Source organism: Somniosus microcephalus, chromosome 6, assembly GCF_052327205.1.
Source record: "Somniosus microcephalus isolate GS21.2 chromosome 6, FLI_Smic_1.0, whole genome shotgun sequence".
Lineage (NCBI taxonomy): Eukaryota > Metazoa > Chordata > Chondrichthyes > Squaliformes > Somniosidae > Somniosus > Somniosus microcephalus.
Window position 1 is genome coordinate 4,182,766 of NC_140992.1, and position 288,358 is coordinate 4,471,123.

At 49.3% G+C, this 288,358-nt stretch overlaps 2 protein-coding genes across 3 annotated transcripts; one reads left to right on the top strand and one right to left on the bottom strand.

Moving 5' to 3' along the window:
* Positions 1 to 18,999: 18,999 nt before the first annotated feature.
* On the bottom strand, positions 19,000 to 149,943 carry ccdc50a (coiled-coil domain containing 50a). 2 transcript variants are annotated; one of them, XM_085989641.1, is made up of 12 exons: positions 149,793 to 149,943; positions 95,806 to 95,868; positions 78,774 to 78,903; positions 76,366 to 76,456; positions 68,553 to 68,658; positions 64,329 to 64,928; positions 57,893 to 58,017; positions 53,573 to 53,617; positions 52,783 to 52,920; positions 42,823 to 42,902; positions 35,654 to 35,760; positions 19,000 to 20,243 (listed from the first exon to the last, which is right to left on the bottom strand). In XM_085989641.1, the coding sequence occupies exons 1-12, from the start codon at positions 149,839 to 149,841 to the stop codon at positions 20,224 to 20,226; spliced, it is 1,554 nt and encodes a 517-aa protein (XP_085845767.1). In that variant the 5' UTR covers positions 149,842 to 149,943; the 3' UTR covers positions 19,000 to 20,223. The 2 variants fall into 2 exon arrangements, with proteins under 2 accessions (XP_085845767.1, XP_085845766.1); XM_085989640.1 differs by lacking the exon at positions 64,329 to 64,928 and having other exon boundaries at positions 149,793 to 149,934.
* Positions 149,944 to 234,811: 84,868 nt separating this feature from the next.
* On the top strand, positions 234,812 to 268,759 carry LOC147115376 (uncharacterized). Its single transcript, XM_085989405.1, has 5 exons — positions 234,812 to 234,973; positions 253,022 to 253,177; positions 261,772 to 261,809; positions 263,277 to 263,361; positions 268,282 to 268,759. The coding sequence occupies exons 1-5, from the start codon at positions 234,880 to 234,882 to the stop codon at positions 268,305 to 268,307; spliced, it is 399 nt and encodes a 132-aa protein (XP_085845531.1). The 5' UTR covers positions 234,812 to 234,879; the 3' UTR covers positions 268,308 to 268,759.
* The last annotated feature ends 19,599 nt before the right edge of the window (positions 268,760 to 288,358 follow it).

Consider the following 288,358-nt stretch of genomic DNA (forward strand, 5'->3'; position numbering starts at 1 on the left):
CCCCCCGTCTCCCCCAACTCCTCCTCCCCCCCGTCTCCCCCAACTCCTCCTCACCCCCCCCGTCTCCCCCAACTCCTCACCCCCCCCGTCTCCCCCAACTCCTCCTCCCCCCCCATCTCCCAACTCCTCCTCACCCCCCCGTCTCCCCAACTCCTCCTCCCCCCCCCCGTCTCCCCAACTTCTCCTCCTCCCCCCCGTCTCCCCAACTTCTCCTCCTCCCCCATCTCCTCCTCTCCCCCTCACCCCCATCTCCCCCTCACCCCCCGTCTCCCCAACTCCTCCTCACCCCCCCATCTCCCCCTCACCCCCCCCGTCTCCCCAACTCCTCCTCCCCCCGTCTCCCCCAACTCCTCCTCCCCCCGTCTCCCCCAACTCCTCCTCCCCCCCCGTCTCCCCCAACTCCTCCTCACCCCCCCGTCTCCCCCAACTCCTCCTCACCCCCCCGTCTCCCCCAACTCCTCCTCCCCCCCCGTCTCCCCAACTTCTCCTCCTCCCCCCCATCTACCCCTCCCCCCCGTCTCCCCAACTTCTCCTCCTCCCCCCCATCTACCCCTCACCCCCCGTCTCCCCAACTCCTCCTACCCCCGTCTCCCCAACTCCTCCTCCCCCCCTACTCCCCAACTCCTCCTCCCCCCCGTCTCCCGAACTTCTCCTCCTCCACCCCCCCATCTCCCCAACTCCTCCTCCCCCCCCGTCTCCCCAACTCCTCCTCACCCCCCCGTCTCCCCCTCACCCCCCCGTCTCCCCAACTCCTCCTCACCCCCCCATCTCCCCCTCGTCTCCCCAACTCCTCCTCCCCCCGTCTCCCCAACTCCTCCTCCCCCCCGTCTCCCCCAACTCCTCCTCACCCCCCCCGTCTCCCCCAACTCCTCCTCACCCCCCCGTCTCCCCCAACTCCTCCTCCCCCCCATCTCCCCAACTCCTCCTCACCACCCCCATCTCCCCTCACCCCCCGTCTCCCCAACTCCTCCTCCCCCCCGTCTCCCCAACTTCTCCTCCTCCCCCCCCATCTCCCCCTCACCCCGTCTCCCCAACTCCTCCTCACCCCCCCATCTCCCCCTCACCCCCCCGTCTCCCCAACTCCTCCTCCCCCCCGTCTCCCCCTCACCCCCCCGTCTCCCCAACTCCTCCTCCCCCCCGTCTCCCCCAACTCCTCCTCACCCCCCCTCTCCCCCAACTCCTCCTCACCCCCCCTCTCCCCCAACTCCTCCTCACCCCCCTCTCCCCCAACTCCTCCTCACCCCCCCTCTCCCCCAACTCCTCCTCCTCCCCCCCGTCTCCCCAACTCCTCCTCACCCCGTCTCCCCAACTCCTCCTCACCCCATCTCCCCCTCACCCCCCCATCTCCCAACTCCTCCTCACCCCGTCTCCCCAACTTCTCCTCACCCCCCATCTCCCCAACTTCTCCTCACCACCCCCATCTCCCCAACTCCTCCTCACCCCCCCCCCATCTCCCCCTCACCCCCCGTCTCCCCAACTCCTCCTCACCCACCCGTCTCCCCAACTCCTCCTCACCCCCCCGTCTCCCAACTCCTCCTCACCCCCCCGTCTCCCCAACTCCTCCTCACCCCCCCGTCTCCCCAACTCCTCCTCACCCCCCCCGTCTCCCCAACTTCTCCTCACCCCCCCCCCCCGTCTCCCCAACTTCTCCTCACCCCCCCCCCCGTCTCCCCAACTTCTCCTCACCCCCCCCCCGTCTCCCCAACTTCTCCTCACCCCCCCCGTCTCCCCAACTTCTCCTCACCCCCCCGTCTCCCCAACTCCTCCTCACCCCCCCGTCTCCCCAACTCCTCCTCACCCACCCGTCTCCCCAACTCCTCCTCACCCCCCCGTCCCCCCAACTCCTCCTCACCCCCCCGTCTCCCCAACTCCTCCTCACCCCCCCGTCTCCCCAACTCCTCCTCACCCCCCCGTCTCCCCAACTCCTCCCACCCCCCCCGTCTCCCCAACTCCTCCTCACCCCCCCGTCTCCCCAACTCCTCCTCACCCCCCCGTCTCCACCAACTCCTCCTCCCCCCCCGTCTCACCAACTCCTCCTCCCCCCCGTCTCCCCAACTCCTCCTCACCCCCCCATCTCCCCCTCACCCCCCGTCTCCCCAACTCCTCCTCATCCCCCCATCTCCCCCTCACCCCCCGTCTCCCCAAACTCCTCACCCCCCCCGTCTCCCCAACTCCTCCTCCTCCTCCTCCTCACCCGCCCGTCTCCCCCAACTCCTCCTCCTCCTCCTCCTCACCCCCCCGTCTCCCCAACTTCTCCTCCTCCCCCCCCATCTCCCCCTCACCCCCCGTCTCCCCAACTCCTCCTCACCCCCCCATCTCCCCCTCGTCTCCCCAACTCCTCCTCCCCCCGTCTCCCCCAACTCCTCCTCCCCCCCGTCTCCCCCAACTCCTCCTCACCCCCCCCCCCGTCTCCCCCAACTCCTCCTCACCACCCCCATCTCCCCCTCACCCCCCGTCTCCCCAACTCCTCCTCACCCCCCCGTCTCCCAACTCCTCCTCCCCCCCGTCTCCCCAACTTCTCCTCCTCCCCGTCTCCCCAACTTCTCCCCCTCACCCCCCGTCTCCCCAACTCCTCCTCCCCCCCGTCTCCCCAACTTCTCCTCCCCCCCCGTCTCCCCAACTTCTCCTCCTCCCCGTCTCCCCAACTTCTCCTCCTCCCCCATCTCCCCCTCACCCCCCGTCTCCCCAACTCCTCCTCCCCCCCGTCTCCCCAACTTCTCCTCCTCCTCCCCCTCACCCCCCGTCTCCCCAACTCCTCCTCACCCCCCCATCTCCCCCTCACCCCCCCGTCTCCCCAACTCCTCCTCCCCCCGTCTCCCCCTCACCCCCCGTCTCCCCAACTCCTCCTCACCCCCCCATCTCCCCCTCGTCTCCCCAACTCCTCCTCCCCCCGTCTCCCCCAACTCCTCCTCCCCCCGTCTCCCCCAACTCCTCCTCCCCCCGTCTCCCCCAACTCCTCCTCCCCCCGTCTCCCCCAACTCCTCCTCCTCCCCCCCGTCTCCCCCAACTCCTCCTCCTCCCCCCCGTCTCCCCCAACTCCTCACCCCCCCGTCTCCCCAACTCCTCCTCCCCCCCGTCTCCCCCAACTCCTCCTCCTCCCCCCCGTCTCCCCCAACTCCTCCTCACCCCCCCGTCTCCCCCAACTCCTCACCCCCCCGTCTCCCCAACTCCTCCTCCCCCCCGTCTCCCCAACTTCTCCTCCTCCCCCATCTCCCCCTCACCCCCGTCTCCCCAACTCCTCCTCACCCCCCCCATCTCCCCCTCACCCCCCCCGTCTCCCCAACTCCTCCTCCCCCCCGTCTCCCCCAACTCCTCCTCACCCCCCCGTCTCCCCCAACTCCTCCTCACCCCCCCTCTCCCCCAACTCCTCCTCACCCCCCCCTCTCCCCCAACTCCTCCTCACCCCCTCTCCCCCAACTCCTCCTCACCCCCCCGTCTCCCCCAACTCCTCCTCACCCCCCCGTCTCCCCCAACTCCTCCTCACCCCCCCGTCTCCCCCAACTCCTCCTCACCCCCCCCGTCTCCCCCAACTCCTCCTCACCCCCCCCCGTCTCCCCCAACTCCTCCTCACCCCCCCCGTCTCCCCCAACTCCTCCTCACCCCCCCCGTCTCCCCCAACTCCTCCTCACCCCCCCCGTCTCCCCCAACTCCTCCTCACCCCCCCCGTCTCCCCCAACTCCTCACCCCCCCGTCTCCCCAACTCCTCCTCACCCCCCCCCGTCTCCCCCAACTCCTCACCCCCCCCCCGTCTCCCCAACTCCTCCTCACCCCCCCCGTCTCCCCGTCTCCTCCTCACCCCCCCCCGTCTCCCCGACTCCTCCTCACCCCCCGTCTCCCCGACTCCTCCTCACCCCCCCGTCTCCCCAACTCCTCCTCACCCCCCCCCCCCCCGTCTCCCCAACTCCTCTTCACCGCCCCCCCCACCCCCCGTCTCCTACTTATACTCACTCTTTCCCAGAACCTCAAACTGTGGCACTCCTCCCCCCTCCCTCAGTATCCCCCTGCACTCTGGGCTATGGCCCTTGGATTCTCAATTAAAAAAAAAAAGCCTACTGATGTTGAATGGTTGACCTTTTATAAATCAGCATTTTAGGGCATCCCACGGGCTAATTGGTAATGGCAGCATGCAGCTGTACTATACTGACCAGATGGTCTCAAGGTCGATTCCCATCAGATTCACCTTCCCATTACACATTCTGAAGGCACAGGTGCATATTCATCTCTACGTCTAGTGACTAGACACAGCTTCTATATACTTCCTAAATGGAGTTGGGGTGCAGATCAGCCATAATCTAACTGAATGGTGGAGCAGACTTGAGGGGCTGAATGGCCGCCTCCTGTTCCTAATGATCCTGGGAGCAGTACACAGGCAACATCCAATAGATTGATTAATTCATGAGCAGTGCCTCGTACTCCTGCACTAGATCACTCCATCCTCCTCCACCAGCTCTCCTCGGTGGCCATTATTAGTTGCTCTGCCTTAGCCTGGTCCCACTCCTGCGTGTCCCATTACACATCATGCAATGGCTTCTCCTCCTGTGGTCCTTCCCTCAAGGTTACTTGAGGTGGGCCTCAAGGCTCCATCTTTGGCCCCCTTCTTATCCTTGTCTAAGTGCTGCCCCTTGGCCGTCATAGGCTTGGGGCCATTTTCACATGTACCCTGAGACTCCCAGATCGAACTCTCTGCCATCACCCTGGACTCCTCGACCACATCCAACTGCTTAGCTGACATCAAGTCCTGAACGAGCACTTCCTTCAACTCAGTCAGCAAGACTAAAGTCATCCTGTTCAGGGTCCCACCAAAAGCTCTACACCTTCACCCGACTCCATCCCTCGCCCTGGCAACCTTGGGTGCCCTATCTGACCCTTCAAACCCCACAGCCCAGCCCCTTCCTCCACCCACCAACCAACACACCAAATCAATTATCAGCTTATCCTAGTGCCAACACTCACTTCCAGAGCCAGAAGGTCCTGAATTTATTTCACACTTCAGGGTCTGTGTACATAAACTAGGCTGACACTTCAGCACAGTATTGAGGGAGAGCTAAATTGTTGAGAGGTACTGTCTTTCAAATGAGACATTAAACAGTAATCTCTTAGGCAGTCCCTCGGAACCGAGGATGACTTGATTCCACATTAAAAATGAGTTCTCAGGTGACTGATGAGTCCAATGCGGGACCTACAGTCTCTGTCACAGGTGGGGCAGACGGTGGTTGAAGGGGCGGGTGGGTGGGGTGCTTGGGTTGACGTACGCCCTTTGCGCTGCCTGCGCTTGGCTTCCGCTTGCTCCTGGTGAAGAGACTCGAGGTGTTCGGCGCCTTCCCGAATGCTTCTCCTCCACTTTGTGCGGTCTTGGGCCAGGGATTCCCAGGTGTCGGTGGGGAGGCTTTGAGGGTGTCCTTGAAGCGTTTCCTCTGCTCACCTGGGGCTCTCTTGCCGCGTCGGAGCTCAGAGTAGGAAGTAAAGAGTTAACTTGTCCCTTTACCATCTCCTTTACCATCATCCCGTTTGTCATTTAATCTCTCCTGCCTTCAAGCCTATCACAGACCTTCCCTTTTGTTCTTTCCTCCCTCCTTTCCCTGCCCCTACACCTGCTTAAATATCTGTTACTTCTCCAACTTTTTCCAGTTCTGACGAAGGGTCATCGACCTGAAACGTTAACTTGGTTTCTCCCTCCACGGATGCTGCCTGACCTGCCGCGTGTTTCCAGCATTCTCCGTTGTTGTTTCCGATTTCCAGCAGCCACAGGATTTTTGCTATTGCATTAAACGGACATTAAAGATCCCACGGCACGATTCAAAGGTGCCTATGCCAACATTTATCCCCCAACTAACACACCCAACAATAGATCAACTGGTCGTCATCTCATTGCGGTTTGCGGGACCTTGCTGTGCACAAGATGGCTGCCGTGTTTGCCTGCAGAGCATCAATGACTGCGCTTCACAGTGTAATGAATTGGCTGGGAAGCGCTTCGAGACATCCTTCTGATGTTGCTCACTCACCCAATGCCATCAGTTGGTAAACACAGGGGAAAACCCATTTTGCAACACCTGATGGCTCATGTTTGACCTGCCATGTGATGGTGATCCTCCACATGTAGATGGCAGTGTGTCTGGAGGTTATCACCACCGGTCAAGCCTGGCCAAGCGGTAGATCAATTGGTTCCGCAGCAACAGAGTGCAGCTGCTCTGACCAGTTTGTGAAGGGACTGTCCATCCTTGTCCAAAATGCAAACCAGCTATCGAAAGTGTTTTTTGAGAGAAAATGAGTCAATTTTTCTACTTTGCTTGTTCTTAATGATGTGAAGATTTTCATTATTCAGGTTTTCAAGAAATCAGCAGCAGCGTCAGAACTTGAACCACAATGCAGTTCTACAATGTACAAACCTGCTGCATAAATGAACGGAGGTCGTCCCCACTGGAACCGTGTCCAGTGTAATTCTACAGGCTCATAATAACTAGTTACATCTCATTTCTCCCAGGGGCTAGTGACAGTGTCTAACTCATCCTCATCGGTTATCTCCACAGCACCTGTCATGCCAACCAATGTGTATTGATGATTCCGACGCTCTCCGGGCCAGCCTCACACCCTCCATAAACTTCAGCTCATCCAAAACGCTGCTGCCCGTGTCCTAACTCGCACCCAGTCCCGTTCACCCATCACCCCGTGTGCTCACTGCCCCGTGTCCTAACTCACACCCAGTCCCGTTCACCCATCACCCCCTGTGCTCACTGCCCCGTGTCCTAACTCGCACCCAGTCCCGTTCACCCATCACCCCGTGCTCACTGCCCCGTGTCCTAACTCACACCCAGTCCCGTTCATCCATCACCCCGTGCTCACTGCCCCGTGTCCTAACTCACACCCAGTCCCGTTCACCCATCACCCCCTGTGCTCACTGCCCCATGTCCTAACTCGCACCAAGTCCCGTTCACCCATCACCCCCTGTGCTCACTGCCCCGTGTCCTAACTCGCACCAAGTCCTGTTCACCCATCACCCCGTGCTCACTGCCCCGTGTCCTAACTCGCACCCAGTCCCCATCACCCCGTGCTCACTGCCCCGTGTCCTAACTCACACCCAGTCCCATTCACCCATCACCCCCCGTGCTCACTGCCCCGTGTCCAAACTCACACCAAGTCCCGTTCACCCATCACCCCGTGTCCTAACTCACACCAAGTCCCGTTCACCCATCACCCCGTGCTCACTGCCCCGTGTCCTAACTCGCACCAAGTCCTGTTCACCCATCACCCCGTGCTCACTGCCCCGTGTCCTAACTCACACCCAGTCCTGTTCACCCATCACCCCCTGTGCTCACTGCCCCGTGTCCTAACTCACACCCAGTCCCATTCACCCATCACCCCGTGCTCACTGCCCCGTGTCCTAACTCGCACCAAGTCCTGTTCACCCATCACCCCGTGCTCACTGCCCCGTGTCCTAACTCACACCCAGTCCCATTCACCCATCACCCCGTGCTCACTGCCCCGTGTCCTAACTCACACCCAGTCCCATTCACCCATCACCCCCCGTGCTCACTGCCCCGTGTCCAAACTCACACCAAGTCCCGTTCACCCATCACCCCGTGTCCTAACTCACACCCAGTCCCGTTCACCCATCACCCCCTGTGCTCACTGCCCCGTGTCCTAACTCACACCCAGTCCTGTTCACCCATCACCCCGTGCTCACTGCCCCGTGTCCTAACTCGCACCAAGTCCTGTTCACCCATCACCCCCTGTGCTCACTGCCCCGTGTCCTAACTCGCACCAAGTCCTGTTCACCCATCACCCCGTGCTCGCACCAAGTCCTGTTCACCCATCACCCCCTGTGCTCACTGCCCCGTGTCCTAACTCACACCAAGTCCCGTTCACCCATCACCCCCTGTGCTCACTGCCCCGTGTCCTAACTCACACCCAGTCCCGTTCACCCATCACCCCGTGCTCACTGCCCCGTGTCCTAACTCGCACCAAGTCCTGTTCACCCATCACCCCCTGTGCTCACTGCCCCGTGTCCTAACTCGCACCAAGTCCTGTTCACCCATCACCCCGTGCTCGCACCAAGTCCTGTTCACCCATCACCCCCTGTGCTCACTGCCCCGTGTCCTAACTCACACCAAGTCCCGTTCACCCATCACCCCCTGTGCTCACTGCCCCGTGTCCTAACTCACACCCAGTCCCGTTCACCCATCACCCCCTGTGCTCGCTGCCCCGTGTCCTAACTCACACCCAGTCCCGTTCACCCATCACCCCCTGTGCTCACTGCCCCGTGTCCTAACTCACACCTAGTCCTGTTCACCCATCACCCCGTGCTCACTGCCCCATGTCCTAACTCGCACCAAGTCCCGTTCATCCATCACCGCCTGTGCTCACTGCCCCGTGTCCTAACTCGCACCAAGTCCTGTTCACCCATCACCCCCTGTGCTCGCTGGCCTACATGGGCTCCCGGTCCGGCAACACCTCGATTTAAAAATTCTCATCGTTGTTTTTGAATCTCTCCATGGCCTCCTCGCCCCTCCCGATCACTGTAACCTCCTCCAGCCCCACAACCCTCCGAGATCTCTGCGCTCCTCTGATTCTGGCCTCTTATGCATCCCCGATTTTCATCACTCCACCATTGGCGGCCATGTCTTCAGCTGCCGAGGCCCTAAACTCTGGAATTCCCTCTCTACCTCTCTCCCCTCCTTTAAAACGCTCCTTAAAACCTACTCTTTGACCAAGCTTTTGGTCATCTGCCCTGAAATCTCATGTGGCTCAGTGTCCAACCTTTGATCATCGTTCCTGTGAAGTGCCTTGGAACATTTTACGTTAGACACTATTAGTTGTTGTACATTAAAAAAATGTACAAAGATAAACTGTACTTAAATCATAAGGGCATACAAACCACAAGAACCCAAAGGTCACTGGCATTTGGTGCTACTACACAGAGAAGCAAGGTGATGGTTCATGTCAGTGATTCCATGTCCCCTCCAGTTAAGATAGGTGATGATATCATAACATTGTAAAGCCATTATATCCCTCAATGGATTAACCATGCAATAGCAACTCGCTCTCTCACCACCATGGGAAACTCAACAATGTGCCCCTCTATAATTTTGCCCCTATCCCCATCAATTATCCCGCTGATCGTCTCCCCTAAAAGGGCGCAATGGACACTCAGCTCCCTCTCACGTAGCCATTCCTCAGTGTTTCTCCAAGAAAGGATACTGATCCCTTCCCATCTCCTCTCCTGAGGCGTCATGGTTACCAATTATCCTCCGATGCCTCACCCAATCATCAGTCTAGGACACGCGAGCTCGTGTGTCTACGGCGATATAGCCCAGCCTGGTCCTGTTGTCACCCCCACAGCGTCACTTTCCAGCCGAGAGAGATGAGACAGCAGGCGGGTGTGGGGCAGCGAGGTAAATCACACCCTTTACTGTTCCACCTGGCTGAATCCGCTAACTGAGCAGGAGATCAGGGGTCACACCTCGGGGACCTCTATTCAGTACCACACAAGACATTGTCCTCAGCGAACGCACCATGGCTGAGGGGGATGTGGCTATCCTCTAATTACACATGAATTATTTTATTTCTAACTGCACTAGCCCTGCATTTACTCATGCAATCTAACCAGTAAAGCTAGAAGCACATTTCTGTACACCACTGGGTTAACTGAACTGAACTGTACAGAGCATCAGACTTGAATTTGTCGTCACAGTTTTAACAGAAGAGAAACCGTTTGCATTTATTGAAGGGAAATTGGTCAGATAATTTTGCAGAAAGGCGGCCGTGGTTTCTGGAAGTTTCTGTGCAGATTGTCCACCTCGCCTGAACCAGTGCCTGAGGTGATGTTCTGGGATTTCAGTCATTGATTTGGGTGGAGTGTACAGATCGTTACTCTGCTGTGATCCGACCAATAGCGACACGACGCTCAGAAAACACTGCACCCTATTAAAGGCACAGTCCGCCCAAACCTTCCTCTTCAGCACTGACCGCCTTGGCAGAGGTATGGAGTCCAGCATCGATGGCGATACCAGGCATCAGGAGGCCGAGGTGGTTGAGCACGGGCGATTAGGAGAACAAGTAGTTAGCATGGATAGTGTGGAGGTAATGTATTTTGAGGGGGCAAACAAGCATTGGGACTGTACAGGTGGCAGAATGAGGCTGAAGTGTGAGGGTGACAATTCCAGGAAAGTGCAAGTGGAGAAAGACATAAAAAGGACAGATGGCATTTTGAGTTTTACAATTGGATACAGTGGTGTAGTGGTTATGTAATCTGGAGGCCTGGACTAATAATCAAAACCTCAAAAAAATCTGGAATAAAAATCTGGGATCGGTAAGTGACCATGAAGCTGTCAAATTGTCGTAAAAACCCAACTGGTTCACTAATGTCCTTAAGAAAGACTTGCATTTATATAGCGCCTTTCATGACCACTGGACGTCCCAAAGCTCTTCACAGCCAATGAAGTACTTTTGAAGTGGAGTCACTGTTGTAATGTAGGAAACGCGGCAGCCAATTTTTGCACAGCAAGTTCCCACAAACAGCAATGTGATAATGACCAGATTATCTGTTTTAGCGATGTTGGTTGAGGGATAAATACTGGCCCCAGGACACTGGGAAGAACTCCCCAGCTCTTCTTCAAAATAGTGCCGTGGGATCTTATAGGTCCACCTGAGAGAACAGACGGGGCCTCGGTTTAGCGCCTCATCCGCTGGGGAAGGAAACCTGCCGTCCTTACCCGGTCTGGCCTACATGTGACTCCAGTCCCACACCAACGTGGTTGGCTCCTAACTGACAACTGTGTGGCCACTTTAAAGAACCAACTGGTGGTTCGAGATCACCACCACCTGCTCAGTTCTTTTTCTATTTCTTTAGTAACTTTGATCAAAACAAAAGGGAAACTCCAAACTAAATTTTATTATTCCTGGTGTCCACAAAACACTCCATTTCAGAAGGCCCCAAGCATACCAGTGTGGCACCGCGTGTTCCCTCTCCAGGGCCAGCTGGGCGCGGACATAACCGCAGAAGAGAAGCAGGCAGCCAGAGCGACCGTCCCCCCACCCTGGACCTATGGATGGCCACTTTGGCCAGGCCCAGGAGCAGACCTGTGACTTGCCCGGCCGGCCCCCCGGGAAGCCAAAGATCAGGAGCGTGGGACTAACGTGGAGACAGAAGTTGAGGAGCACCACAACTAGGGATGGGTAATAAATGCCCGTCTGATCAGCAACACCCACATCCTCAAAAAATTAATTTGTAAAAATAGGGGCAGAGAGCAAGAGTTATGAAGCAATACCTTTGCACAAACACTGGTTAGGCCAGCGGGTGTACTGAGGCTCCGGTTATAGAAAGGACATTAAGGCCATCGAGAGCGGACAGTGCAGATTCACCAGAATACTACCAGGGGTGGGAAACTAGAGTTAAGGGGAAAGACTAGAGATACTGGGACTGTTTCCACTGGAGCAGAGAAGGATAAGAAGAGATTTTTAAAATCATGAAGGGTTTTGACAAAGTAGGGGAAATATTTTTTTCCTCTGGTTGGGAGTCAGTTTTGCAGATTTTTTTCCCCGACTGGACTCGAGTTTTTCATGTTTTTTTTTGCCTCTCCCAGGAGATTCCGGCGCTGCTGCTGGGGACCGGGCGGGCAGGCGGTGGGGTTTATTCACAATGTTTCAAGCATCACGACTGTGTGGGCAGGCTTGATGGACCACATGGTCTTCGAGTTCTCCCTGGTGTCCAGACCAATATTTATCCCTCAACCAACATGACTAATACAGATGATCTGGTCATCATCACATCGCTGTTTGTGGGAGCTTGCTGTGCGCAAACTGGCTGCCGCGTTTCCTACCTTACAACAGTGACGACACTTCAGAGATTGGCTGTAAAGCGCTTTGGGACGTTTGGACATTGTAAAAATGCTTTCTCTTTCTTTTCTGCTGTTCTATAATCAAGGTTGCCACCAGAGAGTGTCCTCAGCAGAGCGGGAGCTCACTGGGGATCACGGTCAGTGTAAGCGAGGTCAAGGTGGAGGTCACTTCTATAAAAACGCTGGAGAATAAAGAGCATCTGTCACAAGTTAATCTTCAAGCAGCAGTTCACTGGTTTATTGTCAGAAGCAAACCACACAATGTGCTGTCGGCGACAATCATTTTAAACAATCAATTAAAAAGAATGTACAAAAATAATCTGAATGACATTAACAAAAGCAGCTCCTTAAACAGTCGGTAACATATGGAAATACATCTGCAATACAGTGCACGGGTTCATAAACACGGCGTAATGTCAGACGTCATGCGTGTAGTGCACTCGGAACAATAGTACAAAGTAACAATTTGGCAAATAAATGTTGCTATCCACTGGTTAATATTTGGTCATATCTGGAATATATTTACCGAGCAGAGGTGAGCAGAGGAGAGACCAGTAACACTGTTTGACAGCGAGGAGGACTCCACTGTCTAAATACTGATCAGGAATTTCACACTGGATGAGAAAACCCCCCCACTAACCTTCAATAAGTAGTCAATCTTGCGCTGTACCCTGGGCATCGCCTCACCTCCCTCAGTCTTGCCTGCCTCCTTCAATCTACGCATCAACTGATCATTCTATTTCCAACCTTGATGGTTTCTCGATTTAGAAAAAAAAACACACTTCTCATTGTTACGCTACACATTGGCCCCATACTTAACCCTGGCAAAATGTAGTTTTCCTTTGTGATTCATGCATCAGAAAACCATTGGCTGGAGCCAGTGCTGAACCCTCTCACATTGGACAAGCTTCCAAAGGACAGTGGGCATTCCCAGGAGACATCATTGAGAGAGTCAAAGGTAGCCAATTGGACAGCTCGTCAGTATAATAAAGTTTGCCATAATGCTCGCGTCCTTTCACTAGCTCACTGTGAAACCCAATTCCATGCGTAACTACAATGCACGTTTATCTAGGGGTCCTGACGAAGGGTTTCGACCTGAAACGTGGACTCTCTCTCTCCACGGATGTTGCCTGGCCTGCTGAGTTTTTCCAGCGTTTTCTGTTATTGCACATTTATCTTCCCTGGAAGACTGGACTGAACTGTCTCTTCACTGAGGATTGATCCTTTGCAGAAGGATTGACACCCCATCACTTGGATAATACTGCTGTGGGAGCCAGGTGTGGCTCGTACTCTATTTGAAACGTATAAATTTGGAAACACTCGTCGCGAGGGGGCTGCAAATCCTTGCAAAGGTCAATTCCCGATCAGGGGAGCAGTTCAGCCTGAAATACCCGCGATTAGAATAGTTATACTACCTGGATTCCAATTCAGAGCACAGGTCAACAACTTGCGTTTCTATCGCACTCCTCGTTTACACAAAGATGTCTCGGAGCACTTTACGGGGCAGAGAATAAAATGAAACAGTGCAAGGGTGGGGGAAAAAGGGCGAACGGAAAGGGTGAAGGAAGGGACCAAAGGCCTGGTGGAAGAGAAAGCCTGGAGGGATTGTGAGAAGGAGGTCCAGGGGGTAAGATTAGAGTGGCTGAGAGAGTACCCACCGATGGTGATGTGGGGAGGACCACAAGGAGCAATCCATCACTGGGTACGGTAGTGTAGTGGTTAACGTACTGGACTAGTAATCTAGAGTCTGCACTAATAATCCAGAGAATGCGAGTCCAAATTCCATCTTGGCAGATTGAGAATTTGAAATCAGTTTGAAATAAAAATCTGGTGTCAGTAGGAGTGACCATGAAGCTGTCGGATTGTCGTAAAAACCCAACGCGTTCAGATGTCCTTTAGGGAAAGAAACCTGCTGTCCTCACCCGGTCTGGGCCTACATGTGACTCCAGTCCCCACACCAACGTGGCTGACTCGTAACTGCCCTCTGAAATGCCCTAGCAAGACGTGCAGTTGTATCACACGGACTGCAGTGGTTCAAGAAGGCCCACCAGCACCTTCTCAGGGCAACTGGGGCGAGGCAATAAATGCCGGCCTTGCCAGCGACACCCACATCCGCAGAATGAATTAAGAGCAAAGCACCGGAGAGGGACAGGGAGCAGCTGAGGAGGTGCAAGTGGGGGCATCACTGAGGTAGGATGGATCTTGAAGTCAATTAGATGGGGGTGGGGAACTTGGCAAAGAGAGTGATAGGAGATAATAGTGCAGGACTCTGAGGGACGAGGGCTGCGATACTGGAAAGAAAGACTTGCATTTCTGTAGCGCCTTTCACGACCACCGGACGTCCCAAAGCGCTTCACAGCCAATGAAGTACTTTTGAAGTGTAGTCACTGTTGTAATGTAGGAAACACAGCAACCAATTGGCGCACAGCAAGCTCCCACAAACAGCAATGTGATAATAATTGGATAATCTGTTTTTCTTATGTTAGTTGAGGGATAAATATTGGCTAGGACACCGGGGAGAAATCTCCTGCTCCTCTGCGAAATAGTGCCTCAGGGTCTTTTACGTCCACCTGAGAGAGCAGACGGGGCCTCGGTTTAACATCTCATCTGAAAGACGGCAACTCAGACAGTGCGGCGCTCCCTCAGTACTGCCCCTCCGACAGTGCGGCACTCCCTCAGTACTGCCCCTCCAACAGTGCGGCGCTCCCTCAGTACTGCCCCTCCGACAGTGCGGCACTCCCTCAGTACTGCCCCTCCAACAGTGCGGCACTCCCTCAGTACTGCCCCTCCGACAGTGCGGCGCTCCCTCAGTACTGCCCCTCCGACAGTGCAGCGCTCCCTCAGTACTGCCCCTCCGACAGTGCGGCGCTCCCTCAGTACTGCCCCTCCGACAGTGCAGTGCTCCCTCAGCACTGCAGTGGGAGTGTCAGCCTAGATTTGTGTGTTCAAGTCTCTGGAGTGGGACTCGAACCCACAACCTACTGGCTCAGAGGCGTGGGTGCTGCCCACTGGAGGGTGGAATTCCAAGGTGATAAAGTAGAGAGCAGGGTGCTGTCAGCAGAGGGGGAGCTGTAGTGGTGACAGCTGGTGAAGTTAAAGGTGATCTCCCCACGGATGTAGGGAGGAAGCTGAGCTCAGGGTTCGCGCAGTACACCAAGGTTCCACACCCGAGCTGGAGGTTTGATCGAAGCCCTAACCTAATGCCTAACAGGCATAGAGAAAGGAGAGGCAAGCTGTACTTTGTCGGACGAATCACTCGCTGAACTCATCAGTCAGGAAGTCACTGCCTTCGTGTGGGCAGTGAGCCGAGTTTTAAAACATGTCATTTCTAAGCCAGTTAAGGGGGTTTCTGACTTTTAAAATCACTGAATGCTTGGTGTACATTCAGCTCAACCACACTAAACATGAACTGGGGGTCCATGAGAAGGGGGCCCTGTGCCCGTACAGGGGAGGTAGGGGTCCATGAGAAGGGGGCCCTGTGCCCGTACAGGGGGGGTGGGGGTCCATGAGAAGGGGGCCCTGTGCCCGTACAGGGGGCTCTAAAACACGAGGTTTAGAAACGTCACTAAACGCAGAGGACGGCAAGAGCAAACGGCACTGTAAACTCCAGAATCGGTTTGTGCAAAAAGTTTACTTAAAGCTTCACTTCATTTAGTCGAGCATTTTAAGGCCCGCTAACCTGGCTATGGTGATGCTGCTGGGGGCGAGATACGGAGAATTGCACTGCTCTGCGAGTTACTGCGGACACCGCGCTCTGTTCACTTCGCTGAAAGAAGGTCCCCGCAGGACAGTGTTAGGGGGACAGAGGGACAGGTCCCTGCGGGACAGTGTTAGGGGGACGGAGGGACAGGTCCCCGCGGGACAGTGTTAGGGGGACAGAGGGACAGGTCCCCGCGGGACAGTGTTAGGGGGACAGAGGGACAGGTCCCCGCGGGACAGTGTTAGGGGGACAGAGGGACAGGTCCCCGCAGAACAGTGTTAGGGGGACAGAGGGACAGGTCCCCGCGGGACAGTGTTAGGGGGACAGAGGGACAGGTCCCCGCGGGACAGTGTTAGGGGGACAGAGGGACAGGTCCCCGCAGAACAGTGTTAGGGGGACAGAGGGACAGGTCCCCGCGGGACAGTGTTAGGGGGACAGAGGGACAGGTCCCCGCGGGACAGTGTTAGGGGGACAGAGGGACAGGTCCCCGCGGGACAGTGTTAGGGGGACAGAGGGACAGGTCCCCGCGGGACAGTGTTAGGGGGACAGAGGGACAGGTCCCCGCGGGACAGTATTAGGGGGACAGAGGGACAGGTCTCCGCGGGACAGTGGGACAGGTCCCCGCAGGACAGTGTTAGGGGGACAGAGGGACAGGTCCCCGCAGGACAGTGTTAGGGGGACAGAGGGACAGGTCCCCGCGGGACAGTGTTAGGGGGACAGAGGGACAGGTCTCCGCGGGACAGTGGGACAGGTCCCCGCAGGACAGTGTTAGGGGGACAGAGGGACAGGTCCCCGCGGGACAGTGTTAGGGGGACAGAGGGACAGGTCCCCGCAGGACAGTGTTAGGGGGACAGAGGGACAGGTCCCCGCGGGACAGTGTTAGGGGGACAGAGGGACAGGTCCCCGCAGGACAGTGTTAGGGGGACAGAGGGACAGGTCCCCGTGGGACAGTGTTAGGGGGACAGAGGGACAGGTCCCCGCGGGACAGTGTTAGGGGGACAGAGGGACAGGTCTCCGCGGGACAGATGGACAGGTCCCCGCAGAACAGTGTTAGGGGGACAGAGGGACAGGTCCCCGCGAGACAGTGTTAGGGGGACACAGAGACACAGATATAGATCCCAGAAAAGTGAGAGGGGGGACGCAGAGGTACAGATACAGATCCCAACAGGATAGCATGAGGACCAGTGGAGGACAAGGCCGTGTGACAGGAGGTCTCCTAAAAGTTTGGTTCAATTCTGCACTTGCAGATTTGGTCACCACAAACTGGACAGGCAGAGAAATAGCATCATTGTGAAAATTTCCCCATACCACCTCATTCTTACGTCAACTGGTATTTAATCTTTTAGTAGCAGACACAGACTGACCTGCCAAAGTTTGGTTTACAAAGTAAAGCACAGAAACCTTGGTACAATCCTCAAATGCCTGGTGTCAATACGGGAGAGAGACCAAGTGATAGGCACAACACTACCTCACTCACTGCTGCTGCTCGGGTATAAACCGCTTCTCCTTCTGGATCCTCCCCCCGCAGGGAGAACCGTGGGTCCTTGGCCTCAATGGGAGCTGTACTGAATATAAGATTAGAATTAGGAGCAGGAGTCGGCCATACGGCCCCTCGAGCCTGCTCCACCATTCAATAAGACCATGGCTGATCTTCCACCTCATCTCCACTTTCCTGCCCGATCTCCATATACCTTGATTCCCCTAGAGTCCAAAAATCTATCGATCTCAGCCTTGAATATACTCAACGACTCAACATCCACAGCCCTCTGGGGCAGAGAATTCCAAAGATTCACCGCCCTCAGTGAAGAAATTCCTCATCTCAGTCTTAAATGGCCGACCCCGTATCCCGAGACTGTGACCCCTGGTTCTAGACTCTCCAGCCACCAACTTGGGAAAGGGTGAGCAAAAGCGCACCATTAGTCTGGCAAGTACAATGCGTTTTAAAAAAGGGAACGTACCTGGAGTACTGTGCACAGTTTCGGTCTCCTTATCTAAGGAAGGATATACTTGCCTTGGAGGCGGTGCAACAAAGGTTCACTAGATTGATTCCTGGGGTGAGAGGGCTGTCCTATGAGGAGAGATTGTGTAGAATGGGCCGATACTCTCTGGAGTTTAGAAGAATGAGAGGTGATCTCATTGAAACATATAATATTCTGAAGGGGATTGACAGGGTAGATGCCGAGAGGCTGTTTCCCCCCTGGCTGGGGAGTCTAGAACCAGGGGTCACAGTCTCAGGATAAGGGGTCGGCCATTTAGGACTGAGATGAGGAGAAATTTCTTCACTCAGAGGGAGGTGAATCTTTGGAATTCTCTGCCCCAGAGGGCTGTGGATGCTCAGTCGTTGAGTATATTCAAGGCTGAGATCGGTAGATTTTTGGACTCTAGGGGAATCGAGGGATATGGAGATCGGGCGGGAAAGTGGAGTTGAGGTCGATGATCAGCCATGATCTTATTGAATGGTGGAGCAGGCTCGAGGGGCCGTGTGGCCGACTCCTGCTCTTCTTTCTTGTGTCCAAAGTGCTTGGTGTCCAAAGGAGAATGATAAGCTAACGATATAGGGTCCCACCTGAAACACAAGCCGATCCGTCTCTGCCAGACACGGACACACCTATTTATTTTCTTTGAAGATTTTCAGCATTCACTGATTTTCTTTTCATCACCTCTCGTCATTCTGCAGGCTATTAGATTAAAAGATTTGCAAACTACCTTGGGTTAAAATGGGGCATCTGCTTCAGTAGCTCATCAAACTTCTGGCCTCACATCTTGGCACAGTCTCAGCCCTCTGCTCACCCCGGTAGCTCAACATACATGAAGCACAAGCAGCTTAAACACAGAACATGCATCAGTGACTTACGTTAACTTGACACACACACACACACAGACAGCATGCAGCACTGGCTGGAGAGAGCAGCACCTTCAGAGAGACACAGCAGCGGTCCCTGCAGAATCCATTCAAATGACAAAACTGGCATATTTTGTCGCAAAGGAAAGCTGTTCGACTAGATCCTCACACCTAAGCAAAGAGCGTTTGATTCATAATAGATTGTGTGCCATTTAAAAAGGAGGGCAGTGTAGAGAGGGGCTTTGGGATTCTCGGGTGGGGGGGGCGGGGTAGGGTTAAGTGTGCTTTTCCTCAACACGTTACAGATTTGTGAACAACCTATGTTTGGAATTATGGTTACACCAGGCAACAGAAAAACAAAGCCAGTGGTTACATTACAGTCACTCACCGGTGTTTCACCGGATCTGTATGGAGTGTGCCAAGCTGATCCCATGTTCCTGCAGCAACCAGATCGGCTGGGAACGGGCACCTTCTAACAGTGCCTGAAGATCGCAGCTTCCAAAACACAGTCCTTCAGATACTAGCAAATTGAACTAAAAAGAGGATTCTTCCAAAGAGCCAAGCTGTCGCACATTGGAGAAACCAGTAGAATCTCAGTTATAGAAACATTTCCAAATCCACAATCAAAATATTAAAAATGTTTCTTTTAATTAAGTAGTCATTGCACACAGGGAGTCAAGCCCAAGCATAGTTTTCAGGTGAAGCAGGGCGATAACAGGACGCACCGACTGAATTCCGTCCCCCCATTTTAGTCATTATTCGGTCCTTATTTTTATATTGCCATTATAAATTCCTATGTCCACATTTAGAATAGAGCCTGACAATGCAAACTTGCCACGCTGTATTGATAGCCATCCCACCGTGGTGATACTGCAGTGCCTCCAATGGTGGGAGGGTGTAATTACAGCGTGACACGTTTACATGGGCACTTTTCATTTTAAATGTGGACATAGGAATTTATAATGGAAAAATGTTGATGGGAAGTGCACGCAGACACAGGATTTTAATATATTATAGATATGTGAAAGTGACAATGCAAAAGAGTTAACACTATGATAGGCATTTCTGGAGAGACGGTTCAGATATATGGTGATAAATTATTTAGACCATCAAAATGATCTACCAAAATGGAAAGGACATGTTGGATGCAATGGTCACCTGTGAATTGTGCTCGATAGAACCTGGTCCAGACCAGGATTAGCTTGCCCTCTCTAAAGGAAAAGTAGGTCTCACCAGCAACACCAGGTGCATCTGTGGGCCCCACCAATGGCAAGTTAGGAATTGTACTTCAACGTTCAGCCAAATTGAGTGCGTCCAAGAAATTTTGCAGCCATGGTAAAACGGACGGACTTGACTCAACCAGAGCCGGGAAAATGTCAGGGAGAGAGAGCGGAAACGCAGATTTCCATCATGCGATTAAAACTTCTGCTGCCACTACAAGCCATTCAAACTGCTGAGCACGGCTGTTGCGAAGACACGGTGAAAGCCTGAGTTAAACCGTTAAAAACAAAAAAATATATATAAAATAAAAGGTTAATACAACTTAACATTCTTGTAAATTTTTTTATAAACATTTAAAAAGTTCTGTTTCTTGGGTTATTTGTGCAAACGCGCTAAGAGTGAAGATTCTACACAGCAAAACAACAGGTCTGTACAGACAGGTGGCTCACTACAATCCGCTGGGTCAAATACCAAAACGTCCAGGAAGTTTTTTTCCCCCCCACACTTTGACGTGTCTGAGGGAAGCACTGGGTCGAACTCTTTCAGTAACTTTGGGCCCAATCCACACAGGCGAAACTCTGAAAACTTTAATCCTCTTCATTCATGGATCCGCTCGATTCTCTCAATCATTGCCTGGAATAGGAAGCTGAACACACAAACTCCAATTAATAAACGTTCAACACAGTGATCAGACTGCTATTGAACCTTGCTCAGACCCCCATCTGGAGTAACCGTGTTCAGTTGTGCGCTCCGCACCTCAGGGAGGATAGATTGGCCCTGGAGGGCAGGTTCACCAGAATGATACCGGGGCTAAATGGGTTAAATTGTGATGACAGGTTGCATAAACTTGGCTTGTATTCGCTTGAGTTTAGAAGGTTGAGAGGTGATCCAATCGAGGTGTTTAAAATGATTCGACAGGGTAAATACAGAGAAACTATTCCCTTTGGTGGGGGGAGTCCAGAACAAGGGGACGCAATGTTACAATTAGATCCAGGGCGTTCAGGAGTGAAATCAGTAAACACTTACACACAAAGGGTAATCTGGAACTCTTCCCCCCCCCCCCCCCAAAAGGCTTTGGATACTGGGGGACAATTGACATTTTTAAGACTGCGATCGATAGATTTTTGTTGGGTAAGGGTATCGAGGGATATGGAGCAAAGGCGGGTAGACGGAGTTGAGGTACAGATCAGCCATGATCCTCGACCTCTGAGTACAAGCTTGGTTAGTACGCTGGTCATACCACAGAGTCCGGAGTTAAATAGTCCTGAACCCAGCTTGGATCCAGTTCCTGAAGATACTATAATCTTCCTCCAAACCGGTAAGTATTTTGGTTCAGTGGGGCTCAAATTCTGGATCACACATCCCAAAATGCACGGCAAAGTGATGTGACCTCATCATTGAGCAACATATTTAGGGGTCACCTAAAATTTAGAAATATTGTTAAATTACAAAATCTGTTGCAACACAAATAGAACTTTGAACACTACAGATCCCATAAAGCTCGCTCAGGAATAATAGTTCCCCCAGTCACCATTTCCCCATCATCCATCGCTAACAGCAGAATTACGGATCACACATCTTATTGCTGCACGTGGGATCCTGCTGTGCGCAAAATGTCTGCCACGCTTGCCCTCAGAACAGTCACTGCACTTCGTTAATTCATCATACACTGTCTAGACCCAGTTGCCAGGGGACAAGCCCAATGCACAGTCGCTGGGTCAGAATCCTGGAACTCCCTCCCTAACAGCGCTGTGGGAGTACCGTCACCACACGGACTGCAGCGGTTCAAGAAGGCGGCTCACCACCACCTTCTCAAGGGCAATTAGGGATGAGCAATAAATGGTGGCCTTGCCAGCGACGCCCACATCCCGTGAACGAATTAAAAAAAATGGTGTTACATTCCTGTTCAGAGAAGCTACCAGGACAGAGAAGTAAAGGAAATTGCTCCCCTGAAGGAGAGGTACATTAGGATAATTCCTTCCTTATCCTTTTAACAGATTTGTAAAGCTGGAGACAGCAACGTATCTGACAATTAAGTTAATTTATTGTTTCAAAATATACATCTTAAAATTTCATATAGAATATTGAACCTTTAGCCTCAAGTCGAAAACCAAGACGTAGAGAATCGTGAAACGTGGCTTATCCACACTGCCTGGTCTGAAGGCAGTCAAAGTTCCTACTGAGTGAAACGTTGCATCTCTCTTCAGACCATTCCCTTCACTGCCTAGTTCCTGCTGGATTCAACTGTATTGGGCGTTTGCGGATTCAAGATGGCTCCTGGGTTGGCAGCCCCTTTCTGAGCTGCTCTTCTCTTTAACTGTATCCGTGGTCATCCACTGCCATCTTTTGCCCTTTCTTCCCCCAATCTCCTCTCTTCCATTGATTAAGATACCCTGCCTCTGATAGCGAAGGCATTTCAGCCCAAGTTACAAGTTTAAAGCTCCCCCTGCAGAGCCCACTGCCCATCCCCCGGCATCCTTTGTTCTCACTGAGCTCTTCCAGCTGCTGGAACTCTGCTGAAACTTGAGCGCTATCACTGGATTCCTCGCGGACAGGACCTCGCTGGCTACACGGTTTCACTCAGCGGCTGTGGCACTGCTCTGCTTTTCAGTCACTTCAAGTCTTAAGCTGCGGAATTCTTTTGTCAAATTGGTTTCCAATCTCCTGGACTTCTCTGGACATCTAGACTACGTTTCTACTTTGAACTACACTGGATTACACTACGTTTCTGCACCACTTCTTCTTATCGTGTCCACGGACAGTCTATACATAGCCCAGCCAGAACTGGACACATTTTTGCGCCTTGTTGTTGGATTCGGCAAGATCTGCAACAGTGCAGGGTTCCTCTAACGATGGGCATTGCAGGAGATGTTGTATAGTCATAGAGTCAGAGTTTTTCAGCACAGAAAGAGGCCCTTCGGCCCATCGTGTCCACGCCGCCCATCCATCCCTGTCCAGTCTAATCCCATTTTCCAGCATTTGGTCCATAGCCTTGTATGCAATGGCATTTCAAGTGCTCATCCAAATGCTTCTTGAATGTTGTGAGGGTTCCTGCCTCTACCACCCTTTCAGGCAGAGTTCCACATTCCAACCACCCTCTGGGTGAAAAAGTTCCTCCTCAAATCCCCTCTAAATCTCCTGCCCCTTACCCTGAATCTATGCCCCCTTGTTATTGACCCCCCTACTAAGGGGAAAAAGTTCCTCTTTATCTACCCTATCTATGCCCCTCATCATTTTGTACACCTCAATCAGGTCCCCCCTCAGCCTTCTTTGCTCCAAGGAAAACAACCCCAGCCTGTCCAGCCTCTCTTCATAGCTGAGGCGCTCCATCCCAGGTAACATCCTGGTGAATCTTCTCTGCACCCTCTCCAAAGCAATCACATCCTTCCTATAGTGAGGCGACCAGAACTGCACACAGTACTCCAGCTGTGGCCTCACCAGCGTTTTGTACAGCTCCATCATAACCTCCCTGCTCTTATATTCCATGCCTCGGCTAATGAAGGCAAGTATCCCATATGCCTTTTTAACCACCTTATCTACCTGTTCCGCTGCCTTCAGGGATCTATGTACATGTACACCAAGGTCCCTCTGACCCTCTGTACTTCCTAGGGTCCTACCACTCATTGTGTATTCCCTTACCTTATTTGTCCGTCCAAAATGCATCACCTCGCACTTTTCAGGGTTAAATTCCATTTGCCACTTTTCCGCCCATCTGACCAACCCGTTTATATCGTCCTGTAGCCTGAGGCTTTCCTCCTCGCAATTTACCACCCCACCAATTTTCGTGTCATCTGCGAACTTACTGATCATACCTTTTACATTCTCATCCAAATCATTTATGTAGATCACAAACAACAAGGGACCCAGCACCGATCCCTGAGGTACCCCACTGGACACAGGCTTCCAGTCACAAAAGCAACCTTCGACCATCACCCTCTGCCTCCTGCCACTCAGCCAGTTTAGGATCCAACGCGCCAAGGCACCCTGGATCCCATGGGCTCTTACCTTCTTGACCAGTCTCCTATGCGGGACTTTGTCAAAAGCTTTACTGAAGTCCATGTAAACCACATCCACAGCATTTCCCTCATCCACCCCCCTAGTCACCCCCTCGAAAAATTCAATCAGATTTGTCAGACATGATTTACCCTTGACAAAGCCATGCTGACTATCCCCGATTAATCCTTGCCTCTCCAAGTGGAGACTAATTTTGTCCCTCAGAATTTTTTCCAATAATTTCCCTACCACAGATGTTAGGCTCACTGGCCTGTAATTCCCTGGTTTATCCCTGCTACCCTTCTTGAATAATGGTACTACGTTAGCTGTTCTCCAGTCCTCTGGTACATCCCCTGTGGCCAGAGAGGTTCTGAAAATTTGTGTCAGAGCCCCTGCAATCTCCTCCTTTGCCTCCCACAGCAGCCTGGGATACATCTCGTCCGGGCCTGGGGATTTATCCACTTTTTGGCCTGCTAAAACCGCTAGCACCTCCTCCCTCTCGATGCTAATATGTTCAAGTATGTCACAGTCCCCTTGCCCGATTTCTATGTTTGCATCGTCTTTCTCCATAGTGAACACAGATGCAAAAAATTCATTTAAAACCCCGCCTACATCATCTGGCTCTACACACAGATTGCCACTTTGGTCCCTAATGGGCCCTACCCTTTCCCTGGTTATCCTCTTGCCCTTAATATACTTATAAAACATCTTAGGATTTTCCTTTATTTTGCTCGCCAGTGTTATTTCATGGCCCCGCCTCGCCCTCCTAATTTCTTTTTAAGTATGCCCCTGCACTTTTTATACTCCTCTAGGGCTTCTTCCGTCTTTAGTAACTGCCAAAAGCCCCCCTTTTATTTCTAATGCATTTTTGTATATCCCTCGTCATCCAAGGTTCCCTTTGCTTGTTGGTCCCACCCTTGACCTTTACAGGAACATGTTGGCGTTGTACTCTCTCTATTTCCCTTCTGAAAGTCTCCCACTGTTTTGATGTGGATTTTCCTATAAGTAGCTGCTCCCAGTCCACTTTGGCCAGATCCTGCCTTATCATATTAAAATCGGCCTTCCCCCAATTTAGAACCCTTATTTCCGGGCCGTCTTTGTCTTTTTCCATCACCACCTTAAATCTCACCGAATTATGGTCACTGTCGCCAAAATGCTCTCCTACTGACACTTCCACCACTTGCCCGGCTACATTCCCCAGAATTAGGTCCAGTACCGCCCCCTCTCTTGTAGGACTTTCTACATGTTGGCTCAAAAAGCTCTCCTGGATGCACTAAGAATTCTGCACCCTCTAAGCCTTTCACACTCTGACTATCCCAATTTATATTGGGGAAGTTGAAATCCCCCACTATTATTACCCTATTATTTTCGCACTTTTCTGAGATTTGCTTTCATATCTGTTCCTCTATCTCCCCCTGACTGTTTGGGGGCCTATAGTACACTCCCAGCAAAGTGCATGCCCCCTTTTTGTTTTTAAGTTCTACCCATATGGCCTCATTAGAGGAACCCGCTAATATATCATCCCTCCTTACAGCAGTAATTGACTCCTTAATTAATATTGCAACACCCCCTCCCCTTTTACACCCCCCTCTGTCTCGCCTGAAGATTCTATACCCCGGAATATTGAGCTGCCAGTCCTGACCCTCCCTCAACCATGTCTCCGTGATAGCAACAATATCCTACTCCCATGTGTTCAACAACAACTTCAGTTCATCCACCTTATTTGCAAGACTCCTTGCATTAAAATAAATGCCTTCCAGCCCTGCCATATTCTCTTTTGCCTTCACATATTTGCTCTGCCTTCCCAGCTGACTTGTTTTTCCCTCTGTATTTGGCTGTAAATCACCCCCTACTATAGCTCCACTCTGTACCGCATCCCCCTGCCAAGTTAGTTTAAACCCCCCCCAGCAGTGCTAGCAAACCTCCCCGCAAGGATATTGGTTCCCCTCTGGTTCAGGTGTAAACCGTCCGACTTGTACAAGTCCCACCTTTCCCAGAAGCAGACCCAGTGATCCAGGAAACTAAAGCCCTCCCCCCTGCACCATCCCTTTAGCCACGCATTCATCTGTTCTATCTTCCTATTCCTATACTCACTAGCATGTGGCACCGGGAGTAATCCAGAGATTACAACCCTTGAGGTCCTGCTCTTTAATCCTTCACCTAGCTCCCTAAATTCTTGCTGCAGGACCTCATCCCTCTTTTTACCTATGTCGTTGGTACCAATGTGGACCACGACCACTGGCTGTTCACCCTCCCCCTCCAGAATGCCCTGCAGCCGCTCAGTGACATCCTTGACCCTGGCACCAGGGAGGCAACAAACCATCCTGGATTCACGTCTACGGCCACAGAAACGCCTATCTGTTCCCCTTACTATAGAATCCCCTACCACTATTGCTCTCCCACTCTTTTTCCCCCCTTCCTGGGCAGCAGGAGCACCCCCAGTGCCAGGAAGTTGGCCGCTGCTGCCTTCCCCTGGTGAGTCATCCCCCTCAACAGTATCCAAAGCGGTATACTTGTTTGAAAGGGGGATGTCCGCAGGGGTTCCCTGCACTACCTGCCTGCCTTTGTTGCTCCGCTTGATGGTCACCCCCTGTGCTGCCCTACCCTGAGGCGTGAACAACTCGCTAAATGTGCTATCCACGAGCCTCTCAGCATCGCGCATGCTCCAAAATTCATCCACCCGCAGCTCGAGCGCCGCAATGCGGTCTACAAGTAGCTGCAGCTGGATGCATTTCCCGCACACATGGTCGTCAGGGACACTGGCAGCATCCCTGACTTCCCACATGGAGCAAGAGGAGCAGAACACGGGTCTGAACTCTCCTGCCATGACTTACTCCTTTAATTAATTAAAAAATTTATTCAATACCCCAGTTACAGGTATACTCTAGGGCGCTTTATTTACCAACTATCCCCACTACACCACAGAAATTTAACACCACAGAATTCAAGCTTGTATTGAAAAGAGAGAAATACTCACCAACCAATCACTTACTGCTCCCTGGTGACGTCACACTTGGATTACTTTTTACCTCTCTCCTGGAACCTGGATTGGTATGCCTCAGTGCCTCTGACTGCTCCCTTTTAAGCCTTCAAGCTCTCCCGCCTCGGGCTGCTCCCGCGCAGGTCTGCTGCTTCTCCGGTCTCGGGGCTGTGGGCCTCGGTGCCTCTGACTGCTCCCTTTTAAGCCTTCAAGCTCTCCCGCCTCGGGCTGCTCCCGCGCAGGTCCGCTGCTTCTCCGGTCTCGGGGCTGTGGGCCTCGGTGCCTCTGACTGCTCCCTTTTAAGCCTTCAAGCTCTCGGGCTGGGCCTCAGTTCCACATTCACAAGTTGTCGGGCTGGTTGAATATCCCCATTTGTTTAGTGACACCTTTGAGCAACCTACACCGGTCCTAAGTCTGTTAAGGCACTTCCAGGTTGCCCAGTTGCAATTAGCTCCTGGGGGAAGGCTTTCATCAGGTAAAATTTCCATCGCTGGGGGTTGTTCAAGACTGGCGAGCTGGTCTTTCCATAAGGCGATGCGGGCTTCAGATGAGGTTGATTGTAATGGAACAACACTGTTCATGAAGCTCTTTCTTGACTTTAGGCGGCTGGGTGTAGGTGTATGACAATGCAGAGGGTGCCTCTCATCTGATGTTTGACGGAGTCACTCTTTCTTGCTGGCTACCGTTCTTCTTATATCAGGGGGAGCGATACCCGCCAGGATATATAGGCTGTTGGTGTTTGTTGGTTTTAAGCAACCTGTGATAAATCGGCAGCTTGCATTCAGAACGGCATCCATCTTCTTGGCATGAGTAGACCTTTCCCATGCAGGGCAGGCGTATTCGGCAGTGGAATAGCAAAGAGCAAGTGCACTGGTTCGCAATGTTTTCAGGCTTGCTCCCCATCTTGTGTTAGTGAGCTTATTCAGGATGTTGTTTCATGCGCTCACTTTTGCCTTTGTCTTCTCTATGTGGCACTGGACTACACTAAGAATTACCTGCCATGTCTCTATCGCTGCTGCTAAAAGATTTTTACCTTTAAACTGCGGCTGTGCCTCTGCTGAACCGGCTCTCCTGGGTTTCAGCTCTGCTGGCTTCTCGGTAGCAGCTGCTACTCCACTTACTGTCCAGTGACTCGTTCTACCGCTTTTCAGCTTTGTTGGTCACTGGCTTGTGGTTTTATTTTTTCTCCGCCGCTTTGATCTATGGTGACCTCCAACTTGCGTCAATTTAGCCATAATCTTTCTGCACCGCTCCCGACTCTCATTCCTACAGCACCAGCCTCCATCCTCGAACTCGCTACCCTTCAAATAGCTTCTGGACTTCACTCGCCTGCTTTGGACAGCGGTCCATCGATGCTTCCTGCCGGCCCTATCCTGCTTATGTCTATTTGTCCTTCCACGGGACCTCTGACTTTGACTCTGGTCTCCCTACTATTGTCTCCAACCTATTCCCTGCTACCAGGAAGTATGTATTCCATTAATTATTACATTTTAAACAGACCTACGTAACCTGAGCTTTTCCCGTGTCCATTCTTACAACTGCACTTATGAAATCCGCACTGTCCAGTCTTTGGCCCTCCATTCACCACGACATTTCTGCAGCTACTGATCTGCTCAACCACACCCTCACCACCACCTTTTGATGCCCTAGTTCCTATTAAAACAATTACCCTCTCTCACCTTGGCCATTACCCCGGTACGGCTCTCAGCTTCGCTCCCTTAAGTCCAAGGGACACAGATTTGAACGGATATGGCGGACAACTGGTTTAGCCATTCACCGCCAGATCTGGCTGGACCACATCAAGCATTATCGGGCCCTGCTCTCGTCTGCCAAAACTGCTCACTATTCCAGAATCATTCTGCAATGCAAAGATAAACCCCGACTCCTATTCTCTACTGCTAACAGTCTTCTTAGACCCCTCTCTCGTCTCCTCCACCCTCACCTCCGACAAGCGTGAGGAGCTCATGGACTTTTGTCTCTAAGATTGCGACCATCCGTTCAGCTGCCTCTGCCACGTCCCTTCCTTCCCCTAGCCCACCGGCCCAAACTTCCTCTAAGGTTCCCCCCTGCCCCAGCCCTGAGCTCACATCTTTCTCCAGTTTCTCTCTGATCTCCCCTCATGACCTCTCCGCGCTCATCTTGTCCATGAGACCCACCTCCTGCTCCCTCGACCCTATTCCCACCAAACTGCTGACCACCCAACTTCCTTTTCTGGCTCCCATGTTAGCTGATATTGTTAACGGTTCTCTTTCCTCAGGTACTGACCCTCTCTCCCTCAACTCGGCTGTCATCACCCCTCTCCTCAAAAAAAACAAACCTTGATCCCTCCATCCTTGCAAACTACCGCCCCATCTCCAACCTCCCTTTTCTCTCCAAAGTCCTTGAACGTGTTGTCACCTCCCAAATCAGTGCCCATCTTCCCCGCAATTCCATGTTTGAATCCCTCCAATCAGGTTTCCACCCCTGCCACAGTACCGAAATGGCTCTCATCAAAGTCACAAATGACATTCCTTGGTGACTGTGACAAAGGTAAACTATCCCTCCTCGTCCTTCTCGACTTGTCTGCAGCCTTTTTGACATGGTTGACCACTTCATCCTTCTCCAATGCCTCTCCACCGTCGTCCAGCTGGGTGGGACTGCACTCGCCTGGTTCCATTCTTGTCGATCTAATCGTAGCCAGAGAATCACCTGCAACGGCTTCTCTTCCCGCTCCCGCATCGTTACCTCTGGTGTCCCCCAAGGATCTATCCTTGGCCCCCTCCTATTTCTCATCTACATGTTGCCCCTTGGCGACATCTGAAAACACAGCGTCAGTTTCCACGTGTACACTGACGACACCCAGCTCTACCTCACTACCACCTCTCTCGACCCCTCCATGGTCTCTAAATTGTCAGACTGCTTGTCCGACATCCAGTTCTGGCTGAGCAGAAATTTTCTCCAATTAAATATTGGGAAGACCGAAGCCATTGTTTTCAGTCCCCGCCACAAACTCCGTTCCCTCGCCACTGACTCCATCCCTCTCCCTAACATCTGTCTGAGGCTGAACCACACTGTTCGCAACCTTGGTGTCATATTTGATCCTGAAATGAGCTTCCGACCACAGCATAACTAAGACCGCCTATTTCCACCTCTAACATCGCCCGTCTCCGTCCCTGCCTCAGCTCAACTGCTGTTGAAACCCTCATTCTTGCCTTTGTTACCTCTAGACTTGACTATTCCAATGGACTCCTGGCTGGCCTCCCACATTCCACCCTACGTGAACTTGAAGTCATCCAAAACGTCCTAACTTGCACCAAGTCCCACTCACCCATCACCCCTGTGCTCGCTGACCTACATTCGCTCCCCATTAAGCAATGCCTCGATTTCAAAATTCTCATCCTGGTTTTCAAATCTCTCCATGGCTTCGCCCCTCCCCATCTCTAATCTCCTTCAGCCCCACAAACCCCACCACCGAGATATCTGCGCTCCTCTAATTCTGCCCCCTTGAGCATCCCTGATTTCAATCGCTCAACCATTGGTGGCTGTGGCTTCTGTTGCGTAGATCCCAAGCTCTGGAATTCCCTGCCTAAACCTCTCCGCCTCGCTACCTCTCTTTCCTCCTTTAAGATGCTCCTTAAAACCTACCTCTTTGACCAAGCTTTTGGTCACCGGGCCTAATTTCTCCTTATGTGGCTCGGTGTCAAATTTTTTGTCTTTTAATATACCTGTGAAGCACCTTGGGACGTTTTACTACGTTAAAGACGCTATATAAATACAAGTGGTTGTTGTTTTATGACCCGTCGATCATTGCTGGACAAGGTGAGGGGCTCTCTTCTGTCACACCATACCGTCACGTCCTATCTTTACTTTTCCCGAACCATAGCTTTAACATAGATTACACAGAATTGTACAGCACAGAAACAGGTCATTCAGTCCAACAGGTCTAAGCAGTGTTGATGCTCCACACAAGCCTCCTCCTACCTTACCCCATCAACATATCCTTTCTGTCTCATGTACTTAGCGAGCTTCCCCTTAAGTGCATCTATGCTGTTTGCCTCATTAATCACTATATTGCTCATTTTTTTTTTTTTTTTTTTTTTTTTTTTGAGAGACCAGTAACTTTTTTTTTTAAAAACAGACATGATTTGGAACAATTACATTATACATTCAGAAGAACAAAACGATTCCTTAAAAGGAAGAGTCCCGGAATTTGTGGTTCAGCGGCAATGCAAAGGCGTTTGCCGCTGGCCCCGAAGAAAGCTGCCCACAACGATCTCGCCATCTCTTGGCAAGAAGTTTGCCTTTGTCAACGCGCCAGTCAGATCAGTGTAGAATAGTGGGGAATCCCTAGTGCGATGCTGCTGTGACGTCAACAAGCTGTCTAAGCAGCCAATCACGTTGCAGAATTCTCAGACAGGGAACTAGGAAGTGAACAATTTGCTTTTATTCAGGCTTTAACAAAAATGTTAGAGAGAGAACAAAACCAAGATTGGGGCTCTCACTTGGGGAAAAGGTAAACCTGAAATAAATAGGAACAAAATTTTAAAAACTATAATTCTTTTTGAAAGTTTCTTAAAAATTGTAATTTTCATAAGGGAGAAATTTGACAAGTCACAAAATTAAAATGAGTTTTTCAGGGCCATAACGTTTATTTAGCAGTCAACACGCTGTTAAAACCCCAGTTACACCTCATCCAACAATCCCTAACTTTTAATAGGCGATATTAGAGTGGAAAAGCCCTTGTCTTGGTCCGTTTCACTGATTTGAGAGATTACACTGAGTGCCAGCTATGGGAGGGCGGGGGGTCGACAGCGCAGCCAGTGTCCGAGCAGTGAATGACTGACAGTAACTTCAGGATGGCCGCGTTAGGATCCACAGGTGCCACATTCTGAAGTTGCGGTCAGTGTCAAAGGCGGATTGATGGCGAATGATGTCCGTTCGCTGTTATTACCCAAAGCAAATTCCGGGCCATAGTCTCAGAAGTAGGAAGTGCATTAAAACCAGGATTGCTCATATCGGTTTTCCCACTGCAGCGAAATCCCCAGTGAATCGCTGCTGGATGTCCAAGCCTTTGATGTCTAATCCCTTGCAATCTCTGTCGTAAAAGGAACCTATTGCTTTATTTATACTCCAGTAATTTCCTTCTCTTACACACCGCCCCGCTGTGACCAAAAGCCTGTTTTTCAACCCAACAACCCTTTTAGCTCCATATTGTATTAAAGCCAACTAGCTTATTCATTCAGCGATCCATACCTGCCTATCCTTACAGTACAATATCCTCCTCCGATGTTATCAGTGTCATTGAAGGGGGAAGGTAGGATTTGCGAGCAGTTTAAAACAATTTTGAGAATAATGTAAAAACATCTATATTCTTACAGGGTAGATTGGTAAATTGGACGAGGAGTTAATTTCTCTGCTCCAAATTCCTTGCTGGGGGTCAGGAGAAAATAAAGGGGGGTAGGGAAAGGGGGAGACTCTCTGCTCCCCACATCATCTCCATTTTGGAAGAGTTTAATTTCTTTTTGTTCTTGGCTTCTCTAGTCGTCCTCTGCCAGAGTCCAGGTTTTAGGGGGGGGGGGGCACAAGGGGGGGGGGGGGAAGAGAGTGGGGCAGGCAGAGAGAGGGGGGGGAGAGTGGGGCAGGCAGAGAGAGAGGGAGAGAGCGGGGCAGGCAGAGAGGGGGGGGGGGGAGAGAGCGGGGCAGGCAGAGAGAGGGGGAGAGTGGGGCAGGCAGAGAGAGGGGAGTGGGGCAGGCAGAGAGAGGGGAGTGGGGCAGGCAGAGAGAGGGGAGTGGGGCAGGCAGAGAGAGGGGAGTGGGGCAGGCAGAGAGAGGGGAGTGGGGCAGGCAGAGAGAGGGGAGTGGGGCAGGCAGAGAGAGGGGAGTGGGGCAGGCAGAGAGAGGGGAGTGGGGCAGGCAGAGAGGGGGGGGGAGAGAGTGGGGCAGGCAGAGAGAGGGGGAGAGTGGGGCAAGCAGAGAGAGGGGAGTGGGGCAGGCAGAGAGAGGGGAGTGGGGCAGGCAGAGAGAGGGGAGTGGGGCAGGCAGAGAGAGGGAGAGAGTGGGGCAGGCAGAGGGGGGGGGAGGAGAGTGGGGCAGGCAGGGGGGGGGGGAGAGAGTGGGGCAGGCAGAGAGAGGGGGAGAGTGTGGCAGGCAGAGAGAGGGAGAGAGTGGGGCAGGCAGAGAGAGGGAGAGAGTGGGGCAGGCAGAGGGGGGGGGAGAGAATGGGGCAGGCAGAGGGGGGGGAAGAGTGGGGCAGGCAGAGAGAGGGAGAGAGTGTGGCAGGCAGAGAGAGGGAGAGAGTGGGGCAGGCAGAGAGAGGGAGAGAGTGGGGCAGGCAGGGGGGGGGGGGGGAGTGTGGCAGGCAGAGAGAGGGGGAGAGTGTGGCAGGCAGAGAGAGGGAGAGAGTGGGGCAGGCAGAGAGAGGGAGAGAGTGGGGCAGGCAGAGGGGGGGGGGGGGAAGAGTGGGGCAGGCAGAGAGAGGGGGGGAGAGTGGGGCAGGCAGAGAGAGGGGGGGGGAGAGTGGGGCAGGCAGAGAGAGGGAGAGAGTGGGGCAGGCGGGGGGGGGAGGAGAGTGGGGCAGGCAGAGAGAGGGGGAGAGTGGGGCAGGCAGAGAGAGGGGGAGAGTGGGGCAGGCAGAGAGAGGGAGAGAGTGGGGCAGGCGGGGGGGGGGGGAAGAGTGGGGCAGGCAGAGGGGGGGGGAGAGTGGGGCAGGCAGAGAGAGGGGGGGGGAGCGTGGGGCAGGCAGAGAGAGGGGGGAGTGGGGCAGGCAGAGAGAGGGGGAGAGTGGGGCAGGCAGAGAGAGGGGGAGAGTGGGGCAGGCAGAGAGCGGGGGAGAGTGGGGCAGGCAGAGAGGGGGAGAGTGGGGCAGGCAGAGAGGGGGGGAGAGTGGGGCAGGCAGAGGGGGGGGGGGAGAGTGGGGCAGGCAGAGAGAGGGGGGGAGAGTGGGGCAGGCAGGGAGAGGGGGGGGACAGTGGGGCAGGCAGAGAGGGGGGGGACAGTGAGGCAGGCAGAGAGAGGGGGGACAGTGGGGCAGGCAGAGAGGGGGGGACAGTGGGGCAGGCAGAGAGAGGGGGAGGGAGTGGGGCAGGCAGAGAGAGGGGGAGAGTGGGGCAGGCAGAGAGAGGGGGAGAGTGGGGCAGGCAGAGAGAGGGGGGAGTGGGGCAGGCAGAGAGAGGGGCAGGCAGAGAGAGGGGGAGAGTGGGGCAGGCAGAGAGAGGGGGAGAGTGGGGCAGGCAGAGAGAGGGGGGGGGAAGAGTGGGGCAGGCAGAGAGAGGGGGGGAGTGGGGCAGGCAGAGAGGGGGGGGAGAGTGGGGCAGGCAGAGAGAGGGGGGGGGAGAGTGGGGCAGGCAGAGAGGGGGGGGAGAGTGGGGCAGGCAGAGAGAGGGGGGGGAGAGTGGGGCAGGCAGAGAGAGGGGGGGACAGTGGGGCAGGCAGAGAGGGGGGGGGACAGTGGGGCAGGCAGAGAGAGGGGGGACAGTGGGGCAGGCAGAGAGAGGGGGGGACAGTGGGGCAGGCAGAGAGGGGGGGGGACAGTGGGGCAGGCAGAGAGAGGGGGGGGACAGTGGGGCAGGCAGAGAGAGGGGGAGGGAGTGGGGCAGGCAGAGAGAGGGGGAGAGTGGGGCAGGCAGAGAGAGGGGGAGAGTGGGGCAGGCAGAGAGAGGGGGAGGGAGTGGGGCAGGCAGAGAGAGAGGGGGAGAGTGGGGCAGGCAGAAAGAGAGGGAGAGTGGGGCAGGCAGAGAGAGGGGGGGAGAGTGGGGCAGGCAGAGAGAGGGGGGGGGGGAGAGTGGGGCAGGCAGAGAGGGGGGGGAGAGGGGGCAGGCAGAGAGAGAGGGGGGGAGAGTGGGGCAGGCAGAGAGAGAGGGGGGGGAATAAAGACTTGCCTTTCTACAGCGCATTTCATGACCTCAGGACTTCCCAAAGCACTTTACAGCCAATGAAGTATTTTTTTGACGTGTAGTCACTGTTGTAGTATAGAAAATGCGACAGCCAATTTTGCACACAGCAACCTCCCGCAAACAATGTGATAATGACCAGAGGTTGAGGGATAAATATTGGCCCCAGGATACTTGGGAGAACTCCCCTGCTCTTCCTTGAAATAGTGCCATGGGATCTTTTACATCCACACGAGGGGGCAGACAAGGCCCAGAGGGCTGTGGAGGCTCAGTCGTTGAGTATACAGTATTCAAGGCCGAGATCGATAGGTTTTTGGACTCTCGGGGAACCGAGGGATATGGAGATCAGGCGGGAAAGTGGACTTGAGGTTGAAGATCGGCCATGATCTTACTGAATGGCGGAGCAGGCGCGAGGGGCCGTATGGCCGACTCCTGCTCCTATTTCTTATGCTTTTATGTTCTTCAACTGTATTGGGCCCATGTAGCAGATTTAATGACATGAGCAAACTGCTGGAAACAGTGAACCCCACCATCAGGCCAACAGATCATTCCGAGTTCCCCAATGGCTCCGCCGGCAACTGCACTGCACAATGTGGGCCTGCGTCATTATCAGTCAGGTAGCGGAAATCATCCCTGGTCTAGCTCTGAGCTAGATCTGAGCTCTCTCAGCCCGCAGAGAGAAAACAAGGCAGTTTACGGGGCGATGTGATAGAACTGTTTAAAATGGTGATAGGTTGGGGACTAGTATAGAGAAGCCGACTGTTCCCTGTCATTGAGAGGTTGAAGGCGAGGGGCCAGAGATAGATTGAATGTAAGAGATTTAGAACAGAGGGCAGGAGAAACCTCTTCACAGGGAGTTGTGAGGCTGTGGGATTTACTCCCGGGATTAGTGGGTGGGGCAGAAACTGTGTCAACATTGAAGATTAGATTGGAGAGGGGGCTAAAGGAGAAGGGTTGAAGGGATTTGGGAACAGGGCAGCTGAATGTGATTAGAACTATTTATTGGTGTGGAGGGTAAACGCCGGCACAGACTGGTTGGCCCAAATGGCCTGTTTTTGTCTTATGTATACAGCACCTGTATTTAACTAAATCATGGATCATGCAGCTTTCATAAAACTGAATGTTCGCCATTGAAACTTCTCCCCCTCCAACCTCACCAAAAACCAGACACTTCCAGCCCACCAGCTTTGAGACTTCCAGTCCAGTGTACTGTACCTTTCTGTGACGATTCGGAAGACCTGAATTCAGGACGAGAAGGGCGCTGTGGGGTCGGCCTGTAGTTCGCGTCAAGGCCTTCAGAATCTGCTCGGTGTGCAGCAGGCCTGCAGGAATTAAAACTGTAACGTTAAGGATTATTGAATCATGGAGTGTGGAAATCTCCCTCCCACCTCGCCCAGCATCTCTCTCTTCAACACATCCTCCGCCAGCCGAGGTCGACCAGCACGATCACAGCCCAAGTCGGAAACAGAGGCATTGGGAGTCAGAGAGAAAAAGTCGGGCAAAACTATTTTGCTTAAAACAATAATTACCAGAGCTGTAGAATAAGTTACACCACTGAAGCAGACAGTATTATATTCCCCATCATTTGTAGTGGGTTTGTTCTGATTGGTCCACTATAACGGGCCAACGCTATTTCAGTAACCAATGGTCCTTCTGTGTCGCGGTATTTGAACTGCAGTCAAGCTCGCTCTCATCTGCGGCTTTAGTTTAACTACAATCAGTTTACAAACTGTAACTCCACACCATATAGAAGGGATTAAATACACAAAAGGTAATTGAGTATTAACGAGGTATTATTTACTTATATAAAAACAGAAAATGCTGGAAATACTCAGCCAGTCAGGCAGCATCTGTGGAGAGAGAAACAGCCAACGTTTCAGGTCGATGACCTTTCTGATCCACCCATGATCACAGGTCTCCGAGATATTGAGCGTTGCTCGAACCACTGCTCTCGCCGTATTCTGAGATCCACGCTAACATGCACCCTCTCGACCTCTCTTCAGCAACACCGACTCACTATCTCAAAACAGTCCTGGTCCGCAGCTCCATTTCATCCTTCGCCTGATCCGGGAAACGTTAACTCTGTTTCTCTCTCCACAGACGCTGCCTGACCTGCTGAGTGTTTCCAGCATTTTCTATTTTAATTTCAGATTTCCAGCATCCGCAGTGTTTTGCTTTAGTTATTTACTTTATGTTTGATCTTGCATTCCGTGCACCTTTACGAGGTGTGAACGAGTGAGTAAGCACAACTGTTCTTGCCTGAAATAAACGGAGTAATTAACATGCTGCAACTGGTAACTTTGAAATTGACGTTAGTACAAATGGTTATTGTTTTTTAGCCGATATAAGCGACTGCCCATTTTAAGCGTGGATTTTTTTAAATGGTGGGGACGGTATTGGGTATTAGATGTGTTCCCGGAGAGGGTGGAATAATCTCTGGAAAAGGGATGGGCTTTCTGTGCTTTTCCTCGTTACTAAAAGTTCTTGTGCTCTCATTCTCTGGCACTGGTCCCGCTGCTCAGAGGTGTGGCTGGCTGCCGAGAATGGCCGGTGGGCCGGGAGGGAAGAGACAGGGTGAGTCAGAGAAGAGGCTTTTGGCATCTTGGGCAATGGTTTGAATTCGACTCAACGACTGCGGCACAGGTTTGGCGTTGGAGGAGTATCACACGAGGAATTTAGTGATACAGAACCAGTTTATACCCGAGGGGCAAGAGGTCTACCTGCCCAAAAAAAAGTCATGGCCGACGAGAGAGAAAAGGGACAACATAAAACTAAAGGAAAAAGCGTACACAAATGCAAAAACTAGCACAGATCCTGGCAACTGGGAGATACAAAGAACAGAAGGTGACAAAACAGATAGGAAGAGCTACAAAAGGGGAGTATGAAAAGAAACTTGTCAGGGATATCAAAATCAACACAATTTTTTTACAATTATATTAGAAAAAAGGGTGGTCAGGACAATGTGGGCCCCTTGAAAACTGCTAACGGCGATAATGTAAATGAAAATAAGGAAATGGCGGACATGTTGAATAATTACTTTGCGTCTGTATTTATAGTAAAGGAAGTAATTACAGGATTTACATGCTGGAAACCAATACTAAATCCGGGACGGGGACTCACCAAAATTAACGTAAGCAAATTAACAGTAATAAAGAAAATAATGGCACTAAAGTGACAAATCCCCAGGGCCAGATGGTTTCCATCCCAGGGTTTTAAAGGAAGTCGGTGAGCACATTGTCGATGCCCGAACTATAATCTTCCAAAGTTCTCTCGATTCAGGAACCGTTCCTTTAGATTGGAAAATTGCGCATGTCACTTGGTTATTTAAGAATGGCGCGAGAGGGAAACCAGGGAATTATAGACCAGTTAGCCTAACATCGGTTGTCAGGAAATTGCTAGAGTCTATAATTAAAGGATAGGGTGACTGAACATCGTGAAAATTTTCAGCTGATCAGAGAGCCAGCTTGGATTTGTGAAAGGCAGGTCATGCCTGATGAACCTGATTGAATTTTTTTTTTGAAGAGGTGACTAAAGTAGTGGACCGGGGAATGTCTATGGATGCTACTTATATAGACTTCCAGAAGCCATTTGATAAAGTCCCTCATAAGAGACTGTTAGCTGAAGCTCATGGAATTGAGGGCAAATTACTGACCTGGTTAGGAAATTGGCTGAGCGGCGAGAGAGAGAGCAGGGATAATGGGTAGGTACGCTAGTTGGCAGATGACTAGTGGTGTCCCGCAGGGATCGGTGTTGGGGCTATTCACCGTATTTATTAACGACTTAGATGGTGGGATAGAAAGCCATATATCCAAGTTTGCCAATGACACAAAAGATAGGCGGCATTGTAAGCAGTGTAGATGGAAGTATAAAATTATAAGAGCTATTAATAGATTAAGTGAATGGGCAAATCTGTGGCAAATGGATTTCAATGTAGGCAAATGCGAGGTCATTCACTTTGGACCAAAAAAGGATAGAACAGAGTACTTTCTAAATGGTAAACCGTGGAGGTCCAGAGAGATTTGGGGGTCCATCAATGTCCCCGTTAAGCTGCGTGGCCATGCAGCGGTCTGGTGGTCCTGCGCAGCCAGCTCACCGGCTTTTAAATGGAAAAACCATGCATGCGCTGAAATTGAAGGGGCCGCGCACCCAAAAGAAAATTAGAGGGAACATTGGGGTCGAGGTAGGGAGAGAGAAGAGCAAATTTGTCGGCAAATTTCTGAGAAGTGCAAAAACAATAGGGCAGTAATAGTAGGGGGTTTCAACTCCCCTAACATTAACTGGGATAGAATCAGTGTAGAATCAGTTATAGAGGGCGCTGAATTCTTAAAATGCATTCAGGAGAACTTTTTTAGCCAGTACGTAACAAGCCCAACAAGAGAGGGGGAGGTTCTGGACTCAGTTTTCGGGAATGAAGCTGGGCAGGTGGAGGGGCATCAGTGGGACAGCATTTTGGTGGTAATGATCATAATTCAGTTAGATTTAGCATAGTTATGGAAAAGGACAAAGAATGACCAGGAATAAAAGTTCCCAACTGGAAAAAAAACAATTTTTCTAAGTGGAGATGTGATTTAGCAAAAATAGACTGAAAACGGCTACAAATCAGTGTCAGCAGTGGGAGGCAGTCAAGATGGAGATAGGGTGCAGAGCAAATATGTTCTGACAAAAAAGGGTGGGACTCCCAAATCTAGAGCCCCCTGGATGTCCAGGAGCATAGAGGGTAGGATAAGGCCAAAAAAGGAAGCTTTTGGCAGATACCGAGAGCTCAATACTACAGAAAGCCTAGAAGAGCATAGAAAGCGCAGGGGTGAAATTAAAAAGGAAATTAGATCAAAGAGAGGGCATGAAAAATATTGGCAAATAAAATCAAAGATAATTTATAAATACATGAAGAGCAAGAGAATAACTAAAGAAAGAGTAGGGCCAAAAAGTAACTTGTGTGGAGGCAGAAGACATGGGTATGGTTCTTCATGAATACTTTGCATCTGTCTTCACAGAAGAGAGGGATGATGTAGACATTGTAGTTAAGGAGGAGTGCGAAATATTAGATGGGATAAACGTAGAGAGAGGAAATATTAAGAGGTTTAGCATCCTTGAAAGCAGATAAATCGCCAGGCCCGGATGAAATGTATCCCAGGCTGTTGAGAAGCAAGGGAGGAAATAGCAGAGGCTCTGACCATCATTTTCCAATCCTCTCTGGCTATAGGCGTGGTGCCAGAGGACTGCTAATGTTGTGCCATTGTTTAAAAAAGGAGAAAAGGATAGACTGAGTAATTACAGGCCAGTCAGTCTAACCTCGGTGGTGGGAAAAATATTGGAAAAAATTCTGAGGGACTGTAGAAAGCATTAATCAAGGACAGTCAGCATGGATTTGTTAAAGGAAGGTCATGTCTGACTAACTCGATCGAATTTTTTGAGGTGGTAATGAGGAGGGTCGATGAGGGAAGTGCATTTGATGTAGTCTACATGGATTTTAGCAAGGCCTTTGACAAAGTCTCACATGGCAGGTTGGTCAAAAAAGTAAAAGCCCATGGGATCCAATGGGAAGTGGTATGTTGGATCCAAAATTGGCTCAGTGGCAGGAAGCAGAGGTGTTTTTTGTGACTGGAAGGCTGTTTTCAGTGGGATTCTACATGGCTCAGTACTAGGTCCCCTGCTTTTTGCAATATATATCTCAATGATTTAGACTTCAATGTAGGGGGCATGATTCGGAAGTTTGCAGATGATACAAAAAATTGCAGAGGTGAGGTTGATAGTGAGGAAGAAAGCTGTAGACTGTAAGAAGATATCAATGGACTGGTCAGGTGGGCAAAAAAGTGGCAAATGGAATTCAATCAGGAGAAGTGTGAGGTAATGCATTTGGGGAGAGCTAACAAGGCAAGGGAATGCACAATAAATGGTAGGATACCGAGGAACAGAGGGACCTTGGAGTGCAGGTCCACAGATCCCTGAAAGTAGGAGAGGTAGATAAGGTGGTTAAGAAGGCATATGGAATGCTTTCCTTTATTAGTCGAGGCATTGAATATAAGAGCAGGGAGGTTATGCTAGAACTGTATAAAACACTGGTTAGGCCACAGCTAGAATACTGCGTACAGTTCTGGTCACCACATTACAGGAAAGATGTGATTGCACTAGAGACGGTACAGAGGAGATTTACGAGGATGTTGCCAGGACTGGAGAATTTTAGCTATGAGGAAAGATTGGAGAGGCTGGGGTTGTTTACTTTGGAACAGAGGTGGTTGAGGGGAGACCTAATTGAGGTGTATAAAATTGAGGCCCAGATAGAGTGGATAGGAAGCACCTATTTCCCTTAGCAGAGAGGTCCATAACCAGGGGGCAGAGATTTAAACTTGAGGGGAGCTGAGAAGAACTTTTTTCACCCAGAGGGCAGAGAGAGTCTGGAACTCACTGCCTGAAAGGGTGGTAGAGGCAGAAACCCTCATCACATTTAAACAGTACTTGGATATGTACTTGAAGTGCCGTAACCTACAGGGCTACGGACCAAGAGCTGGACAGTGGGATTAGGCTGGAGAGCTCTTTTTTGACCAGCGCAAAAACGATGGGCCGAATGGCCTCCTTCTGTGCTGTAACTTTCTATGATTCTATAGATACACAGGTCATTAAAATGTCATGAACAGGTACAGAAAATAATCAAAAAGGCTAACGGGATGCTGACCTTTATATCTGGAGGACTAGAGTACACGGGGGTAGAAGTTATGCTGCAGCTGTACAAAACCCTGGTTAGACCACACCTGGAGCACTGGGAGCAGTTCTGGGCACCACACCTTATATTGGTCTTGGGGTTAAGTTACGAGGAGAGATTACACAAATTAGGGTTGTGATCCCTAGAATTTAGAAGGTTAAGGGGTGAGTTGATCGTAGTTTTCAAGATATTAAGGGGAACAGATAGGGTAGACAGAGAGAAACTAGTTCCACTGGTTGGGGATTCTAGGATTAGGGAACATAGTCTAAAAATTACAGCCAGGCCTTTCAGGAGTGAAGTTAGGAAACACTTCTACACACAAAGGGTGGTAGAAGCTTGGAACTCTGAGTCAGTCATCTTCCGCAAAAGGCAATTGATGCAAGATCAATTGTTAATTTTAAATCTGAGATTGATGGATTTCGGGATATGTGCCAAAGGCGGATATATGGAGATAGGTCACAGATCAGCCATAATCTCAGTGAATGGCGGAATAGGCTCGAGGGGCTGAATGGCCTCCTGTTCCTTTAACTCCCAGGCTGCTTTTAAACGGGCGTGTCTTTAATTGGATTCTGGGAGAAATGGCATCCATGGACCGGCTCGAAAGGTGTACGTTTCTACATCTGCTCCTTGAAGCTGGCAGCAGAATGGGACAAGGTAACTGGATTCAGTAGTGCAGATGCCAGGAGCCGGGTCAGGGAGATGGTTCACTCAGAATCCGAGCTGAGCATCAATGCAACAGCTGAGCACTATCTGGAGTTCAACACCAATTGACACTAAATCGAGGGACTCACGAGAGGCCGCACGGATGAAAAATTAAACGCGTCAGGTTAGTGTAGTGGGACGTTGGGGGGGTGGGGGGTCACCGCTGGCAGAGGCTTAACTCTGCATCATACCTGCATACAAAACTGACGGGCAGGAAAAGACCCGCTGGTCCATCAAGCCTGGTCCACACCACGATGGCTGGAGCATCTTCACCAGACCCCGTCCACAGCCGTGTCATCTCCTGGGAGAGGCAAAAAACCAGAGGGAAAAAACCCAGGGCCAATAAGGGAAAAACTACTCTGGGAAATTCCTCGCCAACTGCCTCAGGCGATGGACGCCCAGTCCAGGTCAGGCTCCTGCACCTGACCTGGGAGTGACATCGGGCGACGTCAGTCACCTGGATCAGCACCAGAAAGTGACCAAAAACACAGAGGAGAGAACGGTGTGACACTCGATGAGCGAGATTCAGCACAAGTAGCTGGTGGACTGGAGGCCGGGCTAATCCAGGGAACAAAAACCTGTGGCCGCAACACACGCATAGAATGAACCCCTGTACAAATTAAAATGCAATGCAAAGGCTTCCCTGATGGATCAGTGGGTACATGATTGGCCCAGTGTGATACTGAGCCATACTGGCAGGAAAGTGCCAGGTCCGATCCTGGCTCTGTGCCGAGTTAGTGATCCCAGTCCAGGAGGCAATGGAATACAACAAATCTGTGCCCCATGGCTAGGTTGTGATACTTTCCATGCTCGAATGGCCTGCTGATGCTCAGTACAGCCTTGCATGCTCAGAATAGCTAGGGTACCAGACAGCAGCTAGTGACCAGGGAAACACATCACAGGAGCAGCCGTCACATTCAGGAAAGGAGGTAAAGGGGAGAAGGCTACCAAAAAAAAAACCGGACAGGTTTCAAGTCTTTACCTTCTTGGTCGCTCAGGCTTCCCCGTCAGTGGTTCTGGCCCCTCCTGAGGCTTGGGCCTGACGTACTCACTGGTGTCGTGCTGCATGGGGAAGAGAGGAAGGAAGATCACAACAGCACTGCCAGACGGGGAACTGCAGCCTTTGCAACACAAGCAGCGAACAATTGCAGGTGAAATGGTCACTGGGTCATCGTGGGGTTTGAAGTTGGTCCTCAACGTTCAACATTCACCATCAAGCAGAGCGAAGATTCCTGAATGGTGATCAACGGATCCACCGTCGGGTCTGGTTGGACACATCATGGTAACACTGCACGTCTTCACCCGAGGATCAGTGTCCCTCCCTCCCTGAACTACAGCTGACAGATCCCCTCAGTGGCAGGTCCCCTTGACATGCCACAGGCACGACCCGTGCAATAACCATTAAAGCCTACACTCGAATTTCCACAGACCTGCACAATGCCTACTTGTTTTTCTAATGTCAGGGAGGGGGGAGGAGGGGAGAGAAGTAATTCATTGTACAAGAAATGTTTTCATGATTTCATCTTCATTTCCCCCTGTTCAGGCCCTCCCACGCCATTTCTTAGCCAAGCCCCAGTCTCAGAACAGCAAACACCCCTTCCCCATTCCCCTGCTCTGAGCATTTCGTAAAGCTGCTCTGTAAATGGTTCATGAAAACAGGATAGTTACAGCTTTCCCCCTCTTCGTGAGTTGGGACAGTCTCAATCATGCACCAACCAAAGATGTGAATTAGTTACAAGTGGCAGTCTTGCACGAAGGTGGCTGGTGTGCACAGCGGAAATGTCATTCCTTCAGTGAAAGGGGGTCTCATCTGGGGGTGGACCGGCTCAGGCACATTGTAGGGAAGACTAGAGGGAGCTTTACTCTGCTGTTCTCTACTTGGGAGTACTGTACCTAGAAACTTACAGCACAGGAGGAGGCCATTCATCCCATCGTGCTGTGCCGGCTCTTTGAAAGAGTGTCCAATTAGCCCCAACTTCCCCACTCTTTTCCCATAAGAACATAAGAAATAGGAGAAGTCAGCCATTCGGCCCCTCAATCCTGCTCCACCATTCAATAAGCTCATGGCTGATCTGATCCTGGCCTCGTTCTAGATTCCCCCACGAGGGGAAACATCCTCTCTGCATCCACCCTGTCAATCCCCCTCAGAATCTTATATGTTTCAATAAGATCCCCTCTCATTCTTCTAAACTCCAATGAGTATAGGCCCAACCTGCTCAACCTTTCTTCATAAGACAACCCCTTCATCTCTGGAATCAACCGAGTGAACCTTCTCTGAACTGCCTCCAATCCAAGTATATCCCTCCTTAAATAAGGAGACCAACACTGTACGCAGTACTCCAGGTGTGGTCTCACCAACGCCCTGTACAGTTGTAGCAAGACTTCCCTACTTTTATACTCCATCCCCCTTACAATAAGGGCCAACATTCCATTTGCCTTCCTAATTACTCGCTGTACCTGCATGCTAACTTTGTGTGTTTCATGTACAAGGACCCCAGATCCCTCTGTACTGCAGCATTCTGTAGTCTCTTCCATTTAAATAATAATTTGATTTTTTATTCTTCCTACCAAAGTGGATAACCTCACATTTTGCACATTATACTCCGTCTGCCAAATTTTTGCCCACTCATTTAACCTATCTATATCCCTTTGCAGACTCTGTCTTCCTCACAACTTGCTTTCCCACCTATCTTTGTATCGTCAGCAAATTAGGCTACATTACACTCGGTCCCTTCATCCAAGTCATTAATATAGATTGTAAATAGTTGAGGCCCCAGCACTGATCCTTGTGGCACCCCACTAGTTAGTTTGCCAACCTGAAAATGGCCCGTTTATCTAGACTCGCTGTTTTCTGTTAGTTAGCCAATCCTCTATCCAACAACAACAACTTGTATTTATATAGCACCTTTAACGTAGTAAAACATCCCAAGACGCTGCACAGGAGTATTATAAGACACAAAATCTGACACCGAGCCACAAAGATAAATGAGGGCAGGTGACCAAAAGCTTGGTCAAAGAGGGAGGTTTTAAGAAGCGTCTTAAAGGAGGAGAGAGAGGTAGCGAGGCGGAGAGGTTTAGGGAGGGAATTCCAGAGCTTTGGGCCCACGCAGCTGAAGGCACGGCCACCAAAGGTTGAGCAATTATAATCAGGGATCCTCAAGAGGGAAGAATTAGAGGAGCACCGATATCTCGGGGGTGTTGTGGGGCTGGAGGAGATTACAGAGATAGGGAGGGGCGAGGCCATGGAGGGATTTGAAAACAAGGATGAGAATTTTGAAATCGAGGCGTTGCTGAACCAGGAGCTAATGTAGATCAGTGAGCACAGGGGTGATGGGTGAACGGGACTTGGTGCGAGTTAGGACACGGGGCAGTGAGCACAGGGGGTGATGGGTGAACGGGACTTGGTGCGAGTTAGGACACGGGCAGCCGAATTTTGGATCACCTCAAGTTTACGTAGGGTGGAATGTGGGAGGCCGGCCAGGAGTGTGTTGGAATAGTCAAGTCTAGAGGTAACAAAGGCATGGATGAGGGTTTCAGCAGCAGATGAGCGGAGGAAGGACAGAGGCAGGCGATGTCATGAAGGTGGAAATAGGCAGTCTTTGTTATGCTGCGGATATGTGGTCAGAAGCTAATTTCAGGGTCAAATATGACACCAAGGTTGTGAACAGTGCGGTTCAGCCTCAGACAGATGTTAGGGAGAGGGATGGAGTCAGTGGCTCGGGAACGGAGTTTGTGGCGGGGACTGAAAACAATGGCTTCAGTCTTCCCAATATTTAATTGGAGAAAATTTCTGCTCACCCAGTACTGTATGTCGGACAAGCTGTCTGACAATTTAGAGACCGTGGAGGGGTCGAGAGAAGTGGTGATGAGGTAGAGCTGGGTGTCGTCAGCGTACATGTGGAAACTGACGCTGTGTTTTCGGATGATGTCGCCAAGGGGCAACATGTAGATGAGAAATAGGAGGGGCCAAGGATAGATCCTTGGGGGACACCAGAGGTAACGATGTGGGAAGAGAATCCGTTGCAGGTCATTCTCTGGCTATGATTAGTTGGATAAGAATGGAACCAGGCGAGTGCAGTCCCACCCAGCCGGACGACGGTGGAGAGGCGTTGGAGAAGGATGGAGTGGTCAACCGTGTCAAAGGCGGCAGACACATCAAGAAGGACGAGGAGGGATAGTTTACCTTTGTCACAGTCACAAAGGATGTCATTTGTGACTTTGATGAGAGCCGTTTCAGTGCTGTGGCAAGGGCGGAAACCTGATTGGAGGGATTCAAACATGGAATTGCGGGAAAGATGGGCACGGATTTGGGAGGCAACATCACATTCAAGAACTTGAGAGGAAAGGGAGGTTGGCGATGGGGCGGTAGTTTGCAAGGATGGAGGGATCAAGGTTTGGTTTTTTGAGGAGAGGGGTGACGACGGCTGATTTGAGGGAGAGGGGGACAGTACCTGAGGAGAGAGAATCATTAACAATGTCAGCTAACATGGGAGCCAGAAAAGCAAGTTGGGTGGTCAGCAGTTTGGTGGGAATAGGGTCAAGGGAGCAGGAGGTGGGTCTTTTTAAAAAATTCGTATTTAGGATGTGGGTGTCACTGGCAAGGCCAGCATTTATTGCCCATCCCTAGTTGCCCTTGAGAAGGTGGTGGTGAGCCGCCTTCTTGAACTGCTGCAGTCCGTGTGGTGAAGGTGCTCCCACAGTGCTGTTAGGGAGGGAGTTCCAGGATTTTGACCCAGCGACGATGAAGGATCGGCGATATACTTCTAAGTCAGGATGGTGTGTGACTTGGAGGTGGTGGTGTTCCCATGCACCTGCTGCCCTTGTCCTTCTAGGTGGAAGAGGTCGCGGGTTTGGGAGGTGCTGCCGAAGAAGCCTTGGTGAGCTGCTGCAGTGCATCTTGTAGATGGTCCACACTGCAGCCACAGTGCGCCAGTGGTGGAGGGAGTGAATGTTTAAGGTGGTGGGTGGGGTGCCAATCAAGTGGGCTGCTTTGTCTTGTCTCAGACAAGATGAGTGTGGAGTGGTCATGAGGGGAGATTGGAGAGAAACTGGAGAAAGATGGGTTCAGGGCTAGGGCAGGGGGGAACCTTAAGAGGAAGTTTGGCCTGGTGGGTTAGGGGAAGGAAGGGAAGTGGCAGAGGCAGCTGAACGGATGGTCTCAATCTTAGAGACAAAGTCGTCCATGAGCTCCTCACATTTGTTATCGGAGGCGAGGGTGGAGGAGACAGGGGAGAGGGATTTAAGAAGACGGTCAGCAGTAGAGAATAGGCGCCGGGGTTTATCTTTGCATTGCAGAATGATTCTGGAATAGTGAGCAGTATTGGCAGACGAGAGCAGGGCCCGATAATGCTTTGTGCGGTCCAGCCAGATCTGGCGGTGAATGGCTAAACCAGTTGTCCGCCATATCCGTTCGAGTCTGCGTCCCTTGGACTTAAGGGAGCGAAGATGAGAGCCGTACCGGGGGAACGGCCAGGGTGAGAGAGGGTAATTGTTTTAGTCGGGGCTAGGGCATCAATGATAGTGGTGATATATAGTGATGCCAATATATAGCCGTGTCTCTTGATAGGGCAGAGCAGATGGAATCTTCCTCTGTATCTAAGCTGAGCTATGAATTACCTGAGCGTGTAATAATGATAAATGGTGTCCAAAATTACCCAGCAGGGACATCCCTCACTTGGGCCAGCAAAAATGGGTTCTGATGGCAGGTCATCGACCTGAAACATTAACTTTGTTTCTCGCTCCACAGATGGTGCCTGACCTGCCGAGTGTTTGCTTTTGTTTTCCGATAAAGAGAGGGGGCAGGGGAACTGCATTCTCAGTGGATCACGTTACCATTGATGAGCATTGCACCGACAGACAGGTTCAATCAAATACCAGGAGAAGCAGAGTGCAAGTTTGGGTGAGTGACGTCAGAGGAACTCGCCTCTCTCGGGCCACAAGATTGAAGCTCAACCTGTTTACAGCAATCACCTGAAACCTCGCATGAAATTAAAGCCTCGAAATTACTGCCTGTCGTAGCTGTTGTTGAGAAGACAAGTTTGCACAGCACCTGTTGCCTGGTGACAAACCAGGACAAACCAGTTCGCACTGCAGTGCAAATGATAGAGTTGGCCTGTTAGACCCGACTGCCCGTGTCCAGCAGTACACCAGCTATGGATACAAAACAATGGGCGGGCAGGACAAAACCTCCCAAACTTCACCGTCTGCAGGTTAGGAAAAAGAAAAGACTAGCGCCTTTCACAACCTCAGGACGTCCCAAAGCGCTTTACAGCCAATGACATAATTTTGAAGTGCAGTCACTGTTGTAATGTAGGAAACGCGGCAGCCAATTTGCGCACAGCAAGCTCCCACAAACAGCAATGTGATAATGGCCAGATAATGTGTTTTAATGATGTTGGTTGAGGGATAAATATCGGTCAGGACACCGGGGAGCGTGCCGTGGGATCTTTTACGCCCACCTGTGAGGGCAGACGGGGCCTCGGTTTAACATCTAATCCGAAAGACAGCACCTCCCGACAGTGCAGCACTCCCTCAGTACTGCACTGGGAGTATCAACCTAGATTTTGTGCTCAAGTCTCTGGAGTAGGGCTTTCATAGCGAGAGGGTTTGAGTACAGGAGCAAGGATGTCTTGCTGCAGTTGTACAGGGCCTTTGTAGCGAGAGGGTTCGAGTACAGGAACAAGGATGTCTTGCTGCAGTTGTACAGGGCCTTTGTAGCGAGAGGGTTCGAGTACAGGAACAAGGATGTCTTGCTGTAGTTGGACAGGGCCTTGGTGAGACCACACCTTGAGTATTGTGTGCAGTTTTGGTCGCCTTATCTGAGGAAGGGTGTTCTTGCCATGGAAGGAGTGCAGCGAAGATTCACCAGACTGATACCTGGGATGGCAGGAATGACGTATGAGGAGAGATTGGGTCGATTGGGCTTGTACTCGCTGGAGTTTAGAAGAATGAGAGGGGATCTCATTGAAACTTATAAAATTCTAACAGGACTAGACAGACTAGATGCAGGAAGGATGTTCCCGATGGCGGGGGAGTCCAGAACCAGGGGTCACAGTCTAAGGATAAGGGGTAAGCCATTTAGGACGGCGATGAGGAGGAATTTCTTCACCCAGAGAGTGGTGAACCTGTGGAATTCTCTACCACAGAAGGCCATTGAGGCCAATTCATTAAATATATTCAAGAAGGAGTTAGATATATTTCTTAAGGCTAAAGGGATCAAGGGATATGGGGAGAAAGCAGGAACTGAATTTAGATGATCAGCCATGATCTCATTGAATGGCGGAACAGCTTCGAGGGGCCGAATGGCCTACTCCTGCTCCTATGTTTCTATGAACCCACAACCTTCTGTTTCAGAGGCGAGAGAGCTACCCACTGAGCACAGCTGACAGTGAGCTAGCAAGAGGAGCAGCATTGGAGATCAGAGGTGGAAGACTAGAGCGCACAGGCTGGGACACAAGATTGGAGGAGGTTCTGGAGTAGTGTGGGGCATGGCCATGGAGGGAGCTGTAAATGGGAATTGTGAACTTAATGCACTGGGGTTGGGGAGTCAGTGAAGGTCAGTGAGGAGAGGGGTGAACGGCAGAAGTGAACTTAGTGCACCATAGGATGCAGTCAGTGGAACGTGGGGTGAAGGTGAGGAGAGGGGTGAACGGCAGAAGTGAACTTAGTGCACCATAGGATGCAGTCAGTGGAACGTGGGGTGAAGGTGAGGAGAGGGGTGAACGGCAGAAGTGAACTTAGTGCACCATAGGATGCAGTCAGTGGAACGTGGGGTGAAGGTGAGGAGAGGGGTGAACGGCAGAAGTGAACTTAGTGCACCATAGGATGCAGTCAGTGGAACGTGGGGTGAAGGTGAGGAGAGGGGTGAATGGCAGAAGTGAACTTAGTGCACCATAGGATGCGGTCAGTAGAACGTGGGGTGAAGTAGAATTTATGTAGGATGGAGCTTGGAAGACAGTTAAGTTGAGCCTGGATGTCAAGAAGGCATGGAGAAGACATGCCTGGAAAATCAAGGAGTAGAATTACTTTGGGTAGAGCTAAAAAAACAGAAAACACTCGTGGGAGTAGTTTATAGACCCCTTAACAGTTGTAGTAGTGTTGGGCACAGTATAAATCAAGAAATTAGAGGTGCATGTAACAAAGATAATACAGTATCATGGGGGACTTTACTTTTCATATACTGCAGTAATAGTGCAGAGGACGAGTTCATGGAATGCATTCAAGATAGTTTTCTAGATCAGTATGTCGAGGAACCAACTAGGCTACAGGCTATTTTAGATCTAGTATTGTGCTGAGACAGAATTAATTAATAACCTTGTAGTAAAGGAGCCTCTGGGGAAAGAGTGATCATAATATGATGGAATTTTATATTAAGTTGGAAAGTGATTTAGTTAAGTCCGAAACTAGAGTCGTAAACCTGAACAAAGCAACTGTAGCTATGAGGGGCGATTTGGCTAAAGGTAGATTGAGAAACAAGATTAAAAGATATGATGGTAGATAAGCAATGGCAAACATTAAAAGAAATAATTCATAATTCACAACGAATATACATTCTCTTAGGAATAAAAACCACACGGGAAAAGTGGTCCAACTGTGGCTAACAAGAGAAGTTAAAGATTAACAAGAGAAGTATTAGGTTAAAGGAAGAGGCTTATACAGTTGCCAAAGAGTAGTAAGTCTGAGGATTGGGAGGATTTTAGAATTCAGTAAAAGGAGGACCAAGAAATTGATAGAGAGAGAAAATAGAATGAGAGTAAACTAGCGAGACACATAAAAACAGATTGTAAAAGCTTTTATAGGTATTGTAAAAAGAAAGAAATTAGCAAAAGTAAACGTGAGTCCCTTACAGGCAGAGACAGGAGAAATTATAATGGGAAATAAGAAAATGGCAGAGATACTAAACAAATGCTTTGTATCGATCTTCACGGAAGACGACCCAAAAAACATTACGGAAATAGTGGGGAACCAAGGGTCTAATGAGAATGTGGAAATTAAATAAATTAGTATTAGTAAAGAAATCGTACTGGAGAAATTAATGGGACTAAAAGTCGACAAATCCCCTGGACTTGAGGGCCTATATCCTAGGGTTTTAAAAGAGGTGGCTACAGAGATAGCGGATGTATTGGTTTTGATTTTCCAAAATTCCTTAAATTCTAGAACGGTCCCCGCGGATTGGAAGACAGCAAATGTAACCCCGCTTTTCAAGAAAAGAGGAAAGAGAGAAAACAGGAAACTATAGACCGGTTAGTCTGACATCAGTAGTAGTGAAAATTTTAGGATCTATTATTAGGGACTTGGTAACAGAGCACTTAGAAAATCACTATGATTGGGCAGAGTCAACACGGATTTATGAAAGGGAAATCGTGTTTGACAAATCTAAGAGTTTTTTGAGGTTGTAACTAGCAGAGTAGATAAGCATTCAATAAGATGTCACACAAGAGGTTATTACACAAAATTAGGACTCATGGGATTGGAGGTAATATTACTCTCATGGATTGAGGATTGGTCAACAGACCGAAAACAGAGAGTAGGAATAAACGGATCACTTTCAGGTTGGCAGGCTGTAACTAGCGGGGTACCGCAAGGATCAGTGCTTGGGCCTCAGCTATTTACAATCTAAATCGATGACTTAGATGAGGGGACTGAGTGTAATATACCCAAGTTTGCTGAGAATACAAGGCTAGGTGGGAAAGTAAGTTGTGAGGAGGACGAAAAGAGGCTGCAAAGGAATATAGTCAGGTTAAGTGAGTGGGCAAGAACATGGCAGATGGAGTACAATGTGGAGAAATGTAAAGTTAGCCACTTCGGTAGGAACAATAGAAAAGCAGAATATTTTTTAAACTGAGCGAGCTTTGGAAATGTTGGTGTTCAGAGGGACCTGGGTGTCCTTGTACATGAATCACAAATTTAACATGCAGCTACAGCAAGCAATTAGGAAAGCAAATTAAGGGGCTTGACAAGGTAGATGCTGGGAGGATGTTTCCCATGGCTGGGGAGTCTCGAGCTAGACTGGGGGTCACATTCTCAGAATAAGGGGTCGGCCAGTTAGGACTGAGGCGAGGAGAAATTTCTTCACTCAGAGGGCGGTGAATGTTTGGAATTCTCTGCCCCAGAGGGCTGTGGAGGCTCAGTCATTGAGTATATTAAAGGCTGAGATCGATAGATTTTTGGATACTAAGGGAATCAAGGGATAGGGCGATAGTGCGGGAAGGTGGCGTTGAGGTCGAAGATCAGCCATGATCTCACTGAATGGTGGAGCAGGGTCAAAGGGCCGAATGGCCGACTCCTGCTCCTATTTCTTATGTAGTACTCAACACATGATTGGGCCATTACCATGAGCTTACAAAAGTATCAATGACTGGGACAGCAAGTTACTTGTAGTTTAATCACAGCTGATTACTAATTAACAGCTTGGCTTGGCTCAGTGCTCCCATCGTTAGAGGAACCCTGCACTGTTGCAGATCTTGCCGAATCCAACAACAAGGCGCAAAAATGTGTCCAGTTCTGGCTGGGCTATGTATAGACTGTCCGTGGACACGATAAGAAGGCGGCGGCTCAGTGCTAGCACTCTCATCTTGGAGTCAGAGGTCGTGGATTCAAGCCCATCATCTAGGCTGATTCTCAATGCACTACTGCTTTGTTGGAAGTGCCATCATTCGAATGAGATGTTGAAGCCTGTCCACCAGTTTATGCTCTAAACCCACATCACCCTGTTAAGGAGGATCCCATGGCACTATTTAAAGACAAGGATGTTGTCCGGTAACAAGAAACCCACCGGTTGGGAGGTGCCGAGATGGGTTAAAGTGCTACGTATATGCATATTCTTTTGACACAGATTTTCCCCCAATTCTAATCATCTAAAAAAATCCAGAATCAAACTTCACCCGGGATCGGGATTCACATTTTAAAATTAGATTCCAATCAAACTGCGGTCCACCTCTACCTTCTTTTCCTGCTCATGCTTCTTCGGTTCTGATGATCCCTTCCTCCTGTCTTCCTCTGCCCTCCGCGCAGAATCTTTTTCCTTGGATTTCCTGTGGGCCTGCTTCTCCTCTTCCTCCATCAGTAAACGGGCGATCTCCTGCAATCGGCAGGAGGTAAAAGATTCAACCATCAATCCCAGCCCTTCAGTGCCACAGGACTCCATCAAGCCCGATACCAATAGCTCACAGAATGAAAGGCAGCATCCACTGCATTAAACATTATATAGAGACACGACACAAGGGGAACAATTTAGAAGAATGAGAGGGGATCTCATTGAAACTTATAAAATTCTAACAGGACTAGACAGACTTGATGCAGGAAGGATGTTCCCGATGGTCGGGGAGTCCAGAACCAGGGGTCACTGTCTAAGGATAAGGGGTAAGCCATTTAGGACAGAGATGAGGAGGAATTTCTTCACCCAGAGAGTGGTGAACCTGTGGAATTCTCTACCAAACAAGGCAGTTGAGGCCAATTCATTAAATATATTCAAGAAGGAGTTGGATATATTTCTTAAGGCTAAGGGGATCAAGGGGTATGGGGAGAAGGCAGGGACAGGGTACTGAATTTGGATGATCAGCCATGATCTCATTGAATGGCGGAGCAGGCTCGAGGGGCCGAATGGCCTACTCCTGCTCCTGTCTTCCAATTCTTCCCTGGAAAATTAATTAGGAACGATACTCTGAAGCCACATCACCCAACGGCTGTCTGACGAATGCCCGATTGACACGGCCGGTGGAGGATTGTCTTACCTCATCTTGTGCCATCTGAGCTGCTTTCGTGGAACTTTGGGTAGCCTGGATCAGGGACAAAGAAACCACAAACTGATCAGTTAGTTTCCTGCTTGGTGACGGTGCACAGGTGATGCACAACCTGCCGCCAACAGCTCCTGGAGGGGAAGCTCATTCACAGCCTCATTTTATACACGACTGGCACACCCAGCACAAACCTCACAATTTACCTGCTTTTCTCAGGATGAGTGTCACTGGCAAGGCCAGCATTTATTGTCCATCCCTAGTTGCTCTTGGGAAAGTGGTGATGGGCCTTCTTCTCAAACCGCTGCAGTCCTTGTGCTCTCACTATGCTGTTCGGTAGGGAATTTCCGGATACTCACCCAGTGACGATGAAGAAACAGCTTCTCATTGTTAGAGGCCGGAGCAGTCGGTGAGTTGCTGCAGTGTATCCTGTAGATGGTACACTGCAGCCATGGTGTGCCGGGGATGGATAGCGAGTCCAGTAGCAGGGACACCAATCAAGAAAACTGCGCTGTCCTGGATGGTGTCGAACTTGTTGAGTATTGTGGTTGCATCCATCCAGGAGTGGTGAGTTTTCCATCACACTCCTGATTTAAGAGCGAGAAGGTACCAGCTTCAGTCCCCAGTCTGTGCCGAGTTACAGACTCAGACAGGGCAGCAGGGCACTGAAACTGGCTTCACCACTTCTGGGAACGGACAGGGGCGGGGGGGGAGAAAAACAGTCAGGGTTTACATCTCCAGTGTTTATCCAATCACCCCTGGACGACAGTGGGTCCGTGCGGGGCCCCCAGGGTGGACGGCGGGCCCCCAGGGCGGACGGCGGGCCCAGAGGGTGGGGGCGAGTGGCCCACTGTCCCCGCACGGGTTCAGCTCCGATCCTCGTCCCCTCTCTCCCCCCATGGAGGAACAGCTTGCTGATACTGTTCAGGGTTCCATATGCATAGACAACTATTTGGCGGGATACTGGAGGCTGGCCCACACCCACTGAAACCCAAACCAGCAAGAGTTAGCACCGTCAGGGTGCAGGGGGCTGGGGGGGGGGGGGGGGGATGGAAAATGTGTTTTTAGTGTTGTTGGTTGAGGGATAAAGATCAGGATACTGGGGAGAATTCCCCTGTTCTCTTCAAAATAGTGCCATAGGATCTTTTGCATCCATCTAAATAAGTGGATCGGGTCTTCGTTTAACGTCTCATCCCAAAATGAGACAGCGCTACGCTCCCTCAGGATTGCACTAAGTGACTGCCAAGACCGAGTACAAGACCCACGACCTTCTGATTCAGAGGTGAAACCACTGAGCCAAACTGACACTTACGATTCAAATCAAAATCTTTTGAATTTGTTCCGCACAAGTCCATTTATTTCTTCCGGTTGAATATTTGTTAAAAGGATTTGATATGGTAGATAGAGAAAACCTATTTCCTCTGGTGGGGAAATCCTGAACATTCTTAAAATTAAGGCTAGCCCATTTAGGTGGGAAATCAGGAAGCACTTGTTCCACACACAGCGTAGTGGTAATCTGGAACTCTCTCCCCGAAAAGGCTGTGGATGCTGGGGACAATTGGATCTTTCAAGACCGAGTTCAATAGATTTTTGTTGGGATAGGGTATCGAGGGATATGGAGCAAAGGCGGGTCAATGGAGTTGAGGTACAGATCAGCCATGATCTGATTGAATGGCGGTACTTGCTCGAGGGGCTGAATGGCGGTACTTGCTCGAGGGGCTGAATGGCGGTACTTGCTCGAGGGGCTGAATGGCGGTACTTGCTCGAGGGGCTGAATGGCGGTACTTGCTCGAGGGGCTGAATGGCGGTACTTGCTCGAGGGGCTGAATGGCGGTACTTGCTCGAGGGGCTGAATGGCGGTACTTGCTCGAGGGGCTGAATGGCGGTACTTGCTCGAGGGGCTGAATGGCGGTACTTGCTCGAGGGGCTGAATGGCGGTACTTGCTCGAGGGGCTGAATGGCGGTACTTGCTCGAGGGGCTGAATGGCGGTACTTGCTCGAGGGGCTGAATGGCGGTACTTGCTCGAGGGGCTGAATGGCGGTACTTGCTCGAGGGGCTGAATGGCGGTACTTGCTCGAGGGGCTGAATGGCGGTACTTGCTCGAGGGGCTGAATGGCGGTACTTGCTCGAGGGGCTGAATGGCGGTACTTGCTCGAGGGGCTGAATGGCGGTACTTGCTCGAGGGGCTGAATGGCGGTACTTGCTCGAGGGGCTGAATGGCGGTACTTGCTCGAGGGGCTGAATGGCGGTACTTGCTCGAGGGGCTGAATGGCGGTACTTGCTCGAGGGGCTGAATGGCGGTACTTGCTCGAGGGGCTGAATGGCGGTACTTGCTCGAGGGGCTGAATGGCGGTACTTGCTCGAGGGGCTGAATGGCGGTACTTGCTCGAGGGGCTGAATGGCGGTACTTGCTCGAGGGGCTGAATGGCGGTACTTGCTCGAGGGGCTGAATGGCGGTACTTGCTCGAGGGGCTGAATGGCCTCCTCTTGTTCCGAAGTTTCTAAAATGCAACGTCTGATGACATCATAGGGGCACTGCTCCAGAATCCCTCCCGAGCTCAACGGGAGGGAGCTGAAGGAACTTTCGGTCAACGCGTCCTTAGACTAACCTGCACCGCTGCTGATCTTAATGCAGCGCACAGACACCAGTGGCCTGAGCAATCCTAGATGATGTTATCAACACCCGCTGTACAGGCAGAAGGAGAACACACAGAACAAAGGATGTTAATCAGAATGCTTTCTTTTCGATTTGTAGAAAGGAAGTCCTGATGATGAGACTCTCTTCAAATACATCTCCCCTGCTTGGGAGAGGGGTAGGGGGACAGGTACTGCAAGGTCACACCACCCAATGAGTTTCCAGCTGGTTGCTAGGAGCAGAATATGCAAAGCAGGAACTGAGAGCAGGAAGTGGAACTTGTTTTGTTTTGGCAAGCGTAAGATTTTGATAAAATGACAGGAGTACGTCAGGGGCCCGTGACATTACAAACACTAACACAAAGCCACAAGGAGCCTTCACTCCAGAACAATACAGCTGGCTGGCTCCCTCGTCACTCGGCCAGGGGAACAGTGCCCTGCTCGTGCCCCCAAAGAGTGCCCGCACCAAGCCCCACTAACCGGCTCCCGAATACCATTGCATTCAGCTCTCGTCTTGGGGCAGTGCTAAACTCTCACCTCCGAGTCAGCAAATACAGATTCAACGGCCACACCCGGTGCCCTGGCCAACACTTACCCGCCAATCAACAGCAAGAAAACAAATTAACTGATCATTGCTGTTTGTGGGATCTTGCTGTGCACCAATTGGCCGCCGTACTTTCCTACATTACAAGTGACTACACCTCAAAATTGCCTGCAAAGCGCTTTAGGATGTCGTGTGGTCGTGAAAGGCGTTACAGAAATGCCAATTCAATAAATCTGGTAATTTATGGGTTGGCACATTGAAAACTGCCAGATTGTCGTAAAAACCAAACTGATTCATGAACGTCCTTGAGGGAAGGGAACCTACCGTCCTTACCTGGTCCGGCCTACCTGCGACACCAGTCCCACATGATGCGGTTGACACTTAACGCTGTCAGGGCAATTAGGGATGGTCAATAAATGCTGAAGCTCGCAGAGAAGGAGAGACTTCAGTTGCCTCCATTTAACGGATCCATAAAGACGGCGCTGGGATGCCCCACTGTCGTCAACAGACAAACGTATTTGCACGTGGCCCCTTGTTTTAAGGAGGCACAACTAACGAAGTCCGATTTCAACAGAAGCAAAAGGAAACTCATGAAACTAAATCTTAATGATAGGTGCTGTAGAGATACAAGTCTAACAGATGCACTTTCACAACCACTGGACGTCCCAAAGTGCTTTACAGCCAATGAAGTACCTTGGCAGTGGTCACTGTTGTAATGGAGGAAACGCGGCAGCCAATTTGCACACAGCAAGCTCCCACAAACAGCAATACGATAATGACCAGATCACCTGTTTCTGATGATGATTGAGGGATAAATATTGCCCAGGAAAACTCCCCTGCTCTTCTTTGACGAGTGGAATGGGATATTTTACCACCACCCAAGAGGGCAGATGGTTAATATCTCATCCGAAAGGCGGCACCTCCGACAGTGCTGCACTTCCTCAGTACTGCACTGGAAGTGTCGGCCTGGATTTTACGCTCTAGTCCCTGGAGTGGGACTTGAGCCCACGACATCCCGACTGAGGCGAGAGGTTTACCCACTGAGCCATGACTGACACTGTTCTGCAAAGAGCTTTGAGACATTAACGCCAGCAGATATTATACAAACAGCAGCAAACAGGCAGGTTTCTCTGCTCACCATCATCTCTTCCTCTTGAAGTTTCCGTGCCAGTTCAGCATCTTTCCACTCCAGATCTTTGGCAGTCATCCTCGAGATCCCATGCATGGCTTCCTTCACTCCATACTCCAGTCTCGGTTTCAGCCCTGTTGGGGAGGGTTAAACTGGCCAGTGAGCAGATCATTAAAAAAAAAACACAGAACAGGCCCAGCTCCCCACCCCAAGCAACATTTTCAATGATTTGATCATCCACCCTGCAGGAGACGCTTCAGCCGAAAACACGAGCCACACCCGGTGGCCGCTGTGTGTGTCTGGACCTCCTCGGTGCTTTAGAACCCATCGTGAGACAGATTCCACTGCACCTGCGGCAACAAGCAAATGTGCCGGCTCGCGAACCAGAGACAATTTACAGCTCAGGGGGAGGCCACTCAGCCCATCGTGTCTGTGCCGGCTCTTGGCAAGACCAATCCAAAGATAACGTCACTGCTCGCTCTTTTCCCGTAGCCCTGCACGTGAAAACATTTCTCCTGAGCGGTCTCCTCACTCAGTAATCATTTTAAAATGACAACCCCTCATCACTGGATTCCCAGCCAGAGGAAATATCAAAACTGTTCACAATCAAGAACATCGATTAAATCTCCTCTCAGCCTTCTCTCGCCACTGGAAATAGACCCAGTATCTTTTGAGTTTCTTCGTAACTGCGTCATTGGCAAAGTGAGACTCGGACTTCCACTTGTGGCGATGGACATTCCCCCAGTGGCTGGGAAAGTGGGGTGGGGGGGGGTTGTCCTTTTCGGTGTTTAGCAGTCCCGCACCAAGAGACGGTGCCTGAAACCCAGGGTTTACGTTTACCCATGGTGGCACAGCCATCCACAATGGTGCACACAAAACCACGTCTCGAGATGGTGAATGGTGGGAGGTTTAATCCCGTCCTTGTGTAGGTAGTCTGATCAGGTTTGGTGTCCAAATGCTCTGCAATTTTGTTCAACAAAAAAATACTGCCTTCCAGCTCAGGAACCTGATGGGATGAAACTGTCCTTGTGTTGGCTGCAAGGGTCCTGTGTGAGAGGAGCTTGGGATAGATTAATCCAGCTTCCTGAGAATAGGGGCTTCCAGCACACAACTGAACCGAAGGTGTGGAAAAAGGAAAAATAATGTCCGACTGGTGCAAGTATGGGCACTCGTCGGAGGTCAAGATACTTTATTGGGACAGTGTAGAGGGAGCTTTACTCTGTATCTAACCCGTGCTGTACCTGCCCTGGGAGTGTTTGATGGGACAGTGTAGAGGGAGCTTTACTTTGTATCTAACCCGTGCTGTGCCTGCCCTGGGAGTGTTTGATGGGGACAGTGTAGAGGGAGCTTTACTCTGTATCTAACCCCATGCTGTACCTGTCCTGGGAGCGTTTGATGGGACAGTGTAGAGGGAGCTTTACTCTGTATCTAACCCGTGCTGTACCTGCCCTGGGAATATTTGATGGGACAGTGTAGAGGGAGCTTTACTCTGTATCTAACCCGTGCTGTACCTGCCCTGGGAGTGTTTGATGGGACAGTGTAGAGGAAGCTTTACTCTGTATCTAACCCCGTGCTGTACCTGCCCTGGGAGTGTTTGATGGGACAGTGTAGAGGGAGCTTTACTCTGTATCTAACCCGTGCTGCACCTGCCCTGGGAGTGTTTGATGGGACAGTGTAGAGGGAGCTTTACTCTGTATCTAACCCGCGCTGTACCTGCCCTGGGAGTGTTTGATGGGACAGTGTAGAGGGAGCTTTACTCTGTATCTAACCCCGTGCTGTACCTGCCCAGGGAGTGTTTGATGGGACAGTGTAGAAGGAGCTTTACTCTGTATCTAACCCCGTGCTGTACCTGCCCTGGGAGTGTTTGATGGGACAGTGTAGAGGGAGCTTTACTCTGTATCTAACTCGTGCTGTACCTGCCCTGGGAGTGTTTGATGGGACAGTGTAGAGGGAGCTTTACTCTCTATCTAACCCCATGCTGTACCTGCCCTGGGAGTGTTTGATGGGACAATGGTAACAGAATCTGTAAAATGTTCCGTTCCCAAGCACCAACATCCCCCATCTGAATAAACACAAAAAAACTTAGTTAAGATTCATTCTGCTTTTTAAAAACAATTAAGTGAACCTATTTTTCATCTAAGAGTTCGGTCCCACATCTTTACGTTGTGTTTCTATCATTGTCCAGCCAATGGGAGACAGGCATGGGAATAGAACGAAAGCAGCAACCAAGCCCCTGGAGGGATGGAGCTCGCTCAGACCAGGTGTGGTCCCAAGGAGCCTCCTGGGATACAGCACTGCGGCCGGCAAAGACCAATAGCTGCCTGCAGCTGTTTTCACATTGCTGACCTCAACGCACACTTTGCCACCCCTCCAGGGAAACACCGCGGTCCGAGAATGCAACGCCGGGGCGTTAGTTCACACGTGGATGGTCACTTTAAAAACACCAATGGTTGTGGCTTTTGAGTTGTGCAATCTTGCACAAGAGCAATTGTTCCGATGCGGTCACAGCATTAACAGGGCGACATCGAGTGGCAGCAGTCTGGACCACTTAGTGCTAGAAGCGGTTTCATAATTTAACTGCAAGGAAGACAGACTTGCATTTCTATAGCACCTTCCACAACCTCAGGACGTCCCAAAGCACTTTACAGCCAATGAAGTACTTTTAAAATGCAATCACTATTGCAATGTAGGAAACGTGGCAACCAATTTGCACACAGGAAGCTCCCACAAACAGCAATGAGATAAATGACCAGACAATCTGTGTGTTTTCTTTTATAAAGTGAGCTGATTGTGGGATATATATTGGCCAGGACACCGGGGAGAACTCCCCTGCACTACTCTCAATAATGCCGTGGGATCCTTTATGGCCAACTGAAAGGGCAGACGGGCCTCGATTTAACGTCTCATCCGAAAGACGGAACCTCCGACAGTGCAGCGCTCCCTCAGTACTGCCCCTCCGACAGTGCGGCGCTCCCTCAGTACTGCCCCTCCGACAGTGCAGCGCTCCCTCAGTACTGCCCCTCCGACAGTGCAGCGCTCCCTCAGTACTGCCCCTCCGACAGTGCAGCGCTCCCTCAGTACTGCCCCTCCGACAGTGCGGCGCTCCCTCAGTACTGCCCCTCCGACAGTGCGGCGCTCCCTCAGTACTGCCCCTCCGACAGTGCAGCGCTCCCTCAGTACTGCCCCTCCGACAGTGCAGCGCTCCCTCAGTACTGCCCCTCCGACAGTGCAGCGCTCCCTCAGTACTGCCCCTCCGACAGTGCAGCGCTCCCTCAGTACTGCCCCTCCGACAGTGCGGCGCTCCCTCAGTACTGCCCCTCCGACAGTGCGGCGCTCCCTCAGTACTGCCCCTCCGACAGTGCAGCGCTCCCTCAGTACTGCCCCTCCGACAGTGCGGCGCTCCCTCAGTACTGCCCCTCCGACAGTGCGGCACTCCCTCAGTACGCACTGAAGTGCCAATGAGATTTTATGGTCAAGTCTCTGGAGAGGGACTTGAACCCACGACCTTCTGACTCGGAGATGAGAGTGCTACGCACTGAACCACGGCTGACACTTCTACCATTGTCGACTGTTTGAATTATATCGCGGTAAAGGGGAGTGTTAAGGACGGTGCTCAGCCATTGAACTCTTCGCTCAGTATAAAATGAGCAGAAGGATCCATTTCCTGCCACTGGAGGTCTCCAGTGAGCTTCACAAAACTCAACAGCAGGGCGATGGCAGCAACTCGCACAATTAACCACTGAAGAGCTGGTCACAAAAGGTTCATCTTTGTGGCGTTTGTTTAAGTATTCATGCCTTATAGGATTGCTTGAAGGGGGCGCAAGATCACCAACAAATTACAATGGGCTTTCCCCCTCCCCAGTAAGGACACTGCAATGAACACTCGCATTTGCACCGAGCCCCTCAGAGGCAATGCATTCTAGTGTGGGGAATGACAAATCAGAAACCGATTGAGAAACGGGGAGATGGAATTGGGGCACGGGACCAAAAAAGAAAAAAGTTCAGAGAAGACATTTGAAAGCAGATGGGAGGAGGTGTGGCAGAGGGATTCAGGGTGGGAATTCGGAGAGGGGGACAGGGCAGCTGGTCACCGTCAGTGGAGAGGAGGACGGAGAATGAACAGTACACCACAACGGGTACGAGCAGGGGCACGGAGCGGAGGGAGGTCACTGAGGTCAGACGGAACAAGGTCGTGGAGGCATCTGAATGCAAGGACAAAGATTCTGAAATTGACATGGAGGAGCACAGGGAAATCAGCGAGAATTGGGGAGATGGAGTTAGACCTTTAAACAGGCAAGACCATGGGCAGCAGCATTCTGAACGAGTTGCAATTTACGCAGAGCAGAAGTCGAGGGGCTGGCTAGGAGAACACGGGGAAAGCTGAGCCTCAGAGTGATTAGGGTATAAATTAGACCCGGCAGGAGTGAGGGTAAGGGGTCGCAGTGGGCGATAAAGGCCGTCGCGATGACAGAATAGATGGAAGGGAAGAAAACGAAGTTCTAAATCAAGCAATAGTGTAGTCACTGTTGTAATGAGAGACACGCAGCAGCCAATTTGCGCACAGCAAGCTCCCACAAACAGCAATGCGTTAATGACCAGGTAATCTGTTTGTGATGTTGATTGAGGAATAAATATTGCTCAGAACTCCCCTGCTCTTCGAAATAGTGCCACAGAATCTTTTACATCCACCTGAGAGAGTGTTTAACGTCTCATCCAAAAGACGGCACCTCCGACAGTGCAGCACTCCCTCAGTCAGCCCTGGAGTGTCAGCCTAGAGTTTTGTGCTCAAGTCTCTGGAGTGGGACTTGAACCCACAACCTTCTGACTCCGAGGCGAGGGTGCTGCCCACTGAGCCACGCTGACATGCTGACGTACATAGGAGACAAAAAGGTAGCTTCAATTTGTTTAGATCGAGTTAAAGGAAACTTGAACTCATCCAAATCTTGATGTCAGGCAGACAGTCAGAGAGTCGAGTGATAGTCTTGGAATTAAAATGGACAAAGTAAGGTGAACCAGAGTGTAGCCAGCTTACATATGGAAGCTGGGGCGACAGTCAGGCGAAGAGGAAGGGACCGAGGATGGAGCCCTTGGTGCACTGGTGGTTACTGCAGAAAGGAGCAGAAAACACTGCGAGAGGGGCAAGGCAAGTCTAGGTGGAACCAGGAGAAAGCAGCGCCGCATCGACAAGACAGCAGAGCCGAGAGAGTGGAGAAAGGCAGAATGATCAACGGCATCAAAGCCGCAGAGAAGCAGTGGAAAGGACAGACATCCATGCTTCACATCATTGATGACTTTCATCAGAGTAGTCTCTGCTATAAGCAGGGCAGCAACCAGACTGCAGGGTCTCAAGGAGCGAGTGGTAGGAAAGATACAAGTGTAGCTTCAAGGCAACGTGTCCCAGCACTCTGAAAAAGGTTTAAAATAGGTTTTTCTGAGAGGGGCTGATGAGCTCTCTAATAGCATTAACAACATAAGAATTAGGAGCAGGAGTCGGCCATTCAGCCCCTCGAGCCTGCTCCGCCATTCAATAAGATCATGGCTGATCTTCTACCTCAACTTCACTTTCCTGCCCTATCCCGCTATCCCATTTGTTGTGCATTTCTTTCTCTGGCTAGTTGAGTGGACATCAAGCACCAAGGATGCCACAATATCAGCCCCCTAAACCTTGCTGGCATTAAACCAAGAATGAGCAGGTTAAAGACCATCACTCCAGTTGGATACACAGAGACTGCCTGGGATCTGCTGGTTCGAGCAAGTGAGATGGAATTCCCCAGATACGTTAAGAAACTCACAATTTCACCTCTGGGAGCTCTTGGCCTGCATTCTCCCTTGTGAGCTGACAGCCCAGATTACACCCTCCCATCCCCACCCCAAACCCCCGACCCTCACTCTCCCTATCCATTTTAACAGAGCAGGAAAATTGTAGGGTGGCAACTGCATGCAGGATTTGCCCTGGGGTCATGGGTCCTGCCAAATTGTTTACTGCTGGCCTGAGGAATGGACAAAGAGCTAGTTATTGCCCTTTTAGTTTCTTACATCACGACAGTGACTACACTTCCGAAATGCCAAGGGGGTGCTGAAAACACTCGTCGGGCTCGGCTACTTCAGGAGTTTGCACCACGCTGGCGACCAATTTCACTCTGCTACTCTGCCAACTGACCGGATTTTCAGCCAGAAGCGAGCCTTTCTCCCCACACCAATCTCTGCCCATCGGTCCCGGAGACCAACCCCAATACAGCGCTAGCCACAGTTTTACCAAAAGCAGTTTAACCTCACCACACGTGCCGTCAGACAGGGTGTCCAACCACTGGCTGCACTTATAGGAAGTCACCTTCCTTCATCAAAGTTGTCCTCGCCATTCATTCTAGAGCACAAGGGCTGGAGACAACGGAGGGGAATTTCGCAGATTCTGAACCGATATTTAAACAAAAATGAAAGTCGCTACCTTGTTCCTGGCAGTGGCTGCCCCCGCCCCGCGGGTCAGGTGACCGTGAACGTGCTGCGCGGTGCCGTTCCATCCTCGTCCTATCGTCTTCTCCGTGTTCGCGCTCTCTTTCCAGGAGCTCCTCGGGATCGAGGGCGCAAGCCCCAAGGGTTTCGGGGCTACGGTCACGTAGCTCTCCTGCCACGCGCTTCTGGCGATGAGCGTCACGCTCAGACGAGTCGCGACACTTATCCCTAACGTCAAAGACCTTGGGCCGAGCGCCCTTACTGTAGTAGCTGGAGGCGGCCTCGGAGGTGGAGTGCAGGACAGGCGGGGGAGGTCTCTGTGGCGCCTCCTTCTTGGGAGGGCGGCTCTCATGCTTCCTCCTGCCAGTGTCCAGATAATTGTCGTCCCACTCAGTTTCTAAATAACGGAACTTCTTGTTGGAACCGTGCGTTGCTGGCTCCGTGGCCCCGTCGTCGGCTCGAGATTTGGAGCTGGGTTCTGCTGCAGCACCTTTCAGCTGACTGTCCCTTTGGTACCTTAAATCTCTGTCACTATGGGAGCCACTTCCAAGCCTGTTGTTTCTATCGTGTTTGTGCACCCTGCTTTTCACATGGTCTGAGGTGCACGTGGACACAACAGGATACGAAAACCGGTTAGTAAATGTTAGACACAAAATAAAACAAGGGTGAAACATTAACGGAGCGACTGAATGTTAAAACAGAAACCTGCAGGACACACTCACAGAAAGCCATGCGGGTAAATGATCGGATCCCTTTAAAAGTGCCTACTTTTCATTTCCCCTCCAATCATCCAAATCTTGGCGCTAATTTTGGAAACGTATGGGTCATACACAGCACTGCACTGGCAGTTGGGTGGATTAAGCCCCACATTAGACATGGAACTGTACCGAACGTACAAAGCAGCACGTAGGCTTGGTCAGGAACAGCCTGGTACACAAAGCTGTGGTCACAGTTCGTAGACGGTTAAGTCAGAGGGAGCAAACTAACTGGGCTAGCCGATAGGTGGTCAAGGCCGACAGCTCTAGTTAAATATTTCAAGAGTGGATCCTTGAGAGGACTGCACCTGATGGCAATCCACTATACACTTGGATAAGGGGCACAGGAACAGGAGGAGGCCATTTAGCCCCTCAACCCTGTTTCACCATTCAATGGGATCATGACTGATCTGTATCCTAACTCCATCCACCTGCCTTGGCTCAATATCCTTTTATACCCTTGTCTAGCAAAAAAAAAATCAATCATTCTTAAATTTAAAATTAATTGAGCTAGCATCTACTGGTTTTAGTGGGACAGAGTTCCACACATCTACCACCCTGTGTGAAGAAGTGTTTCCTAACTTCTCTCCTGAATGGTCTGGCTCTGATTCTAAGGTTCTGTCCCCCTGCCCGAGACTCCCCCACCAGTGGAAGAAGTTTCTCTCCAGCCACCCGATCAATTCCTTTCAAAATTCTAATAACCCCAATCAAATCGCCCCTTAACCTTCTATATTCCAGGGAATACAAGCTTAGTTTCTGTAATCTCTCCTCATAATCTAACCCTTGGAGCCCTGGTGACATTCTGGTGAATCTGCGCTGCTCTCCTTCCAAGGATAGGGTGACTGAACAACTCGAAAATTTTCAGCTGATCAGAGAGAGCCTGCATGGTTTGTGAAAGGCAGGTCCTGCCTGACAAACCTGACTGAATTTTTTGAAGTGGTGACTAAAGTATTGGACAGGGGAATGTCTAGGAATGTTATTTATATGGACTTCCAGAAGGCATTTGATAAAGTCCCACATAAGAGACTGTTAACTAAGGTAGAAGCCCATGGAATTGAGGGCAAATTATTGACCTGGTTAGGAAATTGGCTGAGCGGCAGGAGACAGGCAGTAGGGATAATGGGCAGGTACTCGAATTGGCAGGTGGTGACTAGTGGTGTCCCTCAGGGATCTGTGTTGGGGCCTCAACTATTCACAGTATTTATCAACTTAGATGAGGGCATAGAAAGTGGACATCAAATTTGCCGATGACACAAAGATAGGCAGCATTGTAGGCAGTGTAGATGAAAGCATAAAATTACAAAGGGACATCGATTGATTAAGTGAATGGGCAAAACTGTGGCAAATGGATTTCAATGTAAGCAAATGTGAGGTCATCCACTTTGGACCTAAAAAGGATTGAACAGGGTACTTTATAAATGGTGAAAAGCTACAAACAGTGGAGGTCCAAAGAGACTTGGGGGTCCAGGTACCCCATAGATCATTAAAATGTCATGAACAGGTACAGAAAATAATCAAAAGGGCTAATGGAATGCTGGCCTTTATATCGAGAGGACTAGAATACAAGGGGGTAGAAGTTATGCTGCAGCTGTACAAAACCCTGGTTAGACCACACCTGGAGCACTGGGAGCAGTTCAGGGCACCACACCTTAGGAAGGATATATTGGCCTTGGAGGGAGTGCAGCGCAGGTTTACCAGAATGATACCCAGACTTCAAGGGTTAAGTTACGAGGAGAGATTAGACAAACTAGCGTTGTATTCCCTCAAATTTAGAAGGTTAAGGGGTGATTGGATCAAAGTTTTAAAGGTATTAAGGGGAACAGATAGGGTAGAGAGAGAGAGAGAGAGAAACTATTTCCGATGGTTGGGGATTCAAGGACTAGGGGGGCAGAGTCTAAAAATTAGAGCCAGACCTTTCAGGAGTGAAATTAGGAAACACTTCTACACACAAAGGGCGGTAGAAGTTTGGCACTCTCTTCCGCAAACAGCAATTGATGCTAGATCAGTTGTTAATTTTAAATCGGAGATTGATAGCTTTCTGTTAACCAAAGGTATTAAGGGATATGGGGCAAAGACTGGTATATGGAGATAGGTGGCAGATCAGCCATGATCTCATCGAATGGCGGAACAGGCTCGAGGGGCTGAATGGCCTCCTTCTGTTCCTACATTCAAGGCCAATATATCCTTTCTGCAGTGCGGTGCCCAGACTGTACACAGTGCTCCAGATGTGGTCTAACCAGGGCTTTGTCTCGCTGTAGCAAAACTTCCTTCCCTTTATACTCTATACCAACATTCCATTAGCCATTATTTTTTGTACCTGGCCACTACATTTTAGTGATCTGTGTACAGGAATCAGGAATAGTAAATTAAGTGGAAGGAGACTCTGCAGCTGTGTCACACGATAGAATCCAGGATCGGGAATCCAGGATCAATTTCCCACTCCTGAGCTCTGGGGTCAATTGCCCTGCCCCGGCTGTTATCAGCTAACTCAGCTCTGAGCAAGAATCAAACCGAGGAACTTTCCTTTCCTGCCCTGTCTGACCCTGGGCATTTACTATCTGGGGAGGGCTGGATGAACAATTGTGTAACTGTCTCAGGTTTACTCGCATGCGGATTCCTCGCTGAGAACGGCCAGCTTTGGGTGCGCTGCACAGACAGGGAACGGCCAACAGCGGGTGGTGGGGCTGCAGCAGCACAAGCCAGCAAACGACACGCCATTAACAGAAACAAGAGATGAAGTCAAATTCAACACTGCAGGAAAGGAAAGACACAAAGCAGGATAGAAACGACAAATCAGGAAGAGCGCAGGCTGGTCGGTGTAGCTGACAGGACAGAAGAATTGCGGTATCAAGCCTTTTCCGGAAGCTTCCAATCATCGTGATCTTCGGAAAACTCAACATGCAGTTTGTGTTGAACTGAGCAGCCGTGATTTTCTCAGAACGACAATCATTTGCTGATTTCCACCGTAGACCCATCACCAAGCACGCATCACCGCCACAAACCACCAACACCAGACCAGGAGTTCCACAGGCCCGCCATCCAACCAGCGCGCTCGGAGCCACGAGCCAGCCGCTCACCCACAGTGCGACCATCACATACCTCACTGAACAAGCCCAGCACCAGCTGCTGGTTTCCATGACGAGGCCGACCACCATGAATTCACCCTGAGACATTGCGCTGTTTGAACTAATCCAGCTTACACTTTTCTCCTCGTTCCCTTCTACAGCTACTTGTAAATGGGCCTTTCCATTTCCAATTCCGATCAATTCTCTCCGAAAACAAACCACAATCTTGGATTACCAGAGTGGATCCCATAGCTGGATCCGCAGGAAGCTCCAATTCAGCAAGTTGAAGATGTTCTAGTGGGTTGAATTAACCTTTCCCTTTAGCGTAGTGTTTCACCCACCATAGTAATGCCCACCACTCCTTTTTATATGAATCACCAGTGCGTTTTGCAGCATTACCTCCATTTTCTTCGAAGACAGCATCATACGGTTCACGACCTATCACCTCCTGATGATGTTTCCGTCTTAGCTTCTCTTCCTTCTCTTGGAGTTTACGAGCAATGGCCTACATGAAGATATTTAGAAAGAGACATAACAACATAAGAATTAGGAGCAGGAGTCGGCCATTCAGCCCCTCGAGCCTGCTCCGCCATTCAATAAGATCATGGCTGATCTTCTACCTCAACTCCACCTTCTCGCACTATCCCCATATCCCTTAATTCCCCAAAATTTATCGACCTGTCTTGAATATACTCAACGACTGAGCCTCCACAGCCCTCTGGAGTAGAGAATTCCAAAGATTCACCATCTTCTGAGTGAAGAAATTTCTCCTCATCTCAGTCTTAAATGGCCGACCCCTTATTCTGAGACTGTGACCCCGTGTTCTAGACACCCCAACCAGGGGAAACATTTTCTCAACATTAACCCGGTCGAGCCCCTTAAGAATTTTGTATGTTTCAATTAGATCGCCTCTCATTCTTCTAAACTCTAGAGAATATAGGCCTAGTCTACTCAATCTCTCCTCATAGGACAATCTCCCCATCCCAGGAACCAGTCTGGTGAACCTTCGTTGCACTCCCTCTATGGCAAGTATATCCTTCCTTAGGTAAGGAGACCAAAACTGTACACAATACTCCAGGTGTGGTCTCACCAGGGCCCTATATAATTGTAGTAAGACTTCTTTACTCTTATACTGTAATCCCTTTGTAATAAAGGCCAACACACCATTTGCTTTCCTAATTGCTTGCTGTACCTGCATGTTAACTTTCAGTGATTCGTGTACAAGGACACCCAGGTCCCTCTGAACACCAACATTTCCCAGTCTCTCACCATTTAAAAAATACTCTGCTTTTTTGTTTTTCCTACCAAAGTGGATAACTTCACACCTCCCCACATTGTATTCCATTTGCCATGTTCTTGCCCAGTCAACCTGTTTATATCTCTCTGCAGCCTCTCTGCGTCCTCCTCACAGATTACTTTCCCACCTAACTTTGTATCAGCAGCAAACTTGGATACATTACACTCAGTCCCTTCATCCAAGTCATTGATGTAGATTGTGAATAGCTGAGGCCCAAGCACAGGTCCTTGCGGCACCCCACTAGTTACAGCCTGCCAACCGAAAAAGTCCCGTTTATTCCTACTCTCTGTTTTCTGTCCGTTAACCAATCCTCAATCCATGCTAATATATTACCCCCAATCCCATGAGTCCTAGTGTAATAACCTCTTGTGTGGCACCTTAGCAAATGCTTTTTGAAAATCCAAATACACCACATCCACTGATTCCCCCTTATCCATCCTACTTGTTACATCGTCAAAAAACTCTAACAGATTTGTCAAACACGATTTCCTTTTCATAAAACCATGTTGACTCTGCCTAATCATCTCATGATTTTCTAAGTGCCCCGTTACCATGTCCCTAATACAGGAAACTTTCGTTTGAACAGAGGTTAAATCTCCAGAATGCTCTATCCACCGGCAAAATTCAGGAGTCGGTTCAGATAACTTTTTTTACTTTTCGTTGCTCAGAAGCTCCGTATACGCTGCTTACTCCGGCAGTGTTGATCGACCGGCACCAGCTCGGTCCCGTCAGTGCCGGATACCAGAAAGTTTCCTGTAATAGATTCTAGCATTTTGCCTGTTGCTGATGTCAGGCTAACTGGCCTATAGTTCCCCGTTTTTTCTCTTCCTCCTTTCGTTAATAGCGGGGTTATGTTTGCTACCTTCCAATCCTTGGGCACTGTTGTAGAATCTAGGGAATTCTGGGAGATTAATCCCAGTGCATCCACTATCTCTGCAGCTACCTCTTTTAAACCCTAGGATGCAGGTCGTCGGGTCCGGGGGATTTGTCGCCCCTTAGTCCCATTAATTTCTCCAGTACTATGTCTTTACTTATACTGATTTCTTGAAGTTACTCATTCTCTCTAGACCCTTGGTTCTGTTATTTCTGGAATGTTTTCTGTGTCTTCTACCGTGCAGACAGATAAAGTATTTGTTTAATGTATCTGCCATTTCCTAATTTCGCCTGTCTCTGCCTCTAATGGGTCCACATTTACTTTCACTAATCTCTTTCTATTTACATGCTTGTAGAAACGTTTACGATCTGTTTTTATGTCTCTTGCTAATTTACTCTCATTCTTTTTTCTCTTTCCTTATCTACTTTTTGGTCCTCCTTTGCTGAAATTCTAAAATGCTCCCAATCCTCAGGCTTACTACTCCTTTTGGCAACATTAAAAGCCTCTACCATTGATCTAATACTATCTTTAGCTTCTCGTTAGCCACGGTTGGACCACTTTTCCTGTGGAGTTTGTGCCTAAAAGGAATGTATATTTGTTGTAAATTACGTATTAATTCTTTAAAGGCTAGCCATTGCTTCTCTACCGTCATACCCTTTAATCTACCTTAGCCAACTCGCCCCTCATACCTACATAGTTTGCTTTGTTTAGATTTAAGACCCTAGTTTCAGACTTAATTAAATCACTTTCTAACTCAATGGCCTGTATTTTCCAACCCCCACGGGCGTGTACACTCCCGTAGGGGCCTCTCAAGTGCCGGGATGTGCTGAAAACCGGCACTTCCGTTCTGTCAAGAATCCTCGACAGATCATCCGCCTGCCCGGGAGAAGGACCTCTGTGGATGGAGAATTCCGCTTTCTGCACAACCTCTGCCCGCTGAAAACCTTTAAAAATCTTATGCCTGGTAAAAGCAGGTCTGTTTTTACCAGCAAGAGTTTAAAAATGTAAAACAATGTTTTTCCCCCAATTTATAATTAAAAAAAATACTTTAAAAAAAGGCAAGTTTATTTTTAGCCCTGTAAAAAAACTAATTAATTTTTTCAAAAAATAAATTTGTTTAAAATATTTAATTTAATGCAACTTTAATTATAAATACGTGATTTTTAAAAAATGTATTTAATGTTGGAGTGTGTTTTTTTGAGTGATCCCCATTCATACTTTGGACAGGTCTACGCAGAGAGACCGGTCAAAAGTGTGAAGGGGGATTCCCTTCTTTGATTGGTTCCCCATAGCCCACGTGATCCCAGGGGCGTTTGCGAACCGCCTGCGCCCCTGGGATACCTTGGCCTCTGCACGCACGGACCAGGAGAGGCCCAGGATTGGAAGTGTCGGGACCTACAGAGCCAGCAGGTAACTTCGTAGATTTTTCCCAATCGGAGGCATCAGCATGCAGGAAGCCTCCGATTGGAAAATCCGGCCCAATATAAAATTCCATCATATTATGGTCACTCTTCCCTAAAAGCCCCTTTACTACAAGGTTATTAATTAACCCTTTCTCATTGCACAATACGAGATCTAAAATAGCCTGTTCCCGAGTTGGTTCCTCACATACTGATCTAGAAAACTAACTTGTATACATTCTATGAATTCGTCCTCCACACTATTACTGCAAATTTGGTTTGCCCAGTCTATATGTAGATTAAAGCCCATGATTACTGTATTACCCTTGTTACATGTGCCTCTAATTTCCTGATTTATACTCTGACCTACATTACAACTACTGTTTGGGGGCCTATAAACAACTCCCACCAATGTTTTCTGCCCCTTGAAGTTTCTTGGTTCCACCCAAACTGATTCTACTTCTTGATTTTCCAAGACACTTGAAACCATACTGAATGAAGGAAACGTCCCATCGTACAAAACAAAAATGCTAGCTTGTGCCTTCGCCACTCACCCCACCACCGCCCCCCACACCCCTACCCCATGGAGATCAGGAAAGTCCAGATCCGGATAGCACAGAGTTGGTATCTCAGCTAACCTGGTAGTTGGACCATAACTGGCCTCAGTGCCTGGACTGGAGCAGCCCAGCGACCCATGCTAAACAGTGTGTATACATGGGCGAGGACAGGATCGTGTTCCCCTGATCTGGCCCTTACTCATGAGTAGCCTGCCTGTCGAGGATTAAACACCGGCACTGCCCACTTGGACAAGGAAGCTGAAGATGCCCAGCATAAAAGGAACTGAACCCCAGCAAAGAATCTCAGTGGGTCAATGCACTGTGTGGGATGGTGCTGAGCCACACACAGAAGGAATGCCACAGCTTCAATAATGAACGAAAGAATGAAGGGTATTAAGGGATAAGGGGCAAAGGCGGGTATATGGAGTTAGGTCACAGATCAGCCATGATCTGATTGAATGGCGGAACAGGCTCGAGGAGCTGAATGGTGTTCCTATGTTCCTAAAAATAAAAAAATAAAATAAAAGCAACACTCACATCCCGAGCAGGAAATAAGAGTATGTGTTTGGATGTTGGGCTTGGACAGGATTAGGCTTGACTGTGATATTTCCCAGGGTTGAACAATCGGACTGTCCAGACGCTGATGAAAATCGCCCCCTGGAGTGAGGTGCCGGAAGGCGAGTGATACCTGTGGACCCATACATTCAGCTCAAACCAGTGCCGCCAGGAGGGAGGGGAGAATATTGAAGCGGTAGAGGTCTACAAGGACATCAGTATAATCCACCTGCCTGCTGCAGCTGATAATAAAGCCTCAGTGAAGCCCAGAAGACGACTCCTGGTCAAACTATCCTCCAACATTTGCACCACCCGTAGACTTAATTAATACAGAAGCAGCAAAATCACTTCACAAAACCCCTTAAATAAATCACTTAAAACGTAATGTTAAATTGCAAAAAACTGTAATTATATCCCCGACGTTCTGCCAGGCATCTTTGCTTCCGACACTTGTAGTACCAGGGAAAAGAAACCCATCATTTCCAATGTTCTCCTAATGTGTTGCTAGGCAACTGAGCATTAAAGTAATAACGGGGTATTTACACAGCATGCTGAGAAGTAAATGTTTGGACCTTTTTTTTTAATTAAGGGGAAGGACTGCTCGCAGGGGTGTGAACAGATGGAGTACGGAGGAGGGTTTCTCCGGATATTTATAAATTACAGGCTGCGTACTGCACAGCGCTTCACTGAGCTTCCTCGAAGAAGCATTCGACGCTGCGAGACAAACGGAAAATGCCAGCAGCAGCCAGCAAGTGCTGCCTTCTTTCCGACCACTTCGAGCAGCTCTGGCAACCCCCCCCCCTCAAAGGGCTGACTGAGCAGCTGAGCCAAGCAGACCACAACCATCTCTGGTCAGGTTCCCCAGAGCGGGAGTGCTACTTTTTGGCCACAGCACTCTGGGTTATGGGTCATGCAAAAGGACCAAGGATAGAGCCATCACAGGTCAGACGAGTCCCAAGAGACGTGAAGACAGTCCGTCTGAAGAATGGGAGGAAACTAGATTTTCATTGCCCTACTGAATGACATGGAGAGGATCACCATGCAGTTACTGCACTGAGGCAGGACGAGAGGTTGTGAACAGTCTGAGCAGAACATAAGTAGGAGGAGCAGGAGTAGGCCATACGGCCCCTCGGGCCTGCTCCGTCATTCAATAGGATCATGGCTGATCCAAATCTAGACTCACGTCCATTTCCCTGCCCTCTCCCCGTAACCCTTAATTCCCTTGTCTGCTAGGAAACTGTCTATCTCCGTTTTAAATGTATTTAATGTTGCAGCTTCCACAGCTCTCTGGGGTAGCAAATTCCATAGATTTACTACCCTCTGAGTGAAGAAGTTTCTCCTCATCTCAGTTTTGAAAGGGCAGCCCCTTATTCTAAGATTATGCCCCCTAGTTCTAGTCTCACCCATCAGCGGAAACATCCTCACCGCATCCACCCGAACAAGCCCCCTCACAATCTTATATGTTTCGATAAGATCGCCTCTCATTCTTCTGAACTCCAATGAGTAGAGGCCCAACCTACTCAACCTTTCCTCATACGTCAACTCCCTCATCTCCGGAATCAACCGAGTGAACCTTCTCTGAACCGCCTCGAGAGCAAGTATATCTTTTCTTAAATATGGAAACCAAAACTGCATGCAGTATTCCAGGTGTGGCCTCACCAGAGTGCAGCCAGCAGCAAGAGCGGATACAATGGACAATAAATGGATGCGGTCATTGCTCCGAAGATGGGAGAGATCACAGAGCCATGGAGATCACAAGAATTAATTGAATGAGAGAGTAAGAGAGCTACAGCGAGAGCTACAGCAGATAGAGCAAGTTAGGAGGGACCAGCGGTCAGAATTTCTACCTATTGACTATGAATAGGTTGCCCTAGGCTTGAGGTACTGGAAGGCTAGAATAGTTTCCATTAAAGCTCTGCTACCTTGCTTTGGAAAATCCAGATGGGATAAAGACGGCTGCCATCCTCCCCAAGTTGATCAGCTATCATGGAGACAGGCTGGATTATCAACAGCTGACATCAATGCAGAATTCTCCTTTCTATTAAGTACCCTCGATAACAAATGGAAAGAACCTACAATCAGATGCCTTGATGCAAATGTGGAAGTGCACGCCTGAAGTGTGTAGGTTTGCACGCCAATGCCAGGAATAACCTGAGCACAGTAACTAGATAGACTGACTTCTACTTGTACCTTCAAAAACATTTGTTCAGCCTCCAAGTTGAAGGTGAGATGAAGTGATCACAGTACAAAACAAGGGAAATTCCATTCACTGGTTATATACTTGAAAAGGAACAATTGGCAGGGCACTGGGGAAAGAGCAGGGGGTGTGGGACTAATTGGAGAGCTCTTGCAAAGAGCCAGCACAGGCACGATGGGCCCAATGGCCTCCTTCTATGCTGTGTCATTCTATGATCAGAAAATGTGGAGCATTCTTCAGAGAGATGGCAAAATGATGACAATTATTTCCTGATGGCTTGGTTGTTAAATGCACTGCCTAATAACTAACTGAGCAATACAAGCCAGGATGGGCGCTGGTGTATCCAAGGTTGAGCATAGTGTGGCTGTAGGGGTAGCACTGGCCGCAGCTCCCTGGGCTAGCGGCAGGAAAACCAGAGAGTGGTTATCGGTTACTAACCAGTAATTCTCGCTAAAGGTTTAAGTGGATATTGGGTAAGAAACAAGACCAGGCTCAGGTGTGATGCCCACTGATGCTCACTGTCCAGGCTTTAAACATGAACAGCCACTTGGACAGGGTACTGGAAGGCTTAACATCTGGAAATAGATGGAAGTTACAACACGGAAACAGGCTGTCCGGCCCGAGCGGCTGGTGTTGGCGTTTACCCTCCATGGTCCAAATCATGTTTACCCGCCCTGTTCTGAGACTTGACCCACCAGCACATTCAGAAGAGGGATGGGGGAAGAGAGAGAAGCAAAGCCAGCCAATTAGTGAGTGAAGGAGTTAATCTGAAGGATAGTCTGACTGAGCGCAGTATTAATTGTGACTGTGCGTGTGTGTCAATTCCCGAAAGTGCAATCATTTATACCCAACACACTCGGAATGGCACACTGCAGCAGATTACAGCATGCAATATAAGAGAAGAGTATGCTCGGCTTATAAACAGCAATAGACCAAGTGGATTTGAACCATGAATCACCACTCCAAGTCATCCGTCATTTACAATCGCACGCAAAATCAATCACGGGTTTGCATTCCAATCTAGGGCTGAAAACTGGGAGAATATTTAGCTTTATGAAAAGCAAAAAACATACCAAGTTAAAGAGACTTTAGCAGGAAGACAGAGGCTAATTCAGTGTGAATTTTATACAGCTGGTTCAAAAATTCACCACCTCCCTCGTTCTATTTCATTTTATACATCTTCCCGTGCTCCACTGCATTTTACACAGCCTTCGAGAACATTGCTGGAGCAAAGCGGAACTAATCTCAGTGCCCTGCTCTCTCCCCGTCGCGCTGCTCGGGCCGCAGAATACTGGAGGATGGGAAAGTGACGGCCGCTCCACGGATTCCTACCTCGTCCTTCTCCTCCTGGCGTCGCCTTTTCTCGTTTTCCAGGGCCAGCTCATCCTGAATCACCTTTGCCATCTGGTTGTCGCGACGCTCCCTGCAACACAACAAGAATTGGAGGTGAAATAACAGAGAATGGTGGAGACACTCAGCAGGCCAGGCAGCATCCGTGGAGAGAGAAACAGAGTCAATGTTTCCGGTCTGGGACCCTTCTTCAGTCCCAGACCCGAAACGTTAACGCCGTTTCTCTCTCCACCGATGCTGCCTGGCCTGCTGGGTATTTCCAGCATTTTCTGTTGTTATTTCAGATTTCCAGCATCCGCAGCATTTTGCTAATGACATGAATCAGTCATTCATGAAAGAAAGACTTATGAAATAATACTGAGCGGCCGACGGGTGGCGCTGTCCAGGGCGAGTATAACTACTCGGGCACGGGCCCAGCTTGCGCAGGACATTCTTAACAGGAACTAGTGAAGGACATAACTAGACCTCCATGTTGTAAAACAGTTGATTAAAGCTTTGTTTAACGCTTAGACCAAGTGCCTAGTAGTTTTCTTACGTCAGCTATCGTATAAGCATTGGAGGTGGCTGGGCAAGAGAAAAATCGAGGCAAAACTCAGCGAACGACGGCACACAATCATACTCCAGGGCAAATCCCATCAGAACTGCTGCAGCTTCATAAAGCAGGACGCCAGAACAAATTGGGTCTTTTAGTGGAGAGCTGGTCTTTTAAAAGGTTCTCTGTCCCCACAGGGAGCCCAATGAAGCGCGGTTAAAAGGTTGTTTGATATGCAACGAGGTTGCTGAAACACTCTTCCACACACTCTCCCGAGCCCTCAATGCCCATCTGTAGGAATCCTGCACATCTCACCCCCAGCCTTTTGACTTCCTGATCACACTATTCCCCCTGCTGTCGTGTGCATCAGATGTGTATATAAAGTTTATTAAAATATTTTGTACATTTGTTAATTTTGTCCTGCGAAATAAAGATATCAGCACATTTAGGAATGGGAAAGGGTAATTAGACCCAACAACCCATAACCTTCCCGCAGCAGACTCACGTTTAATTGCTCGACCCCATTTATAACGTCTGCTTCTACGCCCTTGCCTGGTAATTTATTCTACAACTTCATTACCCTTTGATCGACTTCCCTTCCTATTAACTTCATTTACAACTCGTGTCCCATGGGGTTTGAATCTTTCGCCTTCCTTCTCAAGGGCAAGCAGGGATGGGCAATAAATGCTGGTCTTGCCAGCAACACCCACATGCCAAGAACAAATATTTTTTTAAATGCTTCCTGTGATTAGGTGGCCAAAACTGCACACAGTGCTCCCTTGCACAGCAACCTTTCATAAGAACGTAAGAATTAGGAGCAGGAGTCGGCCATACGGCCCCTTGAGCCTGCTCCACCATTCAATAAGATCCTGGCTGATCGCTGACCTCAGCTCCACTTTCCTGCACTATCCCCTAGAGTCCAAAACTCTATCGATCTCAGCCTTGAATATATTCAACGATTCATCGGCTGCAGCCCTCCGGGGTAGAGAATTCCAAAGATTCATGATCCCTCGGAGTGAAGAAATTCCTCCTCATCTCAGTCTTAAATGGCCGACTCCTTATTCTGAGACTATGACCCCTGGTTCTAGACTCTGCAGCCAGAGGAAACAACCTCTCCGCATCTAACTTGTCAATCCCCCTTCAGAATCTCCACTTTATGAACCCAATTGGGTTAAAGAAAGGTTAAAGATCCGCCCCGACACTGCCTCAACAAAATGCCTGAACCCCAACCTCAAAGATGTTCTCCTCCCTCGCCCCAAAATACATCAGTGTAACTTCGTCAATTTCCCACACCAGCCGGGATCCTGTGACTACGATGAATACAAATACAATTATCTCCTTGATTAGTCTCTGTTGCCCTGAATGCTTCTGTAAGTTCAGTAACTCAGAACAGGGAGCAGGGAATATTAACTGGGATAGTCAGAGTGTGAAAGGCTTAGAGGGTGCGGAATTCTTAGTGCATCCAGGAGAGCTTTCTGAGCCAGCATGTAGAAAGTCCTACAAGAGAGGGGGCGGTACTGGACTTAATTCTAGGGAATGTAGCCGGGCAAGTGGTAGATGAGTCAGTAGGAGAGCATTTTGGTAACAGTGACCATAATTTGGTGAGATTTAAGGTAGTCATGGAAAAGGACAAAGATGGACCGGAAATGAGAGCGGAGAAAGAGGGAGGTGGTTGCGAGGGTGGGGGAGATTCTACCTCCCTCAACATTCCCATTCTCCTACAATCTACAGGCTTTCAAAATCCAAACTCAGCATTACCTAAACATCTTCTGCTCGCTCTCAATCTTTCCAACCTTGGTGGTTCCTGCCTTAACCATTCAGCTAGATTTTACAACTTATAAAACATTCCAGTGCTTACATCTCTCGCTGGTGTTTCTGAAGGCGGACCTGGGCTTTCTTATTCTCCTCCTCTTGCAGCTTCTTGGCCACTTGCAGGTCATGCTGAACCAAACGGTTTCTTTGTACATTGGATGCCAAGTGATGCTCGACTAGGAGAGAGTGGCACAAAGTGCGTTAAACTTGCAGCGTGCTCCCATGCACCATTCTGCACGTGTACTTTTAAAAATAAATGATATTCAATTTCAGAACCTCACAAGCAAGTCTTAGCCGTGGCTCAGTGGGCAGCACTCTCGCCTTGGAGTCAGAAGGTCATGGGTTCAAGTCCCATCCAGTGGCTTGAGCCCATAATCCAGGCTGGCACTCCAGTGCAGTGCTGAGGGAGCGCCACACTGTCGGAGGGGCAGTACTGAGGGAGTGCTGCGCTGTCGGAGGGGCAGTGCTGAGGGAGCGCCACACTGTCGGAGGGGCAGTACTGAGGGAGTGCTGCGCTGTCGGAGGGGCAGTGCTGAGGGAGCGCCACACTGTCGGAGGGGCAGTACTGAGGGAGTGCTGCGCTGTCGGAGGGGCAGTGCTGAGGGAGCGCCGCGCTGTCGGAGGGGCAGTGCTGAGGGAACGCTGCGCTGTCAGAGGGGCAATACTGAGGGAACGCTGCGCTGTCAGAGGGGCAGTACTGAGGGAGTGCTGCACGGTCGGAGGGGCAGTACTGAGGGAGCGCTGCACTGTCAGAAGGGCAGTATTGAGGGAGTGCTGCGCTGTCGGAGGGGCAGTGCTGAGGGAGCGCTGCACGGTCGGAGGGGCAGTACTGAGGGAGCGCTGCACTGTCGGAGGGGCAGTACTGAGGGAGCGCTGCACTGTCGGAGGGGCAGTACTGAGGGAGCGCTGCACTGTCAGAGGTGTCGTCTTTTGCCCTCTCAGGTGGACATAAAAAAATCTCACGGTTGTCTCTTTTCTTTCATGGCATTGTTCGAAGAGCAGTTCTCCTGGTGCCCTGACTAACATTTATCCTTTAACCAACATGACAAAGGAAGATTATCTGATCCTTTATCGCACTGCTGTTTGTGAAATTGGCTACCACATTTCCCGACATTACAACAGTGATTACACTTCAGAAGTACTTCATTGATTGTGAAGCACTTAAGGACATTCCGAGGTCGTTAGAAAAAGGAAAGCAAGATCTTGAGCTTCCATAGCTGCTTTGCTATCTCAGGATGTCCCAAAGCACTTTGCACCCAATGAAATACTTCCTTAAATGGAGTCACCGTGGTTATGTCGGCAAATGCAGCAGGCAATCTGCACATAGCAAGACCCCACAAACAGCACAAGATAAAGATCCAGATCATCTCTTTTAGTGATGTTGGTCGAGAAATGAATATTGGACAGGACACCCGAAGAACTCCCTGCTCTTCTTCAGCTTAACATCTCATCCGAATGACGGCACCTCCGCCAGTGCAGCTTTCCTTCAGCACTGCATGGGAGTGGCAGCATAGACTACGTGTTTACGTATCTGGAGTGCAGCTTGAACCTTCTGACTCAGTGACGAGAGTGCCAGCGATAGCACAAAAGGTCATTCCAAGCATTCACATGAAAAACATCCTGACATTTTCCTTCGACAAGTTTTATAGCGGTGATCCTTGCCGTTTTTACAGAACATTCCTTGATGCCGTGCTCTGGATTTATCTTCACTCTATTATATACCTCGATACAAGTTTCCCTCCCACTCACTTCTGAAGAGCCCAGGTGTCGTGGTTATGTTATTGGATTTGTAATCCAGAGACCTGGGCCAATAATCCAGAGAACGGGAGTTCAAACCCCACCAGGGCAGGTTGAGGAGTTGAATTCCGTTTTTATAAAAATCTGGAAATAAAAAGCCCGAGTCAGTAAGAGTGGCCATGAAGCTGTTGGAGTGTCGAAAAAATCCAACGGGTTCACTAATGTCCATTAGGGAAGGAAACCTGCCGCCCTCACCCAGTCTGGGCCTGTATGTGACTCCAGTCCCACACCAGCGTGGCTGAACCTTAACTGCACCCTGAAGGGGGTTGGGCAATAAATGCCGGCCTTGCCAGTGAATAAAATAATTCTTTGCGCTGGCACTACGGCGCACGGCTTTCTCTGCACCACCGCCAGGATTTAAATGCAGGATACTTCGTTTTAATGAGGCTGCAAAGCAAGTTTAACCAACAATTAAGTCTGAAAGTTCCAGAAGGAATCAGGGCGTGAGATCACACAAATGAACCAAGAGATTGCTCGAGTGAGCACGGCCACAGGGAACAGGCCAGTGCGAGTGTAAGCAGCCCACTTTCAGTTGTCAGAAAGCAGCAAGTGAGGGAAAGGTTAAGGGAGATCATCAAAAGGTACAAAGAGATGGGTTTTAAGGAAGCGTTTGAAGGAGGAGGGACCAAAGCAAAGAGGTTGATAAATTGGAGGTTTGCGACTTGTACATGAAGCCGGGGCAGAGTCACAATGTCCGAAACTTCACAAAATAATTACTGCTGGCAAACAAAAATGTACAGGATCAGGAAAACCACAGAGTTCATGAGGGCAAGCTCAAGATTACATCATACACAACTCCAGTCTCTCCTCTCTCTCAATCACTGCTCCCATTAACGATCCATCCAACGGTGTGTGCAAGGTTTCTTTAAACTGTGGGCTGCCCAGTTGGGCTCATCGGTTTCCAGCTGTTTCGAGGGCCTTACTATTTGAAATAATTTCCAACACAAAATGTCACTATTTCCGCCAACAATTAAACCGTAGCCCCCATGGGTGTTTAACATTGATAAACCCCTTCCAATCTAGACTGCCCTGTGACCCCAATTTCCAATTCAAAAGTAATCCGTGAAATGTTTTGAAAAGTTTTCAGAGGGGTGAGAAAGCGCGATGTAAATGATTCTTTCTCCAGTCATTCCGAGGGGCTTCAGTTAAACACTGCACTACGTTCACGCTGCATCAGGGGTAAAGAAAATTAGGAGGGGCCAGAGAGAAACAGTAGTTCAGAGTTTGAGAGAAATGCAGACAAGGGATACACCGAGACAGACAGAGCAACACAATTACAGCTAATTCTCAGCACCATCAAAATGGGTTTAAACTCCATTTGTATTCTGTAATGTAAAAACAGTCCACAGAACACTGCAAAACAGGTGATAAAATATTACAACAATCCCAATTTGTTCAAAAAACATTGACGTGTTCTATTCTGTAACAAATTCTACATCTTCAGCTATTAACGCCGAGAGTGGAACTGAGCAATTTTCTTTCTCGAAAAGTCCCTCCAATTTTCTCCTCTCCCTTTAGGCTCGGGAACGGTTCACTCATAGCGGCAGCCCCTCCCCCATTACCTCATCCTTTCCTCAGGTTTGTGAAGATTGGACACCGCTTTCCCCTCAAGTTAGAGGATGTTAGTGAATGGAACACACTCCATTTCAGGCCCCGCTATCACCACCAAACACTCCCAGGGCAGGTACAGCACAGGTTAGATACAGAGTAAAGCTCCCTCTACACTGTCCCCATCAAACACTCCCAGGGCAGGTACAGCACGGGTTAGATACAGAGTAAAGCTCCCTCTACACTGTCCCATCAAACACTCCCAGGGCAGGTACAGCACAGCTTAGATACAGAGTAAAGCTCCCTCTACACTGTCCCATCAAACACTCCCGGGGCAGGTACAGCACAGGTTAGATACAGAGTAAAGCTCCCTCTACACTGTCCCATCAAACATTCCCAGGGCAGGTACAGCACGGGTTAGATACAGAGTAAAGCTCCCTCTACACTGTCCCATCAAACACTCCCAGGGCAGGTACAGCACGGGTTAGATACAGAGTAAAGCTCCCTCTACACTGTCCCATCAAACACTCCCAGGCAGGTACAGCACGGGTTAGATACAGAGTAAAGCTCCCTCTACACTGTCCCATCAAACACTCCCCGGGCAAGTACAGCACGGGGTTAGATACAGAGTAAAGCTCCTTCTACACTGTCCCACCAAACACTCCCAGGGCAGGTACAGCATGGGTTAGATACAGAGTAAAGCTCCCTCTACAATGTCCCATCAAACACTCCCCGGGCAAGTACAGCACGGGGTTAGATACAGAGTAAAGCTCCTTCTACACTGTCCCACCAAACACTCCCAGGGCAGGTACAGCATGGGTTAGATACAGAGTAAAGCTCCCTCTGCCCCTAAAATGTGTCTGAGCGTCAACTTCAAATGATTGCCTCTTGATTGGGGGTAAGGTACTGTCTTGGATAGAGAACTGGTTGTCAGACAGGAAGCAAAGAGTCCTTTTCCAAGTGGCAGGCGGTGACTAGTGGGTACCGCAGAGATCAGTGCTAGGACCCCAGCTATTCACAATATATATAAATGATCTAGACGAGGGAACTAGATGTAATGGCCCCGATTTTTGGCTTCTGTGGGGAATGGTCGGATTTCCCCGAATGTGGGGTTTCTGACACACATTAAAAAAGTGTCAGCCAGCTCCATGCAATTTTCCCTCAAGTGGCCAATTAATTCCCAGCATGTGGGAAGCCTTGCTAATTGTCCATTCGAGTCAGAAATCCCCACAGTATGATGTCATCATTCGTGGTGCTTTCAAGGTCCATAGCAAACACTGCATCCTCTGAAGGCTTCCAAATGAACCATGCAGGATGGCAGAGGAGCCTGCAGCAGCTGTGGCCAGTGCCAGACCCCGAGCTGCCTCCAAATTCGACGAGGCTTCACTGCACGCATTATTGGATGGGGTTAGGGCCCACAGGGAGGTCCTCTTCCCTAGGTCAGGCAGGAAGAGGCCTCCCACTGAGACCAATGCTGCATTGATGCAGGTGTCAGCAGATGCCAACTTGCTGAGAGTCACCAGAAGAACCTTGGCATTACATCTCTATCTCCTTCCTTTACTCCCCCACAGTACCATCCAGAGCCCCCGTCCTCACTGTGGAGGAGGAAGAGGCTGTGCAGCCAGACTCCTCAGAGGAAGCTCCAACCTCTGAGGGCGCAGCATCAGCAGAAGTAAGCGCACCCAGCACCAGCGCAGACACTCACACCTCGGGGGGACCTTCGGGACATAGAGTAGTGTTGTCACCTGGTGTTTCACAGCTCACAAGCGAGCCTCAGGAGATTGTGGAGACAGGGACAGCAGTGGAGTGTCCCCGTCGGAGGGCGCAGGACTCTGCCAGCTCAGCTCAGCTGCGCTGCTTGTCGACCCTCTGCCTCTGGGTCCATCCACAAGAGAAGAGGTGATGGATCTCCATGCACAGTTGCAGGAGTCTCTGGCAGGTTTTGTCTCCAGGGTCGCTGCGAGTGTGGAGCGAATGGAGGAGTCCATAGCGACCATCAGCAGAGCCTTTGTGGAGTCATTGGCGCATGAACGCATCACCATGGAAAGGTTGGCAACCTCCATGGAGGAGATAACTCGCCAGGGTACGGAAAACATGGTGAGTGCTCATAAGAGAATGACATCTCTTGAGGAGCGTTGGCCATCTGTTGAACAGAGAAACCAGATCTTCATGAAAGTCCTTCTGAGTAGGACTGCCAGTGCAGAAACGGGTCCCACTGGCCCCCTAAAGCGCAGCAAGGTGCTCTCAAGCCACTTCCAAGCGCTGGCCCCTTCTGGCCTGTGTAGCTTCAGGTGAGTGAGCAGCAGCCTGGTGCTCCTGGTGCTCATCCTGCTGTTCCTGGTTCTGCTGCTGCCGCCTCTGCTGTTGGAGATCCTCTAGTGCCAGGAAGGGAAGGTACCAAAGGCCTCCCATGCTTCTGGCAGATGCCTCCGTTGAGGGGGCGCTGAGTTAGGGTGGCGAGAGGGGCTTCCCAGGAGCTCACACTGGAGAAGTGTGTGAGGCTCCAACTTTCTACAGCTGCTCCTAAGGCTTCAAAAAGTTCCCCCAAGCCTTGATCAACAAGGTCCTGCAGCCTGCAAATGCTGCCTCTTTAAATCTCTTCAGCCCTCAGCGACCTGCTGCTGCAAGCAAGAAAGCCAGCCGTTTTCACGCCAGCTCTCATCGGCGGGGTTCATGTGGGGAAAGCCCCAAAGTCGCAACGGCCCCGGAAAATCTTCCTTAACAAGGTGATCATTGGTGATTAGTGCTCCGACGAGCAGTCCTGCCGGCGGCGGCCGGGACTGAAGCGGGTGACGGAGAAACGGCGGTCCGAAAGTCGGACGGGGTTGGGAATCAGGCCGGGGGGGGTCCCGACCCGCTTTTTCCGTGATTTTCGGACCCCGGCCGCATGAAAAGCTGCCCGACGGCTGCCAGAAAATCAGGGCCAATATCTCCAAGTTTGCAGACGACACAAAGCTGGGTGGGCTGTGAGGAGGATGCAGAGAAACCCCAGTATGATTTGGACAGTTTGGGTGATTATATTGCATCTGCCATGCATCTGCCCAATGTGGATAAATGCGAGTTTATCCACTTCGGTGGCAAAAACAGGAAGATAGATTATCTGAACGGCAATAGATTGGGAAAAGGGGAAGTGCAACGAGACCTGGGTGTCCTTGTGCACCAGTCGCTGAAGGTAAGCATGCAGGTGCAGCAGGCGCGGTTAAGGCGGAAAATGGTATGTTGGCCTTCGTAACGAGAGGGTTCGAGTACAGGAACAAGGATGTCTTGCTGCAGTTGTACAGGGCCTTGGTGAGGCCACACGTTGAGTATTGTGTGCAGTTTTGGTCGCCTTATCTGAGGAAGGATGTTCTTGCCATGGAGAGAGTGCAGCGAAGATTCACCAGGCTGATACCTGGGATGGCAGGAATGACGTATGACGAGAGATTGGGTCGATTGAGCTTATATTCGCTGGAGTTTAGAAGAATGAGAGGGGATCTCATTGAAACTTATAAAATTCTAACAGGACTAGACAGACTAGATGCAGGAAGGATGTTCCTGATGGCCGGGGAGTCCAGAACCAGGGGTCACAGTCTAAGGATAATCACAGAAACCTCACAGTACAGATAGAGGCCATTTCAGCCCATCGAGCCTGCACCGACACATCCCACCCGATCCCCGTAACCCCTACACCAACACACATCCCACCCTATCCCCGTAACCCCACGTATTTAATCCCCCTAACACTAAGGGTCAATTTTTATCATAGCCAATCAACCTAACCCCGCACATCTTTGGACTGTGGGAGGAAACCGGAGCACCCAGAGAAAACCCACGCAAACACGGGGAGAATGTGCAAACTCCACACAGACAGTCACCTGAGGCCGAAAGCCATTTAGGACTGAGATGAGGATGAATTTCTTCACCCAGAGAGTGGTGAACCTGTGGAATTCTCTACCGCAGAAGGCAGTTGAGGCCAATTCATTAAATATATCCAAGAAGGAATTAGATATATTTCTCAAGGCTAAAGGGATCAAGGAGTATGGGGAGAAGGCAGGGACAGGGTACTGAGTTTGGATGATCAGCCATGATCTCATTGAATGGCGGAGTAGGCTCGAGGGGCCGAATGGCCTACTCCTGCTCCTATCTTCTATGTTTCTATGTTTCTATGATGCATTTATCCATTTCCCACAGCAGCTGTGGCCTCAGATTGCCAGCTCGTGCTGAATGAGGGGAAATTTTGTTGCGTGCCCCCAGTGGAAACTGACTTTGAAATTGATAAGAACATTTCATGTAAGCCTTATCGGCTACAGATAGAAGATCTGAATCTGAGTGTTTTACTGACTGCACTCAGCAGGCCCCGAATATGCAACTGTAAACCAGCAGCCTCCGACAGTGACACAGACGAGGTTAAATGGCCGATCGCTCTTAAAGCGATGACATTATTTACAGTGCGCTGTTCAACACTCGGGGAAATGGGTGGCAGCTCTCCTGGTCACAGAACACAATCCCTCGCTTTTTCTATTTTGCTGGAATTGTAGTTGCAAGACCTGCAGATACAACTTGTATATTTTTCTTAAACAGACAGGATGCGGTTTCTATAGGGGTCAGGAACTTCCATTCTAGCAATGAGATTTCCATCAGATTGCACAGCTGAGCGAGCAGCAATCGGGCAGTGTAGGGGGTGGAGTTTTCGACATCAGAGAGAGAACAACCTGCCCAGTAATATCGTGCAACGTGTTCCGAATCATCCAGCTCTATTTTTAAAGCATTTTCTGAGTTAAGCGAGGAATTTAGACGTGTTATGTTTCAGGCAGTACCAAGGGCAGGCTGCTTCTGCTGTTTAATTGTTTACAAGGTGTGCGATACAAAGAGCAGCATCTCTCCAACCGCTGCCCAAAAGCTCAACATGAACTTGCAGCAATTTCCTTCGGAGACTCGCTGGGGCACCACCCCATCCAGCGAGGTACTGCGCTGATCAGAAGATGCTGGGCTCGATTTCCATCAGCGCGGAGTCACCAGAGCTCAGCCAGCCCGACGGTAGGGATATTACAACTGGTTCCGGCAGGCCTGGGCTCGGGAGAGGGAGGGGAGAAAATGGTTCCTGCGCCTGTCAGTGATCGAGATGGGAAACTGTACACATGCCGAGTGATGTGACTGCTTGTGATGCCACCCCATGATTAAATAGTCTTGATTGGCTCCCCATCCACCACCGGCGTACCGTGGCTGCAGTGTGTACCATCTACAAAATGCACTGCAGCGACTCACCAAGGCTTCTTCGACAGCACCTCCCAAACCCATGACCTCTTCCGCCTAGGACAAGGGCAGCAGGTGAATGGGAACACCGCCAACTCCAAGTTTCCCACCATTCTAACTTGGAAATATATCGCCGTTCGTTCATCGTCACTGGGTCAAAATCCTGGAACTCCTGACCAACATTCCCTCTCAGCCTGGGACTGGCTTTTCCAATGTTAAGTTTCACACATGCGCGGAACTGTGAATGGGCCGCACATTCATAAAAAAGTTTAGGGGGAACAATGCTCCCTACCCAACAGCACTGTGGGAGTATCTTCACCACACGGACTGCAGCGGTGGCTCACCACCACCTTCTCAAGGGCAATTAGGGATGAGCAATAAATGCCGGCTTTGCCAGCGACACCCACAGACCGTGAATGAATAAAAAAGTCTGTTGACACTGTATCTAGACGTGTGAATAACAAGTGGCTGCTGGGTGGGGTACCAGAGCGAGCCAGTGTCCAGAGACGTCACCAATGTGAGCCAGTGTCCAGAGAGACGTCGCCAATGTGAGCCAGTGTCCAGAGAGACGTCGCCAATGTGAGCCAGTGCCCAGAGAGACGTCGCCAATGTGAGCCAGTGTCCAGAGAGACGTCGCCAGTGTGAGCCAGTGTCCAGAGAGACGTCGCCAGTGTGAGCCAGTGTCCAGAGAGACGTCGCCAGTGTGAGCCAGTGTCCAGAGAGACGTCACCAGTGTGAGCCAGTGTCCAGAGAGACGTCGCCAGTGTGAGCCAGTGTCCAGAGAGACGTCGCCAATGTGAGCCAGTGTCCAGAGAGACGTCGCCAATGTGAGCCAGTGTCCAGAGAGACGTCGCCAGTGTGAGCCAGTGTCCAGAGAGACGTCGCCAGTGTGAGCCAGTGTCCAGAGAGACGTCACCAGTGTGAGCCAGTGTCCAGAGAGACGTCGCCAGTGTGAGCCAGTGTCCAGAGAGACGTCGCCAATGTGAGCCAGTGTCCAGAGAGACGTCACCAGTGTGAGCCAGTGTCCAGAGAGACGTCGCCAGTGTGAGCCAGTGTCCAGAGAGACGTCGCCAATGTGAGCCAGTGTCCAGAGAGACGTCACCAGTGTGAGCCAGTGTCCAGAGAGACGTCGCCAGTGTGAGCCAGTGTCCAGAGAGACGTCGCCAGTGTGAGCCAGTGTCTTCAGGAAAGGAGGGAAAGAGAAGGGGTACAGCTGTGGGAAAATGTATACAGTGGCTTCAAACTGCACTTGATCATGATTAGCACAAACCGCTGACATTAACAATCGCCACGATCTTAACTACTGCAGCAAAACCTCTTTTCTCTTGAAAACTGCTGAATGCCTCTAAAAGGGAATTCAAAAGTCTTCTATAGGCATATAAATAGTCAACGGGTAGTAAGAGGAGGGGTGGGGCTGATTAGGGACCAAAAAGTAAACCTACGCATGGAGGCAGAGGGCATGGCTGAGGTACTAATCGAGTACTTTGTATCTGTCTTCACCAAGGAAGAAGATGCTGCCAAAGTCAGCAAAAGAGGAGGTAGTTCAGATACTGGATGAGATAAAAATTGATAAAGAGGAGGTACTAGAAAGGCTGTTTGAACTTAAAATTAATAAGTCACCTGGACCGGATGGGATGCATCCTAGGATGCTGAGGGAGGTTAAGGAGGAAATCGCGGAGGTACTGGCCATAATCTTCCAATCCTCCTTAGGTACAGGAGTGGTGCCAGAGGACTGGAGAACTGCAAAGGTTACACCCTTCTTTAAGGGTGCAAGGATAAACCCAGCAACTACAGGCCAGTCAGTTTAAAAGAATTTTAAAAGTTTCAATGAGATCCCCTCTCATTCTTCTAAACTCTAACGAATATAAACCTAATCGACCCAATCTCTCTTCATACGTCATTCCTGCCATCCCAGGTATCAGTCTGGTGAATCTTCGCTGCACTCCCTCCATGGTAAGAACATCCTTCCTCAGATAAGGCGACCAAAACTGCACACAATACTCAAGGTGTGGTCTCACCAAGGCCCTGTACAACTGCAGCAAGACATCCTTGTTCCTGTACTTTGGAAACGATAATCAGAGACAAAGTTAAGTCACTTGGACAAGTATGGATTAATTAAGGAAAGCCAGCACGGATTTGTTAAAGATAAATTGTGTTTAACTAACTTGATCGGGTTTTTTGATGAGGGGGGTTGATGAGGCAATGCGGTTGATGTGGTGTACATGGACTTCCAAAAGGCATTTGATAAAGTGCCACATAATAGGCTTGCCAACAAAGTTGAAACCCATGGAATAAAAGGGACAGTGACAGCATGGATACGGAATTGGCAAAGTGACAGGAAACCGAGTAGTGGTGAACAGTTGTTTTTCGGACTGGAGGAAGGTATACAGTGGTGTTCCCCAGGGGTCGGTTCTAGGGCCACTGCTTTTCTTGATATATATTAATGACTTAGACTTGGGAGTACAAAATTTGCAGAGGACACTAAACTTGGAGGTACAGTGAACAGTGAGGAGGATAGTGATAGACTTCAAGACGACATACAGGCTGGTGAAATGGGCAAACGTGGCAGATGAAAATAAATGCAGAAAAGTGTGGAGTAATACATTTTGGTAGGAAGAACGAGGAGAGGCAATATAAACTAAAGGGCACACAGAAGATAGGAGCAGGAGTCGGCCATTCGGCCCCTCGAGCCTGTTCCGCCATTTAATGAGATCATGGCTGATCATCCAAATTCAGTACCCTGTCCCTGCTTTCTCCCCATATCCCTTTAGCCTCAAGAAATATATCTAACTCCTTGAATATATTTAATAAGTTGGCCTCAACTGCCTTCTGTGGTAGAGAATTCCACAGGTTCACTAGTCTCTGGGTGAAGAAATTCCTCCTCATCTCCGTCTTAAATGGCTTACCCCTTATCCTTAGACTGTGACCCCTGGTTCTGGACTCCCCCGCCATCAGGAACATCCTTCCTGCATCTAGTCTGTCTAGTCCTGTTAGAATTTTAAAAGTTTCAATGAGATCCCCTCTCATTCTTCTAAACTCTAACGAATATAAACCTAATCGACCCAATCTCTCTTCATACGTCATTCCTGCCATCCCAGGTATCAGTCTGGTGAATCTTCGCTGCACTCCCTCCATGGTAAGAACATCCTTCCTCAGATAAGGCGACCAAAACTGCACACAATACTCAAGCTGTGGTCTCACCAAGGCCCTGTACAACTGTAGCAAGACATCCTTGTTCCTGTACTCGAATCCTCTCGCTATGAAGGCCAACATACCATTTGCCTTCTTAACCGCCTGCTGAATCTGCATGCTTACCTTCAGCGACTGGTGCACAAGGACACCCAGGTCTCGTTGCACTTCCCCTTTTCCCAATCTATTGCCGTTCAGATAATAATCTGTCTTCCTGTTTTTGCCACCAAAGTGGATAACCTCGCATTTATCCACATTATACTGCATCTGCCATATCACCCAACCTGTCCAAATCATACTGGAGTTTCTCTGCATCCTCCTCACAGCACACATGCCCACCCAGCTTTGTGTCGTCTGCAAACTTGGAGATATTACATCTAGTTCCCTCGTCTAGATCATCATTAATATATATTGTGAATAGCTGGGGTCCTAGGACCGATCCCTGCGGTACCCCACTAGACACTGCCTGCCACTCGGAAAAAGACCCGTTTATTCCAACTCTTTGCTTCCTGTCTGCCAACCAATTCTCTATCCAGGTCAGTACCTTACCCCCAATCCCATGTGCTTCAACTTTACACGCTAATCTCTTATGCGGGACCTTATCGAAAGCCTTTTGAAAGTCCAAATACACCACATCCACTGGTTCTCCCTTATCTATTCTACCGGTTACATCTCAAAAAATTCCAGTGGATTAGTCAAGCATGATTTACCTTTTGTAAATCCATGTTGACTTTGTCCGATCCTGTCACTGTTTTCCAAGTGCTCTGCTATTACATCTTTTATAATGGACTCTAGCATTTTCCCCACTACCGATATCAGGCTTACTGGTCTATAATTCCCCATTTTCTCTCTACCACCTTTTAAATACATTAGCTACCCTCCAATCCATTATAACTATTCCAGAGTCTATAGAATTTTGGAAGATGACCAGCAATGTATCTACTATTTCTAGGGCCACTTCCTTAAGTACCCTAGGATGTAGATTATCAGGCCCTGGGGATTTATTGGCCTTCAATCCCGTCAATTTCCCTAACACCATTTCCCTACTGTGGTAAACCACTGTTTGTATTCCACTGTGTACATGCCTGTACATGTCTCGGCTGACTCCTCCCACGAGTCCAGGTATAAAGGTGACTGCTCCACAGTCCCTCTGTATTCTGGACCGGTCGACAACTCAAGGCACACCTTCATTCTCTTGTTAATAAAAGCCTGTTAGTTACTCGCTTAATCTCAGTCTTTTGAGTTATTGATAGCGCATCACCTACAAATACTGATTTCATTCAATTCCTCCCTCTCATTAGACCCTATGTTCCCCGACATCTCTGGGAGGTTATTTGTGTCCTCCTTTGTGAAGACAGAACCAAAGTATGTATTTAATTGGTCTGCCATTTCTTTGTTCCCCATTATAAATTCCCCTGATTCTGACTGCAAGGGACCTACGCTTGACTTCACCAATCTTTTTCTCTTCACATATCTATAGAAGCTTTTACAGTCAGTTTTTATGTTCCCTGAAAGCTTACTCTCATACTCTATTTTCCCCCTCTTCATTAATCCCTTTGTCCTCCTTTGCGGAATCCTAAACTGCTCCCAATCCTCAGGTTTGCTGCTTTTTCTACAATCCTAAAGTGGGTGCATGAACAGAGAGATCTGGGGTATATGTGCACAAATCATTGAAGGTGGCAGGGCAGGTTGAGAAACGGTTGGAAAAAGCATACGGGATCCTGGGCTTCATAAATAGAGGCATAGAGTACAAAAGCAAAGAAGTTATGATGAACCTTTATAAAACACTGGTTCGACCTCAACTGGAGTATTGTGTCCAATTCTGGGCACTGCACTTTAGGAAGGATGTGAAGGCCTTAGAGAGGGTGCAGAAAAGATTTACGAGAAAGATTCCAGGGATGAAGGACTTCAGTTACATGGATAGACTGGAGAAGCTGGGGTTGTTCCCCTTGGAGTGGAGAAGGTTGAGAGGAGATTTGATAGAGGTGTTTGAAATCATGAGAGGTCGGGACAGAGTAGATAGAGAGAAACTGTTCCCATTGGCAGAAGGGTCGAGAACCAGAGGACACAGATTCAAGGTGATTTGCAAAAGAACCAAGGCGACAGAAGGAAAAACTTTTTTACACAGCGGGTGGTTAGGATCTGGAATGCACTGCCCGAAAGGGTGCTGGAGGCAGACTCAATTGTGGCTTTCAAAAGGGAAAAAAAGTTGCAGAGGAGGTGGGAGTAGCTGAATTGCTCTTGCAGAGAGCCAGCACGGGCTCGATGGGCCGAATGGTCTCCTTCTGTGCTGTAACCTTTCTATGATTCATCTCGAGAAACCACAGAGCAGCTTTTTTGGCAAGCTATAAATTACCGTCTCGCCCATACACAGTCCTCGTCCTTCGGACGGTGCCACGTACAGCTCATGCCTGCAAGGACACAATCTGTACGCGTAACTCTGGCTGATTCACACGCCCACCGTGAGGCTCCTGGTGAAATCCCAGCAGCATTGCGGAGTCCACCTTGTGGCAGCTGCATTAGCGCTGCCCATCATACCTTCTGGAGGAAGGAAGCGGATCTGACAGATCAGACTACGGAGGTGCCCAAGTGACCATTTACACAGCACAACAATTAACTTACATCATCCGGGGTGATAACCCTGCTACCAGTCCCAGTCTGCCCAGCACACCCAATACAGGAAACTTTCGTGAGGTTAAATGTCCGGAAAGCTCTATCTACCGGCAAAATTCAGGAGCCGTTTCCTATAAGATTTTTTACTTCTCGTTGCTTTTTTTTTTCCAGTCAGGCTCTGCAAGGTCTAGCCGAAGCTGTTGCTTAGCTACAGAGACGCTTTTAAGCTGCGGCCGACTGTTTTGAAGCTGTTGGGTTTGTTGATTCACATGGAGCTCAAAAGCTCCGTATGTTTTAACATTCGCGCTGGTTTCTACGGCAGTTTTGATGGTACGGCACCAGCTCGGTCCCGTCAGTGCCGGATACCAGAAAGTTTCCTGTATTTAACATGCCAGATCTGGTATGGTGGTATTTGCCTAGGAACAGGAGGAGGCCGTTCAGCCTGTTAGATTACGGCTGATCTGTGTCTTAACTTCATCGACCTGCCTTGGTTCCGTAAGCCTCAATACCCTTGCCCAACAAAAATCTATCGAATTTTTAACTGACCCCAAACCTCAACAGTTCCGTGGCACTTCTAAAATTGGTAAACGGGTGGTGTCATTTATAATCTTCATCACCCGGCAACTGTTAAATGAAGCAACAGTGGTGCACCTGGGTACCTGCCTACAGCACATTACTGCTGTTGATTCAGTCCCCACTACCCCACACTGTTCACCGTGTCAATGGGGCAGACAGGGGGCTCCGGGGAGAGGCGGGGGGGGGGCTGGCTATGCATAGGCCACAAAGTAGCTTGTTTCAGCACTCAGCTATGGAACGGCATTGGGGGATAAAGCAGCTTTAAAAGAACCCTGTGGGTGAAGGGATGTGTTGGGCAAGTTTCTTTCTGTCCACGTGCTCCTTTTCCCAGATAAACACAAGTGTTTTACTGACAATAAGACAATGTCTTTTATTCCACCCCCCCCCCCCAGAGCCCCATCGCTGCTGGGTTCCTTCTCCCTCGGCTGCAGATATCAGATTCCAGCTCCTGAGCCAATCCTTTCCTGTGGAGTATCCCTTTATATGAAAGGCTTCTGAGAGATCCCGTCGATTTAAGGAGGTCCAATGGGCTCCCCCATGGCTCAGCGAGTTTCTCCAGTGAGCAGCTCAGCCATACGGATACAAGAGCACCGATCTTTACTAGTGTTAAATTACAAGGAAAGATTACACAAACTAGGGTTGTATTCCATGGAATTAAGAAGGTTAAGCTTTGATTTGATCCAAGTATTCAAGATATTATGGTGAACAGATGGAGTAGAGAGAAACTATTTCTCCTGGTTGGGGATTCTAGGACTAGGGGGCAGGGTCTAAAAATTAGAGCCAGACCTTTCAGGAGTGAAATTAGGAAACACTTCGACACACAAAGGGTGGTAGAAGTTTGGAACTCTCTTCCGCAATCGGCACTTGATGCGGAGTCGATTGTTAATTTTAAATCGGAGATTGACAGATTTCTGTTAACCAAAAGGTATTAAGAGATATGGGCCAGAGGCAGGTATATGGAGTTAGGTGGCAGATCAGCCATGATCTGATTGAATGGCGGAACAGGCTCGAGGGGCTGAATGGCTTCCTCCTGTTCCTATGTTGCGATCAGACCCAAGTTAGCTGTCAGGGTGCTACAACCAGTCTCAGCGCTGCAGGCCGAGGGAGCAGAAACTCCTGCTCCGACACCTGCTGCTGGAACAGGGCGTGCGTGGGCAGCAAGTGAGGACGGGATCAAGCTCAGCTGTGATGCTCCCAGTGGCCGAATAACCTGCTGACGCTTACCGTCTGGCCACTGAAGGAAGGCCCTGGAGGGCGGCCCACACCCATGGAACTGCGCCAAAGTCAGGACTGAGGAATTTCAGGAGACATGGGGAGAAAATTGGTGAGAAAGAAAGAGGGACAAGAGAGCACCACCAATCCAGCGCTGCCCCATGGCATTTGGTGATCAAGTCCCATTCCCCAATGGCTGGGCAACAGGAATAAATTCAAAGGTGTTTTATTCAAGAAGCTCAGTGAAGGGCCAAGGGCCATAGTACAGGACACTGTGAAGGTTGAAGAGAGGAAGCGAGAAGATGAGGTATTCGGTGAGTGGTGGCTAGGGGACATCAGCTTGGGCTTTATTGTAGGAGGGAAGGAAAACTGGGGGAGGTGAGGAATTCCACAAGTGCCGAGGTCCCGGGAATGAGTGAGTTGTGGAGTAGGAGATGGTGATTTCAACAGTGAGGATGCAGGGGTGAGAAAAAGTACGTAGGATCGGTTATTTGGAGCTTCGGGGGAACAAGAGAGGAAACCTCGGAAGCACTGACCACTGGAGTAGTCATCATTATTAAAAAATTCATTCTTGGGATGAGGGCGTCGCTGGCAAGGCCGGCATTTAATGCCCATCTCTAGTGGCCCAAGTTTGATACAGCAGTGTGTTGCTAGGGAATTTCAGGAGGGCAGTTAAGAGTCGAGCACGTTGGTGTGGGACTGGAGTCACGTATAGGCCCAGACCGGGTAAGGACGGCAGGTTTCCTTCCCTAAAAGGACATTCGTGAACCCATTGGGTTTTTACGATAATCCGACAGATTCATGGTCACTCTTACTGACACGGGCTTTTTAATTCCAGATTTATTTTTGATTGAAATGGTTCAGCTCTCGGAGCTCACCGCAGCGTGTGAAAGTGCCTTAAAAGTACTTACTTTCCTGCTCCTGGAGGTTGTGGGCCAGGCTGTGATCTTCCCGAACTGCAAACTCCCGACACACTGAAAGAGAAAACAACTGTTTAAAATCCAAGTCCGTTCTGAGAGGATCACACAAAAGTAACCATTTTGAAAGCGATACCGGACATTTTAAAACTACTTCTGACCGAGCAACAAAGGTTCAGTAGATTGATCCCTGGGATGGGGGGATTGTCCTCCGAGGAGAGATTGTGTAGATTGGGCCGATACTCTCTGGAGTTTAGAAGAATGAGAGGTGATCTCATTGAAACATAGAAGACTCTGAGGGGGATTGACAGGGTAGATGCGGAGAGGCCGTTTCCCCCTGGCTGGAGAGTCTAGAACCAGGGGGCAGAGTCTCAGGATAAGGGGTCGGCCATTTAAGACTCCAGGTGTGGTCTCACCAGGGCCCTACATAATTGCCGTAAGACATCTTTACTCTTATATTCAAATCCTCTTGTAATAAAGGCCAACATACCATTTGCTTTCCTAATTGCTTTTTGAAATGAAGCCATGCAGACAGACAAATTGCACACAGCACGGTCTCAAACAGCGATGAAATAAATAACTATGAATGTTTTCTTGGTTTTGATTGAGGGATGGATATTGGCCAGGACCCCAGAGAACCGCCTGCTCCTCTTCGAATAGTGGCATGGGGTCTTTTCCACCCATCTGGACAGACCTCGGTTTAAGGTCTAAAAGACGCTATTCCAGACGGTGCAGCGCTCCCTCCACAGTGCATCAACGTGCCAGCCTGGATTAGTTGATCACACTTCCAGCGTATTCTGCCTTGATTTCAGATTTTCAACAGTGTGATGTTTTTATCCTTTCAACCTGCATTGTGCTTCCGACATTGCGATCGTCAGCTGTAAGAGCAGCTCCTCGGACTGCTGAGCATGAGGTTGTCAGTTTGCAGCGCTGCTGCCTGGTGACCCTGAAGCCTTAAAAAAGGAAAATACAGGATGCACATTGTTCTTTCATAATGCTCCCTCACAGTACATTTGAAAAATATATACTGCTAAAAATGTGCCTAGCTTCTACCTAAATGGAGACTCGTCGCATTGGGTGCCCTTGTCTCTATAGGGTGACATCACGGACAGGATAAATACATACTTAAAACAAGCTGCTCAGAGTAAACAAACATGACCCCTAAACGGATTAACCAACACGAGCAAAAACAAGCTCAAATGCTGCGGGGAGTCAGAATGACAACAGTAAGAGGGCAGTTCAAAGGAGAAAACAATAAAGGACAAATAGGCACAAAACCAAGGGTTCGTACAAGATAGCGAATATTCGGAATTACTATGTCCTCCCATGACTCAAGGGAAGACAGGAGCATCAACTCTGCCACAGAGATAACCCATGACAAAAAGACAGACTTGTAATACGACAGCCCCTTTCACCACCTCAGGATATCCCAACGCGCTTTACAGCCAATGAAGTACTTTTGAAGTGTAGTCACTGTTGCAATGTCGGAAACGCAGCAGCCACAACCAGCAATGTGACAATGGCCAGATCATCTGTTCTTATGTTGATTGAGGGATAAATATTGGCCAGGACACCGGGGAGAACGCCCCTGCTCTTCTTTGAAATAGTGGCCGTCAATCCAAGGTTGAATCTTCAGTCCTTCCGACATTGGCTCACTAGGCAATCAGTTGTCAAGGCAACTAGGGATGGCCAATAACGTGGTCTTGCCAGTGCTGGCCACATCCCCAGAAATGCTGAAAACACTTGTTTACCCCAGGGTCAGGCAGCTCCCGGCCGATACCCAGGCTGGTCTCGAGCCACAGCTCTCAGGACGGTGAGCAGAGTCTTTCTAGGGCGTGCAGGACTTCTTGCCATCCCACGGTAGTTATGGATGTGTGTCAGCCGCGGTCAGTTATTAGCACCCTGAGCACTCCGAGTCAGAAGGTCGTGGGTTCAAGTCCCACTCCAGAGACTTGAGCACTAAATCTATGCTGACACTCCAGGGCAGTACTGAGGGAGTGCTGCACTGTCAGAGGGGCAGTACTGAGGGAGTGCTGCACTGTCAGAGGGGCAGTACTGAGGGAGCGCCGCACTGTCGGAGGGGCAGTGCCGAGGGAGCGCTGCACTGTCGGAGGGGCAGTACTGAGGGAGCGCTGCACTGTCAGAGGTGCTGTACTGAGGGAGCACTGCACTGTCAGAGGGGCGGTACTGAGGGAGTGCTACACTGTCGGAGAGGCAGTACTGAGGGAGCACTGCACTGTCAGAGGGTCAGTACTGAGGGAGTGCTGCACTGTCAGAGGTGCAGTACTGAGGGAGCGCTACACTGTCAGAGGGGCGGTACTGAGGGAGCGCTACACTGTCAGAGGGGCGGTACTGAGGGAGTGCCGCACTGTCAGAGGTGCTGTACTGAGGGAGCACTGCACAGTCGGAGGTGCTGTACTGAGGGAGCACTGCACAGTCGGAGGTGCTGTACTGAGGGAGCGCTACACTGTCAGAGGGGCGGTACTGAGGGAGTGCTACACTGTCGGAGAGGCAGTACTGAGGGAGCACTGCACTGTCAGAGGGTCAGTACTGAGGGAGTGCTGCACTGTCAGAGGTGCAGTACTGAGGGAGCGCTACACTGTCAGAGGGGCGGTACTGAGGGAGCGCTACACTGTCAGAGGGGCGGTACTGAGGGAGTGCCGCACTGTCAGAGGTGCTGTACTGAGGGAGCACTGCACAGTCGGAGGTGCTGTACTGAGGGAGCACTGCACAGTCGGAGGTGCTGTACTGAGGGAGCGCTACACTGTCAGAGGGGCGGTACTGAGGGAGCGCTACACTGTCAGAGGGGCGGTACTGAGGGAGTGCCGCACTGTCAGAGGTGCTGTACTGAGGGAGCACTGCACAGTCGGAGGTGCTGTACTGAGGGAGCACTGCACAGTCGGAGGTGCTGTACTGAGGGAGCACTGCACAGTCGGAGGTGCTGTACTGAGGGAGCGCTGCACTGTCGGAGGGGCAGTACTGAGGGAGTGCTACACTGTCAGAGGTGCAGTACTGAGGGAGTGCTGCACTGTCAGAGGGGCAGTACTGAGGGAGTGCTACACTGTCAGAGGGGCAGTACTGAGGGAGTGCTACACTGTCAGAGGTGCAGTACTGAGGGAGTGCTGCACTGTCAGAGGGGCAGTACTGAGGGAGTGCTACACTGTCAGGGGGGCTGTACTGAGGGAGTACTGCACTGTCAGAGGGGCGGTACTGAGGGAGCGCCGCACTGTCAGAGGTGCTGTACTGAGGGAGCACTGCACAGTCGGAGGTGCTGTACTGAGGGAGCACTGCACTGTCAGAGGTGCCATCTTTCAGGTGAGATATTAAAACGAGGCCGCGTCTGCTCTCTCAGGTGGATGTAAAAGATTCCATTTTGCAGAGCGGGGGAGTTCGCCCCGGTGTCTGGGCCAATATGAATCCCTCAATCAACATGATAAAAAAAGATTACCTGGTCATTACCACATCTCTGTCTGTGGGAGCTTGCTGTGCGCAAATTGGCTGCCGCAGTGATCATGAAAGGCGCTATAGAAATGCAAGTCTTTCTTCCTTACAACTGGACTGGGACTGGGCTTGCAGAGGTGACACAAAACGTCAAGCCCTATTTTTAATTGGTACCTTTTTTCAATCAATAACATGGACCCTGACGCCCCGCAGCCTTTCAATTCCTCTTTCGTTTCGAGTCATAAAGGGAGGCGGATTAAGTGTCGGTCTCCTAATCATGGACTATTTAAGGGCCTAGGCTGCGGATATGTGTCGAACAAGATAAATGGGCTTACTGTGCACCAGAGAACGCTGCTCATTCTGCACCAGCTACAGACAGTTCCCATTAACAGTATCACAAACCAGAGATCAGAATCATCATTACCTCACAGCATAGGCTGCAAGCCAAAGAATACCTGGCTGTACTACGCTTATTAAAAACAAAACATGGAAAAAGGTCCCTCTGACACAACATACAGCAACAGACCTGTACCCACCAGTACTGTACCCCAGTGTTATACAGTGACAGACCTGTACCCCCCAGTACTGTACCCGTGTTATACAGCGACAGACCTGTACCCACCAGTACTGTACCCCAGTGTTATACAGTGACAGACCTGTACCCACCAGTACTGTACCCCAGTGTTATACAGCGACAGACCTGTACCCACCAGTACTGTACCCCAGTGTTATACAATGACAGACCTGTACCCACCAGTACTATACCCGTGTTAAACAGTGACAGACCTGTACCTACCAGTACTGTACCGCAGTGTTATACAGCAACAGACCTGTACCCCCCAGTACTGTACCCGTGTTATACAGCAACAGACCTGTACCCCCCAGTACTGTACCCGTGTTATACAGCAACAGACCTGTACCCCCCAGTACTGTACCCGTGTTATACAGCAACAGACCTGTACCCACCAGTACTGTACCCCAGTGTTATACAGCAACAGACCTGTACCCCCCAGTACTGTACCCGTGTGTTATACAGCAACAGACCTGTACCCACCAGTACTGTACCCCAGTGTTATACAGTGACAGACCTGTACCCACCAGTACTGTACCCCAGTGTAATACAGTGACAGACCTGTACCCACCAGTACTGTACCCCAGTGTTATACAGAGACAGACCTGTACCCACCAGTACTGTACCCCAGTGTTATACAGCAACAGACCTGTACCCACCAGTGCTGTACCCCAGTGTTATACAGGGACAGACCTGTACCCACCAGTACTGTACCCCAGTGTTATACAGCAACAGACCTGTACCCCCCAGTACTGTACCCGTGTTATACAGCAACAGACCTGTACCCCCCAGTACTGTACCCCAGTGTTATACAGTGACAGACCTGTACCCACCAGTACTGTACCCTAGTGTTATACAGTGACAGACCTGTACCCACCAGTACTGTACCCCAGTGTTATACAGCAACAGACCTGTACCCACCAGTACTGTACCCTAGTGTTATACAGTGACAGACCTGTACCCACCAGTACTGTACCCCAGTGTTATACAGCGACAGACCTGTACCCACCAGTACTGTACCCGTGTTATACAGCAACAGGCCTGTACCCACCAGTACTGTACCCCAGTGTTATACAGTGACAGACCTGTACCCACCAGTACTGTACCCTAGTGTTATACAGTGACAGACCTGTACCCACCAGTACTGTACCCCAGTGTTATACAGCAACAGACCTGTACCCACCAGTACTGTACCCTAGTGTTATACAGTGACAGACCTGTACCCACCAGTACTGTACCCCAGTGTTATACAGCGACAGACCTGTACCCACCAGTACTGTACCCGTGTTATACAGCAACAGGCCTGTACCCACCAGTACTGTACCCCAGTGTTATACAGTGACAGACCTGTACCCACCACTACTGTACCCCAGTGTTATACAGTGACAGACCTGTACCCACCAGTACTGTACCCGTGTTAAACAGTGACAGACCTGTACCCACCAGTACTGTACCCCAGTGTTATACAGTGACAGACCTGTACCCACCAGTACTGTACCCTAGTGTTATACAGTGACAGACCTGTACCCACCAGTACTGTACCCCAGTGTTATACAGCAACAGACCTGTACCCACCAGTACTGTACCCTAGTGTTATACAGTGACAGACCTGTACCCACCAGTACTGTACCCCAGTGTTATACAGCGACAGACCTGTACCCACCAGTACTGTACCCGTGTTATACAGCAACAGGCCTGTACCCACCAGTACTGTACCCCAGTGTTATACAGTGACAGACCTGTACCCACCACTACTGTACCCCAGTGTTATACAGTGACAGACCTGTACCCACCAGTACTGTACCCGTGTTAAACAGTGACAGACCTGTACCCACCAGTACTGTACCCCAGTGTTATACAGTGACAGACCTGTACCCACCAGTACTGTACCCCAGTGTTATACAGCGACAGACCTGTACCCACCAGTACTGTACCCCAGTGTTATACAGTGACAGACCTGTACCCACCAGTACTGTACCCCAGTGTTATATAGCGACAGACCTGTACCCACCAGTACTGTACCCGTGTTATACAGCGACAGATCTGTACCCACCAGTACTGTACCCCAGTGTTATAGTGACAGACCTGTACCCACCAGTACTGTACCCGTTATACAGTAACAGACCTGTACCCACCAGTACTGTACCCCAGTGTTAAACAGTGACAGACCTGTACCCACCAGTACTGTAACCCAGTGTTATACAGTGACAGACCTGTACCCACCAGTACTGTACCCCAGTGTTATACAGTGACAGACCTGTACCCACCAGTACTGTACCCCAGTGTTATACAGTGACAGACCTGTACCCACCAGTACTGTACCCCAGTGTTATACAACGACAGACCTGTACCCACCAGTACTGTACCCATGTTATACAGTGACAGACCTGTACCCACCAGTACTGTACCCCAGTGTTATACAGCAACAGACCTGTACCCACCAGTACTGTACCCCAGTGTTAGTGACAGACCTGTACCCACCAGTACTGTACCCGTGTTATACAGCAACAGACCTGTACCCACCAGTACTGTACCCCAATGTTATAGTGACAGACCTGTACCCAACAGTACTGTACCCCAGTGTTATACAGTGACAGACCTGTACCCACCAGTACTGTACCCCAGTGTTATACAGTGACAGACTTGTACCCACCAGTACTGTACCCGTGTGTTATACAGTGACAGACCTGCACCCACCAGTACTGTACCCCAGTGTTAGTGACAGACCTGTACCCACCGGTACTGTACCCGTGTTAGTGACAGACCTGTACCCACCAGTACTGTACCCCAGTGTTAGTGACAGACCTGTCCCCACCAGTATTGTACCCCAGTGTTATACAGAGACAGACCTTTTTTTTTATTCATTGATGGGATGTGGGCGTCGCTGGCTAGGCCTGCATTTAGTGCCCATCCCTAATTGCCCTTGAGAAGATGGTGGTGAGCCGCCTTCTTGAACCGCTGCAGTCCATATGGTGTAGGTACACCCACAATGCTGTTAGGAAGGGAGTTCCAGGATTTTGGCCCAGCGACAGTGAAGGAACGGCGATACAGGTCCAAGTCAGGATGGTGTGTGGCTTGGAGGGGAACTTGTAGGTGGTGATGTTCCCATGCGTCTGCTGCCCTTGTCCTTCTAAGTGGTAGAGGTCACAGGTTTGGAAGGTGCTGTTGAAGAAGCCTTGGCGAGTTGCTGCTGTGCATCTTGTAGATGGTACACGCTGCAGCCACAGTGCGCCGGTGGTGGAGGGAGTGAATGTTGAAGGGTGTGGATGGGGTGCCAATCAAGCGGGCTGCTTTGTCCTGGATGGTGTCGAGCTTCTTGAGTGTTGTTGGAGCTGCACTCATCCAGGCAAGTGGAGAGTATTCCATCACACTCCTGACTTGTGCCTTGTAGATGGTGGAAAGGCTTTGGGGAGTCAAGAGGTGAGACACTCGCCGCAGAATTCCCAGCCTCTGGCCTGCTCTTGTAGCCACAGTATTTATATGGCTGGTCCAGTTCAGTTTCTGATCAATGGTAACCCCCAGGATGTTGATAGTGGGGGATTCAGCGATGGTAATACCATTGAATGTCAGTACACCAGTACTGTACCCCTAGAGTTACGCAGCTCAAAGCGTTCTCTGCAGGCAGAGTTTAGAAGGGCAGAATTTACAACTGTACTGCTGTCGTTTTTGAATAGGACAAGCAGACACTATGAAAATATCACGTGACCACCATTAAACTTCACTGAAATCCAGTGATAGCATTGATGCTGTTGTGAACTCTGCCATTGACTTTAATTTAACAAAGGCATCAGTCCAAAGTCAGGTTTCTCAGACTCCGAAAAGTGACCAAAAAGTGTCTTGAATCTTACAGCCGACATGTACAGTCCTGACCAGCTGTACTGCACAGGCGATTCCCCCTCGGATACCAGACAGACTTGAAGCACTGTGTCTAACCCAAAGGGTTTCTTAAATATGTATATAAAACTCCTTTGGAAATGAAAGCATCAACTGTTTTTGCTGCATTTATGTAGCACCTCAATCACATCTCTCAAAGCACTCAACAAGGAATTGCCTCTCTCTGCAGTGATTACAGAGGCAACGCAGCGCCATCCTGCGCACAGCAAGATCCCAACAATAGCACCCCACGTCGAGGCCAGTTAATCTCTGGTGGTATTGGTTCAGGGAAGAATGTGGCCGGGGCGCCAGGATAACCTCCGGTTCTCTGGATCTTTAACGCCACCTGAACTATTGGTTGGGAACGTTGCTTTAGTGTCTTTTTCGAAGGAGAGCAGGTCTGACAATGCAGCACACGCTCACTGCTGCGCAGAGTGTCAGCCTGGATTACGGGCCGAATTCGTGGAATGAGGAATAAGCCCATAGCATTCTGTCTCAGAAAGCGAACACCAACAGAACCAGGCAAATACAAGCACATTCTTCTGATCCTTGATCTCACGTGAGGGCAAAATCATGAGGGGTCTAGACAGAGTAGATAGAGAGAAACTGTTCCCATTGGATTGAGGATTGGTTAACAGACAGAAAACAGAGAGTAGGAAAAAACGGGTTATTTCCAGGTTGGCAGGCTGTGACTAGTAGGGTACCACAAGGATCAGTGCTTGGGCCTCAGCTATCCACAATCTACATCAATGATTTGGATGAAGGGACCAAATGTAATACAGGAAACTTTCTGGTATCCGGCACTGACGGGACCGAGTTGGTGCCGTACCATCAAAACTGCCGGAGAAACGAGCGCTATAGTTAAAAGATAGGGAGCTTCTGAGCTCCATCTGAAGCAACAAACCCTGTTGCTTGGCAACAGCTTCAAAACAGTCGGCGCAGCTTGCAAGCGTCACTGTAGCTAAGCAACAGCTTCAGCTACACACTTGCACTGCCGCAAATGGAGAAAAAAAAGCAACTAAAAGTAAAAAAAGTTACCTGAACCGACTCCTAAATTTTGCCGGTGGATAGAACGTTCTGGATATTTAACCTCCGTTTAAACAAAAGTTTCCTGTATATCCAAATTTTCTGATGATACAAAGCTGGGTGGGAATGTAAGTTGTGAGGAAGATGCAAGGGGGCTTTCAGGGGATACAGGCAGGCTAAGTGAGTGGGCAAGAACATGGCAAATGGAATATAATGTGGAGAAATGTGAAGTTATTCACTTCGGTAGGAAAATAGAAAAGCAGAGTATTTTTTAAAATGGTGAGAGATTGGGAAATGTTTTGTTCAGAGGGACCTGGGTGTCCTTGTACACGAATCACTGAAAGTTAACATGCAGGTACAGCAAGCAATTAGGAAAGCAAATGGTATGTTGGCCTTTATTACAAGAGGATTTGAGTATAAGAGTAAAGACGTCTTACTGCAATTATTTAGGGCCCTGGTGAGACCACACCTAGAGTATTGTGGAGTTTTGGTCTCCTTACCTAAGGCAGCATAGAAACATAGAAGATAGTAGTAGCAGTAGGCCATTCGGCCCCTTGAGCCTGTTCCGCCATTTAATGCGATCATGGCTGATCATCCAAACTCACTACCCTGTCCCTGCTTTCTCCCCATATCCCTTTAGCCTTAAATATATCTAACTCCTTCTTGAATATATTTAATGAATTGGCCTCAACTGCCTTGTGTGGCAGAGAATTCCACAGGTTCACCACTCCCTGGGTGAAGAAATTCCTCCTCATCGCTGTCCTAAATGGCTTACCCCTTATCTTTAGACCGTGACCCCCTGGTTCTGGACTCCCCCGCCATCGGGAACATCCTTCCTGCATCTAGTCTGTCTAGTCCTGTTAGAATTTTATAAGTTTTAATGAGATCCCCTCTCATTCTTCTAAACTCTAGCGAATATAAGCCTAATCGACCCAATCTCTCCTCATACGTCATTCCTGCCAACCCAGGTATCAGTCTGGTGAATCTTCGCTGCACTCTCTCCATGGCAAGAACATCCTTCCTCAGATAAGGCGACCAAAACTGCACACAATACTCAAGGTGTGGTCTCACCAAGGCCCTGTACAACTGCAGCAAGACATCCTTGTTCCTGTACTCGAATCCTCTCGCTACGAAGGCCAACATACCATTTGCCTTAACCGCCTGCTGCACCTGCATGCTTACCTTCAGCAGCTGGTGCACCAGGACACCCAGGTCTCGTTGCACTTCCCCTTCTCCCAATCTATTGCCATTCAGATAATAATCTGTCTTTCTGTTTTTGCCACCGAAGTGGATAACCTCGCATTTATACACATTATACTGCATCTGCCATGCATCTGCCCAATCGCCCAACCTGCCCAAATCATATTGGAGTTTCTCTGTATCCTCCTCACAGCACACACGCCCACCCAGCTTTGTGTCGTCTGCAAACTTGGAGATATTACATCTAGTTCCCTCGTCTAGATCATTAATATATATTGTGAATAGCTGGGGTCCAAGGACCGATCCCTGCGGTACCCCACTAGTCACTGCCTGCCACTTGGAATAAGGCCCGTTTATTCCAACTCTTTGCTTCCTGTCTGCCAACCAGTTCTCTATCCAAGTCAGTACCTTGCCCCCAATCCCATGTGCTTTAACTTTACACGCTAATCTCTTATGTGGGACCTTATCGAAAGCCTTCTGAAAGTCCAAATACACCACATCCACTGGTTCTCCCTTATCTATTCTACCAGTTACATCCTCAAAAAATTACAGATTAGTCAAGCACGATTTACCTTTTGTAAATCCATGTTGACTTTGTCCGATTCTTGTCACTGTCGGATATACTTGCCATCGAGGGAGTGCAACGAAGGTTCACCAGACTGGTTCCTGGGATGGGGGGATTGTCCTATGAGGAGAGATTGAGTAGACTAGGCCTATATTCTCTAGAGTTTAGAAGAATGAGAGGTGATCTCATTGAAACATACAAAATTCTTACAGGGCTTGACAGGGTAGATGCAGGGAGGATGTTTCCCCTGGCTGGGGAGTCTAGAACCAGGGGTCACAGTCTCAGAATAAGGGGTCGGCCATTTAGGACTGAGATGAGGAGAAATGTCTTCACTCAGAGGGCGGTGAATCTTTGGAATTCTCTACCCCAGAGGGCTGTGGAGGCTCAGTCGTTGAGTATATTCAAGACAGAGATCGATAGATTTTTGGATATTAAGGGAATCAAGGGATACGGGGATAGTGCAGATGAGGTAGAAGATCGGCCATGATCTTATTGAATGGCGGAGCAGGCTCGAATGACCAAATGCCCTACTCCTATTTCTTGTGTTCTCATGGGCAGAAGGGTCGAGAACCAGAGGACACAGATTTACGGTGATTGGCAGAAGAACCAAAGGTGACATGAGGGAAAAAAATGTTTTTAATGCAGCGAGTGGTTAGAATCTGGAATGCACTGCCTGAAAGGGTGATGGAGGCAGATTCAATCATGGCTTGCAAAACGGAATTGGATAAGCAGCTGAAGGAAAAAAACGTGCAAAAATGGGGAAAGGGCGGGGGAGTGCGACTAGCTGAAGTGCTCTCGCAGAGAGCTGGCACGGGTTTCGACGGGCCGAATGGCCTGCTACTGTGCTGTAACCATTCTATGATTCTATAAAAGCATGCACAGCTATTGCATGTGTTAATCCCAATAACATTCCTTGCTTGCTGATAAAAGCTTATGATGTTTGCGTGGGAGGCAGGGAAGAGAAGTGTGGAAAGAATTATTGTGCGCTTTACGGTGTCGAGGAAGCTCAGTTGGTGGCACTCTCAGCCACACCAGGACTTGAGCAGAGAATCTAGGCCGACACATCAGTGTATTACTGAGAGTACTGCATTGCTGCAGGTGCTGGCTTTCAGGTGATGCTCCATCTGCCTGCTCAGGCGGATGCAATGGCGTCTGTCATCTTCACCTTATAGCCTTGCTACATCATTGCCTGCAACCAAAACTAACTGCAGGGCATCAATTAACGGCAAGGTTAACACTGTAGACCCTTTGTTTTGATAAACAGTCTGCACCTTAAACAGACAGAAAGAAAAGACTTGTATTTCTCCAGCGTGTCCACCGGACTTCCCAAAGCGCTTTACAGCCAATGAAGTACGGTTGCAGTGTGGTCACTGTTGTAATGTAGGAAACGCAGCAGCCAATTTGCGCACAGCAAGCTCCCACAAACAGGAATGTGATAATGACCAGATAATTTGTTTTAGTGATATTGCTGGAAAGATAAATATAAGCCAGGACACCGGGGATAACCTCCCTGCTCTTCTTTGAAATAGTGCCATGGGATCTTTCACATCCACCTGAGCGCACAGACGGGTACCTCGGTTTAACGTCTCATCCAAAAGACTGCCCCTCCGAAAGTGCAACGCTCCCTCAGTACTGCCCCTCCGACAGTGCGGCGCTCCCTCAGTACTGCCCCTCCGACAGTGCGGCGCTCCCTCAGTACTGACCCTCCAACAGTGCGGCACTCCCTCAGTACTGACTCTCCGACAGTGCGGCGCTCCCTCAGTACTGCCCCTCCAACAGTGCGGCGCTCCCTCAGTACTGCCCCTCCAACAGTGCCGCACTCCCTCAGTACTGCCCCTCCGACAGTGCGGCGCTCCCTCAGTACTGCCCCTCCGACAGTGCCGCACTCCCTCAGTACTGTACTGGGAGTATCAGCCTAGATTTTTATGCTCAAGTCTCTGGAGTGGGACTTGAACCCACAACCTTCTAACTCAGGGGGGAGCATGCTACCTACCCACTGAGCCACAGCTGAGACATCCTGCCTTTTCTCTGTTCAGGTGCTGACCAACATCCCCTGTATTTGCAGCACTTTCCTGTTTCCACATTACAGCTGTGACTGAGGCAGCTACAAATCACAGCATAGGCCCCCCGCACACCCCCAGCCCCATCTCAATCCTTGGCTCACTGTGGACGTCTGCACTGGAAAGACAATTAAGTGGAGTCATTGACGGATGAGACTGTGAAATGGCCGTCAGCCAAGCACTAGGGCTGCAGATTAATCTGGGAGATGATGTTCTGAATCACAACAATGCGTGTCTTTATTACACTGAAGGACAGGGTTTACATTCTCCATTAATAAAAAGCACACACACTTATTCAGCCCACTCTAAGCAAACAGAGCAATGAAGAGATTTCACGCAGATGTTAGATTTACATCAGCAGACTTCATTTCTAACACTGCTGTGAATGCACACAGCAAGCCAATACTTGCAATGCGATGCTGGGAAAAGCTGTACAGGCTGGTAGGAGGAGGGAGATGGAAATAAACTAAGAGATAAGGACTGCACATCTGTATTAAAAACCTTACGTCTAGGTGCATTTCCTGTCTGCATCACTCGTCGTCCTGCTGTCACGTTGCTGAACGTGCAGTGATTATTCCCCCAATTAGAAATCCAACGGCCACATTTCGAATGGGATTTGCCTGTGTTAACTCATCATTCTTGTTGAACAGTCTGGCTGTCGGATTCCCACAATTCTCTCAAAATACTTTCTGAAAACCTGCCATTTCTTTCCTCAGTAAGAAATTTCCAATGTCCAACGCAAGGGTTTAAACATAATTCTTTTTTTAAATGACATTTTTCACAATGACGTGGTTAAATTTAACCGTGGAATTGCCCCTTGGGTCTATTAATGCCTTCATTAAAGCTTGGACTTGACCTGAAAAGTCTGGGCTCGGACTGGAGATTTTCACCGTGCAACAGTTGAGAGAGACTGCAATCGCATCTGTGCACTGTGAACACGTGCCGTTTGCGGAATTTCCAGGCATGGCATCTGTACATCAAGAGAAGCTGAAGGATCTGTCTTCTCACCCTGGCACCATTTGAGAGTTTCTTTGCTTTTCTCCAACGATTTTCCGTCCAATAATTTTAACGTGTAGAAAATTTATGCTTCAATGCAAGAACAGAAAGATAGGGACCAGCTGACAATGGCCAACATGCAGGAACACGTGTGGCGGGAGGTGGTGGGGTGGTTCAAAAAGGGGCCAACAGCACTTTGGGTCCCATTCTCCTGGGCACCCCCTGCCTCACAAGGATGTCTGACCCGGTTTCCCCCCAATAGTGCCAGATCCCAGCAATCTCCAGTGCTCCAAATTCTCCTCCCAAGTCCTGCTGGACCGTTGCATCCCCCCCCCCCGCCTGGACCGTCGCATCCCCCCCCCCCGCCTCGACCGTCGGATCCCCCCCCCAACTGTCGGATCCACCCCCCCCCCCCCCCCCGACCGTCGGATCCACCCCCCCTCGACCGTCGGATCCCCCTCCTCGGACTTCCTCGCCCACGGACACCTCCCTCCCAGTGCTCACAAATGCAGAGATCGCATTCCCCGTGCTCTCAAATCCTAGAACCACTCCAATAGCTCCTTCACCCCAGTGTCCCGAGGTCCTAAGCTCTGGAATTTCCTCCCTAAACCTCTCTCTCCTCCTTTAAGATGCTCCTTAAAAACTACCTCGTCACCCGTCCTAATACCTCATGTGGCTTGGTGTCAAATTTTGTTATAACACTGAAGCGCCTTGGGACGTTTTACTACATTAAGAAAGAAAGACTTGCATTTATATAGCGCTTTTCACGGCCTCAGGACCTCAAGTGTTTTTTGAAGTGTGGTCACTGTTGTAATGTAGGAAAGCAGCAGCCAATTTGCACACAGCAAGCTCCCACAAACAGCAATGTTAGATGTTGATTGTGGGATAAATATTGGCCAGGACTCCGGGGTTAACTCCCCTGCTCTTCTTCGAAATAGTGCCATGGGATCTTTCACTTCCACCTGACAGAGCAGAGGGGCCTCGGTTTAATGTCTCATCCAAAAGACGGCACCTCCGACAGTGCGGCGCTCCCTCAGTACGGCCCCTCCGACAGTGCGGCGCTCCCTCAGTACTGCCCCTCCAACAGTCAGCACTCCCTCAGTACTATCCCTGACAGTGCAGCTCTCCCTCAGTACTGCCCCTCCCACAGTGCAGCGCTCCCTCAGTACTGCCCCTCCCACAGTGCAGCGCTCCCTCAGTACTGCCCCTCCCACAGTGCAGCACTCCCTCAGTACTGCCCCTCCGACAGTGCAGTGCTCCCTCAGTACTGCCCCTGCGACAGTGCAGCACTCCCTCAGTACTGACCCTCCGACAGTGCAGCACTCCCTCAGTACTGCCCCTCCGACAGTGCGGCGCTCCCTCAGTACTGCCCCTCCCAGTGCGGCGCTCCCTCAGTACTGCCCCTCCGACAGTGCGGCGCTCCCTCAGTACTGCCCCTCCCACATTGCGGCGCTCCCTCAGCACTGCACGGGAGTGTCAGCCTGGATTTTTGTGCTCAAGTCTCTGGAGAGGGACTTGAACTCATGACCTCCTGACTCGGAGGCGAGAGTGCGACCCACTGAGCCCCGGCTGACACTATAAAGGCGCTATATAAATACAAGTTGTTGTTGTAGGTTGTAGGATTGTTCCATCAATCCCAGAGCTGAGAATCTGCCCCCCTTCCAGTGCACCCAGGAGCCCACCTCGGGTGCCCCAGGCCCCACACCAGTCCTGCCAAATCTTCGGGCCAGCCCCAGTGCGGAGGTCAGTGACCATGGTAATACTACTTTGCTTAACACTCATGCTCTTAAGAACTTCCAACTCACTTTGAGCAACAGCATTGGAGATCCACTAGTCAATATGATAATCCTTGCATGTATGCGGCATTTTATTGCATCAAAAAGTCCCAGCATGTTTTGAACACAATCACTGAACGCAGCATTTGTTTGTCGGCAGGTGCTGCGGATGTTCTGCCTGTAACACAACCTCGCAGTGCGGAGGTGAGTGATCAGTTCGTCTCTTTTTTTTTGGTTAAGGGAAGGCTAATGGCTGTTTGTGACAGTCATGGATTGTGTGACGCGCTTATTAAAATTAATGAAACGATTTCAAATTCTATTCCAATCAAAGGGGAATAACCCACTCCATTATCGAGTCTTCCATGTCTGTGAATACGTCACATGACACTTTCATTGATCCATAGAAACTTACAGCACAGACGGAGGCAATTCGGCCAGTCATGTCTGTGCTAGATCTTTGAAAGTGCTTAGTCCCACACCCTGCTTTTCGTCCGTAATCCTGTAAGTTACTCACGTACCCGCCCAACTCCACTTAAGTGGCTTCTGAAACGCTGTTATTTTATAAACCAATACCCTCAACTATAAACCACCCCTCGCCCAGTATCGTCCATGGTGAAACTCCCCGGAACAGTTTTCATTTCTATTTCTTTAGGCATTGCACTGAAAAGACCTTACACTTCCAGTGGCAGAAGGGACAATAACCAGACGACACAGATTTCAGGTGATTGGCAAAAGAACCAGAGGGGAGATGAGGAAACATTTTTTTACGCAGCGAGTTGTTGTGATCTGGAACGCGCTGCCTGAAAGGGCGGTGGAAGCAGATTCAATAGAAACTTTCAGAAGGGAATTGGATAAATACTGGAAGGGGAAAAATGTGCAGGGCAATGGGGAAGAGCAGGGGATTGGGACTAAATGGAGAGATCTTTCAAAGAGCTGGCACATGCACAATGGGCCAAATGGTCTCCTTCTGCGCTGTATCACTCTGATTCTATAATTTTTCCCTATTGAGAATAACAGGAACTCCACAGGCCAGTGATGCTGTGGACAGCTGGTTTAAACAGCCAGTATCCCGTTGTGTACTCTGGGACACTGTATCCAGAAACAAAGTGGGAACAGTCAAACAAGCCAGCACATGGATACAGGAAATACAGCACATCTGAGACACTTCCCTGGACTAGAACCACAGCTGCGTACGTCAGATCACAGAGGGGGAATAGTGAATGACTATTTTCACCGGTTGGTCAATCAGTGATTGGAAAACAGTGACAGGATCGGACAAAGTCAACATGGATTTACAAAATAACAACAGAAAATGCTGGAAAAACTCAGGTCAGGCAACATCCGTGGAGAGAAATTTGAGTTGACGTTTCGGGTCGAACCCTTCTTCAAAACTGGAAAGAAAAGAAAATAGATCGAAGGCAGGGCTGCGATCGGACAAAAGAAGTGAAAGAAACAAAAGAGCTAGATGAGATGGTAATAGGCTGAGATTAGGTGTAAAGTGTAGCCAAACGGAGATCCCGTCGAAGAGAAGAGCAGAACTTCTTCAAGGTAGGCATTCCTAGAAGAGGTGTGGCAGTGAACCAAACACTAGTACGATAGCAAAATACTGCAGATGTTGGAAATCCAAAATAAAATAAGGAGACCTTAAACCACCGGCCCCCCCCCCCCCCGGGCAGGGGAGTCCAGAACCAGGGGTCACAGTCTAAGGATAAGGGGTAAGCTATTTAGGACAGAGATGAGGAGGAATTTCTTCACCCAGAGAGTGGTGAACCTGTGGAATTCTCTACCACAGAAGGCAGTTGAGGTCAAATCATTAAATATATTCAAGAAGGAGTTGGATATATTTCTTAAGGCTAAAGGGATCAAGGGATATGGGGTGAAAGTAGGGACAGGGTACTGAATTTGGATGATCAGCCATGATCTCATTAAATGGCGGAGCAGGCTCGAGGGGCCGAATGGCCTACTCCTGCTCCTATCTTCTATGTTTCTATGTTTAACAAACAGTCTGTCGGTTAAGATGGATGTAAATCATTTCATGCCATTATTCAAAGAAATAAAGGGAAGTTCCCCCCAGTGCCCCGGCCACGATCTCATCCCTAAACCAACACCAACAAAAGAGATTAACTGCTTAATTATCTCATTGCTGCTTGCGAAACCTTGCTGTGCACAAATTGGTTGCTGCCTTTGCCTACACAACAGTGACTGCACTTCTGTGAAATGTTATCCCGACTCTCCAATCACTGGTTTGCATGAAGCCACTGGTATCAGCTTGGACTTTGCTAGCTCCACAATAGACAGACGGCAGAGGAAAGCAGGGCACCTTTAGAAAAAACCCAACTGCACACAGAGAAATTGAGAAACCTGGATGAGGGCTAAGGATCTGCGAAAAGCACTAAGGTTGAAAGATTGGGAAGCAAAATAATACAATTAGTGATTAGGCAATGCCAAGCTTGGCTTTTAAAAGTCTGTACAATCTTAAAATTAGAGCTAGGCCCTTCAGGAGTGAGATCAGGAAGCACTTCTTCACACAAAGGGTAGTGGAAATCTGGAACTCTCTCCCTCAAACAGGTCGTGGTTGTGGATGCCGGGGGCCCAATTAAACTTTCAGGACCAAGATTGATAGATTGTTGTTGGGTAAGAGTACCGAGGGATATGGAGCAAAGGCGGGTCAATGGAGTTGAGGTGTAGAGCAGCCACGATCTAATTAAATGGCAGATCAAGCTCGAGGGACTGAATGGCCTCCTCCTGTTCCTATGCAGCTTGTAGGAAGGGGGGGGGAAGACCGAGGGAGGCTGGGAGTTCCATTTTTAATATGTGGAGATGCCGGTGTTGGACTGGGGTGGACAAATGAGAAGTCACAACACCGGGTTATAGTCCAACAGCTTTATTTGAAATCACAAGCTTTCGGAGCGCTGCTCCTTCGTCAGGTGAAGTGAAGAGATGCATATAGGCACAGCATATATATAGTCAGAGAACACGGCCAGATGATTACAGGTAATCTTTCTAATTCCTTTATCACACCTTGGCAGAGAGATAATCACAGCAATCAAAGGTGTGAATTGTGTCCAAACAGGTCAGTCAGGAAAACATTACATCAAAGAACAATGAGGTGGGGTCAAATGTTGCAGATGCTGGGGTCTGTATGAAAAACAAAGCAGCAAAATACAATATATAAAAAAAAAAAAAATTTTTTTTTTTTGCTGGAAATCACAGCAGGTCCGGCCGCATCTATGCAGAGAGAACAAGCCAACGACGACTCGAGTCTGGACGACCCTACGTCAGGTGGGGTTACATGTAGCGTGACATGAATCCAAGATCCCGGTTGAGGCCATCCTCACAAGTGCGGAACTTGGCTATCAGTTTCTGCTCGACGATTTTGCGTTGTCGTGTGTCTCAAAGGCCACCTTGGAGAATGCTTACCCGAAGATCTGAGGCTGAATGTCCTTGACTGCTGAAGTGTTCCCCGACTGGGAGGGAACACTCCTGCCTGGCAATTGTTGTGCGGTGTCCATTTATCCGCTGTCGCAGTGTCTGCATGGTCTCGCCGATGTACCATGCTCCGGGGCATCCTTTCCTGCAACGTATGAGGTAGACAACGCTGGCCGAGTCACATGAGTATGTACCATGTACCTGGTGGGTGGTGTCCTCACGTGTGATGATGGTATCTGTGTTGATGATCTGGCATGTCTTGCAGAGGTTGCCGTGGCAGGGTTGTGTGGTGTCGTGGTCGCTATTCTCCTGAAAGCTGGGTAATTTGCTGCGAATGATGGTCATTTGAGGTTAGGCGGCTGTTTGAAGGCGAGTAGTGGAGGCGTGGGGATGGCCTTAGCGAGGTGTTCGTCATCATCGATGACATGTTGAAGGCTGCGAAGAACATGGCGTAGTTTCTCCGCTCCGGGGAAGTACTGGACGACGAAGGGTACTCTGTTGGTTGTGTCCCGTGTTTGTCTTCCGAGGAGGTCTATGCGACTTTTCGCTGTGGCCCGTCGGAACTGTCGATCGACGAGTCGAGCGTCATATCCTGTTCTTACGAGGGCGTCTTTCAGCGTCTGTAGGTGTCCATCGCGTTCCTCGTCGTCGGAGCAGATCCTGTGTATTCGCAGGGCTTTTCCATAGGGGATGGCTTCTTTAACGTGGTTAGGGTGGAAGCTGGAGAAGTGGAGCATCCTGAGGTTGTCCGTGGGCTTGCGGTAGAGTGAAGTGCTGAGGTGTCCGTCTTTGATGGAGATTCGTGTGTCCAAGAATGAAACCGATTCCGAGGAGTAGTCCATGGTGAGTTTGATGGTGGGATGGAACTTGTTGATGTTATCGTGTAGTCTTTTCAGTGATTCTTCGCCGTGGGTCCATAGGAAGAAAATGTCGTCGATGTATCTGGTGTATAGCGTTGGTTGGAGGTCCTGTGCAGCGAAGAAGTCTTGCTCGAACTTGTGCATGAAGATGTTGGCGTATTGGGGTGCGAATTTGGTCCCCATGGCTGTTCCGTGTGTTTGGGTAAAGAACTGATTGTCGAAGGTGAAGACATTGTGGTCAAGGATGAAGCGGATGAGTTGTAGGATGGCGTCTGGAGATTGGCTGTTGTTGGTGTCGAGTACTGAGGCTGTCGCAGCGATGCCGTCATCGTGGGGGATGCTGGTGTAGAGTGCCGAAACATCCATCGTGGCGAGGAGTGTTCCTGGTTCAACTGGTCCGTGGGTGCTGAGTTTCTGTAAGAAGCCTGTAGTGTCGCGACAGAAGCTGGGGGTTCCCTGTACGATGGGTTTCAGGATGCCCTCGACGTATCCAGAGAGGTTCTCACACAGGGTTCCGTTGCCTGATACGATAGGACGTCCGGGTGTGTTGGCCTTTGTGTATCTTTGGGAGGCAGTAGAAGTCTCCCACGTGTGGAGTACGTGGGATGAGAGCGCGTAGGATGCTTTGAAGGTCTGGATCGAAGGTCTTGATCAGTCTGTTGAGTTGGCAGGTGTGTTCTTTGGTCGGATCTGCGGGTAACTGTCTGTAGTGTTCCTGGTTGTCCAGTTGTTGGTATGCTTCTTTGCAATAGTCCATTCTGTTCTGTATGGCGATGGCTCCGCCTTTGTCTACTGGTTTGATGACGATGTTGCGGTTGGTCTTGAGAGCGTGGATGGCGTTGCGTTGTGCTCGGGTGACATTCTGGACTGTCTTGTGAGTGCGGCTGATGAATCTGGCGTTGATGCATCTCCTGACAGCTTGAGCATACATGTCAAGCTTAGGGCAGCGAACCTCTGGAGGGGTCCAATTTGACTCTTTCTTCTTCGGTTGCTGCACTGCGGATCCCTCTGTCTGCTGTTCCGGATCATTGATTGGCTCATTGGGTTCGCTGCTGACATCTTGGGATTTGTGGAAGAATTCCCGGAGCCTCATTCTCCTGATGAATTCCTCTGTGTCTGCCGCGAGACCGATGGGGTCCATTTTGGTGGTTTTCATACAGACCGCAGCATCTGCAACATTTGACCCCTTGTGACCCCACCTCATTGTTCTTTGATGTAATGTTTTCCTGACTGACCTGTTTGGACACCATTCACACCTTTGATTGCTGTGATTATCTCTCTGCAGAGGTGTGATAAAGGGCAGTTAGAAAGGTTACCTGTAATCATCTGGCAGTGTTCTGTGACTATATATGCTGTGTCTATATGCATCTCTTCACTTCACCCGACGAAGGAGCAGCACTCCGAAAGCTTGTGATTTCAAATAAAGCTGTTGGACTATAACCTGGTGTTGTGTGACTTCTTCCATTTTTAAGATACTGGGAAAAGAGCAAGTGAAGAGTGCGAGGCAATACGGCGAGTCTTGAGCAGCACAAGGTTTATGAAGTAAAAGAGGGGGCCCGACGGTGTATGTGGATCTTAGCAGGATTAAGAGCATAAGCTAGAGTGGTATCAATGACACACAAAAAATGGCAAGGGAAGGTTAATGGGAGAAAGATTGCCGCTGAACTGGTAGAAGCTGCTTCCTTCATTGTGAAATGTTAAATTCACCAAAAATCAAAACATGATTTTCGGTTTCTCAGTATCATTTCTGCGGCTGCTGTACGACTATAGCTCAGGCACGGCTGGACTGCTCAAAGAGCAAGGGGCAGAAAGCCAAGCCACCTCGCACACAAGTGAGCACTGTTAATCTTAGAGACCAACCGCATCCATTCAGTGGCTTTCAAAAACAGAAGCTATCACTGTTTACAAGTCTTGTCCAAAACAGCCCCAGCACATCCAAGCCACAATGTTTAAGGAAGTGATCCAGTCATCAGCTTTGAGCCACATGAACAGATGCTGGGCTGGGGCTCCTTTCAGTGAGACCCGAATCGTGGAGAAACACACAGCAGCACCAGGGTACATCGCTGCCTCGCTGAACTTGGGTTATGTGGAGAGTGGGGGTAAGAGTAAGTGGTGAGGAATTAAAGCCGCTTTTATATTGCATGCAATCGGCGCTAGTGCCGCCAACTCCTGGTGTGTAAGTCTTGCACACCCACCCACCCACAACCCCAGATTTGCTGATGACAGCTGCCAAAGGAATCTTTTCCATCTAAAAAGGGGAAAGGTTCCATTGGGGATTGTGGCAGGTGTATGAGCCCAGTACCTCAGGTGCCAGCAGCACTAGCATGGCACATTGCCCAATAAAAAAGCCGCGCAGTACAAAACAAACATTGGCTCATAGTGGTTCAAGTATGACCGTCCCTTAGCTGACCGGTTCAAATGCACCAATTAAACTTCAGCGGTAATTTTAATCAAGCCTAACAACTCATTGGCTACACTTATCAATTAATTGTTGAAAGACTTGCATTTATATAGCGCCTTGCACGTCCTCAGGATGTCCCAAAGCCAATAAAGTACTTTTGAAGTGGTCACTGTTGCAATGTAGGAAACACGGCAGCCAACATATGCACAGCAAGCTCCCACAAACAGCAACGTGATAATGACCAGATAATTTGTTTTAGTGATATTGATTGAGGGATAAATATTGACCCCAGGGCACGGGAGAGAACTCCCCAGCTCTTCTTCAAAATACTGCTGTGGGATCTTTTACGTCCACCTGAGAGGGGGCAGACGGGGCCTCGGTTTAACATCTCATCCAAAAGACAGCACCTCCGACAGTGCGGCACTCCCTCAATACTGCCCCTCCGACAGTGCGGAGTTCCCTGGAATGTCAGCACAGATTTTGTGCACAAGTCTCTGGAGTGGGGCTTGGACCCACGACCTTCTGTCTCAGAGGCGAGAGTGCTACTGTCGAGCAATGTCTGGCAACACCCAATCACATAACCTAGACTACAATCTAGGTCACTTGCGTGCAGTCCAGTACTGCACATGCTTTGATCTGCTGCATCTGGTCAGCTACCTGAGACAATGGCATCACCGTTAGAGAGGCATAAGAACATAAGAAATAGGAGCAGGAGTAGGCCAATTGGCCCCTCGAGCCTGCTCCGCCATTCAATAAGATCATGGCTGATCTGATCCTAACCGCCAATCCACTATGACAGGACTATCTCCTGAATCTAACAGAATTAGACACACGAAAACAGGAGCAGGATCAGGCTACACGGCCCCTGGGCCCGCTCCGCTACCCACAGGGCCATGACCTATCCGAACCTAGACTCATGTCCAAATTCCTGCCCGCTCCCCGTAACCCTTAATTCCCTTTTCTACTAGGAAACTGTCTATTTCTGTTTTAAATTTATGTAATGATGTAGCTTCAACAGCTTTTTGGGGCAGCATATTCCATGGACCTACCACCCTCTGAGTGAAGTAGTTCCTCCTCATCTCAGTTTTGAAAGAGCAGCCCCTTATTCTAAGACTATGCCCCCTAGTTCTAGTTTCACCCATCATCTGGAACATCCTCCCTGCATCCACCCGATCCAACCCCTTCATAATCTTATGTTTCAATAAGATCGCCTCTCATTCTTCTGAACTCCAATGAGTAGAGTCCCAATCTACTCAACCTCTCCTCATATGTCCATCCCCTCATCCCCGGGATTAATCGAGTGAACCTTCTTTGTACTGACTCGAGAGCAAGTATGTCCTTTCTTAAGTATGGACACCAAAACTGTATGCAGTATTCCAGGTGCGGCCTCATCAATACCTTGTACAACTGAAGCAATACCTCCCTATTTTTATATTCTATCCCCCTAGCAATGAAAGCCAACATTCCATTGGCCTTCTTAATCACTTGCTGCACCTGCATACTAACCTTTTGAGTTTCGTGCACCAGGACCCCCAGATCCCTTTGTACTTCAGTACTTTCAAGTTTCTTGCCATTAAGATAATAACTTGCTCTACGATTTTTCCTGCCAAAGTGCATAACCTCACACTTTCCAGTATTGTATTCCATCTGCCAAATCTCTGCCCACTTACTTAGCCTGTCTATGTCCCCTTGCAGGTTTTTTATGTCCTCCTCACTCACTACTTTCCCTCCCATCTTAGTATCATCTGCAAACTTTGATGTGTTACACTCGGTCCCCTCCTCCAAATCGTTAATATAGATTGTAAAGAGTTGGGGACCCAGCACTGACCCCTGCGGAACACCACTGGTTACTGATTGCCAGTCTGAATATGAACCATTTATCCCAACTCTCTGCCTTCTGTTAGATAGCCAATCCTCTATCCATGCCAGAATATTACCCCCAACCCCGTGATTTTTTATCTTAAGCAATATCTTTTGTGTGGCACCTTGTCAAATGCCTTTTGGAAGTCTAAATACACTACGTCCACTGGTTCACCTTTATCCACCCTATATGTTACTTCCTCAAAGAACTCCAGCAAATTTGTCAAACATGACTTCCCCTTCATAAAACCATGCTGACTTTGTCTTATTAAATTATGATTATCCAAATGTCCTGTTACTGTCTCCTTAATAATGGACTCCAAAATTTTACCTACCACAGATGTTAGGCTAACCGGTCTATAGTTTCCAGCCTTCTGTCTACTGCCCTTTTTAAATAAGGGTGTTACATGAGCAGTTTTCCAGTCTGCCGGGACCTTTGCTGAGTCCAGGGAGTTTTGGAAGATTATTACCAATGCAGCCACAATCCCTACCGCCACTTCCCTCAAAACCCTGGGATGTAAGCCATCAGGCCCAGGTGATTTATCCGCCTTGAGTCCCATTATTTTACCAAGTACTACTTCCTTAGTGATTTTGATCGTATTTAGCTCCTCCCCCCCTATAACCCCCTGCTTGTCAAGTGTTGGGATATTCTTGGTGTCCTCTACTGTAAAGACTGATACAAAATATTCATTCAGTGTTTTTGCCATCTCCATATTTCCCACCATTAATTTCCCGGTCTCATCCTCTAAGGGACCAACATTTACTTTAGCCACCCTTTTGCTTTTTATATAACTATAAAAACTCTTACTATCTGTCTTTATATTTTTTGCTAATTTACTTTCATAATCTATCTTCCCTTTCTTAATCAATCTTTTTGTTATTTTTTGCTGTCTTTTAAAGTTTTCCCAATCCTCTATCCTCCCACTAGATTTGGCTACCTTATATGCCCTTGTTTTTAGTCGAATACTATCCTTAATTTCTTTACTTAGCCACGGATGGCTGTCTTTTCTTTTACACCCTTTTTTTCCCTCAGTGGAATATACTTTTTTTGGAATTTGTAAAATAACTCCTTAAATGTACACCACTGATCATGTATCGTCTTATCCTTTAACCTATTTTCCCAATCCACTTTACTCAATTCCGCTCTCATACCTTCATAGTCTCCTTTATTCAAGCTTAGCACGCTTGTTTGAGATACAGCCTCCTCACCCTCTAATTGAATATGGAATTCAACCATGTTATGGTCACTCATTCCAAGGGGATCCTTTACTAGGACATTTTTAATTAATCCTGTCTCGTTACACAGGACCAGATCTAAGGTTGCTTGCCCCCTGGTTGGTTCAGTTACATACTGCTCAAGAAACCCATCCCTAATACACTCAATGAACTCATCCTCAAGGCAGCCCTGCCCAATTTGATTCGTCCAATTTATATGATAGTTAAAATCCCCCATAATTATAGATGTTCCCTTATTACAAGCCTCAACTATTTCCTGATTGATACTCCGTCCAACCGAGTTGCGACTGTTCGGAGGCCTATATACTACACCCACTAGTGTTTTTTTCGCCTTATTATTCCTAATCTCCACCCAAACTGTTTCATTATCCTGATCCTTTGACCCAATATCATTTCTCTGTATTACAGTGATTCCTTCCTTTATTAACATAGCCACCCCACCTCCCCTTCCTTCCTGCCTGTCCTTCCTGATTGTTAAATAACCTGGTATGTTTAATTCCCAGGCATTGTCACCCTGCAGCCATGTTTCTGTAATGGCCACAAGATCATACCCATATGTAGCTATTTGTGCCTTTAACTCGTCTATTTTGTTACGAATGCTACGTGCATTCAGATAGAGAACTTTCAAATATGTTTTGTGACACTTAGTTCCTGCTATTGCCCTTTTTATTACTTTACCTTTTACTCCACACCTTCTACCCCTTCCTGACACGCTCTGGTTTTTAATTTCCCCACTGCTACCTAAGTCTATGACCTTCTCTGTTGTCATTTGTATTATTTGCTCTCTAGGAACCTCCCCCCCACTAGTTAGTTTAAAGCCCTCTCGACAGCCCTAGTTATATGATCCGCCAGGACTCTAGTCCCAGCACTGGCCAAGTGAAGCCCGTCCCAACGGAACAGCTCCCTCCTGTCCCAGTACTGGTGCCAGTGTCCCAGGAAGCAAAACCCATTTCTCCCACACCAGTCTTTGAGCCACGCATTTAACTCTCTTATTTTATTTGTCCTAGCCAAATTCGCTCGTGGCTCAGGTAATAATCCAGAGATTATTACCCTTGTGGTTCTGCTTTTTAATTTGGCCCCTAGCTGCTCAAACTCCCTCAGCAGAACCTCCTTCCTTGTCCTATCTATGTCGTTGGTACCAACATGGACCACGACAACTGGATCCTCCCCCTCCCACTCCAAGTTTCTGTCCAGCCCAGAGGAGATGTCCTTAACCCTGGCACCGGGTAGGCAACACAGCCTACGGGACTCTCGCTCTTGGCTGCAGAGAACTCTCTCTATCCCCCTAATAATACTATCCCCTACCACTACAACATTTCTATTTACTCCCCCCTCTTGAATGGCCCCCCTCTCCACGGTGCTGTGGCCAGGTTGCTCATCCTCCCTGCAGCCCCTGCTTCCGTCTCCACAGGGAGTAAGAAGCTCGAACCTGTTGGACAAGAGCAAGGGCTGCGGCTCCTCCAACACTACCTTCTGGATCCCCGTACCTGCCTCACTCGTGGTCACACCGTCCTGTCCCTGACCATGGGCTACATCTGAATTAATTAACTTCATAGGTGTGACCACCTCCTGATACACAGAGTCCAGGTACTTCTCCCCCTCCCTGATGTGTCGCAGTATCTGAAGCTCAGACTCCAGCTCATCAACACGGAGCTGGAGATCCTGTAGCAGCAGACACTTGTCACAGATCTAATCACCGTTAGCCTCAATGGGGTCTACCGGCTCCCACATCTCGCAACAGTAACACATCATCTGCTCCATTCTATGTAATTAATTATAAAAAAAATTATTTAATTAATTGGATTTAAATTAAATCAATCCCTCTAAATTACACCAGTTTAATGGTTAACCAACTGTCTCCCTTACAGCACAGACCCTAGAAAAAAACCGCCGAATTTAAGCTATCAGTTAGTTACCCAGATGCCGGACTGAAGCTCTCGATCTTCTCAGTAATGCCAGTGGTGCACATATGCAGTGCTGTCACTAGGTTACTTCTTGTACTGGTACCAATGTGCTATAGAAAAACATCTCAAGACTCACTTAATTCACCGATTTAATGCTGTGCGAACACCATGCTTACGCAACACTCTTAATTCACCTGTAAATAGCTCCCACCGTTAACTTGTATGTGGACCACGCCTTTATCACAGTAAAAAAATCCCATGGCGCTTTAAAGGCAGAACAGCAACTTGTATTTATATAGCGCCTTTAACATAGTAAAACGTCCCAAGGCGTTTCACAGGAGTGTTATAAAACAACATGTGACACGGAGCCACACAAGGAGATAGTAGGGCAGGCGACCAAAAGCTTGGTCAAAGAGGTAGGTTTTAAGGAGCACCTTAAAAAGGAGAGAGAGGCGGAGAGGTTTAGGGAGGGAATTCCAGAGCTTAGGACCTCGGCAGCTGAAGGCACGGCCGCCAATGGTGGAGATTAAAATCAGGGATGTGCAAGAGACCAGAATTTGCGGAGTGCAGATACCTCGGAGGGTTGTAGGGCTGGCGGAGATTAGAGATAGGGAGGGGTGAGGCCATGGAGGGACATGAAAACAAGAATGAGAATTTTAAAATCGAGGCGTTGCTTAACTGGGAGCCAATGTAGGTCAGCGAGCACAGGTGGTGATGGGCGAACGGGACTTGGTGCGAGTTCGGACACGGGCAGCGAGTTTTGGATCATCTCAATTTTACGAAGAATGGAACGTGGGAGGCCAGCCAGGAGTGCGCTGGAAGTGTCAAGTCTAGAGGTGACCAGGGCAACGATGAGGCAATGGAAGCAGACAACAAGCAGAAGAATTAAGGAAGGTGACTAAATGCATGAACAAACATGAGATTGAGGAAGTTTTTGAAGGTGGATACTGCAGCAGCAAGGCAGAGGTGTTGAGTCGCCGAGTGTAGGGCCCCGCCAGCTAAAGGATCTACTACTGAGAAGGTGGAAAGGAAGCCGAGGGGATGCAAAGGAAGTCGGAACTGGATTGGTGGGGAGTGCGCATTGGCGGATGGGACTGAAGCGTTTAGATAGAGTAAATAAAGAAACTGTTCCCAGTGGCTGAAGGGTGGATAACCAGAGGGCACGGATTGAAGGTGATTGGCAAAAGAACCAGAGGCGACAGGAGGGAAAACTTTTTTACGCAGAGTGTGGTTAGGATTTGGAATGTGCTGCCTGATAGGGCGGTGGAAACAGATTCAATAGCAGCCTTCAAAAGGGAATTGGGTAAATACTTGAAGGAGAAAAAATTGCAGGGCTATGGGGAAATAACAGGGGAGTGAGACTAACTGGATTGCTCTTCGAAAGAGCCGGCGTGGACTTGATGGGCCGAATGGCCTCCTTCTGTACTGTATTATTCTATGATTCTATGAGGAGGTTGCCGGGGAGGGAAAGAGCGCAGGGAAAGAGGGAGACTTTTAGAGATTTGTCAACCAGGACGAAGGTCTTGAATTGAATGTTTTGTGGAACCAGTGGAGGATTGGGAGGACAGGAGTGAGTGGAGCGCGGGACGTGGGCCGGGACTGGTGCCAGTGGCAGGGTTTCGGACAAGTATGGTGGGCCGTGGGAGAGCGCAACAAGACAGTGGGAGAAGAGGAAGGATGTCTTCAGTTTCTTACCAATCCCTAAAGACCTTACACTTTGGAACGGGAGTCCAATACTTCAGCACTAGAGTTACAGGGTGGGTTTAGGATTACAAAACTTTAGAGCACACAGAGGCCATTCAACCCATCGTGCCTGTGCCAGCTCTCAAGCTGCTAGTCACTTGGCCCAGTTCCCCTTTCCCAAAACCCTTCTAAAATTTTCTTTTTTAAAAGGGAAGGGGATGAATATTTGAAAACTAATTTGGATTTTGTTTCCTCCATTGCGTCAGCCATGGCTCAGTGGGTAGCACACTTGCCTCTGAGTCAGAAGGTTGCGGGTTCAAGTCCCACTCCAGAGACTTGGGCACAAAAATCTAGGCCGACACTCCAGTACAGTACTGAGGGAGCACAGCACTGTCAGAGGGGCCATCTTTCGGATGAGACATTAAACCGAGGCCCCGTCTGCTCTCTCCAGTGGACGTACAAGATCCCACGGCACTATTTCGAAGAGCAGGGGAGTTCTCCCCGGTGTCCTGGCCAAAATTTAACCCCTCAATCAACATCACCAGAACAGGTTATCAGGTCATTATCACATTGCTGTTTGTGGGAGCTTGCTGTGCGCAAGCTGGCTGCCGTGTTTCCTACATTACAACAACGACTACACTGCAAAAGTACTTCATTGGCTGTAAAGCGCTGTGGGATGTCCGGTGGTCATGAAAGGCGCTATAGAAATGCAAGTCTTTCTTTTCACTGTCCCTGCTAAGGCAATCCATGTCCTAACAACACCCTGCATTTAAAAAAAACCTCTCCCTTTATTCTTCGCAGTATCTTAAATTTACACTCTAGCTAGACCAGCTCACTAACAAGTGGAAATAGTTTGACATCATTTGACTTAGTAAAATCCTTTATAATTCTAAATCACCACCATCAGATCTCTTAAGCTTTTGCAAAGGCAAGGCATCTAAAACTGGACACAATATCCCAGCTAGGCCAGGTTTTAATTTAAAACCTTTCCGCAATACTTCACTGATATACCTGATGGACAGTAACTGTAGCCATCTCCTGCATGCACTCACTCACTGGGGAGGGGTTGAAAGGCATGAAACAGCACAACAGACAAGGGCAGCAGGCACATGGGAACACCACCACCACCACCTCCAAGTTCCCCTCCAAGTCACACACCATCCTGACTTAGAAATATATCAGCCGATCCTTCATCGTCGCTGGGTCAAAATCCTGGAACTCCCTCCCTAACAGCACTGTGGGAGCACCTTCACCACACGGACTGCAGCGGTTCAAGGCGGCGGCTCACCACCACCTTCTCGAGGGCAACTAGGGATGGGCAATAAATGCCGGCCTTGCCAGCAACGCCCACATCCCATAAACAAATTTTAAAAACTGCAGGTTCCTTCCGTCAATTCAGTTACATGGAGAGACTGGAGAAGCTGTGATTGTTCTCCTCAGAGCAGAGAAGGTTAAGGGGAGATTTAATAGAGGTGTTCAAAATTATCAGGGGTTTTGATACGAGTAAATAAGGAGAAACCTTTTCCAGTGGCAGGAGGGTCGGTAACCAGAGGACACAGAGTGAAGGGAATTGGCAAAAGAACCAGAGGGGAGAGGAGGAAACGTTTGTGTACGGAGCGAGTTGTGATCTGGAATTCACTGCCTGAAAGGGCGGTGGAAGCAGATTCAATAATAACTTTCAAAACAGAATTGGAGAAATACTTGAAGGGGGAAAATTTGCAGGGCTAAGAACATAAGAAATAGGAGCAGGAGTCGGCCATTCGGCCCTTCGAGCCTGCTCCCCCATTCAATAAGATCATGGCTGATCTTCTGCCTCAACTCCATTCACCGGCCCTATTGCCATATCCCTTGATGCCCTTACTAGTCAGAAATCTAGCGACTTCGGTTTTGAATATACCCAATGACTGAGCCTCCACAGCCCTCTGGGGTAGAGAATTCCAACGATTCACCACCCTCTGTGAAGAAATTTCTTCTCATCTCAGTCCTGAATGGCCTACCCTTTATCCTGAGGCTGTGGCTCCTGGTTCTAGACTCCCCAGCCAAGGGAAACATTCTCCCAGCATCCACCCTATCAAGCCCTGCAATAATATTGTATGCTTCAATGAGATCCCCTCTCATTCTTCTGAATTCAAGAGAACACAGGCCTAGTTTACTCAATCTCTTCTCATACGACAGTCCCGCCATCCCAGGAATCAATCTTGTGAACCTTCATTGCACTCCCTCTATGGCAAGTATATCCTTCCTTAGGTAAGGAGACCAAAATTGTACACAGTACTCCAGGTGTGGTCTCACCAAGGCCCTATATAATTGGAGTAAGAATTCTTTACAAGAGGATTTGAGTACAGGAGTAATGGAGGCCAGCATACCATTTGCCTTCCTAATGGCTTGCTGCACCTGCACATTCACTTTCAGTGACTCATGTACAAGGACACCCAGGTCCCTTTGAGCATCTGCATTCCCCAATCTTTCACCATTTAGGAAATACTCTGCCTTTCTGTTTTTTTCTACCAAAGTGGATAACTTCACATTTATCCACATTATATTCCATCTGCCATGTTCTCGCCCACTCACTGAGCCTGTCGAGATCCCCTTGAAGCCTCTTCACATCTGACACTGCCACCTAACTTTGTATTATCAGCAAATTTGGAAATGTTACATTTAGTCCCCTCATCCAAATCATTGATATAGATTGTGAATAGCTGGGGCCCAAGCACTGATCCTTGCGGTACCCGACTAGTCACAGCCTGCCATCCTGAAAAAGACCCGTTTATCCCTACTCTTTGTTTTCTGTCTGTTAACCAATTCTCAATCCATGCTAGTATATTACCCCCAATTCCATGTGCCCTAATTTTGTTCACCAACCTCTTGTGTGGGACCTTATCGAAGGCCTTCTGAAAATCCAGATATACCACATCTACCGGTTCCCCTTTGTCTACTCCACTAGTTACATCCTCAAAGAACTCCAATAGGTTTGTCAACCAGGATTTCCCTCTCATAAATTCATGTTGACTCTGCCCAATCTTACTATTAGTTTCTAAGTGCCCAGTTATTGCATCCTTTATAATAGATTCCAGCATTTTCCCAACTACTGATGTGAGGCTAACAGGTCTGTAGTTCCCTGTTTTCTCTGTCCCTCCTTTCTTAAATAACGGGGTTACATTTGCTATCCTCCGATCTGCAGGAACCATTCCAGAATCTATAGAATTTTGGATGATGACAACCAATGCGTCCACTATTCCAATGGCCACCTCTTTCAAAACCCTTGGATGTAGGTCATCCGGTCCTTGGGATTTATCGACTCTTAGACCCATTGATTTTGCTAGTACTGTTTTTTTTTTACTAATAATTTCTTTAAGTCCCTCATTCTCACACACCCTTGGTTTTCTCGTATTTCTGGGAGGTTTTTTGTGTCTTCCTCCGTGAAGACAGAGCAAAGTATTTATTTAATTTCTCTGCCATTTCCTCATTCTGTGGGCTATGGGAAAGGGCAGGAGAGTGGGACTAATTGGAGAGCTCTTTCAAAGAGCCAGCACAGGCCCGATGGGCTGACAAGCCTCCTTCCATGTGATTCTATGAATTTTACTTCCATACATGTCAGTCGTGGCTCAGTGATGGCAATCTTGTCAGAAGGCCTCTTCAACTCAGGCACTCAACTATATTGGACCAAATCTCACCCAAACCGAGACCAAGTAACTCCGCACAGACCGGGAGTAAGAACATCGTCACGGTTAGAGTATACGGTGGAAATCCCCTCATATCTTTTCTAGGTTCAAGCAATGAAAGGGGATTTCTGCATCAGAACACTTCCTTGAGGAGATTCTCTCAGAGATATCCGTACCAGTCACTGGTACCCGACACACATTTGCTGTAACTGCTGGATCTAAAAGTAAAATGGGGTGTGGAAGAGGGCTCGCCAGGGAGAGAGATATCAGAGAACAAGGATAAAATAATGCAGCATCACAGACCAGACACAAACAAACAAAGCTACAGCAGTGTGGCCCACCACAGGAGACATCTGCCCAGGAAGAAACTGAGCCAAGCCACCACGAACTCGAACAGGGAGGACTCACTTCCTTTTTCCAAAGGTGCCTTCCACATTTAGTTTGCTGAAAATGGAAAGAGTGGCCCTGATGAATTGATCGATTATAACTGATCTTGTCCCTATTTTATTGACGGACTGTGGTCACTGCTCCTCTGAACTCTCTCATCGTTCTAAAGCCAGTTTAAGAATGGGAGCTGGGTTATTGTGGCTAAGTTAATCCTTCAGAAAGCATCATACCCCATTAATCCAACCTATTACTTGAAGGTTTCACCTCAGACTAGATTACCTCCCATTTTTAAGAATAAATCCTACTTCCTTCAACCTCTTAAAATTAAAATTAATCGATCAAACCCTTGTTCTCACACTACACTCTTTCCTAGGACCTCAACTGTGGAACTCTATTTCCTGCAGTCCCCGTCTCTCTCTCCCCTCTACAGCCCTGTAAAATCCAGGCTGAGCATCACCCAACCACCGCTTTAGCATCCATCGCATCTCCACCTCTGGTCTGGCATTGGCCCCTTACCTGGATTTCTCAAAAACTGGAGCCACCGCTTCCTACGCGACCTAGCACATAGAAATCAAAACATCATCTGCAAACAAGCACATGCTAAACTCGCTCCAAATGGAGAAGGAGCTTGGCGAGGTTGATCGGCCTCTGAGCTCGGACTGCGTCTATCTAGCCCACCTGACATTAAAGGTTCCGAATTGCATACTCGTAAAGTTACTCCACGAATGACTGGCCAGAGGAAATGGATGCATTCATTGCTGTTGGTGGTGTTAGAACTGCTAACTGACTTCCTGAAATAAAAAAAGTCTGCCGCGACATGCACACCAATGCAGGCAGGTTGACATAAGGGAGGCCGTTATCATCGCCCCCCACCCCCCTGCCAGGATGGCAGAGGCCAAGACAAGCTGTGTCAGTGCTCTTCATCAAGCTGTGAAAGACTAACGGACACTTTGATTACAAGAGTGAGGAGGTGATGCTTCAGTTGTACAGGGCCTTGGTCAGACCCGACCTGGAGTGCTCAGCTCTGGGCACCGACACACAGGGAGAAGATATTGGCCTGGAGCGGAAATTAACCAGGATTATACTAGGGCTTAAAGGGATAAATTAGGAGAAGTTGGTTTGTATTCTTGAGTTTAGAAGGTTGAGGAGTGATCTAATTGAGGTGTTTAAAATGATGAAGGAATTCGATCGGGTAGATAGAGAAACTACTTCCTCTGGTGGAGGAAGCCAGAACAAGGGGGAATCATTTTACAATTGGAGCTAGATTATTCAGCAGTGAAATCAGGAAGCACTTCTTCCACACAAAGGGTGGTGGAAATCCACAAATCTCCTCCCCCCCCCACCTCAGGAAGCTGTGGGTGCTGGAGGTCAATAGAAATTTTCATCCGAGATAGATTTTTGTTGGGCAAGAGCAGCAAGGGATATTGAGGAAAGGCGGCTAAACCGAGTTGAGGCACAGTTCAGCCATGACCTAACTGTATGGCGGAACAGACTCGAGGGGATGAATGGCCTCCGCCTGTTCCTGCGTTCTCCCCCACGATTGGTAAATGTACTGCCCACTGTGGGACAAAGCAGCAAGGGTCCAGGGTGCTCCCTGATCAACACCATTAGCTGAACCTAGCTGGGTTGGCAGTAGGGCTGCAACAACTGGTCACCGAGCTCCTTGGGTTAAGGAGGAGCACAAATTATTAGCAAGGGATTCACCCATCCTAGTGCTACCCGGTGACCCATGCTGGAAAGCACAAGTGTGCGGCGAGGGCAGAATCAGGCTCTGGTGCAATACCTCCCACAGTTGAATAGTGCATCAACCCTCACATACATCACGAGTGGCTACTTGGGTTATGTTCTGGAGGAGGGCTGGCACCTGTGGAACTGTACACACAACATAAGAACATAAGAAATAGGAGCAGGAGTAGGCCAATCGGCCCCTCGAGCCTGCTCCGCCATTCAATAAGATCATGGCTGATCTGATCCTAACCGCCAATCCACTATCACAGAACCATCTCCTGAATCTAACAGAATTAGACACACGAAATAGGAGCAGGATCAGGCTACACGGCCCCTGGGCCCGCTCCGCTACCCACAGGGCCATGACCGATCCGAACCTAGACTCATGTCCAAATTCCTGCCCGCTCCCCGTAACCCTTAATTCCCTTTACTTCTAGGAAACTGTCTATTTCTGTTTTAAATGAGCCAAGAGCTCCAGGAGAGGAGGAGATACACTCTGGAGGGATGAGAGTATGAAAGGGGAGAGGAGGAGATAGATAGAGATACACTCTGGAAGAATGAAAGGAGCACGGGCACGAGCGCGAGGGGGAGGGGGAGCGCGGGCGCGAGGGGGAGCGTGGGCACGAGGGGGAGAAGGAGAGAAGCGCCATATGATCTTTTACATCCACCCGAGAGAGCAGTACTACACTGGAGTGTTAGCCTAGATTTTTGCACTCGAGTCTCTGGAGAGGGACTTGAACCCACAACCTTCCGACTCCGAAGCAAGGGTGCTGCCCACTGAGCCACGGCTGACACTAAATGTAATCATTCTGCAGGGAGAGGAATCTCCACTGAAAAGGCCGAGTACCCAGGCACCGTCCGTCCTCGGCTGAGAGTGGAGCTGCTGTATCTGTCCCAATCGCTGTATCTGTCCCAATCGCCGAGATCATGTATTTGCAAATCCCTCGGCCTGTCTTGGAGCTGATGTCTGTCTCCTTATACTGCTAGCTGGCAGGGATGGTGTGGGCTGTTACTAAAAATACAAGCTGTACAATCTGAGTGACCAACACAGGAAACGTGACCCAAGAGTTGGCCGCTTGAAGCATTAAAAAAAGTTAAAATAACCTGAATCAGGCAAACAGCAGGAAGCAGTCGGAGTCGCCTCACACACATTTCAAAACTCAGATCACCAACGCTGGATTTTCCAAAGCCAGAAATGGACTCTGCATTCGCCTCCCTCCCCGCCTCCCTCCCGCCCCATTTCAACATGTTTTAATTCCTACAGAGTTAGCGGACGTTTGCATTCTCTCTCGCCCCACCAGATAATGGTGACTCATAATGCAGTATAGTTCCACACCACTCTTCTGTACTTTGCCCACATGACCATTACACGTGAGAGCTTAGAGTGCAGCAGGAGTTTAGACAAAGCACTCCTTGGCCATTTGTACACTCAGAAGGTTCACTAACATGCCCGACACACAGGCCAACCACTGCATCTCAGCTGGAGGCTCAACTCAGCAGAATAGGAACAAAGGAATTCCTCGACAAAAAACAGACCAGGGTCCACCTCGTCCACCTTCTCCCAGCCTGGGAGCCCCATGATCCAACATTAATGGGGTTGTTGACCAATCGCAGTGATCAATCTCTATCAGTGAATCTACAACAGACCCAGACACGGGGCGAGGAAAACCCCCAGTGGTGGAGAGCTCTGGGAACCAGAGGTCCAGAGTCACCTCTTCCTCCCGAGCTCGCTCCACTCCCCACACGGCATGTCTCAAATCACTCACATGTACCAGTCAATCACACCTGCTATACAATGCTGGGAATCAACAGCAAGTGGCTGAAAGTTGTGCTTTTTAAAAAAACTCTGCCAATTGGGCCCAAGCTGCGTTTGTTCAAAATTATGTCTCAAGTTTGTGGAAAAAACAGGGAGTTTTCGCTTTACCAGAAATCACAACTGGGATGAGATTATGCTCAGATTTAAACACCTTTTTAAAAAAAAAAAATCTTGAAATGAATGTGAAACGAAAATCTACACTTTGGGAATTTTGAAAATATTCATTCCTGGACTGCATGGCATGAGGTTGCAGTATGCAGTAATCTCCTCACAAACCAGCACTGTGGGCCATCCCCACCCACCCACACAAAGCTCATTTCAGTTTTCTTTTCACTCAGATTACATTTCTGGAAGTGCCCGCGTGTGCCCTAACCCTCCTTTCATCTAGTCTCTCGTGCCAGCATTCTACCTCCTCGCCCAAAGTCACTGACGCATGCTGGAGAATGGCTTTACGGCCAGCGATCGCTCTCCAGTACCTCAGGCAAGTGGCCACTTCACGCAAGACTATTCCAACAACTGACGGCATCACACTGGACCAAATCTGGCATCAAGGCACCCGCTTACTAGTAGGGGTTGCTGCATGGCAATCAGGGGAAGGAAGTCTAACTCAGTTACCCGCACCACTTGATCTCTCCCCCTAAAGCAACGCCGAGGCGCGCTGTTGCACCCCAACTGCCCCAACCTAGCTCAGCACAGGCCTGGAATCAGCCTGGAAACTGCCAGGCCCGTATGGCTTTTTCTACACTAGGTGCTGCTTCTATCCACGAGGAATTGGGAGAAAGCAGCTTCTCCTCCCAACCCTGGAAACTGCCCCAATCGACTGGAAGCAGCGAGTTTTCTTCTGGGTCAAGACCAGTCCAATCACAGGGGTTGTGGGGAACCTCCCCCACTGCGATACATCCTGAAATACAATCCCTTTCCACAGCCATCACAAATCTTCTGAAACGTTCGGATCAGCGACCTGCTGTGTAAAAGCCAGTGACATCGAGTCACCATGGTCAGTAAACACAGAAGATAGGAGCAAGAGTCGGCCATTCGGCCCCTCGAGCCTGCTCAGCCATTTAATGAGATCATGGCTGATCATCCAAACTCAGTACCCTGTCCCTGCCTTCTTCCCATATCCCTTTAGCCTTAAGAAATACATCTAACTCCTTCTTGAATATATTTAATGAATTGGCCTCCACTGCCTTCTGTGGTAGAGAATTCCACAGGTTCACCACTCTCTGGGTGAAGAAATTCCTCCTCATCTCTGTCGTAAATGGCTTACCCCTTATCCTTAGACTGTAACCCCTGGTTCTGGATTCACCCGCTATCGGGAACAGCCTTCCTGCATCTACTCTGTCCAGTCCTGTTAGACCAGGAGTGTGGTACGGTGGTGTCATGGTTCTGTTACTGGACTCATAATCCAGAACAGCATCGAAGCTTTGACCACGCTCGATCAGCTCCGATGGACGGGTCACATTGTCCGCATGCCTGACACGAGACTCCCAAAACAAGCGCTCTACTCGGAGCTCCGGCACGGCAAGAGAGCCCCAGGTGGGCAGAGGAAACGCTTCAAGGACACCCTCAAAGCCTCCTTGAAAAAGTGTAACATCCCCACCGACACCTGGGAATCCCTGGCCCAAGACCGCACAAACTGGAGGAGAAGCATCCGGGAAGGCGCCGAACACCTCGAGTCTCTTCGCCGGGAGCAAGTGGAAGCCAAGCAGCGCACGTCAACCCAAGCACCCCACTCACCCGCCCCTTCAACCACCGTCTGCCCCACCTGTGACAGAGTCTGTAGGTCCCACATTGGACTCATCAGTCACCTGAGAACTCATTTCTAGTGTGGAAGCAAGTCATCCTCGGTTCCGAGGGACTGCCTAAGAAGAAGAATTCAGAGAACGTGAGATCAAATCAACGTAAAATCAACATTTCATTGTGCAGTACACACGTTTGCTGCATATATGACAAATAAAATTGAATTGAATTGGATTGAATCGAATCACACCAGGGCAGTTTGAGAATTTAAATCCGGTTTAAAAATTCTGAAAAATAAAGCTGGTGTCGGTAAAAAGAGAGTGACCACGAAGCTAGCGGATTGCCGTAAAAATGCAACCGGTTCACGAATGTCCCTTTAGGGAAAGAAACCTGCCGTCCTTACCCGGTCTGGGCCTATGTGACTCCAGTCCCACACCAATGTGGTTAACTCTTAACTACCCTCGGACGTGGACCAGCGAGACACTGTTGTATCAAACCACTAGCGTTTCAAGAAAGCAGCCCACCACCACCCTTAGGGCAACTAGAAATTGTCAATAAATGCCAGTCTTGCCAGCAACACCCACATCTCCAGAATGAATATAAAAATAACAAAGTTTGAATCAACGTTCCCACTAATTCACTTCTATCTCAAGCTACAGATACTAGAAGATCTTGGTGTTTTCATTTAGGATTTATCTACCAGTAAGGCAACAACACTAAAAACTTCCGCAAATCTCTAGGCCCATGAAACTCAAGCAGCACAACCCAAAGACAAGACACGGAAGCAAAGTGAAACTGAACTGCCTGAAGGTCGCAGGCCAGATTGCCAGGGCTTGGTACTTGATCCACAGCCCGTAGTGTGGGCATCCCTGCAGTCTAGGTCCAGTACATTGTTCAAAACTAGCCAAACCCTCACAGGTAGCTTTTTGCGACATTTTTAGACATAAAAACACCCAATAAAACCCTTTTGTAACCAACACTATAACTTTGGCCCCAGTGAGCGTGACCAGGTAGGTGAGATGAGACTAGGTGGCTCATGGAGAAAAACCACATGCGCACACTTAAAGGGACAAATGGCCAGTGCAGGTAACATTTGATGATTCTTAGATAACACCCCAACAAAACACACAATGCCCAGCACAGAAACAGGCCATTCGGCCCAAGTGGTCTATGCCAGTGTTTATGCGCCACACAAGCCTCCTTCTAACCCCATCAACGTAACCTTCTATTCCTTTCTCCCACATGTGCTTGTCTAGCCTCCCCTTAAATGTATCGATACTATTCACTTCAACCACTCCCTGTGGTAGCGAGTTCCACATTCTCACCACTCTCTGGGGAAAGAGATTTCTTCTGAATTCCCTATTGGTTTTTTAGTGACTATCTTATATTTACAGCCCCTAGTTTCGTTCTTCCCCAAGTGAAAACATCGTCTCCACGTCTACCCTATCAAATCCTTTCATAATTTTACAGACCTCGATCAGGTCACCCCTCAGCCTTCCCTTTGCTGGTGGAAAGAGCACCAGCCTGTTCAGCCTTTCCGGATAGTGATAACCTCTCAGTTCGATCATACCGGTGAAGCTTTTTTGCACCTTCTCCAGTGGCTCTATACCATTTCTAGAATATGGAGACCAAAACAGAGCATAGTATTCCAAGTACAGGAAACTCGATTATCCGGCACCAACAGGACCGGCGTGGTGCTGGTTTATCAAAAAGTCCAGATTACAGAGAGGTATAGTTAAAAGGTACGAGAGCTCCGTACCCAGCAACAAATCCAGGCTTCCCTGTTGCTTAGCAACATGTGCAGGAACTCCGGCCACAGACCAAGCGTCCCTGTTGCTTAGCAACAAGTGCAGGAACCCCAGTTACACGGCCACAGATCCAGGAACTGCCACTAATATGAAGTAAAACTTACCGGAACCTACTCCTGAATTTTGCCGGTTAAGAGAGTTTCTAGTACTGCGGTCACTTGGAACAAGCAAAGACCACACCCGGTGTAAAAATGGCCATGTGAAGTCCACAGAAAATGTAACGAGCAGTGCCTGCTGTACCACTATTTGTACATTCATGATTTGAACTCAGCCTCACCAGTTCTTTCCCACTGTGAATGACCCCGACAGTCGGCTAGCTGCATCGAGTGCACAGGTTTGGTAAATGTGCGCAGGGCTCGGCTTTCTTTAACACCCCACAGCGAGGAGGCCAGGCAATGCCTGCACATTGTGAAAGTAGAGCCAACACCCGATCCCGTCGGTGCAGCTTAAAAGCAGCTCCAGTTTCTATAGCCAAAAATTAAATAAATAAATGCTGGAACCTCTCAGTTGTTCAGTCAGCATCTGAGGCGAGGACAGAGGAGTTAATATTTCAGCTGAGGACCCTTGGTCTTCCAGGAAGACCAGACATAGGAACAGGAGCAGGCCATTCAGCCCCTCGAGCCTGTACCACCATTCCTTTAGATCGTGGCTGATCTTTTTCTTAATTCCACGGACCCGTCTTTGCTCCGTATCCCTTGAAACCCTTACTCAACAAAAATCTAGCGATCTCAGTCGTGAACATTTCAATTGACCGCCAGCATCCACAGCCTTTTTTGGGGGGGGGGGGGGGGGGGAAAAAAGAGTTCCAGATTTTCACTGCCCTGTGTGAAGATCTCACCCCTGAACGGCCTGGCTTTAATTGTAAGATTCTGCCCTCTTGTCCTGGATTCCCCCACCAGAGGAAAGAGTTTCTCTCTATCTACCCTATTGAATCCCTTAATCATTAGAAGCACCTCGTTCAGATCACTCCTCAACCTTCTAAACTCAAAATACAGACAGTGCCAATGACTGCCTCCGGTTTGGTCTTCGACAGAAACTACTCGGCATCCCACAGATTAATGACCGTTGGTCTGCCTAGAGTCACAGCTCAGCGGGGCTGTCCTGAAAACCAACAACTTCAGCTGGTTTTTTGTTCAGAGCACATTTTATTATTGCTCATTTGCAAGTCTCCTCCGTTGGGGGGGGGGGGGGGGGGGGGGGTGGGAATAGCCAAAAAAATCCCACTGTTTTTAAAAAAAAAAAAAAAAATCACTCTCGGGATGTGGGCGTCGCTGGCTGCCCTCGAGGTGGTGGTGAGCCGTCTTCTTGAACCGCTGCAGTCCGTGTGGTGACGGTGTTCCCACAGTGCGGTTAGGGAGGGAGTTCCAGGATTCTGACCCAGAGACAATCAAATGTGAAAACCCCCTTTTAATAAAGTACCTGGATTTTGTGCTCAAGGATTTGGTATATTTTAGGCTGATCATACTCAACTCTTCAGAAAGACATGCCTATGTTGGGAGACTTGGTGGAGCGATGCACTGGACATTAAGCTTTCACTTCGGGGACCGGGCTGACAGATTCCTGGGATGGAAAGTCTGCTGGCTGCACAAATCCTGAGCAAAATCAGTTTGAGCAGCCACATCCCTTCCTGTGGGTGTGAGCCACCATATTGGTGAACTGGCTCAGGGAGGCCCCAGGATGTCTGGTGGGGAAATGGAAACGCATCACACATGGGCATGTAGAGGTGACTAGATTGAGACTGAGGCACGTGGTCAGGACAGGGAAAAGGGAGCCACACCCGGCACCCAACCACATTATACCTGACCGGGGAGTGCTTGGGCTGCATGGCTCTGCTGTCCATTCCATGAAGCATTGGAGAGTCCAAGCGTGCTGCTCCCTGGCTGCCAAGAAGTCCCACTCACACAGCAGCCCCAAGGGCTAAAACTTCATCAGCAAAACAGCGTCAAACAACTGCAGGGATCTGGTGAAAATTAGACATGCAAGGCCTTGCCCACTAACTTAGCATTGATCCACACGACACTACATCTAGCAGCTCCTTCCTTGATGCTAAATGTGGACAACCAGACACTGATCGAGTCATTCCCCCTCCAAAACAACACAAGTCGGGCCAAATGAAAAAACTGCCTCAAACTGCAACAGACTTTAGAAACCATATTCCATCAGAAGGGTGAGCACGTCGAGTCAGCATAATCCCAGCAACGCACTGCCTGAATGAGCATTCCGTGCAAATACTATACATCTGCCCATCTCTGAAAATGCAGGACAAACTTCAACAACCCTTCCAGCAACATCAGAAATAGATGTGAGTCATGGGCGATGTACATGGAGTACAGAACAAGACAAACAGCCCAACAACACCAACAGATTACGTACAATTACCCAACACACACACTACCTCATTGCTTAATATCTGAAGCGAAAGTTCTGTACATATACTCCTGATCCCAAATATACTCCAGAAAAACTTCAGAACATCCATCAACCCATCCCCAGAATTTCAATCGTGGCTCGTTGCCCTTGAGACAACATTCCCTCTACCAGAGTACCACAGCAAGCATTATTGAGCCATGCAGATTTAGAAGGAACATTAGAGGTTCAAATACCTTGGTTACCCACCAGTACTGTACCCCAGTGTTATACAGTGACAGACCTGTACCCGCCAGTACTGTACCCCAGTGTTCTACAGTGACAGACCTGTACCCACCAGTACTGTACCCCAGTGTTATACAGTGACAGACCTGTACCCACCAGTACTGTACCCCAGTGTTCTACAGTGACAGACCTGTACCCACCAGTACTGTACCCCAGTGTTATACAGTGACAGACCTGTACCCACCGGTACTGTACCCCAGTGTTATACAGAGACAGGCCTGTACCCGCCAGTACTGTACCCCAGTGTTAGTGACAGACCTGTACCCACCAGTACTGTACCCGTGTTATACAGTGACAGTCCTGTACCCACCAGCACTGTACCCCCATGTTATACAGTGACAGATCTGTACCCACCAGTACTGTACCCCAGTGTTATACAGAGACAGACCTGTACCCGCCAGTACTGTACCCCAGTGTTATACAGAGACAGACCTGTACCCACCAGTACTGTACCCCAGTGTTATACAATGACAGACCTGTACCCACCAGTACTGTACCCATGTTATACAGTGAAAGGCCTGTACCCACCAGTACTGTACCCCAGTGCTATACAGTGACAGACCTGTACCCCAGTGTTATACAGTGACAGACCTGTACCCACCAGTATTGTACCCCAGTGTTATACAGTGACAGACTTGTACCCGCCAGGGATCGGTGCTAGGACCCCAGCTATTCACAATATATATTAATGATCTAGACGAGGGAACTAGATGCAATACCTCCAAGTTTGCAGATGACACAAAGCTGGGTGGGCGTGTGTGCTGCGAGGAGGATGCCGAGAAACTCCTGTATGATTTGGACAGGTTGGGTGATTGGGCAGATGCATGATAATGTGGATAAATGAGAGGTTATCGACTTTGGTGGCAAAAACAGGAAGGCAGATTATCTGAACGGCAATAGATTGGGAGAAGGGGAAGTGCAACGAGACCTGGGTGTCCTTGTGCACCAGTCGCTGAAGGTAAGCATGCAGGTGCAGCAGGCGGTTAAGGCAAATGGTATGTTGGCCTTCATAGCGAGAGGATTCGAGTATAGGAGCAACAATGTCTTGCTGCAGTTGTACAGGGCCTTGGTGAGACCACACCTTGTTTTTGTCATCTTATCTGAGGAAGGACGTTCTTGCCATGGAGGGAGTGCAGCGAAGATTCACCAGACTGATACCGGAGGAGAGATTGTGTCGATTGGGCTTATATTCGCTGGAGTTCAGAAGAATGAGAGGGGATCTCATTGAAACTTATAAAATTCTAACAGGACGAGACAGACTAGATGCAGGATGGATGTTCCCAATGGCAGGGGAGTCCAGAACCAGGGGTCACAGTCTAAGGATAAGGGGTAAGCCATTGAGGACAGAGACGAGGAGGAATTTCTTCACCCAGAGAATGGTGAACCTGTGGAATTCTCTACCACAGAAGGCAGTTGAGGCCAATTCATTAAATATATTCAAGAAGGAGTTAGATATATTTCTTCAGGCTAAACGGATCAAGGGATATGGGGAGAAAGCAGGGACAGGGTACTGAACTTGGATGATCAGCCATGATCTCGTTGAATGGCAGAGCAGGCTCGAAGAGCCAAATGGCCTACTCCTGCTCCTATCTTCTATGTTTCTATGTTTACTGTACCCCAGTGTTATACAGAGACAGACCTGTACCCACCAGTACTGTACCCCAGTGTTATACAGTGACAGACCTGTACCCACCAGTACTGTACCCCAGTGTTATACAGTGACAGACCTGTACCCACCAGTACTGTACCCGTTAGTGACAGACCTGTACCCACCAGTACTGTACCCCAGTGTTATACAGTGACAGGACTGTGTGCTTTCTGCAGTTCAGCTGAACGTATTATGAAAATTTCACACGCCCACCATTACACTTCACTAAATCCCAGTGACAACACTAATGTATATTTTTACAAGACGATAATCGACATTCTCGTGCTGCAGGAGGAGGAGGAGGGAAAGGGGTGAGCATTGCAAGTGCTGAGTATCTTAACCCAAGAGTCTCTGACATGTTCAGACGAATTACAATGTACATTAAGTGCTTTTAGGTCCTGCTGTTGCAAGTGAACACAGGTTCCATGAGTTAAAGGTCAATGTACAATTTTATGCCGTTTGGTAAAAATATCTTGTTTTTAAAAAAAAGCCATCGTTACAATTCAGCCGAATCTCTTATGTTGGAGGTCACAGGAGTGAAGCAAGTCTCGGGGGGAGATGAGCCCAGCCCAGGCTGGACCCTTGGGCCTCAGTTGCCTAAATGTAACTGCTTGCATTATCAGAGGAGACTAAGTGGTCCTGGGTCACTCTGAAGGTGGGCTGAACTCAGAACAACACTGGGTTGCAATCGATGGCTGTGGAAATGTGGCTGACGTGAGCGTGCAGCTCAATTGCTTCAATGATTGTATTGCATACTTACAGGGCCCCAGGGAAGCACAATGGTGCAGAGTTTATTTTTAGATACTCATTCTGAGGAAACATCAGGGAGAAGTGTTCACTCTCAGCTGCCTAAACAAGTCTTGCCAAAACCGCAGAAAACTCACTGGCTCACTTCCACCATTAACTGACAACACTCTCGCCTTGAAGTCAGAAGGTTGTGGGTTCAAGTCCCACTCCAGAGACTTAACATAGAAGATAGGAGCAGGAGTTGGCCATTCGGCCCTTCGAGCCTGCTCCGCCATTCAACGAGATCATGGCTGATCATCCAAATCCTAGCACCCGGTCCCTACACCGACAGCCATCCCACCCAAGCCCTATCCCCGTAACCCCACGTATTTAATCCCCCCTAACACTAAGGGCCAATTTTTTTTATCATGGCCAATCAACCTAACCCGCACATCTTTGGACTGTGGGAGGAAACCGGAGCACCCGGAGGAAACCCACGCAAACACGGGGAGAATGTGCAAACTCCACACAGACAGTCACCTGAGGCCGGATTTGAACCCGGGTCCCTGGCGCTGTGAGGCAACAGTGCTAACCACTATGCCACCATGCTGCACATAATCTAGGCCGACACTCCCAGTACAGTACACTTCAAAAAGTACTTCATTGGCTGTGAAGCACACTGGGGCGTCCTGAAGTCATGAAAGGCGCTGGAGAAATGAAAGTCTTTTTTTTTTTTTTTAAATGGCCTGGGCAAATGTGCCAATTTGTGCTCAGAGTCAGAGCCGTACTGCAGGGTAGAATAATCCCGAATACACAACAGCCCCGGAGCCCCAGGTTAAGGCATCATCTTCAGGAGAGGAAGGCAGAAAATTGGAAAGGAAACACGATGTGCAAATACAAAATGTCTAATTTACTGACTGTGACATTATACAAGACTCACTTTTCAATAATAAGCCCCTTAGTATGATCACAAGGTAATCCGGGTATCATGTCACAATCAGGACAGCGCAGACATCACCAGTCCGTCCGTCACTGGCGTTTACAACAGCTGCTGCTCGGAGAATCCCAAGCAAATCAAAGCATCCGAAGGGATGTGGGTCTCAGTGGCAAGGCCGGCATTTATTACCCATCCCTAATTGCCCTGCGATACAACCGAGTATCTCGCTGGGCCACTTCAGAGGGCAGTTTAGAGTCGACCATGGTGTGGGGACTGGAGTCACCGATAGGCCCAGACCGGGTAAGGACGGCAGGTTCATTTCCCTAAAGGGCATCAGTGAACCCGTTGGTTTTTAAACGATAATCCCGACAGCTTCACGGTCACTTTTACTGACACGGGCTTTTTATTTCTGGGTTTTATTAAACTGAATTCAAATTCTCAAACTGCCCGGGTGGGATTTGAGCTCATGTTCTGGAGGAACCAACGCTTCAGGGGTGGGTTTCTGGTCAAAACACCCGAAACATTAACTCCTCCGTTCTCTCCCCAGGTGCTGCCTGACCTGCGGAGTGTTTCCAGCACGTTCTGTTTTTGTTTCTTATTATATTTTCCCAACTTCCCATCTCAATCCTAAACTTCTAGCTTTTAACCTCATGTCCACTGTTATTTGTGAATTTCCCAGATCGAATCTGTCAATCCCAGTCCTTAATGCTGAAAACTTTAACAGGGTCACCTCAAACACTCCTTTTACGACGAGAACTACTCCAATGCTGCTTAATATTGCCCCATAACCGGTATCCACACCGAGTCTCGCTCACTCATCACCCCCGTGCTCGCTGACCTACACTGGCTCCCGGTCCAGCACTATCCCAAATCTAAAACTTCAACATTCCCCCCCCCTCATTTTTTTTTGGGTGCGCAGTCCCATTAAGAGGCTGCTCGGTCCATTCACAGTTTCGCGCACATGCATGAAATTTAACATGGGAAAAGTCGGTTCGGTCCCGGGCTGGGCGGAACCGGCAGAGAGCAGCGTGGCCGCACAGCTTAGAGGGATCGCTGCCCTCCTCCAGCCTTACAACCCTCCGAGAACTCTGTGCTCCTCCAATTCCGGCCTCTCGCACATCCCCAATTTCCTTCACTCCACAATTAGCGGCCGTGCCTTCAGCCGCACGGACCCCACGTTTTGGAATTCCCTCCCGAAACCTCTCTGCCTCTCTCCCTCCTTTAAGGTCCTCCCTAAAACCCATCTCTTGGACCAAGCTTTTAGTCACCCCCCAGTGTTGATTTTGGTCTGATTACTCTCCTGTGAAGCACCTCGAGACGTTTTACTACTTTAAAAGGCACTATATAAATGCACATTTTGTTATCTTGATTTCTGCACCCTCTAAACTGCAGAAGCTGAAATTTCTCAATTATTCTGTATAGCGGATGCAGAATCTTCAGGTATCTGGAATCGCAATGACATCATCGCGTGCAATCGCCGAAGTGCACTGGTGCCACAAGCAGAGCGAGAATAACATTGTACATAAAACAGTTAATCGCTCCAAGACTGCACGTCCATCCCTGGCTTTAAATGATGATAAATGGCTGCGACAGGATCCACACCTCAATTAGATTACTGTCTTGGAATTACTTTTGTTTTTTTTTAAATTAATTTACATTGACAAGATCATGAATCGATTTTGTTTTCAATTTAAAAAAGGTTCGCAGGAAGCAATTCAAAACCTGATTTTCATTCTAACACATTGATTGTCAGATCCACGGAACAAAGCAGAGCTCGATCGCGGCTACACCCAGCTTTAGCAAAATGGAGAGAGAGAGAGAGAGAGAGAGAGAGAGAGAGAGAGACCGACCTTGAGAAGGAGGCTAAGAGGAGATTCAGGATCTGGGGCAGGGACGCCAGCCCTCATTCAGTGGATTAGAGATTAATAAATGAATGCCAACTACAACACTGTTAGGGGTTCTGCAATTAGCCACAACACTCTGGGTCCGGTCAGGGAACCAGGGAGGGAGGGGGAATTGACCCTCTCCTGATCCATAGCTGGTGACCCCTGCTAAGTGGTGTCTGGATGAAGACAGGATGGTCATGAATAAGTTGAACAGCCACCTGGGAGTACAGGAGAGTGTCTCCCAGCAAGAACATGCTGCACACACGCTGGTCCAATGCTTCTGTAGCGGGGCCATTTTAGCTTCGATTCCAGAAGGCGGACGAGAGCTGGAGGGGAGGGGGGGGGGGGGGGGACAAGCTGAAAGGGTTAAACTCCCAGGGCAGGTTGCATAAACTTCGCTTGGATTCCCTAGAATATAGTAGGTTTAAGGGGGTAATTAAATCAATTATGATTAAAAGGATTTGATAGGGTAGACACAGAAATTATTTCCTCTGGTTGGTGGTGGGGGGGGGGGGGTTGTCCAATCAGAGAATGGTTACAGCACAGAAGGCGGCCATTCGGCCCGTCGAGCCCGTGCCGGCTCTCTGCAAGAGCACTTCAGCCAGTCCCACTCCCCGCCCTTTCCCGTAGCCCTGCAATTTTTTTTTCCTTCAGGTATTTATCCAACTCCTTTTTCAAAGCAGTGATTGAGTCTGCCTCCATCACCCTTTCAGGCAGTGCATTCCAGATCCTCACCACTCGCTGAGTAAAAAAGTTTTTCCTCATGTTGTCTTTGGTTCTTCTGCCAATCACCTTAAATCTGTGTCCTCTGGTTCTCGACCCTTCTGCCAATGGGAACAGTTTCTCTCCAGCTACTCTGTCTAGACCCCTCAAGATTTTGAACACCTAAGGAGGTGAATGCTGACAAAATACCAGAAGAGGAAAAGGTAGAAGCAATGGAAGGGGTGCAAATTGATAAGACAGGATGTACTAGAAAGGCTGGGTATGCTTAGAGTGGATAAGTCTCCTAGTCCAGATGGCTTGCATCCCAGGTTGCTAAGGGAAGAGGGGGTGGAGATAGCAGAAGGGTTTGCCATAATTTTCTAATCTTCCCTAGATGCGGAGGAGGTGCCTGAGGATTGGAAAGTGGCAAATGTGACACCATTGTTCAAGAAAGGGTGCAAGGACAATCCTAGTAACTACAGGCCGCTCAGTTTAACATCAGTGGTGGGTAAAGTTTTAGAAACAATAATCAAGGAAAAAATTAACGGGCACTTGGAGAGGTTTAAGCTAATTAAGGAGAGCCAACACGGGTTTGTGAAAGGCAGATCATGTTTGACTAATCTAATTGAATTTTTTGATGAAGTAACAGAGGATTGATGATGGGACTGCAATGGATGTTGTCTACATGGATTTTAGGAAGGTGTTTGACAAAGTGCCACATAGAAGGCTGGTTAACAAAATTGAGGCTCATGGAATAGGTTGGTCAGCGGCAGCTTGGATAAGAAATTGGCTTAAGGACAGAAAACAGCGAGTTGTGGTAAATGGCTGTTTTTCAGACTGGAGGATGGTAGACAGTGGTGTTCCCCAAGGGTCAGTGCTGGGGCCACTGCTTTTTTGATATATATAAAATGACCTGGATATTGGAATAGAGAGCACAATTTCTAAATTTGCCGATGACACCAAACTTGGAGGTATGGCAAACAGTGAGGATGATACCAATCGACTGCAACAGGACATAGAAAGGCTAGCTTAACCGCATAAGAGATTAGCATGCAAAGTTAAAGCACATGGGATTGGGGGTAAGGTACTGACTTGGATAGAGAACTGGTTGGCAGACAGGAAGCAAAGAGTTGGAATAAACGGGTCTTTTTCCGAGTGGCAGGCAGTGACTAGTGGGGTACCGCAGGGATCAGTGCTAGGACCCCAGCTAGTCACAATATATAATGATCTAGGCGAGGCGACTTGATGTAATATCTCCAAGTTTGCAGACGACACAAAGCTGGGTGGGCGAGTGTGCTGTGAGGAGGATGCCGAGAAACTCCAGTATGATTTGGACAGGTTGGGTGATTATACTGCATCTGCCATGCATTTGCCCAATGTGGATAAATGCGAGGTTATCCACTTTGGTGGCAAAAACAGGAAGGCAGATTATTATCTGAACGGCAATAGATTGGGAGAAGGGGAGGTGCAATGAGACCTGGGTGTCCATGTGCACCAGTCACTGAAGGTAAGCATGCAGGTGCAGCAGGCGGTTAAGAAGGCAAATGGTATGTTGGCCTTCATAGCGAGAGGGTTTGAGTACAGGAGCAAGGATGTCTTGCTGCAGTTGTACAGGGCCTTGGTGAGACCACACCTTGAGTATTGTGTGCAGTTTTGGTCGCCTTATCTGAGGAGGGATGTTCTTGCCATGGAGGGAGTGCAGCGAAGGTTCACCAGGCTGATACCTGGGATGGCGTATGAAGGGAGATTGGGTCGATTAGGCTTATATTCGCTACAGTTTAGAAGAATGAGAGGGGATCTCATTGAAACTTATAAAATTCTAACAGGACTAGACAGACTAGATGCAGGAAGGATGTTCCCGATGGCGGGGTGTCCAGAACCAGGGGTCACAGTCTAAGGATAAGGGGTAAGTCATTTAGGACTGAGAGGAGGAGGAATATCTCCACCCAGAGAGTGATGAACCTGTGGAATTCTCTACCACAGAAGGCAGTCGAGGCCAAATCATTAAATATATTCAAGGAGTTAGATATATTTTTTTTTAAGGCTAAAGGGATCAAGGGATATGGGGAGAAAGCAGGGACAGGGTACTGAATTTGGATGATCAGCCATGATCTCATTAAACAGCGGAACAGGCTCGAGGGGCCGAATGGCCTACTCCTGCTCCTATCTTCTATGTTTCTAGCAGAATGGGCAGACGGAATTTAATACGGAGAAGTGTGAGGTGATGCATTTTGGCAGAAGGAACAGGGAGAGGCGATATACACTTAATGGCACAGTTTTAAACAGTGTGCAGGGACAGAGGGACCTGCCGACAGAAGTGGTGGAAGCGGAGACACTCGATGTTTTCAAGGGGAGACCGGATAGGCACTTGAGGGAAATAAACTTGCAGGGCTACGGGGATAGAGCGGGGGAATGGGACTGACTGGATTGCTCTACAGAGAGCCGGCACGGACTCAATGGGCCAAATGGCCTCCTTCTGTGCCATTATGATTCTGTGACCTCTATCAAACCTCCTCTCAACCTTCTCTGCTCCAAGGAGAACAACCCCAGCTTCTCCAGTCTATCCACGTGACTGAAGTCCCTCATCCCTGGAATCATTCTCGTAAATCTTTTCTGCACCCTCTCTAAGGCCTTCACATCCTTCCTAAAGTGCGGTGCCCAGAATTGGACACAAGACGCCAGTTGAGGCCGAACCAGGGTTCTATACAGGTTCATCATAATTTCCCCACTTCTGTACTCTATGCCTCTATTCATGAAGCCCAGGATCCTGTAAGCTTTTTTAACTGCATTCTCTCCACCTACAACGATTTGTGCACAGATGCCCCCAGGTCTCTCTGTTCATGCACCCCCATTAGGATTGTACCCTTTAGTTTATATTGTCTCACCTCGTTCGTTCTACCAAAATGTAGCAGATTGCACTTTTCTGCATTAAATTTCATCTGCCACGTGTCCGCCCATTCCACCAGCCTGTCTATGTCTTCCTGAAGTCTATCACTCTCCTCCTCACTGTTCACTATACTTCCATGTTTTCTGTCATCTGCAAATTTTGAAATTGTGCCCTGTACACCCACGTCCAAGTCATTAATATATATCAAGAAAAGCAGTGGTCCTAGAACCGACCCCTGGGGAACACCACTGTATACCTTCCTCCAGTCCGAAAAACAACCGTTCACCACTACTCTCTGTTTCCTGTCACTGAGCCAATTCCATATCCATGCTGCCACTGTCCCTTTTATTCCATGGGCTTCAACTTTGCTGGTTAACCTATTATGTGGCACTTTATCAAATGCCTTTTGGAAGTCCATGTACACGTCAACCACATTACCCTCATCAACCCTCTCTGATACCTCATCAAAAAACTCAATCAAGTTGGTTAAATATGATTTGCCTTTAACAAATCCGTGCTGGCTTTCCTTAATTAATCCACACTTGTCCAAGTGACTGTTAATTTTTTCCCCGATTGTTGTTTCTAAAAGTTTCCCCACTACTGAGGTCAAATTGACTGGCCTGTCGTTGCTGGGTTTATCCTTGCACCCTTTTTTGAACAATGGTGTAACATTTGCAATTCTCCAGCCCTCTGGCACCACTCCCGTATCTATGTAGAATTGGAATATTATGGACAGTACCTCCACGATTTCTGCCCCCAATTCCCTCGGCATCACAAGATAATTCCCATCCGTGCCTGGTGACTTATCTACTTTAAGTACAGCCAGCCTTATTAATAGCTCTCAATTTTTATCCCATCAAGTGTCTCCACTACCTCCTCCTTCACTATGTCTATGGCAGCATCCTCTTCCTTGGTGAAAACAGATGCAAAGTACTTGTTTAGTACCTCAGCCATACCCTCTGCCTCCATGCGTAGGTCTCCTTTTTGGTCCCTAATTGGTCAAACCCCTCCTCTTACTACCCATTTACTATGTATATGGCTATAGAAGACCTTTGGATTACCTTTTATGTCCAGAACAAGGGGGCATAACTGTAAAATTAGAGCTAGGATGTTCAGGGGTGATGTCAGAAAGCACTTCTTCATACAAAGGGGAGTGGAAATCTGGAACTGTGGAACCCTGAAAAGCTGCAGAGGCTGGGGGTCAACTGAAAATTTCAAAACTGAGATTGTTCAATTTTTAAAATAACAGAAAATGCTGGAAATACTCAGCAGGCCAGGCAGCATCCGTGGAGAGAGAAACAGAGTTAACGTTTCAGGTCTGGGACCCTTCATCAGAACTGAAAAAAGCTGGAGATGTAACAGATATGAAGCAGGTGCAGAGACAGGGGGGGCGGCGTTAGGAGGGGAGGAAGGAATTGAAAGAACATCCTGTACTTTTGTAAGAGGCAGGAAAGATAAAATGTTGCAAATAGGAGTGGCAAAAATCATACTGCATGAACAATGGGGGCAGGGATAATTATCTGAAATTGTTGAACTCAATGTTGAGTCCGGCAGGCTGTAAAGTGCCGAATCGAAAGATGAGGTGCTGTTCCTCGAGCTTACGTTGAGCTTCATTGGAACAATGTAATAGGCCGAGGACAGAGAGATCAGAGTGGGAGTGAAGCGGTGAATTAAAGTGACAGGCAACTGGAAGCTCGGGGTCACCCTTACGGACTGAACAGAGGTGTTCCGCAAAGCGGTTGCCCAATCTGCGTTTGGTCTCCCCAATGTAGAGGTGACCGCATCGTGAGCAGCGAATACAATATACTAGATTGCAAGAAGTACAAGTAAATCGCTGTTTCACCTCAAAGGGGTGTTTGGGGCCCTGGACAGTGGGAAGGGAGGAGGTAAAAGGGCAGGTGTTGCATCTCCTGCGCTTGCACGGGAAGGTGCCAGGCGAAGGAGAAGGGCTGTTAGGGGTGATTGAGGAGTGGAGCAGAGTGTCGCGGAGGGAGCGGTCCCTTCGGAATGCTGACAGCGGAGGTGAGGGGAAGATGTGTTTGGTGTGGGATCGCGTTGGAGGTGGCGGAAATGGCGGAGGATGATCCGTTGAATGTGGAGGCTGGTGGGGTGAAAGGTTGGGTATGGGTATGAAGGGCTATGGAACCAAGGCGGGTAGATGGAGTTAAGATACAGGATCAACCACGAATTAATTGAATGGAGGAACTGGTTTGAGAGGTAAATGGCCTCCCCCTGTTGCTATGCGGTGTGGGAGGAGGGGAAGATTGGCAAAGGGGGAGGGAGGGAAGAACTGGGACCATAAGGGGGGGGGCGGAGAGAGAGAGAGAGAGACAGGGCAGACGGATGACGAGAGAGGTGACAGTGTTTGGGGGGGGGGGGGGGGAGGGAGAGAGATGGAGAAGGGGGGGATGGGGGTGGGAAGAGACGGTCTGGGGGGGGTTTCAGTACAGCTGACCCGGCCTCCCCCCCGCGCTCCCCCCGGGCCCCCCCCCCCGCGCTCCCCCCGGGCCCCCCACTCCTACCTGTGTTGACGGCGGGGAGGTTGCTCTGGTCGATGCTGAACTCCGCCATGGCGCCGCTCCGGGACCCTCAGTAATGCCCCCGCCTCACTACCCCCGCTCTCCGCTGCCCCTCTCACACTCTCCCTCTCCCTCTCCTCTCACACTCTCCCTCTCACACTCTCCCTCTCCTCCGCTCCCCCACACTCTCCCTCTCCTCCGCTCACTCACACACACTCTCTCTCTCTCTCTCGGCACTTTGCTCCCCGCGCATGCGCCCCCGGGTGACGGCGGCCCGCTCGGCCTCGGCCCCGCCCCCCGCTGCAGCGTTTTGAAATCGCCCTCCTGCAGCCAGAAGCGCAGAGACAAGCCAACATCCAATTTAAATATACTTCTCAACTCTTTCAAGTTATAAGAAATATGAAAAGAGTTTTATTTGCAAACAAAGAATTTCATATAGGATTCTGATGCAATTTCACGTTAAAAATTCCCTCCCTTTAATGACCAGTTAACTTTCCCCCCACTTACTCCAAAGACTGCTCCAAATTACCACCCGCCCCACAAACAAAGACTTGCATTTCTATAGCGCCTTTCACAACCACCGGACGTCCCAACGCGCTTTACAGCCAATGAAGTACTTTTGAAGTGTGGTCACTGTTGTAATATAGGAAACTCACCAATTTGCGCACAGCAAGCTCCCACAAACAGCAATGTGATAGTGACCAGATAATCTGATTTATTGATGTTGGTTGAGGGATAAATATTGGCCCCAGGTCACTATGGAGAACTCCCCTGCTCTTCTGCAGAAATAGCACCGTGGGATCTTTTACGTCCACCTGACAGAGCAGACAGGGCTTCGGTTTAACGTCTCATCTGAAAGACGACACCTCAGACAGTGCAGCGCTCCCTCAGTACTGCCCCTCCGACAGTGCAGCGCTCCCTCAGTACTGCCCCTCCGACAGTGCGGCGCTCCCTCAGTACTGCCCCTCCGACAGTGCAGCGCTCCCTCAGTACTGCCCCTCCGACAGTGCAGCGCTCCCTCAGTACTGCCACTCCGACAGTGCGGCGCTCCCTCAGTACTGCCACTCCGACAGTGCGGCGCTCCCTCAGTACTGACCCTCCGACAATGCGGCGCTCCCTCAGTACTGACCCTCCGACAGTGCGGCGCTCCCTCAGTACTGCCCCTCCGACAGTGCAGAGCTCCCTCAGTACTGCCCCTCCGACAGTGCAGCACTCCCTCAGTACCGTCCCTCCGACAGTGCGTCGCTCCCTCAGTACTGCCCCTCCGACAGTGCAGCACTCCCTCAGTACCGTCCCTCCGACAGTGCGTCGCTCCCTCAGTACTGCCCCTCCGACAGTGCGGCGCTCCCTCAGTACCGTCCCTCCGACAGTGCGTCGCTCCCTCAGTACTGCCCCTCTGACAGTGCTGCACTCCCTCAGTACTGCCCCTCCAACAGTGCAGAGCTCCCTCAATACTGCCCCTCCGACAGTGCGGCGCTCCCTCAGTACCGTCCCTCCGACAGTGCGTCGCTCCCTCAGTACCGCCCCTCCGACAGTGTGTCGCTCCCTCAGTACTGCCCCTCTGACAGTGCTGCGCTCCCTCAGTACTGCCCCTCCAACAGTGCAGAGCTCCCTCAATACTGCCCCTCCGACAGTGCGGCGCTCCCTCAGTACCGTCCCTCCGACAGTGCGTCGCTCCCTCAGTACTGCCCCTCCGACAGTGCGGCACTCCCTCAGTACTGCCCCTCCGACAGTGCAGCGCTCCCTCAGTACCGCCCCTCCGACAGTGCAGACTTTTGGATTACCTTTTATGTTAGCTGCCATTCTATTCTCATACCCTCTCTTTGCCCCTCTTATTTTCTTTTTCACTTCTCCTCTGACCTTTCTATATTTAGCCTGATTCTCAGATGTATTCTCTCCCTGACATCTGTCATACGCACTCTTTTTCTGCTTCATCATATTCTCTCTCTCTTTCGTCATCCAGGGAGCCTTGACTTTCGTTGCCCTGCCTTTCCCCCTTGTGGGAATGCACGTCAACTGTACCTGAACTATTTCCTCTTTAAAGGCAGCCCATTGTTCCATTACAGTTTTGCCTGCCAATCTTTGATTCCAGTTTACCCGGGCCAGATCTATTCTCATCCCACTGAAATTGGCCTTCCCCCAATTAAGTATTTTTACTCTAGATTGCTCCCTGTCCTTTTCCATAGCTAATCTAAACCTTATGATACTGTGATCACTGTTCCCTAAATGTTCCCCTACTGACACTTGCTCCACTTGACCAACCACATTCCCCAGAACCAGATCCAGCAATGCCTCCTTCCTCGTCGGGCCGGAAATATACTGATCAAGAAAGTTCTCCTGAACACACTTCAGAAATTCTTCCCTTTATCTGCCCTTTACACTACAGGGTATTACTATCCCAGTCTATATTAGGATAGTTGAAGAAAATTTGACATCGGGCCACATAAGGAGAAATTAGGGCAGGTAGGTTTTAAGGAGCATCTTAAAGGAGGAAAGAGAGGTCGAGAGGCGGAGAGGGTTAGGGAGTGAATTCCAGAGCTTAGGGCCTCAGCAGCTGAAGGCACGGCTGCAAATTAAAATCGAGGATGCGTAAGAGGCCAAAATTGTAGGAACGCAGCAATCTCGGGGGTTTGTAGGGCTAGAGGAGGTTACAGAGAGAGGGAGGGGGCAAGGTCATGGAGGGATTTGAAAACAAAGATGAGAATTTTAAAATTGAGGCATTGCTTAACCGGGAGCCCATGTAGGTCAGTGAGCACAGGGGTGATGGGTGAACTGGACTTGGTGCGAGTTAGGACACGGGCAGCAGAGTTTTGGATGAGCTGAGGTTTGCGTAGGGTGGAATGTGGGAGGCCGGCCAGGAGTGTGTTGGAATAGTCAAGTCTAGAGGTAACAAAGGCATGGATGAGGGTTTCAGCAGCGGATGAGCTGAGGCAAGGGCGGAGACGGGTGATGTTACGGAGGTGGAAATAGGCGGTCTTAGTTATGCTGTGGTCGGAAGCTCATTTCAGGGTAAAATATGACACCAAGGTTGCGAACAGTGTGGTTCAGCCTCAGACAGATGTTAGGGAGAGGGATGGAGTCAGTGGCGAGGGAACGGAGTTTGTGGCGGGGACCGAAAACAATGGCTTCGGTCTTCCCAATATTTAATTGGAGGAAATTCCTGCTCATCCAGAACTGGGTGTCGGACAAGCAGTCTGACAATTTAGAGACCGTGGAGGGGTCGAGAGGAGTGGTGGTGAGGTAGAGCTGGGTGTCGTCAGTGTACATGTGGAAACTGACGCTGTGTTTTCGGATGATGTCGCCAAGGGGCAACATGTAGATGAGAATAGGAGGGGCCAAGGATAGATCCTTGGGGACACCAGAGGTAACGATGCGGGAGAGGGAAGAGAAGTCGTTGCAGGTGATTTTCTGGCTACGATTAGATCGATAAGAATGGAACCAGGTGAGTGCAGTCCCACCCAGCTGGACGACGGTGGAGAGGCGTTGGAGAAGGATGGAGCGGTCAACCGTGTCAACGGCTGCAGACAGGTCGAGAAGGGCGAGGAGGGATAGTTTACCTTTGTCACAGTCACAAAGGATGTTATTTCTGACTTTGATAACAGCCATTTCGGTACTGCGTCAGGGTGGATCCTGATTGGAGGGAATCAAACATGGTGTGCGCGATAGATGGTCACTGATTTGAGAGGCGACAACACGTTAAAGGACTTTGGAGAGGAAAGGGATGTAATGTAGACGCTGTAATGTAAACAATCTGGAAAATTTCTCTCCAACCACCTTCGGCAATTGAAAGCAGCCCAGCGATCACTGTGGCCCTGATTGAGGGCGTACAGTATCTACCTTCTGTACAAAGTGATCTCTGCCCCTGCCAGAATCAGGAACAGGAGGAGGCCATTCAGCCCCCGGACCTGTGCCCCGCCATTCAATTAGATGACGGTGGATCTGTACCTCAACCCCAGGGATGGGGAAGTGAGCCGGCACGCCTGCCAGCGAGCTCCCCTGGAACGTGGGTGCATATCGACGTGGAATGAGGGAGGATCGGGCTTGGCTGCAGTGTGTCCCCCTGTGCACCTGCACTCGCTGTCCGGGATCACACCACAAGACAAACCATGAGGGATCGCTGTGCCGGCTCATTGAAGATGCTCTCCAATTAGTCCCACTCCCCCCCTGCTCTTTCCCCAGAGCCCAGCAGATGATGGGAGCAGCATGGCAGGGAAACAGATCAAGAAATGCTGGCAGTCTAATGCAAACTTATCTTTCCTCTTTCTGCCGAATGAGCCACAGTTTATTACCAGGCTCTGCCACTCTGGAACCTCATTGCTAATAGTTTTCTTTGTATGTCTTTCTTTACCTTTCTCCCAGTCCCAAGCTTGCTGCTCGCCCCCACTGCCTGCCCGGGGCTGAATGGAATCGTTTTGCGTCTCGCTGTCACCCAGCATCATTCCACCAATATTGTGCCGCCCTGGAGGGCATCAGCTGTGGGCTTTGTGCCACCTGCTGGCCTATCGCAGAACTGACACAACTCACCCAGAGACCCGAACAAGTGTTTATCCTGATTGTGTTTATTTTACTGTGTTTATTCTGACTGTGTTTATTCTGACTGTGTTTATTTGACTGTGTTTATTCTGACTGTGTTTATTTGACTCTGTTTATTTGACTCTGTTTATTCTGACTGTTTATTCTGACTGTGTTTATTTGACTGTGTTTATTCTGACTGTGTTTATTTGTCTGTGTTTATTCTGACTGTGTTTATTTGACTGTGTTTATTCTGACTGTGTTTATTCTGACTGACTGTGCTTATTTGACTGTGTTTATTCTGACTGTGTTTATTCTGACTGACTGTGTTTATTTGACTGTGTTTATTCTGACTGTGTTTATTCTGACTGACTGTGTTTATTCTGACTGTGCTTGTTTGACTGTGTTTATTCTGACTGTGATTATTTGACTGTGTTTATTTGCCTGTGTTTATTTGACTGTGTTTATTTGACTGTGTTTATTTGTCTGTGTTTATTCTGACTGTGTTTATTCTGACTGTGCTTGTTTGACTGTGTTTATTCTGACTGTGATTATTTGCCTGTGTTTATTTGCCTGTGTTTATTTGACTGTGTTTATTTGACTGTGTTTATTTGTCTGTGTTTATTCTGACTGTGTTTATTCTGACTGTGCTTGTTTGACTGTGTTTATTCTGACTGTGATTATTTGACTGTGTTTATTTGACTGCTTATTCTGACTGTGTTTATTTGACTGTGTTTACTCTGACTGTGTTTGTAGAATCATAGAATGGTTACAGCACAGAAGGAGGCCATTCGGCCCGTCGAGCCCATGCCGGCTCTCTGCAAGACCACTTCAGCTAGTCCCACTCCCCTGCCCTTTCCCCATGGCCGTGCAATTTCTTTTCCTTCAGGTACTTATCCAACTCCCTCTTGGAAGCCGCGATTGAGTCTGCCTCCACCACCCTTTCAGGCAGCGCATTCCAGATCCTAACCACTCGCTGCATAAAAAAGTTTTTCCTCCTGTCGCCTTTGGTTCTTCTGCCAATCACCTTAAATCTGTGTCTTCTGGTTCTCGACCCTTCCGCCATTGGGAACAGTTTCTCTCTATCTACTCTGTCCAGACCCCTCATGATTTTGAACACCTCTATCAAATCTCCTCTCAACCTTCTCTGCTCCAAGGAGAACAACCCCAGTCCAAAGATGTGCGGGTTAGGATGATTGGCTATGATAAATTGACCCTTAGTGTTAGGGGGATTAAATACATGGGGTTACGGGATAGGGTGGGATATGTGTTGGTGTAGGGGTTACGGGGATCGGGTGGGATATGTGTCGGTGCAGGCTCGATGGGCCGAAATGGCCTCTATCTGCACTGTGGTGATTCTGTGATTCTGTGATTCTCCAGTCTATCCACGTAACTGAAGTCTCTCATCCCTGGAATCATTCTCGTAAATCTTTTCTGCACCCTCTCTAAGGCCTTCACATCCTTCCTAAAGTGCGGTGCCCAGAGTTGGACACAATACTCCAGTTGAGGCCGAACCAGTGTTTTATAAAGGTTCATCATAACTTCCTTGCTTTTGTACTCTATACCTCTATTTATGAAGCACAGGATCCTGTAAGCATTTTTAACCGCTTTCTGAACCTGCCCTGCCACCTTCAACGATTTGTGCACATACACCCCCAGGTCTCTCTGTTCATGCACCCTCTTTAGGATTGTACCCTTTAGTTTATATTGCCTCTCCTCATTCTTCCTACCAAAATGTATCAGTTTGCACTTTTCTGCGTTAAATTTCATCTACCACGTGTCCGCCCATTCCACCAGCCTGTATGTCCTCTTGAAGTCTATCACTATCCTCCTCACTGTTCACTATTTTCCAAGTTTTGTGTCACCTGCCAATTTTGAAATTGCGCCCTGTGCACCCAAGTCTAAGTTATTAATATATATCAAGAAAAGCAGTAGTCCTAGAACCCACCCCTGGGTGTAACATTTGCAATTCTCCAGTCCTCTGGCACCAGCTCGGTATCTAAGGAGGATTGGAAGATTATGGCCAGTACCTCTGCGATTTCCTCCTTAACCTCCCTCAGCATCCTTGGATACATCCCTGGTGATTTATCTAATTTAAGTACAGCCAGCCTTTCTAGTACCTCCTCTTTATCAATTTTTATCCCATCCAGTATCTCCACTACTTCCTCTTTCACTATGACTTTGGCAGCATCTTGTTCCTTGGTGAAGACAGATGCAAAGTACTCGTTTAGTACCTCAGCCATGCCGTCTGCCTCCATGCGTAGGTCTCTATTTTGATCCCTAATCGGCCCCACCCCTCCTCTTACTACCCGTTTACTATTTATATGCCTATAGAAGACTTCTGGATTCCTTTTATTTTAGCTGTCAATCTATTCTCATCCCACTGAAATTGGCCTTCCTCCAGTTAAGTATTTTTACTCTAGATTGCTCCCTGTCCTTTTCCATAGCTAATCTTAACCTTATGATACTGTGATCACTGTTCCCTAAATGATCCCCTGCTGACACTTGCTCCACTTGACCCACCTCATTCCCCAGAACCAGATCCAGCAATGCCTCCTTCCTCGTTGGGCCGGAAACGTACTGATCAAGAAAGTTCTCATGAACACACTTCATAAATTCTTCCCCCTCTCTGCCCTTTACACTGTTACTATCCCAGTCTATATTAGGATAGTTGAAGTCCCCCATTATCACTACTCTATAGTTCTTGCACCTCTCTGTAATTTCCCTGCAAATTTGCTCCTCTATATCTTTCCCACTAGTAGGTGGCCTATAGAATACACCTAGTAGTGTAATGTTTCTTAACTCTGACCAAATAGATTCTGTCCTTGACCCCTCCAGGACATCATCTCTCTCCAGCACTATAACATTCTCCTTAATAAATACTCCCACCCGACCTCCTTTCTTTCCTTCCCTATCTTTCCTGAACACCTTGGCCTAGAAATTCAGCGGGCTGCGCAACCCGTTAGCGCCTTAAGAGGGCGCTAAGTGGGTTGGAAGCCACTGGCCACGCCTCCCGCTAAATTTAGCGGGACACTAATGGCGGCGCTAGCTGTTAGCACTGCACCGCTACCGATGACGTGATCGGTGTGCACGGCGCCCCGCTACCGCCCTGATCACGATATTTAGTTGCACCCCCTGCTTTAACACCGGATGCTATTTGCGACCGGTTCAGGGGGCCTACCTGCGGCGGTAGAGGCGCTAATTAAAGGAGAGGTGCAGGGCGGCCATTTTTTTTGCTGGCCATCTGCCAGCACCTCTCCACGCTGCCGTCCCCGGCCTCCTGAGCCCCCACCCTGCGGCGTGCCGACTGCGTTCCAAGAGCCCGGCACTTCTCCTCGGTGCCGAGCTCTTTTGCCGGCACTCGCGATCCTCGATCGCGCTGCACAAGGCCCCTCCCCTTTAAGAAGGGGAGGAAGGCCTGCAGTACCGCAGCGCGCCATGCCGCAGCGTGTGGCGCTGCGGCACGTTGCACAGCGATCTTCAGCTGCAGCGCCCCAAGAGGGATGCGGGGCGCCTCCAGTAGCGCCGCGCTTCCCTCTGGGGAGCGCAAAGTGAATTTCTGGCGGGCGGCCGCGACTGCTTCCGGGACGCTACTTTTAGCGCCCTGGCAAGGCTGACGCCCCAAATGGGGCGCTACTGAATTTCTAGGCCCTTATATCCAGGAGTATTTAGTATCCAATCCTGCCCTTTTTTGAGCCAGGACTCTGTTATCGCCACAGCATTATATTCCCATGTGGCTATTTGCGCCTGCAGCTCACCAACCTTATTTACCACACTTCGTGTGGACATGGAGGGAAAAATTCGGTTGCTTTGCGCCTCCTGTTAGCGCCCTAAGAGGATGCTAATGGAATGCAAAGCAACAAGCGCCCGGGCGCAGCGATGTTTGTGCCGCTCGCGAAATTGACCAGAGTTTTAGCAGCGGCGCAAAAGTCTACCGCCCTGATCTCCTGCTCCCGCAGATCGTGACATCAGTCGAGCGTGCAACGCCCTGGTGGTGCCCCGGACCGGATATTGAATGGCGCCCCCCTCCTTTCCGCCCGGCGCAAGCAACGACAGGGAGACTGGAACGTTTCCCAGTTGGTGCCGGGCTGGGGGGGGCGCTATTTAAAGGCGGCCTCTTCCTGGCTTTTTCTGTGGTAGACATTTTTGCACCACTCGTTCTGACAGAGAGATTCTGAGAGAGAGAGAGCGAGAGACTTCTGCCGAGAGTCAACGCTGTGTGAAGTCGTTTTGGCGACTGAGCATCACTTTGCAGGTACTTTTGGATTTGACCTTCATTACTCGATCACCAAGAGACTGTGGGGGCTGCGCTGATTCGGGACGCAGAGAGAGTGTGGCAATCATGGCCAGAAGGAGGAGGGCCAACAGGCCTCTGCACAGGAGACCTTACCCTCCCAGGGTATTCCGGGAACAATTCTCCTACGTTCATTTGTCTGAGGAGCAGTGTTTGCGCAGGCTGCGCTTCAGCAAGGTGGTGGTCACTGAGCTCTGCCACCTGCTGCAGCCAGATCTGCAGCCTCTACTGAGGACCAGGACGTCTCTGTCAGTGGCAGTGAAGGTAACAGTGGCTCTCAACTTTTATGCCAGCGGCTCATTTCAAGCTTCTACTGGGGACATCGCCAATATCTCCCAGTTCGCGGTCCATTGTTGCATCCGGCAGGTCACAAATGCCCTGTATAAAAGGAGACACTAATACATCTCTTTCCCCATGACCCGGGCCAAACAGCATGAACGCGCATTGGGCTTTACGAGGATAGCGGGCTTCCCCATGGTGCAGGGCGCCATTGACTGCACGCATGTGGCATTGCGGGCACCGCATGAGAATGCAGAGGTTTTCCGAAACCGCAAGGGGTTCCACTCCTTAAACGTCCAGTTGGTCTGTGACCACAGACAGCTGATACTCGCTGTCAATGCCCGTTATCCTGGCAGCAGCCACGATGCTTCCATCCTGCGCCAGACCGCTGTGCCAGAACTTTTCCAGGCACCGCATCAGCCAAGTGGATGGCTCCTCGGGGATGCGGGTTATCCACTGTGCACCTGGCTGATGATACCGCTCCGTAACCCCAACACCCCTGCTGAGCTGCGGTACAATGCGAGCCATCTCACCACCAGGAACATCATTGAGCAGATGATCGGCGTGCTCAAGCAACGGTCCCACTGCCTGGACCACTCAGGAGGAGCCCTGCAGTACTCGCCTGAGCGAGTCTCCCTCTTTATAGTTGTGTGCTGCATTCTTCATAAGCTGGCAATCCTCAGGACCCAGCCAATGCCACCAGGCCTTGGAGCACCACCGGAGGAGGAGGAAGAGGAGGATGAAGAGGAGGAAGAGGAGGAGGATGATCAGCAGCAGCACCAAGGCGGGAGGGAGGCCCACAATGTTGAAACTGCAAGGGCCGTCCATCAATGACAGATAACAAGCCGCTTCTAGGCCCCGACTGAGGAAATGGCTTCTGGCATGGAGAACAACATGATGGAAAGCAACCCACAACCCCAAAGTCGGCCAAGGCAGCAATAATTCCAAAGGCCAAACATGTACATTTTGAATACAACAACTTTTTTATTTTACAAACTCTGTGGGTGTCATTTCTTCATGACAAACTAATAGAAACAAACACAAAACATCATTAATTAACATAACTGGTTCTCACAACCTGGAGATAATGTCCAAAACACTAAACAAAAGTTTTAACACGAACCTCGACCTTTGCTCCAAACATTCCCACCATTTATTTAGGCCTCCTATTGTTTGCTCTGTGAGGGTGATCTCCTTCCCCTGTGCACTTCCCCCCTTCCCACCCTACTGCTCCTCCGTAATGGGGCCCCAGTGGCTGGAGCAAGGCTGGTGGAAGGCTGCTGAATGTCAGATCCTGAGACTGCAGATGCCCTTGAAGGACGGCCTCGACCAGCTCTGGGCCTGGAGGGCCCGGCTGCAGACTGCACCAAATCTGCATGGGCGGCAGCAGTCTGTTCTACAGGCGGTGGCAAGTGCAATGGGGAAGTGACTGTGGTGGCAGCAGGAATGCTGTCATCCTGAGAGAGGACAGCAACTCCCTGCTTGACCGACACACTGGCACTCCCACGGGACAGCACTTCAGCATCCAGAACAATCTGCTGGAGCACAGATTGCTGGCCTGCTGCGGCACCGTGAGAGCCCCGGGGCAATGTGGCCGAACCAGCGATGATGGCAGCAGTCAGTGCTTGCGTGGCCTCAATCTGAGACTGCATGAGAACAATCTGAGATTGGATCACGGCAGCCAGTGACTGAATTGCAGCACTAAGATTTGCGTGGCGTCTGCCTGTGCTGCAGCGGAGTGCTCCACACTCCTTGCCAGTCCATCAGTGCTTTCGGGCACCCTTCCTGTAGTGTATGTACTTTGCAGAAGGAACTATATTCTGCAGCCCCTGTATACTGCAGTACCAGTAGTGACCACCCCTGTATATAAGCCTGTGTAGTAACTTTTGCATAGTAGTTCCAGGTTGTCTCTGTATTGATTTCTTTGTGGGTTCAAGGATGAGACATTTATGAAAGAGAATGGGCTAGATTTTCAGTATAGACAGTTTTGGGGCGCTAACCTTAGCGCCCGCCCCAAAGTAGCGCCCCGTTGCCGGAAATTCAGTGGCTTCGCCCTAAGAGGTTGGTGGAGCGCTAAAAGAGGCGTTCCACTACTATCTTTAGGCGCTAAGCCGGCGGTGCAGAGCGCAGCGCCCGACAGACACTCTGGTGCCAGTGAGCTCTTAAAGGGGAAGGGTGCATGTGTTTTTTTCAAAGGCAGAGTCTGGGGGGGAAAACAGCAGGAGGAGGAGGAGGAGGAGGAGGAGGAGGAGGAGGAGGACGACATAAATACACCGTTCACTGGAGCCTTCCACACAACACATGCAGACTGCCTTTTATAGTGCAGGAGGAGTGCCCTTTAATTTGCGCTCCCCAGGGTGTGTTGCGTTCCATTTTACAAACGCTCTGGGCGCCAGCCGCACAATGGGGCGGTCCGACTGAAGTTTGGATTCAGGGCGGCCAAAGGGCGTTGCACGAGGATGTGACGTCATTTTCTGCGCGCGCATCCAGGCGGCCGCTAAACTTTGCGCCGGCGCTAACGGGCAACTTAATTTGGGGCGGGGCGCAAACTGCGCTGCGCCCGGGCGCTACATGCATAGCGCCCGAAAATCACTTCTCTTAAGGCGCTAACTGCTGGCGCAAGCAACTGAAAATCTAGCCCAATGTCTTTTAATCTAAAGTTTGTTCAGTAAATTAACTGCATCACAGGAGACACCATGCTAGTGATCCATCTAAAGCGAAAGCGAAACCAAACAAACTGCTTGTCTCTGTCACATGCCCTCTGCTGGTCAGGCATAAGTAATCAATACATGCAAACATGCTGGTAAGGCATCATAATCAAACAGGCAAATACCATCACTATTTGCTGATATCATTGCAGTCTCCACTCAGTAAAGACCTGTTATAATCAACTCCTGCAGTCCGTGTCTCAATTACACACGGACATAATACTGGCGACGAGCAGATCCGAACTTACCTACAGTCTGCACCTCCTCATGGGGATCCATCCCTGAAGCGAAGTTATCAGAGGTCGAGGCCAGAAGAAAGAAAATAAATAAATAAATAAATAAATAAAACGAACAGAAGAAAGGGGGGTCAACCATGGGCATCCGCCTCTGATTCATCGGAGTTGAAGATTTGCAGGAGAGGCTGTCGAGAGCGGGGCTTGGTTATCCTGTCGATGGTGTTTCAGCTAATCGGGCTGGTGGCAGGTAGTACACTGATCCTTCCTGGGCTGCGGCGGTCTAGAGCTCGATCGGGTGGCTTTTCAACGGGGCCGAGCAGCGTTGTCGGGAAGAGGAGAGAGAGAGAGGGTGGAGCACACAGGGCGCGGCCGGTGCTACGAAGCCAGGCAGCGTACAGACCCGAGAAGAGGGAGATAAGTGTTCCACAGGGTAGCTCCAACGACGGGGAAATAATAAAAAAAAATTAGAAGCGCAGAAAGCCGCGAGGAGCTGCAGTTTGCTACGGGAACCGCGGAGAGCGGCGTTAGCAGCAGCGCGGGGAAGTGCGCGAAGACCATAGGGCGTCGCCATCAAGGCATAAAACGCCAGCAACAGCGCTGGCAGCAGCGGAGAAGGCAGAAAGCGCGGGAGGCGCCATCTTAATCCAGCGGGGAAGAAGGCAAAGCGCGGGAGGCGCCATTTTGTAAATCGGGGAAGAAGGCAAAGCGCGGGAGGTGCCATCTTAGATCTCCAAGATGCCGAAGACTGGCAATATCACTGCCTTCAATAATGAAATAGAAGACTGGACCACGTGTGTGGAAAGAGTTGAAGTATATTGCGAGGCAAACGAAGTAGCCGATGAGAAAAAGGCATCGGTACTACTAAACTTAATGGGCGCAAGAAGGTACGGCCTATTGCGGAACCTGATTACTCCAGCCAAACCGAAGGCGAAGAGTTTTAACGAAATTGTTGATATCCTACAGGAACACCTAAATCCTACACCGCTGCTGATAGCAGAAAGATTTAAATTCCACAGGAGAAATCAGCATAAAGATGAGAGCAATGCTGATTACCTTACGGAACTACGCAAGCTATCAAAGCATTGCCAGTTCGGAGCAGGACAGGCAGATACCCTACGGGACAAATTTGTCTGTGGACTTCTGAGTGAAGGAACCCAGAAGAGGTTACTCTCAGAGAAAGAGCTGATGCTAGACAAAGCTTTCAGCGTGGCAGTATCGTACGAAGCAGCAGCAAAGGGAGCTGCAGAAATACAGCAAAAGCTACAGGAATACGGCACCCACGAAATGACACGGGGATTTGAAAAATGTTATCGCTGTGGCAGAACAACCCATGACCAGAAGGACTGCTGGTCCAAGGACAAAATATGCAGGCAATGCGGAAAGATGGGACACATTGCACGAGTTTGCAGGTCTGGGAAGAAGACTAACGACAACAAAAAGGCTACTAAGGAACAGTACAGGAAAGTACAAAAGATGACGGACAGTAGTTCCGAAGACCAGATGAGCGATAGTGAATCCGGGAACAAGAGACTAAGCTGTCTCAAACTTCACAACGTAATCGCAAAAGAGGATCACCGAACCATTTGGGTCACCCTCATGATAGCAGGGTCCCAAGTCAAAATGGAATTGGATACAGGATCAGCTCATGAATCGACGAGACTACGAGCGGCTATTCTCACACATACCCTTGAAAGAGACATCCATTGTCTTGAAGACGTATACGAGGCAAAAAGTATACCCCAGAGGAAAAATAAGGGTGCCTGTCGAATACAACGGCAAGGAAACTCAGAAATTGTATCTGTACATACTGCAAGATGGTGGACCACCGTTATTGGGACGTGAATGGATCAGGAAGATAAGTTTAGACTGGCACTCCATTCAGGCACTGACGGTGGCTGGTAAAAAGGATGACGACGTCACTCCTGGATGATTGTCAACAATCTTAGATAACGCCAAAGAGGTATTTCAACAAGAACTGGGAACTCTTAAAGGCGTAACCGCCTCGATAAAAATGGAAGAGAATGCAATTCCCAAGTTTTTTAAAGCAAGACCGGTACCATATGCAATTCGCCCAGCCGTCGAGGCAGAGCTGGAGAATCTGGAGAATGCAGGCGTGTTATCTAAGGTAGACTGGAGCGAGTGGGCGACACCCATCGTTCCTGTCATGAAGAAAACGTTGAACAATAAGTCTGAGGAGCCAAGGAAGGTTCGCATCTGTGGGGACTTCAAGGTGACGGTGAACCCAGTCCTTCACACAGTACAATATCCTCTTCCGAGGATAGAAGATATTTTCGCCTCACTATCTGGAGGGAAGCGTTTTACAAAAATTGACCTTGCACAAGCATATTTGCAGATGGAGGTTGAAGAATCCTCTGGGAAGTATCTCACGATAAACACTCACAAAGGTCTTTACCAGTATAATCGACTGGTATTCGGAGTAGCATCAGCTCTGGTGATATGGCAAAGAGCGATGGAACAAGTCCTGCAAGGGATTCCGGGGACTCAGTGTTACTTGGACGACATCCTAGTGACAGGTGAAAATAACAGTGAACACCTTGCCAACCTAGAACAGGTGCTCACTAGACTAAGAGAACATGGGCTACGGGCCAATCGCCCCAAGTGCGAGTTTTTTAAGAAACAGATATCGTATTGTGGCCACGTGATTGATGAAGAGGGGTTACATAAGTCCACTGACAAAATTGAAGCGGTAGTTAAGGCTCCAGCGCCTGAAAATGTGTCGCAACTGAGGTTATTCCTCGGATTGGTGAATTGCTATCATAAGTTTTTGCCGAATTTGTCCACAATTCTGCACCCACTGAATGCCCTACTACAAACCGGAGTAGCATGGAAATGGAGCGATGAATGTAAGCGGGCCTTTCAGAAGAGTAAGGACCTCATCACTTCAAGGGAAGTATTGGCTCACTACAACCCATCACTACCGATAAGACTGCTGTGTGATGCGTCTCCCTACGGCATTGGGGCGGTACTGTCACATAAATTCCTTGATGGTTCAGAGAGGCCGATAGCTTTTGCGTCACGCTCGTTAACTTCAGCCGAGCGTAACTATGCCCAGATTGACAGAGAGGCCCTCAGCCTGGTGTGGGGGGTGAAGAAGTTCAATCACTACCTGCACGGACAGAAATTTACTCTACTAACTGATCATCAACCTCTTGTCTCCATTTTCAACCCTCAGAAGGGCGTACCGATAATGACACCACAACAGCTACAGAGGTGGTCCCTTTTCCTAGGGGCACACCAATATGACATCGAGTACAAAGGAACTAAACAGCATGGGAATGCTGATGGATTGTCGCGCCTACCGTTGCCGACGGTGGAAGAAGCACCTGCAGTGGATCCGGTGGAGATATTCCACTCGACCATAGTCGAATGTCTCCCTGTGACGAATGCAAACATAGAAAAGGAAACACGAAATGACCCGACACTCTCCTGGGTCTATGATTTAACGGTGAAGGGATGGCCAGCACATGGCGAACCACTGTTGCCAGCATTCTCGCCGAGAAGAGAACAGCTGTCAGTGTGCAGAGGAACCTTGATGTGTGGATCCAGAGTAGTAATTCCACCTAAGTTGACGGATAGAGTGCTCAATGAGCTTCATGAGGGTCATCTGGGAGAGGTAAAAATGAAGAACTTAGCCAGAGCGTTTGTGTGGTGGCCGGGAATTGATAGTGAAATCGAAGAGATGACCAAGAGCTGTACAGGATGCCAGAAGGTCCAAAACGCGCCACCACAAGCCCCTCTACATCCTTGGGAGTGGCCCTCATCTCCATGGCAAAGGGTGCACATTGATTTTGCTGGTCCATTTATGGACTCGATGTTTTTAATTGCGGTGGATGCACATTCAAAGTGGCCAGAGGTAATAAAAATGTCCTCAACCACCACAGAAAAAACTATCACAGTCTTACGAACCATATTCACCAGAAATGGGCTGCCTGAACAGATTTGCTCCGACAATGGACCACAGTTTGTGTCTGAAGAGTTCCGGAGGTTCTTAAAGAACAATGGTGTTAAGCATTACACATCCGCCCCATATCATCCAGCCACCAATGGATTGGCTGAGAGGTTCGTTCAAACATTCAAGAAGGCTATCAAGGCAATGTGTAATGAAGACATACCCCTACAACACAAGGTGGACAACTTCTTGTTTGCCTACCGGAATGCAACACATGCGGTTACCAACCAAACTCCAGCCATGATGTTCTTCAATCGAAGACTACGATGCCGCTTGGATTTGGTTAAGCCAAACATCAGAAGAGATGTGGAGAACAGGCAGTTTCAGAATATGAATGAAAGGCCGACCAGGAGTTTTAAGATAGGTCAACCAGTTTTGGCCCGGGACTACCGCACAGAGAAATGGCAGCCAGGAACGATCTGTACACGGCAAGGACCTCTAATGTATACCGTGGACGTTGGAGAGACATTGTAAGATGCCATGCTGACCAGATTCTAGAGTCACTGGAAAACGTCAATTCCACACCACGATCCGATACACCTGGTGATGAAACCGAAGTACCAATTGCATCTACCTCAGAATCGGTGACATTGGAAGCAGACGAACCAAACAACGACGTTGATTCCAAATCAACTTTGCCAGAAGAACCTGATACCCTAAAGAGGCGTTATCCAGACAGAATCAGGAAGCCTCCTCAAAGACTGAACTTATAATTGCTTAACTTCAACTAATGTATCTAGCAACTGTAATTGTAAATATGTTATTTAATTATTAATCGAATGTTATGTACTGTTTAGCTAAAAGGGGAGGAATTGTAGTGTATGTACTTTGAAGAAGGAACTATATTCTGCAGCCCCTGTATACTGCAGTACCAGTAGTGACCACCCCTGTATATAAGCCTGTGTAGTAACTTTTGCATAGTAGTTCCAGGTTGTCTCCACTCAGTAAAGACCTGTTATAATCAACTCCTGCAGTCCGTGTCTCAATTACACACGGACATAATACTTCCCACTGCACCCATGAGCTCCGTGTGCCTCTGCACCACCTGGGTGTTCATTTCAGCGATGAGCTGCTCCTCCTCTGCATCCAGTGCAGTAGGACTCACTGGCATACTCTCCCTCCGGGGAGAAGGCCCCCAAGCTTCCCTACCCCCATTGCGTTGCTGCAGCCCGCTGGGTCCTGGAGCTTCACCCTCATCAGACCCTTCCCCCCTGCTACCCTCCAGGGAAGGCGTGTCCCCAGTATGGGCATGGGCTTCCTCAGGAGAGAGTGGCGCTGAGGCTCCGGCTTCCTCTTCCTCCTCGCCTGCAGCTTCGCTCCCACTGGCAGCTTGAGGATCGTCTCCTCAGCTGGTGAATCACCATCTGAAAGCAGGGAGGTACAAGAGTGGCTTTAGCGTGAGGACAGGGGGGCAGCAAGGGAGGAATGAGTGCAGTGATTTAGTAAGTTGGATTGAAAGTGTCAAAGGCTGGTGTTGTGAGGGACAAGTGGAATGAGAGAGGACAAAAAGGTGATGGCCTTACCATTGCTGTCCCGAACGGGGTCGGCCTCTCCAGGGGCGACAGGACCGAGCACCTGGCTTGCCGCAATCCTGTGGACGCGCGCCTCAAGATTGCTGAGGGGTTGCAGATGAGGCCGCCCTCCACCCATCCGTTGCTGCTGTCTCCTATTATGAGATAGCTTGGCCTGCAAGAAAAAGGATGGCGTCTGAATGAATGTGCAGCCATGTGCTTGCCTGATGTGCCTCCCATAGTTGAATAGCCCTTACTGTATGCAGCCATGGTCTTGCCTGATGTGCCTCCCATAGTTGAATAGCCCTTACTGTATACAAAGTGTGGAATGTGCGTGTGTGTTTTATGAGAGGACAGTAGGTGTTGGATGAGTGTTGGGCATTGGGGTTTTAAGACCCTCTGGCCATAGAGTGAGGTTGAGATGGAGGGATGGAGAGGTATTGAAAAAAAGCCACTCACCCTGACGACCCGAGTGAGGTCGTTGAACTTTTTTCAACATTGAGTATGGGTCCTGGGCACCATGCTGCTTGAGGAGATGCTCTGAGCCACCTCCCTCCACACTCTTCTGTACTCGCCTGGCAAAGGCCTCCTGCCACTCTCTGGGTACAGTATTGATCTTCTGCGCTCCACCGCGCCAACCAGAGCCTCCAAGACCCGCTCGCTGAAGTGCTGAGCTCGTTCTCTCACCCTCTCCATAGTCCTTGCCTGCATGATTTAGGCACAGGTCTGTCCAGGCCGAGATTCAAGGCTGCAATGAGCAGGGTGTGGATGGAGAGCAAGATCGACCCTCCCCTTTAAGAACTGGCCGGCGCCAGTGTGTCTGTGTTCCATTGCTGACTGACAGCACCTGCGCTGCGCCCGCGCTCTGCGTTAGCGCCTCGCTCCTCGGCCTTTGCACCTTAAGACAGGTGTGAAGCGCCTGATTTAGCGCTCCAATCACCTCCAGGAGCAATAAAAGCCAAGTTTGCAGTCAGAAGCGATAATTAGCGCCAGGCGCTAAACTTTACGCCCGGCCGATAATCGCGCCCCAAACGGGACGATACCGAATTTCTCCCCCATGCACTGTAAACCTATTTTAGACCTTCTTGTATTCTCTCTTAGTCTGACCCCACCTAATACCGTACTATTTCTTATTCTAGTGCTTGCTGTCTCTCCGAATCCTTTGTGCACCTTGTTTCTCCTTTCTAATGTTACATCCTGGTGCCCATCACCCTGCCAAATTAGTTTAAACCCTCCCCAACAGCACTAGCAAACTCTCCATGAGAAACTGTGTTTATTTCACTGTGTTTATTTGACTATGTTTATTCTGACTCTGTTTAATTAACTGTGTTTATTTGACTGTGTTTATTCTGACTGTGTTTATTTGACTGTGTTTATTCTGACTGTGTTCATTTGACTATGTTTAGTTGACTGTGTTTATTTGACTGCGTTTATTTGATTGTGTTTATTTGACTGTGTTTATTCTGACTGTGTTTATTTGACTGTGTTTATTCTGACTGTGTTTATTTGACTGTGTTTATTCTGACTGTGCTTATTCTGACTGTTTTTATTTGACTGTGTTTATTTGACTGTGTTTATTCTGACCGTGTTTATTTGACTGTGTTTATTCTGACTGTTTATTTGACTTTGTTTATTCTGACTGTTTATTTGACTGTGTTTATTCTGACTATGTTTATTTGACTGCGTTTATTTGACTGTGTTTATTCTGACTGTGTTTATTTGACTATGTTTATTCTGACTGTGTTTATTCTATTGTGTTCATTCTGACTGTGCTTATTTGACTATGTTTAGTTGACTGTGTTTATTTGACTGCGTTTATTTGACAGTGTTTATTATGACTGTGTTTATTCTGACTGTGTTTATTTGACTGTGTTTATTTGACTGTGTTTATTTGACTGTGTTTATTCTGACTGTGTTTATTTGACTGTGTTTATTTGACTGTGTTTATTTGACTGTGTTTATTCTGACTATGTTTATTTGACTGCGTTTATTTGACTGTGTTTATTCTGACTGTGTTTATTTGACTATGTTTATTCTGACTGTGTTTATTCTGATTGTGTTTATTCTATTGTGTTTATTCTGACTGTGTTTATTTGACTATGTTTAGTTGACTGTGTTTATTTGACTGCATTTATTTGACAGTGTTTATTATGACAGTGTTTATTCTGACTGTGTTTATTTGACTGTGTTTATTTGACTATGTTTATTTGACTGTGTTTATTCTGACTGTGTTTATTTGACTGTGTTTATTTGACTGTGTTTATTCTGACTGTGTTTATTTGACTGTGTTTATTCTGACTGTGTTTATTTGACTGTGTTTACTTGACTGTGTTTATTTGACTGTTTATTTGACTGTGTTTATTCAGACTCTGTTTATTTGACTGTTTATTTGACTGTTTATTTGACTGTGTTTATTCAGACTCTGTTTATTTGACTGTGTTTATTTGACTGTGTTTATTTGACTGTTTATTTGACTGTGTTTATTTGACTGTGTTTATTCAGACTCTGTTTATTTGACTGTGTTTATTTGACTGTTTATTTGACTGTGTTTATTTGACTGTGTTTATTCAGACTCTGTTTAGTTGACTGTGTTTATTTGACTGTGTTTATTCAGACTCTGTTTATTTGACTGTGTTTATTCAGACTCTGTTTATTCAGACTCTGTTTAGTTAACTGTGTTTATTTGACTGTGTTTATTCAGACTCTGTTTATTTGACTGTGTTTATTCAGACTCTGTTTAGTTGACTGTGTTTATTTACAGTGTTTATTCAGACTCTGTTTAGTTGACTGTGTTTATTTGACTGTGTTTATTCAGACTCTGTTTAGTTGACTGTGTTTATTTGACTGTGTTTATTCGGACTCTGTTTAGTTGACTGTGTTTATTTGACTGTGTTTATTCAGACTCTGTTTAGTTGACTGTGTTTATTTACAGTGTTTATTCAGACTCTGTTTAGTTGACTGTGTTTATTTACAGTGTTTATTCAGACTCTGTTTAGTTGACTGTGTTTAGTTGACTGTGTTTATTCAGACTCTGTTTAGTTGACTGTGTTTATTCAGACTCTTTTTAGTTGACTGTGTTTATTCAGACTGTTTAGTTGACTGTGTTTATTCAGACTCTGTTTAGTTGACTGTGTTTATTCAGACTCTGTTTAGTTGACTGTGTTTATTCAGACTCTGTTTAGTTGACTGTGTTTATTCAGACTCTGTTTAGTCGACTGTGTTTATTCGGACTCTTTTTAGTTGACTGTGTTTATTCAGACTCTGTTTAGTTGACTGTGTTTATTCGGACTCTTTTTAGTTGACTGTGTTTATTCAGACTCTGTTTAGTTGACTGTGTTTATTCAGACTCTGTTTAGTTGACTGTGTTTATTCGGACTCTTTTTAGTTGACTGTGTTTATTCAGACTCTGTTTAGTTGACTGTGTTTATTCAGACTCTGTTTAGTTGACTGTGTTTATTCAGATTCTGTTTAGTTGACTGTGTTTATTCAGACTCTGTTTAGTTGACTGTGTTTATTTGACTGTGTTTATTCGGACTCTGTTTAGTTGACTGTGTTTATTTGACTGTGTTTATTCAGACTCTGTTTAGTTGACTGTGTTTATTTACAGTGTTTATTCAGACTCTGTTTAGTTGACTGTGTTTATTTACAGTGTTTATTCAGACTCTGTTTAGTTGACTGTGTTTAGTTGACTGTGTTTATTCAGACTCTGTTTAGTTGACTGTGTTTATTCAAACTCTTTTTAGTTGACTGTGTTTATTCAGACCCTGTTTAGTTGACTGTGTTTATTCAGACTCTGTTTAGTTGACTGTGTTTATTCGGACTCTTTTTAGTTGACTGTGTTTATTCAGACTCTGTTTAGTTGACTGTGTTTATTCGGACTCTTTTTAGTTGACTGTGTTTATTCAGACTCTGTTTAGTTGACTGTGTTTATTCAGACTCTGTTTAGTTGACTGTGTTTATTCAGACTCTGTTTAGTTGACTGTGTTTATTCAGACTCTGTTTAGTTGACTGTGTTTATTTGACTGTGTTTATTTGGACTCTGTTTAGTTGACTGTGTTTATTTGACTGTGTTTATTCAGACTCTGTTTAGTTGACTGTGTTTATTTACAGTGTTTATTCAGACTCTGTTTAGTTGACTGTGTTTATTTACAGTGTTTATTCAGACTCTGTTTAGTTGACTGTGTTTAGTTGACTGTGTTTATTCAGACTCTGTTTAGTTGACTGTGTTTATTCAGACTCTTTTTAGTTGACTGTTTATTCAGACTCTGTTTAGTTGACTGTGTTTATTCGGACTCTGTTTAGTTGACTGTGTTTATTCAGACTCTGTTTAGTTGACTGTGTTTATTCAGACTCTGTTTAGTTGACTGTGTTTATTCGAACTCTTTTTAGTTGACTGTGTTTATTCAGACTCTGTTTAGTTGACTGTGTTTATTCGGACTCTTTTTAGTTGACTGTGTTTATTCAGACTCTGTTTAGTTGACTGTGTTTATTCGGACTCTTTTTAGTTGACTGTGTTTATTCAGACTCTGTTTAGTTGACTGTGTTTATTCAGACTCTGTTTAGTTGACTGTGTTTATTCAGACTCTGTTTAGTTGACTGTGTTTATTCGGGCTCTTTTTAGTTGACTGTGTTTATTCAGAATCTGTTTAGTTGACTGTGTTTATTCAGACTCTGTTTAGTTGACTGTGTTTATTCAGACTCTGTTTAGTTGACTGTGTTTATTCGGACTCTTTTTAGTTGACTGTGTTTATTCAGACTCTGTTTAGTTGACTGTGTTTATTCAGACTCTGTTTAGTTGACTGTGTTTATTCAGACTCTGTTTAGTTGACTGTGTTTATTCAGACTCTGTTTATTTGACTGTGTTTATTCAGACTCTGTTTAGTTGACTGTGTTTATTCAGACTCTGTTTAGTTGACTGTGTTTATTCGGACTCTTTTTAGTTGACTGTGTTTATTCAGACTCTGTTTAGTTGACTGTGTTTATTCAGACTCTGTTTAGTTGACTGTGTTTATTCAGACTCTGTTTAGTTGACTGTGTTTATTCAGACTCTGTTTAGTTGACTGTGTTTATTTGACTGTGTTTATTTGGACTCTGTTTAGTTGACTGTGTTTATTTGACTGTGTTTATTCAGACTCTGTTTAGTTGACTGTGTTTATTTACAGTGTTTATTCAGACTCTGTTTAGTTGACTGTGTTTATTTACAGTGTTTATTCAGACTCTGTTTAGTTGACTGTGTTTAGTTGACTGTGTTTATTCAGACTCTGTTTAGTTGACTGTGTTTATTCAGACTCTTTTTAGTTGACTGTTTATTCAGACTCTGTTTAGTTGACTGTGTTTATTCAGACTCTGTTTAGTTGACTGTGTTTATTCAGACTCTGTTTAGTTGACTGTGTTTATTCAGACTCTGTTTAGTTGACTGTGTTTATTTGGACTCTTTTTAGTTGACTGTGTTTATTCAGACTCTGTTTAGTTGACTGTGTTTATTCGGACTCTTTTTAGTTGACTGTGTTTATTCAGACTCTGTTTAGTTGACTGTGTTTATTCGGACTCTGTTTAGTTGACTGTGTTTATTCAGACTCTGTTTAGTTGACTGTGTTTATTCGGACTCTTTTTAGTTGACTGTGTTTATTCAGACTCTGTTTAGTTGACTGTGTTTATTCAGACTCTGTTTAGTTGACTGTGTTTATTCGGACTCTTTTTAGTTGACTGTGTTTATTCAGACTCTGTTTAGTTGACTGTGTTTATTCAGAATCTGTTTAGTTGACTGTGTTTATTCAGACTCTGTTTAGTTGACTGTGTTTATTCAGACTCTGTTTAGTTGACTGTGTTTATTCGGACTCTTTTTAGTTGACTGTGTTTATTCAGACTCTGTTTAGTTGACTGTGTTTATTCAGACTCTGTTTAGTTGACTGTGTTTATTCAGACTCTGTTTAGTTGACTGTGTTTATTCAGACTCTGTTTATTTGACTGTGTTTATTCAGACTCTGTTTAGTTGACTGTGTTTATTCAGACTCTGTTTAGTTGACTGTGTTTATTCAGACTCTGTTTAGTTGACTGTGTTTATTCAGACTCTTTTTAGTTGACTGTTTATTCAGACTCTGTTTAGTTGACTGTGTTTATTCAGACTCTTTTTAGTTGACTGTGTTTATTCAGACTCTTTTTAGTTGACTGTTTATTCAGACTCTGTTTAGTTGACTGTGTTTATTCAGACTCTGTTTAGTTGACTGTGTTTATTCAGACTCTGTTTAGTTGACTGTGTTTATTCAGACTCTGTTTAGTTGACTGTGTTTATTCAGACTCTGTTTATTTGACTGTGTTTATTCAGACTCTGTTTAGTTGACTGTGTTTATTCGGACTCTTTTTAGTTGACTGTTTATTCAGACTCTGTTTAGTTGACTGTGTTTATTCAGACTCTGTTTATTTGACTGTGTTTATTCGGACTCTGTTTAGTTGACTGTGTTTATTCAGGCTCTTTTTAGTTGACTGTGTTTATTCGGACTCTGTTTAGTTGACTGTGTTTATTTACAGTGTTTATTAGATTAGAGTCAAAGGGGAAAAATTCAGTTGGTTTGCGCCTCCCGTTAGCGTCTTAAAAGGGCGCTAATGGGGCGCAAAGCAAATAGCGCCCGGGCGCGGCGATGTTTGCGCCACTCACGAAATTGACCAGACATTTTGTGGTGGCGTGAAACACTACCGCCACAACCTCCTGCGCCGGCAGATCGTGATGTCAGTCGAGTGCGCAACGCCCCGGTAGCGCCCCGGACCGGATATTGAGTGGCGCCCCCTGCCTTACCGCCTGCCGCTAGCAACGACAGGTTGAGGGGAGCGTTTTGCAGTCAGAAAGGGACTGGGGGAGCGCTATTTAAAGGCGGCCGCTTCCTGCCTTTTTTTGTCGGCAAAATGTTTTCACCACGCATTCTGAGTGAGAAAGAGAAACTTCTGGAGAGATTCAACGCTGTGTTGAGGAATTTTGGGTACTGAGCAGCACTTTGCAGGTTCATTTTGATTTGACCTTCCTTCCATCGATTTAGAAGAGACTATGGGGGCTGCACTCTGAGCTCTTTCCCTGGGCTTCTCCATTGTTCTTTCCAACAGATTTGATGTACAGGTCTCTCCAGACTGAATTTCTCCCCCATAGAGTCATAGAGGGAGAAATTCAGTATCGCCCCATTTGAGGCGCGATTATCGGCCGGGTGCAAAGATTAGCGCCTGGCGCTAATTATCACCTCCGACTGCAAACTTGGCTTCTATCGCTCCTGGAGGTGATTGGAGCGCTAAATCAGGCGCTACACACCTCTCTTAAGGCGCTAACGCCGAGGAGCGAGGCGCTACCTCAGAGCGCTGGCGAAGCTCATGTGATGTCAGTAAGCAATGGAACACAGACACAAGGAAGATGAAAAGAAAAAGAACCTGCAAAGTGCTGCTCAGTGTTGTGTATGTACCTTTAAGAGAAGAACTGATTCTATACTGCAGTACCGGCAGTGACCACCCCTGTATATAAAGCCATAGCAGGCTTCTGTACTTCAGTCTTAAGTTACCCTCCGTTCAGTAAATACCTGTTATTATTGTTCTCCTGCAGTCCGTGTATTATTTATACTCGGACACTACAGTGGCGACGAGCAGGTTTGAACTCACCTGCAGTACTGCATCACCTCACGGGGATCTTTCCCTGAGTAGAAGCTTTTGGAGGTCGAAGTCAGAACAACAGGCGTCGACCGCGGGCAACCGCCCAAAGATCCATCGGAGTTTGGAGAGTTGCAGGAGAGGTTGTGGAGAGCTGGGCTTGGCTCCCCAGTCAAGGTGTTCCAGCAAATCGTGCTGGTAGCAGGTAGTGCGCTGACCCTTCCGGACTGCGGCGGGCTTGAGCTCGATCGAGCGGCTCTGCAAAGGGGCCGTGCAGCGTCGTCGGGAGGAAAAGAGAGAGAGAGAGGGTGGAGCGCACAGGGCGCGGTCGGTGCTCAAGAACCGGGCAGCGTAGCGAAAATAAAACAAGGGGAAGGAAAAGTGAGACGCGCCGAAGCCGCGGGTCGCCGCCATTACCCTGCAGAACGCTAGGAGCAGCGTGGCAGCAAGGGGAAGAAGGAAAAGCGCGGGAGGCACCATTTTATTCCATTGGGGAAGAAGGAAAAGCGCGGGAGGCGCATTTTAATCCATTGGTGAAGAAGAAAAAGCGCGGGAGGCGCCATTTTAAATCACCCAAGATGCCGAAAAGTGGCAGTATCACTGCTTTCGACAACGAGGTAGAAGACTGGACCACGTATGTGGAAAGAATTACATAGAAACATAGAAGATAGGAGCAGGAGTAGGCCATTCGGCCCTTCGAGCCTGCCCCGCCATTCAATGAGATCATAGCTGATCATTCAAATTCAGTACCCTGTCCCTGCTTTCTCCCCATATCCCTTGATCCCTTTAGCCTTAAGAAATATATCCAACTCTTTTTTGAATATATTTAATGAACTGGCCTCCACCGCCCTCTGTGGCAGAGAATTCCACAGGTTCACCACTCTCTGGGTGAAGAAATTCCTCCTCATTTTAGTCCTAAATGGCTTACCCCTTTATCCTTAGACTATGACCCCTGGTTCTGGACTCCCCGGAAGTGTACTGCAAGGCAAATGAGGTGGCCGATGGAAAGAAGGCGTCGGTATTATTAAATTTGATGGGCGCGAGAACGTACGGCCTATTGCGGAATTTAATTACCCCAGCTAAACCAATGGAGAAAAGTTTTGAGGAGATTGTTAATATCTTACAGGAACACCTAAACCCTACACCGCTGCTGATAGCAGAAAGATTCAAGTTCCATAAAAGAAACCAGCACAAAGATGAGAGCAATGCTGACTATCTTACGGAACTACGCAAGTTATCGAAGCACTGCCAGTTCGGAGCAGGACTGGCAGACACCTTACGGGATAAGTTTGTCTGCGGGCTCCAGAGTGAAGGAACCCAGAAGCTACTACTTTCGGAAAAGGACCTGACGCTAGAACAGGCTTTCAGTGTGGCAGTATCCTACGAAGCAGCAGCACGGGGAGCTGCGGAAATACAACAGAAACCACAGGAATACAGCGCTAACGAAATGGCGTATGGAGCAGAAAAGTGCTATCGCTGCGGCAGAACAACCCATGATCAGAAGGACTGCTGGGTTAAGGACAAAGTATGCAGGCAATGTGGGGAAATGGGACACAAAGCAAGAGTCTGCAGGTCGGGAAAGAAAACCAACACACAAGAACTACTAAGGAAAAGTACAAGAAAGTAAAGAAATTGACAGACAGTAGTTCGGAAGATCAGGAGAGTGATAAGGACTCCGGGAGCAGGAGACTAAGTTGCCTAAAGTTACACAACGTGATCGCAAAGGAGGAGCGCCGAACCATTTGGATCACCCTCATGATAGCAGGGTCCCCAGTAAAGATGGAATTGGACACAGGATCAGCCCTAGCTGTCATGAATCGACGAGACTATGAGCGGCTATTCTCACACATACCCTTGAAGGACACGTCCATTGTATTGAAGACATACACGGGGCAAAAAGTCTACCCCAGAGGAAAAATAAGGGTGCCAGTTGAATACAACGGCAAGGAAACACAGAAACTGTATCTATATATACTACCAGATGGAGGACCACCATTATTGGGAAGTGAATGGATCCGAAAAATACAATTGGATTGGCATTCCATTCAGGCGCTAACTGTGACTGATAAAAAGGATGATGACGTCACACCTGGAACAACTGTCAAAGATTCTAACTGACGCAAAAGAGGTGCTCCAACAAGGACTTGGGACTCTAAAAGGAGTAACGGCAACGATAAAAATCGAAGATAACGCAAACCCAAAAATTTTTAAGGCCAGACCGGTACCTTACGCGATCTGCCCAGCCGTTGAAGCAGAGCTGGAGAGTCTGGAGCATTCGGGTGTGCTGTCCAAGGTGGACTGGAGCGAGTGGGCCACACCCATCGTTCCTGTAATGAAGAAATCATTGAGCAGCATGCCTGGGGAACCGAAGGATGTTCGCATCTGTGGGGACTTCAAGGTAACTGTGAACCCAGTCCTGCACACAGTACAATATCCACTTCCACAGATAGAAGATATTTTCGCCTCACTATCTGGAGGGAAACGCTTTACAAAGATTGATCTGGCCCAAGCGTATCGACAAATGGAGGTGGAAGAAGCATCTAGGAAATACCTCACGATAAACACTCACAAAGGCATTTACCAGTACAATCGACTGGTATTCGGGGTAGCATCAGCCCTGGCTATTTGGCAGAGGGCGATGGAACAAGTCCTGCAAGGGATCCCGGGGACCTAGTGTTATTTGGACGACATCCTGGTTACGGGCGAAAATGACAGTGAACACCTTGCCAACCTGGAGCAGGTGCTCACGAGATTACAGGAATATGGGCTACGAGCCAACCGCCCCAAATGCGAGTTCTTCAGGAGACAAACCTCGTATTGTGGCCACATGATTGATGAGGAAGGGTTGCATAAGTCGCCGGACAAGATTGAGGCTGTAGTCAAGGCTCCAGCACCGGAAAATGTGTCGCAACTGAGGTCATTCCTCGGGTTGGTGAACTACTACCATAAGTTCTTGCCGAATTTATCTACAATTCTGCACCCACTGAACGCCCTACTGCAAACTGGAGTAACATGGAAATGGAGTGATGAGTGTAAGCGTGCCTTTCAGAAATGTAAATGTCTAATCACTTCAAAAGAAGTATTGGCCCACTACAATCCAACACTACCAATTCAGTTAGCATGTGATGCGTCTCCCTATGGCATCAGAGCGGTGCTGTCACACAAATTTCTTGACGGTTCAGAGAGGCCAATAGCCTTTGCGTCGCGCTCGTTAACCTCAGCCGAGCGTAACTACGCTCAGATTGACAGGGAGGCCCTCAGCCTGGTGTGGGGGGTGAAGAAGTTCAATCACTATCTGCACGAGCAGAAATTCACCCTACTGACTGATCATCAGCCCCTGGTCTCCATTTTTAACCCAAAGAAGGGCGTTCCGGTGATGACGGCGCAACGGCTGCAAAGATGGTCACTTTTTCTAGGGGCACATCAGTACGACATAGAGTACAAGGGTACGAAACAGCATGGAAACGCTGATGGGCTGTCAGGCCTACCATTGCCTACGGTAGAGGAAGCACCTGCAGTGGACCCTGTTGAGATATTCCATGCGACCATAGTCGAATGTCTACCTGTTACAAACTCAAGTACAGAGAAGGAAACCCGAAATGACCCGACACTCTCTCGGGTCTATGATTTGACGGTGAAGGGATGGCCAGCACATGGCGACTCACTGTTGCCAGCATTCTTGCCAAGGAGAGAACAGCTGTCAGTGTGCCAGGGGACCTTGATGTGTGGATCCCGAGTGGTAATTCCACCCAAGTTGAGAGATAGAGTGCTCAATGAGCTTCATGAGGGTCATCTGGGAGGGGTAAAAATGAAGAGCCTAGCCAGGGCGTTTGTGTGGTGGGTGGGAATCGATCAAGAAATCGAGGATATGACCAAGAGATGCACAGGATGCCAGAAGGTCCAAAGCGCTCCATCACAGGCCCCGCTACATCCATGGTAGTGGCCCTCATCTCCATGGCAACGGGTACACATTGATTTTGCTGGTCCATTTATGGACTCAATGTTCCTAATCGCTGTGGACGCCCATTCGAAATGGCCAGAGGTCATCAAAATGTCCTCCACCACCATGGAGAAAACTATTGCAGTCCTACGGACCATCTTCGCCAGGAATGGCTTTCCAGAACAGATTTGCTCCGACAATGGGCCACAATTTGTGTCCGAGGATTTCCGGAGGTTTCTGAGGAATAATGGGGTGAAACATTACACATCTGCCCCATATCATCCAGCCACAAATGGATTGGCTGAGAGGTTCATCCCAGTTAGGCATAAAAATAAAACAAAAAAGGTGACTCAACCGTGGCTAACAAGGGAAATTAGGGATAGCATAAGATCCAAGGAGAGGACATATAAATTGGCTAGAAAAAGCAATAATCCTGAGGATTGGGAGCAGTTTAGGAGTCAACAAAGGAGGACAAAGGGATTAATTAAGAAAGGGAAAATAGAATATGAGAGTAAGCTAGTAGGGAACATAAAAACTGACTGTAAAAGCTTTTATAGGTATGTGAAGAGAAAAAGATTAGTGAAGTCAAGCGTAGGTCCTTTACAGTCAGAATCAGGGGAATTTATAATGGGAAACAAGGAAATGGCAGACCAACTAAATACATACTTTGGTTCTGTCTTCACAAAGGAGGACACAAATAACCTCCCAGAGATGCCGGTGAACATAGGGTCTGATGAAAGAGAGGAACTGAAAGAAATCAGTATTTGTAGGAAAATGGTGTTAGGAAAATTGATGGGACTGAAGGCCGATAAATCCCCAGGGCCTGATGGTCTACATCCCAGGGTACTTAAGGAAGTGGCCCTAGAGATAGTAGATGCATTACCGGTCATCTTCCAGAACTCGATAAACTCTGGAACGGTACCCATGGATTGGAGGGTAGCTAATGTTACCCCACTATTCAAAAAAGGTGGTAGAGAAAAAGCGGGGAATTATAGACCGGTAAGCCTGACATCGGTCGTGGGGAAAATGCTAGAGTCTATTATAAAAGATGTAATAGCAGAGCACTTGGAAAGCAGTGACAGGATCGGACAAAGTCAACATGGATTTACAAAAGGTAAATCATGCTTGACTAATCTACTGGAATTTTTTGAGGATGTAACTGGTAAAATAGATAAGGGAGAACCAGTGGATGTGGTATATTTGGACTTTCAGAAAGCTTTCGATAAGGTCCCACACAAGAAATTAGCGTGCAAAATTAAGGCACATGGGATTGGGGGCAAGGTATTGACTTGGATAGAGAACTGGTTGGCGGACAGAAAGCAAAGAGTTGGAATAAACGGGTCGTTTTCCGAGTGGCAGGCAGTGACTAGTGGGGTACCACAAGGATCGGTGCTAGGACCCCAGCTGTTCACAATATATATTAATGATCTGGACGAGGGAATTGGATGTAATATCTCCAAATTTGCAGACGACACAAAGCTGGGTGGGAGCGTAAGCTGTGAGGAGGATGTCGGGAAACTCCAGTACGATTTGGACAGGTTGGGTGATTGGGCAGAAACATGGCAAATGCACTATAATGTGGATAAATGTGAGGTTATCCACTTTGGTGGCAAAAACAGGAAGGCAGATTATTATTTGAATGGCAATAGATTGGGAGAAGGGGAAGTGCAAAGAGACCTGGGTGTCTTTGTGCACCAGTCGCTGAAGGTAAACATGCAGGTGCAGCAGGTGGTTGAGAAGGCAAATGGTATGTTGGCCTTCGTAGCAAGAGGGTTCGAGTACAGGAACAAGGATGTCTTGCTACAGTTGTACAGGGCCTTGGTGAGACCGCACCTTGGGTATTGTGTGCAGTTTTGGTCACCTTACCTGAGGAAGGACGTTCTTGCCATGGAGGGAGTGCAGCGAAGATTCACCAGGCTGATACCTGGGATGGCAGGAATGACGTATGAGGAGAGATTGTGTCGATTGGGCTTATACTCACTGGAGTTTAGAAGATTGAGAGGGGATCTCATCGAAACCTATAAAATTCTGTCAGGTCTGGACAGACTAGATGCAGGAAGGATGTTTCTGATGGCCAGGGAGTCCAGAACCAGGGGTCATAGTCTAAGGATAAGGGGTAAGCCATTTAGGACTGAAATGAGGAGGAATTTCTTCACCCAGAGAGTGGTGAACCTGTGGAATTCTCTGCCACAGAGGGCGGTGGAGGCTAGTTCATTAAATATATTCAAGAAAGAGTTGGATATATTTCTTGAGGCTAAAGGGATCAAGGGATATGGGGAAAAGGCAGGGACAGGGTACTGAATTTGAATGATCAGCCATGATCACTTTGAATGGCGGAGCAGGCTCGAAGGGCCGAATGGCCTACTCCTGCTCCTATCTTCTATGTTTCTATGTTTCTATGTTTGTTCTGACCTTTAAAAAGGCAATAAAGGCAATGCATAATGACGACATACCACTACAACACAAGGTGGATAATTTCTTGTTTGCTTACTGGAATGCGATACATGCAGTCACCAACCAAACTCCAGCCATAATGTTCTTCAACCGAAGGCTAAGATGTCGCCTGGATTTGCTCAAACCAAACATAAGACAAGATGTTGAGGATAAGCAATTCCAGCACATAAATGAGAAGCCAACCAAGAGCTTCAAGATAGGGCAACCAGTCTTGGCCCGTGACTACCGAACAGAAAAATGGCAGCCAGGAACGATATGCACACAGCAGGGACCACTAATGTACACAGTGGACGTTGGAGAGAGCATCGTGAGACGCCATGCTGACCAGATTCTAGAGTCACAGGAACAAGCCAAACCCATACCACGAGCAGGTGCACCTGGTAATCAACCCGAAGTACAGATTGCGTCTACCTCAGAAGCAGTGGTATTGGAAGCTGTCGAACCAACCAATGACAATGAGCCAGAATCAACTCCGCCGCAAGAACAGGATACTCGAGAAAGGCGTTATCCAGTCAGGATCAGGAAGCCTCCTCAAAGACTGAACTTATAAATAATTATTTCAGTTGATGTATATAGTACAGAGAAAATTGTAATTGTAATTAGTTATTATTTAGTTGTTAAATGAATGTTATGTACTGTTTATCTAAAAGGGGAGGAATTGTTGTGTATGTACCTTTAAGAGAAGAACTGATTCTATACTGCAGTACCGGCAGTGACCACCCCTGTATATAAAGCCATAGCAGGCTTCTGTACTTCAGTCTTAAGTTACCCTCCGTTCAGTAAATACCTATTTTATTGTTCTCCTCCAGTCCGTGTATTATTTATACTCGGACACTACACTCAGTACCCAAAACTCTTTCACACAGCGTTGACTCTCTCCAGAAGTTTCTCTCTCTCACTCAGAATGCGTGGTGAAAAAGTTTTGCCGACAAAAAAAGGCAGAAAGCAGTCGCCTTTTAATATTGCTCCCCCAGTCCCTTCCCGACTGCAATACGCTCCCCTCAACCTGTCGTTGCTAGCGGCAGGCGGTAAGGCAGGGGGCGCCACTCAATATCCGGTCCGGGGCGCTACCGGGGCGTTGCACGCTCGACTAACGTCATGATCTGCGGGCACAGGAGATCGTGGTGGGAGTGTTTAGCGCCACCGCAAAATGTCTGGTTAATTTCGTGAGCGGCGCAAACATCGCCGTGCCCGGGCGCTAGTTGCTTTGCACCCCATTAGCGCCCTCTTAAGGCGCTAACAGGAGGCGCAAACCAACTGAATTTTCCCCCCATAGAGTTATACAGCACAGAAAGAGGCCCTTCGGCCCATCGTGTCCGCGCCGGCCATCAAACCCTATCTATTCCAATCCCATTTTCCAGCACTTGGTCCGTAGCCTTGCATGCTATGGCGTTTCAAGTGCTCATCTAAATGCTGACTGTTCATTTGACTGTGTTTAATTGACTGTGTTTATTTGACTGTGTTTATTCTGACTGTGTTTATTCTGACTGTGTTTATCCTGACTGTGTTTATTTGACCGTGTTTGTTCTGACTGTGTTTATCCTGGCAGTGTTTATCCTGATTGTGTTTATCCTGACTGTGTAAATTTGACTGTGTTTATCCTGACTATGTTTGTTCTGACTGTGTTTATTTGACTGTGTTTATCCTGACTGTGTTTATCCTGACTGTGCTTATTTGACTGTGTTTATCCTGACTGTGTTTATTTGACTGTGTTTGTTCGGACTGTGTCTAGTATTTGCACAGACCGCAATTATCCTCATTGTTTTGAGGAACCGCTCGTAATCGTGTTCCTCTGTGTACCAAACTGCTGATTGTGGTAAAGTGAACCCAATCAGTAAGTAGGTTGATGTCCCTGTGCAGTCTGTATTAACCACTGATTGGTGTTGGACTGTTTCTGAAATGCTGCAGTTTTGACTCCAATTGATCCGATGTTGTGGGACCAGATGTCTGCGAGACCCTTACCCAGGTCTGCAATCTTTTTGTCTGAGCTGAGACAGGTTAGACACTCTGCTTAATGAGGTTACAATGATGCAGTGATGGAACAGCCAGAAATATTGCATTTGATTTGCACCGTGCATTATATATCTGTTTTAGGAGACTTGGGAGAGCAGTCTCTGTATCTCTGACGTCACCAGCGCTGTAAGTAATGAACGCAGAGTCAATCAATCAACCCAGCGACAGTACAATGCTGAGTAATGACAGCCCATCACATTTGTGTGTGGGGATTACATCAGCGATTGACGCTCGATGGTTCCAGCTCCGATGTGCTGCTTCTAGAACTTTCTTCGTGAGAAACCTGCACGTGGGGAGAAGGTCCACAGTGTAGGACCTCATGAAGGCTGATAAAGAAGAAGACAGACTTGCATTCATATAGAGCCTTTCACAATATCCAGACGTCCCAAAGCGCTTTACAGCCAATGAAGTACTTTTTTGAAGTGTAGTCACTGTTGTAATGTAGGAAATGCAGCAGTCAATTTGTGCACAGCAAGCTCCCACAAACAGCAATGTGATAATGACCAGATCATCTGTTTTAGTGATGTTGATTGAGGGATAAATATTGGCCCCAGGACACCAGGGAGAACTCCCCTGCTCTTCTTCAAAATAGTGCCATGGGATCTGTTACATCCACCTGAGGGGGCAGACGGGGGCATCGGTTTAACGTCTCATCTGAAAGACGGCCCCTCCGACAGTGCGGTGCTCCCTCAGTCCTGCCCCTCCGACGGTGCAGCGCTCCCTCAGTCCTGCCCCTCCGACAGTGCAGCGCACCCTCGGTACTGCCCCTCCGACAGTGCGGCACTCCCTCAGTACAGCTCCTCTGACAGTGCGGCACTCCCTCAGTACTGCCCCTCTGACAGTGCGGTGCTCCCTCAGTCCTGCCCCTCCGACAGTGCCGCACTCCCTCAGTACTGCCCCTCCGACAGTGCAGCGCTCCCTCAGTACTGCTCCTCTGACAGTGAGGCACTCCCTCAGTACTGCCCCTCCGACAGTGCAGGGCTCCATCAGTACTACCCCTCCAACAGTGCAGCACTCCCTTAGTACTGCCCCTCCGACAGTGCAGCGCTCCCTCAGTCCTGCCCCTCCGACAGTGCCGCGCTCCCTCAGTACTGCCCCTCCGACAGTGCGGTGCTCCCTCAGTACTGCCCCTCCGACAGTGCGGCGCTCCCTCAGTACTGACCCTCCGACAGTGCGGCGCTCCCTCAGTACTGCCCCTCCAACAGTGCAGTGCTCCATCAGTACTGCCCCTTCGACAGTGCAACACTCCCTCAGTACTACCCCTCTGACAGTGCAGCGCTCCCTCAGTACTGACCCTCCGACAGTGCGGTGCTCCCTCAGTACTGCCCCTCCGACAGTGCAGTGCTCCATCAGTACTGCTCCTCCGACAGTGCGGCGCTCCCTCAGTACTGCCCCTCTGACAGTGCAGCTCTCCCTCAGTACTGCCCCTCCGATATTGCAGCACACCCTCAATACTGCCCCTCCGACAGTGCGGCGCTCCCTCAGTACTACCCCTCCGACAGTGCAGCGCTCCCTCGGTACTGCCCCTCCAACAGTGCAACACTCCCTCAGTACTGCCCCTCCGACAATGCGGCACTCCCTCAGCACTGACCCTCCGACAGTGCAGCACTCCCTCAGTACCGCCCCTCGAACAGTGCGGCGCTCCCTCAGTACAGCCCCTCCGACAGTGCAGTGCTCCCTCAGTACTGCCCCTCCGACCGTGCTGCGCTCCCTCAGTACTGCCCATCCGACAGTGCGGCACTCCCTCAGTACTGCCCCTCTGACAGTGCTGCGCTCCCTCCGTACTGCCCCTCCGACAGTGCGGCGCTCCCTCAGTACTGCCCCTCCGACAGTGCTGTGCTCCCTCAGTACTGCCCCTCCGACAGTGCGGCGCTCCCTCAGTACTGCCCCTCCGTCAGTGCGGCACTCCCTCAGTACTGCCCCTCTGATAGTGCGGCACTCCCTCAGTACTGCCCTGGAGTGTCAGCCTAGATTTTGTGCTCACGTCCCAGGAGGGAAGATGAGACAATTCAGAAACTCGTGCTGTTGAAACGCTCATTCATGCACCTTCAGACTCGACTATTCCAACACACTCCTGGCCAGCCTCCCACCTTCCACCCTCCGTAAACCTCAGTTCATCCAAACCTCCACCGTCCCGTGTCCTAACTCACACCCAGTCCCGTTCACCCATCACCCCCTGTGCTCACTGCCCCATGTCCTAACTCGCACCGAGTCCCGTTCATCCATCACCCCCTGTGCTCACTGCCCCGTGTCCTAACTCACACCCAGTCCCATTCACCCATCACCCCCTGTGCTCACTGCCCCGTGTCCTAACTTGCACCCAGTCCCGTTCACCCATCACCCACTGTGCTCACTGCCCTGTGTCCTAACTCACACCCAGTCCCGTTCACCCATCACCCCCTGTGCTCACTGCCCCATGTCCTAACTCACACCTAGTCCTGTTCACCCATCACCCCCTGTGCTCGCTGATCTACATTGGCTCCCGGTCGAGCAACACCTCAAATTTTAAATTCTCATTCTTGTGTTTAAATCCCTCCATGGCCTCGCCCCTCCCGATCTCTGTATCCTCCTCCAGTCCCACAACCCCCCCGAGATCTCTGGGCTCCTCTGTCTCTGTTCCCTTGCACATCCCCTTCACTCCATCATTGGTGTCTGCCCCAGGCCCTGTTATGTTCATTAATAACTTATCGTTTTTATTAAGAACAGCTAGCTTTTGCTAGACACTTTATTGAGCACATGTGGACTAGGTACAGTATCTGTAGAGGCATCCATCTTGACTGCTGCCTTGTGGGTAGCCTGGTGCATCGTGGGTAGCCCACTCTTATATACATACAGCACCACCTAGTGTACCATTCCAGAATGACAGGTTACTGATCATTACATCCCCCTTTCTTTGAGGTTAAACAAAATCAGTATCAATCAATATCAATCAATAACAACATAAACATCTTCAACAGTCAATGCATTTTCAATGTAGTTTTCTTCGTACTCAAAGATTAAGTCTATCAGGCTTTTTTACTTCACATGTGGATCTTCTCAGCACAGGCAAGTCTGATGTGTTTTCATGAGAGCCTGTATGTGTATTTGTGTTAGATTGTTCTGGTGGTGAGTGACAAGATTCAGTTGCAGCATTGTCATCGATTTGCTCTTCGATAGTCTCTTGTGTTTTTAGGAGGGAACGGCGGTTCCTCCTGAGAATCTGCCCTTCCTCAGTTCTAACAGTGTATGACCTTGGTCCTACTTCCTCAAGAACTGTAGCTTTCCTGTTCCATGCATCTGGATCCTCAATCCTGACAACATCATCCCTTGTCAATGGTTTCAGAGTTTTGGATGACTTGTCATAGTATGATTTCCGTTTCAGCTTTAACAGTTGAAGTCTCTGTCTCAGTTCCTTACTCTGCTTTTCTTTTGCACAGCAGGGTAGCGTGGTACGCAACTTGCGACCCATTAGGAGTTCAGCAGGTGAAGAACCAGAGTCTAAAGGTGAGGCTCGGTAGCTCAGCAGGGCGAGATAAGGATCAGACTTGCTTTCTGTCGCTTTCTTCAGTAGCTGCTTGAGAACTTGAACACCTTTCTCTGCCTTACCATTCGACTGAGCATACAAAGGACTGGATGTGATGTGTTGAAAGTCATTCTGTGCTGCAAACTGTTGCCACTCCTTACAGTTGAAGCACGAACCATTGTCGCTAACGGCAATCCTGGGGATTCCATGTCTGGCGAAGATGGATTTCACATGCATTATGACACTGCTTGCTGTGGTGCTTGGGAGCAGCGCCATCTCAGGATAGTTAGAATAGTAGTCAATCACTATTAGATAGTCTTTACCATTTAAATGAAAAAGGTCCATACCAACCTTTTGCCATGGTGCTGTTGGTATGTCAGCTACTATCATTGGTTCCTTTGCTTGTTTGTTTCGGTGTATCTGACATGTCTCACATTTGCCTATCATGTTCTCAATGTCCTTATTTATGCCAGGCCAATAAACAGTGTCTCTTGCTCTCCTTTTGCATTTTTCAATTCCGAGGTGTCCCTCATGAATCCTTTTGAGCATGTCTTGACGTAGAGCCTGTGGAATGACTATTCTGTTCTGTTTTAGTAATAGTCCACTTGCGACACTCAATTCTGACCTTATGTGAAAATATTTTGGACAGGAACCTTTTGGCCAACCATGATGAATGTTCTCTATTACTGTTTGTAATACTGTATCTTTTACTGTTTCTTCTGCTATTTGCTTTGATTTTGTGTCTGACACGGGCAGCGCAGCAGTGACCATACTCACATGAACATCCACGTCTTCTTCAGTAGAGCTCACATGACTCATTGTGGGTGCTCGGGAGTGCATCTGCTAACACTATGTATTTGCCTGGTGTGTAGATCAGTTCAAAGTCATATCTTTGCAGCTTCATCATGAGTCGTTGAATCCTTGGAGACATCTCATTCAGGTTCTTTTTTATGATGGCAACCAGTGGGCTGTGGTCTGTCTCAACTGTGAAGGTGGGAAGTCCATATATGTAGCCATGAAACTTTTCTAGTCCAACTACCAAGCCTAGACATTCCTTTTCAATCTGGGCGTATCGACACTCAGTATCAGTCATAGACCTGGAGGCATAGGCAACAGGCTTCCAATCTTCACCCTCTGCTTGTAGCAAGACCGCACCTAGGCCATCTTTTGATGCATCCGTTGACACTTTGATTCTTTTTGTTGGGTCAAAGAAGGTGAGTACAGGTGTGGTTGTCAGCACTGTTTTGAGGTTTATCCACTCTTGTTCATGTCTTTCTGTCCATGCGAACTCATTTGTTTTACGTAGCAGGTCTCGCAGACAAGCTGTCTTGGCTGACAAGTTAGGAATGAACTTTCCAATGAAGTTTATCATCCCCATGATACGTAGCACTCCTTTTTTGTCAGTGGGTCGGGGCATTTTGAGTATGGCGTTTACTTTTTCCATATCTGGCTCTATTCCTTTACCAGATAGATTATCTCCTAGGAAAGTGACTTCCTGGACGCCAAACTGACACTTGGCTTTGTTGAGCTTCAGTCCATTCCGATGTATGCTCTGTAGCACTTTAGTCAGTCTCTCATTGTGTTCTTTCAGTGTGGAGCCCCAGATGATGATGTCATCAACATAGGCCCGAACTCCTTCCAGACCTTCAATTATGTGTTCCATCGCTCTATGAAAGATTTCAGATGCAGATATTATCCCGAAAGGCATTCTGAGGAAACAATACCTGCCAAATGGTGTGTTGAAGGTATAGTATTTGGTGCTCTCTTCATCCAGTTTTAGTTGCCAAAATCCTTGTGAGGCATCGAGCTTTGTAAAGTATCTGGCACCTGACATTTCACTGGTGATTTTTTCTCGCTTGGGAATCTGGTAGTGTTCACGTTTTATGTTTGCATTTAAGTCCTTTGGATCCATGCATATTCTTAGATCATTGTTCTTTTTCTTTACACATACCATGGCGTTAACCCAGTCTGTTGGCTCTTCGACTTTCCTGATGACTCCTAGTGTGGTCATTCTGTCCAGTTTTTTCTTGAGCCGGTCACGCAGTGGTGCTGGAATTCTTCGTGGAGCATGTACCACTGGCTGAGCATCCTGCTTTAGCTGGATCTTGTAAGTGAATGGTAGAACTCCAAATCCTTTGAACACATCCTGGAAATTATTTACTACAGAATCCATTGAGTCATCTGGTCTGTTTATGGCACAGTTTATACGGTATACTCTCTTGACCAGTTCTAAGTCCTCACAAGCTTTGTCACCCAGTAGTGAATCAAGTCCTTCAGCCACAACAGAAAACATGAGATGATGCACTTTGTCTTTGACTGTCACTTTAAGTCTGCATACACCTAAGCTATCTATTTTCTGTCCATTATAGTCCTTCAGTAGTACTGACTTTTTCTGTATTTTGGGCTTTTCTTTCATATTGTTAATGTCACTCATACTGATTAAGTTTGCTTTTGCCCCAGTGTCTAGTTTCAATGTAACTAATGCTCCATTTACCTGCAGTGGGATCATCCATTTGTCCTCTTTTACTGCATTAACTTTATGTTCAGCATTGTTAATTCCTGAGGACTGCACATTTTCTGTATCCTTTTTGATATTGTCACATGACACCATTCCTACAAAACATGTCTCACTTAAATCAGTGTCCTCAATCACATTAACTCGTTGCCCTTTCTTTGGTTTTACTTTTGAAAAGCACTGTTTGGCAAAGTGATTCTTTCCATTACACTTTGTGCACATTTTTCCAAATGCTGGGCATTGTCTTAACTGGTGTTTGTAACCACAGTGTTTACAATTAAAAATTTCATCCTCCGATTGCTTTTCATTCCTGTTCTGCCCACGCTTCTTCCCCTTGTAGGACACAACACCGACAGCAGCATTATCACTCATTACAATCGCATCATTATTGATTTCACTGAAAGTCTTCTCGTGTTTTCGAGCTAGCTCGCTGGCTTGGCATATTTTCACAGCAATTTCCAATGTTAGTTCGGTTTCTCTCAACAGACGTTCCCTGACCTTTTTATCCTGAATACCAAACACAATCTGGTCACGAATCATGGATGCTTTCAGCTCAGAGAAATTACATGTCTGTGCTTTCAGTTTCAGATCAGTCACAAAGCTATCAAAAGTCTCATTTTGCTGCTGTGTCCGAGAACAGAACACATACCTTTCATAGGTCTCATTCTTTTTGGGAGAACAATGTGTATCAAATTTCTTTAGCACATCTTCTAATTTTTCTCTGTTCTCCTCTGGATTAAATACAAATGTATTAAATACCTCTATTGCCTGTGGGCCTGCAACCGTAAGCAGCAACGCTATTTTCCTTGCGTCTGGCTTCGTACCAAATCCGATGGCAGCAATGTAGAGTTCGAATTGTTGTTTAACAGTCTGCCAATTGTAGTCGACATTTCCTGTGAGTTTCAAATGCTCTGGTGGCTTCAAATTCTCCATGTCATGTTGCACAATATTCAGCAGATCTTACCAATCCTGGTACCATGTTATGTTCATTAATAACTAGTCGTTTTTATTAAGAACAGCTAGCTTTTGCTAGGCACTTTATTGAGCACATGTGGACTAGGTACATATCTGTAGAGGCATCCATCTTGACTGCTGCCTTGTGGGTAGCCTGGTGCATCGTGGGTAGCCCACTCTTAGATACATACAGCACCACCTAGTGTACCATTCCAGAATGACAGGTTACTGATCATTACAGGCCCCACTCTCTAGAAATCCCTCCCTTAACATCTCCTCTTCCCTCTCCGACTTTAAGACCCCTCCTTAAAACCTACCCTTTTGACCAAACCAAATCTCTCCTTCTTTGGCTCGGTGTCTATTCTTACTCTTGGGGTATTTTTCTACATAAAAGGCGCAATATAAATGCTGGTTGTTGTTGTTGTTCTGGGAGGGGATGCGGGAGATGGAGCATCGCGCAAAATAAATTCCATCTCAACCTTGTGTGATGTTCAATCTTGGGCTGTGGGCTTTTACTCGGAGGGTTTAACTTACTCACAGAGCATTGTGTTATGTGCAAGTGTTCTCGGCTACTTGCATACAGAAAGTAGATGCCATTCAGAAAGAGTGGAGAGGGTCCATTGCCTCCGCTGCTCTCCTGACCGGTGCTGCCTCCTCGGAGGGGGTGAGGAGCTGTGGCTGCTGCCAGCCCTTCCACACTTCAAGCAGTGCTGATTGTTGTGTGTGAGCTTAGACAGTGACTGATGGCTGGCGGTTCAGTGACCTGGGGCGGGGTGGGGTGGTCACGGCCATATCTGACCCTGCCCTCGCCCGACTTTCCAGTGGGGCTTGCGGGATCAAGAGTGGGAACCCCAACCGATTTCTCCTCTTGCTAGCCCAGGAGCGCTGAGGCCAGTTTTCCCACCAACTCTCCTGAGTAAAATCAGTTAAATTATAGAATTGCATAGAACGTACGGCACAGAAACAGGCCAGATGGCCCAACAGGTCCATGCCGGTGTTTATGCTCCACAAGAACCTCCTCCCACCCCACTTCATCTCATCCTATAACCACAACCTTCTATTGCTTTCTCCCTCATGTATAAGAACATAAGAATCAGGAGCAGGAGTCGGCCATTCGGCCCCTCGAGCCTGCTCCGCCATTCAATAAGATCATGGCTGATCATCGACCTCAGCTCCACTTTCCCGCCCGATCTCCATATCCCTCGATTCCCCTAGAGTCCAAAAATCTATCGATCTCAGCCTTGAATATACTCAACGACTGAGCCTCCACAGCCCTCTGTGTTTATCCAGCTTCCCCTTAAATGTATCGACACTATTCACCTCAACCACTCCCTGTGGGAGCGAGTTCCACATTCTCACCACTCTCTGGGTAAAGAAGTTTCTCCTGAATTCCCGATTGGATTTATCAGTCACTATCTTAAATTGATGGCCCCTAGTTCTAGCCTCACCTGCAAGTGGAAACATCTTCTCTGCGTCGACCCTCTCGAACTCCATCATCATTTTAAAGACCTCGATCAGGTCACCCCCTCAGCCTTCTCTTTCCTAGAGAAAGGAGCCCCCGCCTGTTCGGTCTTTCCTGATAGTTATAGCCTCTCAGTTCTGGTACAATCCTTGTAAATCCTTTTTTGCTCCTTCTCCAGTGCCTCTATAATCCTCTTTGTAATATGGAGACCAGAACTGTGCACAGACGTGTGATTAAACCAGGAACCTTCCTCGTCTCTGTGCCTCAGTACCACGACAGGTATCAGAGAAGCTGAGCTTTGGATCATTCCCACCTTCCCAGCATCAGGACTGGGTCGATAATGCTGCAGTATGACACGGCTACCACCAGGAGGCAGCAGCCCCAATCTGTAACAGGGATTTAATTAATAATCTTAACAGATTCAAACAAGTTCAACGTAAGAAAAATCTTCAATCGTTTTTTTCACCAGTAAATTAAAGAGACAAAAATCAGGATCGCTGATTTGCCTGCATTGACATTTTGAACCTGAAAACGCTTTTGATAAGACAGACTTGCATTTCTGTAGCGCCGTTCACAACCACCGGACATCTCACAGCACTTTACAGCCAATGAAGTACTTTTGAAGTGTAGTCATTGTTGTAATGTAGGAAATGCGGCAGACAATTTGCGAAGAGCAAGCTCCCACAAACAGCAATGTGATAATAACCTGATAATCTGTTCTGGTGATGTTGATTGAGGGATAAATATTGGCCCCAGGACACCGGGGAGAACTCTCCTGCTCTTCTTCGAAATAGTGCCATGGGATCTTTTACATCCACCTGAGAGAGCAGACGGGGCCTCAGTTTAACATCTTATCCAAAAGACGGTACTTCCAACAATAAGGTCCCACATAAGGTTCCAATACGGTCCCACATTGCTGGTTAACAGCGTGGGTACGATTGTAGAAGGAAAGGTAAAACTGCATAAAAAATCACCTTAATGATAGGAATCCAAGATAACGTCAAGGGCAGACTTACGTTACAACAGTGACTACACTTCAAAAATATCTCATTGGCTGTAAAGTACTTTGGGACAGTCCCCTGACCATTTGACAAAAATGACACCAGGTTAATTAAAGATCACCTCCCTTCCTGAACCTGTGCTGACTCTCAGAGAGCCACAGGCCACGATTTTCCGCATGGAGGCTGGTTGGAGGCGGCTTCGATGTTCGGCGGGTTCCGGTCCTGCTGCCGGTTTAATCTGCCCTGAAATTACGATTTTTGCTTCGGGGGGCGATACCCGGCCCAATCAGTGGCTCCGGGGCTGCTGCTCGCCTCTGCTGTCGTCTTTCAACCAGCTGCATTTAAGGGGCCCAGGCAGCCTTGTTTTTGATCAATTCTATTCTGCTGCTTCTCGGTGTGGCACTTCTGAAAATGACTGCTTCAAGACCCAAGGCATCTCCCAGATTCGATGATGACTCTCTCCACGCTCTTGTTCTGTTCCCATCAAACAGACGGAGGAAGCCTCCTCAGCAAACCAAGGTAACCTGGCTGCAGATTGCTGAGGAGGTGAGCGCCAGGTCATTGTGTGGTCGCTCCTGGGTTCAGTGCAGGAAAAGGTTCAATGATCTGCTCCGCTCAGCAAAAGTGAGTATAACATCACACTTACCTTCAATCTGCTCCTCATCTCCTCTCTCATCACCAGCACTCTGCATTGTCAACCTACTCCTGCACATCCCAACTTACCCTTACATCCCTGGCACCCTTAACCATCTCTCTCTCTATGTACAGACTCACTCCACCATTCTACTATGCACCCCTCACACTCACTCTCACTGTTATGCAATGACAACAACTAACAACGCACAGGGAGGGCCCTTGGTATTGGCACCTCACTCCATCTTTGTCTCCCTCTAAGCATCTATGCTATAGATTCTCTACACTCACTCCAACATTCTCGCTCAAACTCCACTTGTGTTCCTCATTGCAGGAAAAGAGAGCCCACAATAAGAGTGAGAGGGGGGACAGGAGGAGGGCCACCTTCCATTGCCCACTTGACCATCGCTGAGGAGGCTGCTCACGACATTGTCGGAGGTGCTGAGGAACTGGAAGTGGGGGATGGTCAGACGGGCACAGTAGAGCAAGCTGGTGACAGAATAGATTTGCAGCCCTCTCATTTAGATTGCATCAGTGACTGATATGGCATCTGATGTTCATACAGATTGAGATCTGATCGTCTGCACAATTCGATGTATCTGCTATGTTAATATCACATGTCTAACTCATGCCTTTACTCCCCCACAGGACCTTCGAGAGCCCCCCTCCCCACTGTCCAGCAGGAAGAGCTGGAAGACTCCTCAGAGGAAGCTGCAACCTCTGAGGGCACAGTGTCAGCAGAATTCAGCGCACCCAGCACCAGCGCAGACACTCACACCTCGGTGGGTCATTCGCGAGATAGATTAGTGTTGTCACCTGGTGTATCACAGCTCACAAGTGAGCATCAGCAGATGGTGGAGACAGGGACAGCAGTGGAGAGTCCTCGTCGGAGGCTCAGGGCGCTCCCAGCTCTGCTCAGCTGCATGTAGACGCTGTGCCTCTGGGGCCATCCAGAAAGAGAGCGGTGCTGGAACTCCAGGATCAAGTGCAGGAGCCTCTGACAGGGTTTACGTCCACGGTAACTGCGAGTGTGCAGAGAATGGAGGAGTCCATCTCAAACATAAGCAATGCCATGGTGGAGGCAATGGTGCATGAACGTGCCACCGTGGAGAGGGTGGCAACCTCCTTGGAGGACATAAGTCGCCAGACTCAACAGAGCATGGTGACTCTTCTAAATAGATGGCCTGCTATGGAGGATAGATGGGCATCTATTGACGAGAGACACCAGAGGTACATGGACGTCCTCGTTATGAGGACTGTCAGTACAGAGACGGGTCCTCATGGCCCCACTAATGTGCAGCAAGGTGCTCTCCAGCTACTTGCTAGCAGTGAAGTGCGGGCGACCCATGAGAGGGATGTTGGTGGTCGACAACAAGAAAGTGTGGGCTCCTCTCCTAGCGCTCACACACCCATGCCACAGCAGAGATGGTCATCTCAGCCCCTGCACAGCCGCAGGAGGAGCAGATTGTTGCCGAGGCCTCCCAGGCTCCCAAACCCAGAGGACACCCGCCAAAGGTGTCATAAGAACATAAGAAATAGGAACAGGAGTCGGCCATTTGGCCCCTTGAGCCTGCTCTGCCATTTAATGAGATCCTGGCTGATCTGATCTTGGGCTCAGCTCCATTTCCCTGCCCGCTCCCCATAACTCTTCACTCCCTTATTGTTCAAAAATCTGTCTATCTCCACCTTAAATATATTCAATGACCCAGCCTCCACAGCTCTCTGGGGCAGAGAGTTCCACAGATTTACGACCCTCTGAGAGAAGAAATTCCTCCTCATCTCAGTTTCATCTCATCCTTATTCTGAAGCTATGCCCCCTAGTTCTAGATTTCCCCACGAGGGGAAACATCTTCTCTGCATCTGTAGTGTATGTACCTTTAAGAGGAACTATGTTTTTTTTTGAAGCCCCTGTGTACTGTAGTACCGGTAGTGACCACTCGGGTATATAAGCCTGTATAGCGTCTTGTATAGTTAGTTCACCTCCAGACTTTGTTCAGTAAACACTTGTTAAATCAACTCCTGCATTCCGTGTCTCCATTAACACACGGATTCAACAGTGGCGACGAGTTAGAAACGAACTTACCTGCAATTCGGCAGCACCTCAAGGAGGTCGATTCCTCAGACGAAGGTAGAAAAAAAAACAAAAAAAAACTGTGGTTTCACCAGCTAAACGGGCTGGTGGCAGGTAGTGCACTGATCCTTCCTGGGCGGTGGGCTGGGGCTCGATCGGGTGGCTCTGCAGCGGGGCCAGGCAGCAAGTCGGAAAGCAGAAGCAAACAGAGTCAGAGGGTGGAGCACTCAGGAGACGGCCGGCGCTGCAAAGCAGGTCGGCGTTCGGACCGAGCAGAGGGAGGGGAAAGTCCCAGAGGGTCCGATGGGAACGATTCTCCAAGTGACGGAGAAACTGTTTAAAATATATGTGCAAATAAAAAATAATTAAAAAATAGAAATACCGCGAAAAGCTGCAGGTCGCGACGGGAACCGCGGAGAACAGCGTTGGCAGCAGCGGCAGCGGCGGGAAAGCACGGGAGGTGCCATCTTGACTCGGCAGGGAAGAAGGAAAAGTGCGGGAGGCGCCATTTTTGATTTTCAGGATGCCTAAGACTGGCAATATTACTGCTTTTGATAGTGATATAGAGGATTGGACCACATATATGGAAAGAGTGGAGGTATATTGCAAGGCGAATGAAGTAGCGGATGATAAAAAGGCATCGGTACTTCTCAATCTGATGGGCGCAAGGACATATGGGCTGTTACGAAACTTGATCACTCCAGCCAAACCGATGGACAAGAATTTTAAGGAGATTGTTGATACCCTGCAGGAGCACTTAAACCCAACACCGCTGCTGATAGCGGAACGATTCAAATTCTTCAGGAGGAATCAGCACAAGAATGAAAGTGACGCTGATTACCTCACCGAATTATGAAAGCTGTCAAAGCACTGCCAATTTGGGGCAGGACTGGCAGATTCTCTACGAGACAAATTCGTCTGCGGTCTCCTAAGCGAAGGAACACAGAAAAGACTACTTTCTGAGAAAGATTTGACACTGGACAAGGCTTTCAGTGTGGCTGTATCATACGAAGCAGCAGCAAGAGGAGCTGCAGAGATACAGCAAAAGCCACAGGACTTCGGCACCCATGAAATGACACGGGGTTTCGAGAGATGTTATCGCTGCGGCAGATCCACCCATGACCAGAAGGACTGCTGGTTCAAGGACAAAGCATGCAGGCAATGTGGAAAGATGGGACACATTGCACGTGTATGCAGATCTGGAAAAAAATCCGCTGACAGTAAAAAGGTCAATAAGGAAAAGTACAGAAAGGTACAAATGATGACAGACAGTAGCTCCGAAGACCAGAAGAGCGATAGCGACTCCGGAAACAAGAGACTAAGCTGTCTCAAATTACATAATGTAATTGCCAAAGAAGATTACCAGACCATTTGGGTTACCCTCATGATAGCGGGGTCCCCAGTCAAAATGGAGCTAGATACAGGATCAGCTCTGACCGTCATAAGTCGACGGGATTACGAGCGGCTATTTCCGCATATACCTTTGAAAGACACATCCATTATCTTGAAAACATATACAGGGCAGAAAGTATACCCCAGAGGGAAAATAAGGGTGCCTGTTGTATACAACGGCAAGGAAATACAGTAGTTGTATTTATACGTTCTGCAAGATGGTGGTCCACCGTTGTTGGGACGTGAATGGATCAGAAAGATACGTTTAGACTGGCACTCCATTCAGGCACTGACGGTGACCAGTAAGAAAAAAAATGATAATGACGTCATACCTGGACGATTAAAAGAAATCTTGGCTAACGCCAAAGAAGTGTTTCAACAGGAACTAGGAACCCTGAAAGGCGCCACCGCCTCAATAAAAGTGGAAGATGCGGCAATTCCCAAGTTTTTTAAGGCAAGGCCGGTGCCATACGCAATTTGTCCAGCAGTCGAGGCAGAGCTGGAGAATTTGGAAAAAGCAGGCGTGTTATCCAAGGTAGATTGGAGCGAGTGGGCAACACCCATCGTCCCGGTCATGAAGAAAATGTTGAATAATGATAAATCTGAAGAACAGAGAAAAATTCGCATCTGTGGGGACTTCAAGGTGACTGTAAACCCGGTTCTTCACACGGTACAGTATCCTCTTCCGAGGATAGAAGATATTTTCGCCTCACTATCCGGAGGGAAACGTTTCACCAAAATTGACGTGGCACAGGCATATCTACAGATGGAGGTTGAGAAGGCCTCTAAAAAGTATCTCACGATAAACACACACAAAGGCCTGTACCAGTACAATCGACTGGTTTTCGGAGTAGCATCAGCTCCAGCTATCTGGCAAAGAGCTATGGAGCAAGTCCTGCAAGGGATTCCGGGGACTCAATGCTACCTAGACGACATCCTTGTAACAGGAGAAAACGACAACGAGCACCTTGCCAATTTCGAGCAGGTGCTCACGAGGCTGAGCGAACGGGGCCTACGAGCAAATCGCCCCAAGTGCGAATTTTTCCAGAAACAAATATCATATTGTGGCCATATCATTAACGAAGAAGGGTTGCATAAGTCACCTGAAAAAATTGAAGCGGTCGTAAAAGCCCCCGCGCCTGAAAATGTCTCACAATTAAGGTCGTTCCTGGGATTAATAAATTACTATCATAAATTTTTACCAAACTTGTCAACGGTTCTGCACCCTCTTAACGCACTGCTACAAACGGGAGTAATTTGGAAATGGAGCGAAGACTGTAAACGTGCCTTCCATAAATGCAAAGGCTTGATCACGTCCAAGGAAGTGTTGGCTCATTACAACCCATCACTGCCAATCAGACTGGCGTGCGATGCATCCCCTTACGGCGTGGGAGCGGTATTATCGCATAGATTCCCTGATGGCTCGGAGCGGCCGATAGCTTTTGCGTCACGCTCATTGAACTCAGCTGAACGTAACTATGCCCAGATTGACAGGGAGGCACTCAGCCTGGTGTGGGGGGTGAAGAAATTCAACCATTACCCACACGGACAAAAATTTACCTTGTTGACTGACCATCAACCCCTCGTCTCCATATTCAACCCTAAAAAGGGCGTTCCCATTATGACAGCACAAAGGCTACAGAGGTGGTCCCTTTTCCTAGGGGCACACCAATATGACATAGAATACAAAGGAACAAAACAGCATGGGAATGCTGACGGGTTATCGCGCCTACCGTTACCAACGGTAGAAGAGGCGCCTACAGTGGACCCAGTGGAGATGTTCCACTCGACCACAGTGGAGCAGCATCGGACCTGGGAGTGAGCAGTGAGGTGAGGCGAGGCGGAGCTTAAAACCGTGATGCACTATCAATTGCTACAAAAGACTGGAGATTGAGAAAGTAATAAACAGGCTTTTATTACCAAAGAACAGAGCATGCCTCTTGTGGTTGCCTGGTATCCAAAAGGGCCGGAGGCTTCTGAGCAGCGACCTTTATACCCAGCCATGAGGGTGGAGCCAGGGGCGGAGTCAGCTGAGGCATGCACAGACAAGTACAACAATATGCAAGAGTGAACAACAGTACTAACAGTGAACAACAATACTAACAACAGTGGTTTACCACATTCACCCCTTGTTTAGAATTGAGTCCGGCGGGGTGAAGTGCACTAAAAATTCGTGTACTGAAGTCTATCAGGAGGCCTTGTAAGCCGTCCTGAGCGTCGCAGCAGCGGCGGTGATGGTGCAGCATCCAACGGTGAACCCGGTGTCTCGTTCAGAGGAGGTGTAGCAGGTGGCGGACCCTGGGGCTGCTGCATGCCGTCTACAGGGGTCAGAGCATGGGTAATGGGAGGTAGCGATGGTGGTCTCTCAGAGGCACCAGAAGGTGCGAGGTCTCGTGCGGGGACTGTGTCCTGGGGGTAGGCAGGAGTAGCGGTGGGTGGCGAAGAGGGTGTTTCAGGAGCACCTGCAGGTGCGAGGTCTCGAATGGAGACTGTGTCCTCCCGCCCGTCCGGGTACACCACGTAAGCATACTGCGGGTTGGCGTGGAGGAGGCTCACCCTCTCGACCAGGGGGTCCGCCTTATGGGTCCTCACGTGCTTCCGCAGTAGGACGGGACCTGGAGAAGTCAGCCATGTTGGTAGCGAAATCCCCGACGTGGACTTCCTGGGGAAGGAGAACATTCTCTCGTGAGGAGTGGCATTGGTGGGTGTACAGAGCAGCGACCGAATGGAATGGAGCGCCGCAGGGAGGACCTCCTGCCAGCGGGAGGTCGGAAGGCCCTTAGATTTTAAGTTTAAAAGGACTGCCTTCCAGACTGTCGCATTCTCCCTTTCCACCTGGCCGTTACCCCGGGGGTTGTAGCTGGTGGTCCTGCTTGTAGCAATGCCTCTCGCGAGCAGGTACTGCCGAAGTTCGTCGCTCATAAAAGATGAGCCCCTGTCGCTATGGATATAGCTAGGGAAACCGAACAAGGCGAAGAGGTCATTCAGACATTTAATGACCGTGGTACTGGTCATGTCCGAGCAAGGGATGGCAAACGGGAAACGGGAGTACTCATCAATTATATTGAGGAAGTACACATTGCGGTCAGAGGAGGGGAGGGGCCCTTTAAAATCGATGCTCAGCCGCTCGAAGGGGCGCGTGGCTTTGATCAGGCTCGCTCTGTCTGGCCTATAAAAATGCGGCTTGCACTCGGCACAGATCTGGCAGTTCCTGGTCATGGTCCTGACCTCCTCGATGGAGTAGGGCAGGTTACGGGATTTGATAAAATGGAAGAACCTGGTGACCCCCGGGTGGCAGAGGTCATTGTGGAGGGTCTGTAGCCTATCAACCTGCGCGTTGGCGCACGTACCACGTGATAGGGCATCTGGGGGCTCATTGAGTTTCCCGGGCCGGTACAAGATATCGTAATTGTAGGTGGAGAGTTCGATTCTCCACCTTAAGATCTTGTCATTCTTGATTTTGCCCCGCTGCTTATTATGAAACATAAAAGCCACTGAACGCTGGTCAGTGAGCAGGGTAAATCGTTTTCCGGCCAGGTAATGCCGCCAATGTCGCACGGCTTCCACAATGGCCTGGGCCTCCTTTTCGACAGAGGAGTGTCGAATCTCGGGGCCCTGGAGGGTCCTTGAGAAAAAGGCCACGGGTCTCCCCGCCTGGTTAAGGGTTGCAGCTAGGGCAAAGTCGGATGCGTCGCTCTCCACTTGAAAAGGAAGGGACTCATCCACAGCGTGCATTGTGGCCTTCGCAATGTCTCCTTTTATGAGAGTGAAGGCTGCACAGGCCTCTGCTGTCAGGGGGAAGGAGGCGGACTTGATGAGGGGTCGGGCTTTATCCGCATAGTTGGGCACCCACTGAGCATAGTAAGAGAAAAACCCCAGGCATCTCTTCAGTGCTTTCTGGCAGTGGGGGAGGGGGAGCTCCATAAGGGGGCGCATTCTATCGGGGTCTGGGCCGATGACTCCGTTCTCCACTACGCAGCCAAGAATAGCAAGGCGCGTAGTACGAAACATACATTTGTCTTTGTTGTATGTGAGATTCAGCCGCTGGGCCGTCCGGAGGAATTTCTCTAGATTAACGTCGTGGTCCTGCTGGTCGTGGCCGCAGATGGTGACGTTGTCTAGATATGGGAAAGTGGCCTGGAGCGCGTTCTGGTCAACCATCCGGTCCATCTCCCGTTGGAAGACAGAAACTCCGTTGGTGACGCCGAAGGGAACTCTGAGAAAGTGATAGAGCCGACCGTCAGCTTCAAAAGCTGTGTACTGGCGGTCCTCAGCCCTGATGGGGAGCTGGTGGTATGCCGACTTCAGATCAATCGTCGAGAACACCCGGTATTGTGCTATCTGATTGACCATGTCAGATATGCGGGGGAGTGGGTATGCATCTAGTTGGGTGTAGCGATTGATCGTCTGGCTGTAGTCAATAACTAGGCGCTGTTTTTCGCCAGTCTTCACTACCACCACTTGTGCTCGCCATGGGCTGGTGCTACTTTCAATAATCCCTTCCTTCAGGAGTCTCGCTACCTCGGATTTAATGAAGCTCCTATCCCCAACACTGTAACGCCTGCTTTTGGTAGCGATGGGCTTACAGTCGCGGGTGAGGTTAGCGAACAAGGAGGGGGGGGGGACTTTAAGGGTGGAGAGGCTGCAAATGGTGCACGGCGGGCGATTTAAAAGCTGCTGGCTGCAGACTGTGAGTGGGGGGAGGGGTCCGTCATACGCTAATGTGACACTCTTAAGGTGGCACTGAAAATCCAACCCCAGTAGAACGGCAGCGCAGAGATGGGGCAGGACCAGAAGTTTAAAATTTTTGTATTCTGTGCCCCTTACTGAAAGGGTCACTACACAGTAGCCACCGACGTCCGCTGACTGGGCTTTGGAAGCCAAAGAGATCCGATGGCGCGTCGGCAGGACCGGGAGAGAGTAACTGCGCACCGTGTCGGGGTGGATAAAGCTCTCCGTGCTCCCGCTGTCAAAAAGGCAGGTAGTGGCGCGGCCGTTTACCGTAATATCCATCATGGACCTGGACAGTTGATGAGGGAGAGATTGGTCCAGCGTCACGGAGGCCAGCGTATGGTCGAGCGAGTCGATGTGGTCGTCAGATGAGGCGGTGGTTGAGTCCGGGTCCCCCGTGGTTGAAGTCGGAGGCGTCCAAGATGGCGGACAAAATGGCGGCGCCCACGGTCCCGATCCCCACGCGGCTGGGGGAGCCCAAGATGGCGGACAAGATGGCTGCGCCCACGGTTCGCACGCAGCGCTGCTGGCGTTAGCGGTCTTCCCTTTGCAGGCGCTAACGTAGTGACCTTTCTTCCCGCAGCCGGAGCAGGTAGCATTCTTCGCGGGGCAGCGTGCTCTAGGGTGTTTAGCTTGGCCACAAAAATAGCATTTTTGTGCCTTGGACATCGCTGCAGCAGTCGGAGGTGGCGGTCCCATGGCCCAAGATTGCGGCGTCCACGGCGCGGGGCGATGAGTGGAGAAAGCGTCCATATTTCTGTGGGCCGCGTCGAGCGAGAGCGCGAGGGACACTGCCTTTGTCAGGTCTATTTCACCCTTCTCCAGCAGCCTCTGCCGGGAGTAGTCGGACCTTAGACCCGCAACGAAAGCGTCTCGTATCAGTCCCTCCGCATGTGCCGCGGCCGATACTTCCTTGCAGTCGCAGCCGCGTCCGAGTACCCGCAGTGCCCGTAGGAAGGCTTCCACCGATTCCCCGGGCTGCTGTCTGCGAGATCTTAAAAGGTGCCTGGCATAGACCGTGTTAACCGGGCGTGCATACTGCCCTTTCAGTAGGTCGATAGCCGCCGCGTAGGTCGTCGCATCTTGGATTAAAGTATAGACTTGGTGGCTCACCTTCGAGGCCAGGATTTTCAGTTTATTTTCATCAAGAGTCACGGTCGAGGCTTCCAGATACGCCTCAAAGCAACGCAGCCATTGTGCGAATTTAGTCGACGAACCTGCTTCTTGGGGGTCTAAGTCCAGGCATGTTGGTCTGAGGGCTCGCAGCAGCGCCTGCTGCTCAGCGTTTTGCGCCATCGGTTGATCAGCATCCGCAGCCAACATTTAACTTTGGTAATAAAATTGATGCACTATCAATTGCTACAAAAGACTGGAGATTGAGAAAGTAATAAACAGGCTTTTATTACCAAAGAACAGAGCATGCCTCTTGTGGTTGCCTGGTATCCAAAAGGGCCGGAGGCTTCTGAGCAGCGACCTTTATACCCAGCCATGAGGGTGGAGCCAGGGGCGGAGTCAGCTGAGGCATGCACAGACAAGTACAACAATATGCAAGAGTGAACAACAGTACTAACAGTGAACAACAATACTAACAACAGTGGTTTACCACAAACCGGCAGCGACCCGAGGCCCGACTGCAGCATCGGACCTGGGAGTGCGCAGTGAGGTGAGGTGAGGCGGAGCTTAAAACCGGCAGCAACCCGAGGCATACCAACTCAACAGCAGAGGAGAGAGGTAAAAAATAATCCAAGAGTGACGTCACCAGGAAGCAGGTAAGTGATTGGTTGGATTGGTTGGTGAGTATTTCTTTCTTCTTTTCATTACAAGCTTAAATTCTGCGGTTTTTTTCTAGGGTCTCTGTGCTGTAGTGGAGACAGTTGGTAAACCATTTAACTGGTGTAATTAGAGGGATTGATTTAATTTAAATCCAATTAATTAAAGGGGATACTAGCATCTATAATCGGGCAGAGGGTGTCCATAACTAACAATAAAAAATTTAATTAATTACATAGAATGGAGCAGGTGATGTGTTACTGTTGCGAGATGTGGGAGCCGGTAGACCACATTGAGGCTAACGGTGGTCACATCTGTGACAAGTGTCTGCTGCTACAGGATCTCCAGCTCCGTGTTGATGAGCTGGAGTCTGAGCTTCAGATACTGCGACACATCAGGGAGGGGGAGAAGTACCTGGACTCTGTGTATCAGGAGGTGGTCACACCTATGAAGTTAATTAATTCAGATGTAGCCCATGGCCAGGGTCAGGACGGTGTGACTACGAGTGAGGCAGGTACGGGAATCCAGGAGGTAGTGTGGGAGGAGCCGCAGCCCTTGCTCTTGTCCAACAGGTTCGAGGTTCTTACTCCCTGTGTGGACGATGAGCAGGGACTGCAGGGAGGATGAGCAACCTGGCCACAGCACCGTGGAGCGGGGGGCCATTCAAGAGGGGGGAGTAAATAGAAATGTTGTAGTGGTAGGGGATAGTATTATTAGAGGGATAGATAGAGTTCTCTGCAGCCAAGAGCGAGAGTCCCGTAGGCTGTGTTGCCTACCCGGTGCCAGGGTTAAGGACATCTCCTCTGGGCTGGAAAGAAACTTGCAGTGGGAGGGGGTGGATCCAGTCGTCGTGGTCCATGTTGGTACAAACGACATAGATAGGACTAGGAAGCCGGTTCTGTTAAAGGAGTATGAGCAGCTAGGGGTCAAATTAAAAAACAGAACCTCAAGGGTAATGATTATTACCTGAGCCACGAGCGAATTTGGCTAGAACAAATAAAATAAGAGAGTTAAATGCGTGGCTCAAAGACTGGTGTGGGAGAAATGGGTTTTGCTTCCTGGGACACTGGCACCAGTACTGGGGCAGGAGGGAGCTGTTCCGTTGGGACGGGCTTCACTTGGCCAGTGCTGGGACTAGAGTCCTGGCGGATCATATAACTAGGGCTGTAGAGAGGGCTTTAAACTAACTAGTGGGGGGGAGGTTCCTAGAGAACAAATAATAAAAATGACAACAGAGAAGGTCATAGACTTAGGTAGCAGTGGGGAAATTAAAAAACAGAGCGTGTCAGGAAGGGGCAGAAGGTATGGAGTAAAAGGTAAAGTAATAAAAAGGGCAAAAGCAGGAATTAAGTGTCACAAAACACATTTGAAAGTTCTCTATCTGAATGCACGTAGCATTCGTAACAAAATAGCCGAGTTAATGGCACAAATAACTACATACGGGTACGATCTTGTGGCCATTACAGAAACATGGCTGCAGGGTGACAATGCCTGGGAATTAAACATACCAGGTTATTTAACAATCAGGAAGGACAGGCAGGAAGGAAGGGGAGGTGGTGTGGCTATGTTAATAAAGGAAGGAATCACTGTAATACAGAGAAATGATATTGGGTCAAAAGATCAGGATAATGAAACAGTTTGGGTGGAGATAAGGAATAATAAGGGGAAAAAAACACTAGTGGGCGTAGTCTATAGGCCTCCGAACAGTCGCAACTCGGTTGGACAGAGTATCAATCAGGAAATAGTTGAGGCTTGTAATAAGGGAACATCTATAATTATGGGGGATTTTAACTATCATATTAATTGGATAAATCAAATTGGGCAGGGCTGCCTTGAGGATGAGTTCATTGAGTGTATTAGGGATGGGTTTCTTGAGCAGTATGTAACTGAACCGACCAGAGGGCAAGCAACCTTAGATCTGGTCCTGTGTAACGAGACAGGATTAATTAAAAATGTCCTAGTAAAGGATCCCCTTGGAATGAGTGACCATAACATGGTTGAATTCCATATTCAATTAGAGGGTGAGGAGGTTGTATCTCAAACAAGCGTGTTAAGCTTGAATAAAGGAGACTATGAAGGTATGAGAGCGGAATTGAGTAAAGTGGATTGGGAAAATAGATTAAAGGGTAAGACGATACATGATCAGTGGTGTACATTTAAGGAGTTCTTTTACAACTTCCAAAAAAAGTATATTCCACTGAGAAAAAAAGGGTGTAAAAGAAAAGACAGCCATCCGTGGCTAAGTAAAGAAATTAAGGATAGTATTCGACTAAAAACAAGGGCATATAAGGTAGCCAAATCTAGTGGGAGGATAGAGGATTGGGAAAACTTTAAAAGACAGCAAAAAATAACAAAAAGATTGATTAAGAAAGGGAAGATAGATTATGAAAGTAAATTAGCAAAAAATATAAAAACAGATAGTAAGAGTTTTTATAGTTATATAAAAAGAAAAAGGGTGGCTAAAGTAAATGTTGGTCCCTTAGAGGATGAGACCGGGAAATTAATGGTGGGAAATATGGAGATGGCAAAAACACTGAATGAATATTTTGTATCAGTCTTTACAGTAGAGGACACCAAGAATATCCCAACACTGGACAAGCAGGGGGCTATAGGGGGGGAGGAGATAAACATGATCAAAATCACTAAGGAAGTGGTACTCGGTAAAATAATGGGACTCAAGGCGAATAAATCGCCTGGACCTGATGGCTTACATCCTAGGGTCTTGAGGGAAGTGGCGGTAGGGATTGTGGATGCATTGGTAATAATCTTCCAAAACTCCCTGGACTCAGCAAAGGTCCCGGCAGACTGGAAAACTGCTAATGTAACACCCTTATTTAAAAAGGGCAGTAGACAGAAGGCTGGAAACTATAGACCGGTTAGCCTAACATCTGTGGTAGGTAAAATTTTGGAGTCCATTATTAAGGAGACAGTAACAGGACATTTGGATAATCATAATTTAATAAGACAAAGTCAGCATGGTTTTATGAAGGGGAAGTCATGTTTGACAAATTTGCTGGAGTTCTTTGAGGAAGTAACATATAGCGTGGATAAAGGTGAACCAGTGGACGTAGTGTATTTAGACTTCCAAAAGGCATTTGACAAGGTGCCACACAAAAGATATTGCTTAAGATAAAAAATCACGGGATTGGGGGTAATATTCTGGCATGGATAGAGGATTGGCTATCTAACAGAAGGCAGAAAGTTGGGATAAACGGTTCATTCTCAGACTGGCAATCAGTAACCAGTGGTGTTCCGCAGGGGTCAGTGCTGGGTCCCCAACTCTTTACAATTTATATTAACGATTTGGAGGAGGGGACCGAGTGTAACATATCAAAGTTTGCAGATGATACTAAGATGGGAGGGAAAGTAGTGAGTGAGGAGGACATAAAAAACCTGCAAGGGGACATAGACAGGCTAAGTAAGTGGGCAGAGATTTGGCAGATGGAATACAATACTGGAAAGTGTGAGGTTATGCACTTTGGCAAGAAAAATCATAGAGCAAGTTATTATCTTAATAGCAAGAAACTGGAAAGTACTGAAGCACAAAGGGATCTGGGGGTCCGGTGCACGAAACTCAAAAGGTTAGTATGCAGGTGCAGCAAGTGATTAAGTAGGCCAATGGAATGTTGGCTTTCATTGCTAGGGGGATAGAATATAAAAATAGGGAGGTATTGCTTCAGTTGTACAAGGTATTGGTGAGACCGCACCTGGAATACTGCATACAGTTTTGGTGTCCATACTTAAGAAAAGACATACTTGCTCTCGAGTCAGTACAAAGAAGGATCACTCGGTTAAACCCGGGGATGAGGGGATGGACATATGAGGAGAGGTTGAGTAGATTGGGACTCTACTCATTGGAGTTCAGAAGAATGAGAGGCAATCTTATTGAAACATATAAGATTGTGAAGGGGTTGGATCGGGTGGATGCAGGGAGGATGTTCCAGATGATGGGTGAAACTAGAACTAGGGGGCATAGTCTTAGAATAAGGGGCTGCTCTTTCAAAACTGAGATGAGGAGGAACTACTTCACTCAGAGGGTGGTAGGTCCATGGAATATGCTGCCCCAAAAAGCTGTCGAAGCTACATCATTACATAAATTTAAAACAGAAATAGACAGTTTCCTAGAAGAAAAGGGAATTAAGGGTTACGGGGAGCAGGCAGGAATTGGACACGAGTCTAGGTTCGGATCGGTCATGGCCCTGTGGGTAGCGGAGCGGGCCCAGGGGCCGTGTAGCCTGATCCTGCTCCTGTTTCGTGTGTCTAATTCTGTTAGATTCAGGAGATAGTCCTGTCATAGTGGATTGGCGGTTAGGATCAGATCAACCATGATCTTATTGAATGGCGGAGCAGGCTCGAGGGGCCAATTGGCCTACTCCTGCTCCTATTTCTTATGTTCTTATGTTCTTAATGTCTACCAGTGACAAATTCTACCATTGAAAAGGAAATGAGAAATGACCCGACTCTCTCACGAGTCTACGATTTAACGGTGAAGGGATGGCCAGCACATGGCGAACCACTGTTGCCAGCATTCTCGCAAAGAAGAGAACAGCTGTCAGTGTGCCGAGGAACCTTGATGTGTGGATCCAGAGTGGTGATTCCACCCAAGCTCCAGGATAAAGTGCTAAAGGAGCTTCACGAGGGGCATCTGGGTGGAGTGAAAATGAAGAACTTAGCCAGAGCGTTTGTGTGGTGGCCAGGTATCGATGGAGACATCGAAGAAATGACCAAGAGCTGTCTAGGATGTCAGAAGGTCCAAAATGCCCCACCACAAGCCCCTCTACATCCATGGGAGTGGCCCTCATCTCCATGGCAAAAGGTACATATCGACTTTGCTGGTCCATTTATGGACTCAATGTTCTTAATCGCGGTGGATGCACGCTCCAAGTGGCCGGAGGTAATAAAGATGTCCTCCACCACCACGGAAAAAACCATCACAGTATTAAGGACCATATTTGCCAGGAATGGGCTGCCTGAACAGATCTGTTCTGATAATGGACCGCAATTTGTATCCGAAGAATTCAGGAAGTTCTTAAAAAACAATGGGGTTAAGCACTACACGTCCGCCCCATACCATCCCGCCACCAATGGATTGGCTGAAAGGTTTGTCCAGACCTTCAAGAAGGCCATAAAGGCCATGGGTAATGAAGACATAAAACTACAACATAAGGTAGATAACTTCTTGTTTGCGCACAGGAATGCAACACATTTGGTTACAAACCAAACCCCCGCCATGATGTTTTTCAATAGAAGACTAAGATGCCGGCTGGATTTGATCAAGCCAAACATCAGAAGGGACGTAGAGAACCGGCAATTTCAAAGCATGAATGAAAGGCCAACTAGAACCTTCCAGATAGGTGAACAAGTTTTGGCCCGGGACTACCGTACCGAGAAATGGCAGCCTGGAACTATTTGCACACGACTAGGACCGCTGATGTATACCGTGGACATTGGAGAAAGCATAATAAGGCGCCATGCTGACCAGATCATAGAGTCATCCGAAAAGGGACAACCTACACCACAACTCTATACGCCGAATGATGAAGCAGAGATACCCATAGTATCTACCTCCGATCTGGTGATACTAGAACCAGATGAACCCGACACTGGCATTCAAGCCAAATTGACCTTGCCAAAAGAACCTACTACACCACCGAAACCTACTACACCACCGAGGCGTTATCCGGACCGAGTCAGGAAGCCTCCAGAGAGACTGAATTTGTAATTGATTAACTTCAGCAAATGTGTAGATTATTGTTCTTGTAAAAATGTTATTTAATGATTACTTAAAATGATATACTATTTATCTAAAAGGGGAGGATTTGTAGTGTATGTACCTTTAAGAGGAACTATGTTTTTTTTTGAAGCCCCTGTATACTGTAGTACCGGTAGTGACCACTCGGGTATATAAGCCTGTATAGCGTCTTGTATAGTTAGTTCACCTCCAGACTTTGTTCAGTAAACACTTGTTAAATCAACTCCTGCATTCCGTGTCTCCATTAACACACGGATTCAACAGCATCTACCCTGTCGAGACCCCTCAGTATCTTATATGTTTCAATAAGATCACCTCTCATTCTTCTAAACTGCAATGAGTATAGGCCCAACCTGCTCAACCTTTCTTCATAACTCAACCCCTTCATCTCAGGAATCAACCTCGTGAACCTTCTGTGAACTGCCTCCAATGCAAGTATATCCCTCCTTAAATAAGGCGACCAAAACTGTACGCAGTACTCCTTGTGTGGTCTCACCAACGCCCTGTACAGTTGTAGCAAGACTTCCCTGCTTTTATACTCCATCCCCTTTGTAATAAAGGCCAACATTCCATTTGCCTTCCTGATTACTTGCTGTACCTGCATGCTAACTTTTTGTGTTTCATGCACAAGGACTCTGTACTGCAGCATTTTGTAATCTCTCTCCATTTAAATAATAATTTGCTTTTTTATTTTTCTTACCAAAGTGGATAACCTCACACTTTCCCACATTATACTCCATCTGCCAAATGTTTGCCCATTCACTTAACCTGTCTGTATCCTTTTGCAGGTTCTTTGTGTCCTCTTCACAATTTGCTTTCCCACCCATCTTTGTATCATCCGCAAACTTGGCTACATTACACTCGATCCCTTCATCCAAGTTATTAATATAGATTGTAAATAGTTGAGGCCCCAGCACTGATCCCTGTGGCACCCCACTAGTTACCGTTTGCCAACTGGAAAATGACCCATTTATATATCGACTCTCTGTTTCCTGTTAGTTAGCCAATCCTCGATCCATGCTAATATATTACCCCCAACCCCGTGAGCTCTTATCTTGTGCAGTAACCTTTTATGTGGCACCTTATCGAATGCCTTCTGGAAATCCAAATACAGTACATCTACTGGTTCCCCTTTATCCACCCTGCTCGTTACATCCTCAAAGAACTAGCAAATTTGTTAAACATGATTTTCCTTTCATAAAACCATGCTGACTCTGCTTGACTATATTATGATTTCACGGGAGGCATTGGCAGCACCTCGCCCAGGCACTAGTTGATTTGTGCCCCATTAGCACCCTCTTAGGGCGCTAACAGGAGGTGCAAATTCACCGAATTTATCCCCCTATGACACTATGGCCTCTCAGGGCATTTCCTGGGAAAATTGGCCACGGGGGCGCTAACTTTTTCGTGCCTGACGAAGGTAGCAACCCAAAGGGGCCCCTACCCAATTTTTACCCCATAGAGTACTTCAGCAAATTGTATTTTTTTCAAGCGATCACTCAAAATCTTTCAAAGAATGGTGCACAACTGAGATTACATTATCTGCTCCCTAGTTTCCAGGTGGGTCTCTGCACCCTTTTATTTTTAATTCATTCTCCAGATGTGGGCGTCGCTGGCAAGGCTAGCATTTATTGCCCATCCCTAGTTGCCCTTGAGAAGGTGGTGGTGAGCCGCCTTCTTGAACCGCTGCAGTCCCGTGTGGTGAAGGTGCTCCCACAGTGCTGTTAGGGAGGGAGTTCCAGGATTTTGACCCAGCGACGATGAAGGATTGGCCGATATATTTCCAAGTCAGGATGGTGTGTGACTTGGAGGGGAACTTGGAGGTGGTGGTGCTCCCGTGTGCCTGCTGCCCTTGTCCCTCTAGGCAGTAGAGGTCACGGGTTTGGGAGGTGCTGCCGAAGAAGGCTTGGTGAGTTGCTGCAGTGCATCTTGTAGATGGTACACACTGCAGCCACGGTGCGCCGGTGGTGGAGGGAGCAAATGTTTAAGGCGGTGGATGGGGTGCCAATCGAGCGGGCTGCTTTGTCCTGGATAGTGTCGAGCTTCTTGAGTGTTGTTGGAGCTGCACTCATCCAGGCAAGTAGAGAGTATTCCATCACACTCCTGACTTGTGCCTTGTAGATGGTGGAAAGGCTTTGGGGAGTCAGGAGGTGAGACACTCGCTGCAGAATACCCAGCCTCTGACCTGCTCTTGTTGCCACAGTATTTACGTGGCTGTTCCAGTTAAGTTTCTGGTCAATGGTGACCCCCCAGGATGTTGATGGTGGGGGATTCGGCGATGGTAATGCCATTGAATGTCAAGGGGCGGTGGTTAGACCCTCGCTTGTTGGAGATAGTCATTGCCTGGCACTTGTGTGGAGCGAATTGTCTCCGGAGATATGAGTTCAAATCCCACCACGGCAGCTGGGAAATTCAAATTCAGTTAATTAAATAAAAATCTGGGAAAAAAAGCTGGTATCAGTAATGGTAACCATGCAATTATCGGATTGTCGTAAAAACCCATCTGGGTCACTAATGTCCTTTAGAGAAGGAAATCTGCTGTCCTTACCCGGTCTGGCCGATATGTGACTCCAGACCCACAGCAATGTGGTTGACTCTTAACTGCCCTCTGAAATGGCCCAGCGAGACACTCAGTTGTAACAAACTGCTATGAACCAAAATAATAAGAATGAAACCAGACAGGCCACCCGGCATCGACCTCAGCACCGGCTACGGGCACGGCAACGGCACACCCAGCCCAGTCGACCCTGCAAAGTCCTCCTCAACAACATCTGGGGACTTGTGCCAAAATTGGGCGAGCTGTCCCACAGACTAGTCAAGCAACAGCCTAACATAGTCATACTCACAGAATCATACCTTTCAGCCGGTGTCCCAAACTCCTCCATGACCATCCCTGGGTGTGTCCTGTCTCACCAGCAGGACAGACCCACCAGGGGTGGCGGCACAGTGGTATACAGTCGGGAAGGAGTGGCCCTGGGAGTCCTCAACATTGACTCCGGACCCCATGAAGTCTCATGGCTTCAGGTCAAGCATGGGCAAGGAAACCTCCTGCTGATTACCACCTACCGCCCTCGCTCAGCTGATGAATCAGTACTCCTCCATGTTGAACACCACTTGGAAGAAGCACTGAGAGTAGCAAGGGCACAGAATGTACTCTGGGTGGAGGACTTCAATGTCCATCACCAAGAGTGGCTCGGTAGCACCACTACTGACCGAGCTGGCCGAGTCCTGAAGGACATAGCTGCAAGTCTGGGCCTGCTACAGGTGGTGAGAGAACCAACACGAGGGAAAAACCTACTTGACCTCATCCTCACCAATCTACCTGTCACAGATGCATCTGTCCATGACAGTATTGGCAGCAGCGACCACAGCACAGTCATTGTGGAGACGAAGTCCAGTCTTCACACTGAGAACACCCTCCATCGTGTTGTGTGGCACTACCACCGTGCTAAATGGGATAGATTCAGAACAGATCTAGCAGGTCAAAACTGGGCATCCATGACGCGCTGTGGGCCATCAGCAGCAGCAGAATTGTATTCCACCACAATCTATAACCTCATGATATCCCTCACTCTACCATTACCATCAAGTCAGGGGACCAACCCTGGTTCAATAAGGAGTGTAGAAGAGCATGTCAGGCGCAGCACCAGGCATACCTAAAAATGAGGTGCCAACCTGGGGAAGCTGCAACACAGGACTACATGCATGCTAAAAAGCGGAAGCAGCATGCTATAGACAGGGCTAAGCAATCCAACAATCAACGGATCAGATCAAAGCTCTGCAGTCCTGCTACATCCAGTCGTGAATGGTAGTGGACCATTAAACAACTAATGGGAGGAGGAGGCTCCATGAATATCCCCATCCTCAATGATGGTGGAGCCCAGCACGCGAGTGCAAAAGTCAAGGCTGAAGCGTTTGCAACTATCTTCAGCCAGAAGTGCTGAGTGGATGATCCATATCGGCCTACTCCTGAGGTCCCCACCATCACAGAAGCCAGTCTTCAGCCAATTCGATTCACTCCACGTGATATCAAGAAACAGCTGAGCGCACTGGATACAGCAAAGGCTGTGGGCCCCGACAACATCCCGGCTGACGTGCTGAAGACTTGTGCTCCAGAACTAGCCGCGCCTCTAGCCAAGCTGTTCCAGTACAGCTACAACACTGGCATCTATCCGACAATGTGGAAAACTGCCCAGGTATGTTCTGTCCACAAAAAGCACGACAAATCCAATCCGGCCAATTGCCGCCCCATCAGTCTACTCTCAATCATCAGCAAAGTGATGGAAGGTATCGTCGACAGTGCTATCAAGCTACACTTACTCACCAATAACCTGCTCACTGATGCCCAGTTTGGGTTCCACCAAGACCACTCGGCTCCCAACCTCATTACAGCCTTGGTCCAAACATGGACAAAGGAGCTGAATTCCAGAGGTGAGGTGAGCGTGACTGCCCTTGACATCAAGGCAGCATTTGACCGAGTGTGGCATCAAGGAGCCCTAGTAAAACTGAAGTCAATGGGAATCGGAGGGAAAACTCTCCACTGGCTGGAGTCATACCTAGCACAAAGGAAGATGGTTGGGGTGATTGAAGGTCAATCATCACAGCCCCAGGACATTGCTGCAGGACAGTGTCCTAGGCCCAACCATCTTCAGCTGCTTCATCAATGACCTTCCCTCGAACATAATGTCAGAAATGGGGATGTTCGCTGATGACTGCACAGTGTTCAGCGCCATTCACAACTCCTCAGATAATGAAGCAGTCCATGCCCGCATGCAACAATACCTGGACAATGTTCAGACTTAGAAACATAGAAGATAGGAGCAGGAGTAGGCCATTCGGCCCCTCGAGCCTGCTCCGCCATTCAATGAGATCATGGCTGATCATCCAAACTCAGTACCCTGGCCCTGCCTTCTCCCCATATCCCTTGATCCCTTTAGCCTTAAGAAATATACCCAACTCCTTCTTGAATATATTTAATGAATTGGCCTCAACTGCCTTCTGTGGTAGAGAATTCCACAGGTTCACCACTCTCTGGGTGAAGAAATTCCTCGTCATCTCTGTCCTAATTGGCTTACCCCTTATCCTTAGACTGTGACCCCTGGTTCTGGACTCCCCCGCCATCGGGAACATCCTTCCTGCATCCAGTCTGTCCAGTCCTGTTAGAATTTTGTAAGTTTCAATGAGATCCCCTCTCATTCTTCTAAACTCCAGCGAGTATAAGCCCAATCGACCCAATCTCTCCTCATACGTCATTCCTGCCATCCCAGGTATCAGTCTGGTGAATCTTCGCTGCACTCCCTACATGGCAAGAACATCCTTCCTCAGATAAGGCAACCAAAACTGCACACAATACTCAAGGTGTGGTCTCTCCAAGGCCCTGTCCAACTACAGCAAGACATCCTTGTTCTTGTACTCGAAGCCTCTCGCTATGAAGGCCAACATACCATTTGCCTTCTTAACCGCCTGCTGCACCTGCATGCTTACCTTCAGCGACTGGTGCACAGGACACCCAGGTCTCGTTGCAGTTCCCCTTCTCCCAATCTATTACCGTTCAGATAATAATCTGCCTTCCTGTTTTTGCCACCAAAGTGGATAACCTCACATTTATCTACATTATACTGCATCTGCCATGCTTCTGCCCAATCACCCAACCTGTCCAAATCATACTGGAGTTTCTCGGCATCCTCCTCACAGCACACATGCCCACCCAGCTTTGTGTCGTCAGCAAACTTGGAGATATTACATCTAGTTCCCTCGTCTAGATCATTTATATATATTGTGACTAGCTGGGGTCCAAGGACCGATCCCTGCGGTACCCCACTAGTCACTGCCTGCCACTCGGAAAAAGAGCCGCTTATTCCAACTCTTTGCTTTCTGTCTGCCAACCAGTTCTCTATCCAAGTCAATACCTTGCCCCCAATCCCATGTGCCATAACTTTACACGCTAATCTCTTATGCGGGACCTTATCGAAAGCCTTCTGAAAGTCCAAATACACCACATCCACTGGTTCTCCCTTATCTATTCTACCAGTTACATCCTCAAAAAATTCCAGTAGATTAGTCAAGCACGATTTACCTTTTGTAAATCTATGTTGACTTTGTCCGATCCTGTCACTGTTTTCCAAGTGCTCTGCTATTACATCCTTTATAATGGACTCTAGAATTTTCCCCACTACTGGTCTATAATTCCCCGTTTTCTCGCTACCACCTTTTTTGAATAGTGGGGTAACATTAGCTACCCTCCAATCCATTGGAACTGTTCCAGAGTCTATCGAATTTTGGAAGATGACCAGCAATGCATCTACTATTTCTAGGGCCACTTCCTTAAGTACCCAAGGATGTAGATTATCAGGCCTGGGGATTTATCGGCCTTCAATCCCATCAATTTCCCTAACACCATTTCCCTACAAATACTGATTTCTTTCAGTTCCTCCCTCTCATTAGACCCTATGATCCCCGACATCTCTGGGAGGTTATTTGTGTCCTCCTTTGTGAAGACAGAACCAAAGTATGTATTTAATTGGTCCGCCATTTCTTTGTTCCCCATTATAAATTCCCCTGATTCTGACTGCAAGGGACCTACGCTTGACTTCACCAACCTTTTTCTCTTCATATATCTATAAAAGCTTTTACAGTCAGTTTTTATGTTCCCTGCAAGCTTACTCTCATACTCTATTTTCCCCCTCTTAATTAATCCCTTTGTCCTCCTTTGCTGAATCCTAAACTGCTCCCAATCCTCAGGTTTACTGCTTTTTTTGGCCAATTTATATGTCCCCTCCTTGGATCTTATGCTATCCCTAATTTCCCTTGTTAGCCACGGTTGAGTCACCGTTTTTGTTTTATTTTTATGCCAAACAGGGATGAACAAATTCTGTAGTTCATCCATGCGATCTTTGAATGTTTGCCGTTGGCTATCCACCGTCAACCCTTTGAGTAACATTCCCCAATCAATCCTACCCAACTCGCGCCTCATACCATCGTAGTTTCGTTTATTTTAATTCAGGACCCAAGTCTCTGTGTCAACTACAGTACTTCATTCTCCATCTTGATGAAGAATTCGATCATATTATGATTGCTCCGACTCAAGGGGCCTCGCACAACAAGATTGCTAATTAATCCTTTCTCATTACTTAACACCCAATCTAAGTTGGCCAGATCTCTAGTTGGTTCCTCGACATATTGGTCCAGGAAACCATCTTGTATACACTCCAGAAATTCCTCCTCTACAGTATTGTTACTAATTTGGTTAGCCCATTCTATATGTAGATTAAAGTCACCCATGATAATTGCTATGCCCTTATTGCACGCATCTCTAATTTCCCATTTAATGCCATCCCCAACCTCTGCATTACTCTTTGGAGGTCTGTATACCACTCCCACTAATGTTTTCTGCCCCTTGGTATTTCTCAGTTCTACCCATACAGATTCCACATCATCAGAGCTAATATCCTTCCTTTCAATTGTGTTAATCCCCTCTTTAACCAGCAATGCTACCCCACCTCCTTTACTTTTTTGCCTATCTTTTCCGAATATTGAATACCCCTGGATGTTGAGTTCCCAGCCTTGGTCACCCTGGAGCCATGTTTCCGTAATCCCAATCATATCATATCCGTTTACCTCTATTTGCGCAGCTAATTCATCCACCTTATTACAAATGCTCCTCGTATTAAGACACAAGGCCTTCAGGCTTGTTTTTTTAACACTCTTACACCTTTTAGAATTATTATTTACTGTGGCCATGTTTGATTTAAACCCCTGATGTCTCTGACTGACACCTTTGTTTTTCTCCTTCCTTTCTTTTGCTTCTATCCTTGTTTCCCTTTCCTCTGTCTCCCTGCTCAGGTTCCCAACCCCCTGCCATTTTATTTTAAACCCTCCCCCAGAGCACTAGCAAACACTCCCCCTAGGACATCGGTCCCGGCCCTGCCCCACCATCAACATCCTGGAGGTCATCATTGACAAAAAACTTAACTGGACCAGTCACATAAATACTGTGGAAACAAGAGCAGGTCAGAGACATACAGGGTAGGTTAAAAAAAGGGAAGCGTATGACAGATACCGATGGCTAAATACTTCAGAATCTTTAGAGGAGTACAGAAAGTGCAGGGGTACAATTAAAAAGGATATTAGGAAAGCAAAGAGAGAGCACGAAAAATTCTTGGCAAGTACAATCAGGGAAATCCCAAAGATGTATAAATATATTAAGAGTAAGAGGATAACTAAAGAAAGGGTAGGGCCTATTAGAGATCATGAGGGTAATCTGTGTGTGGAGGCGGGAGACGTCGGTAGGGTTCTCAATGAATACTTTGTGTCGGTTTTTACAAAGGAGAGGGGCGAAGCAGACATTGCTATCGGAGGGGAGGAGTGTGAAATATTAGATGAAATAAACATCGTGAGAGAGGAAGTATTAAGGGGTTTAGCAGCTTTAAAAGTGGATAAATCCCCAGGCCCAGATGAAATGTATCCCAGGCTGTTAAGCAAAGCAAAAGAGGAAATAGCAGAGGCCCTGACCATCATTTTTCAATCCTCTCTGGCTTCAGGTGTGGTGCCGGAGGACTGGAGGACTGCTAATGTGGTACCCTTGTTTAAAAAGGGAGCAAATGATAGACCAAATAATTACAGGCCAGTCAGCCTAACCTCAGTGGTGGGAAAATTATTGGAAAGAATTCTGAAGGACAGGATAAATCTTCATTTAGAAAGACACGGATTAATCAAGGACAGTCAGCATGGATTTGTTAAGGGAAGGTCGTGTCTGACAAACTTGATTGAATTTTTTGAGGAGGTAACAAGGAGGGTAGATGAGGGTAGTGCATTTGATGTAGTGTATATGGACTTTAGCAAGGTTTTTGATAAGGTTCCACATGGCAGACTGGTCACGAAGTTAAAAGCCCATGGGATCCAGGGCAAAGTTTCAAGTTGGATGCAAAACTGGCTCGGGGGCAGGAAGCAGAAGGTAATGGTTGATGGGTGTTTTTGTGACTGGAAAGCTGTTTCCAGTGGGGTTCTGCAGGGCTCAGTACTGGGTCCCTTGCTTTTTGTGGTATATATCAACGACCTTGACTTGAATATAGGGGGTATGATTAAGAAGTTTGCAGATGATACTAAAATCGGCTGTGTGGTTGATACTGAAGAAGGAAGCTGTAGACTGCAGGAAGATATCAATAAATTGGTCAGGTGGATAGAGCAGTGGCAAATGGAATTCAATCTGGAGAAGTGTGAGGTAATGCATTTGGGGAGGGCTAACAAGGAAAGGGAATACACATTAAATGGTAGGACACTGAGTAGTGTAGAGGAACAATGGGACTTTGGAGTGCATGTCCACAGATTCCCTGAAGGTAGCAGGCCAGGTAGATAAGGTGGTTAAGAAGGCATACGGAATGCTTGCCTTTATTAGCCGTGGCATAGAATACAAGAGCAGGGGGGTTATGCTTCAACTGTATAAAACACTAGTTAGGCCTCAGCTAGAGTACTGCGTGCAGTTCTGGTCACCACATTACAGGAAAGATGTGATTGCACTAGAGAGGGTACAGAGGAGATTTACAAGGATGTTGCTGGGAGTAGAGAATCTTAGCTCTGAGGAAAGACTGGATAGGCTGGGTCTGTTTCCCTTGGAACAGAGGAGGCTGAGGGGAGACCTTATTGAGGTGTATAAAATTATGAGGGGCATAGATAAAGTGGATAGAAAGGACCTATTTCCCTTAGCAGAGGGGCCAAAAACCAGGGGGCACAGATTTAAAGTAATTGGGGGAAGGTTTAGAGGGGATTTGAGGGGAAATTTCTTCACCCAGAGGGTTGTGGGGGTCTGGAACTCACTGCCTGAAAGGGTGGTAGAGGCAGGAACCCGAACCACATTTAAAAAGTACTTGGATGTGCACTTGGGATGCTCTAACCTGCAGGGCTACGGACCAAGAGCTGGGAAGTGGGATTAGGCTGGATAGCTCTTTGTTGGCCGGCGCGGACACGATGGGCCGAATGGCCTCTTTCCGTGCGGTAACTTTCTATGATGCTATGATTCCAGAAGTACAAGGTCAGCAGGCGCATGGGAACACCGCCACCTCCAGGGTCCCCTCCTAGTCACACACCATCCTGACTTACAAGTATATCGCCGATCCATCATCGTCGCTGGGTCAAAGTCCTGGATCTCCCTCCTTAACAGCACTGTGGGAGCACCTTCACCACAGGGACTGCAGCGGTTCAAGAAGGTGGCTCACCACCACCTTCTCAAGGGCAAATAGGGATGGGCAATAAATGCTGGCCTCGCCATCGAAGCCCACATCCAAGAAACGAATAAAAAAAAAACGATGCTACCGTAACATTTATTACATTTGTTAACCCTTTTCATTCCCCCTTCCTTCACCCCACCACTGGCGAGCGTGCCTTCAGCACAAAATGAGAGTTTTACTCTGTAGTTAACCCGTGCTGTGCCTGCCCTGGGAGTGTTTGATGGGACAGTGTAGAGGGAGCTTTACTCTGTATCTAACCCGTGCTGTACCTGCCCTGGGAGTGTTTGATGGGACAGTGTAGAGGGAGCTTTACTCTGTATCTAACCCGTGCTGTACCTGCCCTGGGAGTGTTTGATGGGACAGTGTAGAGGGAGCTTTACTCTGTATCTAACCCGTGCTGTACCTCCCCTGGGAGTGTTTGATGGGGGACAGTGTAGAGGGAGCTTTACTCTGTATCTAACCCCGTGCTGTACCTGCCCTGGGAGTGTTTGATGGACAGTGTAGAGGGAGCTTTACTCTGTATCTAACCCGTGCTGTACCTGCCCTGGGAGTGTTTGATGGGACAGTGTAGAGGGAGCTTTACTCTGTATCTAACCCGTGCTGTACCTGCCCTGGGAGTGTTTGATGGGACAGTGTAGAGGGAGCTTTACTCTGTATCTAACCCGTGCTGTACCTGCCCTGGGAGTGTTTGATGGGACAGTGTAGAGGGAGCTTAACTCTGTATCTAACCCGTGCTGTACCTGCCCTGGGAGTGTTTGATGGGACAGTGTAGAGGGAGCTTTACTCTGTATCTAACCCGTGCTGTACCTCCCCTGGGAGTGTTTGATGGGGACAGTGTAGAGGGAGCTTTACTCTGTATCTAACCCGTGCTGTACCTGCCCTGGGAGTGTTTGATGGGACAGTGTAGAGGGAGCTTTACTCTGTATCTAACCCGTGCTGCACCTGCCGTGGGAGTGTTTGATGGGACAGTGTAGAGGGAGCTTTACTCTGTATCTAACCCGTGCTGTACCTGCCCTGGGAGTGTTTGATGGGACAGTGTAGAGGGAGCTTACTCTGTATTTAACCCCGTGCTGTACCTGTCCTGGGAGTGTTTGATGGGACAGTGTAGAGGGAGCTTTACTCTGTATCTAACCCTTGCTGTACCTGCCTGGGAGTGTTTGATGGGACAGTGTAGAGGGTCTTTACTCTGTATCTAACCCGTGCATTACCTGCCCTGGGAGCGGTGATGGGACAGTGTAGAGGGAGCTTTACTATGTAACTAAACCCGTGCTGTACCTCTCCTGGGAGTGTTTGATGGGACAGTGTAGAGGGAGTATTACCCTGTGTCTAACCCGTGCTGTACCTGCCCTGGGAGTGTTTGATGGGACAGTGTAGAGGGAGCTTTACTCTGTACCTAACACTGTGCTGTACCTGCCCTGAGAGTGTTTAATGGGACAGTGTAGAGGGAGTTTTACTCTGTATCTAACCTGTGCTGCACCTGTCCTGGGAGTGTTTGATGGGACAGTGTAGAGGGAGTTTTACTCTGTATCTAACCCGTGCTGTACCTGCCCTGGGAGTGTTTGATGGGACAGTGTAGAGGGAGCTTTACTCTGTATCTAACCCCGTGCTGTACCTGCCCTGGGAGTGTTTGATGGTACAGTGTAGAGGGAGCTTTACTCTGTATCTAACCCCGTGCTGTACCTGCCCTGGGAGTGTTTGATGGGACAGTGTAGAGGGAGCTTTACTCTGTATCTAAGTCCGTGCTGTACCTGCCCTGGGAATGTTTGATGGGACAGTGTAGAGGGAGCTTTACTCTGTATCTAACCCGTGCTGTACCTGCCCTCGGAGTGTTTGATGGGACAGTGTAGAGGGAGCTTTACTCTGTATTTAACCCCGTGCTGTACCTGTCCTGGGAGTGTTTGATGGGACAGTGTAGAGGGAGCTTTACTCTGTATCTAACCCTTGCTGTACCTGCCCTGGGAGTGTTTGATGGGACAGTGTAGAGGGTCTTTACTCTGTATCTAACCCGTGCATTACCTGCCCTGGGAGCGTTTGATGGGACAGTGTAGAGGGAGCTTTACGATGTAACTAAACCCGTGCTGTACCTCTCCTGGGAGTGTTTGATGGGACTGTGAAGTGGGAGCTTTACTCTGTGTCTAACCCGTGCTGTACCTGCCCTGGGAGTGTTTGATGGGACAGTGTAGAGGGTCTTTACTCTGTATCTAAACCGTGCTGTACCTGCCCTGGGAGTGTTTCATGGGACAGTGTAGAGGGAGCTTTACTCTGTACCTAACACTGTGGTGTACCTGCCCTGAGAGTGTTTAATGGGACAGTGTAGAGGGAGTTTTACTCTGTATCTAACCCGTGCTGCACCTGTCCTGGGAGTGTTTGATGGGACAGTGTAGAGGGAGTTTTACTCTGTATCTAACCCGTGCTGTACCTGCCGTGGGAGTGTTTGATGGGACAGTGTAGAGGGAGCTTTACTCTGTATCTAACCCGTGCTGTACCTGCCCTGGGAGTGTTTGATGGGACAGTGTAGAGGGGGCTTTGCTCTGTATCTAACCCGTGCGGTACCTGCCTTGGGGTGTTTGATGGGGCAGTGTAGAGGGAGTTTTGCTCTGTATCTAACCCGTGTTGTACCTGCGCTGGGAGTGTTTGATGGGACAGTGCAGAGGTAGCTTTACTCTGTATCTAACCCGTGCTGTACCTGCCCTGGGAGTGTTTGATGGGACAGTGTAGAGGAAGCTTTACTCTGTATCTAACCCATGCTGTTCCTGCCCTGGGAGTGTTTGATGGGACAGTGTAGAGGGAGCTTTACTCTGTACTAACCTGTGCTGTACCTGCCCTGGGAGTGTTTGATGGGACAGTGTAGAGGGAGCTTTACTCTGTATCTAACCCCGTGCTGTACCTGCCCTGGGAGTGTTTGATGGTACAGTGTAGAGGGAGCTTTACTCTGTATCTAACCCCGTGCTGTACCTGCCCTGGGAGTGTTTGATGGGACAGTGTAGAGGGAGCTTTACTCTGTATCTAACCCGTGCTGTACCTGCCCTCGGAGTGTTTGATGGGACAGTGTAGAGGCAGCTTTACTCTGTATCTAACCCCGTGCTGTACCTGCCCTGGGAGTGTTTGATGGGACAGTGTAGAGGAAGCTTTACTCTGTATCTAACCCGTGCTGTACCTGCCCTCGGAGTGTTTGATGGGACAGTGTAGAGGGAGATTTACTCTGTCTCTAACCCGTGCTGTGTAATGTATATACCTTTAAGTGGGGAACGATCTTTTACAGCTCATGTATATTGCAGTACCGGCAGTGACCACACCTGTATATAGCGCTGAGTAGTAATCTGTACAGTTCAGTTGCAGTGTGAGCCACGTTGAGTAAACACCTGTTGTACCGTTCTCCTGCAGTCTGTGTCTTATTATACATGGACGCAACATTGACGACGAGGCAAGTTCGAACCTACCTGCAACTCTGCATCACCTCCCGGGGATTCGTTCCTGGAGATCAGTGGATTGGAGGTCAAGGCCAGAGACCCGGCCATCGACCACGGGCAACCGCCCAGTCATCCAGCAGAGACTCGAGAATTGCGGGGGAGGCTGTCGAGAGCCAGGCTTGGCTTTCCAGTCGAGGTGGTCCAGCGAAACGGACTGGCAACAGGTAGTGCGCAGACCCTTCCCAGACAGCGGCGGGCTAGAGCCCGACCGAGCGGCACAGCAAAGGGCCGAGCAGCGTCGACGGGGGAGAGAGAGAGAGGGCAGAGCGCACAGGGTGCTGCCGGTGTTCAGGGGCCGAGCAGCGTCGGAGAGAGGGAGAGAGAGATGCGCAGAAACCCGCGAGGTGCCGCCATTGCCACGAGAACCGCCGGGAGAGGCATTGGCAGCAGCGGGGGTGGAAGGAAAACGCGGGAGATGCCATTTTAAGCCATTGGGAGATGCCATTTTAAACCACACCCAAAATGCCGAAGAGTGGCAGTATCACCGCATTTGACAATGAAGTCGAAGATTGGACTACATATGTCGAACGAATAGAGGTGTACTGCAAGGCAAATGAGGTGTCAGATGACAAGAAAGCATTGATATTGTTAAATTTAATGGGTGCAAAGACGTATGGTTTATTACGAAATCTAGTAACCCCAACGAAGCCAATGGAAAAGAGTTTTGAAGACATAGTAACGATACTAAAGGAACATTTAAACCCCACACTGCTGCTGATAGCAGAAAGATACAAGTTTCACAAACGGAACCAGCATAAGGATGAAAGCAATGCTGATTATTTAACAGAACTGCGCAAACTATCGAAACACTGCCAGTTTGGAGCGGGACTGGCAGATACCTTAAGGGACAAGTTTGTGTGTGGGCTTCAAAGTGAAGGAACCCAGAAACGGCTTTTATCTGAAAAGGACCTTACGCTGGACAAGGCTTTCAGCATTGCGGTATCATATGAAGCAGCAGCACAGGGCGCTGCAGAGATCCAACAGAGACCGCAAGAATATGGCACAAACGAAATGTCATATGGAACAGAGAAGTGCTATCGCTGCAGCAGAACAACACACGACCAGAATGATTGCTGGTTCAAAGACAAAGTGTGCAGACAGTGTGGAAAAATAGGACACATAGCAAGAGCCTGCAGGTCGGGAAAGAAAACAGGCAATAAGAAACCTATCAAAGAAAAGTACAAGAAGGTACATAAGATGACGGAGAATAGTTCAGATGAACAAAAGAGTGATAACGACTCCGAAAGCAGGGAACTGAGTTGTCTGAAACTACATAATGTGATCACAACGGAGGATCACCGAACCATTTGGGTCACTCTCAAGATAACAGGAGTCCAGGTAAAGATGGAATTGGACACAGGATCAGCCCTAACAGTCATAAGCCGACGGGACTACGAGCGGCTATTCTCACACATACCCTTGAGAGACACAAAAATTATTTTGAAGACGTACACGGGGCAAAAAGTCTACCCCAAAGGAAAAATAAGGGTGACCGTTATATATAACGGTAAGGAAACACCAAAACTAGACCTGTATGTATTGCAAGATGGAGGACCACCATTACTGGGACGTGAATGGATCCGGAAAATACAACTGGATTGGCATTCCATACAGGCACTGACTGTGGCTGACAAAAAGGATGACGACGTCACACCTGGGCGACTGTCAAAGATCCTAACTGACGCGAAAGAAGTGTTCCAGCAAGGACTCGGAACACTAAAAGGCATGACAGCGATGATTGAAATTGAAGAAAACGCAAGCCCAAAATTTTTTAAGGCCAGACCGGTACCTTATGTGATCCGCCCAGCCGTCGAAGCAGAGCTGGAGAGTCTGGAACATTCAGGTGTACTGTCCAAGGTAGACTGGAGCGAGTGGGCTACTCCCATCGTCCCTGTGATGAAAAAGTCGTTGAGCAGCACGCCTGGGGAACCAAGGAAGGTTCGCATCATTGGGGACTTTAAGGTAACAGCGAACCCGGTCCTTCACACCGTACAATATCCACTTCCGCGGATTGAAGATATTTTCGCCTCGCTATCTGGAGGGAAATGCTTCACTAAGATTGATCTGGCCCAGGCGTATCTGCAAATGGAGGTAGAAGAAGCATCAAAAAAATACCTCACAATCAACACCCATAAAGGTCTCTACCAATACAACCGGCTGGTATTCGGGGTAACATCAGCTCCGGCTATTTGGCAGAGGGCAATGGAACAAGTCCTGCAAGGGATCCCAGGGACCCAGTGTTATTTGGACGACATCCTGGTCACGGGCGAAAATGACAGTGATCACCTTGCCAACCTGGAGCAGGTGCTCACTAGATTGCAGGAATATGTGCTCCGAGCTAACCGCCCCAAATGCGAGATTTTTAGAAAACAGATCTCGTATTGTGGCCACGTTATCGATAAAGAGGGGTTACATAAGTCCCCAGAGAAGATTGAGGCAGTAGTCAAGGCTCCAGCACCGGAAAATGTGTCACAACTGAGGTCGTTCCTCGGGCTGGTAAACTACTACCATAAGTTCTTGCCAAATTTGTCTACAATATTACACCCACTGAACACCCTACTGCAAACTGGGGTGCCATGGAAGTGGAGTGACGAATGTAGACGAGCTTTCCAGAAGAGCAAAACACTAATCACATCGAAAGAGGTATTGGCCCATTACAACCCAGCATTACCAATTCGGTTGGCATGTGATGCGTCACCCTACGGCATTGGAGCGGTGCTGTCGCACAAATTCTCGGACGGCTCAGAGAGGCCAATAGCCTTTGCGTCACGATCAGTAACCTCAGCTGAGCGTAACTACGCCCAGATTGACAGGGAGGCCCTCAGCCTAGTGTGGGGAGTGAAAAAGTTCAATCACTATCTGCACGGGGAGAAATTCACCTTGCTGACTGATCACCAGCCTCTTGTCTCGATTTTTAATCCGAAGAAGGGCATTCCGGTGATGACTGCACAACGACTGCAAAGAAGGTCACTTTTTCTAGGGGCGAACCACTATGAGATTGAATATAAGGGCACGAAACAGCATGGAAATGCTGATGGGCTATCACGCCTGCCACTGCCTACTGCGGAGGAAGCACCAGCAGTGGATCCTGTCGAAATATTCCATTCGACTATAGTTGAATACCTACCGGTAACTAACGCTTGTACCGAAAAGGAAACCCGAAATGACCCGACACTGTCTCGGGTATATGATTTGACGGTGAAGGGATGGCCAGCACATGGCGACTCACTGTTGCCAGCATTCTCGATAAGGAGAGAACAGCTGTCAGTGTGCCGGGGGACCTTGATGTGTGGATCCCGAGTGGTTATTCCACCCAAGTTAAGGGATAGAGTGCTCAATGAGCTTCATGAGGGTCATCTGGGAGGGGTAAAAATGAAAAGCCTAGCCAGGGCTTATGTGTGGTGGCCGGGAACCGATAAACAAATCGAGGACCTGACCAAGAGCTGCTCAGGATGCCAGAAAGTCCAAAATGCACCACCACATGCCCCTCTACACCCATGGGAGTGGCCCTCATCTCCATGGCAACGGGTGCATATTGATTTTGCTGGTCCATTCATGGACTCAATGTTTTTAATAGCTGTGGATGCGCACTCGAAATGGCCTGAGGTCATCAAAATGTCCTCCACCACCACGGAGCAAACTATTGCAGTCCTACGGACCATTTTTCCCAGGAATGGCTTGCCAGAACAGATTTGCTCCGACAACGGACCACAGTTTCTGTCCGAAGAGTTCCGGAGGTTCTTGAAAAAGAATGGGGTAAGGCATTACAAATCCGCCCCGTATCATCCAGCCACAAATGGATTGGCTGAGAGGTTTGTACAAACCTTTAAGAAGGCAATCAAGGCTATGTACAATGACAACATTCCGCTGCAGCACAAGGTGGACAATTTCCTGTACGAAGAGATGTTAAGAGTAAGCATTTCCAGCACATCCATGAGAAGCCAACAAGGAGCTTCAATGTAGGGCAACCAGTCTTGGCCCGCGACTACCGAACAGAAAAATGGCAGCCAGGAACGATATGCACACGGCAGGGCCCACTAATGTACACAGTGGACGTTGGGGAGAGCATCGTGAGACGCCATGTTGACCAGATCCTAGAGTCACAGGAACAAGTCAACCCCATGCCTCGCCCATACGTACCTGGTGATGAACCCGACGTACAGGTCGCATCTACCCCAGAAACAGTAGCATCGGAAGCTGATGAACCAACCGACGACAGGGGGCCAGAATCGCCTCCGCACCAAGAGCAAGACACTCGGGAAAGGCGCTATCCAGAAAGGATCAGGAAGCCTCCCCAAAGACTGAATATATAAATAGACTATTTTCAGCTAATGTTGCATGTTAAAAGTGTTAATTGTAATTAGTTTGATATTTAATTGTTAAATGAGTGTTATGGTACTGTTAATCTAAAAGGGGAGGAATTGTAATGTATATACCTTTAAGTGGGGAACTATCTTTTACAGCTCATGTATACTGCAGTACCGGCAGTGACCACACCTGTATATAGCCCTGAGTAGTAATCTGTACAGTTCAGTTGCAGTGTGAGCCATGTTGAGTAAACACCTGTTGTACCGTTCTCCGCAGTCTGTGTCTTATTATACACGGACGCAACATGCTGTACCTGCCCTGGGAGTGTTTGATGGAACAGTGTAGAGGGAGCTTTACTCTGTATCTAACCCGTGCTGTACCTGCCCTGGGAGTGTTGGATGGGACAGTGTAGAGGGAGCTTTACTCTGTATCTAACCCATGCTGTACCTGCCCTGGGAGTGTTTGATGGGACAGTGTAGAGGGAGCTTTACTCTGTATCTAACCCGTGCTGTACCTGCCCTGGGAGTGTTTGATGGGACAGTGTAGAGGGAGCTTTACTCTGTATCTAACCCGTGCTGTACCTGCCCTGGGAGTGTTTGATGGGACAGTGTAGAGGGAGCTTTACTCTGTATCTAACCCGTGTTGTACCTGCCCTGTGAGTGTTTGATGGGGACAGTGTAGAGGGAGCTTTACTCTGTATCTAACCCGTGCAGTACCTGCCCTGTGAGTGTTTGATGGGACAGTGTAGAGGGAACTTTACTCTGTATCTAACCCGTGCAGTACCTGCCCTGGGATTGTTTGATGTGCTGTTGAAGTTGTTTGTTAGCTGAGGCTTATGGATCCTGAGGTTAGTAAAGTCTATAATTCCATTTTTTGAGGACACCTTACGTCACTGCCTTTCACAGCTTGCTTCGGTTTGATTACTCACTGATTGACCGTTTGCCTCTGTTCCAATCTCTCTGATGGAGGAATGACCGAGTGTCCTTTGCTGTGGTGAGTAATCTCACCGTGATTCACCAGCTGCCACATTAACACATCTGTACCACTGAGAAAAGATTTAGAGTGACTTTTTAGTTCTAATAAGGACCTGATTTTCAGGATGATTTAACCCTCTTTGATAATTGATCTTTATTTTCTGAGCCAATTTCTCCCCGTCTCTCGCGGTGATACCGACTCTCGCTGGGGTTCACTCTCCCCGTCTCTCACGGTGATACCGACTCTCGCTGGGGTTCACTCTCCCCATCTCTCGTGGTGATACCGACTCTCATTGGGGTTCACTTTCCCCGTCTCTCGTGGTGATACCGACTCTCGCTGGAGTTCACTCTCCCCATCTCTCGCGCTGATACCGACTCTCGCTGCGGTTCACTCTCCCACACGCCAGAAGTCCTCTGATACCCCACCCCAAGGGGCCATCGTTCATATATGAGTCTCAGCAGGCTATTCCACATTGGGGGCATCACAACCAGGGCATGCTCTTGACCTCACCCAGCAGGGGTCACTGGATGTTGATCCTGAGCAGGAAGCCTGGCTGGTTTTATTTCCAGTCCAGGGCACTGAGGGCAATTCTGCAGGCCCTTCAGCACCCTGAGCCTGAACACTGAACCTCAGACCCCAGGAAGTGACTGGCTCAGCCAAGCCCAATTTTACCTCCAGGAGGGTGGGACAGACTGAATAACATCAATGACCCCTTAAAAATGAACTTTTAGTCATAGAGTTATAGAGTTATACAGCACAGAAAGAGGCCCTTCGGCCCATCGTGTCCGCGCCGGCCATCAAGCCCTGTCTAATTCCATTTTCCAGCACTTGGTCCGTAGCCTTGTATGCTATGGCGTTTCAAGTGCTCATCTAAATGCTTCTTAAATGTTGTGAGGGTTCCTGCCTCTACCACCCTTTCAGGCAGTGAGTTCCAGATTCCAACCACCCTCTGGGTGAAAAAGTTTATCCTCAAATCCCCTCTAAACCTCCTGCCCCTTACCTTGAAACTTTGCCCCCTTGTTATTGACCCCTCTACTAAGGGGGAAAGTTCCTTTCTATCTACCCTATCTATGCCCCTCATAATTTAGTACACCTCAATCAGGTCCCCCCTCAGCCTTCTCTGCTCTAAGGAAAACAACCCCAGCCTCTCCAGTCTCTCTTCATAGCTGAAGCGCTCCAGCCCAGGTAACATCCTGGTGAATCTCCTCTGCACCCTCTCCAATGCAATCACATCCTTCCTATAGTGTGCCGACCAGAACTGCACACGGTATTCCAGCTGTGGCCTAACTAGCGTTTTGTACAGCTCCATCATAACCTCCCTGCTCTTATATTCTATGCCTCAGCTAATGAAGGCAAGTATCCAATATGCCTTTTTAACCACCTTATCTACCTGTCCTGCTGCCTTCAGGGATCTATGTACATGCACACCAAGGTCCCTCTGATCCTCTGTCCTTCCTAGGATCGTACCATTCATTGTGTATTCCCTTGCCTTGTTAGTCCTCCCAAAATGCATCACCTCACACTTTTCAGGGTTAATTTCCATTTGCCACTGTTCTGCCCATCTGACCAACCCGTCGATATCGTCCTGTAGCCTGAGGCTTCCCTCCTCGCTATTTACCACTCCACCAATTGTTGTGTCATCTGCGAACTTACTGATCATACCTCCTACATTCATATCTAAATCATTAATGTACACTACAAACAGCAAAGGACCCAGCAACGATCCCTGCGGTACACCACTGGACACAGGCTTCCAGTCACAAAAACAACCTTTGACCATCACCCTCTGCCTCCTGCCACTAAGCCAATTTTGAATCCAATGTGCCAAATTGCCCTGGATCCCATGGGCTCTTACCTTCTTGACCAGTCTCCCATGTGGGACTTTGTCAAAAGCCTCACTGAAGTCCATGTAGACCACATCAACTGCACTACCCTCATCCACACACCTAGTCACCCCCTTGAAAAATTCAATCAAATTGGTTAGACATGATCTCCCCCTGGCAAAGCCATGCTGACTATCCTTGATTAATCCTTGCCTCTCCAAGTGGAGACTAATTCTGTCCCTCAGAATTTTTTCCAATAATTTCCCTACCACTGATGTTAGGCTCACTGGCCTGTAATTTCTTGGTTTATCCCTATTACCCACTCGTGAATAATGGTACTACGTTAGCTGTTCTCCAGTCCTCTGGCACCTCCCCTGTGGCCAGAGAGGTTCTGAAAATTTGTGTCAGAGCCCCTGCAATCTCCTCCCTTGCCTCACACAGCAGCCTGGGATACATCTCATCTGGGCCTGGGGATTTATCCACTTTTAAGCACGTTAAAACCGCTAGTACCTCCTCCCTCTCAATGCTAATTTGTTCAAGTATATCACAATCCCCCTGTCTGATTTCTATGCCTACATCGTCCTTCTCCATTGTGAACACAGATGCAAAATATTCATTTAAAACCTTACCTACATCTCCCGGCTCTACACACAGATTGCCACTTTGGTCCCTAATGGGCCCTACTCTTTCCCTGGTTATCCTCTTGCCCTTATTATACTTATAAAACACCTTGGGATTTTCCTTTATTTTGCCCACCAGTGTTTTTTCATGCTCCCTCTTCGCTCTCCTAATTTCTTTTTTAAGTAGCCCCCCTGCACTTTCTATACTCCTCTAGGGCTTCCACTGTTTTTAGTCCTTTGTACCTGCCAAAAGCCTCCCTTTTTTTCCTAATCCATTCTTGTATATCCCTTGACATCCAGGGTTAAAACAATTGGGTTAAGATGGTAGACAGCAAGTGATACAAAGCCTCAACTGGTGTCCTGAAAATATATAGCAACAGGAGGAGGCCATTCAGCCCCTCCAGCCTGTTCCACCATTCTATTAGATCACAGCTGATCTGTACCTCAACTCCATCCACCCGCCTTTGCTCCATATCCCTCGATACCCTTACCCAACCAAAATCTATCGATCTCCGTCTCGAAAGCTCCAATTGACCCCCAGCATGCACAGCCTTTGGCGAGGGAGAGTTCCAGATTACCACTAGCCTCTGTGCGAAGAAATTGACATGAATCAACTGAGCGGCCTGCGGGTGGCGCTGTCCAGGGAGAGTTTAAATACTCGGGCGCGGGCCTAGCTTGCGCAGGACATTCTTAACAGGAACTAGTGAAGGACACAACTAGACCTCCATGTTGTAAAACAGTTGATTAAAGCTTTGTTTAACGCTTAGGCCAAGTGCCTGGTAGTTTTCTTACGACAGAAACGTTCCCTGATTTCCCTCCTGATCGGCCTGGCTCTAATTTTAAGGTTGTGCCCCTTTGTCCTGGATTCCCCCAGCGGGGCAAATTGTTTCTCTCTCTATGTACCCTATCAAATCCCTTTTATCAGTTTAAGCACCTCGATTAGATCAGCCCGCGACTTTCTAAACTCAAGCGAACACAACAACAACAACAACTTGCACTTGTAGAGCTCCTTTAACGGAGATATTAGGACAGGTGACCAAACGTTTGGTCAAAGAGGTCGGTCTTAACACCTGTCTTAAAGGAGGAGAGAGAGAGACGGAGAGGTTTCGGGAGGGAATTCCAGAGCTTAGGGCCTGAAGGCAGGGCCGCCAATGGTGGAGCGATGGAAATCAGGGATACGCAAGAGGCCAGAATTGGAGGAGTGCAGAGATCTCGGAGGGTTGTAGGGCTGGAGGAGGTTACAGAGATAGGGACAGGTGAGGCCCTGGAGGGATTTGAATACCAGGGTGAGAATTTTTAAATTGATGTGTTGCTGGACCGGGAGCCAATGTGTGTCAGCGAGCCCAGGAGACTCGGTGCGAGTTAGGACTCGGGCAGCAGTGTTTTGGATGACCTGAAGTTTACGGAAGGTGGAAGGTGGGAGGCCGGCCAGGAGTGCCAGATTTACACAACCTGTCCTCGTAAATTAACCCTTTTAGCCCCGGTACCATTCTGGTGAATCTGCGCTGCCCCGCCTCCGGGGCCAATCTATCCTTCCTGAGGTACGGGGCCCAGAACTGAACCCAGTCCCTCCAGGTGGGGTCTGACCAGAGCTCTGTCCAACTGAAGCTTCACTTCCTCACTGTTGTATTCCAGCCCCCGAGATGAAGGCCAACATTCCACTCACCTTTGTGATTACTTATTGAAAGAAAGACTTGCATTTCTCCAGCACCTTTCACTGCCTCAGGACCTCTCAAAATGCTTCACAGCCAATGAAGTACTTTTGAAGTGTGGTCACTGTTGTAATGGAGGAAACGCAGCAGCCAATTTGTACACAGCAAGCTCCCACAAACAGCAATGTGATAATCACCAGGTAATCTGTTTCAGTGATGTTGGGTGAGGGATAAATATTGGCCCCAGGACACCGGGGAGAACTCCCCCCTGCTCCTCTTCCAATAGTGCCGTGAAATCTGCTTGAGAGGACAGACAGGGCCTCGGTTTAACATCTCAACCTAGATTTTAGAATGATTTTGAATGATTAATTTACTCGGTTGATTTAAGAGGAAAAAGTAATGTAAATTATTAAACCCCCAACCGGTATTCACCGGGGAGGAGACGAGCAACTCCCCCCCCCCCCCCCAAATAGCCCTACTTTAGGTCGAATTCACTGCTGTGAGATAAATAAGATGGAAGATCCAGACCAAAGGAAAGGGCTCAAAGCCAACACATCCCCAGGGATGGATGGTGTTCATCCTCGGATACTTAAGGTGTGAGGTCGAGGAGAAGCACTGACCATGCACAAAAAGAAAGACTTGCATTTCTATAGCGCCTTTCACAACCTCAGGACATCCCAAAGTGCTTTACAGCCAATGAAGTACTTTTGAAGTGTGGTCACTGTTGTCGTGTAGGAAACACAGCAGCCAATTTGTGCACAGCAAGCTCCCACAACCAGCAATGTGATAATGACCAGATAATCTGTTTTAGTGATGTTGATTGAGGGATAAATATTGGCCAGGACACCGAGGAGAACTCCCCTGCTCTTCTTCAAAATAGTGCCGTGGGATCTTTTACATCCACCTGAGAGCGCAGACAGGGCCTCGGTTTAACGTCTCATCCAAAAGATGGCACCTCTGACAGTGCAGCGCTCCCTCAGCACTGCTCCTCCGACAGTGCAGCGCTCCCTCAGTACTGCACTGGGAGCGTCAGCCTAGGTTTTTGTGCTCAAGTCTCTGGAGTGGGACTTGAACCCATGACCTTCTGACTCTATGTGTACCAGTAACCAGACGGGTTAACCCCAGTAAGGGTGATCTTTGCCCCAAACCAAGTGATGATCAGAGAGGTGTTGGAGATTCTCTCTCCCTGGTCACTCTGAGCCCTGTGTAATGGGATGGGTCCTCTCCCCAGTGACCATTCCCTGCAGCACCTCACCGCCTTCATCTGTCTAATCATAGAATGGTTACAGCACAGGAGGAGGCCATTCGGTCCATCGAGCCCGTGCCGGCTCTCTGCGAGAGCACTTCAGCTAGTCCCACTCCCCGCCCTTTCCCCGTAGCCCTGCAAATTGTTTTCCTTCAGGTACTTATCCAACTCCATTTTGAAAGACACGATTGAGTCTGCCTCCATCAGCCTTTCAGTGCATTCCAGATCCTAACCACTCGCTGAGTAAAAACGTTTTTCCTCATGTTACCTTTGGTTCTTTGGCCAATCACCTTAAATCTGTGTCCTCTGGTTCTCGACCCTTCCGCCAATGGGAACAGTTTCTCTCTATCTACTGTCTAGACCCCTCATGAGTATGCTTGGAGGTTATGCTAGAACTGTATAAAATGCTAGTTAGGCCACAGCTAGAATACTGCGTACAGTTCTGGTCACCACATTACAGGAAAGATGTGATTGCACTGGAGAGGGTGCAGAGGAGATTTACGAGGATGTCGCCAGGACTGGCGAAGTTTAGCTATGAGGAGAGATTGGAGAGGCTGGAGTTGTTTACTTTGGAACAGAGGAGGCTGAGGGGAGATTTAATTGAGGTGTATAAAATTCTGAGCGGCCTAGATAGAGTGGATAGGAAGGACCTATTTCCCCTAGCAGAGGGGTCAATAACCAGGGGGCAGAGATTTAAAGTAATTGGTCGGAAGGATTAGAGGGGAGTTGAGGAGAACATTTTTCACCCAGAGGGTGGTGGGGGTCTGGAACTCACTGCCTGAAAGGGTGGTAGAGGCAGAAACCCTCATCACATTTAAACAGTACTTGGATATGCACTTGAAGTGCCGTAACCTACAGGGCTACGGACCGAGAGCTGGACAGTGGGATTAGGCTGGAGAGCTCTTTGTCGGCCGGCGTGGACACGATGGGCTGAATGGCCTCCTTCTGTGCTGTAACTTTCTATGATTCTATGATTTTGAACACCTCACTCAAATCTCCTCTCAACCTTCTCTGCCCCAAGGAGAACAACCCCAGCTTCTCCAGTCTCTCCACGTAACTGAAGAACCCTCATCCCTGGGACCATTTGTAGTAAATCTTTTCTGCAGCCTCTCTGATGGGCTCTGACATTTGATAAAACAAGGCTATTTCAGTTTAACCCGACTGCTCTGCACCACTTTTCCAGTCACGCACCGAACCTTCAGCCCCTATCTAAAGTTAATTAACATTAAACGGGGTGAGTGAGTGAGAGAGCGTGGCCGTGCGTTGGCGGTGAGTCAGAGGTCCCTGTCGGTGGGACGGTCCTGTGGATTGATGGCTTCCCCGGATTTCACCCGCACCTCCCTCTCTCGGCAAAGCCTCCTTGGTCAGAGGGTGAAGGAGCTTTAAAAGCCTCTCCGCTCGGCACCGGGTTCATTGCAGCAGGAGATTGCGGAGAGAGACTGTGTCCAGGATGGAATACTCCAAGCAGCTGTCGCTCGGGGCTTGGGCTGTGCTTCTGCTGGGTCTGCTGGGTCTGCTCGAGGGCAGTGCGATCCCACACGGGGGTGAGTACCAGGCTCAGCATCGCCCGGCTCAATCGCTCCATCCTTTGCTCCCTTCGACGCTGTTAAATCGTCTTTATATTCGCTTAGAGCGGGAATGAGTCAGTAATCCACAGTGAGCTGGGAAGATTGCGCCTGGGACAGACCTGTGGGGTGACAAGAGCCAGGTTGCACTTTCTCTCCTGTTCATTCCTGTAGCGCCTTTCACCACCTCAGGACGTCCCAGAGCGGATCACAGCCAATGAAGTACTTTTGAAGTGTGGTCACTGTTGTAATGGAGGGAACTCGGCAGTCAATTTGCGCACAGCAAGATCCCACAAAAACCAATAAATGACCAGACAAACTGTTTTAATTGTCTCAGTTGAGGGATAAATATTGACCAGGACATCGGGCCGAACTCCCCTGCTCCTCCTCGAAGATTGGCCGTGGGATCTACCGCAGATGCTAGACCGGGCCTCGGTTTAACGTCTCGTCTGAAAGACGGCACCTCCGACAGTGCGGCGCTCCCTCAGTACCGCCCCTCCGACAGTGCGGCGCTCCCTCAGTACTGCCCCTCCGACAGTGCGGCGCTCCCTCAGTACTGCCCCTCCGACAGTGCGGCGCTCCCTCAGTACTGCCCCTCCGACAGTGCGGCGCTCCCTCAGTACAGCCCCTCCGACAGTGCAGCGCTCCCTCAGTACTGCCCCTCCGACAGTGCAGCGCTCCCTCAGTACTGCCCCTCCGACAGTGCAGCGCTCCCTCAGTACTGCCCCTCCGACAGTGCAGCGCTCCCTCAGTACTGCCCCTCCAACAGTGCGGCGCTCCCTCAGTACTGCCCCTCCGACAGTGCAGCGCTCCCTCAGTACTGCCCCTCCGACAGTGCGGCGCTCCCTCAGTACTGACCCTCCGACAGTGCGGCGCTCCCTCAGTACTGCCTCTCCGACAGTGCGGCGCTCCCTCAGTACTGCCTCTCCGACAGTGCGGCACTCCCTCAATACTGCCTCTCCGACCGTGCAGCGCTCCCTCAGTACAGCCCCTCCGACAGTGCAGCGCTCCCTCAGTACTGCCCCTCCGACAGTGCGGCGCTCCCTCAGTACTGACCCTCCGACAGTGCGGCGCTCCCTCAGTACTGCCTCTCCGACAGTGCGGCGCTCCCTCAGTACTGCCTCTCCGACAGTGCGGCACTCCCTCAATACTGCCTCTCCGACAGTGCGGCGCTCCCTCAGTACTGCCCCTCCGACAGTGCGGCGCTCCCTCAGTACTGCCCCTCCGACAGTGCGGCGCTCCCTCAGTACAGCCCCTCCGACAGTGCGGCGCTCCCTCAGTACTGCCCCTCCGACAGTGCAGTGCTCCCTCAGTACTGCCTCTCCGACAGTGCGGCGCTCCCTCAGTACTGCCTCTCCGACAGTGCGGCGCTCCCTCAGTACTGACCCTCTGACAGTGCAGCGCTCCCTCAGTACTGCCCCTCCGACAGCACGGCGCTCCCTCAGTACTGCCCCTCCGACAGTGCGGCGCTCCCTCAGTACTGACCCTCCGACAGTGCAGCATTCCCTCAGTACTGCCCCTCCGACAGTGCAGCACTCTCAGTACTCACACCAAGCAATCGATTTCCACCAGCAATTAGATACGAAGAAAGATTTGCAAAGTTGGGTCTTTTCATTAGAACCAGGCAGTTTACGGGGCGATGTGATAGAAGTGTTTAAAATGATGAAAGTTTAGGGACAGGGTAGCTCGCACACTGGCTGCATTAGTTGAGGAGTTTTACTGCATAAAAACGCGTTATATAAATACAAGTTGTCATTGTTAAGAACAAGGGGCCATAGATTGAAGATTAAATATAAGGGATTTAGAACAGAGGGCAGGAGAAAGGTCTTCACACTGAGAGCCGCGAGGCTGTGGGATTCACTCCCGGGGTTAGTGGTTGAGGCAGAAACTGGGTCAACATTGAAGATTAGATTGGAGAGAGGGATGATGGAGAGGAGGATGAAGGAGAGGGGGATGATGGAGAGGGGGATGAAGGAGAGAGGGATGGAGAGGGGGATGATGGAGTGGGGGATGGAGAGGGGGATGGAGGAGAGGGGGATGGAGAGGGGGATGGAGGAGAGGGGGATGGAGGAGAGGGGGATGGAGAGGGGGATGATGGAGAGGGGGATGGAGAGGGGGATGGAGGAGAGGGGGATGGAGAGGGGGATGGAGGAGAGGGGGATGGAGGAGAGGGGGATGATGGAGAGGGGGATGGAGGAGAGGGGGATGGTGGAGAGGGGGATGATGGAGGATTGGGAGCAGTTTAGGATTCAACGAAGGAGGACAAAGGGATTAATTAAGAAAGGGAAAATAGAATATGAGAGTAAGCTTGCAGGGAACATAAAAACTGACTGTAAAAGCTTTTATAGATATGTGAAGAGAAAAAGATTGGTGAAGTCAAGCGTAGGTCCCTTGCAGTCAGAATCAGGGGAATTTATAATAGGAAACAAGGAAATGGCAGGCTAATTAAATTCATACTTTGGTTCTGTCTTCACAAAGGAGGACACAAATAACCTCCCAGAGATGCCGGGGAACATAGAGTCTAATGAAAGGGAGGAACTGAAAGAAATCAGTATTTGTAGGGAAATGGTGTTAGGAAAATTGATGGGACTGAAGGCGGTTAAATCCCCAGGGCCTGATGGTCTACATCCCAGGGTACTTAAGGAAGTGGCCCTAGAGATAGTAGATGCATTGCTGGTCATCTTCCAGAACTCGATAGACTCTGGAACGGTACCCATGGATTGGTGGGTAGCTAATGTTACCCCACTATTCAAAAAAGGTGGTAGAGAAAAAGCGGGGAATTATAGACCAGTAAGCCTTACATCGGTAGTGGGGAAAATGCTAGAGTCCATTATAAAAGATGTAATAGCGGAGCACTTGGAAAGCAGTGACTGGATCGGACAAAGTCAACATGGATTTACAAAAGGTAAATCATGCTTGACTAATCTACTGGAACTTTTTGAGGATGTAACTGGTAAAATAGATAAGGGAGAACCAGTGGATGTGGTGTACTTGGACTTTCAGAAGGCTTTCGATAAGGTCCCACATAAGAGATTAGCGTGTAAAATTAAGGCACATGGGATTGGGGGCAAGGTATTGACTTGGATAGAGAACTGGTTGGCGGACAGAAAGCAAAGAGTTGGAATAAACGGGTCGTTTTCCGAGTGGCAGGCAGTGACTAGTGGGGTACCGCAAGGATCGGTCCTAGGACCCCAGCTGTTCACAATATATATTAATGATCTGGACGAGGGAATTGGATGTAATATCTCCAAATTTGCAGACGACACAAAGCTGGGTGGGAGGGTAAGCTGTGAGGAGGATGTCGTGAAACTCCAGTACGATTTGGACAGGCTGGGTGATTGGGCAGAAACATGGCAAATGCACTATAATGTGAATAAATATGAGGTTATCCACTTTGGTGTCAAAAACAGGAAGGCAGATTATTATTTGAATGACAATAGATTGGGAGAAGGGGAAGTGCAAAGAGACCTGGGTGTTCTTGTGCACCAGTCGCTGAAGGTAAGCATGCAGGTGCAGCAGGCGGTTAAGAAGGCAAATGGTATGTTAGCCTTCGTAGCAAGAGGGTTCGAGTACAGGAACAAGGATGTCTTGCTACAGTTGTACAGGGCCTTGGTGAGACCGCACCTTGAGTATTGTGTGCAGTTTTGGTCACCTTACCTGAGGAAGGACGTTCTTGCCATGGAGGGAGTGCAGCGAAGATTCACCAGGCTGATACCTGGGATGGCAGGAATGATGTATGAGGAAAGATTGTGTCGATTGGGCTTATACTCACTGGAGTTTAGAAGATTGAGAGGGGATCTCATCGAAACCTATAAAATTCTGTCAGGTCTGGACAGACTAGATGCAGGAAGGATGTTTCGGATGGCCGGGGAGTCCAGAACCAGGGGTCATAGTCTAAGGATAAGGGGTAAGCCATTTAGGACTGAAATGAGGAGGAATTTCTTCACCCAGAGAGTGGTGAACCTGTGGAATTCTCTGCCACAGAGGGCGGTGGAGGCCAGTTCATTAAATATATTCAAGAAAGTGTTGGATATATACCTTGAGGCTAAAGGGATCAAGGGGTTAGGGGAGAAGGCAGGGACAGGGTACTGAATTTGGATGATCAGCCATGATCTCATTGAATGGCGGAGCAGGCTCGAAGGGCCGAATGGCCTACTCCTGCTCCTATCTTCTATGTTTCTATGTTTCTATGAGAGGGGGATGAAGGAGAGAGGGATGATGGAGAGAGGGATGATGGAGAGGGGGATGATGGAGAGGGGGAGGGAGGAGAGGGGGATGAAGGAGAGGGGGATGATGGAGAGGGGGATGAAGGAGAGGGGGATGAAGGAGAGGGGGATGGAGGAGAGGGGGATGGAGGAGAGGGGGATGATGGAGAGGGGGATGATGGAGAGGGGGATGGAGGAGAGGGGGATGATGGAGAGGGGGATGATGGAGAGGGGGATGGAGGAGAGTGGGATGATGGAGAGGGGGATGATGGAGAGGGGGATGGAGGAGAGGGGGATGAAGAAGAGGGGGATGATGGAGAGGGGGATGATGGAGAGGGGGATGATGGAGAGGGGGAGGGAGGAGAGGGGGATGAAGGAGAGGGGGATGATGGAGAGAGGGATGATGGAGAGGGGGATGATGGAGAGGGGGAGGGAGGAGAGGGGGATGAAGGAGAGGGGGATGATGGAGAGGGGGATGAAGGAGAGGGGGATGAAGGAGAGGGGGATGGAGGAGAGGGGGATGATGGAGAGGGGGATGATGGAGAGGTGGATGGAGGAGAGGGGGATGATGGAGAGGGGGATGAAGGAGAGGGGGATGATGGAGAGGGGGATGGAGGAGAGGGGGATGAAGGAGAGGGGGATGATGGAGAGGGGGATGATGGAGAGGGGGATGAAGGAGAGGGGGATGGAGGAGAGGGGGATGAAGGAGAGGGGGATGATGGAGAGGGGGATGAAGGAGAGGGGGATGATGGAGAGGGGGATGATGGAGAGGGGGATGGAGGAGAGGGGGATGGAGGAGAGGGGGATGAAGGAGAGGGGGATGATGGAGAGGGGGATGAAGGAGGGGGGATGGAGGAGAGGGGGATGAAGGAGAGGGGGATGATGAAGAGGGGGATGAAGGAGAGGGGGATGATGGAGAGGGGGATGATGGAGAGGGGGATGGAGGAGAGGGGGATGGAGGAGAGGGGGATGAAGGAGAGGGGGATGATGGAGAGGGGGATGAAGGAGAGGGGGATGGAGGAGAGTGGTTGAAGGAGAGGGGGATGATGGAGAGGGGGATGAAGGAGAGGGGATGATGGAGAGGGGGATGGAGGAGAGGGGGATGGAGGAGAGGGGGATGATGGAGAGGGGGATGGAGGAGAGGGGGATGGAGGAGAGGGGGATGATGGAGAGGGGGATGGAGGAGAGGGGGATGGAGGAGAGGGGGATGATGGAGAGGGGGATGGAGGAGACGGGGATGGAGGAGAGGGGGATGATGGAGAGGGGGATGGAGGAGAGGGGGATGAAGGAGAGGGGGATGATGGAGAGGGGGATGATGGAGAGGGGGATGATGGAGAGGGGGATGGAGGAGAGGGGGATGGAGGAGAGGGGGATGGAGGAGAGGGGTTGAAGGGAGAGGGGGATGGAGGAGAGGGGGATGGAGGAGAGGGGGATGAAGGAGAGGGGGATGATGGAGAGGGGAATGATGGAGAGGGGGATGAAGGAGAGGGGGATGGAGGAGAGGGGGATGGAGGAGAGGGGGATGATGGAGAGGGGGATGATGGAGAGGGGGATGGAGGAGAGGGGGATGATGGAGAGGCGAATGATGGAGAGGGGGATGGAGGAGAGGGGGATGGTGGAGAGGGGGATGATGGAGAGGGGAATGTAGGAGAGGGGGATGAAGGAGAGGGGGATGATGGAGAGGGGGATGATGGAGAGGGGGAGGGAGGAGAGGGGGATGAAGGAGAGGGGGATGATGGAGAGAGGGATGATGGAGAGGGGGATGATGGAGAGGGGGAGGGAGGAGAGGGGATGAAGGAGAGGGGGATGATGGAGAGGGGGATGAAGGAGAGGGGGATGAAGGAGAGGGGGATGGAGGAGAGGGGGATGATGGAGAGGGGGATGATGGAGAGGGGGATGGAGGAGAGGGGGATGATGGAGAGGGGGATGAAGGAGAGGGGGATGATGGAGAGGGGGATGGGGGAGAGGGGGATGAAGGAGAGGGGGATGATGGAGAGGGGGATGATGGAGAGGGGGATGGAGGAGAGGGGGATGGAGGAGAGGGGGATGAAGGAGAGGGGGATGATGGAGAGGGGGATGAAGGAGGGGGGATGGAGGAGAGGGGGATGAAGGAGAGGGGGATGATGGAGAGGGGGATGAAGGAGAGGGGGATGATGGAGAGGGGGATGATGGAGAGGGGGATGGAGGAGAGGGGGATGGAGGAGAGGGGGATGAAGGAGAGGGGGATGATGGAGAGGGGGATGAAGGAGAGAGGAATGGAGGAGAGGGGTTGAAGGAGAGGGGGATGATGGAGAGGGGGATGAAGGAGAGGGGATGATGGAGAGGGGGATGGAGGAGAGGGGGGTGATGGAGAGGGGGATGATGGAGAGGGGGATGGAGGAGAGGGGGATGAAGGAGAGGGGGATGATGGAGAGGGGGATGATGGAGAGGGGGATGATGGAGAGGGGGAGGGAGGAGAGGGGGATGAAGGAGAGGGGGATGATGGAGAGGGGGATGATGGAGAGGGGGAGGGAGGAGAGGGGATGAAGGAGAGGGGGATGATGGAGAGGGGGATGAAGGAGAGGGGGATGAAGGAGAGGGGGATGGAGGAGAGGGTGATGATGGAGAGGGGGATGATGGAGAGGGGGATGGAGGAGAGGGGGATGATGGAGAGGGGGATGAAGGAGAGGGGGATGATGGAGAGGGGGATGGGGGAGAGGGGGATGAAGGAGAGGGGGATGATGGAGAGGGGGATGATGGAGAGGGGGATGGAGGAGAGGGGGATGGAGGAGAGGGGGATGAAGGAGAGGGGGATGATGGAGAGGGGGATGAAGGAGGGGGGGATGGAGGTGAGGGGGATGAAGGAGAGGGGGATGATGGAGAGGGGGATGAAGGAGAGGGGGATGATGGAGAGGGGGATGATGGAGAGGGGGATGGAGGAGAGGGGGATGGAGGAGAGGGGGATGAAGGAGAGGGGGATGATGGAGAGGGGGATGAAGGAGAGGGGGATGGAGGAGAGGGGTTGAAGGAGAGGGGGATGATGGAGAGGGGGATGAAGGAGAGGGGATGATGGAGAGGGGGATGGAGGAGAGGGGGATGGAGGAGAGGGGGATGGAGGAGAGGGGGATGATGGAGAGGGGGATGGAGGAGAGGGGGATGGAGGAGAGGGGGATGATGGAGAGGGGGATGGAGGAGACGGGGATGGAGGAGAGGGGGATGATGGAGAGGGGGATGGAGGAGAGGGGGATGATGGAGAGGGGGATGATGGAGAGGGGGATGATGGAGAGGGGGATGATGGAGAGGGGGATGGAGGAGAGGGGGATGGAGGAGAGGGGGATGGAGGAGAGGGGTTGTAGGGTGAGGGGGATGGAGAGGGGGATGGAGGAGAGGGGGATGAAGGAGAGGGGGATGATGGAGAGGGGGATGATGGAGAGGGGGATGGAGGAGAGGGGGATGGAGGAGAGGGGGATGGAGGAGAGGGGGATGGAGGAGAGGGGGATGGAGGAGAGGGGGATGATGGAGAGGGGGATGGTGGAGAGGGGGATGGAGGAGAGGGGGATGAGGAGAGGGGGATGGAGGAGGGGGATGGAGGAGAGGGGGATGGAGGAGAGGGGGATGATGGAGAGGGGGATGGAGGAGAGGGGGATGATGGAGAGGGGGATGATGGAGAGGGGGATGGAGGAGAGGGGGATGGAGGAGAGGGGGATGATGGAGAGGGGATGGAGGAGAGGGGGATGATGGAGAGGGGGATGATGGAGAGGGGGATGATGGAGAGGGGGATGATGGAGAGGGGGATGGAGGAGAGGGGGATGAAGGAGATGGGTTGAATGGAGAGGGGTACAGGGAGGGTAAATGCGGTTTGGATTATTTGATCGTGTGGAGAGTAACCGCCAGCACGGACTGGATGGGCCGAATGGCCACTTCCCGTGGTGTAATCCTGATGGATTTCTGTGTAGGACGGACAGGTCTGATGATTCTTGTGGCTTGGCTCAATCGGATCATTACTGTTCAGTGTTCCGTCACTGTCCTCATTTTAAAACGTCTGGTAACACTTTCATTGTTTTAATTTGGTGTGGGAGCTGGAAGATGTGTTCCTCATTTCCATAATGATGATGTCATTGTATCAGGTGCTTGGAAGCAAATCAAGGAGAGATTGCGAAGGGTTTCCGTGGCGGCTGTCAGTCGCCTCACTGTTTATTTGGTATTTATGTGAAAATGTTCCTGTTATAACCCCAGACCTCAATTACCAAAGCAACAATTTACATTTATATGGTGTCTGTGACAACAATGTTTCTCTCTGTATTGCAGTATGGAGTCATAGAAACTTACAGCACAGGAGGAGGCCCTTCGGCCCGTCGTGCCTGTGCCGGCTCTTTGAAAGAGCTCTCCAATTAGTCCCACTCCCCAGCTCATTCCCCAGAGCCCTGCCAATGAGTCCTCTTCACGTACTTCTCCAATTGCCTTTTGAAAGTTCCCTGGAATCTGATTCCGCCGCCCTTTGAGGGAGTTCAGTCAGATCTTAACAATCATCTGTGTGAAAAGATTTCTCCTCATTCCCCTTCTAGTTCTTTTGCCAATTATTTTAAATCTATGACCTCTGGTTACCGACCCACTTGCCAGAGGAAACAGTTTCTTCCTACTTGCTCAATCAGAACACCTCAGAATTTTGAACACCTCCATTAAATCTCCCCTTAACCTTCTCTGCTCTAAGGAGAACAACCCCAGCAAGTGATTAAGAAGGCCAATGGAATGTTGGCTTTCATTGCTAGGGGGATAGAATATAAAAATAGGGAGGTATTGCTTCAGTTGTACAAGGTATTGGTGAGACCGCACCTGGAATACTGCATACAGTTTTGGTGTCCATACTTAAGAAAAGACATACTTGCTCTCGAGTCAGTACAAAGAAGGTTCACTCGGTTAATCCCGGGGATGAGGGGATGGACATATGAGGAGAGGTTGAGTAGATTGGGACTCTACTCATTGGAGTTCAGAAGAATGAGAGGCGTCTTATTGAAACATATAAGATTGTGAAGGGGTTGGATCGGGTGGATGCGGGGAAGATGTTCCCGATGATGGGTGAAACTAGAACTAGGGGGCATAGTCTTAGAATAAGGGGCTGCTCTTTCAAAACTGAGATGAGGAGGAACTACTTCACTCAGAGGGTGGTAGGTCCATGGAATATGCTGCCCCAAAAAGCTGTAGAAGCTACATCATTACATAAATTTAAAACAGAAATAGACAGTTTCCTAGAAGTAAAGGGAATAAAGGGTTATGGGGAGCGGGCAGGAATTTGGACATGAGTCTAGGTTCGGATCAGTCATGGCCCTGTGGGTAGTGGAGCGGGCCCAGGGGCCGTGTAGCCTGATCCTGCTCCTATTTCGTGTGTCTAATTCTGTTAGATTCAGGAGATGGTTCTGTGATAGTAGATTGGCGGTTAGGATCAGATCAGCCATGATCTTATTGAATGGCGGAGTAGGCTCGAGGGGCCGATTGGCCTACTCCTGCTCCTATTTCTTATGTTCTTATGTTCTCCAGTCTCTCCACATAACTGAAGTCCCTCATCCCCGGCACCATCCTGGTAAACCCCCTCCGCACCCTCTCCATTCCTCATTTTACAGGCTGGTCACCCTCAAAATGGCTTCTGCAACTGGCTGCTGGGAAATTGACTTCTGTCCTTTTGTGGTATATCAGGGAAAGCCAATACATTGATTATTGATAGATATACGCACCTGGGGAGACAATCAGCAAGCACAGCCAAGCACAGCAATGATTAATGTGCATCACCCGGGCTCATAAGCAGCAGCGTAATCTAACCAGGCTAGCCCCAGCATGGACAGCGATTGCCAGGCAGCACAGGTGGCCATCCATATTTCTGTCTTATAGAGATTGCTGTATATTGGTTGAGTGCCTTATTCTCATATTTTGACTTCTGAAAGGTGAGATTGTATTTTTATGGGAGTAAGGATTGGATATTTTTAATATACTAATCAGTTATTGTTTTGACCCAGCCACAATGAATACAGAGGCGCGATATTACATAGTTACATGGTATTACACAATATTTACAGCCCAGAAACAGGCCATTCAGCCCAGCTGGCCTGTGCCGGTGTTTACACTCCACACGAGCCTCCTCCCAGCCCTCTTCATCTCACCCTATCAGCATATCCCTCTATTCCTTTCTCCCTCAAGTGTTTAAATGCATCAATGTACGCAGCGTATTACATCACCAAGGTCAGGAGCACAGCGCACAGCCTCCGCATAAGGGAAGACACACCCACAAAACCTGTCAAAGCTAAGCCACGCCCACAGAAACTTCTTTCAGTCTCTTGCATTGAAATTACATTTTAAAAACTATTAAAAACCTTTAAAAACTTTTAATTAAACTGGTACTTGGACTTATTTCATATATTAGTATTTTGTTAAAATTCTGTAATAAAACACCAACAACAATTTGGCATCTACTTTCCATGTGAAGGTTAAAAGAGATAATTTGAGGTGAGTGGAAAGATTCTCGTCCTTTGACCGTCAAGGGTAATAATGAGTTAAATGCTCACTAAAGTGAAATAAATTGTTTCGCTGTTCAACCTTCTATTGAGGTTAAAACCGTTTCTATCACTTGGGAAGTGTGTCAAACGTTACGTCATTTATATTTCATACTAAGAAACATGTTCCTTGTCTTACTTGCACTAATGAGCACTGTAGAGCGTTGTAGAGTGTTTTACTAACCTAAAGAATGACCTGTGCTGTATTTCAAACATCTCGGCTTTTTTAATTAAATGTACTTGGCATATTTTATGCAAATCAGGTAAGTTTTTTATTCTTTTAAGGCTAGCATTTAATAGCCTGTCAAAGGTCCATTAACAAACTTTACGACGGATTGCAATTCGGCAGCACTGAAAGGTATTGGCGATTATCCTTCTGACTTACTGTACACCATGCACGTAGCACACCAGCTGTGGGGCAGCTTTAAATGTATTATATAAAAATAATGTAGAAAAGGGGGGGGTCCAAGGTGGGGTGTGGTTTTGGTTGCCCCTGGGGTTATTGTCTCTGGCCAGTCAGAAGTATCTGAGCTGCTCCAGGCCCCATGCGGTTTCGAATCGCTTCCCTTTCTGGTTCTGACCGCCGGACTTATTTCAGTAGCGATGTAGACAAAACGAGACTCGTGGTTGGGTGCAAAGAAGACCAGTATTTATTGAAATAAAGAATAAATTGAAAATAATGATGAATACAGCACACTTTTGCTTAATACAGCACACTTTTACTTGATAGGGGAGGAGAAACGGACACATCGAGGGAAAATTGACTAAAATTACAATTTAACAAAATTCCCCTTTAATTCCCACCCCTAATATCTATCTAGGTTGCCTTGTAATGGGCCAGAAAGCTTATGCTCACCAGTGAACGCCTGCTCCGTGCTGCTGTGGTCTGTCTTAGATTCTTCACTGCCCCGAAGTAGAGATACCCCAGTAATTTAAAAGTAACTGCTGGTATTCCTCTTCTTTGGGCGGGCTGTTGAGCTGTTGCTCTTGTGGGCAGGGCATCGGAAGCAAGGTGGCAGAGAGAGAGAGAGTGGCTTCCTGAGGGGCTATCTTTATACCCCATTGGGAGCTGTTATCTTCGCGCCCAAATCTGGATGTATCTGGGCTATACAAAATCTGTCCCCATTGACTGTAATGGGTTTGAATGTGTTTCCCATTCATTTAAACTGGTTTGTGCTCAGTTTAAAATGTCTCAAGTGCTGGACAAACAAAACCTTAAGTGTTCAGTCAACAGCACTCAAGTGCTTTGTAAACAATCCATTGTCCTGAGGTCACCGCCCAACCACAACTGATTGACAGCTTCAAGTGCTTAAGCCCTTGAGTCAACATTGTAGAGAGCTCGTGTAAACAAACAATCCTTTTGTTCCTCTGTTGAACTTCCTAAACCGCAGTTGATTGACAGTTTTAAGTACCTCAACTACTTCAGTCAGTGATGGGAGATGTTCAGACAGGCTGCCTTTGTCTTCTGCCACGAGGCCTGACAGCCATTTTTGATGCCCTGGGTTTTTAAGGTACATTCCAACCAGGTTTTCTTTTAATCAAATAATCTTCAGGGGCTGCAGAAATTTCTGAAATTTTGCGAAACCGTACAAAAATTAAATAGCAAAATGGGTTTATTTCCATTTGGAGAAAGTATAAATGATCTCTGCCAAATGCCCAGTCCTTGATCATACAATTGGAGTGCAGAAAATATTGATAATTTTAAATATTAATTGTCATATTTTATATTTGTAATGTTTCTAAATGTTGCCACTAGGTACAAATATTTTATTGTGAAGTGATACCAGAAGGGTTAACAATCTTTTCAGACGCACTGTGAAATCGGTGGAGCAACCACATAAAGCCTATCCTCTCTGCTGCAAAAAAAAACCTTTACTTTTTAGGCTAGGTTAAGCGGTATGTGTTCAGTACAAGTAGTTTGTTTCTATGGGAGGCTTTCTGGTAACAGTATCATTTTAATTTTATTTAAACTTACGGAACAATTTGCGGATTTTGCACGTTTTAGGGTAAAAGTTGTATTGCTTACAATTATACCCGCTGCTTGCTCTCAGTGTTCAATTCAAATGTGTTCCTCTCACAGTGAAACATGCTCCCGCGCCTGCTTTCACTCACCGTAAAATTTTCAGATGCAATTGCTGGGCAGTTGGTGGGCAATTAGCCCAACTCTGCACCCACAAAGACTATTTCCCCATTGGTGCAGATCATCTGTCAAGGCATCCCTTGACCGATCGCAAGTTCGGGATTTACCGCATGCGCAAAGGCGTGTGGAAATTCCAAACTTGCGGTCAATTAAAAAGGCTTTATGACCGTGTACTCTCAGAGTTCACCATCAAACCCACCGCAAAAACTGCCCCATTCAAGTTCACTTGTCAATTACATGTCCATTCTGCAAGTTTATTCATGTCTTCCTGTATTTTGTCGCAATCATCCTCTGTATTAAATACACCCTGCAATTTGGTGTCAACCGCAAATTTTGAAATCCGATTCCCGAGTCGAAATCTTTTATGTAAGTGGTGAACAACCGTGATCCCAGCACCGATTCTTGTGGAAAACCACTTCCCACCATTTGTCGATCTGAGTATTTAACCCCGATTCTCTGTTTTCTGTTTTGTAGCCAGCTTGCCATTCATTCTGCTACTTGTCCCCTGACTCCACATGTTCTGACCTTATTCAGGCGCCTACCATGCGGTATCTTAACTAAGGCCTTTTGGAAATCCAAATATATTACGTCTACTACATTACCCTTATCTACCCTTTCTGTTACTTCTTCAAAGAATTCAATAAGGTTGGTTAAGCATGACCTTCCCTTTTGGAATCCGTGCTGACCACTCTTTATTATATTTTCAGTTTCTAGATGTTTTTCTACCACATCTTTGATTGAGGATTCCATTATCTTTCATACCACTGATGTTAAGCTAATTAGTCTATAGTTCCCTGGGCTTGTTCTATCTCCCTTTTTAAATATAGGAACCACATTAGCCAACCACCAGTCCTCTGGCAGTGTTCCCTTTTCTAATGAATTTATATATGTGTGTAATAGTGCCTCTGCTATCTCTTCCTTAACTTCTTTTAAGATGCGTGGATGCAGGGGGTTTTATCCTCTCTAAGTTTGAGTAATTTATCAATTATCTCCCCCCTAACTATGACTCAATCAGTAGAGCGCACATGTCATTCTAGGAAAGGCATTAACTATCAGGATTAACAACAGAAAACGCTGGAAAAACTCAGCAGGGCAACACCAGTGGAGAGAGAAACAGAGTCAATGTTTCAGGTCGAAGACCCTTTGTCAGGACGTTGTGTTGGTATCTTCATTCTTTACCCCTGGGGACCGTGTGAGGCAGTGGGAGGATTCTCAGGCTGATCAACAGTCTGACAGGCCGTGAGGTGAACATTCCTTCCATGGCCGTGACCATCTCCCATTCGCCCAGTTGATGGTGGGGGGGGTTAGTCCTATACGGCGGGAGGGGTTTACGGACTCTCAGAACCCATAGGATGAGGGAGGAGGGTCACCCATACCCGCTGGACGTGAGTATCCCACTGAATATCAACCCAGAGCCAGGATTGTCTGGAGTGGGGTTTGAACCAGGACCTTCTGACTCGGAGACGGGAATGGAACCACTGAGTTAAAGGCTCACTCCACTGACTATCAGATATCCCTTCCTGGGAAATATTTGTGGTTGTTTGATTGAAAGATCTGCAAATAAATAATTGAAAGGAGCTGAACTGATGGGTTTGTCTTGAACTCATGTTGGCACGACGTATGCAGGTGAACTTTAACCTTTTTGTATATTTGTTGGTAAAATGGTGAGATGAACAGCAGATTGTAACATAGAAACATAGAAGATAGGAGCAGGAGTAGGCCATTCGGCCCCTTGAGCCTGCTCTGCCATTTAATGAGATCATGGCTGATCATCCAAACTCAGTACCCTGTCCCTGCTTTCTCCCCATATCCCTTGATCCCTTTAGCCTTAAGAAATATATCCAACTCCTTCTTGAATATATTTAATGAATTGGCCTCTACTGCCTTCTGTGGTAGAGAATTCCACAGGTTCACCACTCTCTGGGTGAAGAAATTCCTCCTCATCTCTGTCCTAAATGGCTTACCCCTTATCTTTAGACTGTGACCCCTGGTTCTGGACTCCCCGACCATCGGGAACACCCTTCCTGCATCTAGTCTGTCTAGTCCTGTTAGAATTTTATAAGTTTCGATGAGATCCCCTCTCATTCTTCTAAACTCCAGCGAGTACAAGCCCAATCGACCCAATCTCTCCTCATACGTCATTCCTGCCATCCCAGGTATCAGCCTGGTGAATCTTCGCTGCACTCCTTCCATGGCAAGAACATCCTTCCTCAGATAAGGCGACCCAAACTGCACACAATACTCAAGATGTGGTCTCACCAAGGCCCTGTACAACTGCAGCAAGACATCCTTGTTCCTGTACTCAAACCCTCTCGCTACGAAGGCCAACATACCATTTGCCTTCTTAACCGCCTGCTGCACCTGCATGCTTACCTTCAGTGACTGGTGCACAAGGATACCCAGGTCTCGCTGCACTTCCCCTTCTCCCAATCTATTACTGTTCAGATAATAATCTGCCTTCCTGTTTTTGACACCAAAGTGGATAACCTCGCATTTATCCATGTTATATTGCACCTGCCATGCTTCTGCCCAATCACTCAACCTGTCCAAATCATACTAGAGTTTCTCGGCATCCTCCTCACAGCACACACGCCCACCCAGCTTTGTGTCGTCTGCAAACTTGGAGATATTACATCTAGTTCCACCATCCAGACCATTAATATATGTTGTGAATAGCTGGGGTCCTAGGACCGATCCCTGCGGTACCCCACTAGTCACTGCCTGCCACTCGGAAAAAGACCCGTTTATTCCAACTCTTTGCTTTCTGTCTGCCAACCAGTTCTCTATCCAAGTCAATACCTTACCCCCAATCCCATGTGCCTTAACTTTACACGCTAATCTCTTATGCGGGACCTTATCGAAAGCCTTTTGAAAATCCAAATACACCACATCCACTGGTTCTCCCTTATCTATTTTACCAGTTATATCCTCAAAAAATTCCAGTAGATTAGTCAAGCACGATTTACCTTTTGTAAATCCATGTTGACGATCTGGTCACTTTTTTCCAAGTGCTCTGCTATTACATCTTTTATAATGGACTCCAGCATTTCCCCCACTACCGATGTCAGGCTTACCGGTCTGTAATTCCCCGTTTTCACTCTACCACCCCTTTTGGACAGTGGGGTAACATTAGCTACCCTCCAATCCATGGGTACTATTCCAGAGTCTATCGAATTTTGGAAGATGACCAGCAATGCATCTAATATTTCTAGGGCCACTTCCTTAAGTACCCTAGGATGTAGATTATCAGGCCCTGGGGATTTATCGGCCCGCAATCCCATCAATTTCCCTAACACCACTTCCCTACAAATACTGACTTCACTCAGTTCCTCCCTCTCATTAGACCCTATGTTCCCGACATCTTTGGGAGGTTATTTGTGTCCTCCTTTGTGAAGACAGAACCAAAGTATGTATTGAATTGGTCTGCCATTTCTTTGTTCCCCATTATAAATTCCCCTGATTCTGACTGCAAGGGACCTATGCTTGACTTCACCAATCTTTTTCTCTTCACATATCTATAATAAAAGCTTTTACAGTCAGTTTTTATGCTCCCTGCAAGCAAGTGTGCAAGTGATTTTTGATCATTGTGGCTGGTTTACTTCCTTGGTTTCTGCTCATTGGTTATCTGATAAAATGGTGAGTAACGCGGGTGAAAACGCCGGACTTCACCGTGGCAACACCAACATTGTATGGAGAGGGGAGGTGTCATCATGGTGAGCTCAGCCAATCAGAATAACCACACCAGGCCAGCAGAAGAAAGCAACCCAACCAATAATGAGCAGCTCCAACAGGGCTAAGGTCAAAGGGCAGAGAGCATCCAACCACATTCTGGATAGAGAGCGGAGGAGGGTCTGGTATGGAGAGCGGGGGAGGGTCTGGATGGAGAGCGGGGGCGGGTCTGGTATGGAGAGTGGGGGAGGGTCTGGTATGGAGAGCGGGAGGCCCGGTGGGAGGGTCCATGTTCTGCTCGCAATGCTGGACAGAAACCAAGAAACTGCTCCCAGATGTTTGGTGCCTGTTAAACTCCAGGTAGAATTCCAGACATTGGTGAAAGAGAAGCACTGCAAAGACTAGCACTGAGTGGTGAGAGATATTTGTTCAGTAAATGTTACCTGGATTGTGCGTGAGGCGTTTTCTACTAAAATGAGTGCCTGTGGCTAAAACAGTGTTTGTATAAGAATTAGGAGCAGGAGTCGGCCATTCGGCCCCTCGAGCCTGCGCCGCCATTTAATAAGATCATGGCTGATCTTCGACCTCAACTCCACATTCCTGCCCGATCTCCATATCCCTTAATTCCCCTAGTGTCCAAAAATCAGCCTTGAATATACTCAACGACTGAGCCTCCACAGCCCTCTGGGGCAGAGAGTTCCAAAGATTCACCACCCTCTGAGTGAAGAAATTCCTCCTCATCTCAGTCCTAAATGGCCGACCCCTTATCCTGAGACTGTGACCCCTGGTTCTAGACTCCCCAGCCAGGGGAAACAACCTCTCAGCATCTACCTTGTCAATCCCCCTCAGAATATCATACGTTTCAATGAGATCACCTCTCATTCTTCTAAACTCCAGAGAGTATCGGCCCATTCTACACAATCTCTCCTCATAGGACAGCCCCCTCATCCCAGGGGTCAATCTAGTTGCACTGCCTCTAAGGCATGTATGTCCTTCCTTGGGTAAGGAGATCAAAACTGTACACATGGAATCCCAGATTAGTTTGCACATACAGTCTTGCTCCAGTTAGTGAGAGATGTGAGGCAGCCCCTTGGAGGCGGATTTGTGTTGGGCAGAGAAAAGGTGGGTGAAGGAACCTGGATCACTAACAGCGGGTTTATGTGACACAAATCCCAAGGTTCTTTGCAGTTTTGCAGGGGGGGGGGGCGGCACTGGGCCGGAAATAGGCGTTGGAGTCGGGGGAGGGGACCAAAGGCATGACTGAGTGTTTCCATTGTGGGAGTCAGACAGCGATTGGATGAAGGTAGGTGTGGCGGTGGAGGTAGGCAGTCATGGTGATGTGTCAGATGATGGGTTTGAGGCTCAGGCTCGAACAGGACACTGGGGCTGAAGAATTTCAGGGACAGTCTGAGCGAGCAGCCCTGTGGGACACCCTGAGGAAATGAAAGGCACTGTACCTTGCTAGTTCTTTCTTCCCTTTCCTCTCTTGCAGAAGGTGCCATCTTACTTGGAGGAGAAGACAGCGGTGTAAAAGAACTCTCGAGAGACCTGGTGATGCTTCTCCTGGGGAGGAGTCTAGAAATGGCTGCGAGGAATGAGAGGAGTCTAGAAATGGCGGCGAGGCTTGTGGAGGGACCAGAGCGGACAGGTACAACATCCCACCCTGCTGTATAAAATAAAGGTACTCCAGAGATCACTGGGACCAGTTCAGGGGCAGACAGGGTGAGCTACTCCGGAAATAAGCTGGTGCTGGGGTTACACATAACGCTGTGCTGGGGGTGAGCACTTAAACTGGCAAGGTAGGGTCAACTTAAACTGTTCAACTACACTGGAGGAAGTTGAGTAGTGGAGTGGGAAATCTTGGAGAAGCGAGGCAATATCGGAAACTCTCAGAGTCAAAGATACAGAGAGTCATTAATGGAGAGAGCGGGGCAGGGGCATTAGATTGGGATTGATACAGGGCTATGGGGAGAGAGCGGGGCAGGGGCATTAGATTGGGATTGATACAGGGCTATGGGGAGAGAGCGGGGCAGGGGCATTAGATTGGGATTGATACAGGGCTATGGGGAGAGAGCGGGGCAGTGGGATTAGTTTGGGATTGATACAGGGCTATGGGGAGAGAGCGGGGCAGTGGGATTAGTTTGGGATTAATACAGGGCTATGGGGAGAGAGCGGGGCAGTGGGATTAGTTTGGGATTGATACAGGGCTATGGGGAGAGTGCGGGGCAGTGGGATTAGTTTGGGATTGATACAGGGCTATGGGGAGAGAGCGGGGCAGTGGGATTAGTTTGGGATTGATACAGGGCTATGGGGAGAGAGCGGGGCAGTGGGATTAGTTTGGGATTGATACAGGGCTATGGGGAGAGAGCGGGGCAGTGGGATTAGTTTGGGATTAATACAGGGCTATGGGGAGAGAGCGGGGCAGTGGGATTAGTTTGGGATTGATACAGGGCTACGGTGAGTGAGTGGGGCAGTGGGATTAGTTTGGGATTGATACAGGGCTATGGAGAGAGAGCGGGGCAGTGGGATTAGTTTGGGATTGATACAGGGCTTTGGGGAGTGAGCGGGGCAGTGGGATTAGTTTGGGATTGATACAGGGCTATGGGGAGTGAGCGGGGCAGTGGGATTAGTTTGGGATTGATACAGGGCTATGGGGAGTGAGCGGGGCAGTGGGATTATTTTGTGATTGATACAGGGTAATGGGGAGAGAGCGGGGCAGTGGGATTAGTTTGGGATTGATACAGGGCTATGGGGAGAGAGTGGGGCAATGGGATTAGTTTGGGATTGATACAGGGCTATGGGGAGTGAGCGGGGCAGTGGGATTAGTTTGGGATTGATACAGGGCTATGGGGAGAGAGCGGGGCAGTGCGATTAGTTTGGGATTGATACAGGGCTATGGGGAGCGAGCGGGGCAGTGGGATTAGTTTGGGATTGATACAGGGCTATGGGGAGTGATCGGGGCAGTGGGATTAGTTAGGGATTGATACAGGACTATGGGGAGAGAGCGGGTCAGTGGGTTTAGTCTGGGATTGATACAGGGCTATGGGGAGAGAGCGGGGCAGTGGGATTAGTTTGGGATTGATACAGGGCTATGAGGAGAGAGCGGGGCAGTGGGATTAGTTTGGGATTGATACAGGACTATGGGGAGAGAGCAGGTCAGTGGGATTAGTTTGGGATTGATACAGGGCTATCGGGAGAGAGCGGGGCAATGGGATTAGTTTGGGATTGATACAGGACTATGGGGAGAGAGCGGGTCAGTGGGATTAGTCTGGGATTGATACAGGGCTATGGGGAGACAGCGGGGCAGTGGGATTAGTTTGGGATTGATACAGGGCTATGGGGAGAGAGCGGGGCAGTGGGATTAGTTTGGGATTGATACAGGACTATGGGGCGAGAGCAGGTCAGTGGGATTAGTTTGGGATTGATACAGGGCTATAGGGAGAGAGCGGGGCAGTGGGATTAGTTTGGGATTGATACACGGCTATGGGGAGAGAGCGGGGCAGTGGGATTAGTTTGGGATTGATACAGGGCTATGAGGAGAGAGCGGGGCAGTGGGATTAGTTTTGGGATTGATACAGGGCTATGGGGAGAGAGCGGGGTAGTGGGATTAGTTTGGGATTGATGCAGGGCTATGGGGAGAGAGCGGGGCAGTGGGATTAGTTTGGGGATTGATACAGGGCTATGGGGAGAGAGCGGGGCAGTGGGATTAGTTTTTGGATTGATACAGGGCTATGGGGAGAGAGCGGGGCAGTGGGATTAGTTTTGGGATTGATACAGGGCTATGGGGAGAGAGCGGGGCAGTGGGATTAGTTTGGGATTGATACAGGGCTATGGGGAGAGAGCGGGGCAATGGGATTAGTTTTGGGATTGATACAGGGCTATGGGGAGAGAGCGGGGCTGTGGGATTATTTTGGGATTGATACAGGGCTATGGGGAGAGAGCGGGGCAGTGGGATTAGTTTTGGGATTGATACTGGGCTATGGGGAGAGAGCGGGGCAGTGGGATTAGTTTGGGTTTGATACAGGTCTATGGGGAGAGAGCGGGGCAGTGGGATTAGTTTGGGATTGATACAGGGCTATGGGGAGAGAGCGGGGCAGTGGGATTAGTTTGGGATTGATACAGAGTTATGTGGAGAGTGCGGTGCAGTGGGATTAGTTTGGAATTGATACAGGGCTATGGGGAGAGAGCGGGGCAGTAGGATTAGTTTGGGATTCATACAGGGCTTTTGGGAGAGCGCGGGGCAGTGGGATTAGTTTGGGATTGATGCAGAGCTATGGGGAGAGTGCGGGGCAGTAGGATTAGTTTGGGATTGATACAGGGCTATGGGCAGAGTGCGGGGCAGTGGTGTTAGTTTGGGATTGATACAGGGCTATGGGGAGAGAGCGGGGCAGTGGGATTAGTTTGGGATTGATACTGTGCTGTGGGGATTGAGCGGGGCAGTGGGATTAGTTTGGGATTGATACAGGGCTATGGGGGAGAGAGCGGGGCAGTGAGATTAGTTTGCGATCGATACAGGGCTATGGGGAGAGAATGGGGTGTTGGGATTAGTTTGGGATTGATACAGGGCTATGGGGAGGGAGTGGTGCAGTGGGATTAGTTTGGGATTTATATAGGGATATGGGGAGAGAGCGGGGCTGTGGGATTAGTTTGGGATTGATACAGGGCTATGGGGAGAGAGTGGGGCAGTGGGATTAGTTTGGGGTTGATACAGGGCTATGGGGAGAGAGCGGGGCAGTGGGAGTAGTTTGGGATTGATACAGGGCTATAGGGAGAGAGCGGGGCAGTGGGATTAGTTTGGGATTGATACAGGGCTATGGGGAGTGAGCAGGGCAGTGGGATTAGTTTGGGATTGATACAGGGTTATGGGGAGAGTGTGGGGCAGTGGGATTAGTTAGGGATTGATACAGGGCTATGGGGAGAGGGCGGGGCAGTGGGATTAGTTTGGGATTGATACAGGGCTATGGGGAGAGAGCGGGGCAGTGGGATTAGTTTGGGATTTATACAGGGCTATGGGGAGAGAGCGGGGCAGTGGGATTAGTTTGGGATTGATACAGGGCTACGGTGAGTGAGTGGGGCAGTGGGATTAGTTTGGGATTGATACAGGGCTATGGAGAGAGAGCGGGGCAGTGGGATTAGTTTGGGATTGATACAGGGCTTTGGGGAGTGAGCGGGGCAGTGGGATTAGTTTGGGATTGATACAGGGCTATGGGGAGTGAGCGGGGCAGTGGGATTAGTTTGGGATTGATACAGGGCTATGGGCAGAGTGCGGGGCAGTGGTATTAGTTTGGGATTGATACAGGGCTATGGGGAGAGAGCGGGGCAGTGGGATTAGTTTGGGATTGATACTGTGCTGTGGGGATTGAGCGGGGCAGTGGGATTAGTTTGGGATTGATACAGGGCTATGGGGAGAGAGCGGGGCAGTGAGATTAGTTTGCGATCGATACAGGGCTATGGGGAGAGAATGGGGTGTTGGGATTAGTTTGGGATTGATACAGGGCTATGGGGAGGGAGTGGTGCAGTGGGATTAGTTTGGGATTTATATAGGGATATGGGGAGAGAGCGGGGCTGTGGGATTAGTTTGGGATTGATACAGGGCTATGGGGAGAGAGTGGGGCAGTGGGATTAGTTTGGGGTTGATACAGGGCTATGGGGAGAGAGCGGGGCAGTGGGAGTAGTTTGGGATTGATACAGGGCTATAGGGAGAGAGCGGGGCAGTGGGATTAGTTTGGGATTGATACAGGGCTATGGGGAGTGAGCAGGGCAGTGGGATTAGTTTGGGATTGATACAGGGTTATGGGGAGAGTGTGGGGCAGTGGGATTAGTTAGGGATTGATACAGGGCTATGGGGAGAGGGCGGGGCAGTGGGATTAGTTTGGGATTGATACAGGGCTATGGGGAGAGAGCGGGGCAGTGGGATTAGTTTGGGATTTATACAGGGCTATGGGGAGAGAGCGGGGCAGTGGGATTAGTTTGGGATTGATACAGGGCTACGGTGAGTGAGTGGGGCAGTGGGATTAGTTTGGGATTGATACAGGGCTATGGAGAGAGAGCGGGGCAGTGGGATTAGTTTGGGATTGATACAGGGCTTTGGGGAGTGAGCGGGGCAGTGGGATTAGTTTGGGATTGATACAGGGCTATGGGGAGTGAGCGGGGCAGTGGGATTAGTTTGGGATTGATACAGGGCTATGGGGAGTGAGCGGGGCAGTGGGATTATTTTGTGATTGATACAGGGTAATGGGGAGAGAGCGGGGCAGTGGGATTAGTTTGGGATTGATACAGGGCTATGGGGAGCGAGCGGGGCAGTGGGATTAGTTTGGGATTGATACAGGGCTATGGGGAGTGATCGGGGCAGTGGGATTAGTTAGGGATTGATACAGGACTATGGGGAGAGAGCGGGTCAGTGGGATTAGTCTGGGATTGATACAGGGCTATGGGGAGAGAGTGGGACAGTGGGATTAGTTTGGGATTGATACAGGGCTATGGGGAGAGAGCAGGTCAGTGGGATTAGTTTGGGATTGATACAGGGCTATAGGGAGAGAGCGGGGCAGTGGGATTAGTTTGGGATTGATACAGGGCTATGGGGAGAGAGCGGGGCAGTGGGATTAGTTTGGGATTGATACAGGGCTATGAGGAGAGAGCGGGGCAGTGGGATTAGTTTTGGGATTGATACAGGGCTATGGGGAGAGAGCGGGGCAGTGGGATTAGTTTGGGATTGATGCAGGGCTATGGGGAGAGAGCGGGGCAGTGGGATTAGTTTTGGGATTGATACAGGGCTATGGGGGGAGAGCGGGGCAGTGGGATTAGTTTTGGGATTGATACAGGGCTATGGGGAGAGAGCGGGGCAGTGGGATTAGTTTGGAATTGATACAGGGCTATGGGGAGAGAGCGGGGCAGTGGGATTAGTTTTGGGATTGATACAGGGCTATGGGGAGAGAGCGGGGCTGTGGGATTAGTTTGGGATTGATACAGGGCTATGGGGAGAGAGCGGGGCAGTGGGATTAGTTTTGGGATTGATACAGGGCTATGGGGAGAGAGCAGGGCAGTGGGATTAGTTTGGGATTGATGCAGGGCTATGGGGAGAGAGCGGGGCAGTGGGATTAGTTTTGGGATTGATACAGGGCTATGGGGAGAGAGCGGGGCAGTGGGATTAGTTTTGGGATTGATACAGGACTATGGGGAGAGAGCGGGGCAGTGGGATTAGTTTGGGATTGATACAGGGCTATGGGGAGAGAGCGGGGCAGTGGGATTAGTTTTGGGATTGATACAGGGCTATGGGGAGAGAGCGGGGCTGTGGGATTAGTTTGGGATTGATACAGGGCTATGGGGAGAGAGCGGGGCAGTGGGATTAGTTTTGGGATTGATACAGGGCTATGGGGAGAGAGCGGGGCAGTGGGATTAGTTTGGGATTGATACAGGGCTATGAGGAGAGAGCGGGTCAGTGGGATTAGTTTGGGATTGATACAGGGCTATGGGGAGAGAGCGGGTCAGTGGGATTAGTCTGGGATTGATACAGGGCTATGGGGAGAGAGCGGGGCAGTGGGATTAGTTTGGGATTGATACAGGGCTATGGGGAGAGAGCGGGTCAGTGGGATTAGTCTGGGATTGATACAGGGCTATGGGGAGAGAGCGGGGCAGTGGGATTAGTTTGGGATTGATACAGGGCTATGGGGAGAGAGCGGGGCAGTGGGATTAGTTTGGGATTGATACAGGGCTATGGGGAGAGAGCGGGGCAGTGGGATTAGTTTGGGATTGATACAGGTGACGCTTCTCCGAGGGTCTCTCTCAATCACTGTCGTTGACAGCTTCCCCCTCTCTGTCTGATGCCTTTCAGGGGAAGCTGGAAGACTACACGAGGGAGAAAGGAATGGGAGGATATGCTGATGGGGTGAGAGGAAGAGGGGCGGGAGGAGGCTCGTGTGGAGCATAAACACCAGCACAGGCCCGTTGGGCCGAATGGCCTGTTTCCGTGCTGTGTAATTCTGGTGAGGATAAGATGCTTTCTGAGCACTGCTTTGCTGGAGGTTTGTGAATGTTGCCTCTTTGTTCTCTTGTTCTGGGCTGGCGGCTCCGAACTTCAACAGTTTCTTCACTTTTCCCTTTCCTTAATTTAAAGGCCTTGCAAACCAAATATTAGCGAGGTCGCTGGTCCGTTTAATGCTGCATTCAGTGAATGAATCCGATTCCGTTATGGAAATTACACCGGCCTTGAATGCCAGATGAAAGAGGCAGATCTTTCATATCCGCCTAATGAGGAACAAGACAATTATCCGAGAGTCAACACCACGAAATATCCTTTCACTTCCTCCCATTCATATTTTAAACATTGAGTGCGAACACACTGATTGCACTTGGGCAATCCATTTGCAAATTATTTCTTTCTGTGTCAGGGAAATGATGAGTGCTCCTCCGCTGCTCTTGAATTCAATCTTCATCAATGCTTTTCTTTGACTAACTCACAACAATTCTTCTCATTAGCTTCAGACCAAAGTGTCTGGTGTTCAATGGGCCACCAGTCCCAGAGCTTGAGGACAATTGGTGGCTGTCAGTCTGTGACGGTGCAATTATAGTCCTTCACTCTGCTTTGTCACAGCGACAGCGCACCTTTTCCATGACGCGGGTTCAGTCTCCAAGCACCTAAAGCGCAGCTTCCCGGTAGACCAGAACTTCAAAGCGGCAGCGAATTTCTTTTATTTATTCATTGGAAGTGGTGTAGGGCCACGGCGCACAGTGCTGGACACCACCTGGGCTGAAGAGAGTAGGAGAGGATGGTGGGGTGAACCAAGACGCGGGGATCAGGTTGCGCTGAGCGCCGGTTTGAAAGGTCTGCCGATTGTAGGAAGGTGGGGAAAGTTGGGGAGGTGAAGCATTCCACCCCGAAGAGGGCGTGGGAAGGAGTAAGTTTGGGAAGATGTCTGCCTTGGCTCAGTGGCTAGCACTCTCGGCTCTGAGTCAGAAGGTTGTAGGTTCGTGACCCACTCCAGAGACTGCAGCACATAATCCAGGTCCGACACTCCAATGCAGTGCTGAGATTTACCAGAATGATACCCGGACTCCAAGGGTTAAATTACGAGGAGAGATTACACAAAGTTATTTCCCTGGAATTTAGAAAGTTAACCGGTGATCTGATCAAAGTTTTCAAGATATTAAGGGGAACAGATAAGGTAGATAGAGAGAAACTATTTCCGCTGGTTGGGGAGTCTAGGACTAGGGGGCAGAGTCTAAAAATCAGAGCCAGACCTTTCAGGAGTGAAGTTCGGAAACACTTCTACACACAGAGGGTGGGAGAAGTTTGGAACTCTCTTCTGCAAATGCCAATAGATGCTGGGGGACCAATTGTTAATTTTAAATCGGAGATTGATAGATTTCTGTTAACCAAAGCTATTAAGGGATATGCGATATGTCACTGGGCAAGTAATCCACAGGCCTGGACTAATGATCCCGAGACGTGAGCTCAAATCCCACCACGGCAGCTGGGAATTTAAATTCAATAAAAAGCTAGTGTCATTAATGGTGACCATTACCGGAGGGCTGTGGAGGCTCAGTCGTTGAGTATATTCAAGACAGAGATCGATAAGATTTTTCGATACTAAGGGAATCAAGGGATATGGAGATAATGCATGAAGGTGGAGATGAGGTCAAAGATCAGCCATGATCTCACTGAATGGCGGAGCAGGCTCGAGGGGCCGAATGGCCGACTCCTGCTCCTAATTCTTATGTTCTTATGTTCCATATCACACCTGGTGGAACAGGCTCGAGGAGCTGAATGGCCTCCTCCTGTTCTTATGTAAGGTAGAAAATAACAAAGTTCATCACTCTACCCCTGTTAACTGGTTAAATTCACTTGGAACTGGGCGCCACTGACCTTAAGAAGAAAGTTACCTCGCTTTCTGACTGTTTCTCCACTGCACCTTAGTGTGAGTGTGTGTTTGAGAGTGTGTGTGTTTTTTTGTGTGTGAGAGTGTGAGTTCTTGTGTGTGCGGGATTGTGAGTGTGTGAGTGTGAGTGTGAGTTGAGTGAGAGCAGGGCTGTGTCCTGTGATTGGATGAGCTGCCATGCTTGCTGCCCCGACTCCCAATGGTGATTGGTCGGGGGTGGGGGGGGAGGCTCGGGAAGCTGGGGGCCAATCAGCAGCTTCCGGGTCGGAAGGACAAAAATTGAAAATCGCCCCGAACAGCACATGTTGTGATTGGTCGGAGACTGAAAGCTGCCATTAACACTGACCTCATCTTCTGTCTGTTCCAGAACTAAAACTGAGGCGCAAACTAGCAGAACTTGCAGAGGTGAGTGAACCAGGCAATTATTTATGAGGCTGCTGTGTCATTCACCACTCCCAGTGCTCACCCCCTGGTCGATCAGCCCTCGGCCTCACTCTGTCACTCCCAGTGCTCACCCCCCAGTCGCTCAGCCCTTGGCATCACTCCACCACTCCCAGTGCTCACCCCCCAGTCGCTCAGCCCTTGGCATCACTCCGCCACTCCCAGTGCTCACCCCCTGGTCGCTCAGCCCTTGGCATCACTCCGGCACTCCCAGTGCTCACCCCCTGGTCACTCAGCCCTTGGCATCACTCCGGCACTCCCAGTGCTCGCCCCCTGGTCACTCAGCCCTTGGCATCACTCCACCACTCCCAGTGCTCACCCCCCAGTCGCTCAGCCCTTGGCATCACTCCGCCACTCCCAGTGCTCACCCCCTGGTCGCTCAGCCCAATGTTTCTGTTAAGCTACGTGAGCACGCAGCAGTCTGGAGGTCCCACGCAGCCGGCTCACTGGCTTTTAAATGGAAAAACCACGCATGCGCGGAATTTTGAATGGGCTGTGCAGCCCTTAAAGGGGCCACGCACCCAAAAAAAATGAGAGGGAACATTGGTTCAGCCCTCGGCTGAAATGCTGGGGAGAATTACCCTGCTCTTCTTCCACCAGTGCGCGTGGGATCTTTCCCCATTTCAGGAATATTTTCCCCTTGCGGAGTTACTCCGGTCATGTGACTGAATGGGCGGAGCTTCCTGTCGTTTCTTTCAATGGCAGACCCGACCCTTTGACCTCCAACCTCCTAGTAACAACCCCGTTACCCAGTCTGATTTTCCTGCTTAATTAACCTGAGCAACACTCTGAAATCGCACTGGATCCTGTTCCTGATCTGTGCTGCGTTACCTGATCCCAGCGAGGGAATGACAAAGCCTCAGAGCAGTGGGTAGATCTGCCAGGGTTCCTGCTCCTGATCACTGCCCAGTGATCCCTGGGTTAGAGAGAGGGGAAATCAGCCAGGGTCCCTGCTCCTGATCACTGTCCAGTGAGCCCTGGGTTAGAGCGAGATGTGAAATCAGCCAGGGTTCCTGCTCCTGATCACTGCCCAGTGATCCCTGGGTTAGAGAGAGGGGAAATCAGCCAGGGTCCCTGCTCCTGATCACTGTCCAGTGAGCCCTGGGTTAGAGCGAGATGTGAAATCAGCCAGGGTTCCTGCTCCTGATCACTGTCCAGTCACCCCTGGGTTAGAGAGAGTGGAAATCAGCCAGGGTTCTTGCTCCTGATCACTGCCCAGTGACCCCTGGGTTAGAGAGAGTGGAAAGCAGCCATGATTCCGGCTCCTGATCGCTGCTCAGTGACCCACGGTCTCACAGTAAAGTGTCAGCACCTTCAGGACAGGGTCCTGGGGAACGTCCGAGAATGGGCTTGGCTGTAGATGTAAAGTTGCGTTGACCTGTGACCCACGACCTTTCAGTTTCTGACGGTCTTTAATCCTTTTCTCTGCAGTGGGAAAGAGCGACAGGACATCTCTCCAATCACAGGGACTCCTACACCGTGAACAGAATCTCCTCACTACAATCCAGTAAACGGGGTGAGGTTTATCTTACAATGAATTTCAGTCAGGATTCTGCCTCGCATTTCGAGTGACTTTTTAAAATTAATTGTGGGGAAATTACCCTTCCCTCGTTGCCCTGAGAAGGTGGTGGTGGGTCTTCTTCTTGAACCGCTGGCAACGGGTTTGATACAAACTGAGTGACCACTTCAGAGAGCAGTTTAGAGTCAACCACCTTGGTGTGGGGCTGGAGTGCAGGCCAGACCGGGTGAGGACGGCAGGATTCCTCCCCGAAAGGTCATTAGTGAATCCATTGGGTTTTTACTTCAATCCAACAGTTTCGTGCTCACTCTTACTGACACCAACTCTTTATTTCCAGATTTTTGAAACTGAATTCAGATTCCCAACTGCCCTGGTGGGACTTGAACTCATGGTCCCTGGATTTTTAGTCCAGTAACAATTGCGCTGCACTAATGTACCCTCATAAAATGTCTTCACGTCTGAACCCTCAACCCTTTTTTTTGAAGTGTTTATATGAACTCCCAAACTTGTTCTGATTGGATTACGTTTCTCTTGAAGCCGTTCTCTACATTTTAAAATACTAATGCATTATTTCCTCGTAGACTCTTTGATCTGCACGTCGGGGGGGTTCATGGCCTGGACGGGGGGTGAATATCCCCGGGGCTTATCCCACTCTTACCGCTGTGCCTTCGAAAGAAACCTCATTTCCGCAAAAAAGGTTTCATAAGGTTTCTGCCAAGTTACTTTGACAAAGTGGGACAAATTTACCCCAAACCCCACCCAACCCCCCCGCCCACCTTCTCCCCAATCCCCCAACCCCACCTACCCACCTTCTCCCCATATCCCTCAACCCCACCTACCCACCTTCTCCCCAATCCCTCAACCCCACCTACCCACCTTCTCCCCAATCCCTCAACCCCACCTACCCACGTTCTCCCCAATCCCTCAACCCCACCTACCCACCTTCTCCCCATATCCCCAACCCCACCTACCCACATTCTCCCCATATCCCTCAACCCCCCCAACCCACCTTCTCCCCATATCCCTCAACCCCACCTACCCACATTCTCCCCATATCCCTCAACCCCACCTACCCACCTTCTCCCCATATCCCTCAACCCCACCTACCCACCTTCTCCCCATATCCTCAACCCCACCTACCCACATTCTCCCCATATCCCTCAACCCCCCCAACCCACCTTCTCCCCATATCCCTCAACCCCACCTACCCACATTCTCCCCATATCCCTCAACCCCACCTACCCACCTTCTCCCCAATCCCCCAACCCCACCTACTCACCTTCTCCCCATATGCAACCCCACCTACCCACCTTCTCCCCATATCCCTCAACCCCACCTACCCACCTTCTCCCCATATCCCTCAACCCCACCTACCCACCTTCTCCCCAATCCCTCAACCCCACCTACCCACCTTCTCCCCAATCCCTCAACCCCACCTACCCACATTCTCCCCATATCCCTCAACCCCCCCAACCCACCATCTCACCATATCCCTCAACCCCACCTACCCACCTTCTCACCATATCCCTCAACCCCACCTACCCACCCTCTCACTATATCGCTGAACCCCACCTACCCACCTTCTCCCTCAACCCTAAGAGATGTTCCTGAGCGGCTGCAGAACATAATGATCATGGCTGATCTTCTACCTCATCTCCACTTTCCTGCACTATCCCCATATCCCTTGATTCCCTTATATCTAAAAATCTATCGATCTCAGCCTTGAATATACTCAGTGACAGAGCCTCCACAGCCCTCTGGGGCAGAGAATTCCAAAGATTCACCGCCCTCTGAGTGAAGAAATTTCTCCTCATCTCAGTCCTAAATGGCCGACCCCGTATTCTGAGACTGTGACCCCTGGTTCTAGAATCCCCAGCCCGGGGAAACATCCTCCCTGCATCTACCCTGTCAAGCCCTGTAAGAATTTTGTATGTTTCAATGAGATCACCCCTCATTCTTCTAAACTCTGGGGAATATAGGCCTAGTCTACTCAATCTCTCCTCATAGGACAATCCCCCCCATCCCAGGAACCAGTCTGGTGAACCTTCGTTGCACTCCCTCTATGGCAAGTGTATCCTTCCTTAGGTAAGGAGACCAAAACTGTACACAGTACTCCAGGTGTGGTCTCACCAAGGCCCTATATAATTGCAGTAAGACGTCTTTACTCTTATACTCAAATCCTCTTGTAATAAAGGCCAACATACCATTTGCTTTCCTAATTGCTTGCTGTACCTGCATGTTAACTTTCAGTGATTCGTGCACAAGGACACCCAGGTCCCTCTGAACACCAACATTTCCCAATCTCTCACCATTTAAAAAATACTCTGCTTTTCTATTTTCCCTACCAATGTGGATAACTTCACATTTCTCCACATCATTTACCTTTTGACATGAATCAGTCATTCATGAAAGAAATACTTATGAAATAATACTGAGCGGCCAGTGGGTGGCGCTGTCCAGGGAGAGTATAAATACTCGGGCTCGGGCCCAGCTTGCGCAGGACATTCTTAACAGGAACTAGTGAAGGACACAACTAGACCTCCATGTTGTAAAACAGTTGATTAAAGCTTTGTTTAACGCTTAGACCAAGTGCCTAGTAGTTTTCTTATGTCACTTTGCATCCTCCTCACAGCTTACATTCCCACCCAGCGTTGTATCATCAGCAAACTTGTTACATTACATTTCGTCCCCTCATCCATATCATTGATGTAATTGTGAATAGCTGAGGCCCAAGCACTGATCCCTGCGGTACCCCACTAGTTACAGCCTGCCAACCCAGAAATGGCCCGTTGAGAAAGAGGGGGATGGGGCCAATTAACATAAGATAAGAACATAAGAAGTAAGAGCAGGAGTAGGCCATACGGCCCCTCGGGCCTGCTCCACCATTCAATAGGAGCAGGAGTAGGTCATACGGCCCCTCGGGCCTGCTCCACCATACGGCCCCTCGGGCCTGCTCCACCATACGGCCCCTCGGGCCTGCTCCACCATTCAATAGGAGCAGGAGTAGGCCATACGGCCCCTCGGGCCTGCTCCACCATACGGCCCCTCGGGCCTGCTCCGCCATTCAATAGGATCATGGCTGATCCGAACCTAGACTCACGTCCACTTCCCTGCCCTCTCCCCGTAACCCCTAATTCCCTTATCAGCTAGGAAACTGTCTATCTCCATTTTTAATTTATTTAATGTTGCAGCTTCCACAACTCTCTGGGGTAGCAAATTCCATAGATTTACTACCCTCTGAGTGAAGAAGTTTCTCCTCATCTCAGTTTTGAAAGGGCAGCCCCTTATTCTAAGATTATGCCCCCTAGTTCTCGTCTCACCCATCAGTGGAAACATCCTCCCCGCATCCACCCGATCAAGCCCCCTCACAATCTTATATGTTTCGATAAGATCGCCTCTCATTCTTCTGAATTCCAATGAGTAGAGGCCCAACCTACTCAACCTTTCCTCATACGTCAACCCCCTCATCTCCGGAATCAACCGAGTGAACCTTCTCTGAACCGCCTCGAGAGCAAGTATATCTTTTCTTAAATATGGAAACCAAAACTGCACGCAGTATTACAGGTGTGGCCTCACCAGTACCCTGTATAACTGAAGCAAGACTTCCCTGCTTTTATACTCCATCCCCCTTGCAATAAAAGCCAAGATTCCATTGGCCTTCCTGATCACCTGCTGTACCTGCATACTAACCTTCTGTGTTTCATGCACCAGGACCCCCAGATCCCTTTGTACTGTAGCACTTTGCAGTTTCTTTCCATTTAGATAATAACTTGCTCTTTGATTTTTTCTGCCAAAGTGCATAACCTCACACTTTCCAACATTATATTCCATCTGCCAAATTTCTGCCCACTCACTCAGCCTGTCTATGTCCTTTTGCAGGTTTTTTATGTCCTCCTCACTCACTGCTTTCCCTCCCATCTTTGTATCGTCGGCAAACTTGGATATGTTGCACTTGGTCCCCGCCTCCAAATCGTTAATATAGATTGTAAAGAGTTGGGGTCCCAGCACTGACCCCTGCGGAACACCACTAGTTACTGATTGCCAACCCGAGAATGAACCATTTATCCCAACTCTCTGTTTTCTGTTAGATAGCCAATCTTCTTACCCCCAATCCCGTGATTAGGGACCAAAAAGGAGACCTATGCATCGAGACAGAGGACTTTGCATCTGTCTTCACCAAGGAAGAAGATGCTGCCAAAGTCACAGTGAAGGAGGAGGTAGTCGAGATACTGAATGGGATAAAAATTGATAAAGTCACCAGGACCAGATGGGATGCAACCTGGGATGCTGAGGGAGGTTAAGGAGGAAATCGCGGAGGTACTGACCATAATCTTCCAATCCTCCTTAGATATAGGGATGGTGCCAGAGGACTGGAGAATTGAAAATGTTACACCCTTGTTCAAATAAGGGTGTAAGGATAAATCCAACAAATACAAGCCAGTCAGTTTAACCTCAGTAGTGGGGAAGCTTTTAGAAACAATAATCAGGGACAAAGTTAACAGTCACTTGGACAAGTGGATTAATTAAGGAAAACCAGCACAGATTTGTTAAATGCAAATCGTGTTTAACTAACTTGATCGAGTTGGATAAGTACCTGAAGGAACGAAATTTGCAGGGCTATGGGGAAAGGGCGGGGGAGTGGGACTAGCTGAAGTGCTCCTGCAGAGAGCCGGCACGGGCTCGACGGGCCGAATGGCCTCTTTCTGTGCTGTAACCATTCTATGATTCTATGTACCCACTTCACCGTCTGCGCCAATCCCTTCTCTCTCTCCAGCAGCTTCTCTCATTGACTGTTGACCCCACTCATGGTGCCTGCTTTACTTTCCTTCCCTTGTCACGTATGCCACAGCTGCCCTTTCTCCCTTTAGTTTCCCATCTGACTCTGGCTGTTGTCTCTTTCCCTCCTGTCCAATGCAGCTTGCTTTTGGAAATACTGCGTCTGAGAATCCATCCCGTCCCAGGACTTCGCCGCAGCCACAATCCGTCAACACCGGATCACCGGACGGAATTATCCACCCGCGTGCTTTCATTGTGTGTGTTTCAATATTGATTCTGGAGCTCCCACGACTGACAAAAGAATTTCCAGCGCACAAGGAGACCTCCTAGAGTTCCAACCTCCCCGGATTGTCCCGGAGTCTCTGGGAATTCAAGATTAATCTCCAGCAACACACGGGAGAAAAATCACTGGGCATTCAAAAAAAAATTGTGTTATTTTACATTTTCTTTGATCACTTTTATTTATTGGAGATAATAAAAAAGCGTCTGTTTGAGCGGATGGGGCGGTGGGAGGTCATGGCATGAAATCTCCAGGAATATGTCCAATCATAGTTGGCAACTGTAATCGGAGAAAGCTTTTCTGTCAGTCTCTCATACTCAATAAAATCCTAAACTTTAATGGGGTGGATTTGATGCTCTCCAGAATTGATGTGCAGAAAGTCGTGGGTACAAGTCCCACTCCAGAGACATGAGCATAAAATTCTAGGCTGACACGCCAGTGCAGTACTGAGGGAGCGCTGCACTGTCGGAGGGTCAGTACTGAGGGAGCGCTGCACTGTCGGAGGGGCAGTACTGAGGGAGCGCCGCACTGTTGGAGGGGCAGTACTGAGGGAGCGCCGCACTGTCGGAGGGGCAGTACTGAGGGAGTGCCGCACTGTCGGAGGGTCAGTACTGAGGGAGCGCTGCACTGTTGGAGGGGCAGTACTGAGGGAGCGCCGCGCTGTCGGAGGGGCAGTACTGAGGGAGCGCTGCACTGTCGGAGGGGCAGTACTGAGGGAGTGCCGCACTGTTGGAGGGGCAGTACTGAGGGAGCGCCGCGCTGTCGGAGGGGCAGTACTGAGGGAGTGCTGCACTGTCGGAGGGGCAGTACTGAGGGAAAGCCGTGCTGTCGGATGGGCAGTACTGAGGGTACGCAGCACTGTCGGACGGGCAGTACTGAGGGAGCGCCACCCTGTTGGAGGGGCAGTACTGAGGGAGCACTGCACTGTCGGAGGGGCAGTACTGAGGGAGTGCTGCACTGTCGGAGGGGCAGTACTGAGGGTGCGCTGCACTGTCGAAGGGGCAGTACTGAGGGACGCCGCACCTTCGGAGGTGCCTCTTTCAGATGAGACGTTAAACTAAGGCCCCGTCTTCCCTCTCAGGTGGATGTAAAAGATCCCACGGCACTATTTCGAAGAAGAACAGGGGAGTTCTCCCCGGTGTCCTGGGGCCAATATTTATCACTCAATCAACTTCACTAATACAGATTATCTGGTCATTATCACGTTGCTGTTTGTGGGAACTTGCTGTGCGCAAATTGGCTGTCGTTTTTCCTACATTACAACAGTGACTACACTTCAAAAGTATTTCATTGGCTGTAAAGCGCTTTCTTATGGTTAGTTACAGACCTTCACCCTGTGGGACCTGTGTTCAAATCCAGCAAGACTCGTGGTGTTTCAGTCTCCTCTCCCAGTGTGAGGGTCCGACACAAAATGATTTTGGATCATCCAGTTTCACCAAAGTCTGCTCCACACTTGGCACTCTCACTCAGAGGGAATGGTGTAGGCAATGGGACAATGTCACGCGGGTTCAGTGGACAAGAAGCTAGGAGCAGGAGTAGGCCATTCGGCCCCTCGAGCCTGCTCTGCCATTCAATGAGATCATGGCTGATCATCCAAATTGACTACCCTGTCCCTGCTTTCTCCCCATATCCCTTGATCCCTTTAGCCTTAAGAAATATATCTAACTCCTTCTTGAATATATTAATGAATTGGCCTCAACTGCCTTTTGTGGTAGAGAATTCCACAGGTTCACCACTCTCTGGGTGAAGAAATTCTTCCTCATCTCTGTCCTAAATGGCTTACCCCTTATCCTTAGACTGTGACCCCTGGTTCTGGACTCCCCCGCATCGGGAACATCCTTCCTGCATCTAGTCTGTCTAGTCCTGTTAGAATTTTATATGTTTCAATTTATAAGTATGTCGTTGGACAGTTTACAGGGAGCTTTATCTCGAGGCTATGGTATCCTTCAACTTCTGCAATAAAGCAGCTGAGGGTTTGAGTGCCTCCCTGGTCAGTGGGAGATGTTAAAGATCACCCAAGTATGCCTCTCACGGCTGAATTTCCCTCTCCCGCCTTGCACAGGATGTTGCAGCCGCCAATCAGCACTGAGATTAGACACTGAGCGCTCAAGCCTGCTCCCATCCCGTAACTCTGGGAGTTGGTGCCCTCACACAATCATCCACTGGGGGTTGGTGCCCTCACACAATCATCCACTGGGGGTTGAAACTCTCACACTCCCATCCACTGGGAGTTGGTGCCCTCACACAATCATCCACTGGGGGTTGAAGCTCTCACACTCCCGTCCACTGGGGGTTGGTGCTCTCACACTCCCATCACTGGGGGTTGGTGTTCTCACACTCCCATCCACTGGGAGTTGGTGTTCTCACACTCCCATCCACTGGGGGTTGGTGTTCTCACACTCCCATCCACTGGGAGTTGGTGTTCTCACACTCCCATCCACTGGGGGTTGAAGCTCTCACACTCCCATCCACTGGGGGTTGGTGTTCTCACACTCCCATCCACTGGGGGTTGGTGTTCTCACACTCCCATCCACTGGGAGTTGGTGCTCTCACACTCCCATCCACTGGGAGTTGGTGTTCTCACACTCCTATCCACTGGGGGTTGGTGCTCTCACACTCCCATCCACTGGGAGTTGGTGCCCTCACACAATCATCCACTGGGGGTTGATGCTCTCACACTCCCATCCACTGGGAGTTGGTGTTCTCACACTCCCATCCACTGGGGGTTGGTGTTCTCACACTCCCATCCACTGGGAGTTGGTGTTCTCACACTCCCATCCACTGGGGGTTGGTGTTCTCACACTCCCATCCACTGGGAGTTGGTGTTCTCACACTCCCATCCACTGGGGGTTGAAGCTCTCACACTCCCATCCACTGGGAGTTGGTGTTCTCACACTCCCATCCACTGGGGGTTGGTGTTCTCACACTCCCATCCACTGGGAGTTGGTGTTCTCACACTCCCATCCACTGGGGGTTGAAGCTCTCACACTCCCATCCACTGGGAGTTGGTGCTCTCACACTCCCATCCACTGGGAGTTGGTGTTCTCACACTCCCATCCACTGGGAGTTGGTGTTCTCACACTCCCATCCACTGGGAGTTGGTGTTCTCACACTCCCATCCACTGGGAGTTGGTGTTCTCACACTCCCATCCACTGGGAGTTGGTGCTCTCACACTCCCATCCACTGGGGGTTGGTGTTCTCACACTCCCATCCACTGGGAGTTGGTGTTCTCACACTCCCATCCACTGGGGGTTGGTGTTCTCACACTCCCATCCACTGGGAGTTGGTGTTCTCACACTCCCATCCACTGGGGGTTGAAGCTCTCACACTCCCATCCACTGGGAGTTGGTGTTCTCACACTCCCATCCACTGGGGGTTGGTGTTCTCACACTCCCATCCACTGGGAGTTGGTGTTCTCACACTCCCATCCACTGGGGGTTGAAGCTCTCACACTCCCATCCACTGGGAGTTGGTGCTCTCACACTCCCATCCACTGGGAGTTGGTGTTCTCACACTCCCATCCACTGGGAGTTGGTGTTCTCACACTCCCATCCACTGGGAGTTGGTGTTCTCACACTCCCATCCACTGGGAGTTGGTGTTCTCACACTCCCATCCACTGGGAGTTGGTGCTCTCACACTCCCATCCACTGGGGGTTGGTGTTCTCACACTCCCATCCACTGGGAGTTGGTGTTCTCACACTCCCATCCACTGGGGGTTGGTGTTCTCACACTCCCATCCACTGCGAGTTGGTGTTCTCACACTCCCATCCACTGGGGGTTGAAGCTCTCACACTCCCATCCACTGGGAGTTGGTGTTCTCACACTCCCATCCACTGGGGGTTGGTGTTCTCACACTCCCATCCACTGGGAGTTGGTGTTCTCACACTCCCATCCACTGGGGGTTGAAGCTCTCACACTCCCATCCACTGGGAGTTGGTGCTCTCACACTCCCATCCACTGGGAGTTGGTGTTCTCACACTCCCATCCACTGGGAGTTGGTGTTCTCACACTCCCATCCACTGGGAGTTGGTGTTCTCACACTCCGATCCACTGGGAGTTGACGCTCTCACACTCCCATCCACTGGGAGTTGGTGTTCTCACACTCCCATCCACTGGCAGTTGGTGTTCTCACACTCCCATCCACTGGGGGTTGGTGCTCTCACACTCCCATCCACTGGGAGTTGGTGTTCTCACACTCCCATCCCCTGGGAGTTGGTGTTCTCACACTCCCATCCACTGGGAGTTGGTGTTCTCACACTCCGATCCACTGGGAGTTGACGCTCTCACACTCCCATCCACTGGGAGTTGGTGTTCTCACACTCCCATCCACTGGCAGTTGGTGTTCTCACACTCCCATCCACTGGGAGTTGGTGTTCTCACACTCCGATCCACTGGGAGTTGACGCTCTCACACTCCCATCCACTGGGAGTTGGTGTTCTCACACTCCCATCCACTGGCAGTTGGTGCTCTCACACTCCCATCCACTGGGAGTTGGTGTTCTCACACTCCCATCCACTGGGGGTTGGTGCTCTCACACTCCCATCCACTGGGAGTTGGTGTTCTCACACTCCCATCCACTGGGAGTTGGTGTTCTCACACTCCCATCCACTGGGAGTTGGTGCTCTCACACTCCCATCCACTGGGAGTTGGTGCTCTCACACTCCCATCCACTGGGAGTTGGTGTTCTCACACTCCCATCCACTGGGAGTTGGTGCTCTCACACTCCCATCCACTGGGAGTTGGTGCTCTCACACTCCCATCCACTGGGAGTTGGTGCTCTCACACTCCCATCCACTGGGAGTTGGTGTTCTCACGCTCCCATCCACTGGGAGTTGGTGTTCTCACACTCCCATCCACTGGGAGTTGGTGCTCTCACACTCCCATCCACTGGGGGTTGGTGTTCTCACACTCCCATCCACTGGGAGTTGACGCTCTCACACTCCCATCCACTGGGAGTTGACGCTCTCACACTCCCATCCACTGGCAGTTGGTGCTCTCACACTCCCATCCACTGGGAGTTGGTGTTCTCACGCTCCCATCCACTGGGAGTTGACGCTCTCACACTCCCATCCACTGGGAGTTGGTGTTCTCACACTCCCATCCACTGGGGGTTGGTGTTCTCACACTCCCATCCACTGGGAGTTGGTGTTCTCACGCTCCCATCACTGGGGGTTGGTGTTCTCACACTCCCATCCACTGGGAGTTGGTGTTCTCACACTCCCATCCACTGGGGGTTGGTGTTCTCACACTCCCATCCACTGGGGGTTGAAGCTCTCACACTCCCATCCACTGGGGGTTGAAGCTCTCACGCTCCCATCCACTGGGAGTTGGTGCTCTCACACTCCCATCCACTGGGAGTTGGTGCTCTCACACTCCCATCCACTGGGAGTTGGTGTTCTCACACTCCCATCCACTGGGAGTTGGTGCTCTCACACTCCCATCCACTGGGAGTTGGTGCTCTCACACTCCCATCCACTGGGAGTTGACGCTCTCACACTCCCATCCACTGGGGGTTGGTGTTCTCACACTCCCATCCACTGGGGGTTGGTGCTCTCACACTCCCATCCACTGGGAGTTGGTGTTCTCACACTCCCATCCACTGGGAGTTAGTGCTCTCACACTCTCATCCACTGGGAGTTGACGCTCTCACACTCCCATCCACTGGGGGTTGGTGTTCTCACACTCCCATCCACTGGGGGTTGGTGCTCTCATGCTCCCATCCACTGGGAGTTGGTGCTCTCACACTCCCATCCACTGGGGGTTGAAGCTCTCACGCTCCCATCCACTGGGAGTTGGTGCTCTCACACTCCCATCCACTGGGGGTTGGTGCTCTCACACTCCCATCCACTGGGAGTTGACGCTCTCACGCTCCCATCCACTGGGGGTTGGTGTTCTCACACTCCCATCCGCTGGGGGTTGAAGCTCTCATGCTCCCATCCACTGGGAGTTGACGCTCTCGCACTCCCATCCACTGGGGGTTGGTGTTCTCACACTCCCATCCACTGGGAGTTGGTGTTCTCACACTCCCATCCACTGGGAGTTGGTGTTCTCACACTCCCATCCACTGGGGGTAGGTGCTCTCACACTCCCATCCACTGGGAGTTGGTGTTCTCACACTCCCATCCACTGGGAGTTAGTGCTCTCACACTCCCATCCACTGGGGGTTGAAGCTCTCACGCTCCCATCCACTGGGAGTTGGTGTTCTCACACTCCCATCCACTGGGGGTTGGTGCTCTCACACTCCCATCCACTGGGAGTTGACGCTCTCACGCTCCCATCCACTGGGGGTTGGTGTTCTCACACTCCCATCCGCTGGGGGTTGAAGCTCTCATGCTCCCATCCACTGGGAGTTGACGCTCTCGCACTCCCATCCACTGGGGGTTGACGCTCTCGCACTCCCATCCACTGGGAGTTGGTGTTCTCACACTCCCATCCACTGGGAGTTGGTGTTCTCACACTCCCATCCACTGGGGGTAGGTGCTCTCACACTCCCATCCACTGGGAGTTGGTGTTCTCACACTCCCATCCACTGGGAGTTAGTGCTCTCACACTCCCATCCACTGGGGGTAGGTGCTCTCACACTCCCATCCACTGGGAGTTGGTGTTCTCACACTCCCATCCACTGGGAGTTAGTGCTCTCACACTCCCATCCACTGGGAGTTGACGCTCTCACACTCCCATCCACTGGGGGTTGGTGTTCTCACACTCCCATCCACTGGGAGTTGGTGCTCTCATGCTCCCATCCACTGGGAGTTGGTGTTCTCACACTCCCATCCACTGGGGGTTGGTGCTCTCACACTCCCATTCACTGGGAGTTAGTGCTCTCACACTCCCATCCACTGGGAGTTGGTGTTCTCACACTCCCATCCACTGGGAGTTGGTGCTCTCACACTCCCATCCACTGGGAGTTGGTGCTCTCACACTCCCATCCACTGGGGGTTGGTGTTCTCACACTCCCATCACTGGGAGTTGGTGTTCTCACACTCCCATCCACTGGGAGTTGGTGTTCTCACACTCCCATCCACTGGGGGTTGGTGCTCTCACACTCCCATTCACTGGGAGTTAGTGCTCTCACACTCCCATCCACTGGGGGTTGGTGCTCTCACACTCCCATCCACTGGGAGTTGGTGCTCTCACACTCCCATCCACTGGGAGTTGGTGTTCTCACACTCACATCCACTGGGAGTTAGTGCTCTCACACTCCCATCCACTGGGAGTTGGTGTTCTCACACTCACATCCACTGGGAGTTGGTGTTCTCACACTCCCATCCACTGGGGGTTGGTGCTCTCACACTCCCATCCACTGGGGGTTGGTGTTCTCACCCTCCCATCCACTGGGGGTTGGTGTTCTCACACTCCCATCCACTGGGGGTTGGTGCTCTCACACTCCCATCCACTGGGGGTTGGTGCTCTCACACTCCCATCCGCTGGGGGTTGAAACTCTCACACTCCCATCCACTGGGGGTTGGTGTTCTCACACTCCCATCCACTGGGGGTTGAAACTCTCACACTCCCATCCACTGGGAGTTGGTGCTCTCACACTCCCATCCACTGGGGGTTGGTGTTCCCACACTCCCATCCACTGGGGGTTGGTGTTCTCACACTCCCATCCACTGGGGGTTGAAGCTCTCACACTCCCATCCACTGGGGGTTGTTGCCCTCACACTCCCATCCACTGGGGGTTGAAGCTCTCGCACTCCCATCCACTGGGAGTTGATGCCCTCACACTCCCATCCACTGGGAGTTGACGCTCTCACACTCCCATCCACTGGGAGTTGACGCTCTCACACTCCCATCCACTGGGAGTTGGTGCTCTCACACTCCCATCCACTGGGAGTTGGTGTTCTCACACTCCCATCCACTGGGGGTTGGTGCTCTCACACTCCCATCCACTGGGGGTTGAAGCTCTCACACTCCCGTCCACTGGGGGTTGGTGCCCTCACACTCCCATCACTGGGAGTTGGTGTTCTCCCACTCCCATCCACTGGGAGTTGGTGTTCTCACACTCCCATCCACTGGGAGTTGGTGCTCTCACACTCCCATCCACTGGGGGTTGATGCTCTCACACTCCCATCCACTGGGGGTTGGTGCTCTCACACTCCCATCCACTGGGGGTTGGTGTTCTCACACTCCCATCCACTGGGGTTTGGTGTTCTCACACTCCCATCCACTGGGAGTTGGTGCTCTCACACTCCCATCCACTGGGGGTTGGTGTTCTCACACTCCCATCCACTGGGGGTTGAAGCTCTCACACTCCCATCCACTGGGAGTTGGTGCTCTCACACTCCCATCCACTGGGGGTTGGTGTTCTCACACTCCCATCCACTGGGGGTTGGTGTTCTCACACTCCCATCCACTGGGGGTTGGTGTTCTCACACTCCCATCCACTGGGAGTTGGTGCTCTCACACTCCCATCCACTGGGGGTTGGTGTTCTCACACTCCCATCCACTGGGAGTTGGTGCTCTCACACTCCCATCCACTGGGGGTTGTTGCTCTCACACTCTCATCCACTGGGAGTTGATGTTCTCACACTCCCATCCACTGGGAGTTGGTGTTCTCACACTCCCATCCACTGGGGGTTGGTGTTCTCACACTCCCATCCACTGGGGGTTGAAGCTCTCACACTCCCATCCACTGGGGGTTGTTGCCCTCACACTCCCATCCACTGGGGGTTGAAGCTCTCACACTCCCATCCACTGGGAGTTGATGCCCTCACACTCCCATCCACTGGGAGTTGACGCTCTCACACTCCCATCCACTGGGAGCTGACGCTCTCACACTCCCATCCACTGGGAGTTGGTGCTCTCACACTCCCATCCACTGGGAGTTGGTGTTCTCACACTCCCATCCACTGGGAGTTGGTGCTCTCACACTCCCATCCACTGGGGGTTGGTGTTCTCACACTCCCATCCACTGGGAGCTGGTGTTCTCACACTCCCATCCACTGGGAGTTGACGCTCTCACACTCCCATCCACTGGGAGTTGGTGTTCTCACACTCCCATCCACTGGGAGTTGGTGTTCTCACACTCCCATCCACTGGGAGTTGGTGTTCTCACACTCCCATCCACTGGGAGTTGGTGCTCTCACACTCCCATCCACTGGGAGTTGGTGTTCTCACACTCCCATCCACTGGGAGTTGGTGCTCTCACACTCAAGGTCAAAGGCCCAACGGAATCTGTCACTTCACCCAGTTCATCACATATAAAGAGTGTGATGTGATCCCAAATGATCTGTAAGGACCATGAAAGGAACTTGGATACCAAGCAAGGACATGAAGTAGCCTAAGCAAGTGAAAACACATCGGCCCATCAATCCCAATCCATCTACAGACCCTGCACACTCTACCCTATCATGGACTCTACCTACCCATTTAATCTGCTTTCAGGCTCCTGTACACTCTCCCCTATCATAGAATTTTACATCACAGAAGGAGGGCATTCATAAGAACATAAGAAATAGGAGCAGGAGTTGGCCATTCGGCCCCTCAAGCCTGCTCCGCCATTCAATAAGATCATGGCTGATCTTTTACCTCAACTCCACGTTCCTGCACTATCCCCATATCCCTTGATTCCCTTAATATCCAAAAATCTATCGATCTCTGTCTTGAATATACTCAACGACTGAGCCTCCACAGCCCTCTGGGGTAGAGAATTCCAAAGATTCACCGCCCTCTGAGTGAAGAAATTTCTCCTCATCTCAGTCCTGAATGGCCGACCCCTTATTCGGAGACTGTGACCTCTGGTTCTAGACTCCCCAGCCAGGGGAAACATCCTCCCTGCATCTACCCTGTCAAGCCCTGTAAGAATTTTGTACATTTCAATGAGATCACCTCTCATTCTTCTAAACTCCAGAAAATATAGGCCTAGTCTACTCAATCTCTCCTCATAGGACAATCCCCCCATCCCAGGAACCAGTCTGGTGAACCTCCGTTGCACTCCCTCTATGGCAAGTATATCCTTCCTTAGGTAAGGAGACCAAAACTGTACACAATACTCCAGGTGTGGTCTCACCAGGACCCTATATAATTGCAGTAAGACGTCTTTACTCTTATACTCAAATCCTCTTGTAATAAAGGCCAACATACCATTTGCTTTCCTAATTGCTCGCTGTACCTGCATGTTAACTTTCACTGATTTGTGTACAAGAACACCCAGGTCCCTCTGAACACCAACATTTCCCAATCTCTCTCCATTTAAAAAATACTCTGCTTTTCTATTTTTCCTACCAAACTGAATAACTTCACATTTCTCCACTTTACATTCCATTTGCCACGTTCTTGCCCACTCACTTAGCCTGTCTATATCCCCTTGAAGCCTCTTTGCATCCTCTTCATAACTTACATTCCCACCTAGCTTTGTATCATCAGCAAACTTGGGTAGATTACACTCGGTCCACTCATCCAAATCATTGATGTAGATTGTGAACAGCTGAGGCCCAAGCACTGATCCTTGTGGAGCCCCACTAGACTTTTCTGGGTTTGTCTACTGTTTGTGCTACTGACTGTATTTGGTTATCGCCGCTGTGTCAAAATCCTGGAACACCCTCCCTAACAGCACTGTGGGAGTACCTTCACCACACGGACTGCAGCGGTTCAAGAAGGCGGCTCACCACCACATTCTCAAGGGCAATTAGGGATGGGCAATAAATGCTGGACTTGCCAGTGACACCCACATCCCAGGAACAAATTTAAAAAAATTATCAGGGCTAACCCTCCTCCTTTTCCATTTTGCCTATCTCTTCTCAAAGTTAAGTATCCTGGAATATTTAGTTCCCAACCTTGGTCACTTTGCAGCCACGTCTCTGTAATAGCTATTAGATCAAACCTATTAATGGCCCAGAAATTCGGGTCTCCACGGGTGAGTACGCGCGGTGTACTCACCCGTAGGCCCGATGGAAGTGCTGGGTTCCTGCTTGCACTGCGCATGCGCGGGAAACCGGCACTTCCGTTCCCCTGAACGAAGGGGTTCAGAGGACGAACGCGTGCGCGGGGGAGGCTGCGCGCGCGCATTGAACTTCGGTCTTTTTTACAGGTTTTCGCGGGAACGTAAGCCTGCAGAAGTTAGAAATATAAAAAGCAGGCGTAAGGCCTGCTTTTTTCAAGGTAAGTGGTGAATTAATTAAAATTAAAACATTTTTTCCACAGGTTTATTATTTTTAAATACTTTAAAGCAAGGTAAGTTTATTGTTAACCCTGTTAGAAAATAAAATTATTTTTTTCAAAAATTTAAATTATTGTTTAAGATAGTTATTTCATGTAATTTATAGTTTATTTTAAAAATGTGATTTAAAAAAAAAAATTATTTGAAGATTTAGTGCTGTTTTGGGGCTGTAGTATTTATAAGTTTTGACAGAACTTCCTGTCAGACTTATGAATGGAGATTCCCTGCTCCGATTGGCTGCCCACGTGATCCCAGGGGACGCATCGAACTAACTGCGCCCCTGGGATACGCAAGCACTGTGCGCCGGCAGCTGGGGGAGGCCCAGGATCGGAATTCCACGGGGGCCCACAGCACAATGGCCGGCGCGCTAGGTAAGTGCAGGTCGGGGGCTTGCACCCACGGGAAGCCCCCGACCCGAATTTCTGGGCCTTTAATTTCTATCTGTGCTATTAATTCATCTATTTTGTTGGGAATGCTTCATGCATTCAGATACAATGCCTTTAGCTTTGACTTATTTCTATTTTTCCCTGATGTCACCTTAGTCACTGATGCCCTATGACCTTTCTGTCCCTTCCTGACCCACTCTGCGTATTTTTACCCAAAACTCTACTCTGCTCTAGAGCCTTGACATTTCTCTCGCTGCTTTTAAATTTACTCTTTCCTGAATCCTCCCACCCCCCCCTTCATTAGTTTAAAGCCTATCGTGCCTGTGAACGAGCTCTCCAATTAGTCCCACTCCCCCCTGCTCTTTCCCCAGAGCCCTGCAGTTTTTTCCTTTTCCAGTATTTATCCAATTCCCTTTTGAAAGTTACTATTGAATCTGCTTCCACCGCCCTTTCAGGCAGCGCGTTCCAGATCACAACAACTCGCTGTGTAAAAAACATTCTCCTCATCTCCCCTCGGGTTCTTTTGCCGATTACCTTCAATCTGTGTCCTCTGGTTACCGACCCTCCTGCCACTGGAAACAGTTTCCCTCTCTCTACTCTATCAAAACCCCTCATGATTTTGAACACCTCTATCAAATCTCCTCTTAACCTTCTCTGCTCCAAGGGGAACAACCCCAGCTTCTCCAGTCTATCCACATAACTGAAGTCCCTCATCCCTGGAACCATTCCAGTAAATCTCCTCCGCACCCTCTCCAAGGCCTTGACATCCTTCCTAAAGTGTGGTGCCCAGAATTGGACACAATACTCCGGCTGAGGCCAAACCAGAGAGTTATAAAAGTTTAACGTAAGTTCCTTGCTTTTGTATTCTCTATTAATAAAGCCAAGGATCCCATTTGCTTTTTTAACAAATTATCAACTTGTCCTGCCACCTTCAAAGATTTAATCTCCTCCCACAGCCCATGTACACTCTCCCCTGTCACAGACTCTACCCACCCATTTAATCTCCTCCCACAGCCCATGTACACTCTCCCCTATCACAGACTCTACCCACCCATTTAATCTCCTCCCACAGCCCATGTACACTCTCCCCTATCACAGACTCTACCCACCCATTTAATCTCCTCCCACAGTCCATGTACACTCTCCCCTATCATGGACTCTACCCACCCATTTAATCTCCTCCCACAGCCCATGTACACTCTCCCCTATCACGGACTCTACCCACCCATTTAATCTCCTCCCACAGCCCACGTACACTCTCCCCTATCATGGACTCTACCCACCCATTTAATCTCCTCCCACAGCCCACGTACACTCTCCCCTATCATGGACTCTACCCACCCATTGAATCTCCTCCCACAGCCCACGTACACTCTCCCCTATCATGGACTCTACCCACCCATTTAATCTCCTCCCACAGCCCACGTACACTCTCCCCTATCATGGACTCTACCCACCCATTTAATCTCCTCCCACAGCCCACGTACACTCTGCCCTATCATGGACTCTACCCACCCATTTAATCTCCTCCCACAGCCCATGTACACTCTCCCCTATCATGGACTCTACCCACCCATTGAATCTCCTCCCACAGCCCATGTACACTCTGCCCTATCACGACTCTACCCCACCATTTAATTTCCTGAGGGAAAGTTCCATATAAATATTCCCTGATCCACCAAAGCTCCAGGATAATCCTCCCTCCCCACCCCCCGCCGCCCCCCCACTATCCAATCCCGGCATGTTCTCTCCAGCAGTACAGTCGCCATTGTGTCCATCAGTCTCTGGAACCTCCTTCCCTGTTCCCAATGGCCCAGCTGGTTTCGAAGGACTGAATGCGAGCGGGGTCGGCTGCTGTTACTGGGAGCCTGTCCCACCTCCAAATAGGAAAAACATTTCTTCCAAAGAGTGGCCTTGCTCGAGGGTAGTTCATTTAAACCCTTTGTCGCCTAACCCCATCGTCAAAGTCCATGTCTACATGTCAACAACAACTTGTATTTATACAGCGCATTTAATGTAATAAAACATCCCAAGGCGCTTCACAGGAGCGATTATCAGTCAAAATTTGACACCGAACCACATAAGGAGATGTTAGGACAGGCGACCAAAAGCTTGGTCAAAGAGGTGGGTTTTAAGGAGCGTCTTAAAGAAAGATGTTGAGTCAGCCTACCTCTGTGGTCTGACAGCATGCTTTGAGTAAGCACGAGACAGTTGAGTGTACGGAACAGGCTTTATTCATACAGAATAGGTGATCAGTCCATACATTACTAAGGGCAGCAATTCGGGTTCCTCTCGCTCCTGCCCCGCAACCTCACCCTCTTTACACACTACTTGTTTGCCACAAAGATGGCTTCATGCGTAGTTAGTCCATAACTCCCTTATGATTCCTTCCGATTTAAGATTACACTAGTTGTTTATTTCAAAGGAGCTATGCTATGGACCACAGTTTTACATTAATCACTCGTGGTCGATGTCCATGCTAGCCAGCACGCCTTGAAGTCGCTAAGCAGACATGTGGAGTGGGACACAGCCCTTTATTCATGTTCCGTGTGACATCTCTCCTTGAGTTTCCCAGGCAACCGGCTGCTCCATCGACCAGTTGTAGTTACGGTAGTTCAGTTTGATTATTAACTCTCAACTCTCAACATGTCCAACAGAGGAGCAAGAGGCGGAGAGGTTTAGGGAGGGAATTCCAGAGCTTGGGGCCCAGGCAGCTGAAGGCACGGCCGCCAATGGTGGAGCGATTAAAATCGGGGATGTGCAAGAGGCCAGAATTGGAGGAGCGCAGAGATCTCAGGGTTTTTTTTTACCCAGGATTAAATAGGATATACAGCACAGAAACAGGCCATTCGGCCCAGCCAGTCCATGCCGGTGTTCATGCTCCACTCGAGCCTCCTCCCGTCTTTGCTCATCTAAATCTATCAGCATAACCCTCGATTCCCTTCTCCCTCATGTGCTTGTCTAGCCTCCCCTTAAATGTATCGATACTATTCGCTTCAACCACTCCCTGTGGTAGCGAGTTCCACATTCTCAGCACTCTCTGGGCTGTGGGGCTGGAGGAGGTGACAGGGATGGAGAGGGACGAGGCCACGGAGGGATTTGAAAACAAGGATGAGAATTTTAAAATTGAGGCCTTGCTGGACCGGGAGCCAATGTGGGTCAGCGTCATTGCCTGTACCTCGCTGAGGTTTAGAAAGCTGGATCAGATTCCCCCACTCTTGTGTTTCTGTACAGAGCGGGACTGAGGCCCGCATGATGTTGGGGTGAGGTGAATGATGCTTCCTCCCTACTGGGGCCTCGGTCTGTGAGAGCGGAGACCCTGATATTACAGGGAGCTGGTACTCTCGCCTGCACTCTTGTCCAGTGAGGCTGCTCTCCAGCATCACAGCACCGGTGACCTCACTCTGTCATCGCAAAACTTCTCCATGTTAGAGTGTCAGGAACACCTCCTGACTAAAGCTGCCAGTCTCCCTTTCTCCCTGCCTTCCCGCTCGCCCCATTGATTATAAACCAGTCCATTTGGGATCTCGTTCAAGGTCAGTGTGAATTCCTGTGAAATGTTGCTCTCCTGCAGCTCACCTCCTGAAGTGATCGGTTTCAAGCCGATCTCTTGTGTATACGTTACGTTAAGTTAACTCACGTCAAATGCCCAGGTCAATAAAATATCAATCAAACCTGAGAGAGGTTTCTGTGAGTAACACTTGATGTGCCTCAATAAATCCGAGACTCGATGTTAGCGAAACAAAACAAGGCTTTTATTGACTTAGAAGGTAACACACAGAGGAGAATGTATCTTCCATCCAGAGGTCTGCCGTACTGGATGTGCTGCAGGCTGGGCCAGCTTACATAGGAGCCAGGTATGGGCGGAGCCCTACACACAGTACAATACAATGGAAATGAAACTGAAACCAACCACAGTCACAGGCAGAGAAATACTGATGAGTGATGAATGGAATTTTTCATCACAACACTGTTGGTTTTCTCTTCCTGTACCCTACTCCAAGAGTGTCTGTGTGTGCGTGTGTCTGTGTGTATCTGTGTGAGTGTCTATGTGTCTGTGTGCGTCTGTGTGTGTGTGTCTGTGTCTGTGTCTGTGTGTATGAGTGTGTGTCTGTGTGTGTGTCTGTGTCTGTGTCTGTGTGTGTGTCTGTGTCTGTGTCTGTGTGTATGTGTCTGTGTCTGTGTGTGTGTCTGTGTCTGTGTCTGTGTCTGTGTGTGTGTCTGTGTGTCTGTGTCTGTGTGTGAAACATAGAAGATAGGAGCAGGAGTAGGCCATTCGGCCGTTCGAGCCTGCTCCGCCATCCAATGAGATCATGGCTGATCATTCAAATTCAGTACCCTGTCTCTGCCTTCTCCCCATATCCCTTGATCCCTTTAGCCTTAAGAAATATATCCAACTCCTTTTTGAATATATTTAATGAACTGGCCTCCACCGCCCTCTGTGGCAGAGAATTCCACAGGTTCACCACTCTCTGGGTGAAGAAATTCCTCCTCATTTCAGTCCTAAATGGCTTACCCCTTATCCTTAGATTATGACCCCTAGTTCTGGACTCCCCGGCCATCATAAACATCCTTCCTGCATCTAGTCTGTCCAGGCCTGACAGAATTTTATAGGTTTCGATGAGATCCCCTCTCAATCTTCTAAACTCCAGTGAGTATAAGCCCAATCGACACAATCTCTCCTCATACGTCATTCCTGCCATCCCAGGTATCAGCCTGGTGAATCTTCGCTGCACTCCTTCCATGGCAAGCACGTCCTTCCTCAGGTAAGGCGACCAAAACTGCACACAATACTCAAGGTGCGGTCTCACCAAGGCCCTGTACAACTGTAGCAAGTGTTAGATCCGTGTGTTAATGGAGACATGGAATGCAGGAGTTGATTTAACAAGTGTTTACTGAACAAAGTCTGGAGGTGAACTAACTACACAAGTCGCTACACAGGCTTATATACCCGAGTGGTCACTACCGGTACTACAGTATACAGGGGCTTCAAAAACATAGTTCCTCTTAAAGGTACATACACTACAATTCCTCCCCTTTTAGATAAATAGTACATAACATTTTAAATAATCATTAAATAACATTTTTACAAGAACAATAATATACACATTTGCTGAAGTTAATCAATTACAAATTCAGTCTCTCTGGAGGCTTCCTGACTCGGTCCGGATAACGCCTCGGTGGTGTAGTAGGTTTCGGTGGTGTAGTAGGTTCTTTTGGCAAGGTCGATTCGGCTTCAATGCCAGTGTCGGGTTCATCTGGTTCCAGTATCACCGGATCGGAGGTAGATACTATGGGTATCTCTGCTTCATCACTAAGCATACAGAGTTGTGGTGTAGGTTGTCCTTTTTCGGATGACTCTATGATCTGGTCAGCATGGCGCCTTATTATGCTTTCTCCAATGTCCACGGTATACATCAGCGGTTCTAGTCGTGTGCAAATAGTTCCAGGCTGCCATTTCTCGGTACGGTAGTCCCGGGCCAAAACTGGTTGACCTATCTGGAAGGTTCTAGTTGGCCTTTCATTCATGCTTTGAAATTGTCGGTTCTCTACGTCCCTTCTGACGTTTGGCTTGACCAAATCCAGCTGGCATCTTAGTCTTCTATTGAAAAACATCATGGCAGGGGTTTGGTTTGTAACCAGATGTGTTGCATTCCTGTACGCAAACAAGAAGTTATCTACCTTATGTTGTAGATTTATGTCTTCATTACCCATGGCCTTTATGGCCTTCTTGAAGGTCTGGACAAACCTTTCAGCCAATCCATTGGTGGTGGGATAGTATGGGGCGGACGTGTAGTGCTTAACCCCATTGTTTTTTAAGAACTTCCTGAATTCTTCGGATACAAATTGCGGTCCATTATCAGAACAGATCTGTTCAGGCAGCCCATTCCTGGTGAATATGGTCCTTAATACTGTGATGGTTTTTTCCGTGGTGCTGGAGGACATCTTTATTACCTCCGGCCACTTGGAGTGTGCATCCACCGCGATTAAGAGCATTGAGTCCATAAATGGACCAGCAAAGTTGATATGTACCCTTTGCCATGGAGATGAGGGCCACTCCCATGGATGTAGAGGGGCTTGTGGTGGGGCGTTTTGGACCTTCTGGCATCCTAGACAGCTCTTGGTCATTTCTTCGATGTCTCCATCGATACCTGGCCACCACACAAACGCTCTGGCTAAGTTCTTCATTTTCACTCCACCCAGATGCCCCTCATGAAGCTCCTTTAGCACTCTATCCTTGAGTTTGGGTGGAATCACCACTCTGGATCCACACATCAAGGTTCCTCGGCACACTGACAGCTGTTCTCTTCTTTGCGAGAATGCTGGCAACAGTGGTTCGCCATGTGCTGGCCATCCCTTCACCGTTAAATCGTAGACTCGTGAGAGAGTCAGGTCATTTCGCATTTCCTTTTCAATGGTAGAATTTGTCACCGGTAGACATTCCACTATGGTCGAGTGGAACATCTCCACTGGGTCCACTGTAGGCGCCTCTTCCACCGTTGGCAACGGTAGGCGCGATAACCCGTCAGCATTCCCATGCTGTTTTGTTCCTTTGTATTCTATGTCATATTGGTGTGCCCCTAGGAAAAGGGACCACCTCTGTAGCCTTTGCGCTGTCATAATGGGAACGCCCTTTTTAGGGTTGAATATGGAGACGAGGGGTTGATGGTCAGTCAACAAGGTAAATTTTTGTCCGTGTAGGTAATGGTTGAATTTCTTCACCCCCCACACCAGGCTGAGTGCCTCCCTGTCGATCTGGGCATAGTTACGCTCAGCTGAGTTCAATGAGCGTGACGCAAAAGCTATCGGCCGCTCCGAGCCATCAGGGAATCTATGCGATAATACCGCTCCCACGCCGTAAGGGGATGCATCGCACGCCAGTCTGATTGGCATTGATGGGTTGTAATGAGCCAACACTTCCCTGGACGTGATCAAGCCTTTGCATTTATGGAAGGCACGTTTACAGTCTTCGCTCCATTTCTAAACTACTCCCGTTTGTAGCAGTGCGTTAAGCGGGTGCAGAACCGTCGACAAGTTTGGTAAAAATTTATGATGGTAATTTACTAATCCCAGGAACGACCTTAATTGTGAGACATTTTCAGGCGCTGGGGCCTTTACGACTGCTTCAATTTTTTCAGGTGACTTATGCAACCCTTCTTCGTTAATGACATGGCCACAATATATTTGTTTCTGGAAAAATTCGCACTTGGGGCGATTTGCTCGTAGGCCCCGTTCTCTCAGCCTCGTGAGCAGCTGCTCCAAGTTGGCAAGATGCTCGTTGTCGTTTTCTCCTGTTACAAGGATGTCGTCTAGGTAGCATTGAGTCCCCAGAATCCCTTGCAGGACTTGCTCCATAGCTCTTTGCCAGATAGCCGGAACTGATGCCACTCCGAAAACCAGTCGATTGTACTGGTACAGGCCTTTGTGTGTGTTTATCGTGAGATACTTTTTAGAGGCCTCCTCAACCTCCATCTGTAGATATGCCTGTGCTAAGTCAATTTTGGTGAAACGTTTCCCTCCGGATAGTGAGGCGAAAATATCTTCTATCCTCGGAAGAGGATACTGTACCGTGTGAAGGACCGGGTTTACAGTCACCTTGAAGTCCCCACAGATGCAAACTTTTCTCTGTTCTTCAGATTTATCATTATTCAATGTTTTCTTCATGACCGGGACAATGGGTGTTGCCCACTCGCTCCAATCTACCTTGGATAACACGCCTGCTTTTTCCAAATTCTCCAGCTCTGGCTCGACGGCTGGATGAATTGCGTATGGCACCGGCCTTGCCTTAAAAAACTTGGGAATTGCCGCATCTTCCACTTTTATTGAGGCGGTGGTGCCTTTCAGGGTTCCTAGTTCCTGTTGAAACACTTCTTTGGCGTTAGCCAAGATTTCTTTTAATCGTCCAGGTATGACGTCATCATCGTTTTTTTTCTTACTGGTCACCGTCAGTGCCTGAATGGAGTGCCAGTCTAAACCTATCTTTCTGATCCATTCACGTCCCAACAACGGTGGACCACCATCTTGCAGAACGTATAAATACAACTTCTGTATTTCCTTGCCGTTGTATACAACAGGCACCCTTATTTTCCCTCTGGGGTATACTTTCTGCCCCGTATATGTCTTCAAGATAATGGATGTGTCTTTCAAAGGTATATGCGGAAATAGCCGCTCGTAATCCCGTCGACTCATGACGGTCAGAGCTGATCCTGTATCTAGCTCCATTTTGACTGGGGACCCCGCTATCGTGAGGGTAACCCAAATGGTCTGGTAATCTTCTTTGGCAATTACATTATGTAATTTGAGATAGCTTAGTCTCTTGTTTCCGGAGTCGCTATCACTCTTCTGGTCTTCGGAGCTACTGTCCGTCATCATTTGTACCTTTCTGTAC

Coding starts and splice junctions, on each gene's coding strand:
- ccdc50a (XM_085989641.1), bottom strand. CDS start 149,841: ATGGCGGAGTTCAGCATCGACCAGAGCAACCTCCCCGCCGTCAACACA. Junction 95,869..149,792: donor CCTCCCCGCCGTCAACACAG/GTAGGAGTGGGG, acceptor TTTCTCTTTCAG/TGTGTCGGGAGTTTGCAGTT. Junction 58,018..64,328: donor CAGCCACTGCCAGGAACAAG/GTAGCGACTTTC, acceptor CCTCCCCAACAG/GGCTGAAACCGAGACTGGAG.
- LOC147115376 (XM_085989405.1), top strand. CDS start 234,880: ATGGAATACTCCAAGCAGCTGTCGCTCGGGGCTTGGGCTGTGCTTCTG. Junction 234,974..253,021: donor CAGTGCGATCCCACACGGGG/GTGAGTACCAGG, acceptor CCTCTCTTGCAG/AAGGTGCCATCTTACTTGGA. Junction 263,362..268,281: donor ACTACAATCCAGTAAACGGG/GTGAGGTTTATC, acceptor TGTCCAATGCAG/CTTGCTTTTGGAAATACTGC.